The 288,358-nt window shown below is 34.7% G+C and overlaps 9 protein-coding genes and 2 long non-coding RNA genes across 24 annotated transcripts in view; 4 read left to right on the top strand and 7 right to left on the bottom strand.

Annotated features, from left to right (window-relative positions):
* LOC106080104 (uncharacterized) overlaps window positions 1-45,537 on the top strand; it is a 345,965-nt gene extending 300,428 nt beyond the window's left edge. Inside the window, exons 20-43 of the mRNA XM_056028968.1 lie at window positions 2,267-2,413; window positions 27,386-27,851; window positions 31,100-31,437; window positions 31,898-32,002; window positions 33,226-33,333; window positions 33,517-33,633; window positions 33,723-33,875; window positions 34,064-34,172; window positions 34,394-34,514; window positions 35,065-35,158; window positions 35,451-35,541; window positions 35,863-35,982; window positions 36,152-36,287; window positions 36,891-37,015; window positions 38,861-39,024; window positions 39,346-39,501; window positions 40,215-40,517; window positions 40,626-40,760; window positions 41,161-41,355; window positions 41,600-41,647; window positions 41,801-41,944; window positions 42,064-42,297; window positions 43,073-43,196; window positions 43,436-45,537. Of these exons, the coding sequence (XP_055884943.1) occupies window positions 2,267-2,413; window positions 27,386-27,851; window positions 31,100-31,437; window positions 31,898-32,002; window positions 33,226-33,333; window positions 33,517-33,633; window positions 33,723-33,875; window positions 34,064-34,172; window positions 34,394-34,514; window positions 35,065-35,158; window positions 35,451-35,541; window positions 35,863-35,982; window positions 36,152-36,287; window positions 36,891-37,015; window positions 38,861-39,024; window positions 39,346-39,501; window positions 40,215-40,517; window positions 40,626-40,760; window positions 41,161-41,355; window positions 41,600-41,647; window positions 41,801-41,944; window positions 42,064-42,297; window positions 43,073-43,196; window positions 43,436-43,602 (3,900 nt within the window). The 3' untranslated portion in view covers window positions 43,603-45,537. The remainder of the gene's footprint in view (window positions 1-2,266; window positions 2,414-27,385; window positions 27,852-31,099; window positions 31,438-31,897; window positions 32,003-33,225; window positions 33,334-33,516; window positions 33,634-33,722; window positions 33,876-34,063; window positions 34,173-34,393; window positions 34,515-35,064; window positions 35,159-35,450; window positions 35,542-35,862; window positions 35,983-36,151; window positions 36,288-36,890; window positions 37,016-38,860; window positions 39,025-39,345; window positions 39,502-40,214; window positions 40,518-40,625; window positions 40,761-41,160; window positions 41,356-41,599; window positions 41,648-41,800; window positions 41,945-42,063; window positions 42,298-43,072; window positions 43,197-43,435) is intronic.
* A 1,439-nt stretch (window positions 45,538-46,976) lies between these two features.
* LOC106080103 (histidine protein methyltransferase 1 homolog) lies at window positions 46,977-57,194 on the bottom strand. 2 transcript variants are annotated; one of them, XM_013241417.2, is made up of 9 exons: window positions 56,998-57,191; window positions 56,302-56,438; window positions 54,682-54,844; window positions 54,199-54,299; window positions 53,519-53,593; window positions 52,238-52,362; window positions 51,881-51,979; window positions 48,830-48,945; window positions 46,977-48,685 (listed from the first exon to the last, which is right to left on the bottom strand). In XM_013241417.2, exons 1-9 carry the CDS (start codon window positions 57,035-57,037, stop codon window positions 48,639-48,641), a joined length of 903 nt encoding a protein of 300 aa, XP_013096871.2. In that variant the 5' UTR covers window positions 57,038-57,191; the 3' UTR covers window positions 46,977-48,638. The 2 variants fall into 2 exon arrangements, 1 of the variants encoding a protein (XP_013096871.2); XR_008777886.1 differs by lacking the exons at window positions 48,830-48,945; window positions 51,881-51,979 and adding an exon at window positions 50,518-50,600 and having other exon boundaries at window positions 56,998-57,194.
* LOC106080102 (uncharacterized) lies at window positions 57,192-75,588 on the top strand. 5 transcript variants are annotated; one of them, XM_056029012.1, is made up of 21 exons: window positions 57,192-57,209; window positions 62,018-62,199; window positions 64,055-64,187; window positions 65,299-65,416; window positions 65,630-65,708; window positions 65,906-66,029; window positions 66,167-66,290; window positions 67,116-67,201; window positions 67,329-67,486; window positions 67,573-67,687; window positions 67,805-67,885; window positions 68,141-68,264; window positions 68,430-68,487; window positions 68,682-68,745; window positions 68,897-69,035; window positions 69,180-69,231; window positions 69,362-69,464; window positions 69,996-70,141; window positions 73,818-73,875; window positions 74,711-74,803; window positions 75,500-75,588. In XM_056029012.1, the coding sequence occupies exons 2-21, from the start codon at window positions 62,071-62,073 to the stop codon at window positions 75,556-75,558; spliced, it is 2,043 nt and encodes a 680-aa protein (XP_055884987.1). In that variant the 5' UTR covers window positions 57,192-57,209; window positions 62,018-62,070; the 3' UTR covers window positions 75,559-75,588. The 5 variants fall into 5 exon arrangements, with proteins under 5 accessions (XP_055884987.1, XP_055884981.1, XP_055884955.1 ...); XM_056029006.1 differs by lacking the exon at window positions 57,192-57,209 and adding an exon at window positions 57,343-57,363; XM_056028980.1 differs by lacking the exon at window positions 57,192-57,209 and adding an exon at window positions 57,518-57,615.
* LOC129926256 (uncharacterized) lies at window positions 74,771-101,782 on the bottom strand. The gene is made up of 3 exons (XR_008777889.1): window positions 101,276-101,782; window positions 93,403-93,470; window positions 74,771-74,906 (listed from the first exon to the last, which is right to left on the bottom strand). It is a non-coding gene; the product is annotated as an uncharacterized LOC129926256 (long non-coding RNA).
* LOC129926254 (uncharacterized) lies at window positions 82,282-86,260 on the bottom strand. The gene is made up of 3 exons (XR_008777887.1): window positions 84,369-86,260; window positions 83,956-84,024; window positions 82,282-83,594 (listed from the first exon to the last, which is right to left on the bottom strand). It is a non-coding gene; the product is annotated as an uncharacterized LOC129926254 (long non-coding RNA).
* A 19,676-nt stretch (window positions 101,783-121,458) lies between the features above and the next one.
* LOC106066596 (ribitol 5-phosphate transferase FKRP-like) lies at window positions 121,459-126,969 on the bottom strand. Of its 7 annotated transcripts, none has more exons than XM_056028958.1 (3): window positions 126,860-126,969; window positions 126,537-126,581; window positions 121,459-125,814 (listed from the first exon to the last, which is right to left on the bottom strand). In XM_056028958.1, the coding sequence occupies exon 3, from the start codon at window positions 125,749-125,751 to the stop codon at window positions 124,228-124,230; it is 1,524 nt and encodes a 507-aa protein (XP_055884933.1). In that variant the 5' UTR covers window positions 125,752-125,814; window positions 126,537-126,581; window positions 126,860-126,969; the 3' UTR covers window positions 121,459-124,227. The 7 variants fall into 7 exon arrangements, with proteins under 7 accessions (XP_055884933.1, XP_055884904.1, XP_055884899.1 ...); XM_056028929.1 differs by having other exon boundaries at window positions 126,461-126,581; window positions 126,860-126,967; XM_056028924.1 differs by lacking the exons at window positions 126,537-126,581; window positions 126,860-126,969 and adding an exon at window positions 126,635-126,778.
* Window positions 126,970-133,151: 6,182 nt separating this feature from the next.
* LOC106066595 (immunoglobulin superfamily DCC subclass member 4-like) lies at window positions 133,152-183,569 on the bottom strand. Of its 2 annotated transcripts, none has more exons than XM_013225664.2 (20): window positions 183,400-183,569; window positions 180,617-181,012; window positions 158,753-158,894; window positions 158,045-158,205; window positions 157,684-157,830; window positions 153,787-153,939; window positions 153,351-153,514; window positions 153,126-153,249; window positions 152,605-152,730; window positions 152,180-152,344; window positions 150,447-150,635; window positions 147,482-147,604; window positions 146,969-147,131; window positions 144,278-144,399; window positions 143,339-143,527; window positions 141,205-141,363; window positions 139,583-139,706; window positions 139,170-139,368; window positions 138,703-138,858; window positions 133,152-137,985 (listed from the first exon to the last, which is right to left on the bottom strand). In XM_013225664.2, the coding sequence occupies exons 1-20, from the start codon at window positions 183,464-183,466 to the stop codon at window positions 137,023-137,025; spliced, it is 4,032 nt and encodes a 1,343-aa protein (XP_013081118.2). In that variant the 5' UTR covers window positions 183,467-183,569; the 3' UTR covers window positions 133,152-137,022. The 2 variants fall into 2 exon arrangements, with proteins under 2 accessions (XP_013081118.2, XP_055884885.1); XM_056028910.1 differs by having other exon boundaries at window positions 146,969-147,140; window positions 183,400-183,568.
* Window positions 183,570-198,594: 15,025 nt separating this feature from the next.
* LOC106066597 (uncharacterized) lies at window positions 198,595-204,189 on the bottom strand. The gene is made up of 9 exons (XM_013225667.2): window positions 203,992-204,189; window positions 202,686-203,779; window positions 202,471-202,530; window positions 202,265-202,317; window positions 201,977-202,121; window positions 201,128-201,694; window positions 200,768-200,882; window positions 200,092-200,336; window positions 198,595-199,667 (listed from the first exon to the last, which is right to left on the bottom strand). The coding sequence occupies exons 2-9, from the start codon at window positions 203,679-203,681 to the stop codon at window positions 199,452-199,454; spliced, it is 2,397 nt and encodes a 798-aa protein (XP_013081121.2). The 5' UTR covers window positions 203,682-203,779; window positions 203,992-204,189; the 3' UTR covers window positions 198,595-199,451.
* Window positions 204,190-213,134: 8,945 nt separating this feature from the next.
* On the top strand, window positions 213,135-226,293 carry LOC106073803 (uncharacterized). The gene is made up of 8 exons (XM_056028896.1): window positions 213,135-213,507; window positions 219,345-219,496; window positions 220,543-220,812; window positions 221,626-221,779; window positions 222,448-222,614; window positions 222,909-223,022; window positions 223,845-224,030; window positions 225,229-226,293. Exons 2-8 carry the CDS (start codon window positions 219,434-219,436, stop codon window positions 225,379-225,381), a joined length of 1,107 nt encoding a protein of 368 aa, XP_055884871.1. The 5' UTR covers window positions 213,135-213,507; window positions 219,345-219,433; the 3' UTR covers window positions 225,382-226,293.
* A 1,264-nt stretch (window positions 226,294-227,557) lies between these two features.
* LOC106073812 (uncharacterized) lies at window positions 227,558-235,982 on the top strand. 2 transcript variants are annotated; one of them, XM_013234468.2, is made up of 5 exons: window positions 227,558-227,992; window positions 229,635-229,707; window positions 232,040-232,160; window positions 233,298-233,441; window positions 234,585-235,982. In XM_013234468.2, the coding sequence occupies exons 1-5, from the start codon at window positions 227,982-227,984 to the stop codon at window positions 234,941-234,943; spliced, it is 708 nt and encodes a 235-aa protein (XP_013089922.2). In that variant the 5' UTR covers window positions 227,558-227,981; the 3' UTR covers window positions 234,944-235,982. The 2 variants fall into 2 exon arrangements, with proteins under 2 accessions (XP_013089922.2, XP_013089914.2); XM_013234460.2 differs by having other exon boundaries at window positions 229,632-229,707.
* Window positions 235,983-236,791: 809 nt separating this feature from the next.
* On the bottom strand, window positions 236,792-249,537 carry LOC106066603 (partner of bursicon-like). Its single transcript, XM_056028875.1, has 4 exons — window positions 249,514-249,537; window positions 245,089-245,198; window positions 242,671-242,826; window positions 236,792-238,417 (listed from the first exon to the last, which is right to left on the bottom strand). Exons 2-4 carry the CDS (start codon window positions 245,194-245,196, stop codon window positions 238,268-238,270), a joined length of 414 nt encoding a protein of 137 aa, XP_055884850.1. The 5' UTR covers window positions 245,197-245,198; window positions 249,514-249,537; the 3' UTR covers window positions 236,792-238,267.
* Window positions 249,538-288,358: the final 38,821 nt, after the last annotated feature.

Genomic DNA, 288,358 nt, shown 5'->3' with positions numbered 1-288,358 from the left:
GGCAGGGGTGGTGCGTGTCCTGTGTGTCCTTTTTTTAATGAAATTGGTTTTTACATGGTTTTAAAAATTACGTAATTGTTACGCATGTCCAGCTGCTTAACGACAATGCGTCCCTGTAATGTTACAGACTCTCAGTACTGGTAAGTTTGGACAGTGTGACTAGTATGTGTTACATTTAGTGAGAAGTTTCATTTTGGTTACTAGCATGATTGAGTTCAAAGACATTTTTCTTTGAGAAAAGAGTTTACAATATGAGTTGAGATAAGGAGCTTACCAGCATTATGTGCTTCAGATTATAAATAGTCAGATTTATATTAGAATTTACTTTCTAATACTCTTCTCTTCGTTGTGTCCAATTTGTGATGATAAACGAACCCATGAAAATTTTGTGACCATCCTTGATTATGGCATAACATGTTGACCCGGACAAAAGTGTAACTACTATCTAGAAATAGAATTTCAGATTTTAATACGCAGAGATATACAATGTTTTCAATTCTGATAGCAAAAGCTATGTCATGGAAATCTTTCACTCTTTCTCTCTCTCTCTCTCTCTCTTTCTCCCTCTCTCTCTCTCTCTATCCCTCTCTATCTCTCCCTCTCTCTCTCTCCCTCTCTCTCTCCCTCTCTCTCTCTCTCTCCCTCTCTCTCTCTCTCCCCCTCTCTCTATCTCTCTCTCTTTCTTTCTGTCTCTATATTTATCTATCTATTTAAAATATATAGTAGAATAATGTAATTTGGTGTTACTCTAGTCAAATGTGAATATTCGTTTGTTATGAATCTCACTGCTCTATTTTGTGCCTGTTCCAGTTTCTTAATGTTTTCTTGTGTTGAGGGGTCCCAAACAGAGGATTCATATTCAATTATTGGCCTGACCAAGGTTAAATAACATTTTAGTTTTATGTTCTTATTTGATTTAAGGAAATTTCTTTTAATAAACCCTAATGCTTTGTTTGATTTTTTGATAGTTTCATCAATATGGGGATTCCATGACAGTTTTTCATTTATTATAACACCTAGGTATTTTGCGTTTTTAGTCTGTGTTACTGGTTTACCATTAAAAAGATACGTGGAATCATTTTTTAATCATCTCCTAGTTAGTGTTCAGATACAAAAGTAAACGTCAATAATATAAAGAAAATTAATTAGAAGTTAAAAAACCAACAAAAAATGGCCAACCCTGCTGTAGATCTAGTGTTTTTATTTCCATGGAACCTGTAATTCACATGCAGAGGATGGCGATGGCCTTGTTTCTATAGTATTTATTTCATAAGTATCTCTGGTAGTTGATAAGAATCTATTACCTTTTTATACACACGTTTGAATCAAAGAAATATTGTGGCAAACGTTTGCATGGGGGCGAACATAAGTCAGTGCTATATGGCTGATATTTAGTAGCAAGAAAAAGAGTATCTAATTTTTAATTCTTAGTTACACACACTGTCTGCTACACAGATTCCTAAAGATCAAATGTAAACATTTTAACAAACTGTGTTGTCACTCAGCGCGAGTTTCAAGGCGATTGGAAAATAAAAAGTAGTCAAAAGAAATGATTTAATTATTTTTTTCCTAAGATAAAAGTGTGAGTCCACTGTAATGGGATAATGAAATAATGGAATGTTAATGTATTACTTCTCTTAAGCCTCATTTGCACATTTATTTGTGTCCATTTTTATTTAGTACAAAAGATGTGCTATGAAAGACATGTGTTATAGTAACTTATAGATGGCTATTGAAAAGAATAAGTTTTCTTAGATGATTTCTTTGACCATCTTATTGCCATCCATTGAGCACTGGTGGGGTGAGGGTAACAGTAGACTAACAACCAGCGCACGGGTTGACATACTCAAAGATTAGATAGATTAGGGTAAGAAACAGGGGACGTAAATCGACTGATGTCTTTATTGATTGATGGTAAGGGAAAAAGAACTGCTAGACTAAAGTGCAAGAGAAAGAGGTTGTGAGGTGGAAAGAAACTCAATAGTTTGGCTAGTGCTGGGGACAAGATTTAGATATCATTTCTGAAAACAGTTTTCTGTGAATAAAATCACTTGTCACATCTTTGACAACTAATGTGTTGTGTAAGTACTAGACGTAGTCAGTTGTGGAAATAGTTGACATTACATCATACGAAATACTGGAGATTGTGTGTTGGTGAAATACTGGACATTTTTATTTTTGAAATTGTGACATTTCTGTGAAGATTAAAGTCAGTTAGTACATTTGAAATGAATAACTTTATATATGTTGACACTGTTTTTGTCAGGTATTTGGAGGTAGATCATGGTCTTCTGGGCTACCAACGTCTGCTATCAATGAGCAAGGGGGATCTTTCAGACGCTCCGCCAACTTTGCCGTGGGGCCACCAAATCTCTTTAAAAAGGGAAAAGGAACCGGAAGTGTTTCCTCGAAGGTAAGTTGTAATCGCACAATTTATTGAATGTTTCTATTGACATCAACCAAGCAAGTCTTGGCCTGTTATGCTTTTGTGCTGATCTTATTGAGACCGAAACAAAATCCGCTGCCGAGGACAGACATAGACGGCGAAAACAAAATCTAAATCGAGCACCGGAGGACAATGGTTATGCCTGTGCTGTTTGTGTCAAAATATGTAGGTCAGAGATGGGGCTGCATAGCCACGAAAAATACTGCATTTCTCATTGATCTTCGGACTGGAAGACATCCATCCATCCATCCCAGCGGCGCTACAGCCCGTGGAGGGCTCTGGCCTGCTTTAACACATCCTTCCATTCAGATCTCTCCTGGGCCTTTTGTCTCCACGCCCTAACCCCAAGCTTCTTCAGATCTGCTTCCACGTCATCTATCCATCGCATTCGGGGTCTGCCTTTGGGTCGCCTGCCTTTTGGTTTTTGCCTGTATACGATTTTCGCCCCTCTGTTGTCTGGCATTCTTTCAAGGTGACTGTTCTTTTTTATTTCGTTCACTATTGGTGGGTCTTCATATAATTGATATAACTCATGGTTAGTGCGTGTCCTCCACCCTGTTTCATCCTGTATGGCACCATAGATTTTCCTAAGAATTTTTCTTTCCCAAGTGTTAAGTAAATTTTCAGATGTCTTTGTCAGTGTCCAGGTCTCACTTCCATACATTGCTGCCGGTCTTATTATGGTTTTGTATATTATTTTCTTGGTTTTCCTTGAAATCGTTTTGCTCTTAAGTAAATGGTGGGTGCTATAAAATGCCCTGTTGCCTGCTGCTATTCTTTCCTTTTTTTTCTGTTAGTAGGTCATTTTTGAAATTAATAGTACTTCCTAGATATTTGAAAGTTTGGACGCTGTCATTGACCTCAAGTCCTGCTGGTCGAGATGCTTCTTCTAGTTGTATGAAGGCTCTAGCGATGTCAGAGGTTTCTTTACCCAATAAGGCAATGTCATCGGCATAAGCAAGGTATTGCAGAGGTTGGCTGTATATCGTCCCTGTTGGTTGTGGACCCGTGTTTTCTCTCCTGAAGTAGTTATTAATAGTTCCCCTTGTGTTTATGTGTATATTTCTTATAACTCTCTTCAGTGTTAAATTGAAAAGCATGCAGGAAAGTGCGTCTCCTTGTCTTAATCCTCGTTTAATCCTAAATTCTCCTTGTATTATGACTTTGCTTTTTGAGTTGTTCAATGTCATATGTATAAGTCTTGTCAGCTTCTTGGGTATTCCAAAATCCTGTAGAGTGTCATATAGGTATTTCCTTCTGATACTGTCATAAGCCATTTTATAGTCTATAAAGAGTTGGTGGATTGGTATGTTGTATTCATGGCATTTTTCTAGTATACATCTTAGTGTGAAGATGTGGTCGGTTGTGGATTTGTTGGGTCTGAAACCACATTGGTAGCCACGGAAAATACTGCATTTCTCATTGATCTTCGGACTGGAAGACAAGCCTTATTATTTAAATAAAAGTCTGTGCTCTCTAAATACTAAATCAAATATATTTCTCTTATTTGATGATCTATGGAATATAATTAAAAAGGTTTTCTTATCTTTGCTATTCTCATCTGAATGTGTTATCTTTTTCTTCTCTTTCATGTTAGACCGTATCTAAATGTGCAAGGAATAGTCTATCATGTTAGACCGTATCTAAATGTGCAAGGAATAGTCTATCATGTTAGACCGTATCTAACTGTGCAAGGAATAGTCTATCATGTTAGACTGTATCTAACTGTGCAAGGAATAGTCTATCATGTTAGACCGTATCTAACTGTGCAAGGAATAGTCTATCATGTTAGACCGTATCTAACTGTGCAAGGAATAGTCTATCTAGTCTAAACACAATATTTCATCTTTCTATCGTGAGACACATCTGTTATTCGCGTTCTCGTGAGTCCTTGTGTTTATCAGATAGAAAATATCGACCAAAGTTTACAGGTCAATTTTTTCATCTTTCTGAAGGATTGTCAGAGAATGGGATCTTTTGAAGTGTGTTAACTGTTTCTGAAGTTGACAAATGATCGAGATTCGTCTTTGATGGTATCTGCATTTCGTTAAGAGTTCTAAAATGTGGTTTGTCCTAGAAATTGTCCTGGTTTTTTAGAAATGCGGTCATGTTGAGAACTTTAAAATTGTATCTTATTTGGTCTAGTCTTAAAGTATCGTGTAAAGACAGCATTGATGTAACTGTCTAGTCTTAAAGTATCGTGTAAAGACAGCATTGATGTAACTGTCTAGTCTTAAGGTATCGTGTAAGGACAGCATTGATTTAACTGTCTAGTCTTAAAGTATCGTGTAAGGACAGCAGTGATGTAACTGTCTAGTCTTAAAGTATCGTGTAAAGACAGCATTGATGTAACTGTCTAGTCTTAAAGTATCGTGTAAGGACAGCATTGATGTAACTGTCTAGTCTTAAAGTATCGTGTAAGGACAGCATTGATGTAACTGTCTAGTCTTAAAGTATCGTGTAAGGACAGCATTGATGTAACTGTCTATTCTTAAAGTATCGTGTAAGGACAGCATTGATGTAACTGTCTAGTCTTAAAGTATCGTGTAAGGACAGCATTGATGTAACTGTCTAGTCTTAAAGTATCGTGTAAGGACAGCATTGATGTAGCATTGTTAGATGAATGAAAAGAAAGTCACTCGAACATATGGTGCTTTAGAAAAATAGCGATCAATAATGGCAACTTTTTTCTTCTAGGTTTTTCTTTTGTTTCTTGGTTGGGTTTTTCTTTAGGTCTCGGGTGAAGATTTCACGTGGAGCTGTTTAATGTATTTCTTTCAGAATTTGTGTCGATAATTAGTTCAATGTTTCTCTCTCTCTCTCTCTCTCTCTCTCTCTCTCTCTGTATCACCCTCTTTTTTTCTTTCGTTATTTAACAAAACTCTTTTCTCCTGATATTTATTTTTTGTTGTTTTCTGTTTATTGATCAACTATTTATCTATCTATCTGTCTGTCTTTCTGTCTCTCTGTCTGTCTGTGTGTCTATCTGTATGTTAATGTGTCCATGGCTTTAATTTTTTTCTTCTTGTTTACGCGTGGTCAGTAACTGTTCCCTGGGCTATAGGCTTTAATAATTATTTCCCTTTTTTGACATTTATAGTCTGGCCATTACGTCCTAGATTCTGGCAGTTTTGAATAGTCAAAGGCAGTAGAGAGACACCATCGATGTGCCATCATGGCAGAGGTAGAAGACTTAATGTATGCCTGTTTAAGTCGACCACATATTGTCACACTTAAAGTTGGCAACTTTTAACTTGCTTTTCTGTTATCTCGTTCTTCTTAGCCAATTGGATCATAGATCATACAATGTTAGATCTAGTCTAGATCTTAGGGAAGGGGGGGGGGTTGGACGTAAAAAAAAAAGAGGACGTAGGACAAAGTGAAATAAGCGTAGTGGCCCGTAGTCCTAGGTCTAGAGCTTCATTCTTTGAATATAATAAACGGTACGACTTAGGCAATGAGGCGCGGTGGCTGAGCGGTAAAGCGCTTGGCTTCCGAACCGGGGACCGGGGTTCGAATCCTGGTGAAGACTGGGATTTTTAATTTCGGGATCTTCGGGCGCCTCTGAGTCCACCCAGCTGCAATGGGTTAGGGAAAAGCAAAGGGATTAGGGCGGGCCACATGACACCCTTGTTAACCGTAGGCTACAAAAACAGATGACCTTTACATCATCTGCCCTATAGACCACAAGGTCTGACAGTGGAACTTTACTTTACTTTCCTTTTAGGCCGAATTGAAATAACCATAGAACAAATGTATCTCCTCGTTAGGCTACATCTCTATTGATTCGATTCTTTTCACCTCACAGTATGTTTGTTTATGACTTTTTATTCGCTTCATTTAACTTATGTGTGTATGCATATATACTCGCGGCTTTGTTTAGATTAATGATATAATATTTTGACTGTAATGACTTGAAGACTGGCTGAGTCACAGATGTAACAGAGGACCTTTAGCTACACTAGAGAAGACATACTGCCTAATGCTAACAACCGGTAGAAGAAAGAGACAGACAGTCAGACATTTAGAAATATGTAGGCTATTAACACTACAATCAGTTGAACCAGAAATGTTTTATTCATACTCACTTGTCCTGGTCAACTCACGCGCATGTTCACTCACCCACACATGCATGCAGGTCGATGCACGGTCACATACACATTCTAGCTCACACATATAATACAGAATTCACTCAATCATTTATCAATTCGAGAGAGAAAGAGAGATAGAGTAATGGGAAGGGAAGAAAACAAAATAAAATGGAAAAAAAAGGGGGGGGTTAAATAATAAAGGGAAAAAAAGATACATGTTTCTTGTGCCTCTGTCTAGATCTAGATTGTAATGTGTGCCGAAAGCTCTACCCAACTTCCCAAGCTCCAAGCCTCTACCCTAGTCTGGGAATAAATTAGTTGGAACTCTCAAGATCGATAACTCACATTTTTCACATATCACTTTGACGTGACTACATTCTGGTTGGCAACAGAGTTTGTTCCCTTTTAATATATTTTTTTTACTCCATCTATCCCAAAAGTGTATTTCCATAATTGTATATGTTGTTATCTTCTAAAGGCTGCTTGTGCTTCCATGTGTTGGGATATTATCAGCATATAAGATGTTATTTATGTGTTGCTGTGATCATACATTAAACTGACTAACCTTAAATAAAGCTGTATCAATAGGAATGTATGCTGTGTCACTCTCGCCTGTATGACTTTTGCTGTTTTATCGAATATATGTATGCTCATATAAAATTTTAATATATTTGGTATATATGGTAAACCTAGTTTCAATGTTTTCCTCTGTCTCACGCTCTCTTTATCCTCTCTTTCTCTCTTTCCCTCTCTTTCCCTTTCTCTCGTTCATCTCTCTCTTTTTCCTCCTTTGTCTTTTTCGCTCTCTTTCTCTCTCCCATCTCTCACTCTTATTCTCTCTCCCCCCCCCTCTCTCTCTCTCTCTTTCACTCGCACACATTTATGTTTTGCTGTGTTATCTATTTATTGATCTTAATGATGGGCTTTCTACACAATTATCTGTCTATATATCTATTTATCTATCTCTCTGTTTATGTATTTATAATCTAACTATTTATCTATCTAGCTATCTATCTATTTATCTATCTCTCTGTTTATCTATCTATAATCGAACTACTAATCTATCTAGCTATCTACCTATTTATCTATCTCTCTGTTTATCTATCTATAATCTAACTATTTATCTATCTAGCTATTTATTATCTATCTATCTATCTATCTATTATCTATCTATCTATCTATCATCTATCTATCTATCTATCTATCTATCTATCTATCTATTATCTATCTATCTATCTATCTATTTCTGTGTAATTGTTCACCTATGGTCAGGGAACTGTATCCCTGGGCTATAGACTTCAATAAATATTTTTCAATTGTTCAAAATACTAGCTACGAACGTCATTTGGTTCAGACTTTCAATAGAAACGTCTGGTTAGTACAGAGCAGACTTTGTTTGATGTGACGCATCGCTAAGTTGCTAATCGCTTAGACACCGTGTTAATGATCTAGACTAGAGGTTTGAATTATTTGGGAGAATATATTTTTGTTACTTGCGATATTTAAGGGTCTCTCTGGCTCCAATTTTCAGTTAATTAAAGTGAATGTCCACTTAACTCAAAATAATCATACGAGTTTTTTTAACAAAAAAATGTTAGTTGGTGATTTTACTAAACTGGACTTTTACTTTTCAATACCTAGAATATCGGAGATTTCAAAGAACTCACACTGTCCATCTTATTCTTACTCACACTCACACATCCACTAATACTCCCACACACATTTAATTAGCCTCTCACCCACTTTATTTTCGCTTATAATTATTAAAATAAATATTGTCAGAATTAAAGAAATGTGATTACCATTATTCTCAGATAAACAAAACTGAGTTTCGCTCTTGTGTCTCTGGTTCGGTTGCTTGTGTTGTGTATGTATAGCGTGAAGTAGTGAATCGCTTAGAGGTTAATTGTCCTGCTGCTCCCTTCACCTACAAGTTTAAAGGCTTACATTCTGTTTATTTCCGTAAAGAGCTATGCATTATTCAAAAAGTTGTTGCTAGACCACAATTCATAGCCCTGACACCTTTTTGTTTTATTTCGCTTCCATTTTTATAAAACGTCTATCAACTCACTCTGTCTGTCTGTCTGTCTGGTAAAACGTTTATACTCGTTATTCTCAAACACCCAATCTCGGATCAAGCTCAAACGTTGCACAATTATTTCTTTTATCTGACAACACAAGAATCAATTTAAAAAAAAACAATCAGTTAATTAACTATTGGTAATAAATTACTTAGTTATTTATCTAAAACAAGGGAAAGAAATAGTACTTGACTGAAATGGTGGTATAAGTTGAATTAGTCCGCTTTCCAATAAAAAATAAATAGTAATTGACTAATTGGGTATAAGCTGAATTAAGTCCCCTTTATAGATTGTCGTCTGAGGCTTATTACAAATTTAATTACAGGACTGATCCAAACTAATTGATACACTTAATATAAGCTTTTTCTAAAAAAAAAAAAGTATTAATTTGTTTTTTGTTTGTAAACATTTTCACTTTGTTGATATAAACTGAGTGACCTTTCGTAATTTTGACTTTCTAAAGTGATACTGTTTACGAAAACACCATGTGCCCATGACAACGTCCAATTTCATTTACTCTCTGCACCTGATTTTGAAACCCTCCAGAGATTTCGGAACTCAATTACTATAAGAAAAAAAAATCAGACCACAATCGAACAGAGACTCTTGTATCAGTAGCCAACTGCCTGACAATGAACAAGTGTCGATATTTAGACAATAAATATGCATTTGTTGTATACGATTTTATGTACTGATACTTATACACAAAACTAATGCCAGACAGGATCATAGCGTGTTAGTGTGATATGCGCTCTGGACTGTAGTGACTGGTTCAAAAGCATGTCTACCGCCATCCCCTGCAGTGGGTTTGAGGTCATGTGCAAATCTGAAAAAAACGTCTGAAACGTAGAATTCTAAGAAAATCAAGCGAAATGAAAAATATCCTTTTTTAAAACAAAAGCTTATTTAAAGATGAAGAACTCCGCCCTTATAACTATAGCTATCATTAATGTACACGCTATTTCTTTTATTCGATATCAAACAAAATAATTAGTTATCAATAATTAATTGACTAATTAAGTTTGTTTGTTTTTTTGGTGTTTATTAATTCATGTTTAGTTAGGTACGATAAATAAATGTTTAAAGTATCATATTGATCAGAGAATACGTGAGGGAGAAATAACAATTATTTAAGGGGACTACACGCAACAAATTTAGCCATATCTGTGAATACTGAAGTATTAGTTTCTCTTGTTGTTATTAAACATAATAATGAATTGCCAGTCATTAATTGTCTAATTGGTTACTTTTTTTTATTGATTCATGTCATGTCTATGTCAATGAGTAATTTTGCAAAGTTTCAGCTTGATCCGAGAATAGGTGTGGGAGAAATAACGTGTACACACTTTTTACCAGACAGACACAAAGATAGGGTGAGTTGATACAAGCTTTGTAAAAAAAAAGAATTATCTTATTTTAGTGCGCTACACAATTGCAACACCAGGACCAAATAATGTGGGTCTAGAGTTTTTTTCACGGCTAAATTTCCACTGGATGAGAGTTGCCAGATGTATCTGCTATGTGACATTGGTCTTTTTGTTGGTTGTTACTTGACTAGAACCGTCTCTGACAGGTGTCCCTCTTTTAAAGTCATTCTCTTTTAAAGTGTGCTTTCAATTCTGTTTAATGTTACATTGGTATTCAAAAATAAGAATTCTAAGTTTTAAGTCTTTGGTTTTACGTTGCAACGTTTCACAAACATGTCCCTCAAGTCCAGCTGACCTCTCCCTCAAGTCCAGCTGACCTCTCCCTCAAGTCCAGCTGACCTCTCCCTCAAGTCCAGCTGACCTCTCCCTCAAGTCCAGCTGACCTCTCCCTCAAGTCCAGCTGACCTCTCCCTCAAGTCCAGCTGACCTCTCCCTCAAGTCCAGCTGACCTCTCCCTCGAGTCCAGCTGACCTCTCCCTCAAGTCCAGCTGACCTCTCCCTCAAGTCCAGCTGACCTCTCCCTCAAGTCCAGCTGACCTCTCCCTCAAGTCCAGCTGACCTCTCCCTCAAGTCCAGCTGACCTCTCCCTCAAGTCCAGCTGACCTCTCCCTCAAGTCCAGCTGACCTCCCATTAGCCCTCCTCCTATATCTCCATCTCTCGATGTAATCACCTAAAAAGAAACTTTGTACTTTTTAAAAGCATAGTCTGCCATTTCCAAAATTGGTTCAAGTCCTCCCCGCCCCCCCCCCCTAAAAAAAAATCAATTTATCAAAAGCCCCCGAGGGTATCCAGCAGGTTAGAAGACCCTTGTCTTAGTGCATGGAATACAGTGTAGTTGAGAACAGCAATAAACTTTCTGTTGTTTTTCCATTTCGTGCGAGTAGATTAGGACTACATCTACTCATATCTAACTCATTCCAATGTTGTTCTCAGAACTGTGCTGACTAGTTTTGTCCTTGTTTATCGGTCAAGTTCTAAATATGTTTTACTTTTGTAGCCTGTCCTTGTTTATCGGTCAAGTTCTAAATATGTTTTACTTTTGTAGCCTAAGTCTAAATTAAAATTCTGGCTTGCTGGTCTAATGGTCATTGGCTCACGTTCACTGAGTTAAAATTTTCTTTGGCTTCTTGTTTTAATCGGGTGAAAAGCTGAATGTGTTTTCTTTCTGTTTTAATTTGTTTTCTCTAAATTTGTGTCGGATATTTTTTTTTTTACTATTAGGTTTTATTTTGTGTTTCATGTAAATTTACTGGACAAGATTTAGACTTGATAGTTTCCTAACTATTGAAGATCTAGCCTAGGGTCCTTCTATACTGATACATACATTTGCAATGCCCAACATCAGGCAATTTCACCTTGGCTCTTTCTTCTAAATTATTGTACATTATTCTGAACTTTTTTTCGCTTCCCCCCCCCCCTTTAAAAAGTGGGGCCCTAGCTAAGCTAGCTCGTGTATAGGTAAATTTAGCACTGTCTAATGAGAATGAGTTGAATGGTTGTTTCGTATAATTGTAAACATTATCAATAAACTTGGCACGTTTCACAAACATCTGTCACTTTTAAAGGCTAAGAAGTCTAAATTCTCTGAATTACTAATTTGTCCTTCTGCTTTCATGTTTATTCATCATTTGATTTATCTCTAGAGCTTCAATCACTTCTTAACTTTCATTAGTTTAATTACTACAACCATCTATTTGTAAAAATGCTTTTATGTCGTCCTGATAGGAGAATACATGCAATTTAAACGGGTTATAATCTTTGGAAGAAGCATGGAGCTCCAATGAACGGTAACTCTGATATAGAATTATAGGTAAAAGCGAGTAGGAAAAAACTATGGGCGGGCTGTTAGTCGGGTCGCTTAGCCACGTGATCCTGAGGGCAGAATGCTCTACTGACTTAAGAGGTTCTTTTTTGTGGACTTGAATTGTCAATTCAGGTGTTGACCTAGAATCTGCGTCGCTGGTATGCGATCTATCCAGTCGGAGGACCGTGGTTCAAGTCCGGGTTGGGGATAATGTTTCACTATAATTTCTTCCCCTACTTCTGTAAAGAACTTTTGTGTTGGTGCTTTGTTCTGTTACATGTCGTCAATTCTGTTGGCATTTAAATTTCAAACTCTATTTATGTTTCTTATTTAAATTTAACAAATAAATTCAACCTTTAATTTATAATCACCTAGTGCTACAGTAACTGTGCATGCCAGAGTATGCTTGATTTAAAAAATTCGGTTTAAAAGTATTTATATGGCAGAACTTGTACAGTATGTGTGTAGCGCTCTGGACTACAGAGAACGATGTCGTAGACGTAATGTCTTGTCACTTCGCAGAGTTTGTTGAATAACTAGAACACATTCCTGAATAACTTTAGCTCGTTTCTTGCATCATTGTAATCTACATGTATACATTAACTGTTTATACATTCAATATGTTCTTCTTTCCTTCGGCTGATTGGCCTCGTTTATGTAGTCACACTAGACCGCTCTAAACATTAGTTATTATTTAGGCTCTGATATTCTCATTAATAAAATACAGTAATAAAGAATAATAAGGGTAAGTGATTTGAACTAGAGCGGGGGGGGGGGGTGAAGGGAACATAAATAATTAAATAAAAAGACGAAGATTGAGAGAATGTTTAAAATGACGTTATATAATCAATGTCAAGGACGTCATACAGAACTATCACATTTGCTTATTAAATATCTCAAGAGTAGAAGTGGAATTTCGTATCAACTCTATTTATTGTTAACTGCTATTTATTGTTAACTGCTATTTATTGTTAACTGCTATTTATTGTTACTGCTATTTATTGTTAACTGCTATTTATTGTTAACTGCTATTTATTGTTAACTGCTATTTATTGTTAACTGCTATTTATTGTTAACTGCTATTTATTGTTAACTGCTATTTATTGTGCTATTTATTGTTAACTGCTATTTATTGTTAACTGCTATTTATTGTTAACTGCTATTTATTGTTAACTGCTATTTATTGTTAACTGCTATTTATTGTTAACTGCTATTTATTGTTACTGCTATTTATTGTTAACTGCTATTTATTGTTAACTGCTATTTATTGTTAACTGCTATTTATTGTTAACTGCTATTTATTGTTAACTGCTATTTATTGTTACTGCTATTTATTGTTAACTGCTATTTATTGTTAACTGCTATTTATTGTTAACTGCTATTTATTGTTACTGCTATTTATTGCCGCTACTTTGTTGCCTATTTGTTTTGAAATACAATTTAATTGGCACTACCGACGTAGAATGAATGTCCTGTCCTTCCTCAATAGGAGCATTACTTAGTGCTAGAGAGAGATAAGAAGTTTGATGATATGCTTGAAGTCTTTAAGTTTAGGTGCTAAGTTCATTGAGAGAAAGTGTTTATTAAACATCTGTCTACTCAAAAGAAAAACAATACACACTGCTCTCAGTTGACGGTATTACGACTTGATGGTATGTCCTCTTTGCACTCTACGTTCATGCCTTCGGTCCTGGATCACAGGTTTAATCCTATGCTTGGTGTCATGATACCCTAGTCTATTTGTGAAGTCGATGGAGCTTGCACATCAAGAGATGGCGCCTATTGTTGCAAAATAATCAATTGTAGAAAAAAACTCCATTAAGTTATGAGAAGACGAACAAGGTTTCAAATTTGCAAAACAAAAAAAAACATTCAGAATTATGTGGAATTAGAAATTTGTTAAATTTATATTTCTTCTTTTTTTTTCCCCTTTTTTTGTTGTCTGTTTATTTTTTATTTTTTTATTTATTTTATTTTTTTGTGTTGTTGTTTTGTTTTGTTTTGACTTTTACAAACAATTTCTACATGTAAAAAATGTGTAACTTTTATTTCAAAAGTTGTTTTTACTAAGTATGTGAATTCGCGGAGTGATGCCACCATCAGAGAATGGTTTGATCTTTAGAGCTACACATGTATGGTTTGATCTTTAGAGCTACACATGTATGGTTTGATCTTTAGAGCTACACATGTATGGTTTGATCTTTAGAGCTACACATGTATGGTTTGATCTTTAGAGCTACACATGTATGGTTTGATCTTTAGAGCTACACATGTATGGTTTGATCTTTAGAGCTACACATGTATGGTTTGATCTTTAGAGCTACACATGTATGGTTTGATCTTTAGAGCTACACATGTATGGTTTGATCTTTAGAGCTACACATGTATGGTTTGATCTTTAGAGCTACACATGTATGGTTTGATCTTTAGAGCTACACATGTATGGTTTGATCTTTAGAGCTACACATGTATGGTTTGATCTTTAGAGCTACACATGTATGGTTTGATCTTTAGAGCTACACATGTATGGTTTGATCTTTAGAGCTGCACATGTATGGTTTGATCTTTAGAGCTACACATGTATGGTTTGATCTTTAGAGCTACACATTTATGGTTTGATACGTGACATGCAACTTCACGTCAACTGCTGCGTTGTTTTCAATAGCATAGGTTTAAAACATTTCGCCTTATTATTATTTTTTGAATTTAAAAGTGAATCACTTTCTTGACTTCTCGTTTAATTTTCATGGACAACAAATTGTAGCATGTTCATGTTATGTCTCCTTATGTTGATCTCAAGGCTCGATCTGTTGTAGAACTTGGATACAGATCTCCACAATTTAAGATCTGCTGCTATTGTCTTTTCTTTTTCTTAGGATTCTGCTGGAGATAGTCACGTTTGTGAGCAGTGGCGTAGGGTGGTAGGAGGACGGGGGAGAATTTGAAAATCACCCCGGCTCCCCAGTTGAGCCAAATGAGTGTTTATTACATTAAAATTTAGATATTACGCAAAATGCTGGGGCCCCACAGAGGTTACCCCCCCCCCGGGTCTCAAAAGATGGAAAATATCTATCTACGTCACTGTTTGTTACACTTTGAAATGAAACATATTTCCAATGTATACCAGAATTGAACATTTGAAAAAGGATGAAAGCTCTGCTCTAAAGCCTTGTAATAGCCGCAACTAGAAAGTATTTGGTTCAAGTGTTGCCTTGATACCACGGAAGTAGTGCATCATAAAATAATCTTCGAACAAGAAAAAAAAAAGTTTTCTACTGATCAATAGCCATATCGGTTACCTTCAGATAGCCAGCATGAGATTTGATGTAACAGATCAATGAATTATAGCCATAGTTGGTTGTTGTAATCATCATTTGTTTCGTTGCTTCTTTTCAATTTAACTTTTTGATAAACAAGTTAACAAGTTTTCAAATTAATCACATTTGGGCAGTTAGTGTAACTTATTAAATGAAAGAATCTATTGGTTAATATGTAATTATGCCATTTACTATTGCCATGTCGGCTTTTAAAGAGATTTCCAAATGATTTTACTTATGCAAATTGTGTTTGATTTAATTTTTTTTTATAAACATATTATATTTTTAAACGTTCAAATTTGATTTCAATAAACCGTTAAAAGTTTACTGTATTTTCTAGCCACATAAATAACTGACTATCTCATTCTATGATAGAGCTCTCTATTAGGTTTGCAGCAAACCAGTGCCTGTTATGGTAGTTCAAGGTTATAATGACACTGAATGCTCCTTTGTTGCTTTGATTCCTTCATTGCTGCTTTCATGAAAACCGTGTCTCTAGACAACTAGATCTATAGATCTACATATACCTCAACAACAACAAAATTTTAAGCGTACCCCCATATTCAATAATATATCAACGCTGCCGTATTTTACTTAGCGTTATGTGTAGTTATAATAGACTTAACAAGCAATATTTAAAATAAAATACTTTTTTTTTTTAATCCATGCTTATCTAAAGGGGAAGAATTCCGCCCTTAAAAAGTATTTCTATCAATAATATAAAAGTTATCTCCCTTATTTGATATAAAACGGAAAAGAAAATAATTACCACTAATGAATTGACTAATTGTGTAATTTTTTTTTATTGAATCATGTTTTTCTTAGCTACAATAAATAATTGTTTAAATTATCAGCGTGGTCGGATAGTGCTTGAGGGAGAAATAGCGTTAACAATTATTTAAGAGGGCTAAATTCAACTAATTTAGCCATATCATATATTACGAAAGGATTAGTTTCCCTTGTTGATATCAAACAAAGTAATTAATTACCAATAATTACTTTATTAATATGTTACTTTTTTTTATTGATTCGTGTCTTGTCTATGCCAATGAATAATTGTGTGAAGTTTCAACTTCAGCCGAGAATGGATGTGGTAGAAATAACGTGTACACACTTTTTTACCAGACAGACAGAAACAGATAGAAGCTTTGTAAAAAGGAAATTCCAATGACACTATTATTTTGCTATAATTAGATTTCACGTCATTTTCTGACCGACATTCTGAAAATTCTGAAGTACTCTGGGTGTCTTACAATAAGATTTTCATTGGGAAGAAGAATAATTTGAATAATTACACCAATTAGATGTGTTTAGTCGACCATTTTTTTGCTGGATCTGTCCCTAAAAATCAGAGCAAAAAAAATCAATTAACAAATATGATTAAATCATGGATATCTGGTTTACATGTTTTTGCCAATTTTTATTGTTTATGATGTTGATTTTCTGGAAAATCTAAAAACAACGTTAAATGTAAACAACTTTCTAGTATCAGAATAACAAGTTGGAAGAGACTCATTTGACACATAATTTTCAACAACCTAAAATTAAAAAAAACCCATCTTTCCAACAATCTGAAGTGATAAAATGTTCAACGTTCTCTCAACTACATAAAAAGTATGAAATCTATTCCAAACCAAGTTTCACACAAAATTTATCACGATGTTTTCATGTCTGCGATCGTTGCTCCATGTTCATTTTAATGCTTGTCTTATTGACACAAACAAAATATGGCACTATCGATCGAGGATCACTTCATGAGGTCCTAGCTGGAAGATTAGCTATTGAGGATGGCTTTATCCTGAAGTGTTCTCCACATTTTGACCCTCTTAGAAATGAAACAATATTTTTGTGTGCCCGGAATTCTGTAACAAAAAAAAAGACAATGGGATCTCAAAATGATGTTGCTGTAATGTTTCTTTTAATGTTATTTCTTTAATTTCAATAAATGGAAAATAATCTAAAATTATATAATGTTGAACTATAGTGGAAAATGTTGAAATAGTACAGAGATGAAAGATGAAGAAAATATTTCGATTAATTTGTTTGTCCGAGAGTTGGATTCAGGGAAAACCTCAAGGTCTACTTTGATAGGTCCACGTGACTTTCTGATGGATGACAGGAAGAATTTCTAATGTTTGTTTGAGCATATAAAGCTTTATATAGCTCCTCCTTCGTGGTCGAGCACAGTTCTCATTTTCTATGAACTTAAAGATGGCTATAGAGTTCAATCATCGCTTTAAAAAGCCGGCCTCACACAAGGCATGGGTAAGTTGGATGTAATACAGATAAGCCTGCTTCTTCTCTCCGCCTTTTGTTAGCTCTGCTTTCTTTCATTCTGGCCGCTCTCCTTGCCTCTATCTTGAGACTCAAACACTCACGCTATGAGGAGCGATCTAGCGAGCTAGTGTTTTTCAGGCAGTGAATGTCCATATAAACTCCTGGCGAGAGCTTTTAATGGTGTCTTTGTAACGCTTGAGATCGCTTTCAGCAGGGATGGAATCTAATCTAGGTGTCTTATCAGTTGAGAGGGTAGATATTGCAATTACTACTTCTTTGAGCTGGGGAGGATCGGCAAGTGAATTGTTGATTGTGACTTGTTCCAGGCGGTCAATGGCTTCGGCGCTATTGCTTGAAGGGCAGTTGAGGACGGTGCTGAAGTTTTCAGACCAGCAAATTCCTTACCTGTAAGAAGTTTGTTTCCATCAGATGGGCCATTTGAGATGTGGACCATACAAAGCTTTGATAGAGTTTAAAAAAAAAAACAGCGTTTCATATATATATAAGCCTGGATTTCCTCCGCTAAACCAGGACTTCTTCATGAGTGTGAGGTGTCTCTGGACCGCACTCAGTGTAGCGTGCTCTGACTTCGGGGCAAGCTGGAATGCACCAATAGGCCCTGTAATAGTGATGCTGTTCGAGTTGCATGTTGTTTTCATGAAACCAGTCTTGGTGCTTCCGTTTGTCTGACTGAGAATACTGTTAGCCATGGAGTACACAGAGTCTACTCCAGCTGTTCTCACGTTCATAGCTTTTATTTCACTGTCTAGTTAGTGGATAGCTCTTGCTTGATGTCTGAACATAAGTTTGTACTCATTCAATAAGCAATGCTCATGTACAATAACTATGTTTGTCAGAAATGAACCGATATTAGGTTAGAAGTTCGGAAAAGAGGAGTCATTCTTTAAAGACTTAATACTTTGTGTGTTTTACAAATCTATAGGCTAGACCACTGGTTCATAGGTTCGTCGTTTTAGAAACGAGTCATGCTTCTTTAAGCATATTTTTTCATTGTATAATTAAAAGTGATTGATTTTAAAAAGCTTTTTAATGAATGGATTTTAGCTTTTTAAAATAGTTTAGAATAGATATACGCTTATACAATCAAGGGATAATAATAATGTTTGTAACACTAAGAGAATCTAGGAGATTTTATTGGCTGGATAATTCATGCCGACTTTTGATATAGGAATGATAAATAAATTCATTGATTACATGATCTAATTAGAAAAGAAAACAAAAAAATTGAAAACATTTTTTGTAAAGCCATTTTTTTTGTAAAGCCATTTTTTGTAAAGCCATTTTTTGTAAAGCCATTTTTTTGTAAAGCCATTTTTTGTAAAGCCATTTTTTTGTAAAGCCATTTTTTTGTAAAGCCTTTTTTTGTAAAGCCATTTTTTTGTAAAGCCATTTTTTTGTAAAGCCATTTTTTTGTGAGCTGTTGCAGTCCAAAGAATGGAACGGGATCGACTCTTGATACCAAATGTCAAACAGTAAAGGAACAAGCTTGTCAAGTCTGGACAGGAACAAATGTCAAACAGTAAAGGAACAAGCTTGTCAAGTCTGGACAGGAACAAATGTCAAACAGTAAAGGAACAAGCTTGTCAAGTCTGGACAGGAACAAATGTCAAACAGTAAAGGAACAAGCTTGTCAAGTCTGGACAGGAACAAATGTCAAACAGTAAAGGAACAAGCTTGTCAAGTCTGGACAGGAACAAATGTCAAACAGTAAAGGAACAAGCGTGTCAAGTCTGGACAGGAACAAATGTCAAACAGTAAAGGAACAAGCTTGTCAAGTCTGGACAGGAACAAATGTCAAACAGTAAAGGAACAAGCTTGTCAAGTCTGGACAGGAACAAATGTCAAACAGTAAAGGAACAAGCGTGTCAAGTCTGGACAGGAACAAATGTCAAACAGTAAAGGAACAAGCTTGTCAAGTCTGGACAGGAACAAATGTCAAACAGTAAAGGAACAAGCTTGTCAAGTCTGGACAGGAACAAATGACAAACAGTAAAGGAACAAGCTTGTCAAGTCTGGACAGGAACAAATGACAAACAGTAAAGGAACAAGCTTGTCAAGTCTGGACAGGAACAAATGACAAACAGTAAAGGAACAAGCTTGTCAAGTCTGGACAGGAACAAATGACAAAAACAATAAACCGGGACAATAAAAAGAAAAGATATTGTGAACTCCATCCAAAATTGGCTAGCACGAAAATTAGTCAATTGGTGATACGTCCTGTGGAATGACCACCCTGTGCGATACACCATATGGAATGACCCCCCTGTGTGATACGCCGTTTGGAATGGCCCCCCCCCTGTGTGATACGCCCTAAGCAATGACCAATGCAGGTTTTTACGTTTGAACTGCCTTGGAGACAAATTCATGGTTAAGAGCACACACAAGCGCACGTAGTCTGTCTCACAGAAGCAATGTTCATTTATTGATTCTATGCATAATTTAATTTCATATTCTTGAACATTGTTACAAATATTTGGAGGAAGTCATCAAAAGAAGTTGGCTTATTTCTCAATCAGATACTGTACAATTCCATTGATTTCATAGACCTGATTATTTCTTACAGCAAAAAAACAAAAAGTATCGCCTTGATGTTAAAGCATGTGATGCCCCAACAAGCACCTGGTCAACCTGAAAAGTATCTAACGTCATTATCTAAGACTGGCTCGTAGTCAAACAGTGTCACTAGATTCAGCTAGGTTACCAATCTGATGTTGCTATTTTGTTGCTGGTTAGGTTCGCTTTCAGAAAAATATCAATCTCTTTAAAAAATCAAATAGATTTCTGAAGGTTGCTAGGTTACCTGTAAGGTTATTTGTTAGGTTATATGTAAGGTTACTTGAAATTTCATAATTTCATTTTAAAAAGTACAAAGAAACATTTTTTACATAATTAAAATTTTTTTTTACAATTTATTTTATTATTATACTAACTTACCAAACCTCCTGACTTATTATTATGAGGGTTAGTGGTGAAAATGCAGAATGGCACTTTAAGAATATTTGACACCTACAAAGACCATATCTTGAAATCAGTATCCTTTCGTACAGTAGACATCCCGTCTGTCTTCAGACACAATTATTTTTTTTTTGTAACTAAACTAGAAGACACGCCCTTGGTTTCCATCTCCACCGACATACACTCACACAACCACACACACACCCATCATTTAGGACAACAACAAGTATGATTCCATAAATATAAAACAAAACTTCCACTCGTCAACTTTTTGTCTTTGCGTGAGCTTTATTGGTTCCCATCCAGGGCTGCAAATAGTCTATCCCATAATTCTATCACTCTACCATCTTGGCTACAACTAATACCCTCCCCTAGCCTCATTCAATGTTTACTCAGGCCACAGAACGCGGTGACAAAACCTTTTCACTTTTTTTTTCTTTTTCTCTATTTTCTTATGAACGAAGTAAACAGGGAAATTTAAATTTAAAAACAAAATGAACACGTGCCGCGTGTAACGGAGAGGAGAGAACGAACTGCTAGATAATTAGATTAATCAAATCTCTTGTTTTTTTTTTGTTTTTTTTTTTGCTTTGTTTTTTCTCTCTTTATTTTTTTTAACCTCTTAATACCAAGACTAATCTTATATTGCTAGAAACCGATGTTCTTTTTAATATGAAAAAAAACAACCATTTGTTATCAAGATATTCCTGTACTGCAGAGAAAATCGTGATTCAAATAGATGTAGCCTGTAGGTAAAGGTACTTATACACTTTAATGTTTCAAATAATGATCTGCAGACTATTTGAAGCTTCACTTCACCCTTCCCTTAGTCTTTTGGTCCGTTGGGGCACCACACATGATCTACTGACCATCTCTCTCCTATCCTCTCTGTCTTTTGTTAGAATTAGAGTCGCCTTCAATGGTAGGCCTTGATTCTTTGATTAAGTAATCCCATTGTTTCTTTTGTCTGCCTGTTTCTTTTGCCTGGTACTGTTCCCGCCAAAACGCTTAAAAATTAAAAATAAAATATTTTTGAAAATGTTAAAACAAAAATATAGCTCTGGCATTATTATGTAAAAATGTTGTACATGTTTTGGGTGTTCCTTCGGATAGTCTAACCAAACCTTCTCTAAGATAGTCTAACCAAACCTTCTCTAAGATAGTCTAACCAAACCTTCTCTAAGATAGTCTAACCAAACCTTCTCTAAGATAGTCTAACCAAACCTTCTCTAAGATAGTCTAACCATACCTTCTCTAAGATAGTCTAACCAAACCTTCTCTAAGATAGTCTAACCAAACCTTCTCTAAGATAGTCTAACCAAACCTTCTCTAAGATAGTCTAACCAAACCTTCTCTAAGATAGTCTAACCAAACCTTCTCTAAGATAGTCTAACCATACCTTCTCTAAGATAGTCTAACCAAACCTTCTCTAAGATAGTCTAACCAAACCTTCTCTAAGATAGTCTAACCAAACCTTCTCTAAGATAGTCTAACCAAACCTTCTCTAAGATAGTCTAACCAAACCTTCTCTAAGATAGTCTAACCAAACCTTCTCTAAGATAGTCTAACCAAACCTTCTCTAAGATAGTCTAACCAAACCTTCTCTAAGATAGTCTAACCATACCTTCTCTAAGATAGTCTAACCAAACCTTCTCTAAGATAGTCTAACCAAACCTTCTCTAAGATAGTCTAACCAAACCTTCTCTAAGATAGTCTAACCAAACCTTCTCTAAGATAGTCTAACCATACCTTCTCTAAGATAGTCTAACCAAACCTTCTCTAAGATAGTCTAACCAAACCTTCTCTAAGATAGTCTAACCAAACCTTCTCTAAGATAGTCTAACCAAACCTTTTCTAAGATAGTCTAACCAAACCTTCTCTAAGATAGTCTAACCAAACCTTCTCTAAGATAGTCTAACCAAACCTTCTCTAAGATAGTCTAACCAATCCTTCTCTAAGATAGTCTAACCAAACCTTCTCTAAGATAGTCTAACCAAACCTTCTCTAAGATAGTCTAACCAAACCTTCTCTAAGATAGTCTAACCAAACCTTCTCTAAGATAGTCTAACCAAACCTTCTCTAAGATAGTCTAACCATACCTTCTCTAAGATAGTCTAACCAAACCTTCTCTAAGATAGTCTAACCATACCTTCTCTAAGATAGTCTAACCAAACCTTCTCTAAGATAGTCTAACCAAACCTTCTCTCGGGGGTATGAACCCGGGACCAACGAGACGACCGTCCAGCACAAATATCGCTCGACCAGGCCGCCATCCTGCAGTTGGGGATGGAGAGACTAAGTGTAGAAAATAAATTGTAACGAAGATAAAACATTCAAAGTTCGTGCAAGAGGAGCGCTACTATCGCTTGAACTTCAGTTTCTTTCTTCCACTAGCGTTATGGGCAAACATCCACACACACAGCACAGATATTTTTTTACTAATAAATGTTGTTGATTTTTTTGTTGTTTTTCACTTAGGTGCTTACAAAAAGTTAATGTTCTAAATTGTTTATATATCTTCTATTTTCTTTTGTTACCTACTTCATTTGTTTTCGTAAGTGAATATTGAATTGTTTCGAAAAGGATCAATTAATATTTTTTGACTATTTTTATGATTGTTGTAGCAAGACACGGCAGAGTTTTCTCTATCCCACCCCCAACCTCAATAGTGTTGGTTATAGAAGCAACTTTCCAGGGTAACAAAAACATGTTTCTACATTACATTCCATAACTGTAAGATGGCCATTAGAAGTGGTTGCATTTTTTGAAAACTTGATTGCTGCCTGGTCGTGTGGTATGCTCTCCGGACGTCATCACGAAAGTCCAGGGTTCGAAACTTAAACGCCGCCATTCCTTACATCCTGCAGAAGGTTTGAACGTAATCGTCTTCATGCCTTAAGGAATAACTGAAACTGAACTAGGTCAAGTTGTTTGTAATATCTAACTTTGAACTAGGTCAAGTTGTTTGTAATATCTGAAACTGAACTAGATCAAGTTGTTTGTAATAACTGAAACTGAACTAGGTCAAGTTCTTTGGAATATCTGAAACTGAACTAGGTCAAGTTCTTTGGAATATCTGAAACTGAACTATGTCAAGTTTTTTTAGAATATCTGAAACTGAACTAGGTCAAGCTGTTTTGTACTTCCAGTCTAAATGTTATCCAGACAGATCTTGATTATAACTGTTTGTGTTGTTTGTTGTTTATTGTTTTCTCAACTAAAAACATGAGATCCTTTAGTAAAAGATATTTAACCATAGCTGAGAATTTTAAAAAATAAGCCAATGTGTGGATTGAGTTGTTAATACTTTGCCTGCCAGTGGGGTTGCCACATTGTATATATGCTAGTGTTAATCAAAGGATAATCGGTTGATGTCACGACTGCCACTGTGAATGATTGTTTCAATCAAGATTCTTGGTATGATTGTCTCTATGTATTTTTATAAGATGCTATAGTTGTCATATGGTGACTAGGTTTTCATCAAGGTATTCAAACTGTCGAACGTAAATGTAACCATCTGTTCGGTCATTACGATGTGCAATTATGTACATCCACGCAATCAATAGGGCAAGAGTGCACAGTGTGTTTTGTTTGACTAGCATGCTCGAATCATTCACTGTAAACACGTTTTAATTGTATTGAAGAGCTATTTTGATTGGCCTAATTTGTGTTGACTGACTTCTAGTCAGACTTGAAGGTAGATGTGCCATCTTTTAAAATTTATTTTACCCTTTAAGTTAAGTCTATTGCAAGTTTCGTCTTTCGGTCTATCCATTTATCTATTCTATTTGACTGGCTTACCTTCTCTTTCTGTTCTCTTTACCATGCCTCTTTACAATACCTCTTTACCATACCTCTTTACCATACATCTTTACAATACCTCTTTACAATACCTCTTTACAATACTTCTAATAAGTCGAGCATTCTGAGAGGGCAAAACCTTCAGGGTGGATCTCGAAAACGGCTCCAACGATTTTTATAGAAATTTGAAAGTTGATGTAGATTATTGGGAAAAGAATTACTAGCTCGTTAGCCACGCTGAGAATACTCTAGTTTGACAGTTAATAATTTTACAAAAGTATAAAAAGAAAGTCATTAAAATTTGGCTAAATGCCTAGAAAAGGCTTATCTGCAACAGACTATACTTCTTCGGGTATTTCCGGATATAGGCCCTATTCATTACAAAGTTCAATCACGGTTAAATCATTTCATAAAGTCTGTTCATGAACATTTTAGGTCTAGATCTAAAGGACTATCACTAGAATTTTATAAAGTGACAGTCTAGTAGATTCATACATTCACTTAACCTAGATTTTTTTTTTCTTCGGATCGTTTTCTCACATTTTCTTAATCTCTGCTTCTTGTTTCCGTGTATTTGTCTCACTAAACTAGACTGTTTCCGTGTATTTGTCTCACTAAACTAGACTGTTTCCGTGTATTTGTCTCACTAAACGAGACTGTTTCCGTGTATTTGTCTCACTAAACTAGACTGTTTCCGTGTATTTGTCTCACTAAACGAGACTGTTTCCGTGTATTTGTCTCACTAAACTAGACTGTTTCCGTGTATTTGTCTCACTAAACTAGACTGTTTCCGTGTATTTTTCTCCACTAAACTAGACTGTTTCCGTGTATTTGTCTCACTAAACTAAACTGTTTCCGTGTATTTTTCTCACTAAACTAGACTGTTTCCTTGTATTTGTGTCACTAAACTAGACTGTTTCCGTGTATTTGTCTCACTAAACTAGACTGTTTCCGTGTATTCGTGTCACTAAACTAGACTGTTTCCATGTATTTGTGTCACTAAACTAGACTGTTTCCGTGTATTTGTCTCACTAAACTAGACTGTTTCCGTGTATTTGTCTCACTAAACTAGACTGTTTCCGTGTATTTGTCTCACTAAACGAGACTGTTTCCGTGTATTTGTCTCACTAAACTAGACTGTTTCCGTGTATTTGTCTCACTAAACTAGACTGTTTCCGTGTATTTGTCTCACTAAACGAGACTGTTTCCGTGTATTTGTCTCACTAAACTAGACTGTTTCCGTGTATTTGTCTCACTAAACTAGACTGTTTCCGTGTATTTTTCTCCACTAAACTAGACTGTTTCCGTGTATTTGTCTCACTAAACTAAACTGTTTCCGTGTATTTTTCTCACTAAACTAGACTGTTTCCTTGTATTTGTGTCACTAAACTAGACTGTTTCCGTGTATTTGTGTCACTAAACTAGACTGTTTCCGTGTATTCGTGTCACTAAACTAGACTGTTTCCATGTATTTGTGTCACTAAACTAGACTGTTTCCGTGTATTTGTCTCACTAAACTAGACTGTTTCCGTGTATTTGTCTCACTAAACTAGACTGTTTCCGTGTATTTGTCTCACTAAACGAGACTGTTTCCGTGTATTTGTCTCACTAAACTAGACTGTTTCCGTGTATTTGTCTCACTAAACGAGACTGTTTCCGTGTATTTGTCTCACTAAACTAGACTGTTTCCGTGTATTTGTCTCACTAAACTAGACTGTTTCCGTGTATTTGTCTCACTAAACTAGACTGTTTCCGTGTATTTTTCTCCACTAAACTAGACTGTTTCCGTGTATTTGTCTCACTAAACTAAACTGTTTCCGTGTATTTTTCTCACTAAACTAGACTGTTTCCTTGTATTTGTGTCACTAAACTAGACTGTTTCCGTGTATTTGTGTCACTAAACTAGACTGTTTCCGTGTATTCGTGTCACTAAACTAGACTGTTTCCATGTATTTGTGTCACTAAACTAGACTGTTTCCGTGTATTTGTCTCACTAAACTAGACTGTTTCCGTGTATTTGTCTCACTAAACTAGACTGTTTCCGTGTATTTGTCTCACTAAACTAGACTGTTTCCGTGTATTTGTCTCACTAAACTAGACTGTTTCCGTGTATTTGTCTCACTAAACTAGACTGTTTCCGTGTTTTTGTGTCACTAAACTAGACTGTTTCCGTGTATTTGTCTCACTAAACTAGACTGTTTCCGTGTATTGTCTCACTAAACTAGACGTAACTTCCATAAAGATATCGTAGGTTATTTAGGTCACATGTGTATTTCACGTGACAACATGTCCTATTGTTGAGTAGGCCACTTCTAGGAGCAGGGTTTACATGTAAGGCTAGAATTTTATCTTCAACTTTATCCATGTATTTGTTTCCATGTTTTGTTTGTTCAATATTACACAAAATAGCCACCCCACCCACACACACATCAAATGGCATGTAATATTTAAACCATAATTACACGATAATTGAGTTTGTTTACTTCTGAACGTAGTTTACTACTTGCCGACAAGCAGGCGCTGGACAACATCGTCTGCCCTTAAAGGCTCTTGGGAGCTATAAATTCCCCCCACACACACACCCACACACAGTTACAAAATAGCAACACAGTCGCATAGAGAAATATTGTGTATCACAGTCACAAGTAGATTTGTTTATTGTATCAGTTGGCCAACATTGTGTAATAATGACCAAGGGACAAAGTGCTTGACTTTCTAACCTAAGGACTGAGATTGCATCCTGAACAATGTCCAGAGTTTCATTTTGGGTGTTTCCAAGACAACCTAACTCTTGCGGCTCTAATAGAATATGGCTGTCTAGTTGTTTGATATGCGATTCAGACTGCTGTCACTATGGTTCCTAGTTTAAACCCTGCCCGCCAATCCCTCGCTGTCATGCAAGAGGTTTTCTGCTCGTCATGCAGACCTATAACGTAAAAACGAGCTACTGTTCTCCACTGCCCACAGGTTGCGACGCCGCTAGTCAGTGTTGAAGTCTTCTATGACGATTGGTCTCGATATGACTCTGTCGTTATTGTTGGTCTCGGAGACATAACTTGGCCAAAGATCGCTAAGTCAATGCTTTGGGTTTTTTAAATCCCGAGGTTACAATACATTATGATAAATATATTCAAGGTTTGACTAATACCCCTTTATTTTTTCAGACTGATGCAGTGAAAGGTGGTGGCCAAACACATGCTGCATTAGCATCTGACGGCAGCAAATCCTACTCTGGAAAATCCAAGCGCACACCAAGTCCACTGCGAAAAGTACGCTCCGAGATGAACAAGTCACACAACAGCGACCCCACTTTAAACCAGATAGCTAGGGGGAGCCCCACCCTGGGATTTCGACCTCGCAGCCTGACTTTCAGCTTCACCAGCCGCTACAGATCCAGGAGACGGCGCATGTCCCTGGGTTGCAGGAGTGGCGACAAGTCAAGCTCCATCACCCACTCCACGCAGCTTTCCTTCTTGGACTTCGTAGACCTTTTCAAATCTTTTGGTCTGCGATGCCGCAAAGATCTCAAGGAACTCTTTGATCAGGTGTCTTCCAGCAAGAAGCCTCATGTGGAAGAGGCACCAACGTCTTTTGATACAACCAGCCAGGCCCCCACCAATGATAATATTTGTAAGTAGCCTTTTTCTTGTTTTTACTTTTCACTCTCATGAGTCCTATATTAAAATAGTAAGATATAGAAGGCATGGGCGTAGCCAGAATGAGGTGGGGGTTCAACACCCCCCCCTACGGAAATGAAATCCCCCCCCCCCCGGCAGGGTCGGGGATTGGAATTTAGTGACTGATTTTTTGCTTTGATTCTGTTTATTTTAGGGGATATTTTAATACTAAACCATCACTTGCACCAGCACAGTCAAGGGAGTTTTGAGTTTAAAACCCCTTACCAGGGGGTTTTGCAGTGAAATCCCCTTCTTCTATAAAACGAAACAAAAAAAAAAAAGAGAATGCAAACGACAATCCTCAAATTCCAAGGGCATAGCTAAGGAAGATTTTGATTTTAAAACCCCTCCGAAATTGACGCTAAAACCCCTCTTCAATATAAGATTATCCATACATCAGTCACCAGATTCTATGAGCGTAGCCAAGAGGGGATATGTGTTTAAACTCCCCTCCAGCGGGTTTAGAGATAAAAACCACCTCTTCAATATAAAAAGAAATTACACGCTCAAAAGTCTATGATCGTAGCCAAAGGGGGTTTTGAGCTTAAGCCCCCCTCCAGCGGGGTTTGTAGCTAAAAAAAAAACTCTTGAATATTAAAAAAAAGCAAATTACACACTCAAAAGGCTATGATCAAAGCCATAGGGGGTTGTGAGTTAAACCCCCCCCCCCCTTTTCAGCTAAAAAATACATCTCAATATAAACAAAAGCAAATTACACAAAAATCTAAAACAAACTAGTCACCTAATTCTAAGACCGTAGCTAAGAGAGGTTACACATTTCTACCAGTGGCGGGGCTCCATTAATAAAGTGTAGTGAATAGTCATCTTCCGAAATTGAAAAAGACTAGGCCTAAATGTCGCTCAACAAAGATCGCTAAGACGGAATTAGGAGTCAGTTATAGAGATCGGTTCTCAATCAAGTAAATCCTATGCCGAACTGGGAGTCGACCCATTAGTAAGATTGTGACAGAGCGTCCAATGACGTTTGCGGGACATGTTCTCCAACAAAATGAATTACGCATAATAAGAGTTGCGATGACATGGACGCCATTACGAGGAAAGCGCAAACAGGGACATCCTAGTACAACTCGGCGCCACACTTTCATGGAGGTCCTCAGAGCAGGTAGGAAGAGGCTCCAGACATTGCCAGTGACAGATTTTTGTGGAAGCAGCTGCCGCCCAATGCGCCGAATGAAGCGGGAGGATCTATTTTTTCGCCCCCCCCCCCCCCCTCCCGAAAAAAAATCCAGCCCATGATAGAAGCAAAAATCATTCTATATTTTAAGGTTACTTATGTTTAGTTTCATGCTTTTTTTTTTTTTCGTTGTTGTTGTTAATAGGGTTTGTTGGACTAGTCCGTTTCGTTTCTTTGATTAAAAAGTATTGGGCCGGAAGTCGCTTTTTTTATTTATTTATTTTATGAGTATTTTACCCAAGATCTGTGTTGTTTTTTTAGGACTAGCTTATTTCATGTACCCGGCATTTTCCGATACACAATTTAATACACAAATTAATTTTTGAAAAAAATTGTAGTGATTTTAAACTTTAAATGATTACTTAAAAGGGTGTTACTCTAATCAATTTGAATATTATTTTGTTATGAATGTCACTGTTTATTTTGTGTCTGTTCTAGTTTCTTAAATTTTTCTTGAGTAAAGGGGTCGTTTTTCTCCTAATGGGTATACCTGATTTCTCCAAGCAGCCTTTGTAAAATATTGGTCCTAAATAATGCTATGTTTATAAACGAAAAATCGCATGGCTGCATTATGATGAATGTACGTGTTAGTTCAATATATTTTATATTACTAGGTAACTATAAATAACCGCATAAATAGATGTAAGTTTAATTTTTTTTTCTGTTAGATAAAGTCATATGGCAAATTTTTGTTTATATCCTAATTCTAAAAAGGAATAATAATAGAATTATACAGTAAAAATAATCACTAAGTTTTTCTTTTAATAGTTTTGAAAGTCTAACTGAGTTTGTGTTTTTGCAGATGTACACAAGCTACACTATGAGTCAGTCCATCTCTTCTGACTATTTAGAAATGAGAGTAAAAATGTAGGCTTCGATATTTTTAGCCTGAATTTAAGAAGTTACAATCTTCAAACAACTAATATATTGCCTCTTCCATAAAACTTTGTACTTAAAAAATAGGCCTATTATTATAAAAAAAATAATCAGTCATTATAGACATCATTCGCAATTTTATTTTTAGGTCTAGGCATTGAAAAGTAAATCTATTAATAAACTAAAATCGATCTAAGTCTAAGTACTAACTTTTTAAATAAGTCATTATAAGTAGAAGTATTATAATGAATATTGTATAGATCTAGATTGACTATATTATAGATAGATCTATAGATCTCTAGTTTAGTAGATTAAGTATAGAATATAGTAAACGTATTACAGTATTATTAGATCTATGTCTTATGTCTATATCTAATTAATTCTAATAATCTAATAATTAAAAAATTTTAGTTTTTATTAATATCTAGACTTTTTTCTTATAAAAACTGACTATAGGCATAGCATAGGCTAGACTCGGCAATCTAGTCTCAAGATAGAATCTATACTATTACTAGATCTATTAGATTTTTATATATAGATCTAGACTAGAATTAGATTATAGATCTAAATATACTAATGGAGAGATGATATGAGGTGTTAGCTAAGAGCGTTGCTCAAGAAACAAACCTGGGTTTTTCTGAACTCTAATACTTAGTATGTATTAGTAAAACAGCACCTACCTAAATAAATCGTAACTAGCAATCAAAAACCTATATTTATTGTAGTATATATAGGTCTGTGGTTGTATTTTATATAGCCTTCGTAACTTCTTCTATAGAGAAATGACTTTTTGTAATTTCTTTTACTGAAAATTGGGCTATTCGCGTCTGACACATATATAAATTTTATGTTCAGCAACAAACCCTATTGCAAAATTTTATTTTCTTATTTTTGATGAGAAAGTGGACATTTTTTCTAAAAACGTTTTTAAAATATAGATTTAGTTTCACTGATTTTGTTATATCAAATGTCCTATGCATTTATTATAAATTTTATTACATTCACTTAAAAAAAAACATTAATGATTAATCAACGACAGTAACTATTTACAAAATGTTCAGAATTATAAAAATAAAGAAAATATTAATTTATAATATTAAATCTTATTTTAAAATACAACTCTGTTTCAGGTTCTATAACTCGAATCACACCTCAGGATCTCAAGTTAGATAGCCAGCAGAGGCACAAAATCTGTGATGCTATCGCTGTGTCCAGCATTATATCCAACTGTGCAGGTGTGGACACTAGCCACAGTTCTTACCTCACACCCTCAGAGATACATGACTTCCTTGTCAACTTACAGGAGGAGCATTTAAATCTGGAGGAGATTGCTGAGCTGGTACGAACATTTGAGCCAGATCCTGCCATGAGAAGTCGATGCTTCATGTCCTTTGAAGGCTTTGCCAGGATGTTGATGGACAAAAACAACTACGCACATGCCTATGAAAAAAGTAGTCATACTGATGAGGCAAGTTGTCTACATTAATATTTAGAGTCATTAGTGCAATCTCTGTGCCCTTTGTAATATTTTCATTATGAAGATTAAATAACAGACATTATGTCAGTTTTTATTATGAGGAATATTTAGCTGGGATTAGACATTTCTTTTTACTTCTGATATTATATAACTTTGTAAGGTGTATCATTCCAGCTTTTTTTATATCTTTTTTTTATTTTTAAACTTTTTATTTTGAGTAATGGGAATATTGCATTTATTGATATTTCATTATCAGGAAAGCAGTATCACTTCCTCTTTCCTATTATTTTATTTTTTTAAATCTTCTTTACTTTTAGCTAATTATTGCCTAGTTATAGTTTTGTTTTAATCAAGAAATCCTGAAGAAAAACAAGACAAATTAATGTTTTATGCTATTTAATGTTCAAAAGAAAATATTATAAATGTTTTATTTTAATTTGCTTTCTTGCAGGACATGGATCATCCTCTACCTCATTATTACATAGCATCATCTCATAACACTTACTTGACAGGGCATCAACTTAAGGGGGAATCATCAGTTGAATTGTATAGTCAGGTATTTTTGTTTGTACATCTGTTTGTTCAATATGTTTTTATACTTAGTCTTAGTCTATGTCTGAGAAAAGGGACATAATCATCATCATCAAACTCAATTTGAGTGAGGGCCTGAAAGGTTTAAATCCTTTCTTTCAAAGTTTGTCCTGAAAATAAATGCAAATTATGAACCAAGGAGACAGTGGTTTGTTCTTTCCTGTGCTATAATAGCTTGTTAAGGCCTGTGCAGCCTCCACCATGGGGAGGTTCAGTTTAGGAGCCTTGTGGGATCCCAGACTCTGCAGGCTTTTGGGGGTTTATCCCAGCACTCAAAACATTTTTGCCATTTCTAATGTTTGAATCATTGCCAGAACTTGAAGGAAACGCTGCTTGGTGATAGTGTTTGCCCTCCCTGAGGAACCAAGGAGTCTGTATCAGTGTTGCCAGTCACACCTATGTGACTGATTACATTTTTTGCCAGGGTGCCATAGATCAGTAATTGGATTGGGGGGAAGGGGGGTCATGCAAAGTCTATAATAAGAGTTACTGAAAGAAATGTTAGGACTATTTTTTTATTAACACTTACTGACACTATATAGTCAAGTAAGGCCACCTGTAAAGAATCATATTTGAAGTTTTTATTATTTTATAGCTCTGTGTGAGATCAAATAAATTTGTATCTTATCTTATAAAATACAGACATTACTTCAAAAAAGAAGATGATTATTCTAAAGTATTCAATATGTAATTTTATTAAGTTATGATTTAAAGCTTCAAGTGTAACAATTATGTTTTGAATCTTGCCTGCACATATCTAACCCTTAGCTTTTGTTTCAAAGTTTATTTCTTTCTACTCAACCAGCAATCAATCGATCTATTGATATGGAAAACTTATTCCTGGCTATCCAAGAGGCTATCGTCTCTATTTGTCTACCTATATGTACATCTAGAGAAGTTATAGGGGCACCACTGCTAATACGCTGATGGTTCATATTCTTTGTCTTAATAATTATACCTTTTTTGAGGGCTTTCCAAAAGATGAACTTATCTGATTCCTTATATCCAGACATTTTTGTGTGTGTGGTATTCCAGTTACCAAAATATTACTAAGGAACATGAAATCAAGGTTAATTATTGCATACTTTGTGTAAAAATGTATTTTTAATAAGATCATTAACTATGTCTACAGAATATCTTCATGTATGAGCAAAGTTATGTTTTAGTTTCTAATGTCTAAACCTTCAGGTTCTGCTGATGGGTTGTCGCTGTGTTGAATTGGACTGCTGGGATGGAGAAGATGGCATGCCAATTATTTACCATGGGCATACACTAACAACTAAAATTTCATTTAAGGTTGGTGCTGAGTACTCTGCTAGTGTCATAACACTTAACTCTCTAAAAAGTAAAACTATTTTTTTTAATTTCTTCTATTAGCTGTAGCTAGTTTGGATGTGAATATGTAAAAAAGACAATTGAAGATTGTTCTACATTTTTCTTCTTATTTCCATAGTTTTTTGTTTTCTTTTTATTTTCTAGGGAGTGGTGGAAGCAATCAACAGGAGTGCCTTTGTTACTTCACCATACCCAATAATATTATCTATTGAGAACCACTGCTCATTACCACAACAGCAAAAAATGGCTCAGATCTTTGTAGTATGTACTAATTTTTGTTATAAGATATTCAATTCTGGTGCAATGTCTTTGGAGTTTTGTACAAAGTTTTTGTTTCTTGTTTTCTCTAGAGTGTCTTTGGAGATAAATTAGTCACAGATTTCCTGTTTGATTCTGACTTCATTGATGATCCTGTACTGCCTTCACCAAATCAACTGAAATACAAAATTCTCATCAAAAATAAAAAATTGAAGGACAACGAAACTCTAGCAGCAACCAAAAAAGTAAGTGGGATGTAGATGTTTAAATTCTTTTCTTTTCTTATGCATAAATTACGAAGATATATTAAAGAAATATATATGAAGTGGAGTAATTGAATAAAAATGGAGTTTAAAAAAAAGTTGTATTAATGTAATTGATAAGATAACTTTGAAGTTATTATGTTTATGAAATTTATTTCTTTTGGTTTTAGATTTACACACATGCTCGCGCAAGCAGTATTCCATCTTCAGAGACAACTTCCATAAATGACTTTGATGATGATGATGATGATGATGAAGATGAGGATGATGTAACTGATGGTATAGCTAAAATTCTTTGTTAACTACTAATGATTTTTGTAACATTTCTTAATAAGTACACATTTTTTCTTGGTTAATTGCAAAATTTGTACAATAACATCTATACTATGGTATTTCAAAAATATGTTATTACTAATTTTATATTTTAAATCAAGCTCAATTTAGATTTTTTTAAATTCAATTATGTAGTTCAACTAAATTGTAACATCTTCAAATAACAGCTGTTAAAGAGTTGCGTAGGTCAGTTGACAGTCAAGACAGTCCAACACCAGAACATGAAGACAAATCAAAAGGAGATCAACCCCGATCTCGGACAGATTCTATAGAAGATCTTAGAAACAGGTAGGTTATTTTTAATAGAAGATAGATTTACATCTTAATGAATATTGTTTAACATTTTAGACAAATTAAAGTACAATATTAAATGTATTTCCATGTGTATTATTGACATTATTATTATTAGAGTTAAAGGTGAAGGAAAAAGGAAAACATTGCTTTTATATATATTTATTTTATTCGTGGGCAACTCCTACAGTAGGCAAATCATTCTTGAGTCTTTGGGTAGCAGCAATATATACATTCTTTTAATATTGAAATCTGTGAAATGACCAAAACATGAAGAATTACTACACAAAATAAGTAGGCTACTTAATGTCCTACTTTGAATATTAAAGTGAATTAATCTTGCTCTAAAACTATTTCAGTTATGTTATAGCTAGTGAATCTTAGTACACACACACAAAAACTGTCATTCTGTTTATGTTTCTGAGACTTCAGTTTATAAAAGTTTTATTATAGGTAGTTCTTGTGGAACTGTTAACTTGTATAGTATACTCAATATTAGTACTTTTTTTTTTTTTTTTTTTTTTTTAAATTATTCATTCTGTTTCAGATATGGTAGTGATCAATTTTTTAGTAAAATTTCACATCCCAAGAGTCACCCTGAATTAGACTGGCAGTTTGAAGAGGAAATAACTAGCCTCAAAGTAAATATTTTATAAATACTATATTTTGTTTATATTCATTTTTGAAAGCATCAAGATTAGGAAATACATATAGCAGAAAACCATAGGCTATGATTTTTCTTTAGATTAGAGAAATTTATTTTAAGGTAGGTCATAATTATCAAAATTTTCTAATTATATTCATAACTCATTAAAACTTGCTTTTATTAATCTAGATATTAATAATATATAGGCCTACAGGTCACCTTTATTTTTATTCAATATGTATGGTTTGAATGTGTTAATCTGGATTTTGTATAAACTTTTATTTCAGGTGCAACCTAAAGTGAAAACCAAAAAAGCTAGTCAAATTGCTAAAGAATTATCTGACCTTGTTGTATATACTCATGCTGTCAAATTTAGAGGTTTGTTTGTTCTTCTAAAAAATTATAGCTTTTATATAGTGCTACTTTCATGCTTATAGCATGCTCAGAGCGCTATGGTCCAATCTCATTTGTGGACCAGTGGGTGGAGGGGTATCTGGGAGAAGGTTTTTAGTGCTGCCTTTAGGCGCTCAGTAAACACTACTCTGCTCGAGTCGGGTGTCGAACTTCGAGCCCCCTTCATGGGTAGCCAAGTTCAAGCGTACTTAGCCTCTTGACCAAGCTTCCACAATTAATTTGCTGGTTTGTTGTTGTTTTTATTTTGTTAAGCTTGTTTTAAAAGGAAATAATTTTAATTAACAGGCTTAAGTATGAGTCCTAACACATCACTAAAACAAAAGAAAGTTCCATCTAGAAGGAGTATACTTACAGCTTCAATGGGAACAAGTCCTAGTACTCCAACACTGATGGCTAGTGGACTAGGTATCAGAATTTTTGTTTACAGTTTGTTTGTATTGCAGTTTGCATAAAGTTTGTACAAGAAAAATGAAAACTGAAAAACTTGTTATAATAAATGTTTTTTTTTTTCTTTTCATTGTAGCTATTCTTTTTTCACTTTAATATTAATTGTTTTTTGTTGTTTATTTTTCAGATAAAACTGATAGCAGCTTGCAAGTAACAATACCAAAGATGAAACGGCCAGAAGTACCCTCTTGTTATCTGGTTTCTTCTCTTAATGAAAATAAAGCTAAACAGTTATGCAGAAGAAGCCCACTTGCTACTGTTTGATATCCTTGTCAAATTATTTCTTTGATTTTAGTGTTAATTGTTACATTTTACAGGCCCTGAAAGAAAAACTTTAAGCATGGCAAAACTTGGAAGAAAAAAAAAAGAGACATTGTGGAAGCAAAGTTACTTCTTTTTTTTTTCTGTATTAAAATTTTAAACTATTAATAGATGAAATTAATTGTTAATTAATTATTTAAGAAGATTTTGGTAGACTCATTAAGTTTTATTAAGAATCTCAAGGAAATTAATAGAAACTTTTGGAAAAAACAACAACATTGAATGAAAAATCATTCTCTAGAAAAACATTATTTTAAGTAACAGCAGATTCATTGAATTCTTGTCCTGAGTTATTTTGGGAAAAAGTTTTAGAAAAGCCTTTGATCCTCTAGCTTTTTGGCATTCACTTTTGTTAATTTACAAACTGTTCTCAAGTCTATCTTTATGACACCTGAGAAATAATTGAACTTATTTTTTGTTCACCTAAAATCCCATTAAGTTTGAAATCACATTTGTAACATTACCAAGAAAAGAAACATTTTTAGCAAGTGCTTATAATTTTGTATTAAAACTGAAGAAAGTAATCCCTCCTTGACTCTAATCACTCATACTGAAAGACAGTTAATGAGAACATACCCGGCTGGAATGAGAATAGACTCTTCCAATTTCAATCCTGTGATATTTTGGGCTTTTGGCATTCAAATGGTTGCTCTCAACTATCAAACAGAAGGTAAGTTTTGAATGTTCATTTTAAATTATAAATGTATAAGCAGAAGCAACTTTTATTTTCAAGTTCACATTTCAATTAGTTTTCAAAACCTTAGATGAATGGTCTATCATACCACATTAGCAGCAAGCATCTACTAGCACACAATAAATAGCCAAGCCAATTCTGTTACACTTAATTTCGATTTAGTTAATCCATATATTTCTAATAAAAGTAAATGACCATCCCTTTTATGATTATACAAATTATTTACAATGTGCAATGTTGTAGAAGATATAACAATATTGCTTACAATAGTATTCTGATACATTTTAAAACTTTAAGCAGTCACAAGGCAATACAATAAGTAGTAAGAAAGCATCCTAGATATGATCCACAGGACTAGAAATAGAAGAAAATACACTAATAAAATATATTTAGTTGTTACATGTTTATATTGTCCTACTTTATTGGAATTCTCTTTATGTTGAATTATATTATGTATGAAGATTTCATTATCTTTAATGTAAGAAAACTTTCTAAGAGGCATATATAGGTTGAATACTTAACATTGAAACTATTTTTGTATGTGTAAAAAAGGTATTTTTACTAGTAACATTAGGTTGCTTCATTTTTTTAAACATTTTATTACAACTTATGTGTGTGCCCAGTTAATGTCAGAAAATGAATGACAGTATCATTTCTGTCAATTTGAATGACATAATCATAATTAAAGGATATGACTTATACCTAACTTTTTTTATATATATAATAGGGTTAGGCACAAGGATTTGGACTTTACATTATGAAATAACAAAATATTCTTAACTACTTTATGGTCATTTATTATAATTATAAATAGTCGACCGGTGGCGTAGCATATGCCGCTATTTTGCATAGCCGGTCTTTGGCCACTGCAACCTATGGGACCACAGTGGGCCCCCACTTTCAAAGGATCCGCACTTTCATAGGACCTGCACTAATTCAAGGTGTATAAATTTTTAAATTAAACAATTTTTTAACTTAAAACAGATATCCCATGCCCTCATGTCGATTTACCAGGAGGTCAACAATTCTCAAAGATAGATTGAAACATTTGGTAATTCTTGCTATTAAGCGGGATCTATGTAGGAAACAGAATTATTATGATATATTGTATGACTTTGCTATAGACAAGGCTAGTAAAGTAATTCTGTACATAGTAAAGAATGAATAAAATGCAAAGATGAATTTATTTTCTAATACAAGTTCTTAAATTTCACTTATTGTCCGCTTCCCTACCCAAACTTGTCCCAGCAAAATCCGTTTCGAGTAGGGCTTCACAATGCCTTGCTATTTAGTGTTTGTAAAATGTTTGTTTGTAAAATGTTTTACATGTTTTGGATGTTCCTTCAGAGTTGAAAATAGTTTACTTTTTAGTCCAAACCTCCTGCAAGACGAAGGGGAATTTGACAGTCCAGTGCGCAGCCATCCGTAGCAACATGTGTATACCCACGTGTTCTCCCCACCCCTATCGTTATTTCGTGGGGTGACTCCGCAGAAATAAGAGAGTGATCTTTCCTTTACTTCTTGTTTAAACTCTTGAGGGAAGAAGAGAATTATATATCGAGATATTTATCCCCCTTCTTTACTCATTTATACAAAGGGGTCATCATTTCAATAAGAGCTCATGATAAAATATGATACTTAAACAGCATTCTATGGGAGCAGGGACTTTTTTCTTTTATCCTGGAGTTTGGATATAATTCATACATAGAGCATAAGTATATCATCTTTAATATAACAATACTTAATCGATGTTATTTATTTCTAGTCAGAACTAAAATTAATAAGAAATAATTATTAATTTTTTATTTTTTTTTCTTCTAGATGTGGCAATGTCTTTGAACACTGCCATGTTTGAACAAAATGGACGAAGTGGCTACATTCTGAAGCCATCTGTCATGTGGGATAAAACTCATGTCATGTTTAACCGTTTCAATCCTTGGGACAAAGAGTTTGATGGTTTGCATACCACAATCTTAACACTACAGGTGAGTGAAACAAAGGGAGATTATCTAAAATCACATGACTTGTAAATGACAGTTTCAGCTACAGTTTTACTGCTTCTATTTCCACATAATGCTTTTTGTCTTTCAATATTTCTCTGCCCATATCATCCAGACATAATGCAAATGAAAGGTAACTATTGTGACAACCTGCTGATCTAAAGCCAATGCTAATCTGATTTTTTGTCCTAAATGAGAACACTTTTAATTAACTGCATAAAAATTAAATCTCTGAAAAGAAAATTCTTAGATAAAGTGTCAATGCTGCAAAAGAACTGCTAAATAATCCTTTTTATATTTGAATAGATCATCTCAGGACAGTATGTCAGTCAACATTACTCTACCAATGTTCAAGTGGAAGTAGAAGTTATTGGTATTCCAGTGGACTGTGCCAAACAGAAAACCAAAGTTGTGCCAAAGAATGCTCTCAACCCAATATGGAATGATATCTTCACTTTTCAGGTTTGTTTCATAAAAATTTCTAAAATATTTTGCATTTACTGGGATGTATGTCTATTTTTCAGCAAAATTATCAGGAAGGGCAAAAAATAAAAAGTTTGAAACTAATTATGCCATTTATAAATGTTTGAAAAAGCTTCATTACTGCAAGGCAAGGAGAACAGTTATCATCAGAGAACTAAATGCAGTCTACAAACTAAGAGCTAAAGCAGGTAACACTGCAACAGACCCAACTACCCATACCTTGTTTGCAGTCATCTTTTCAAAGCAAAGATTGGATTTCATAGCCATCTTAGAGTTGATAGGAAATCACTTTGTGCTTATTCTCATCTTTGACCATGAAGGAGGAAATATATTTAGTTTTGTATTTAGAATATTTTTAAATATATCATAAACAGAAAGCCATGTTTAAAATACCTTTTTTTTTTTTAAATATGACATTCATTTTGAATAGCTTACTTAAAAAGCGAACTATATTTTCGTTCTAAATCTTCCAGCTTTATTTGCATTTTGTACTGATTTGATTCTACTCCTTTTAGCATTGAAATATTGAATAATTATAATAGTGAGTTTTAACCATTATAATATAAATTATATGCATTTTCTTTTAAGAAATATTTGTATTTTTTAAAGAGTAGTAACTGAGACTAAAAATGTTTTAGCTTTCCTTTTTTCATAAATGAATCAATGATTTCAAATGTTTGATTTATTTTCAGGTTCTTTTTGCAGACCTAGCTTTTATTAGATTTGTTGTCATTGATGCCAGCACTAGTCATCTGGTCACACAGAGAGTGATTCCTCTAAAATGTCTTCGGCCAGGCTATCGACATGTACGGTTGCGAAATGGATCAGGTCAGCCCCAAGAGTTGTCTACCTTATTTGTTTACAGCAAACATGAAGAAGAGCTTCTAGAGACCAGAAATGGGTTGGAAAATTTCAGTGTTTCAACCTCCAAGAGAATGTCCATTTTTTCTAAAGTCAGAGAACTCTCTGATACAAGTAAACAAGATTCCAAAGAGGTATTCTTTTTGTTTATATTATTGGGACATTAATGGGTCTTTATTTATTTTTTGTATTTGAACATGCTAATTTCTTTTTTCTTCTTTTTTTTTTTTTTTTTTCAATAGCAGGTGCCCAATACAGCTGGTACTAAACTGAAACGCAGAATGTTTTTTATTAGTGTCTTTGGAGTAACTGCCCCTGATGAATACATTATACTGAAGGTTACACAAGACTCTACTGTAGCTGACACTATAGCTCAAGTAAGTATATAAAGTGCTTGTGTATTAAATGTTATGAATACTCCATTTTTTTGGTTATTTTTACCCTTACAGCAAGAGCTATAGACATCTACCAATACATTTACATAGACATTTCAGAGTTTTATTTAATATATGCTATATAATTTAAATTTTTTTAAAAATTAAATAGTAAACTAAAATGCTTGCTATAATATACTGATTTCTACAAAAATCTCTAGGAGTTTTATTGATAGGAGGCCTAAAGCTGAAGATCTATTTTGTTATGAAAAATGTTTTTTTTTAGCTCATTGCAATCTATTTTATTGCTTCTTTTTGTTTTATGATAATTGGCTTACTTTTTTATTAATGATTTGATTTGTGTATTTTTTTGCTGTATTATTTAATGTGTGTACTACTATAGGCATTGACAAAAGTTGGTCGACTGGATGAAAAAATTGCTGATTATGTTCTGGTTGAAGATGTGCAAAGTGGTTGGGAAAAGAAAGACCAGGAGAAAGCTAGTTGTCAGAGAATACTTGATGTTGGAGAGAAAGTGTTAGCTGCACAGAACAAATGGAAAGGTGCTGGGAAGTTCATCTTGAGAAAACTCAGTGATGTAAGTAGATGGCTTGTTATTTATTTTGATACAAAACTAAGTACTGTACATGACAAAAAATGTAATTTCATATAGATTTACTATATATTTATATATTTATACTAAAGAATTAATACATTAATAAAGATTCACTAGATAGTTATATAGTTTTTTACAAATCAAAGTAGTTCATAATTAACAGATATATATTAAACAATAAGATTTCTATATCAATAAAATGTACCAACAAAATGTTTTTTTTCAGGATCCAAGCAGTAGGGCATGGATGACAACTATGTTAAAAGAACAAAAGGTTTGATATTTTTAAGAATATTTAATTTCATTCATAAAAGGAAGATTGCAAATCAACATGATATTTAATACAAGACTAAGGTTATTGTTTCTAAAGCCAAGATATATATCAAGTACTAAATATTAAGTGTGTGTATGTGTCTATACATTTCAGCGTCAAATGGAAGAATTCAGTACAACAGATTGGGAGGGAGAAGAGCATATGTTCTTAGTTTGTGTTTTCAATGTTTCCCCTGACCAGCCATACACCATTTTCAAGGCTCCTGTAACAAGTACAGCTCAAGATATTATTACACAGGTACTGCTTCAGTCAGTTTTACTCTTTAGTGAATCTCTAATGCACGCTTGTCAATGTGAGTGAATCCAATGCACAAAGTTGTTTGCTTTATTGACATTGACATTTGTTTCTTTTTCAAGGCTATGAAGAAAGCTCATAGAGCCAACACAGAAGACCCTCGAGACTTTGTTCTGCTTGAGGAAGTCAGCGAGTTACATCAGTCCAGCTCATCAAAGAAATTGGGAGGTGAGAAAAGTGATACTTCAAGAACTCTTGCTGATGATGAAAATGTGTACCAAGCCCAAAATGACTGGAGAACCGCAGCTGGTAGATTTGTTTTGATGAACAGATCAGAGATTAGCATGGATGAAGAGGTGGGTATCTCTCTCTGTATGTCTAGCCCATGACATGGATGAAGAGGTGGGTCTCTCTATCTCTCTCTGTCTATATATATATATATATAGTCCCTGGCATGGATGCAAAGATGAGTATCTCTCTCTCTCTCTCTGTATATACATATATATATATATATATATATCTTGACCCTGGCATGGATGAAGAGGTGGGTTTATCTCTTTATAACTAGTCCCTTCTCTACAAAACTTGTTTTGAACAAAGATCTATTGCATTAAGAATCCTGGAAATTTGATACCACATGATAAAATCTAATACTGAGATCTTCTAATGAAAAATTGACTTAGCTATGTTCACCAATGAAACAGTGTCTTTGTCTAGAGGATATATTATACAAACCATTTCAGTTTGATTCATAACCTGGGAGTATATAAACAAGGGATATAACTATCATACCAAAATATCAACAAAGTAACATATTCACTCTCGCCATACCGCCCCCTGACAACATCTAACTAAGGCATATAAATGTGTTACAAGGAGACCATCCCCAGCATACAAAAAAAACTAAAAAATTATACTGCATACCAGTGCATTGTGACTCTATATCACTTCTATAGCTTCTTTATCCATAGCAAATTCTATGGAGAGAAAAAAATTAATCTTGGGAGAACTACAATGCAACTGATTCAAATAAGCAATAGAGTATTTTTAGTTTTGCAAATCTATCTTGTTATAATGAAATAGCTTAATATTTAAACCTGGTCAGTGACATGAGTTCTATTTTTTTTTCAGGACAAAAAACGTCTCAGTAAAGGATCCATTTCAAAAGGCAGCAATTTCTCTAAAAGATTTGGATCTAAACGCCTTTCACGCAATACAACTCCTGGAGAAAAACTTCTCGCTTATCCACAACCTGGTAAGTTATTCAGCATTGAAATAAAGCATGTAATCCATTCATGTTTTAACATATATTTGTAAGGCAATGTTATAAGTAGCAATGTACTTACTTACTTACTTAGGTCCTCCCACGCTGTTCGGCGCATTGGGTGGCAAGCTGTCTCCACAATGTAACAAATCTTTAAAAATTTTAAGTAAAATGTTACAGTTAACCAGATAAATAGCTTATTTATTTCCAAAATTATTTTTCTATTTCAGAAACATTTCACAGATCCATCAGTTTCCCATCTCAAGTGAATAGTACATCAATTGTTTCCAAGGCTACAGCTCCTTCACCCACATTATCCCCAGCTCCTCCAGAAAGATCAGGACCTTTCAGAATCTCAAAAAAGATATCAAAACTTAGTTTCAAACTCAACAAATGACCTTTTCTATTAACAGATATCAAATTTTAATCAATGGGTCTATATGGAAGTTAATTTGAATAAGTGACAACCTGTTTTCATTTCATGAAAAGTGTTGAGAAAAACAAAGTCCTCCTGTGTCTAATCAAAATGAGACTACCCTACAAAAAACTCAATGTGACTTAACTGTTATTTATCTATCCTGGGCCTTCAGATATATCTATATACCTACTGTGAAGTAAGTGCCAAAATGAAGCTACTATACATTGTGAGCAAAACATTCAGTTTTCAGTGGATTACGTTTTCTGAATAAAGGAGATAAACTTTTTGTTAGATAGGCTGTGAACACATTTATTTTGTTTTAAACTTTATAGTTTGTATTCGTCAATTAGTTTCCACTTTTAGGTCTTTAAATATTATTTATTACTATATGCTAGTACCGGTATTACATTATTCATATGTAGACATTAACACTTAATGTTCTCATCAATAATACACAATTTTCTTTAGGATTTACACATCATATCTTAAATGTTTGAACTGTGATATAATCAAAGGGAATCTGAAGTGCCAATTATTCCTTCTGTTGGACTAAACAGTTTCTATAGAGCCACAATGGATAAATCAGATTCTCCAAAGTGTGAGGAAATATATTTGGTGTATAAATTGTATATATACATAACATGGTCAGATTTTTATCTGTTTCTTTATAATGATTGTATTAATATAGTAAATAGACACTGCTCCACAATAAAGCAATGAGTTCTGTAGGCTACAGTTTGTCTTTTGAGACATTTGTTTTTTTATCCATCACATGCTTGGTAGATCAAAAAAACAAAAACCAATGAAGGTGCATGAAGTTTCTCTAAAGTTTGTGATTGAGTATGCCTTATAGTCTAATTATTTTATGCATATTTAAATGATATTGTTTAAAAGGATGGACTTCAAAAGCACACATGTAGTTTATTATAATTATAGCATATTGTTGTTGTTGTTTTTTTTGTCATTCCAACTGACATTCAGTTGTTTTAAAGAGTCTGTAAATGTGTTTGATTTTGTCCTCATGTATACTCCCACAATGCCCAAGTTAAACCTCATCCAATACAATTATATGGATGAATTTTAAACACAACATTTGTAATTACCCCAACTATTTATATTTCTTTGTGTTAGTAAGTATTGTACTTTAATAAAGATATGTTGTTTTGTTTAACTACTGGCTGCTTAGAGTTGATTTTATTTATAAGTTTACAGTGTACTACTATATAGTCTCTTAGGGTTGATGTTGTGTTAAGTAGTACAAAGCATCATACAGAAGTATGTGATGCACAGCTCCTTTGAGTTTCAAATGTATTTCATGTTGATTTTTTATCTGTAGGTTTTCAGTTTCTTTACAAAGCAACATAATGTACTTACCTAGCATAAGAACCTGTATTGATATGGTACCTTTTTTTACTTGATTGTATACCACATCTAAAGCATGACTGCCTAGTCATGTGGTATGCACACTAGACTGTTGTTAATTTGTCTTGATGGTCCCGGGTTCATATTGTGCCTGTTGCCATCCCCCATCATTCTGACGGGGTTTGGACAAGGAAGTAGAATATCTTCAAGTCTGAAGGAACATCTGAAACATTTAAAACATTTTACAAACAAAGCATGCTCAGTGCATCCAGCCCAATCTCTTTCGCGGACATATGGGGAAAGAGGTATCTAGGAGAAAGTTTCTGTGCTGTTTAGGCACTTAGCAAACACAACTCTCGAGTTGGGATTCCAATTGGAGCTACCTTGTTAGGTTGCAGAACAGTTTTTGCCAGTAATCCACTCATCAAACTTTGAAGAGGCTATGATCTATTTGTTAATGTAATAGTAGATATACTAGATGTAGAAATACTATATTAATAAACAGACTAGCTGTTACTGTGTGAAATGCTACTATATTATTATCCTTTCATTTACGTTTACTTGAAGTATTTTAGCATATTACATTTATAAATTGTTTCTTAGTTAAACACTCTAGCATTTAGAAATACATGTCATAAATTTCATTTAGTTAAAAATCTCCAAGACAATTTTATTGAGAAATATAAATGATGCTATATTGTTTATTTATCAATGGCATTGAATAGAGCAGATCAGTAATTATACAAAATAATGAACACCTGGTCTTTACAGTATGGTGTCTGGCATTTGAGTCGATGTTTAACTTCCTTCCCCGCAAAGAACAATCTACAATCTTCCAACTAAGAACAGGACACACACCACTATTAAATTACCACCTGAACAAAATAAACTCCACACAACTACCCCTTTGCAGACACTGCACCCACCCCTTTGAAACCGTAAACCATATCCTCTTTGAATGCCCCTCCCTAATCCACCTTAGGCAGACCCTACTTCCACTACAGCCCAAAATAACCAACACCCTGTACGGCAGTGCTGAACAACTGAAGAAAACAGCACACATTTTTTTTCCTTGGCACAGTCTGCAAAAGAGCTCACAGCTCAGCAGCAATAAAGCTGGCTAGAAGAAGAAGAAGAGTCTTTGTTTTATACTTTTAACTGCCCTACTGAAAATTAAAATGCTATTGACAAATAATCTTTTTTTCCTAGAATGCACATCAATTAATTTTCTTCTAAAACCTACTGTAATCAACCCTAAATATCTAATGTTGAGATACATTATTAGTACATTTATATATATATATATATCTAGTCCAATTAATCTCATTAGATTTGAAATAATGATTGTAATTAGATTTTCAATTTGATTTATTTCACAATAAAGGAGACATCATGTTCAGCTGTGAACTAAAACTAATTTTTAAAAAGCCTAATAAATTTAAAATATATATATATTATTTTTTTTTGTAAAAATATGTGCTAATGTCTTTCAGTCTTTTGGACACATTGTTTTAAAACATTAAATGTGTACTATTTGTGCAGAACACATCTTTTTTATGATTAGTTTACTGGTACTTTGTTTTTGAAGTTAGATTTCTCTATACTAAAAACTAAAATGAAAAAAAGCCATATCTTTATTTCAAAAAGAAAAGAATACTACTGGTAAAGTGCTTAATAAAGAAAAATTATTTGTATTTCACACAGGGATGATTAATTAATTTTTCAGCTGTAGCAAAAGAGAATCCCAACAAAGATCTTTCTGATTCTGATAGAGAAGACAAGTCTGACACAGAAGACATCATACTAAAAAGTAGATATGCTTATCTACTACTTTTAAACATTTATTCTAGAAAAATTAATTCATAAAAATAATTTATATTTATAATTTGACTCTTTTTTCCACTTACTGTTCTATTCCGTTTCCATATAAGGTATTGATAAAGAACACAAAAGATGTTCATTCTTACTACTGGATTTATTCCAGACCTTGATCATGCATATCATGTTTATTAAACATATGAACAGGACAAATGTTTCAGCATTGTTATTCAGAAAGTGCAATATCTGTACCTAATTTATGTGTGCACGAGCACACAAGTATTTCTTATTATACCTTACATATGTGTTATGAAACATGTGTCAATTTTTGTACATTGCTAGACATCCACAATACTTACCCCTCTCTTACATTCCTTCACAATTTGTATGTCAAATCATTATCTCCACCCCCCCCCTTTTTTTTTTATCTACTCATCATTTCCCCATTTTATGTGTTATTTTATTTTTTAAATACTTTTTAATACTAATTACCATTTCAAAATATCTTTTGTAACTGTAAATATATTTTTAAAAATTAATTTCCAAGAATCACACCCTAAGAAAAACCATATGCTTTTTTTGCTCATTTCAGTGAAATATACAGATAAATAATTCAAGAATTCCATAAGAATGAATGAAGACATTATTACTTTTATTGATCGTAAGCAATTCTACCTTCATTTTATGTTTGCAGTAATATGTACAGAAGAACACCACTCATTTCCATTTTTATGTTGGATGATGGCTTCTCTTATTTAAAAAGACCAAAGGTATAACATCAAAATATAATTAATTTACAACTGATATGTTTGGCTTGATAGAATGTGGCATGGAAAAGTTAGCTAAATAGAAAATTACAAATGTAAATGTATAACTATTTTTTTTAAAGCCATAGAGACTGTATCAATAAATGAAGGTATAGTAAATGTGTGTAAGTTACTTCTCTGACCACTGTTAATATGAGCTTAGTACATACATGGTCTACAGTTTTCACATAGAATAGTGTTTTAAATGTATCAGCATCTACTTTTTGTATATTATTTAGTATTTTAGACTATTTAGTTGTTTTTTTTTCCTCAATTTTAGATGTGAAAATCAAAACAAGATTGAGCCCTTATTGCCTTTTAATGTAACAAACTTTCAGCTGAATTGAATGATTGATGATGAACAAATAATTGTAACACTTATATTGTTAAGAGAAAAACATACTTACTGGAAATAATAATAAGAATTATTTTCCATTCCATTGCAACATACAAACACATTGGCCATCAAACTAATAACTCTTCTTAAAAAATAAAATTATAATCTCAGAGATACATAAAATGTTATACCTGGTGTTACATTTTGAATGTACTGTAGTCAAAGTGGATTCAGTCAAGTTGTAAAAATATTTATACACAAACTTGTGACAGCTATAATAAATTTCTACTTTGATGATGTAGCCAACATATATGTTGTCTTATAAGTTCATGAGAACAAAGTATTTTTTTAAGAGTTTGAAAGTGATAACAGTAAAACTGAGCAAAAAAACTTTTGTGATACTGCGGCACTGTCAATGTAATTGTACTGCATTCTTGATTTTGTTGTATCTTTTTTCATAATGAATACTTGTGTTTTTCTAATTTAAATATTGTATAGGAAACTTGGTTGTAAAAAAAAAAAGTTTTGTTATTTGTAACATTAAAAGTTTTAAAAAAAAAATTACAAGGAATATATGAATAAAGTGTTGACCTTTTTAACACTAAAATGCTTCCAATTTTTGTTTGCTTTTTATTACCATCACAACAGAAAACATAATTTATGATGAACACTTCAATATTTTCATAAGGGCATCAACTTGCGCAAACTCGTTTCAATGAAATTATTTGTCGAGGAACACCTGGCAAAAAAAGGTAAAAAATACTGTTTCAAATAATCTGTGCTCTTTCTGTTCAGTTATATTTCACACTTTTCCTACATAATATTGAGATTTTTTTACAATTGAATAGCAAATATTTGAATTATAAAAATTAAATGTACAAACCTTCTTGTATAGTAACTATTGTATCTACTGTGAATACATTACAGCTTCTCACATAATTCACAAATGTGTCTAAACTACCACCAACTCCAAAATAATATGTTTTAGCTGCGACCAAGCTTCACAAAAATTTAAGAAAAATTACATTTTTTTAAATACAAGAATGCAAGTGTTCCACACAAACTTGTTAGAGAGCCTAAAGGTCCCACTTCCACACAAACTTGTTAGAGAGCCTAAAGGTCCCACTTCCACACAAACTTGTTAGAGAGCTTAAAGGTCCCACTTCCAAACAAACTTGTTAAAGAGCATAAAGGTCCCACTTCCACACAAACTTGTTAGAGAGTCTAAAGGTCCCACTTCCACACAAACTTGTTAGAGAGCCTAAAGGTCCCACTTCCACACAAACTTGTTAGAGAGCCTAAAGGTCCCACTTACACTTCACTACACCCAAGCTCACACATAAATCACATTAACACTTCAATTAATTTGGATCCCAAACAATTACAGGAACTCACTTTAAAATCTTTAGTGAAAAGATTATTTGTACATGTGTACTGAGTCTTTATAACAAAAGGACACTCCTTTGGAAGACTATAAGTAGATTTAGCATGTAAGAATATATTTTAAGCATACAGTAAACACTTTTAAATTTATAAAAGTATGTACCCTGAACAGTAACACATGGCATAATAGATTTTAATTTTGTTTTATAAATAATGTGTATGAATGTACATATATACAAATATCATGGGCGTAGCCGGGGGGGGGGGGGGGATTTAGTTACTGATTTTTTGCTTTGATTTAGTTTATTTTAGGTGAGATTTTAATACTAAACCATCACTTGCCCCATCACAGCCAAGGGTTTTTGAGTTTAAAACCCCTACCAGAGGGTTTTGAGTTTAAGACCCCTAGTAGGGGGTTTTGAGTTTAAAACCCCCTACCAGGGGGTTTTGCATTTAAAACCCCTTACCAGGGGGTTTTGATTTTAAAACCTCTACCAGGGATTTAAGCAGTAAAATCAACCTCTTCAATAACAAAAAACAAAACAAAAAATGCAAACGACAATCCCCAAATTTCAAGAGCACAGTTAAGGAAGACTTTGATTTTAAAACCCCCTCCAAAATTTACAATAAACCCCCTCTTTAATATAAAAAAAGCAAATTACACTCTCAAAATTTTGAAGGGTTTTGAGTTTACCCCCACCTCTTCAGTAGGGTTTGAAGCTAAAAAATACCTCTTCAATATATAAAAAAGCTAATTACGCACTCAAAATGTTATGAGCTAAATGGGTTTTAATTCAGTTTTGAGTTTAAGCCCCCCTTCAGTGGTGTATGAAGCTAAAAAATACCTCTTTAATATTAAAAACAAAGCAAATTATACACTCAAAATCCTATGAGTATAGTCAGAGGGGTTTTGAGTTTAAACTCCCCTCCAGTGGATTTTAAAGCTAAAAAATACATTTTCAATATAAAAAAAAAAGCCAGTTACAGAGCGTTTTGAGGTGGAAAACCTCTATCTTCAATATTATTCTAAAGCAAACTACAATTACCAAATACTATGACCGTAGCTAAATGGGGTTTTGAATTTTAAAAAAACAACTCCAGAGATTTTTTAGTTTAAAACCCCCAACAGATGATTTTGATGATAAAACTTCCCTTTTTGATATAAAATCTAAAGCAAACTACAGTCACCTAATTCCAGGAGCGTATTCAAGAGAGGTTACACATTTCTACCAGTGGCAGGGCTCCAATAATAAAGGGCAGTAAACAGTCATCTGCAAAATTGAAAAACACTCAACGTGGCTCAACAAATATGGCTAAGACATATTTTAGGAGTAAGTTATAGAGATCGGGTCTAAATCAACTGGGAGTCGACCCCTTAGTAAGATTGTGACAAAGTGTCTCATGAGGTTTGCGGGACATGTTCTCCGACAAAATGAATTATGCATAAGAGTTGCCATGACAATCCTATTAAGTACAACTTGGCCCCACACATTCATGGAGGACCTTAGGGTAGGTGGGAAGAGGCTTCAGACATTACTAGTGACATATAAGTTTCCTGCAAGGCAGGAGTGGGGTGGCACGCGTTTCTCGATATTCCCAGTGTCAGAGTCGCCATTGGTCGCGGCGGATTCCTCCACTAGCGCGCCAGGGAACGGGCTAGTTAGAGCCTAGCTCGTGGACGCCGACCGGTCCGCCCGACGCAGCCCGCTAAGGCCGCGCCAGTCAGTCCAGTCTTTGCCCAAAGTGAGACCCGCGAATCAGCCGAGTCCCAGGAGAACCCGACCAACCCTCGAGTTGGTGTCCAGCGCTATCCGCTTTTCGGAGATCCCGTTAGGTCTCTTACTCACCGTTGCCCCGGGGCCCCACAGGGGGGGGCTGGACATAACCCCTTTGAGTTCCTTTTACACTTGCCGGCTGCTCATTCATCAGCGGCAAGCAACCAGTACCCTTGGCCACTCCAGGAGAGCGGAGTGTTCACGCGGCGACCACGATGAGGTGGTACTGGAACGCCGCGATTACTAGTGACAGATTTTTGTGGAAACAGATTGGCAGCAAATGTGCCGAACGGGGCGGGAGGGTCTAAGTCAAAAAGCACATTAGGTTTTTGAAATAAAACTTTTTAATAGCAGGAAAATGCACTGTAGATACCTCAGAATATGCATTTTGTTGGCTTTCAATACCAGAAATAGTGCTCCTAGCGCTTCCTCAGACCCCCTTGCTGGCAATGGCGGGGAGTCTACAGTTTTTCCACTAACTCCAGAAAGAAATTCTAGGGCACAATAAACGTCTTCCGAAAGAATGAAGGGTCAGAATATAATAAAGATTATGTTCACACACACATACATACATATAAATAATTTTTTTTCGAATTTGTCATAATTCTGCACAAACAATTTAGTTAATAGGTTGTTTTTTTTTTTGTAATGACTTATGCAAGACGATATGACAATTTTACAAATGTGACCTAATTCTGATATTTTAAGTATATCGCTGATCTTTATAGAAGTTTCTTACAAACATTTAATTCAAATCACTTTCAACAAAAGGATACATTACGCCATCATCAGTAAGGGACGTGCTAAATATGTCATGAAGTTTGGAATAATTCTCAGGATTGTAGATTGTTTCTGCAGTTAATATAACATCATACCTAAAAATAGTTTTGAATATTTTGTTTCTATCATTATATAAATCCAAGGTACCGGTATATAGATATACTTATTCAATTTTTTTTATTATAACCTAACAAATAGAAAAAAAAGTGTTTTAAAAAACATCATTTTTCTCTGATAATTTCAAATTTTCGTGCAACTACAATATATAGTGAAAATGAAATCTCAGTAAATTTAAATAATATAAATGATTCACAATAGATTCTGGCATTTTCAACAATTATACCTGATTATACCTGAGTTTATGTTCTGTTGCTATCTTGTTTAAACCGCTCCAGTCACCAGCGAAATAGCGACAATGCTGTTCTGTACTATTTCTTACCACATTGGGTTGAGTTAGTAGTTTTAAGACATCTATATTCTTGAAAGTTAAGAATTAAAAACAGACATCTAATATTGTTTTAAAATTTAAAAAAAAATAATTAAAAAAATGGCTTGGTCGTATTGGTTTAATTAAACAAGGGAAAAAATTATGTCCTAAAGACAAAACAAAAAAATGAAAAATATTTTACACAACATCAAACTAAATTACAAACATTCAGATTAGTACAAATTTAAGTGCCAGTGAATAACTGTATAGAGATGTTTACTAAACATTACTATATCAATATGAAAACAAAGATCAATTGTGTTATGAAGCTTTCCTCAACTAGAAAAAAAAAAAACTACAATGAACAAAAATTGTATCTGTTCAGAATTAGTTTTGGCTATCAATACAGAAAAGAAATTCTTATATATGCTGGTTTGAAAGCACAGGAAACTGGGTAGTGAAGGCAGGACTTATCTTTAGAATGGTGTGATAGTTTCACAAAAGAAAGATTTAGGTTGTTTCCATCTCATTGAAAGCAAAATCCTAAAGCCAAAAATATTTTTCCATCTGGCTTCTTGCAATGTCTTAATTCAGGTGAGATTTTTGAAAATGAATAATTACAAGTTAAATCCACTCCAAATTTCACTTCTGCTCCCAGAAGTATATAATCTCTTCTGGCAATTCTAAGAGTCATGAGTGTGAATTCAGGTCGTTCCCTTCGCTGTTATCAGCAGTACATCTCTTGGCTGGCTTGGTCATGTTCACAGAATGCCACAAGGACAACTCTCACAAGACATTCTGTATGGTGATCTAAGAGAAGGCAGGAGAGCTGCTGGTCACCCACTTTTAAAGTATACTGATGTATGCAAACGCAACATTAATCTCTTCAAAATCCCATCAAACAGCTGGGAAAAAGAGGCACTGGATTGATCCAAATGGATAGCAAGCATAAAGAAAGGGTCCTGGATTGCAGATTGCATACACACCAAAGTAAAAAGACATAAAATGCCACAAGACTTAAGAAGCCTAATGTCTTATTTTGGAAACTCTTTAAAACATGAAAGTACAAAAATCTTAAAGAAATACAAAATCCTTAAATTTTTGTAGTACAAAGATAAGAGTACTAATAATCTTCTATTATGGGAAAGCAAAAATAAAACTTTAAACAAGTATTTTTCAAAACAAAGTTTTGAACAACATAACTTACATAATCTTGAAAATCCACTCTTTTTGCACCAGCCTTTAAGCTGTACAGCCCTGGTAATCCAGCACCACAACCAAGCTTTTTATTGATTGAATTGTAAAAAAAAACCAATTTCTCACTTGTCAGATAAATTTCTTTGATATTAAAAATACTAAATAGAAAATCAGATAAAACTTTAAAATAAATACACCTTTGAATGTCTGATTAATGTGAATGTGGTTTGTTTTTTCTAGACTTGACTAAATAACTGTTAGCAATTAAATTATTATATTTTAAAACTTGTTGGTTTTAGTTCACACCTAGTCTAAACATAGACCTTGAATGACTCTTCTGTTAAAAGAAACCTTTCCATTAACAAATATTTATTTAAACCTGAGTATTTTAAATCTACTGGGAAGGAAGTTCATTCATGACTTTAAAATAGTAGTGTGACTTGCAACTTCTTTATTTCCAATAACAATAGTGCCCATGCCTTTTTTACAAATCAGGTTTACTTTAGAAAAGTATAGTACTGGTACCCAACAAGGATACTTTCCTTGTATTAAAACATAACTCCCAGGCAATGCTTCTCAGCTTCACTGTGGCACTCAGGTGGAAACAGTCATTAGAGGAGACTATTAGGCCAATAGGGAAGCAAAAAAAGAACCCCTGTTGGGGTGTCTTGTATCACAAACATGACTGACCTCTAAAACAACTTTTCCTTTAACCTCCAAAATGTGTCTAGACTCAGAAGATGATAAATATTTCACTAAATCAATGCCACACTCCCATATCTTGAGACCACCTTCAAAGTAGAACAAAAGCAATTTAGTAATTAAGTATTTGAAGTACATTATTTTAATAATTGGATGAGTTCATTATTTTTGGTGAAAAGAGGAAAGGTTTGATCCTTATGATTTTTAATCAAATAAAAACTTCTTTCAGATTTTATTTTAGTTCTGGATTCTTGTCTTTTGAAAGAAATTCAACTCCCCTCCCCATTTTCCTGAAAAAAATATCTAAAGAGTGATAACTAACTAGATTATCCTGGAATCCCCAACTAAATTATCTTATCCTGGAATCCCCAACTAAATTATCGAACAGGAATTATTGCTTCTTAAGTATTCAAAATATGTGCAAGTAGTTTTAAAAAGAACAAATATCATTAACAACATAATTGAACTGACCTTCATAAGTTCCAGGCACAAGGTCAGAATGAGCATTGATAGCATCTAAAACTGTCTTAGATGACTGGATGGCATCTTCTTGATTCAGCAATTCCTTCTCTATACATTTGGTGTTTACGATTTGGAAAAAATGCTCCCCAAAAGTAAGAGTTTTAAAAGGTAACTGAGGTCATGGATTAGAGAGAAAGAAAACCTACTAAGTCATAGTTTAAAAGTGTAGACATCAGAAAAATTACAGTTTAAAGCAAAATAATATGCAAACTAAGCTTTTGACACATTTCAATGATGTCTGGGTCTAATACAAGATTCACAATAACTGAACATGCAAAAATTAACTATGTATTCTTTGTTAGAGAGAGGCATTAAGAGGAATGGAGAGAGATGTTCAACAAATCATAAGTGGTGCCCAAAAAGTCAAAAAAAATAAGGAGCAAATGAAGGTCATGGTGATCAACCAACAAGAAACAACCTACACTCTTAAGCCTAGTACAAGATTCACAATAACTGTGCAACAAGTTGCTGCGGTGAAAAAAATCAACCAACAAGAGTGAACCTACAAGAGGCCCTTCATAACATCAGTTTAATCTGAACTATCCTAAATATGAATGTTCAAAATATTTGGTTCATACTAAGTATCCAACTTGATGTCAAACTTAAAGAAATTGAAGTGCTTGAAGTATAATAAAAATCTGTTTTAAGCAAGCATAAGAAATCTTCTTAGCATGAAAACCATACGTTCAGGTGGAAAGTAATCAGTATTACCCATTACAAATATATACAGAATTTCAATTAGATAAATAGGTGAGTTGATATTACATTGTATGTTTTGGCAAAAAGAAAGATAATGTTAGATTTAACAGAAAGTTATACACATCTTTTTAAATTTTACTTTTAATGCTATTTAAAAACTAAATCACTTTTTTTTAAATTGCTGTTCACATCTTTCATTCTTATAGCATCCTCAGTGCAATATGTCTCAATCTCTAAGCGGACATGTGGGGAGATGGGTTTTTTGCCACTCAGCCAAATGAACTTCTTAACAAATAATGAATAATAGAAAGTTAATGAGACATATTTTTCAATAACTACTTAAGACACTGGTATTGTGTGGTTATTACAAGTATACAACATCAGACATTAAGTCTGATGACACAATGACCGAATGTAGTCAGTAATATTTAAGATGGTGAAGAACCAACAGAAATAATCTTGAATGAATTGAATATATTATAATTCCAAATGCAATCATTTCATTCATAAACACACTAAGTATTCCAAGGAATTCCAAGAACAAAATTTGAATAAAAATACATTTTATAAATAAAGATTTAACATCCAGCTTGAAAGTTATGGACCCTGAGTTTACACATTTTGCCCCTCAAATAGTCTCTAATTTAACCATCTTCTAGAATATGCTGGGTTATCTGGGTTGGAGTTATTGAGTTGCTTAATTAAATTTGTATTTTCCATGGTCTATTTTATTTATATGCTGACTTCTGGAGTAAAAAAGGTATATATAGACTAGCCCTAAAAATCATATTTACATTCTGCCAACCTGGACAAGTTGTATTATGTGCCACAACTAAATTTTTTTTTTTTTTTTTTTTTAAGAATATATACCTTGGAAATAACACTACTGTTGTAAAAATCTGTTACTTCCACAGCAGGCAAAGATATTAATTTTTGGTCTTTAGTTTCTTTTGTATCTTTGCTGACATCTACTGAAGCATTGTTGAATTTATTGTTGGTATGCTCTCCTGTGAAAGAGAAAAACATGAGATAAATCCTCTCTTTAAAATGAAAGCAATATTTTTTTTTAATATTTTGAATTTTTGTAGTTAATGTTAGAAAAATTAATTGTTCATATTCATTATATTTCCTTTCAATAAGCACTTGTGCTTGGTTGTGCCATATAAAAAAATACTGAGCATGCCAAATCTACCAAACCATGACCTCTAGAGGTCTTTGTAAATAAAATTGTGTTAAATTATTAATGGGAATGTTGATTAATGTGTGAGCAACTTTACATTAGTACACTACCATAGAAGTCTAGTCAGTCTACTATTATAATTATAATAAATTATATTCTCAGTCTACTATTATAATTATAATAATAAATTATATTCTAGATCCAATCTATTCTTCTATAGACTTGTCGTCACTTGTATAGACTATATAGATACTATTTATATACTATTATAATATTCTATATATTTAATATATATATATATAAAATAGTATATATAGATTACAGTATAGACATAGATCTAGATCTAGAATAATCTAAATCAGATTTATATATTATAATATATCTACCTTCATCATCGTGAGCATTGAAATTAAACATAAAAGACATTTTTTAAGTGTAGTGTAGCATAGATGGGCTTTCAGTTTCTCAGCTTCTGTAGCACAGTGTAACTAACAGTGTGTAAGCAGATCTAGAGTCTATGTTATATATAACTGTCAGTCTATTACTATACTAGTCGATTAATCGACAATGAGTTCAATGAGGCACAATCATGACAATGGTGACAATGAATGACAATGATTGAATGATTGACAGTCACAATGCTAGATGATACTAGATGAATAGATTATAGATCTATTTATTAAATTAATTATAGATCTTGATCTACAGTAATAGTCTTTACTCTTCTGGACTAGATTCTAAACTACGTCTACGTAAATCTAATTGTCTTCTTTTTTTAAGTAACGTCTGTAATCTTTAAGTCAGTCAATAACATAGGTTTAGATCTATGTGATCTAAATAAGTGAATTCTTTTTCTTATACTTCTTTCTCCTTTTTATTCTTCTTCTGTGGAGTGGTAACTCTTTAGTTTATAAAGGTAGAAATCGAATTTGCAAGCATGTATTGTTGATTTAGAAATCTAGATCTAGATATAGCCTATATATATAGTCTAGATTCTATCCCAAGTAGGCCTACTAGATTACTAGATTAATAACTAGATTGTTACTAGATCTAGTCTGTAGAGATATCTAGATATAGATTGAATTGTTAAAATTGTGACTAAATTTAATTGTCTAAGTATAGACTTAGGGTGCCAGATTCGAGGTAATCATGAAGATGAGCGTCAAAAATGCTGATCCTGATTACTGATACTGATAGATCTAGATCTAGATTCTATAGACTACTATAGTCTATAGTGACAGTCTATATTACTTAAATTTTAACTTACTTATAAATTGACTTAACTTAATAATTGAACAGGTACTGAGGTAGTCAGGTAAAACAATATACTAGATCTAATCATAATATAATAGATCTATAGTAGATTATTATATTAGGCACACCCAGTGACACCGTATTCTGGAACTAGGTCAAATTTTTATTTTATTTTTTTTTATTTGGTGACGGTTTAACTTACAAAAAAAAACTGAAAGCAGATTCTTATTCTTCAACTAAAGGACTATAAAAATAGCTGTGTTTCTTTGAATTACCACTCATGAGTCATTGTCAAGATTTTATTTTAAAATAAATCAGGTCACTTCATGCTCCTATAATAAATCATAAATAAATGCAGTTTTTGTGCTTTCTCCTTTAGCGCACATCGAGCACCGTTAAGAAACACCACTATGTTATTGCTAATAAATTATATGTGTTAATTAAAAATTATTTAGATTGTATTAAAAGAAGTAGATTCACATCTGCAATAAAAAATATGTATTTATAGTATATTGCCTCTCTCTCTCTCTCTAGATATAATAATATATATATATATATATGCCTACCTATATAATCTATGTGTAGAAACAGACAGAAATAAATCTATATAATTATAGATCTATAAATTAATTATTATAATTTAATAAACATGATATTTTCAACTAGGCTACATGTATTCTCTGTCTCTTTCTTTTAATTCCCATCCAAGAACCCTCTTCTTTTCATAATTTGGATGTTCGTTTTGTTATACCTTAACATCCCCTCCCTCCCATAGATGCTTATAATTCTTTTCATGACTCTCTCCCCCTTCCCTCCACTGCCTGTATGATAGGTTGTGACACTACACGCTTAGTGTATACCTCTCCTCACCACCAGCGCTCGCCTGGCGTGATCACATGCAGTGGGCATGGTCTCTGGCTTCAAATTAGCAGCCCGCACTTTTTCTTTCATTCATAAATTATATATTCTAGATATCTCGATCTAGGTCACATTTATTTATTTAAAAAAATCATAGATTTATTAATCCCAATAATATTTCTTATTACGATTTTGCCTTGTGCACTATAGGAGAATGTGTTTAATTAATTATTATTCATTGAAACACCTCCTTTTTTAATTTTATTTAACAGCTAACAGCATGAATGTGTTTGGAATGTCTTTCTAAAGATGTTTGGAAGCTTATTTTGATAGATCCACCAGCCTACGATCAAACAGGCTCATAATATAGCCTTCATCCCTTATATGGGTATGAATTGCCGGGGGAGGTTAAAACAATAGCTTTACATACTTGGTTACAGAGAATCTAAAAAACTGCCATCTGCTTTGGAAAAGCGGAACAAAAATACAGGAACTTATCTAAAATTGGACATGCACTGTCCCGAAACGTCGTTTTTAGCTCCAAACATAAAAACAAATTAATTATAAACAAAAAAAGTGACGTGTTTCTTAAAGGAGAATTCGATGAGCTGTGCCTAATATAAGAAGCTACTATATATAATGAATAGATTCTAGAATATTCTAGATCTATATCAAATCAATTAGAGTAGAGATCTAGATCTATCTAATTGATTCTAATTCTACTATTCTAGATTTCATTCTATGCATCTCTCTTCCTATTCTAGAAAATAGATCTAAGAGTAAGACTAAATCTAAGTATTAGACCTTGATCTACACTTCTAGTGTTAGTTTGATTAAAACAATAATTTGATTTTTCTACATTATCTGTTGCTTCTTTAGATCTATTAATTATTAATCTATTACTAACTAAATCTAGATCTAAATTAATAAAAGATTTTTGCTTCATTATCTATAAGTATATTAATAAACAAGGAAACTTCGTTTTAATAATATTTTATTTATAAGTATTTTATTACTACTTCCAGTAGCATTGATAGCAAAATGGCTACTTTCGATTTGGTGGTCATTTTGGCATTCATATACCAAGACGTCCAAGAGCGCCGTCCAAAATAGCTTAATAATCACACGTGATTCTTATGTAGATATGGATACTAAAAATTACTAACCAATATAAATAATTACATAATAAAAATAAAAAAGTTATCATAGCTGGAACACACCCTAATTTTGGAAACTTTACAAAAAACGACCTAGTTAACCAATCCTGTCAATAGGTACTTCGATAAAAATTTCAAAATGATCACAATGCAAAGGAACCTATTTAGTTAGATAGAGTTTGAGAGGATGATTTCCAATGATACCAATTTTATATTGCTAAGTTAATTGTGAGGGAAGTTATTAAATTTTTAGTGGCCAAAAATTAGCCTTTGACACCTTTGTAAAGCAAAAAAAAATCTGTGACCAAAACAACTGACAGTTGAACTTAAATTAACTGTATTATAAAAAGTCTTAAAGATATGGGGTTGAAACTTCACACTCTTTTACATTAACCAGTATTCTGTTAAAATAAATTTAAAAAATAAGACCAAGCAATAAAATCTTTGAAAAAAAGTGAATTAATATATATTAAAAAAAAAGCCTTCGACAAAAAATAAAAATATATGTGATTTTGTCATCATATGAGCCCAAAAATCACAAATAAAATAAATCAGAGATCTGTATTGTGTTTTATTTTGTTTAATTATAATTCTACTGTATTTAAATAGCTACTTATATGCATCAGATAGATATTTCTTATAAATTATAAATGAAAATAGCACTGCGCAGAAAAATATTTCCTAAAATTTAATGACTATAAGTTTCATAAACTTCATAAAAAAACAGTTTTAACCTTTTTGTAGAGCACTGGCAATTAATCATTTTAAAATGCCTGAATTTAAATTAAATGCTTTAAAAATTAGATTGTAAATGAAAAATTTCTTGCATCGGACAATAAAATAAAAAAGAAACCTTGCGATTTTTTTAGAAGTTATTAAAAGATCTTTTACTTGAATTTTTGTGCAGTAATAGCTCATCATTTTAAAAATATAATGTACTCATTTATTAACTATTAATTTACATGTATACTAATAGAAAAAAACAACACACACAAAAAAAAATTAATAGTTCGCTGAGCTAAAAATATGGAGAAAAAAAAATAATATTTAATATTATTATTTTAAAATATTTATTTTTATTTTAAAATTTGCAGATTACAAAGTCATTATAATAAAGACACATTCCCTCTCCATAATCTAGCATTCAATCACTATAAAAGTTAATCTAAATGAAAAATTCCTATGTGTCCTTCTAAAAATAGCTCGGGATAGACAGAAATTGACCATTTCCAGTAAATCACAGTGTTGGTTGTTACTAAAAATAGATTTTAACCATCAACTTTGAAAATTATTATCTAAAGAGTGCGCCAAGCTACAAAGTTCAAACTTAGCACACAGATATATATTAACATGCTGAATTAAATAGAATTAGTGAGATTGTTGTAACTATAAACACTTTTATTTTATTTCAAAAAGAAAATTTTACCCTTCTTTGTCTTTGTTAATTTGAATATCAAATATCTTTAAAGTGCGCCAAGAGAATTTAATGAAATTTGAAATATACACATTTCATAATATGATAAATTATTGTAGCAAACAGCATTGTTGTAACTTTTATAGGAAAAAAGTTCTAAAAATGTCAACTTTCACATAAACTTTTGTTAAGAAAAATTTAACAGATTGGCTTCATAAGCAAATAAAAATGATCTCTGATATCTTATGTTTACAAAAGTAATCATAATTAGTCCTCAAATCAAATACAATGTGCTAAAACTCTGATGGGAATGACCACCCCTAAAAAAAGGGTAAAATGTGCTGACACACTTTTCAGCCATTTTTTGGGAGTCAAAAAAAATGGATCTAGGTTAGTTTATCGAAGTACCTACTGTCAAATTTGGTATCAAAAGAATCACCATTTTTTTCCCCTACTAAATGGTACTCTAACCTATAAGATCGTTTAAAAAATAATGACGTTTTACGCACTTTTCCGACAGTAACTGGGGACGCGACTGAAACCATGAAGACCAGCTTTTAAGCACACTTCCGGTAGCACAGAAATAGCGATGTTGAAGTGCCTAATAGATAGATTGAAAATTATATTTTAGATCTGTAGAGAATCTAGATCTAGAGTATTCTAGACTATAAAAAATTTACTAGACTCTATATTTATTATTTTATAATTCACACTATGGACTAGGACAAGGCTGCTAATTGCCATTCATTTGGTAGCTGATTGTATGACTTCTAAAAATGGAGAAAGAATTAAACCTCCTGTTTGACAATTTTTCAACTTCAATTACTTCAACAAAAGGTGTATCATGGTCTCAAAATAACAAAGCTGCTGTTTGTTTTGCAGAGACTATTGTTATTTATCATATTGTAAGTTTATTATATTTAGATTTAAATGTAATGTTATGTCCCATCCTAGATCAAAGGAATCTAAATACAACATTATTCATAGATCTTGAACCCTGCTTTAAAATTTTAATGTCTACACTTTTTTTAATCCTACAAATTAAAAAAACAATATTTAGCAGTTAAGACCAGGCCTCCAACATAGTCAAGTGGTACCAGACATATTGTCTGGAAAAATAGTAAAAGTTATCCTTCTTGGGGTTTGTGTCATTTAAAAGACATTTTTGTATTAAGTGTGAAAATGTCATGCTTTCACTCTGTTGTTTAATGCTTATTGTATGTTATCCACCATAATTCAATTCTTCATATCATGTTTAAACCCACAAATGGCTGCCAGGTAGTGTGGTATGCACGCTGGACTGTTGTTTGTTTCATTTCAATGGCCCTGGGTTCATACCTTGCCTGTTCCAATTATCTTGTTAGAGGTTTTGACTAAGAAGTAGATTATCTTTAACTGTGAAGGAACATCCAAAACATGTAAACAAACAAAACATAATTAATATCAGCTCATACATTCAGGACTGCTCAAAACAAGCTTGTTACCTGAAGATCCTTAATATTTATTTATTTATTTAAAATTATTTGTGTGATTTTATTTTTTTATTACATCTTAAGTATCATACTAATGCTAAAAGAGCATAATTTTCACTTATCAGCACACACAGTGGTTAAAAGAATTAGACATTGACTCAGTAAGATGTTTTTTACTTACAAAGTAAGTTCTGAAGAAAATGTTATGTTTGGAGTTCCACGTGTATGTTTGCCTTAGTAAAAAGTCCTTTGTCTCAGAAATATTACTTTTATTTTAATTTTGCAGTAAAGCCTTTGATTTTACTAACATTTTATTAAATACACTGTGAGCCTTGAAATAAGGATGGCCTTCACCTGTGGCTCAGATATTGAGTCCGGCGGAACTCTTCTCACTAACAGGAGAAGGGGCAAAGGCAAGTAACTGGTGCCTTAACCAGTAAGCTTCGGGTAGGAGGGGCTCATTAGCCATGTCTGGCTACCCACCTAGGAAAAGGAAAACTCTGAATTCAAACCTCTGTTGCCTTGCTGCTATACCCAATCATGGGAAAGTCTTCGGGAGTCAACCCTGAAGAAAAATCAGGAGCTGGTGACCCTAAAGCAGTTTGCAGCACCCAGTGCTACACTCTGGAAGAACCTGCGATGCCGCTGACCCCAAACTGTATCAGCACTGCCGTTCCTTTGGATACATCAGCTGCGTGGAGAGGGGGGAACTGATGTGTGGACGACATCGTTCCGACCACAGCTAATGTCCAGGCATTCATCTCACCAAGATGATCCATAGTCGTTCGTGACTGAAGGAGGCCATATTGTAAGCCTAGCTTTTAATATTTACTAAGTCTTTTTTTTTTTCCTTTGTAATGTTGTGTCTCTTCAGAGCATGCTGATGTTAGGTTGAAAACGTCTAGGCAAAGTTAGGTGTTGGTTAGCGGGCTGGCTACCATCACCCATGTAAATTATTGGTATTAGAAATATGGAAAATAAGTTTTTTCAATCCTTTAAACCTTTTGTTTTTTTTAAAGAAAGCTTTACTTTTTTTTTTATCTATCTAGTAATATTGGTACAATATCAAATAAACTACCCAACATATAACCACGTAATAAATTATCCCATCCATCACAATGCTACCATATCACATTATATATACAACCCTATAGAGAAGGTCCATTTATAAATTATAATTCAAAACAAAATAAAAAATACCAATAAGTTATTAAACTCCTCTTTTACTTTTGCTTTTAAACTCATAATGTAATTTTTTTATTATTATTTTTTAATTTTCCTTTCCCAGACCTGTGCGGAGTACAATGGTTATGCATTTAAAACCATTCTTCATAAAATATTTGACATCTTGAGTCTCAATAAATGTTGCTTCCCTGAAGGAATACTTCATTTAAAAAATTCATTTTCAAACTTAAATGAAAGTAAGTTTGATGTTTACTACTGTAAGTAGTATTTCTCAAAGCTTAACCTCAAAATATCAAATGCTATAAAAAAAAATGTATCTGTATTTCAAATGTAATTATTTTGTTGTAAGGCTAATGTAAATTATTTGCTAGAACTAGTAAGTTTTTAATTACATTTAAGTATAAAGGAATGAATCTACAATTTAAGAATATTTGTTATAAAAATTAAATAATTGTTTCTAATACAAATGATAGACCTGTATATTTCTATTATAATCTAATATATATAGTAGAATGTAAGGTGGAGGTATATACATGTCTGACAAAAATATGATGAAATTAGGCATAAACACTGCTTAGATAATAGCAGGGATCTTAGGGTGTATGTAAATTTGCCCTAAACAAGATAGATTTAGGTCAATGAGACATCTTGACTTAGATTTTAACTATTAAAACAGCATAGATGCCTATAATATGATAAAACAAACTGTGGGCTGAATGGTAAAGCGATTGGCTTTCAAACCGAATCCTGGGTTCAAATCTCAGTGAAGACTTGGATTTTTAATTTCTTTATTTTTAGACACCCTTGAGTCCATCCTAATGTCACCTGACTTTGGTTGAGAAAAGTAAAGGTGGTTGATCATTGTGCTGGCTACCTTAACCATCAGCCATATTATATTTACTAACAGACAATTGTGTATTGTAGTATAAAGTTTTATATTCCCCTTTAGAAAATTCAGTTTTGTTTGTCTCTTTATCATTTAAAAATGCTGCTACTACCTAATAAAAGTTCCTTCCTTCTTAAATTTACCTGTAGGAATGTTTGTTTATCTTGAATAATTGTTAATGACTAAAATGATATGGTGAACTGATGTGGGTAACATAGGGTTCAACTTTGAATTGTTAACAGCTTTGGCCATCCATGATTTAACATTCAACTTGTACATCTTGCAATGCTTTAAGTTTAAAGTATAATTTGACTACTTTTTTTTTTTTTTCCATCATCCAAGAAGTTTATAATGCAAGGACCTGCTAGCGTTATAAAATATAGGATAATCTTTTATTCAATTGTTTAAAATACTAAATATAATCCATGTTTTCCTTTTTTTTTTTTTTTTTTTTTTTAAAGCTGAAAAAGAAAGATTTTTAACAGATGCTACACTCTGTAATGCTTATATTTATCCGCTGGAAATTTGGAATACATTTAAGCTAGCCAAATTTTCACCTGTAGATTATGATTTTATGGGGTGAGTTTAACTTATTTCTAGTTTGTTTGTTTTTTTAATTAATATTGCGGTTGAGAATAAGTACATTTATATATATTAATATTTTAAAAAATGTTTTTGAAACAATTGCGAGGTGGTTATTTTGTAATAATCTTTTATTTTAATCCTTACTCTTTTTTTTTTTTTCAAATTCATTTTATAAATACATATTTCTTTATTTTGTATCTAACCTAGCCCACATTGTTTGCTAGCTGTCTTAACATATAGTCATCAGCTGATTATCTTTAGTGAACAAACTGGAGAATGGAAAATTGTAAGTTTTTTCCCTTGTTTTTTTTTTTTTTTTAATAATTAACAGTAACACATTATATATTTTCTGTTCATTTGATCAATATAATAATATAATATGCTTTTTTTTTTTTTTTAACTAAGCTGCATTTTTTAATTCACAAAATGATTAAAGTCTAGTCTAAATATAAATTGAAAATCATTTTCCTATTTTGCTTTTAGTTTTTAGAATGTAGTCTTTTAATAAAAGTACAAGCCTCATCAAATCTCAAATTACCTTTAACCATTGGGGTTGACATAGATTTTGACAACTATGTGGATCTAATTTATAATATGTCAACAGTTGGTAAGTAGCATATGAAAAAACACCTTTAAATTAAAAACAATGATTTAGAAAATATTTAATATAACTGTCATATTTATTCTTGCTTCTAATGTTCTACAGTTTCAAAGTCATTTTAAAAACGATTTTTTTGTTTATAGAAATTGAGTGGTCAAGTATTTTAAAGACACATTCAGAGTCTGAACCATTAATTTTACTCTTGTTTACTGGTTCCAAGAATGGTCGAGTGAGTCTTTGGAAAGTTAGGAATGACATGAAATGCCTGTAAGAAGTATTTTAATTCTGTATTTTCATTTTAACTATAATTTTTTTAAATTATATTATATTATATTATATTTATGACTCAGTGTTACATCTAGTTAAAATGTTAAGTCATGAAAAATGAAGGGAAAAATAATCTATTAAAGTAATATCTTTCAGTTACCCCTGTTTATTTACAGTTGCTGCCATGTGTGAACTTATGCAAATGTTTTAATAACTAGATCATGTCTTACTTTTAAAAGATGATTTTTATTTTATTGCACATCTTTTTCATTTCCTTCTTTTCCAAAGTTCAGATTAAGTAAGTTATGCAGTTTAATGTAAAATGCTATAAGAAAGTTTAAATCATATAGCTAACTTATGTACACCTACTTATACTACATACAACCAGATCTACAGACCATTAGAATTTAGTTAGTTACTCTGATTATAATCTAATTTACAAATTCTTACTATCAGGTCTACATTTACTTACTCTTAATATTATCAGATCTACATCTAGATATGGTACATGTAAGCTTTTCTTAAATACTCTACTAGTTGACTGTATGTACTACAAACCTAGCTACATGCAGCAGTTTGAGATATTTTCCTTCCTAATTTAAAATTCAAAATATATTATCAATATAAAAAAATGGAAGCCTCAGCGTGGCAACATACATCATGACTTTTTTTAGTTCAGGGTTCATTGCATTATTATCTACATCTTCATGACTTTTATAAGCTGATGGTGCATTACATTATGACCTAATCTACATCTTCATGACTTTTACTACTGCGATTTTTATAGTAATCATTTTCACTTTTTTTTTAACATTTCTTCTATAGGGATGATAATTTTATTTTCCTGTGTTCAGATTATTATAAATCAACAGTAACAGCCTTAAAATGGCAGACCCTAAGTCCTTCAGAGGGTTTGTAATTGATCATTTTCATTTAGCAGATAGATCTATTTTAAATTTCCTTCATCAATGAAGGAAGCTGTGATGATACAACTAACATTTCACTAACAAGTCATTTGATAACAATTATTATTCACAGGTATTCTCTCCATTGGTTACATAGATGGGTCAATTAGACTGCTAAAGGTGTCCACTGAAAGTGATGAAACATGTTTAGTGAACATTAAAGAAATATTTTCAGATCTCCATGCAGATAACTTAGCCATTGATGATTTGGGATGGTCAAAAACTAATGAGGTCAGTGTATAGTATTGTGCTTGTCTCTGCTTTGTTGTATGTTGATCACTAATTTGTTGTTTTTTTTTTTGTTTACTTGCCTCTAGGGAACAAATGTGTTGCTGGCCTGTAAACAGTATTTCCTTTTTGTCTATGCTGTCAAAGATGGTTTGGTTAACTTCGTAAGGCACTACCACTTGGAATCAGAACTACAACTTTCATGTATGTTTTTATTTCTAATTTAAATGTTTTCACATCATAGCATTTCTATTTAAACTCTTTAAAAAAATTTAAAAAATGAAAGTAAAATGTAGTATTTAATTATTTTTGTTTACATAGCCATTAGTGTGTTTGGAAGACATGGCGCAGTAGCCTCTCTAAGTGGTGACATTTTTAACTTCAAATGTACAGAAGAAAAAGGTTTGTTCTCTTCAGCTATTCAAGCAGTTAAATTTACTTCATTTTCAAATGCATAATATGAGAATGTACTACAGAAAAAATATCTGATAATATAAACAATCACAGTTACATCAAAAGACAACAAACTAAAGATTTTGTTGAAAAATCCTCATTAATAAAGCTAATCAGACATTTTATGTGTAGTGGTAATAATAGTATATTTTTAGGTATTCATTTTGAATATTTTTTTAAATTGCAAAATGTATTTGTTTGCAGGTGAGATAACACTGGATCTTACAAGTGTTAACCTGACTTGTCTACAAAAAGATCCCAAAGTACAGTGGTTATGTAAGGGGCTTAGTAAATCAGAATATTCCTGCCTTTTTCTCAGTGCTAACAAGTAAGTACTTTGTTCAAACTACATATATTTGCAGGTTGAGCTGTATTAATTTTTAAAAATCTAACTCTTTATAATAACGTCTTGTTGAAGTAAGCTTAATATCAAATCTCTCAAACTTACATTGATTTATATTCCAAAATTTATTATTATTATTTTTTTTAACAGGTTAAATGGCAGATCAAAATACTATGAAATTAGTAAGAGAGTTAACAGTCGACATAAGGTAAGCTTTAGTTCCCTATTTAAAATATGTCTTAGCCACTCGACGACAAGCCTTATATACTATATATATATAGATATATATATAGATATATATATATAGATATATATATAGATATATAGATATAGATATATATATAGATATATATTAAATTTAATCTACCATTGCAAAATCTGATTACGTGTCACAATTAACAGGTCATATTGTTCTGCCCAGACAAGCCGTCCGTAGAGTTAGTGCACAATACATTGACAAGTACAGGTAATATAAGTTGATCATGTAAACAGGTAAACTCCATCACATCTGCTTCTTGATGGGTACCTTTCACTACACTTAAGTTACAGGTCTAATGTTAAGAATTATTTTTATGTAGTTTTTCATTAAGGTAAAAACCAAACATTGTATTCCTCAGGTTCACCACAGCATTTAATGGTTTATTTGAGAGTGTGCATTGAAAACTCATTCAATTCTTGCTGCAACCCTACAGAATTTTTTGACATATGTCATTATTTAGACAAGTGTGATACCATTCCATCACTGCAAATTCTCAGGTTTGTGTACTGGTAACAAAAGTCTAAATTACCTTGAGCTCTGTTTAGTGGAATAGACTGGAATATATAAAGGAAATTTACAATACACATTAGTGTTGTTGATTCTAGCAAATGTTATGATCATACCATGAATTTTGTTTTCAGAGACATAACTAGATGTTTAAAGTACTGGATTAGTCTGAATGTTAGAGAACATGTAGGTTTCTTGTTTACAATGTTTAAAAAAAAATATATATTTATATATATATATATAAAGTAATGTAATTAGTTATAGTTAAATTTACATGAGAAAAAACCTTACTGATATTTATATTACATTCTCTTAGCTTCTGGAGGAATTATCCCCATTTAGCAATGTGACAGAGAAGTTACTATTGAAGTATGTTGGATCAGTTCTACAGCAAGATATGACACAGTTACTTGATCAAGGTTTACTTCACATTAATCTTCGCCTTTTTTTTTTTTTAAAACTAATAATGTTTTATTATAAGACTTAGATTACAAAATAACTTCAAATGAGATTTTACATTTAGATGTTTTTAGTGGCCCCCGAAAGTGGAATAGCCACTTTTTTTTTTTAGTTTTGTGTGGTCTTTCTGTCTGTCCTGGTTAGATCGCAGAAACTAGAAAAGATATTGAAAATCGTACATCATAATATTTTAGACCTTTGTCAAAGTTTTAATGCAACAGCTTCTTTTTTTGTTTTCTGAAAGTGAATAATAATTAAATATGCAAGCAGTTTTTTCATATCTGTAAAACTTTTGATGGGTACACATGTCTTCTATTATGTATTGTCAGAGATAGGGTTGTGGTTGTTGATAGTTCATAGCTTCTTATAGTCTTGCTGAAAATATTGAAAACTGTCTTTTTACCTGAGTAGACCACTCCAGGGCTGATTCTAAGTTTGTGTTTCCACACAATCTTTTTAACTTTGTTTTTTGTTTTTTATTCCATTGGCAGATGTACAAGTGTTGAAAGCCATGTTGGACTGGGTCAATTGTAAAGATTCCAGATTGAGAGTTTTAGGAGAAACAGTTGATATAAAAACACTCAACAGTGTTTGTCAAGATGCTGTTCTTCCTGGCTGCATGATTTGTCCTAATGATATCCTTTTTGATATGGAGCATCTAAATCTTTCAAGAAATGTTTTATTTACTGTATTATTTAGTCCTATAACCTGTGGGTTATACAAGTTTTTACAAACGAATGGCAGCTGTGTGGGTATACAACGGTGTTAGGTTTACACAATTTATTTTACATAGCATAACAGAAACTATGGACATACCGGTGGGTCTTTATATCCCCTATTGTTTGCTTTGTTCAGATATTTCTCATGCGTGTTGCACTCTATTTGTTAGCACAACTGGAGCATGATTGCATCTCGAGGGACTGATGAGCAACAACTTAATGTACCGGTAGTTTACTGCAAGTCACGCTTTGCACATGCAGGGTATATAAGAGTGCTGGTTGTACAATTTTGTTTTTACTTTTTATTTATTTATTTTTATTTTTTTTTAATTTGTGCAGGCTATATGCATTCGCTGGCTATAGGTGTGTGCAGGTTATACGGGCGAAAATATTGTATTTATTTGGGGGGAGGGGATGCAGCAGTTTTAAATGATAGATAAAATACAAATTAGCAATGCTTTAAATAAGAAGGATGTAAAGATATAGTCCTACCTTAAATTTAGGTTGCTTAAAGAAATAATAAATTAGTCCTTCCTAAAACCTAGCTTGCTTAAAATATTGATGATATTTTGCTACCTAAAACTATAAATATTCAGAAAATATAAGGTATAGTATAAAAGCAAACCTTTTGGACGTCAAATTGATGTATTTAATCTTAAAACCATAATGTTAAAATAAAATTAATATAGTCGTAAAACAAAGATGCTAATTAAATATTTCTGTAATTATAGAAATGCTACTGGTCTAAAACAAAATTGATGTCATCCTTACATTTTTTCCAACAATAGAGTAATGGTAAAAATTTAATTCTGTTATCCTCCAATCAGAACTATTCTATCTCATGCAAATTCACACAGCTGCTCGGCATTTCAGACTTTCTTGAAATAACTGACTAACGCTTAGCAAACATTTAAAGTGTTTATTTACAAGGGAAAAATGGTGTTCGAGTCTTCTCTCTAAGCGTCTCTATTGTCATCCCTTCTAGCATCTCTAAAGATGTCAAATTTCTGGTCTTATTTTATCTCCTCTTTTGGTCTCGAGATTAATACACAAATTACTCTAAATAGCTAAATATATATCATAACAACTTATTTAGCACTTGATGTTTCTACTCCTCAAAACAATTGTTAAAAGAAAGCGTAAACCAGTAACGCAGTTCCCATCAGTAGAGATTTTGAAATCATGCACTAAGTCTTCCAAAACTTCTTCACATCAGCAGCTTGGAGAAACCTGTTCAAGAGAACATCAAAAAAAAAATGTTGAACTAGAGAACACTTTTGTTTTATCCAGTATTACATTTGATGAAGAGCAAGGACACTCCACATTTTGTACTACTAAAAGTTTGCTGGGGTATCTGCTTCAAGTTCACATTGCCATGTGCTTCTTCCTGTGGTGTTCTTTGTTCCACATCATTATCAGTACTAATGGTGATTTTATCTAAGTATGCCCAATCCAACTCCACTTTCTCTTTCAGATTTTTTTCCTCTTGCCTATAGATTTAATTTTTTGTTTTAAAGATTTTTTTTAGCAAACAAATACAAGACTGAATTGATTTATTTGACATTAAATGTAAGAATTGTATTGTTGCTTTATATTTTATGCCTTTTCATTTTGTCTTCTTTGGTCTTGCACCTGAATAGTGATAACTCTTGAGCCAACTCCAGCCAACTGTTAAGTCACCGCTACATACATGAGAGAGGACTTCTGAATTTTACCTGTATACTTATATGATCCTTGGTTTTTGTCAGTATTCTTTTGTGGAAATACAAAACAGATCCTGAGAGGCATATTTAACTGTACAAATGAACTGTTTGCATAAACTTCTTACCATTTTAAATTGCAAACATACTCACAACCAATAAATAGAGAAGAAACTCCAACATATCTTGGTGTAAAACTAGACCAAAGACTGTCTCTAAAACACTTTATGGCAGATTTAAAAGAAAAGGCATCACAAAAATTAAACATAATAAAACACCTAGCAGGAACATCCTGGGGAGCTGAAAAGAAAACCTTAAGACAGTTGTACACTAGATATGTCAGATCTGTCATGGATAACTGTCTCTCCATACATGTAGCTGCCAACAAAACCTACCAATCATCATTAGACACAATCCAAAACCAAGCCTTGCATCTAATCAGTGGTGGTATGAGAACTACTCCCACAGCAGCCTGTGAAATAGACTCCAATATTGAACTTCTGAAGTTAAGGTGCAACAAAGCAGCACTAGAAGCCATTGAGAGATTCAGAAGGTTGGAGGACGACCATCCTAATAAACTACTAACACAGAGAAATAGGAAAAAAAAGCAAAGAACTATGATTCAACTTAATGACGAACTAGCCCTAAAACACCATCTACCCAATAACAGAAAAAATTACCATATTTTCAAACATAACTTCTGGACTTGACTATAAACAACTAAATAAATAATACCCTAACAAAAGAATCAAATCCACTGGAACTCAAAGTAGGTACACTCGAAACAATTGAAAGCTATCCAAAAACAGCTATCCATATATATTTCTACAGATCGGCCTTCAAAGCCACCATCAATTCCGATAAACTATCAAAGGCAGGATCATGTATGTAACAACCTGATAGACCTGTTAACTACCTCACCCTAAGGTCAATGTTAGTCAACAATTTCAAAGAGGAGTGGCTCAACCAATGGGCATCAGGAAACAGGCAGAGCCATGTACAAAGAAATGACCATGCCTAACAAACTGGACAGTATTAACTTCCTCCCCCGAAAGCAATCTACAATCTTCCAACTAGGGACAGGACACACAACTCTTTTAAATTACCGTCTTAACAAAATAAATTCCACACAACTCCGCCTTTGTTGACACTGCGCCCACCTTTATGAAACCATAAACCATATCCTTTTTTAATGCTCTTCCTATTCCACCTTAGTCTTAGGCAGACCCTACTACCACTACAGCTCAACATAAACAACACCCTGCACGGCAGTGCTGAACAGTCTGCAAAAGAGCTGACAGCTCAGCAGCAAAAAGCTGACTAGAAGAAGAAGAAGAATATTGCAAACATATAACAAATTATAAAAAATATTCATGAACATCAGCCCATTTTCCAACTTTCTCTGTATTGTTCAAGATAAATGGCTTCATGTGATTACAAGATCAGTCTCATGAAAACTATCCTAAAGAGTTTATTCAAGTTTTCAGAATATAAAACTGATAAAGAGAAGGCTGAAAGGCTTCATGGAATGGACAGGCCAAAGTAGTGCAGACTTGCTGAGAACAGCATTGGATGTAAAGCATTGCAAGATTCATCACTAGTGCAGCCATTTCTTCTGTACAGATTTTGAGAATTAAAAAAACCCATTCATTTGTTATTATTCTTTGTTATGCAATGGAAATAGAATTAAACCATTAATTCATAGCTTTCTAATTAAGGTTTAATTTCATTCTGTTATTTAATCCATGTTTTGTAAAGTATAAAACATTTTATTCTGTTTTGATGCATTGCTAATTTATAATTGCATACCTCATTGACCAAAACACTATATATATATATTCTTATGTATAAAAAATTTGTGTATAACGTATCTGACCTTAACATTGGATTACATTTACATCATTTGCCTGAAGAAGCTCTTGTAGCTCAGTGCTCCAAAGGTCATAAAATTAGTAAGTTGTTTTTTTTTCTTTTATTTGTGTGTTAATTATATTCACATGCCCTTCCTAAATTTAGACAAATTAACTAAGAGAATGTAAAAGCATTATTTATTGTTAGGTTACATAATATGTGGGGTACGGTGGCTGAGTGGTTAAACACTTGGCTTCCAAACCTGGGGTCCTGGGCTCAAATCTCGGTGACTGGGATTTTGAATTTTGGGATTTTTAGGGCGCCCCTGAGGCCACCTGACATGCGTATGGGAAAGTAAAGATGGTTGTTCATTGTGCTGGCTACATGACACCCTGCTTGTTGACCGTTGGTCAATGAAACATGACATTAACATTATCTGCCCTATAGATTGCTAGGTCTAAAGCGGGAACTTTACTCTTTTTACTATAGTAGTATGGGATGAAGGACACTTGAGTTATCTTTTACACTTTAAACGTCTATGTAGCCCTTTCTCTGGCCTGTGAGAATCTTAAATCTATGGACATTCAGGGTTTGTCTCCTGTGTGGGACTTTCATTACTGTGTCCTCCTTTACCAGTTCATTAGCACATTCATTGAAAGGTTCCAGCATATTGACAATGTTTGCTCCAAAGCTAGTACACTCAATTGTGAATTTTAGTGATTAGAGTTTTTACATAAGATTGAAGAATAATGGCTTGTTATGGTCCAACGTAAATAAATGCAAAGCTGTTTTCTTAGCATCTTTCATTGAAATGGAACATCATGAAAAAGAACTAAAAAATTTTTAAATGTTAATTATTTAATAAACACTTTTATTCATACAAATTTATTTTACTGACTTAGCAATTTAAAAATTGTTCCATGTTAATATCCACAGAGTTATGCTGTATAACTTTTATTCCTTGCATGATGTCTGCTAGAAAATGTGAGGCTTGTGGTCATAGCGCACTTGACTTGCAGCAGCTGTCAGGTCAGTAATGCATATGTTTTGAATAAGTTTGTCCAGTTGGTGGAATGTTTGGGTGCGGATCACTTAGGTAATATCCATGAGGGTATACACCAAAGCAAACAACCTTTTAAAAAAAAATATTGACAGTCTATACCATAAGTTTTATCACTTGCGCAGTGTACATGCTGCATTTTTTAAAGACTGCTTTGAAGCAAAGAACTGTTGTCAAGTCTGTTGTACTAAAGGATAGGCCTAATTACTAGGTTAGGTGCCATGATGTTGATGAGAAAGTGGTTTGTCTTAACATGAAGCTATCTTGGTTTGGACAAGGAAGCTGACTCAGCAACTTCGGTGAAGGGGAAAGCATTGACAGTTGGAGAGAGCTACAAAAAAAGTTCACAAGAAAATTGTTGCTATGAAGGATATGAAGAAAATTATGCTTGATATCACATTATTTGGAAGATGTACCAGTACTGGAGAGAGTTAAGGATTCACAAGAGCACACTCAAAGTGAAGGTTAAGTTATTGACAAAGTGACAACTTTGAGATTGTTTTGAAAAAGTTTGTTGGGGGAAATGAGAGGTTGAAGTCCATTATTATGACATTAGAACATGATCCAAAATTCAATGACTTTTTATATTTTTACATATAATTCCAAAGTTAATTTTTAATAAGTTTAAATTTTTAAATATTTTTTTTTTTTTTTGTCTTCGTCAGGTACCAAGTTATTGAAACAAAAACATGTCTGTATACTGTGTGGAGGCATAGTTAGATAATAAAATATTAAACTTTTTTTTTTCCTTTTTTTTTTTTGTCTTATTTATTCTTTCTTAAGTGCAATTACACAACCATGCCATCATAATTAAGAGAAAATACCTTTTTCAAATTCTACACAATCATCTTAGCAAACAAAATAAGCTGATTAATTTTCTAGATGTATTTTATATATAATGCAGGCCATTTCATTGAAGGATAAATGAAAACACTTAAGTTGTCAAATGTTTGACATGTTTCGGATGTTCCTTCAGAGTTAAAGATTTACTTCCTAGTCCGAATCTCACACAGTACGGGGGATGGAAGCGGGGAGGGATTGAACCCGGGACCATCGATGAATCCGAACGACCAGGTAGCCGTCCAAGTTACTGTTACATCGAAGAAACAAGGCAAAGGTCTTCTTGAAATAACTTACCAAATGTGTGTGTGTGCTATGTAAGAAGTTTGTATTTTGGTGTAACTCTTATCTCTTACTTTGTTTTTCAAATCTGGTTCCTGATTGGATGACATGAGAACAAAATCATCTGGTCAACTTGGCCAAAGATCAGTTTTAAAAAATGTATGTAATATATGTTTCTTGCCAAGATAAATAAGCAGCCAGTGATGTTCACACACACAGATCTTATCTGATACAACTAGTTCAAGTTGCTCAACTACACATTTCACTTCATAATGGTCTTACTGCTGTGAGGCCTCTACCATTGCAAAATCTCACTCTAAAACAGGTTCAAGACAGTGACACTAAATCGGAAACAACTATCAAAAAAACCATTTCACCATCACTTTTGATCGTCTTAGATGTTAGTCTACTTCAAGTCTTGTAGTATAAGTTTCAGACTTCAGAGATGATTATTGAGTATTCTAGACTTCCTGCCAAAGTACAGGCTTCTAACTTCGGACCATGATGCCCCGATCTATCCTTAAGTGGCTCATACCACACGGCCAGGCTTCAGATTTTTTACAAATGACCCAAGCATATTATTTTTGTAAGCCTACAACATAGATCAACTTTTAAAACAAGCCGGGAGGGAAGAAAGAAAGATTAAATAGAAACGTTTTTTTTATTATTTTCTTTATAACGAAATTAAAAATAAGTCCAATTTATCCACGATTAAAAATTTGTATTGGACATATTATTATCAACTACTTTGCCATGCAACCAGCATCCTTTGTTTTCTAAAAATGTGGGCTATCAAAGCTTTTACAAAACAGTCTAGAACATGAGTTTAAGTTTTTTTTTCTACACTTTATTCTTGTAAACATAGGGCCTGTGTGTGATAGAAATATTTGTGAAATTATCATGCTAATGCAAACATCTAGGGCCGTGTTCAAATGTTTTCCACATAGTGGCTAAAATACTCCCCCTCCCCTTGTTGATGACCATCTTCTCTTTGTCTCCTTCTTCCTACAACTTCTTTGGCACTTGTTGTTGCGTCCTAAGCCAGGTACCAGCATTTATTGTCAGATTGTAGAAATATTTGCCCATCAGTACAGAAGAATAAAAAATCACTTATTAATTTCCAACTATCATTTTCAAATAATGGTTAGGAAAGGACCCAACATGTGATACAATATGTTGACCAAACAGTCCAGTTTGAGTTGATTTTAGCCTGGGCTACGCTACCCAGTCGCAACCCAACCGGGAGGGGGGGGGGTCAACATAAGCGTTACAAAGACACTTTTTTTACAGCTCCTTCAATGAGTGTGATAGTTACGTCTGGGAAACACAAGCTCTCGATCGCTTCTCATGACGTGAAGCCAAGAGTACTAGCGGTGGAGCTTCTCATGACGTGAAGCCAAGAGTACTAGCGGTGGAGCTTCTCATGACGTGAAGCCAAGAGTACTAGCGGTGGAGATTCTCATGACGTGAAGCCAAGAGTACTAGTGGTGGAGCTTCTCATGACGTGAAGCCAAGAGTACTAGCGGTGGAGCTTCTCATGACGTGAAGCCAAGAGTACTAGCGGTGGAGCTTCTCATGACGTGAAGCCAAGAGTACTAGCGGTGGAGCTTCTCATGACGTGAAGCCAAGAGTACTAGCGGTGGAGCTTCTTATGACGTGAAGCCAAGAGTACTAGCGGTGGAGCTGGGCGATGCTAAATGACCGAGACCAATCGTTACAGAAGGCCTCACCACTGACCTGCGATATCGCAACCTGTGGGCTGTGGAGACCATAGCTCACTGCCACGTCGTACAGGCCTGTGACGTGGCAACACTCTATTGGTCTAAACCAGGGGTTCTCAACCTGTGGGTCGCGACCCCTTTGGGGGTCGATTGACGATTTGCCAGGGGTCGCCTAAGACCATCGAAAACATGGATTGTTTTTTGTCTATTCTAACGTAAGAAACTTAATATTGTAAAAATAAAATTCAATTGGAAGTCACAATTTTTTTGGGTCATTCTAGAAGACACGTTTTAAACAACTGAAACAGAATAATCTTAAACATTTTAATAGTCGCAGCATTTGACTATTTTTTGAAAGTTTAAATGTAATGTAAACGTCGTGACGAAATTAAAAAGCAATTTCGTTTAAGTGAATAATACTCCATCGTTTATGGCATACGATATAGAAGCTAATATTTTCATTATGAAACACTATATGGCAATGGTGCTCGCACACTGGAACGTTAAGAAAAGAAAATATAATTTCGATCTGGTTTTACAAAAATAGTTCAAGCAGAAATTGAAAAGTCTTTATTTGTAACGAAATTCAATAAGCCAAATCTATGTCGCCGAAATAAATGCAACATCATTGTGATGCCAAACTTTGTCGACCCAGTACTTGAAGGTTCAGATAAGTAGTTAAAAAGATTGTGATTTTACAGACGAGTTTTGTTTTTGAAAACCACTGACAAATATTACAAAAGTATGTGATTTTTGGTAAAGTAGAAAATCTTTTCTGAAACATATTAGTGGTGTTAACAAGACGGTGCTTCAATTTTAGAAGTATATTGGTCTGGCTTTTAAAGTTTGTAAAAAAAATGAGTAATTAAAAGTCATCGGATTCATGGACAAAGACTAATAACAAAGACACTGCCACCAGAATTACAAGTAACTAAAAGCATAACTGCATGGATTAAATGAACATAGCTAGAGAGTTGTCTGAAACAATCGATTCTTCCGAACGAAAGTTAAAATTAGCAAAACAAAAATATAAGAAAATAATATTTCCATGCTGCCAACCGTATCTGCTGACTATGAGAAAAATAGCATTGAACCTGACAAACAGATAAAATGATAATATTCTGTGAAAGAACATTAGCGCATGCATGTGCACAGAATTTCATCCTACTTTACAAATCCACCTAACATCACGTTTGCACATGCCAGAAGTCCATTCACAGTCAAGGATGAAGAAGTTCCGGAGAAAGAAAGAGTTTATTGAGCTCATTAATAGCGATGTGAAGTCAGTGTAACTCTGGATCAAGTGTTTGCAGTCATATCCCGATTTGTCTGTCTCGCGATTTTTTTTCCATTTCAAATAATTATTTTTTGAAACATGGTTTTCCAGCTTTTTAGTTATGAAGTCTTATTAAGGAAGTCTAAGACTTGATGCAGAAGATAACAGTCCCGAGAATCCCTAATATGGTAAAACAAACTCAGACAGACGCAACAGCTTTGTAGCTATGTAGCTTACTCGTGTTCCAATCACTGCCCGTACCCCGTCATACTTTTCAAATGTTGATCTAAGTCTGTAACATGGATATGGTGAATAAGAAATAGAAAAGTAAATAGATCCACGTATGAAAGGTCAAAGGTTCATTAATTTGTAATTTAATCATGGAACTATACTAATGGAACACCAGCTTCGAGTTTTTTACAAAGCCAAAGAGAGTCGAAGTGCCGTCGCGCATCATTTTTGCGCATGGTGCAATGTGGAGAAATCCATGATGATGCCAAAGAAGAGATTTACTCCGTCAGTCCCTTGCATTGGGTGTAAAACTTTCGTACGCTCTATTTGATTAGATGTGTAAAAACTTCATCCATTTTCTGACTATCTGATATAATAGATCAAATTTCCCCGAATAAGAGATCGTCACAAAAGTTAGTTTTTTCGACCACCCTATAAAATGCCACATTTTTTCAAAAAAATAGAATCTAAATTCCGAAAATACAATCTTTCAGTGTTTCTGTGTTTGGTTTATTTACACTAAATCTGGATGAAGACCCGTCTACCGTTCCTCTAAATGCGTATTTGTTACGATATACTAAATTGCACGAAATAAAAATAAAAATAGGAGGCCTAATACAGTTTTGACACTCCAAGCTACGCATTTCTAATCGTTTTTTTAATTATTATTATCGAAAGGACTAGGCTATAGGCATACACGTCTCGTGGGAAACAAAGAAAAAGTTCATCTCGGTAATATTGTAGCCTAAATAAAATGACCAAAAAAAAAACTATATCTATAGCCTAATCTAAAATGAAATAGATCTAGAGCTAGATTTTCTTGGACGAATGATACAAAATAAGTATAAATAATAAGAAATAAGTCATAGTCATATGAATCTGATAGATCTAAAACAAATACTGATAGTCATTCATTAATTAATTATTAGAATTACTTGACTACCAACTGGGTATTTTTATTGCCAAAATACAATGTATTTTATGTGCATTTATTAAAAACAACAACCAAAAATTAAGCGTTCGACGCAACTAGATCTAATATTAATAATATAGATTCTGGTTCTAGATCCAGAAAGCTACTTCTCTAATTCAGTTTTCTAGTTTAATTCTAGTTAGATCTAGATGTCTAGACCAGTAGATCTAAATCTAGCCAGGGTTTTTGTCATGGAATAGATCTATAAACCTGCAGCCGCCTACTGATCACGATATGACAGATACTATTGTCAGTATTGATGAGATACTCTCTCGACTCTACTTCTATTTAATATAATATATATAGGGATAGATCTAGATCTAGTAATCTAGTAGATCACAGTAAAACTCAATGTGTACTTCCGACTTTAGCTCAACAAGTCTACTCCAAAGTATACTAGTAAAGTCACAAAGTGTAAAGGATCATTATATATTCAAATAAAAAATTTATAGGCCTAAATGAATCGAATAATCAGTCACTAATTTGACTAATCTAAATTGTTATTTTTTAAATGGCAAGTGTTATTGATGACTTCTGACTTGTACACGAGTTGCAGAGATTCTAGCTTTTATTTTGATGACATGTTACGATATATCAATGATATTTAGATAAACGCAAGTACCAGGTGGAACAGAGAGAAGGACCATTTAATATAAGGCAAAGAAGTAAGATGTTTATAATCCATCAAACTCACAGAGGACTTGTCATTTGTGACGGCATTTCATGCATTTACAGAAGCTACAAACTATGCTACAAAAATGATAGGCTTGTCTTTGATTCCTAAGACTTATGAGGAATGCTATGTTTCCAGAGGCTACTCAGCCCCAGCTGTGACCTACATATTATGCCACACTGAGCACAGGCATAACCATTGTCCACCTGTGGCAGAATCAGTTGTTGTTTTTTGCCGTCTACCCTCTGCAATTAATTTTCATTGGTGTATACCACACCTTTGTAAGTGACCTCCAGCTGTCTCGTTCTGAAGCTGTATGCAACCAGGTGCTCTCTTATTCTATGTCAGTTAAAGTAAGTTGGCGCCTAAGCTTGACTTTAAATCATTTCTGTGGTACCTCTTAACGTGCATATGACATGTTAGGCAAATGGTTTTGCCTATCGGAATGCCATTTCGGAAAGTATAGGTGCTTAAAATGAAACTCCAAATATCTGGACTTACAGTTACCAAGAAAATAAGCTTAGGTTTCAAAGAGACGACACTGGCATTTCAGCTAAGACGATCAGTAAAATTAATAGCAACTTTGATTGCAGTCCACCAAACAAGATTTAAAAAAAAACAAGTGTGGCTTCAATAGCATTGATGATATTTAGTTTACTTTTATCTCATTTACTAGTATTACTATTTCATTGACTAAGGTTTTTTATTGTCAAATAGGCATAAGTACATGTACTAGTTCCTGCAATTTGATGAAAAATAATAATTAAATTGTGTATAGTCTATATACAAATGTTTATAAGAGATCACAGCTTAGCTTAATTTACTTAATATTTTAAAACTATGATTTTGTGTTCTGACTCTACTCTAAATAAATTATATTTTATTTTAAGAATGCAAAGTTGGAAATTCTGTTCTGATGAAAAAAAATTTATTAAACTAAAGTAGATGTTTATGGTTCTTTTGTATTTATTTTTAAATTATTTATTCATTAAAAATTAATTGCTCATTAACATTTACTTGAAGTAAAGATCAAAAACACAAATTCAATACATGATCAGCTCTCAATTCATGCAGATCACAGCCCATCACTTAAATGTATTTACTGTCAATTCTACAGACTATTCATTTCAAAATGTTGCTTTAAATTGTTATATGACACAATCAAAGTACTGGTACCTCACATTGATGTAGGCCTAAAGCAGCTAAAATAATGACAAATTTTCATTCACTAACTTGTACTGTCATTTATTATCCAACGTGTTAAAACTAATGACCTGTATATATAATTGATTAAGCAGGAGCATCAACAAATCTTGAACAATAATTGTCTACAGAAAAACTTTATTCTTATCCAAACAATATATAATATATATACAATATATACAATGTATTTAAACAAGTTAATTTATACAAATCTGTATGGCCTAAAGATTATAGCGTATTTTGAGCATTGTGTGAATAACAAGTTACATTATTACATGAAAATAGTGTACTCATTTTTTAAATATTCTGGGTAATAAAAATTAAAAACTAATATAATACAATAAAATTGAAGCATTAGTCAAATAAAAAAAAAAATTTCACTCAAGATCTATGTGAACTCTATGCTTGAAAAAAATCATTTTGAAATGAATTTAAAAAAAAAATAATTATGGTTCTTTAGTCAATGGAATGATAGCAGCAATTATTTAATAATTTCATGATTATCCATTCATCTCAATATACTTAAAACTGAAAAATGATTCATAAGGTTTTAGATACAACCATTTGAAATAATGATTATAATTTTTTTCCTAACTTGCTTAATGCAAATCTAATATAAACAAGATTTTCTCTGTCAAGAAATGTATAAGGGAACAACATGCATGTTCTTCTCAGTAAGTTTTGCAAAGGGAATTAAGAATATATGATGTTGCTTTTTTTTTGCCAACATTTTAAACCTTCGCACCAGGTTTTAGTTTTAAGGAGAATGCACCATATTTTATATGTTTACTTTTGTTAGATTCTTATTTTAATTTTAAAAAAGTAAAATTTCCCTTACATATCTTGCAATCTATGGGGCAGATGATATAAAGTTTATCAGTTTCTGTGCCCCATGGTTAGCGAGGGTGTCATGTACCCAGCACAACAACCAACCACCTTTTGAAAAAAAATCCCATTTCAGACCTCACAATCTATAGGGCAGATGATGTTAAGGTCATTTGATTCTTTGGCCAGTGCATCATGTGGCCAGCACAACAACCAACCAAAACGAAAGTCAGCTACCCATTAGAGTTAGGTGGACTCAGGGGCACCCAAAAATCTAAAAAATTTAAATCTGAGTCTTCACAGAGATTCAAACCCATGATTTAACCATTCAGCCATGGATCCCCAAACTGCCTTTACTTATTCCTTACTATTGCCATGTATCCCTAGCCTTTTGAATTCTGAAATTGAAAATCCCAGTCTTAATCGAACCCAGGAACCCTCAGTTCAGAAGCCAAGTGCTTTACCACTCATTCACTGCACTCCCTATTGTTTTAATGGGGCTCAGATTAATAGTTTTCAAGTACAATATCAAACAGATTTAAAGAAATACTAAATCCAAACCTGTTGGCTGAATGACAGGATATACATAAATATGTATAGAGCTTACAGTATAATATATATATCTTAAATTAAAATTGGTCCAAGACTTTTATTTTGCAACATGATGGGATTTTCCTTTCTGGTGGTGCTATGCAGGAGTCCAAGAATCTCATCTTTTCTCATAACAGAAAGTTATCTAGTTATAAAAATAAATAAAAGGATTTAAAAAAAAAAAAAAATATGTGTGACATATGTGTTGACCATGCTAAACATATATATGTTATTAAGTATAATTATATAATTTTGCTATTCTAAAAATAGTCTGTACCTAAAAGGAGCTACTGTGTTAATGTGTAGACATGGCCCTGACCTTAATAGTTATGAATTATTACTAAAGGTGAAGGCAGATATTCAGTTAATTTGATGGACATTGCACTCATCTAAAAGCAACTATAACATATATTATGATTTACATTTTCATGGAAAACTAGTTTTTCAAAAATACAAGTACTTCAGCTTATGAGAAAAGTGCATAGGGAAAAATTGCAGTACCTTACCTTTAAGAGGTGCAACCAATCATTGACTTGTCAGGAATGCATGCCCTTTTCTTGCATTTCCAAACATAACTGTAATTATACAATTAGGCATAATGGCTAATTTCTTTTGAAAACATTAAAATAAAAAAATAATATTATTAAATTGAATACATTGTTGTATCAAACATACAAATTATCAGACATAATTTTGCCTAATTTCATCTAACAGTTTATTGTAAAGGAATGGCCTGCACAACAGCCAAGTATATTAGGCATTCATGAAAGATGAATTTGCTTAAGAGTGTTATAAAAAAAAAACTAGAGAAAAATGTTAAATTCCATCCCCGATATTTGGATGTTGCTTGACCATGAAAATCACACTTCATAAAACATCTTTTAGATAACTAAAATAAAAATTGTATAGTAGTACTTACAATAAATATTGAATGGATGCCAATATTATTAATGTCTGCCCAGAGAGTAGAAATAGTATAAGTATGATCCTTGAGCCATTCTGGTACATCATCAGAACTGGTTGGCATGGTTCTACTTGTTAATAATTGAAACATAATTACAAACATTTTTTTAAATTTATAATTTATCACAGACTAGAATAGAAATGTTGCCAGGAAAAATACCAATGGTTAGAATGCACCTGATGATACTTTTGTAGCCTTAAAATGCACCAAAACTTCATTAATTAAATCTGATAAGAAACATATATGTATCACACAAGTCCAAGTTGATCAGAGTGTCATAGCAAATAATTGACTAGATATGTGAGTTTTATATTAAAGTGCTGAATTTCAGGGGATAGATCCAACTTGACACCACATCATTTATTATTTCATGAACTCATGGGTCTGGGCATGGCATGGAATGGGAACTATTATTTAATGTATGGGGTGTAGGCGAGGCATGGATTATAAATTGTCTTGTATAGATTAGATTGGGTAAAACTTCCCATCGAAGGTAACTTTTACTGATAGATCTGGATCAATTATAAATTTATGGGATCTAGGCCTGCATAAATTTTATCTTTTATTTATATATTTTATGTACATAAATAACTAGTCTAGATTCTATAATTATATCTTTATAATAATTTTTGTAGATGTCATATAATATATCTAAAATATTAAGTATAGATCAGTAGATTTAGAATTCTAGCTAGTAAATATTTTTATATTCCAAATCTAAACTGGATCTATATATTGTATATCTATCTAGAATTTAGATCAGTAGATTTAGTATTTTAGCTAGTAAAATACTTTTATATTCTAAATCTAAACTGGATCTAGATCTAATTATTCTAGAAGCTTAGATCTAGAAGACTAGTTGTCAAGATTTGACTACACTATGGCTAAGGCTAATGCACTAGCTAAGTAGGCCTACTAGATAGATCAAGAGACAGAGTACTAATAGTAATAGACTCTTGCCTCGTTGGGCCTCTCAAATCAGCTACAGAAATCTATGTCTACTATTTTAATATTTAAAATGATATGGCTGATGATATTAATTATTTTAATAGAGACATTGACATACAAAGAAACAAAATAATTAGATCTTATACTAACTCATAGACTCTACTTATACTGTATTGTATTAAACCTTCGAGTTTACGTTCCACTATCTTGACTTGACTACATTGACTAAAAAGGGCACTATCACGGTGACTATAATTATTTATAGATCTAGAATACTAGTCTAGATTATTATCTATGATGATGATGATAATCAACTGGTAGAGCTATAAGTATAATCAGTATAAACTATAATATAATCACTGCATTCGTTTCATTCAGTGTCTGTATCAATAATCATGTGATGTGAAAGTGAAGTCTAGATTTAGATCTAGTCTAGATTAGATAGAATTGATAGATTATAAATCTACTTTCTACTATTAAAAAGTATTATTATTATAGATCTACATCTACTAATATTAGTACAGGTACTAGATCTACAGGCAATACACTATTGATTATAGTGACTATAATTACCGTCACTATACACGAATACAGTTACAGTATAAGTATAATTATAATACAGTCTATAGACACTATAGTATAGACATAGATGATCGATAGATCTACTATCTAGAGTTCTAGACGTAGACTAGATCTATCTATAAACATTCATATTGATCTCATGTATGGTCTAGATCTAGAGAAAATAGAGTGGAAATCATGACTTTATTAGATCTATTGAGTTATTTTTAAAAAAATATCTTTAAATAGATCTAGAACCATAGTCTAAGTCTGGGTGTTGTAGATCTAGATTATTCTAGATATAAGAGATCTATAGATAAGTTCGGTTTTTTAAAAATGCGCATTTTAAATTAAAATACCCAGATTTAAGTATTAATATACCCATATTGGTAGGGCAGCGTTAATCATTTATTAGATCTATTAAAGCATGTCTATATAAAAGATATTATTATTTAAAAAAATATATTATTATATAAAAGATATAGTTGTGAATATTTAATAAAAAAATTAAAATAATGAACTTTTTACTTTTGCCAATTAACACTCTGGCTGGCAAAAAGGATGACTCCTCAATACTGTGAAAAGACGATAACTGCATGAGTTGGTTTGGAATTGTATTTTGTAAGACTAACTTAAAAAAAAATATCCATTAAGAGAATAAACGAAAAAAGGTTTGTCAGAAGAAAAGCTGGCTGGACTACGCAAATAATGGAACAGCCTCTCTCTCTTGTTAAGAACATTGGTGACCGGGAAAAGTGGAGGATTTAGTTACGCGGGACAGATGATAATGATTTCATGTACATAAAAAAAAATCCAGATTTTGTGTAAAATACCCAAATGTGAAAGTACTGAAAACAGCTATTTTAATGGGGTGGCCTTAAAAAAATAACTTTTGTGACGATCCCTTATTCAGGAAAATTTTATAAATCACAAAACATTGTGAGAAAATGGATGAAGTTTTTAGAGATCTAATAAAATAAAGCGTGGGAAAGTTTTACTCTCATTGAAGGTCAGTCCAAGTGACTGGAGGAGTAAATTTCTTCTTTTGCATCCTCCTGAATTTCTCCATATTGCACCATGCGTGAAAATGATGCGCGACGGCACTCCCCTAGTAAAAACTAGGAGCTGTTGTTCCATTAGTATAGTTCCATGATTTAATGATAAGGAAATGTATCTATTTGAAGAGCTTCATTTGGAACGGTTTCATTATTGGAACATTAGGTTTTGGCAATGCACAACAGATACTTATAGGAAATTTCCATTTTATAACAGTTACAATGCTTATGAATGAAAATAGTTTTGCGTTTGGGGTGGGGTGGGGTCACCGCCGAGTGGAGAATTGTAAAAAAAGGTCGCCGAGCTTAAAAGTTTTAGGACCGCTGCAGTAAACTGTCCACAGGTAGCGACGTTGCAGGTCAGTGTTCAAGCCTTCTGTACTGAATGGTCTCGGTGCCAGTCTGAAGATGTAAGACAAGGAGAGCGACCAGGAACGCAAAGCAAACATAGAGGCTGACAGAAGCACTAGGCCTATCTACAGTAGACCCAACTTACCATGCCATGTATGAGGCTGGCTTTTAATGGGAGGATTCAACACTTTATAGTCATCTTTGAGTTCATAGGAAATTAGGAATGTGCTCATCATCGACAACGAAGGAGGAGCTATATGTAGACCTATAGATAGATAGATAGATAGATAGATAGATAGATAGATAGATAGATAGATAGATAGATAGATAGATAGATAGATAGATAGATAGATAGATAGATAGATAGATAGATGGATGGATGGATGGATAGATGGATGGATGGATAATACAGAATAGATATACCCGGTATATGGAATCTAATAGGTACCACTGATATTGCAGAGAATCTTATAGAGACCGCTCACCGCTGATTCATATTAAAATTTTCAAGTGGTCCATATTAGAAAATTGATAGGCTTATCAAAAAGGTGTCAATAAAAAAGTGAATAACACGATTACTGTACAAAATTCTTTCCCAAAGTCATTAGTGGTCCTAAGACATGAACACATTTAGTTGAGTCTTCTTGTGTAAGTCTGCTTCTTCATACAAGACGAGGAAGAAATTTAAGAAAAAAAATGTGCGAAAACAGAAAATCACGCAGCTCATAAAATGACTTTCCAATACTTATATATTAGATAAGTCTATGGTACTTTCATTTTCTGTGTACTGATGTATGCAAACCAAGTAAGGGCAGTCACTGCTACATATTAAATATTTATTTTTTGGCAATATAGTGTAGCTTCCCTAAAATCGTAGTGGTCTATATTTGATCAAGGTTCATAGTGCAGGCCTCTCCCCTGCATCTAATTCTAGGCCTACCTTTACACAAATACATAATGTTAATGATTATGTATCGATATGCATGCATACACTGAACTCTAAATCTTTATTTAAAAAAGTATGTTACGTGCCATAGTGGCATCCATGCGGCCTTTTCGGTGGCCCTACCTGCTCATTTGGGTACCGGCCCTCGGAGCATTTGCCCGAATGCCTATATAGCCAGACCGCGCCTGGTATTGACATTACATGAGCAAGCGACTCTAAAGCCTCAATTTTCACGCTTTCTAAGTCATTTCGCAAACTCCTTCAAAGCCTCTATGTGTTCTCCATTTATACACATTTTGCCGATGAGTTTCCCACATTTTTTTTGTTACTTTTTATGATGTACTCACAAGTTTCAAGTTGACAACACGCAGAGCAATGTAGAGGCCACGTTGTCTATTGTCTCCCAGAAGCTTTTTTTTTTCCTTTGGAAAACACTGTTAACACCTTAAGAACAATAAAATATGTAAATCCCATGGATTTTAGACCACTTTGTAGGATCCAACAAACAAATTCGATTGAAGGCGAAGAGACCAATACCCCGCTAATTCATCTGGAAGAGTCCAGTGTCTTTGGAGACAGAAAGAGGAGCCATGGGGTACCTCGTTAAAATTGATGCAAATCTAATTAATGTCTGGAATCTTGAGTGATGTCAACAACTGTCCTGCCCTACAGGTTTATGACCTCGCTTTGGATGATGTAAGCCAGGCATGTCAAACTCGTTAAGGTGTATGGGCCGCATACAAAACTTACTATGGCCGCAGCCAAAAATCAGTTGCAAATCAGCTTAATCGTTTTATGTAAATTAGAAACAATACAATAGAATACAATAATTAATGGTATACTTGTCCCTTAGCTAGCTACATTCTTAGTACAATTTGGTAATTAAAAATTGCTATGATTGCGCATTTTTTTCTTTGTCCTGATGCTTGACATCTTTCTGGGATACAAGTTTATTAATTTCGGGTGGAAGTTTGTTTGCCACTGATACTATCATCACTGACAAATTTTGATCCAATAATCTCGAACGGTGAGGTGTTTTCTAGCTTTCATTATAGAAAAGAACTGTTTACAGAGATCAGTGCTTGCAAAAATAGCTAGAATTCGGGCAGCAAATTTCCACAATTCAACGTAAATAACTAAATTTTGGCGCAGCCACTTCTTTATACTTCGGTTTCAACAAAGAATCTAACTGCTATTCTATCAGCTCTAGTTGCACATTACCGGCAGCATTTTCAGAAGCAAATGAAAATGGAGATAAAAACAACGAAAATTCTCGTATGAAACGAAGTCATGAAAACGGCCAGTGGAAGCATTTACTAATGTTTCCAGGTGTAAGACATATTTACCAAATGTTGTAGTCGTATTTAATCTTTTTAGTTCCTGACACGTTGAGAAGTGAACAAGATTTTCTCTTCATATTTGGTTTATCCACAGTCGCAATTTTGCCTGAAAGCACTTCACATGATCACACGCAGTTGTGACAATTTAGTCTTTACTTTGAAGTTTCAAATTCAAGTCTTGCAGGTGACCAGTGGGATCGACTGCAAATGTCAAATCCTGAACACATTCGTCAGTTTGGAAATATTCATCAGGTTCACCTTTCATGTTCAGAAACAATACAATTTCTTCATGCAGTACAACAAATCTCTTCAATTCTTTTTGACAAGAGAGCCAGCTAAATTCGTGTCCAATATCATTCAGAAACATTGAAAATTGGCGATGATTTAAGCCATTGGGCACGAGTAAACTTGATAGTGACTGAAACCAGTCTTATGACATGTTAGAGTTGTAATTGCTTTGTGCGTTGAATGGTGCACTGAAAATGAGCAAATTTAAAATTGGCATTAGTCTCTCTTATTTTTGCAAGTAGCTTTGCATTGAAACCATTTCAATATGGTTAGTGCGCCATCCGTTGTTAGACTAGCTAGCTTTACCAAAAGGTAAATTGTACTGCAATATCACCTCCTGTTATTTCTCAAAAACACCATCGCTTGTTGTGGCGTTATGCATAGAACAAGTAGCTCCTCATGTATCTCAAAATTCCTGTCACAGGCCCTTATGAATATAGTCAACTGTGCTACACCCGTTTCATCAGTCGACTCATCGAGAGCCAATACAAATAATTCAAAATCTATTTTGTTCTTGAATTGTTCACGCGAGCTGATTGACATGTCATTTACTATATCTGCAACAGTGTTCCTAGTTAACGCTATTTCTTTGAATTCTTTCACCTTTTCTGGACAAATTACTTCGACAGCTTTAACGATACACTCCTTCATGAAATCCCTTTCGCTAAATGATTTGCTTTGGCTTGCAATAAAGTTTGAAAAATGTAGATGGCTTTCACTACAGACTCAATCTCGTTGTTCAGTTTAACAAATACTATTTTTCTATTTCTTTTTAAGTAGCTTGTCATCTTTTATTTTCCAGCGAAATAGTTAAGCATTATTTTGATAATTTTTTAGGTGGCCAAGCGGGCCGCATGCAAGGTGGTCGCGGGCCGCATGCGGCCCCCGAACGCCGTGTTTGACATGCCAGATGTAAGCAGTTTGTATTTTTTTTATCAAGCAGTCGATCAGTTGGAAATCAAATATAGGCCTACCACAGCTAAGAAGTTTTCTTTATAACACTTGTCACCTGAATGATCATCTTCGCGATGACTTTGTGTAAGAGCGATAACTTTGCTCTTAATAGCTAATGAATGACAGATTTAAATATATATATATATATATATACCGCCTCAATCCCCACCCTTCGACCAAAAATCCAGGTTAAAAGCCTTTATAAATCAAATCAGAGTATATAAAATTGTAGTTTGGTAATACTGATTCAGACATGGTAACATTAAAAGACAGGGGTCCGCGAGACAGCTATAGAGGGTTCGAAGAAAGATGAAAAATATTTTTTTTTATTTGCTAATAGCCATTCTTTCGGATCGGATGAAGATAAGCACAACATCTTTGTGGAAAGTAACAGAAATAGAATCTAGATCTATGTCTGTCAAATCATTGTTAGTGACATAAATTACTGAAAATCACAAAGTATAACTTTTTGTTGTGTTTCACGTGAAAGTGAAAAATTTTCGAGAATTCTGGGAGTTAACCACATGGTTGGTTAGAGCAGCAGTAGTCGCCATATTCTTGAAGCGTATGAATGTGTAATACAGTGAGTGGTAATAAGTAGTTACCGTGATTTTGAAACGAGAAGACGCATGAAGATTTAATGCAACAAGTATAAACACATATGTGCTTATTGTGCTTTATATATTATAGGATTATTATTGGAGAATTTCTTGTATTTATTGATGTCTGGATTTGCCAGTATGTTAATATATTATGTCGAATAAATGTCATCTGCTAATTCAGGCGTCCATTTCTGAGTCTCTATGTTTGTTGTGCCATTATAACTGCAGAACTGATTTAGTAACCATACGCGACAACAAGTGGAATAGCAAACAGTACTCAAGTCAATGAAAATATTTTAATTACTGTGCAGCTCACACTCATGCACAATCAAATGTCATCTAAAAGTCGTGACAATATCAGATGATCTTCAACAGGAGATTAACACGAGGTACACTGCCTACGGTGGGCGTTGTAGTCGCATCCTTTCTCAGTAGCAGTAAAGCACAATACGGACTCGAGGACGATCTCCTTTTCTCCTCGAGAACGAGGCCAATCACAGGCTCACGTTAAAACCAACAATTATTTTCATTTAAGTTGTGATTATGTATCTACTAGGAGTCTAGGTCCTTCTAATACATGTGTTCGAACTTGAAAGGCTAATTACAAGTGGAAACACACTTATTGATCTACACCTGTAATTGTAAAGGATGTTGTAACCTTTTTAACAGAACAGCGTCCAATTTCCTGATTTTTATCCTTTTGCTGTCAACTTATGAATTTTTAAGGGTATTTACTGAACTGAATGTCTAAAAAAAATGTTAATAATAAATTAATGAAGTTGTTTCTTCTTTTTTTTTCAATAAATTTTGTTAAGAGAGTTTTTTGTTCTTATGTTAACCTTTTTAAATTAATTTTAATATTAGATCTAATAGCTGCTAGAAAGAAAGACAAAACAGCAACAGAAAAATGTTGGCAAGTAATTCAAGGGAGATAGTATTAAGCCTTAAAACCAAAATGATGTATTTCCAATGACAATATATGATAATAAGAAATAAAACTTAAAAATATATATTTTAAAAACTATTTATCTCCGACGAAATCAAATTACATATTTGTAATCTGCATTTTTTCTGCATATTCTTAAAATATAAGAGAAACCTGATTTAGCGTTCCTAGACAAGTAAACTAATACGTCTTATTTTATCCTCAAGCGAATTTCCTTTAAAAAAAAAAAAAAAAGCATTTTTCGCTCCACGATTTATCAGTTCAGGGTGAATCTTCGTCTACTCTACATGTAGCGTAAATCATATTATAGTCTATGTGTAATACCAATTGTGAGTTTGTGTGTGTATGTGTACCAAAGACATGCGCAGTGCTTTGAAACAAAGTTAGCCTTTACTTAAATACAACACGACTTACACAATAGATTTCGTTTTTTTAGGTTCTATTATAATATCGTTGTTTTATATTTTTAGTTCAAAGCGCAGACGTAATTTATTATACAATGCTTCACTATCAAAATTATATATTGAGATCTAGAAAACTATTTAAATGGGAAATAAACACAAATGAAACTTACTCGCTTTTAGGTGCCTTTCGTTACAAAAAAAAAAGATATTGATAATATTTCTATTCCATAGTAGAATTTTAAATGCTCGCTGTTTTCTGGATGAATCTATTATTTATCGAGACAAGGCAGAAATGAAATGTTAATTGTATAATTACATATCATTTTTAATTATGAATATCGCAACTAGAACATGCAGACCATAAAGAATTGCCACTGACAATCTTAACAAGTTATTTCTTACACACTCATTCTTGGATTAAGTTGCTACTTTAAAAACAATAATTTATTGTACCTAACAAACAAAAAATTATTTAAAACATTTACCAATTAGTCAATTAATTATTAGTAATTAGTAATTATTTTGTTTGATATCAAATAAGAGACAGAACTTCAAAATTATTGAGAGATATAGTTTTAAGTGTGGAGTTCTTACCTTTAGATAAACTTTTGCTTTTTAAAAAGTTTTTTTTTAATTTTGCTTCTTTAACCTTTAAGATGCTGCTGAAAATAGAAAAAAACTGAAAGCAAGTAACTATTTCATTATTGTTAAACTTAAGCAGGGGTATACTGTTACTAGAATGAAAATAAATCACATTAAATGAAGAATTTAACATCTCAGCTTACTTACATATTACTAACAAGTTTGTTGTTGGTTTTGATGATGCAATATTTCAGATTCCAATCGATACTCAAAGCCTGTGTTGTGTGTAGATCTGGCTGGAATGACCGCCTTAATAACGCGAGCCGAACGAACAAAACACCTGTTGAGGTCTTGTTGCGGACTGCTCGTGTCACCTGGCGTTATGATTGAAGCTGAGACATAAGTTGTGACTTTGGTGAATCCACGGGACTGACTTTTCTAACATTTTCTGTTAGCATTCTGTGTGGCTCTTGAAACATTGATGACAAGCGTGGTAATTAGATGATCTCTGAACCTAATTCGTTCAGCCATGTTAAGCTGCCTTACAATTGCTCTTCCATAAGCTACTGATGCTCTTAACGTAGTGGCTAAAGATGAGCGCGATCTTATTTTCCACGTGCGCAAAGATGGGAGCTCAGTAGCATTTGGTAGATGAGTTCAAATCCGATTGGCTTTAGTGCTCTGAGACTTGATAGCAACATCTTACAATTATATATAATGTATGTAAAAGAAAGTAAAAAAAAAATTAGTCGTTTTATTTTTAATGAAACATTTTTAAGAGATTAAAAAAAAACACTTTAAAATATATCTCTATCAAAACTAATAGAAAAAATAATTTTTAAATGACTTTTTTTGTGTTTTGGACTTTTGTATTAGGCCTAAATTCTTTGTCTACTTATTTATCAATATTGTTATTTAAGCTAAGATGGTAGATGTTCGAAACTGTCAGTTTAGTTGGCTGGACACTACAAAAATAAACTTCAAGGAAAGGTTTTTACATGATTTGAACAAGTTCTTTGAATATATGTATTTAAGTTTCATCAAATAACCCACATTAAAGAAAAAAAAAAGTATTATTAACTATACACTCATACACGGGAGTTTATCTAAGGTCAAGAAAATAGTTTCCAGATGAATAGGACTGAATGTTGATTGAATATAAATAAGTGACAGTCTATTTAAAATTAAAAGCAATATGCACAGCCTGTGACTTCCTATGCTAAGACTTTGTGCTCTATACAAACAAGTGACGAAACAAGTGAAGCAGTTGATTGGTGAACGGAAACAAAACACATTCGAAATAAGTTTAGCACTCAAGTACACTTTCAACTTTCTAATACATCTGCTCACAACTATCTAGCAGACGTACTCACGGAGAGTTTGATGTGCATTTGTGAAGACAAGCAGACAGGAACACACGTGACGGCACGTGACCACGTGTGTACTTCACCTAGAGCAGGTTGGGACAAAATCAAATTTCTTTTCGCCAAAACCATTTCCCACCCATTTAGCCCAAAATGGTGGAAAGAGTTAGTGGAGGGGTGGGAGAGGGTGGCGCGTGAACGTATCGATTCTTTGTTTGCCTTGTTTCAATAAATATGTCACCCAGGATGTTTTAGCACCTGTCGTGAGCACATGTTGGTTCAAAACACGGTGGGTCTGTGAAGGGACATGGCAAGGGCCCCCCCCCCCCAATAGCTGACGGGTGAGCGGTATGAGAAGCTATGCACGTGTAGATAGATCACTGGTCGATAGATGGAGCACAGTACAGTGTAGATTTGATCACTGCATGAACTGTTTCAACAAGCCAGCAACTGATTTCAGCTTCAACTTATCAGCTAACTAGTTTAATCGCGTTGATATTAAAATAAATTCATATCTCATCATTTTAAATTCTAGTTTTTTTTTGTTTAACTCGTTATTCATTCTCGTGAATAGTCCCAAACCACCTAAACTTAAAATAAACATTTCAAGTCAAAAAACTTAGCCCAATGATCCGTTTTGTAAAGATCGTGAACCTACAGCATTAGCCTGCCACTAATCAAAAAAATATAATTACATTGGGTACAGAGCTAAAACAGGTTCCGTTAGTCAGAATGCTAACACTGTTGGTCAGAATGCTAACACGGCTAGACAGAATGCTAACACTGCTAGTTGTATAGTACGTCACACTGTCAAGTTGTGTAGTACGTCACACAGTCAAGTGTTTTTCACTTTGACAATTTTTTTCTCTAAGAAACAATTGAAGCTTTATCTCGAATGGCTGCCTGGAAGTGTGGTATTCTCTGTCGTTATGGTGGTCACGAGTTCAAACCCTTCCCGCTTTATGAAATTTTCAAGCCATAATTTATAATTTCCTAGCAAATAAGAAATTGTGGTTAATAAAGAAAGATATTGGTGTGCATGTTTCACACACACACACACACACACATTCACAGCGTTTCGAAGCAAATACAAAAGACCATTGAAATATTTTTTGCTCTTGTATTGTTGTATTCTGAAGGTAATATAGTCAACTAGATTGTCCACAACACACAGTGATTAGACTGCAAGATGAAAAACGCTATGAGCATAGATGCTGGTTAATTAGCTTTTGTATCCAAATCGATCAAGAGTAATTAAAAGGGACCACAGATTACAGCTCAATTAGCTACTGACGTTTTGTAGTTACGGTTAAGGAAATATGGTAGGCCTATATTAAAAGTCAAATATCGTTTCCATATTTAAAGCTATATTACACGTAACACTTGTCTATATTATAGGTAGCAGTTGTCTGTATTATATGTAGCACTTGTGTATGGAAATGATTATTGACGACATACAGATTTGGCACACACATATATGTCTGTGTGTGTGTTGATCAACAAGCAAGTTGTGTTAAAAAATAATAAGACTCGAGAAAGTATTGCGTTAATCATGTGACACAATTAGCATTTCAAAATTGAAATAACCCACATTGCCACCCTAGAGTGTCCTAACTAGGTCATCTCGTGCGTCAATGCCAACAAATTCAAAACCGAACGTCGGATATATTAGTTTTCTGTTTCTATAAATGGAACTGTCAAGCAGTTATATTTTAAAACAAGTCACCAAGATGTCTCCTTAACTAAACACGGGAGAGGAAGTAGAGATAACTCACTTGTAATCGGAGTATAATAATTCTACATTGATAGAGGAGGACACGTTTTCATTTCACGTGAACTAGGAGAATGCATGTCGAGTTCTAGATAGGGGTTTCGAGGTGTTTGCATATTTCACCTGAATTAGAATACTTGCGGAGTTTTCTGAGGAGGTTTCGAGGCGTTTGCATATTTCACCTGAACTAGAATTCATGTTAAGTTCTAGATATAGATCTCTAGGGCATTATATGTAGGCTATTGGGTTTCACTGTATTGTAGAGCTACTTTAAAACAAAAAACAACAACAGAGAAGTTGGTAGATGTTTACAAACAAATCTCTAGATCTATTTGAAAAGTTGTTTTTTTTTCACACTAAAACCATTTTCATACGTCTCGGTTTCCTTTTGTAGAGTTGGGGGGGGGGGGATTCATTATTTAAACACTTTATTCTACTCCCTAAGACGAAGTGGTAAACCAGCGTTCCTCTTTTGTTTTAAAGATGTCCAGTTGTTTACTTGTTTGCTCCTATTTAGTTTTCTAAACAATCTGTCAGGTTCTATCTCAGAAGATAATCAAGGGAAATAAAACGACTTGAAGATGAAATTCAAATGTTTGGTCTCAATATGGCATTCAGATCTAACATTAGTTCCATTTTCGGTCTGCAGTTGATTGAAGATTCCTTTACAGACCTTTCGATCTATGGGACAGATGATATAGAGTTCATCTGTTTTTATGGCTTACGATTACAGAAGGAGTCATGTAGCCAACACAACGACTAACTTTCCCCACCTAATGTCGAGTGGACTCTATGGTATATCCTAAAAATCCCAAATTGTCTACATTTGGATTTCAACTCGAGATCCTTTGTTCGGAAGCCGAACTATTTACAGCTTCAACCATCAACACGCGTTTGTAATTGGTGCCCTGTTATAATTACATTTTGTTTGAGTTTTTATTTAACGAAACTATTTTACACCCCTTGACATGAAGAAGCTCTCCCTACCCTACGATTAATGTAAACACGTTAATTAGTATTGTATTATTTAGATGATACCAGGGAGTCCTAAATGTATTCCCTAGCTCTCAGTGTGAGTGAAGGGTTGTATCTCCCCTAACCTTGATGGTGGCAACAAAAGCTAGCGCGTCAGCTTCAGTAATTTACTGTCATCCTTTAGTGGGAGCACACACACACACACATATCCGAGCACATCTGCTGCCACTTTACGGTTAAAAAAAACGATATGTCGTCTTAACACTTAAGGAGCTAATACTTCCCTCCCCTAGTTCTTTACTCTAGTGTTTCGATCTAATTCTAAATACAGAACAGGGGAAAGAATGCAGTAGAACAATAAGCTACTAGTTTTGTGAAAAGGTGATTTCGTGAATCTCATGTCTTTTCAATTTTAAAGAATTAACTAAGAATGATCAATAATTATTTTTGTTAAATAGTCATACTTAAGACAGTATATAGACATAGAGATGCATGCATTAATCAGCGCCACGTAACACACACATTTGGGGCTATCTTTTTTTTTTGTGCTAACTACATCATACAGATGCAAGTTTGCTTGTTTTTTTAATCGGTAGCGATAATGTAAAGTTAGATGTTGTTCTCTTTTCAAATAAGTTTATCTTTATTTACAAGTTTTTAAACTATACCATTTCAATTTATCTAAATATCGATATAAAGACCGCTAGCTTATACTATGCAGAAAATTCATCTATTATCAAAAGGTAATGTGCAGTTAACCTTTGTTTGCAGTACAAAATTACAAATATAACTCATGGTATGTGTTATAATGGCCTATGACCATTTCCAAGGAAAAAATGACTAGATCTACTAATTTACAAACATGTTCGAGCTTGAAGGATATATGCCACATACCTATATATATATATATAGGTCTGTGATCTATAGACAAGATATCTGTGAGACAGGGAGATGATACTCCTCCTTTACTCGCTTTCTCCCCCTTGCCCGTTACTCCAGTACAAATAGCTGGAAAAGAACTAAGGAACCTTTAATCCAGTGATGCCCAAAGTACGGCCCGCGGGCCAGAACCGTTGTAGTTCCATCCGGCCCGCCGAAACGTCGGCACAAAAAGTAGAAAATCCTCCCCCCTTAAAAATAGTTGTAAATGTATCTTTGCCTTCGTTAGGGCCCTCACTTTTTCTGTGATGGATTGATACCATGACCTTTAACGAGTGTGCGATTATGAGTTTATGAAATGGAACTCTGAATATGGAATCTATAGGAAAAGTGAATGGATCTTTTTTTGTGGAACATGATAATAAGCCAACATATTTGTTTTGTAAAGAAAGTCTGGCTGTTTCAAAAACAACAACATATACAGCGGCATTATAAAACAAATATGGCGGCCTTCTTGGTTTGAGCCGCGTCTAAAAGATTGGTTAAACTACGATTGGAGGACCGATGAGAATATTTACCGAAAAGAGACAAGAAAATAAGTTGGTGGTAAAAGTAGCTACAATGTTGCTCACATTTTAAGTAGAGAAATGTAACCATTTTAATTTTTAAGACTCATAAATAATGATTGATTTTTAACTATCCCATTATTTAATATAAGTACTAGATCCAATAGTTTCAACAGGGCCGGTCTTAGGCCACTGCAACCTATGAGGCCGAAGTGGGCCCCGCACTTTCATAGGCCCCGCGCGAATTCAAGATGTAAATTATTAAAATAAACAATTTTAACTTAAATTTCTGGAATTCACATAAAATTGTAAAATATACGAAAAAGTCATGAAAATCTTCTGAAATTATTAAAATCTCTGAAAACTGATGCAAATCTCTTTAAAAACAGACAAAGTTGTCATTTCTGGGTGTCATTCAATATGGAAAACGCCAATGGCCAATCCTTCTAGCAATAAAGAAAAAAAAAACGGCATTGTCAGCTTTCATTTAATAAAAATGTAATAATAAGGCGAATTGTAACCAAAACAAGAAGTTCTAATTCTTAATTTACTTGAATAGTCACTGGCATACAAATATAGTTCTAAATCTATCTTTAAAAAAAAACAAAAGCAATATTTTGCTGGTCGATAGTAAATTTAAAAGACAGATCTGAATGTTTATCTGCATTTTGTTGAAAAACTATCATCTACTGTAGATGGCTCTTAAAGCTAATTTGACAGTAGTTTTGTACTTAGTAAAGAATGAATAAAATGCAAAGACGAATTTATTTTCTAATACAAAATCTTAATTTTCACTTATTATCCTTTTCACAACCCAGAATAGGCCCCGCGCTATCCGTTTCGCATAGGGCCCCGCAATCTCTAGGACCGGCCCTGAGTTTCAAATAGTTTCAGGTGAATTTTGATTTCATTTTTCGTACATTTTTGTTGATGTGGCCCGCGACACGCGTTTCGAAAGTTAAAATGGCCCGCAGGTCGAATTAGGTTGAGCATCACTGCTTTAATCTATGCGTAAATGTACATTATTGCTTTAAGTTTGACAGAGACAGACAATACAGGCTCATTCCAATAGTAAGTCAATATCTCATCATTCTTGCCACCATCCAGAGCCCCCAGCACCATTGGTAAGTTTAAAATGAATTTGTGTTAAAAATTATTGTTTTTTAAACTTCTTAATGATCACAACACTAGCAGAGAAGTTGCTGTCTCCTAGATCTACTAAAGTAGTAGTTAAGAAGGGAGAAAGTCTAGGGCAAGTCAATGACATTTTGAATTGATTTATTCCTATAATAGTCTGTACTATTTAGACTTGTTGAGAAAATCAACACGCAACTCTGGCCTCGTTCAAGGTCTTTGATGTTATTCATTTGACTCTCTACATCGTGTTTTGTAGAAGTGAGCACGTGGCAGCACTGGGACAGGGTTACGGTGACATCAGATGAGATGTTTTGTTGTGTTCACTCTCTCGGCAAGCAAAACGTCAGATGTATCACATGACATTCCTGATACCGTTTTTATTGAGCTCTATATTTAGAGCTGACCTACGTCTCGAGGAACACACTGACCACGTGTTGATAATAAATTCAAAACAAGTGTGTAGCCGACTGGAGAAACAACAGATGTGTTTGATAGAGATGCTTATTGCAAGTCACGGGGAATAGAAGAAAAATGTTTTACCATCAAAGACAAACAAAAAAAATAGAACAAAGTCGACAATGACAGTTGATAGTAATATGTGCCATTCAAACATATGTTGTATAAGCTTTCAAACATATGTTATGTGACGGCGAAAACTTATGATAAGCAACCCCCCCCCCCCTCCTTTTTTTTTTGACTATGTATCTTAAATTGAAGATACTCATATTTAATTTCTCTTACTTTTACAATGCGTGTTTGTGTGTTAGTATTTGATTGGATAATTAATTCTTCTGTTTGTCCCGGACGTTTTGTCATCTCCATCTTCAGTCCTATTTTGGTCTCTTTATCTCATTGTTTCAAATGTAATACCATTTAATGTTGAGAAAACGCAAGGCTATAGTGTCACTGAAGCAGATGTTTACTTTGGTAGAAATGAAATAATCCAGACTGGCGTCGTCAGGTCAAACCAAAGGGTGGAGTTCAGTTAAGAACTTAAGTACCCCCCCCCCCTCTTTCCAGTCTGTTAATTTAGATCAGTAGCCGACTTGTACAAGTCAAATAGATCTCTGGTAGGTTGGGGGGGGGGGGCAAACTTTTCCACCGCATTTTTTGGCTTGTGAGAAGTCCACTTTAAACTAAAACATTAGCTACACATTAGCTAAACAAAATATAGGCCTAACTAATTAACTTACCGAATTCGATACCAAGAAAACACATCACATAGGCACGTCTCTGGGAATCAACTTCATTGCACGTAACTCTCAGCTTTAGATCTACTGTTGTGGCCTTGTTAAACTAATCTATTTGTGAAGAGGCCTCTCGTTAGCATCAATTATCTTTTCCACGTTGATGAGCTACGTTCAATTAATTTATTCTAGGATACTAGAGTCTAACGGTACTATCTCTGAAGGCCGAACCAAACGGTCTCTCACTTGGGGTCTGTTACAACCACGTGGTGTCCACACCTAAGGCCTATTTATACACCGGCCAACATAATCGATTTAGGCCTAAAAAAAAAAAAAGCTTCTGTTTTGTAGTGTTGTGCTGTTTGTTTAATTTCTTTTCTTAGTTGGTAGCCTCTGCGGTGTGTGGTTTAGCTAGACACCCGTGTGACGTACTGTTCATTGTTATTTATATGCTAGACTAGACTGGGAGATAAAACACCTGTTGCACCGCTCGTGTTGTGGGTCTTCATTCACTGTGCATATTTTTATCTCACTCTCTCCCTCTCCCTCTATCTCTCTCGGTGTTTCTCTCGTTTTTTTTTGTTTTTTTTTGTCTTGTGGATCTATCGTCACCATGCGTGGCTGGAGCGGCTGTGGTCTGGCCCTGCTCCCTGGATCAGTTGGTAAATTCTCACAGGTCGAAGTACCTCTGGAACTCACCTGATGGTACATCGAGTTAAGTTTTAGGCTTCTTTGTTATAATTACCAAACCATATCTGACAGCTGAAACAAAGAATTTTGACTTCTGGTTGTACTTCAACTTCAAGAGAAGAAAACAGACTTAAGCCACGTGTTGGTTTCATGGTTATTATCTTAAAAATTGAACCGAACATAGTGTATCTTTGATTGCCGTGCGGCGCTTTCTTTTTCTGTTCAGCGGTCACTGCCAGTGTTAGTGTTAGCAGGAGTTTTCATCTCTCCTCCTTTCTAGACAGGACATTTGGTAAGAAGCAGAACGTCTGCGGTCGTTGTGCTTCTCACACAATACTCTCGTTGATAGCCACAGGAACTGCTTACTTCCTTCTCGTGGTGGTCATGTAGGGCGCACCCAATGCACTTTCACACCAGTTCTTATGCCTCAGACTGCTGTAATATTTGTCTCTTGAATTGAAGGAAATGAACTCGGCAAAATCAATCTGCGATCCAGCAAATTCTCCAGAGCAGTGGCGTCACTAGGGCGTGTAGCGGCGCGATCCACACCGGGTGACACCCTTTTGGGGGTGACACCCATGTTGGAAAAATTTTATCTTGGCAAAAGCAGACACATCGGAAAAGATAATAATAATCAAATCTCTAGATATATGCCCAAATATGCCTAGACACATCTAGATGGTGGTTTAAGTTTAAATGACATAGCACATTGTTATACCATTTCCGTCTCAAAGTAGGCCTTTAACAAAAGAAACCTGTTCAGGTGATGTAAAGTCTGTTTCTAATTTTAATTAAATTTCATTTTAAAATTTGCAATAGAAATTGAATAAATGCCATAAACAGTAGAATATTATAATAGAATTGACACTCATTTTACATTTGAGTAACTTATCAATAAAAGTGGGTATTCAATCACTATGTTGGTTTAACAAAAAGAACTTACTAACAATAGTGTTTATTGGAACATATTTGAAAAAAGTTTATGGGGAGTGGGGGTGAGCTAACCGCACCAGGTGACACCAACAAGAGTGACGCCAGTGCTTCAGAGTACATGAAATCTTTATCACACGAATCCATAAATGTCTACTAATGTAGCTATTACTTTCAAACAATACAATGTTTCAGTCAGTGACTGTATCTCACGTTACTTGTTTGTCAACGTTCTGGCTTTCTGGGTGGAATGTTTTACACGTTTCAAGTTGAAATTGTGTTCAATTATTCAAAATCGATGACAACACACGAATCAATAATAATAAAAAATAACCAATTAGTTCATCAATTAATCAATCTTCCGTTTTCAGCTAAAAACTACTTCAATATATTAAATATAGCATTAGACTATCACTTTATGACTGTGGCGCAACTTAGAAATTAATTAACAAACAAATGGTCAACACATGGATATAATTGTGAATTTTAAAATGATATGGAAGTGTATTCAATAACAAAATAAAACTTAGAACTTCAACTCAATTATTCTAGATGAGGTTAAACCTAACGTCTTATGTACTGTTTAGCTTATCCTGAAAATCTCTTATATTAGAGGGCTTCAGTGGAAAAAGGGAGGAAATCACTCTTCTAAAAGGTGTTCTTATTTCTACTTGACAAACGTTCCTAAAAGTTCTATCAGGATTCATCGCCCCTATCCTAGTTGCTCAAGTCTAGTAGAGACTTATATGGCTACTAAATCATTGATATTCGTGGCTGATTCGGGCACTTTAAAAAAAGAGTACAGTACCTATACAAATATATCTTTGCATGGGGAAATGTGCTTTTGTTTATTTCCACAGTTTACCAAAGGAACCAAGCAAACGCTTCCATAAAATGTCTTCCGCTAAATTCTCCAAGTGGCGCTAAACGTGTTCCGCTAAATTCTCCAAGTGGCGCTAAACGTGTTCCGCTAAAGTTTTGAAAACAAAGTACTAGCTATGCTTCTTTTTAGGAAGATAAAAAATATATGTGAATTAGTTTGACCAAAACACTAGATAATAAATATTTGTTGATTAGTTTGACCAAAATACTAGAAAATAAATATACTCACATTAGTTTGACCAAAACACTAGATAATGAATATATGCATATTAGTTTGACCAAAACACTAAATAATAAATATATGTCAATTAGTTAAAAAACACTTTTTTTTCCATACTCATCCTTAATAGCTCCCATTATGACGTTTCCCCTACATTCAAACAAAGTTTTGTTCGTGAATTTTAGTAGCCCTTATCAGCCCTGATGCCTGAAATACCTTCTGTGTTCCTCCCCTGAAACAGTCTGATAATGAAACTGTTAACCACAATTTACTCTTCGCTCTAGTTTAACCCGATTCCCTTACTTCGTTACACTACATACATACATACATACATACATACATACATACATACATACATACATACATACATACATATCATACATACATACATACATATCATACATACATACATACATACATACATACATACATACATACTTACATACATACATACATACATACATACATATCATACATACATACATACATACATACATACATACATACATATCATACATACATACATACATACATACTTATCATACATACATATCATACATACATACATACATATCATACATACATACATACATACTTACATACATACATACATACATACATACATACATACATACATACATACATACATACATACATACATATCATATATATCATACATACATAAATACATACATATAATACATATCATACATACATACATACATACATATCATACATACATATCATACATACATACATACATACATACATACATACATACATACATACATACATACATACATGCATACATACATACATACATACATTCATACATACATACATACATACATACATACATACATACATACATACATACATACATACATACATACATTCATACATACATACATACATACATACATACATACATACATACATACATACATACATTCATGTTAACCACAATTTACTCTTCGCTCTAGTTTAACCCGATTCCCTTACTTCGTTACACTACATACATACATACATACATACATACATACATACATACATACATACATACATACATACATACATATCATACATACATACATACATATCATACATACATACATACATACATACATACATACATACATACTTACATACATACATACATACATACATACATATCATACATACATACATACATACATACATACATACATATCATACATACATACATACATACATACTTATCATACATACATATCATACATACATACATACATATCATACATACATACATACATACTTACATACATACATACATACATACATACATACATACATACATACATACATACATACATACATACATATCATATATATCATACATACATAAATACATACATATAATACATATCATACATACATACATACATACATATCATACATACATATCATACATACATACATACATACATACATACATACATACATACATACATACATACATGCATACATACATACATACATACATTCATACATACATACATACATACATACATACATACATACATACATACATACATACATACATACATACATTCATACATACATACATACATACATACATACATACATACATACATACATACATACATTCATACATACATACATACATACATACATACATACATACATTCATACATACATACATACATACATACATTCATACATACATACATACATACATTCATACATACATACATTCATACATACATACATACATACATACATACATACATACATTCATACATACATACATACATTCATACATACATACATTCATACATACATACATACATACATTCATACATACATACATACATACATACATACATACATACATACATACATGCATACATACATACATACATACATTCATACATACATACATACATACATACATACATACATACATACATACATACATACATTCATACATACATTCATACATACATACATACATACATACATACATACATACATTCATACATACATACATACATACATTCATACATACATACATACATACATACATACATACATACATACATACATACATACATACATACATACTTACATACATACATACATACATACATACATACATACATACATACATACATACATACATACCATCATCATCTGATCATTGACTTGCGTCGTAGGGGTGCTGTGACAGTTCACGTAACCAAATCCCTTCACTTTACCCGGTCAGCAGCTGTTCTTAGCAGGCTATCAAGAGAGAGGCGGTCCATTCTTTTACATTGACATGCCAGCTTTCTTTTGACGACATTTTATTCGTGCTCCCTCCACTGTATCACGAAGGGTGATTGTTTCAAAGTGAATCATGTCTTACAGTTTGACAGAACCAGCTTTCGTCTCTTCACAGTACTGAGTTCCTTCCTCTGCCAGACAGTGTTGACATATCTTATCTTATTTTATATAATACAGACGTTACTTCAAAAAAGACGATTACGTCCTACGCGTCATGCATTTAGTTATGCATTTAACCAATGACTTAAATTCTGCCAAGTCACTGGTTTTCCTGGCTAGCTCAGGCAATCCATTCCATGCTCTAATAGCACTAGGGAAGAAGGAGCATTTGTACAAATTTGTCCTAGCATATGGAACGAGGAATGTGCCTTTATCTTTGTGTCTTTATGAGTATTTTATTAGATTTTTTTTTTTGTATTTGAAGATTATGGTTGAAAACATGTACATCTATTGTTGTCGGATTTCCGAATTCTGAAAAGTTGCATGATCTTCAGTCTTAGAGATAAAAAAAAAAACAAGTGAAAATATTGTAATACATATATAGGTTATGGATGAAATAGATACGAATACTTAACTTTTATACTACTCATAAATGCTGTATAATAAAGTACACAAAATTGCAAGTCACAAATTTTTGTTTCATAAAACTCTTTTATCGGCCAGTCTATATTTATTTATGTCTATGGGTTCAGTATTTTAAGTATAATTGCTACTTTACTTTTGAGTCTTCTATCCTGAAGGCTTTCTAAATTTAGTGATTTTACTAAAAGTGTCAAATTTGTCTTCTTGTCCTGGTGTCTTCTTCTTCCTTCTCATTTCTATGTTGGAGAGTTCAGACGAGTAGTCCAATATCTGCGATGAACTGCGCAGTTGTTTCCAGATGTGGCAGCTCTCCATATAGTTTTTGTTCTATGAGAGGGTTGGGTTTAGGGTCAGTGTCTTGTTTGGGCCTCTCGATAGAGTATGCAGCTTTGATGGATATGGTCGTCATTTTCTGGTGATGATCCACAAGGACTAATTTCGCTAATCTCTATTTTTTTTAACTTCCGGTCTCATTCTGTTGTGTCCAGTTCTGAGATGAAATATTAAAAGTTGATCATGTCAGAACAGCTTTTAATAGGCTTCGTTTCTCTTGAAATATTTGGATGCGAAGTGGTCCATTTCTCGAATATGCTCTTTGTTTTCCTTTCTTCCGGGTAGATAGGTATTTTTGATTTTTTTAATCATTCTCATCTCTTTGGCCACTATGTCTGATTTTTCATTGCGTTCAGTTCGATCTGTTGTTGGATCCTGATATCTGATACCTATCTTTTTTTTCTGAATTCTTTTTTCAGCCTCAACGTTAAGTGTCCAACTTTCACAACCATATAGAAGTGTGAAGATCACTAGTGAAGAATACTGTTTAAAGTTTTAATTCGAAGTGGATGTTACTCTACCAGATTCTCCTCAGATTGCTCATGAAAGTGGATGTTAAGTTTAATCGGGCTATATATTTTCATATATATAGATATATCGCAACGTCGCTAACGATATATTTTATTTCTTACCCAGCAGTTTAACATTCTTGAAAAAAAATATTTTTACATTTTAAAATGTCTACAATGTACAAATGTAAATAGAGAATAAATTAAACTTTATAGGCTAAGTTTGCATTAGGAAATTGAATGTATTGAAATGGTTACTAAATAGAACGAAAGCTTTAAAAACAAGATTACAAAGACAGTTTGTGTGGAAACAAAAACTAAAAATCGGCCCCCGAAGTGGTCCACCCAGGCAGGCTTCAATATTTTCAGAAAGAACATCCAAATGAAATTATATCAAAGACAAATGAGAGATAAGAATGGAGAAAGAAGGTTGACAGATCTTGTGTAGTGCCCCAACGGTAAAGCAGATCAAAAGATAGGTGCAAGTGAATGCAAAGTTAGATGTGAACCTTGCCTAACTAGTTCCCCTTTCAGACCTTGTGGTCTATAGGGCAGATGATGTAAAGTTCATCTGTTTTTGTGGCCTACGGTTAACGGGGGTGTCATGTAGCCAGCATAACGACCAACCGCCTTTACTTTTCCCCAACTAATATCAGGTACTCATTGGAGCTGGGTGGACTCAGACGCGCCTAAGGATTCCGAAGTTGAAAATCCCAGTCTTCACCAGGATTCGAACCCGGGACCCACGGTTCGGAAGCCAAGCGCTTTACCGCTCAGCTACAGCGCCTCTCCTGGCCTAACTGAAATCTTATAATTGATGTAATTGTTTTGAAAAGGTTCAATCTCTTATTCAAATGCTCAAAAAAAGATACATTTCCGCAATAAAAAATGTTCACGAAAATGATTACAAGATTACTATTCGTTGTAACTTAGGTTTAACTTATAATACATACTAATTAGATTTTTCTCTTTAAAAAACTGCTTGCATAACTGATTTTAAAAATTAGATTTTTTCGCTTTCCGAAAAATAAATGTAGCCGTTGCATCAGAACTTTGAATGGTCTAAAATATTGTGCTGTCGGATTTTCAATATCTTTTCTAGTTTACGAGATCTAAATGGGACGGACGGACAGACGGACAGACAGACGGACAGACATTTCGCACAAAATTAATAGCGTCTTTTCCCCTTTCGGGGGCCGCTAACAAAGGTGGGGGAAATATGGATCTATTAGATGAAATTGTTATACAGCCTTGCTAGCAGAATACCCAAAACACATTTTGCCTATTCTTATTCTTCTTATTTTTAAGCTAGCAATATCACAACTCGACAATCTGATCCTACTTTGATGGTTGTTTTCCCTCAACACATGACCCAGGCAGTTTAGACTTCGATGTATACACACTGATCTTATAAGAGGTCTGTAGTGGTCCTTGTTCGAAAGCCCTATCTTATCTGAACTATGACCTCTACACACCACGTGGTTCTGTTAAATACCCTAAGACCCCACCATTGTTCCCAAAACAATTCAAAATTGAGATTTAGATTTTGTTGTTTTTTTAAAGGAGCATTTTTTAAAGATTAGTTTAAGAAAAGAACGGAGGAAGGGGAGGTGAACTAAGAATTTAAAAGAAAGGAGAGGAGGATGGTCAGAGTGGCATAGGCGCAGTGAGGGGAGGGGCAATCGGGTATTATGCCCCAGGTGCCAAATAAAAATCAAGTTCTCGAAAATATATTTGTATCTAACAAACGTTTTCACATAAATCTAATTACTTATTTTGTTTCTTGATCTGTCTTATAAATAGGAGCGTTGTGCCAATTTTAATTCTACAAAGAGACCTTCCACTCGCTCTATGTGATATGGCCAATCTGATGAAGGCTATAATCACCATGTTCCACTAGCTCTATGACATATGACCTTTCTGATATAGGCTATAATCACCATGTTCCACTCGCTCTATGTGATATGGCCAATCTCATGTAGGCTATATAATCACCATGTTCCACTCGCTCTATGTGATATGGCCAATCTGATGTAGGCTATAATCACCATGTTCCACTCGCTCCATGTGATATGGCCAATCTCATGTAGGCTATATAATCACCATGTTCCACTCGCTCTATGTGATATGGCCAATCTAATGTAGGCTATATAATCACCATGTTCCACTCGCTCCATGTGATATGGCCAATCTCATGTAGGCTATATAATCACCATGTTCCACTCGCTCTATGTGATATGGCCAATCTGATGTAGGCTATATAATCACCATGTTCCACTCGCTCTATGTGATATGGCCAATCTCATGTAGGCTATATAATCACCATGTTCCACTCGCTCTATGTGATATGGCCTAGCTGATGTAGGCTATAATCACCATGTTCCACTCGCTCTATGTTATAAGGCCAATCTGATGAAGGCTATAATCACCATGTTCCACTCGCTCTATGAGATATGACCAATCTGATGTAGGCTATAATCACCATGTTCCACTCGCTCTATGTGATATGACCTAGCTGATGTAGGCTATAATCACCATGTTCCACTCGCTCTATGTGATATGACCTAGCTGATGTAGGCTATAATCACCATGTTCCACTCGCTCTATGTGATATGGCCTAGCTGATGTAGGCTATAATCACCATGCTGGATACCATGCGCTGTGTTTAATCACAATTTGTCAATGTGCATTATATTAACTGAATCGGGTTTCCAGTGAAAACAACTTTTATTATTAACCAATCTGATTCTAGTTTAGAATTCAGTGAACAGTGTAGGAGAAAAATTTCATAAAATCGTTCAATAAAATAAGTAGATAGACAATAACAGGACAAATATTTAAATCATCCACCTACAATCTTTTTCTTTTCAGTTTGAAAGTTCTTTCTGTATTTTTTCACATTTTGAGGCCATCGTTTCTCAAAGCGTTAAGCGCCCCTCCCCCATAGGGTGCTGACAATGGGGGTCACACATTGGTTTTATATTATATTATTATTTATTTATTTTTTTGCAAGGTTGTCATTTCGGAAGTGGCTATGTAAGCACTCCACTACCTATAAAATGCTTCCTAATGGCATGCGCGAAGCAGGACGTTTTGGCGCCGCCGTTTTGGCGCGAAGGTCGTTTTGGCGCGAGCCGTTTTGGCGACGGGACGTTTTGGCGCGAAATACGTTTATTGTATTATTTCTTTTAAAAGAATTATTCATATCTATGTTTTGCATGAGTGTTTGTGTTAAGACATATTTTTCACGTACTAAATGTAAATGTGTATTTGTTTTTCACATCATTTTCTTTAGTAAATATTTTGGCTTGTGTATGTGTGTTTTTTAAGAGGCACACTTTTATTTTCAAAAACGTTTTTTATATATTATTTTAAAATTAAAAACAAAATTAAACGATGATAGACTAAAAATTGATGCAATTATTTGTTTACATTAACATTGATTTATTTAATGACTGTATGGTATCTCCAGCTATACATACCAAACACTTGCTAATAATAAGTAAAAATAAAATACATGTACCATGTTTCTCAAAAGACTTTAAGTTAAGTATACATAGACACCATGGTTATTCGCCTAAGTCGCTGGAATTCAAGGGTTCATTAAAAAAAGCTACGTGCTTATTAAATTATCGTCAAATGATATCTCGCGCCAAAACATCCCGTCGCCAAAACGGCTCGCGCCAAAACGTCCCGTCGCCAAAAAGGCGGGGCCAAAACGGCGGCGCCAAAACGGCGGCGCCAAAACGTCACGTACCGTGGCATGCGTCTCAAATAGCCTCTGACGACCGGCGGAACTGTTCTTACTAACAGGAGAAGGGGCAAAGGCGAGTAACTGGCGCCTTAACCAGTAGGCTTCGGACAGGAGGGGCTCGTTAGTCATTGCTGGCTACCCACCTAGGAGAAGGAAAACTCTGAATTCAAACCTCTGTTGCCTTGCAGCTATACCCAATCATGGGAAAGGCTTCGGGAGTAAACCCGGAGGAATAATCAGGAGCTGGCGACTTGAAGGCAATTTGCAGCACACAGAACCTGCGACGCCGCTGACCCCAAACTGTATCGGCACTGCCGTTTCTTTTGATACATCAGCTGCGTGGAGAGGGGGGAACTGATGTGTGGGCGACATCGTTCCGACCACAGCTAATGCCCAGGCATTCATCTCATTTCCATGAGATGATCCATATTCGCTTCGCGACTGAAGTAGGCCATAGATTTTTTGCAAGGACTAATAACTGTTGTATTTGTTTTCTAATTCTAATTTATATTTGTCTATTAATTAAGTAAAAGCAGTAGTATTACCATTGTTTACAAATAAATTTATAAATTTAGTGAGAGACATCTGCAAGAAGATCGAATCATAAAGCTTTTCAAAGGAACATTAAGATTCGAGCGTGTTTCCCTCTTACGTTAGAACGGTAAACATTTCTTCCGAGCAACGTACCATTGTTTAATAGGATATAATAATGGGATGTTTCTGGACAATGGGGAATGGGAGTGGTAAACATGTTAAAGTGTCGTGCACTGGGCTCCGGCTATGATCACTGCGTCTCTGGTGGAGTGGATTCCCCTTATTTATTTTCCTCAAAAAAAATATTTAAATTTACTTAATTTAACATAGATTTCTGATCTTAGACATTGTTTTGACTCTGTCCAATGCTGGATTTACCTGTCGCCAACATAAGTTATAGCTTAGGGTTCCCGCTTGCCTGAAGGCCCCAAAAATGGTTACAGTGATATTTTCAATCATTTTTAGAAAGAATGCCCTAGGAAAAAATGCCCTACAAGGAGTCTTAGATCTCCAATAGTTTAGGGCCTTACCAAATCCGGTGCTGATTCTGGCCTGCACATTGTGGTGCCTAAACTGTTCTGCACGAGAGAAAGTTGGTGAGTAGAGTTTTCGCCAAAAGTGTGTGCTGATTGGGGCCCAAGGCATAAACGAGAAACTGAACTATGTGTCCTGATTGATGGTTGATTCTGTTTGCTTTATGATATTTGTTGGTATTAGAAAATAAATATGAGATTTGTTTTATCAACTAAAATTACAGCATATTTATGGTGTCTCGAAGTGGTATTTAAGCAGCTTCACGGAAGAGAAGGGTGACAATACTCAAGGAACTGAAGCTTCGTAGGGAACTAAAGAATCATGTCAACCATAGACAGTGGTGTAGCTAGAGTTGGTGGGGTCCAAGATGAGTGTCCGAAATTTGTTTTTACATTAAATATTATGCCATTATCTCATGTCATGAAGTCGAATGTCAAAATGCAAAGGCCCCTAAAGAGGTCAAGCCCACCCCCCCCCAGGACTCATAATCCCTAGCTACACCACTGACCATAGAAGAAGAAGCTACAGGTGAACGTTTTAGAGATTCTCTGGTTGGTGAATGCTTGGGGGCCATTTACTCGCTCTCGTTGTGCAGTGATCTCAATTAGTTGATAAACCTTTGGGGGCCATTTACTCACTCTCTTTGTGCAGTGATCTCAATTAGCAATTAGTTGGTGAACGTTTGGGGGCCATTTACTCACTCTCGTTGTGCAGTGATCTCAATTAGTTGGTGAACGTTTGGGGGCCATTTACTCACTCTCGTTGTGCAGTGATCTCAATTATTTGATGAACGTTTGGGGGCCATTTACTCACTCTCGTTGTGCAGTGATCTCAATTAGTTGGTAAATGTTTGGGGGCCATTTACTCACTCTCTTTTAGCAGTGATCTCTATTAGTTGGTGAATGTTTGGGGGGCCATTTACTCACTCTTTTTGTGCAGTGATTTCAATTAGTTGGTGAACGTTTGGGGGCCATTTACTCACTGTCTTTTTGCAGTGATCTCAATTAGTTGGTGAATGCTTGGGGGCCATTTACTCGCTCTCGTTGTGCAGTGATCTCAATTAGTTGGTGAATGCTTGGGGGCCATTTACTCGCTCTGTTTGTGCAGTGATCTCAATTAGTTGGTGAATGCTTGGGGGCCATTTACTCGCTCTCGTTGTGCAGTGATCTCAATTAGTTGGTGAACGTTTGGGGGTAATTTACTCACTCTCGTTGTGCAGTGATCTCAATTAGTTGGTGAATGCTTGGGGGCCATTTACTCGCTCTCTTTTTGCAGTGATCTCAATTAGTTGGTGAATGCTTGGGGGCCATTTACTCGCTCTCTTTGTGCAGTGATCTCAATTAGTTGGTGAACGTTTGGGGGGCATTTACTCACTCTCTTTGTGCAGTGATCTCAATTAGTTGGTGAACGTTTGTGAGGCATTCACTCACTCTCTTTGTGCAGTGATCTCAATTAGTTGGTGAACGTTTTGGGGCCATTTACTCGCTCTCTTTGTGCAGTGATCTCAATTAGTTGGTGAATGCTTGGGGGCCATTTACTCGCTCTCTTTGTGCAGTGATCTCAATTAGTTGGTGAATGCTTGGGGGCCATTTACTCGCTCTCGTTGTGCAGTGATCTCAATTAGTTGGTGAATGCTTGGGGGCCATTTACTCGCTCTCGTTGTGATCTCAATTAGTTGGTGAATGCTTGGGGGCCATTTACTCGCTCTCGTTGTGATCTCAATTAGTTGGTGAATGCTTGGGGGCCATTTACTCGCTCTCTTTGTACAGTGATCTCAATTAGTTGGTGAATGCTTGGGGGCCATTTACTCGCTCTCGTTGTACAGTGATCTGAATTAGTTGGTGAATGCTTGGGGGCCATTTATTCGCTCTCTTTGTGCAGTGATCTCAATTAGTTGGTGAATGCTTGGGGGCCATTTACTCGCTCTCTTTGTGCAGTGATCTCAATTAGTTGGTGAATGCTTTGGGGCCATTTACTCGCTCTCGTTGTGCAGTGATCTCAATTATTTGATGAACGTTTGGGGGCCATTTACTCACTATCGTTGTGCAGTGATCTCAATTAGTTTTTGAATGCTTGAGGGCCATTTACTCGCTGTCTTTGTGCAGTGATCTCAATTAGTTGGTGAATGCTTGGGGGCCATTTACTCGCTCTCGTTGTGCAGTGATCTCAATTAGTTGGTGAACGTTTGGGGGGCATTTACTCACTCTCTTTGTGCAGTGATCTCAATTAGTTTGTGAACGTTTGTGAGGCATTTACTCACTCTGTTTGTGCAGTAATCTCAATTAGTTGATGAACGTTTGGGGGCCATTTACTCGCTCTCTTTGTGCAGTGATCTCAATTAGCAATTAGTTGGTGAACGTTTGGGGGCCATTTACTCACTCTAGTTGTGCAGTGATCTCAATTATTTGATGAACGTTTGGGGGCCATTTACTCACTCTCTTTTAGCAGTGATCTCAATTAGTTGGTGAATGTTTGGGGGGCCATTTACTCACTCTCTTTGTGCAGTGATCTCAATTAGTTGGTGAACGTTTGGGGGCCATTTACTCACTTTCTTTGTGCAGTGATCTCAATTAGTTGGTAAATGCTTGGGGGCCATTTACTCGCTCTCGTTTTGCAGTGATCTCAATTAGTTGGTGAATGCTTGGGGGCCATATACTCGCTCTGTTTGTGCAGTGATCTCAATTAGTTGGTGAATGCTTGGGGGCCATTTACTCACTCTCGTTGTGCAGTAATCTCAATTAGTTGGTGAATGCTTTGGGGCCATTTACTCGCTCTCTTTGTGCAGTGATCTCAATTAGTTGGTGAACGCTTGGGGGTAATTTACTCACTCTCGTTGTGCAGTGATCTCAATTAGTTGGTGAATGCTTGGGGGCCATTTACTCGCTCTCTTTGTGCAGTGATCTCAATTAGTTGGTGATTGCTTGGGGGCCATTTACTCACTCTCGTTGTGCAGTGATCTCAATTAGTTGGTGAACGTTTGGGGGGCATTTACTCACTCTCTTTGTGCAGTGATCTCAATTAGTTGGTGAACGTTTGTGAGGCATTTTCTCACTCTCTTTGTGCAGTGATCTCAATTAGTTGATGAACGTTTGGGGGCCATTTACTCGCTCTCTTTGTGCAGTGATCTCAATTAGCAATTAGTTAATGAACGTTTGGGGGCCATTTACTCACTCTCGTTGTGCAGTGATCTCAATTAGTTGGTGAACGTTTGGGGGCCATTTACTCACTCTCGTTGTGCAGTGATCTCAATTATTTGATGAACGTTTGGGGGCCATTTACTCACTCTCGTTGTGCAGTGATCTCAATTAGTTGGTAAATGTTTGGGGGCCATTTACTCACTCTCTTTGTGCAGTGATCTCAATTAGTTGGTGAACGTTTGGGGGCCATTTACTCACTTTCTTTGTGCAGTGATCTCAATTAGTTGGTGAATGCTTGGGGGCCATTTACTCGCTCTCGTTTTGCAGTGATCTCAATTAGTTGGTGAATGCTTGGGGGCCATTTACTCGCTCTGTTTGTGCAGTGATCTCAATTAGTTGGTGAATGCTTGGGGGCCATTTACTCACTCTCGTTGTGCAGTAATCTCAATTAGTTGGTGAATGCTTTGGGGCCATTTACTCGCTCTCTTTGTGCAGTGATCTCAATTAGTTGGTGAACGCTTGGGGGTAATTTACTCACTCTCGTTGTGCAGTGATCTCAATTAGTTGGTGAATGCTTGGGGGCCATTTACTCGCTCTCTTTGTGCAGTGATCTCAATTAGTTGGTGATTGCTTGGGGGCCATTTACTCACTCTCGTTGTGCAGTGATCTCAATTAGTTGGTGAACGTTTGGGGGGCATTTACTCACTCTCTTTGTGCAGTGATCTCAATTAGTTGGTGAACGTTTGTGAGGCATTTTCTCACTCTCTTTGTGCAGTGATCTCAATTAGTTGATGAACGTTTGGGGGCCATTTACTCGCTCTCTTTGTGCAGTGATCTCAATTAGCAATTAGTTAATGAACGTTTGGGGGCCATTTACTCACTCTCGTTGTGCAGTGATCTCAATTAGTTGGTGAACGTTTGGGGGCCATTTACTCACTCTCGTTGTGCAGTGATCTCAATTATTTGATGAACGTTTGGGGGCCATTTACTCACTCTCGTTGTGCAGTGATCTCAATTAGTTGGTAAATGTTTGGGGGCCATTTACTCACTCTCTTTTAGCAGTGATCTCAATTAGTTGGTGAATGTTTGGGGGGCCATTTACTCACTCTTTTTGTGCAGTGATCTCAATTAGTTGGTGAACGTTTTTGGGCCATTTACTCACTGTCTTTGTGCAGTGATCTCAATTAGTTGGTGAATGCTTGGGGGCCATTTACTCGCTCTCGTTGTGCAGTGATCTCAATTAGTTGGTGAATGCTTGGGGGCCATTTACTCGCTCTGTTTGTGCAGTGATCTCAATTAGTGGGTGAATGCTTGGGGGCCATTTACTCACTCTCGTTGTGCAGTGATCTCAATTAGTTTGTGAATGCTTTGGGGCCATTTACTCGCTCTCTTTGTGCAGTGATCTCAATTAGTTGGTGAACGCTTGGGGGTAATTTACTCACTCTCGTTGTGCAGTGATCTCAATTAGTTGGTGAATGCTTTGGGGCCATTTACTCGCTCTCTTTGTGCAGTGATCTCAATTAGTTGGTGATTGCTTGGGGGCCATTTACTCACTCTCGTTGTGCAGTGATCTCAATTAGTTTTTGAATGCTTGAGGGCCATTTACTCGCTCTCTTTGTGCAGTGATCTCAATTAGTTGGTGAATGCTTGGGGGCCATTTACTCGCTCTCGTTGTGCAGTGATCTCAATTAGTTGGTGAATGCTTGGGGGCCATTTACTCGCTCTCGTTGTGCAGTGATCTCAATTAGTTGGTGAACGTTTGGGGGTAATTTACTCACTCTCGTTGTGCAGTGATCTCAATTAGTTGGTGAATGCTTGGGGGCCATTTACTCGCTCTCTTTGTGCAGTGATCTCAATTAGTTGGTGAATGCTTGGGGGCCATTTACTCGCTCTCTTTGTGCAGTGATCTTAATTAGTTGGTGAATGCTTTGGGGCCATTTACTCGCTCTCGTTGTGCAGTGATCTCAATTAGTTGGTGAACGCTTGGGGGCCATTTACTCGCTCTCGTTGTGCAGTGATCTCAATTAGTTGGTGAACCTTTGGGGGCCATTTTCTCGCTCTCGTTGTGCAGTGATCTCAATTAGTTGGTGAATGCTTGGGGGCCATTTACTCGCTCTCTTTGTGCAGTGATCTCAATTAGTTGGTGAACGTTTGGGGGGCATTTACTTACTCTCTTTGTGCAGTTATCTCAATTAGTTGGTGAACGTTTAGGGGGCCATTTACTCACTCTCTTTGTGCAGTGATCTCAATTAGTTGGTGAACGTTTGTGAGGCATTTACTCACTCTCTTTGTGCAGTGATCTCAATTAGTTGATGAACGTTTGGGGGCCATTTACTCGCTCTCTTTGTGCAGTGATCTCAATTAGTTGGTGAATGCTTGGGGGCCATTTACTCGCTCTCTTTGTGCAGTGATCTCAATTAGTTGGTGAATGCTTGGGGGCCATTTACTCGCTCTCGTTGTGCAGTGATCTCAATTAGTTGGTGAATGCTTGGGGGCCATTTACTCGCTCTCGTTGTGATCTCAATTAGTTGGTGAATGCTTGGGGGCCATTTACTCGCTCTCGTTGTGATCTCAATTAGTTGGAGAATGCTTGGGGGCCATTTACTCGCTCTCTTTGTGCAGTGATCTCAATTAGTTGGTGAACGTTTGGGGGCCATTTACTCGCTCTCGTTGTACAGTGATCTCAATTAGTTGGTGAATGCTTGGGGGCCATTTACTCGCTCTCGTTGTGATCTCAATTAGTTGGTGAATGCTTGGGGGCCATTTACTCGCTCTCTTTGTGCAGTGATCTCAATTAGTTGGTGAATGCTTGGGGGCCATTTACTCGCTCTCTTTGTGCAGTGATCTCAATTAGTTGGTGAATGCTTGGGGGCCATTTACTCGCTCTCTTTGTGCAGTGATCTCAATTTGTTGGTGAATGCTTCAACGTCTGTCACTACTAGCCCTATTGAAAATCCCTCAGAGTCCACCTTATTTTGTAGCATGCTAATTACCGTTTGATTACCCATACAAATAGAACAACAGCCATGCAGGTCATAATTTTCATTTGGACGCTCTTAGTGAGTCTCCATTAATGTACTCAACATTTAAATTCGTATAGAATAATTCTCTGCCGCTATCATACAGTTTTCCATAATAACATTTTTTTAATCAATGGACTACACTTTTAAATTACTTAAAACTGAATGACCCAAAATACAAGTGTACCAAATGTGAAGCAATCGTTACTAAAGGTTTGGCGCCTATGTAATGAACAAAGTAAAGAGGCAGCTTAGTGATGACAAGTTTTTGACACGGATGCTTCGAGTCCACAATAAAGAGACATTGTTTCCCTTGATCATACAATTTTTTTTTTTGTGCCACCCTTCACGGGAGAAATTTTTAAAAATCGTCGATTTAGAATATATCGGAATTTCGGGTATTTAGCTCTGAAGCCTTCAGTGGAAAGACTATTTAAATTATATCCTGCTTTGAAATCTTATTTCTTTTAACAAGAGAAGTGCCCTATCATAATCAAAGCCTTCTTTGAAAACCCGTGTGATGAGAAGTGGCTGCATTTTTAACATAACAATGCGTCAATATTTTCCATGCAGAAGTTTATTGAGAGACAGAATGTCAGTGGACTTATAGTATCTTCTGCCATTGACGAATTATTGATTTTGAAATGCACGAAAAGGAGCATGAAAACTTGAAAAGGTTCCGCCTCAAAAGAAGTACGCATGCGACTAACTATTTGGATGACGCGAGTTGGTTAGAAAAGTGAAGGGCAAAGACAATTGTACACTTTAACGAAATTTGTGCCGAGTGCAGAGGCAGAAGCGGCCAAAATCATTTGTGTGTGGGCTACATTTTGTGAGTGTGCACATTCCGATATATTGTAGTCATGTCTAAGCTGATGAAAGCAAAATGTTGCTCGAAAAGTTCTAAGCCTTTTCCTTGTACGTGTCCTAAGATCGACATGTGTCCCGCTTTCGTTCCGCTAATATCTTGTCATCTTAATTAGTTTATAAGATCTTTGGTGTACTGGTATTAGATACAAACAGTTTACCCGATAACACTTAATTTGCATTTTTATTAGCGGCTCCCGAAAGGGGAAAAGACGCTGTTAGATTTGTGTTGAATGTCTGTCCGTCCGTCCGTTTAGAGCTCGTAAACTAGAAAAGATAGTGAAAATCTGACATCATAATATTTTAGACCTTCAAAGTTCTGATGCAACGGCTACTTTTTTCTTTTCTGAAAGCGAAAATTTTTTTTAATCACTTATGCAAGCATTTTTTCCCCATAAAAACACACCGCCACTTTTATAACTATTCACTATTAATAGTAACAAACACGGGAGGCTCCTTAGTAGGGGAGATTACTATTTAACATATTTTAAACACATTTATGCAAACGGTTTTAGATTTTTTTTCAAAATTTCTTTTTTACATTTGTATTGCTAAGTTTAGTAAGTTCTGTTATAATTTACACACAAAAAAAACTAAATTAAGATAATAAGTAGGTTTTCATATTATCGCGTTAACTGCAGCCCACCATAACGACGATAAAACACAAAACTAAAGCAATTTTTTTTACGGAAATGTTTTCTTTTTTAAGGAATAAGAGATTGTCCCTTTACAAAACAATTAGAGCAATTCTATATTCATTATAAGACATTAGTTAGGCCAGGTTCACATCTAACTTCACATTCACTTTCACCTATCCTTTGGGGCAAACTTCTTTCTCCATTATTCTATGTCATTTGTCTATGACAGAATTTCATGCTGATGTTCTTTCTGAAAATATTGAAACCTGCCTTTTTACCTGCCTGGCTGGACCACTTCGGAGGCCGATTTTGTCTCCACACAAACTGTCTTTGTTACCTTGTTTAAATTTAGAATAAGCACTGTCATGATTGTATACTTATTTTTTAAAGAAGATTTATTAGGCAGTAGTTTATATTAGGTCTAGTACGCCAAATGTTACTACCGGTATCGATTTCTCCATCTTGTTAACTAGAGGTACATCTAGATCTACATATGGTGCAACGTTCGCGCTCAAGGCAGACGAGGAGCAGGGCCCTAGAGCATTGGACTTGAGGAATCTCAAGACAATCACGCTTTAAAGCAACATTTTGTAGGCAGGAAGAGTTGTGGTTATTGATAGTCTGTAGTTCAGTTTTAGATATCCTTACATATAGATTTAGCTACTGATATATTTCTTTTTAAAAAAAGCACTATTTGTAATCCAATTTTAACCTCATGTTAATAGTGCCGACAATATTCAAACTTACCTTTTGACATTCATTGCTCACCAGACCCTATAGGGCCAACTACGACTGTGAATGTAAAAACACAAACTCTTTGCTGTCTTGTCTTCATTTAAATTTAAAAAAAATTAAAACCATATTTGACTTTTGCATGAAATTTGATTTAAGCCCACTATTTAATTTTTGAAAAACAGATGTTAATTAGGACTTAATTTTTATCAAGTACTAGAGATTTTGTTGTTCTGAGGTCTGTGTGTCTTTGTAACATGGCTAACAAAGTTTAATTATAATGAAGGATTGGAACGATTAAAAAAAAAAAAAGAAACTTAGTACTGGATTGATATTAAATAACTTGTTGTAAATGTGGAGTTATTCTCTTAAATAAGCTTTGTTTTTTATAGGATTTTAAAAAAAAATTTCTTGTGTTAATTAATGTGACCATAACAATTTGAGTGAGCATTATTCTAACTTAGAAAAATGTATAGTTAAAATAAAGAAACAAGAATGAATGGTCTATCATATATATTTAATAAGTCAATAAAAACACACAAAAAATGTACATTTTATAACAAATTGATTGGTATAAACAAAAATAACATTCTAGTTTTGTATAACAATATATGTCAGTGTAAACTGTTTTCAAACCATTGAGTATTAATTAAAGTAGTGGAATGTCATTATGTACAATAGTGTATTCAATTTTAAGCACCAAATGTTAACATGATAAACATCTAGTTTCTAAAACAAAAAAACAATTTCTGCAGAATAAAAATCTGAACACAATGTTGTGCAGTTAGAAAAAGGTAAACGAAAACACTACATCAGGTAAATACATATTTTAAAGAAGCCAAACTCAAAGTGTAAGATAACAAATTATACAGATATATAAAACTTTGGAGAACTATTTTGTTAATTATTTTTTAATGAAATACAAATGTTTCCTATGAAATTATACAAGTTATAGTCTGAGTCAGTATTTCTATGACTGGTATTATTAAAATCTGAGGTAATTTAATGGGAAACTTAACTTGAGCTTTTGATTTATACAAGTTTATCACAGAAGCATTTAAAAAAATAAAAATCAATATAACATTCTAAGTTGGCTAACAAAACTCAATATATCATTCTTTACACTGATGTATGTTATTCTGATGGAAGGGCATTGCTAGAAGATATAGCAATAACTTATTCAGGGAACCAAGCTAACACAACCAACCTTCTGTTGCAGGTTTTAGGGTGAATGTGTTATGATTTATGAAGTTGTGTTACATATAGTCTTGCTAACAAAGTTTCACTGCATGTTGAGCATCTTCAACTATTGGTCAGTACTAGAGGTTGGTCTTTAAAAGAAACCATTTAAAAATGCAACAAAACAAAATGATTTTACATAAACAGCATGCGAACAAAAGCTGGACAAAGAAAAAAAAAACAGCTATGGAATCACTTTCATTTTCAATACAACAGTAGACCTACAATTGAGATTTGTTATTCATGTAAGTCCAATGTTTGATATGGGTAAGTCCAGTAATATGTTCAAGAAATGTCTCTTTCTAAAGAATTAGCCTAAAACGTTAGGTTGATTTTTGATACATATCAACTTCTGCTAAAACCAAAAAAAAGGAGTGGAAGACAAAGAATACCATCATCATTGAAACAGCCAATGTAAAGCCTATTAAAACCTATCAACAATTCTACCCTCCATCTACATTCAAAAGTACTCAAGCTACTGGGCAATCTATGATGAGATGCTCGACCATCTCAAACAGAGGTTCAAGATAAAGAATAAATCAACTGCCACACAAACTGAAATATGTACAGACCAAAGTAAAAACCTTGAATAAATGGTTAACACTCGTGTATCAAAAGAGAATTTAATTTAACACATGAATTGCATAGATGGATGATAAATAATATAGCATAATAAATACAAAGCATTACAGTATCAAGCTTTATAACATAGGGATAGTTAATACACCTAATCTCCTTTAGACTTAACAGCCCAGGAATATCAAATACTATGGCTCTGTGTTAGCCGAGGTCTGAACCAAACAACGGAAAGTTGGTTTCATCACTGACCAAGGTCTGGTGTAGCAAAGCACAAATATTAAGATATAACACACAGCTCAAGGTAAGTCAAGGCCTAGCACCCTGTAACACTAAGCCAAAACTGTCACAACGACGACGCGCCTTTACATTGTGTCTAGTTAAGGCCACCTAAGTTACTCTTTAACAAGGGGAAAAAAGTGACAGAATGCCAACAGCAACGAAAGTGTCCTCAAACTAAGGAGTGACGTGTACACAAGATATATGACAACAAACAAACTCAAAGACTTCTAGGAACATGAACTCCCTTCTAGCCCTGCTATTTTGAACACTTGCACCAGAAGCAAAACCCAAAGATGGAAACACTCAATGCCAAGCTCACAACATGATGTGACCCATGAGAATCCCCCACAGACACACACAATACACATTTTTTTTTAAATGTTGATTTCTGATTTTGTGTTCTACACCAAAGTAAATAATCAAGACTTCTAATATGAATGTAAAACAATGTTGAATTCAGACATTATAGTCTAGGAAAACATTTTTCTAGACACAAGACTGTCTTATCATCAGAAATTGACAAAATCTGCAAACAAAGCAGGAGATGGGAGTGGAATTTCAAGTCCAGAATAAATTCATTTCCTGGTGAACACTTGTAACAGTGGGGAGGCTTAAGCTTCACTGTTTAAAAGTTGACTGAATTATAAGAACAACTGGTAATATTGGTTTTTAAAAAAAAGATAATTGAAAACAATATTTATAATCATAACAAATACAAGGGACAATGAAATGAATGAGCTATTATACAACTGCATGTAGGCCTACAATACAGATTGCTGTACCACATTGTTTATAAACTGATGAAACCTCCACTTTAAGATAAGATTTTTTTTTTTCAAGTTATAAGGCAACGACATTTAATTATTAAAAATTAAAAAAAAAAAACAATTTTCACAGAAAAAAAAAGGGAAAACAGCAAACCATAAAAAATGGTTAGAAAATGTTCTGTGGAGAAAAAACAAACAAGATACAGATATCATGTTGTACATACATTTTTAATTCCCTGAATCGTTATTTGTGTTGTTTATATGTTTCAGACGTTCCTTCACATTTGAAGATTATTACAACCTAACCCAAGGACAGCATGAGATTTTGAAGCTGGACCATTGAGACTGTCAAATAACAGTTTAGAGCGCATAGAACATAACATGTTCAGTGACAAATATTTTGGTAATTATTTTGGACTTTGCAAGTTTGGGTATTTAGGATTTTCAATAACACCCTCACCAAATTTAAATTCTAGAAACTCTTTGACACTATTTGGTGCACTAGCATTGAGACCAGCAAACTCTATTTTAGTTAATGGCTGTAAAAATCTTTCTGGAAACTCCACATCTTGTCTATGGGTTGGAAGCCAAGTGTCTTTAGTCATGATGCCATTCTTGGAGTAAAATGGGTGAATATCCACGTGAAGATGGTTTACTGCAGAATACTGCACCCGATAGAAATCACCTTCATTAGCTTTTTCCCACACAAACCCTTCACTGTCTGTGTATGACTCTGATTGGGCCTTGACCAGTTCAGGACATTGTTTGATTTCCTCTCTGTATATCCCTATGTCCACATCATAGTCCCATGGTATGATATCTTTTAAACGTGCAGCTCCCAATAAACTCCCTCCTTCCAGCCAGTATTTCACAAGGCATTTGTCTAATACCTTAAAAACATGTGCCGCCGTTTCTCTAAGGGCTTTCAGGCAGCATGGAGGTGTCCATCTGCCTTCATATAAGTATTCTGGCATATCATTTACTATTGTACCAAAACATCGTGGACTGTCTTTATCACAACCAAAATATCTATGCATTTTATTTACTGAAATTTCATGCTTTATCCCAACACTTGTATAAAAATCTACGAGCCTTTCTGATTCTGATTTTTTATGCTTCCAGCTAATATGGGGATCAGAATACAGTTTTGATACAACTTCCAATTTTTCACCTTTTGCTATTTTCACTCTCCAGCCAGCTATTTTGGCTTGGATATAGAAAGTCAAAGGGAAAGGGCGAGAGAATGGTTCAGGAAGTGATTTGAAAGACTTAGTTTCCATTAATAATGCATGTGCACCATTCACTTGTGGGCAGTGATACAAATTAGCAGATGAGCTGAAGTTACTGTAGTAAACTATTGTCCATGTTTTATAATCAAAATCAAATGTACTACATGAAAGACTGTCTTCTTTTATAGGAATGGCTACAGCTTTGGTAATTTTTTTGCTATGTAAAATCTGGACATAATGTTGTATTTGCTGGAGATTCCTAATTTTAACACCGTCTGGAAGTAACAAAACATACTGTGTATTCACAAACTGTAAAGAGCAAGCACTGGTATAGTTTTTATATAAGTCCTTTGACAGAGTAATAATCTGTGCATACTCTGAATCTAATTTTACTGGTGGGTATGGTAAACGATTAGATATTATTAATACAGGAACATGTCCTAAAGATTGTTTAATAAGATCAGTTGTTTCAAGAAGTGTATTTTCAAAGTCTTCAAAGTCATGAATTATGATAGTAAGTCTTTCTCCAATATTGTCCAAAGTGATTGCTCCATAGAACTTGGGGCTAAGCTCTCTACTCTTTAAACTCTCTCCAGCTGTAATGTCTAGGTTTCTATACAGCAAAAAGTATAATAACAAAACTATGAAGAAAGCAAAACCAAAGAAGGATTTGTTGAATCGATATTTCCTTCTTAAAGCCATTCTTTTCCTTTCCTTTCAATTAATTCCTCACAGCACACATGTGCTTTGGTTGTCCACAAGCCTCTGGAGGAAAAGAAAAAAAATTTGTTAAACATATATGTCATTTAATACATAAGTACATAATTAAATCTTATACTGTGAATTTTGAAGGAAGGTAAGTCTAATTTCATATACTCAAGACTATAAAAACAAAAAGATCAATTATTTATAATCTTATATTCATGATAATGCACACACAAACAAAATAATTGAAATTAGCTGTCAAACTAGAGAATTTGGGGTCATTTATAATGATATAAAGAAATAAGCCTATATCCACACATTACACCAAGGTACTGGGTAGCTTTTTCATGCTGAGAGCCACTCCGTTCAGGGAGAGCTGGAAAGCTTGCCCGAGAATGCCAGTCCCAAGCGTGAACAGAGAATAGACCGTCTTGGAGGTGTTTATTTCTAGCCTCCTTTTTGTGTGTATGAGCAGAGCATATATATATATATTTATATATGGAGATCTAGTTATTAAATACTTTTATCTACTTGATGAGTTGATCCTACAACTAGAACTACTTGAACTAGACTAGACTCTTGACACACATATAATCTAGAAGCTAGATAATAGTAGATATAGACTAGTTAGTCACACAGTGTTATTAAGGCAGATTGTCACAGATCTACTCATACTACTCAGACTAGTACTGTCACTGTGACTCACAGACAGTCGGAGACACTGTGACTGCCGTGAGGTGCAGGTGTCTCAAGTGAGGGTAATAGTTTAGATACGCAGATACCTTTGCCGACCACCATGTTGTAATCTGCATTTTTTTCTGCATATTCTGAAAATATAAGAGAAACATAATTTAGCGTTTCTAGTGTCGTATACTAATACCCTATTTTTTTCTAAAGAGAATCATGAAATCATCCGTTTTTAAAGTCAAGTTTAGATTATTTCGTTTCCGTCTTGTTTGCATTTTTTGATCTAGTTTATAATAGATCTATATTATATATAGGTTCGTGAGTCAAGTTCTCCAGATTTTTTTCAGTGATGTATTGGGATCGTCCATAGATAAAGTTTAATCGGAAAGAAGAGATGTAAGTCAATGAGTGATCCTACCTCTGGCAAACTAAAGGTGAAATAGAGTCTGTAGATCTAGTACACACATGCAAATTTAGCAATAACAACTTGGCCTACAACTACGATACGCTTGGCTGACTAGAATTTGGTACCCATTCGGAAGTCCCCAATTACTATTGGTATTAAAGTGTATAGCAGTGGTTTTTCAATGCGTTTGACCCCGAAACCTCTTCTGTTGAGTTATTCAATTATGTTTAACTAGAACCTTCTTCCTTTATTTATTTGCACTTCAAAAAAAAAAAAAAAGGTTACAAAGACAGTTTGTGAGGAAATTGTGTGAAATATCTAATTGATCTGTAAAGGGCCGATCTCTTATTCCTCAAAATAAAACATTTCGTAAAAAAAAAAATCAATTTTTTTTTTCTTTGGTTAGGTGTTCTATAGTGACTGCAGCAGTGCAATTCACGCGATAATATGAAAAACTACCTGGTACTTACTAATTGTTTTAAATTATGTCTGACTTATATGCATACTAAATAGATTTTTTCTATTAAAAAAAATAGTAAACATTTTTTGTGTGTAAATATAGTACTTAGTATAACAGAACTTACGTAACTTATCAATACAAATATAAAAAAAAAAAAATTGACAAAAAATCGACAACCATTTGCATGAATGTGTTAAACATAATTAAGATATGATACATATGCGTCTACCCTAATAAAGATCAAGTGTTTGTTATTATTAATAGTGAATAGTTGTAAAAGTGGTGTATTTTTATGGAAAAAACTGCTTGCATAAGTGATTTAAGTGATTTTCAGAAAAGAAAAAAGTAGCCGTTGCATCCAAATTTTGAATGGTCTAAAATACTTTGATGTTGGATTTTCACTATCTTTTCTAGTTTACGAGATCTAAACAGGACGGACAGACAGACAGGCCACACAAAACTAATAGCGTCTTTTCCCATTTCGGGGGCCGCTAAAAAAAACGGCCCATTTTGACGATACCCTATAAAATACTATTAGCATGTGAATTCTAGTATCTGTTATGATGAATTGAAATCTTTATCCATTCCTCTTCTCTCTCTCTGCAAGCCCCTTTTATTAGCACCTTGCACATTCTAATGCTTCACCATTTAAACGTGTAACTTGCACTTCCCTAGTGCTATTAGAGCATGGAATGGGTTGCCTGAGCTAGCCAGGAAAACCAGTGACTTAGCAGAATATGCTATGCTAATATGCATGACGTATAGGATGTAATCATCTTATTTTTTGAAGTAACGTCTGTATTATATAAGATAAGAAGGGTTCTCTATTCTCCTCCCTTACCCGACCATAGACATTGACTTGAATAGGACCAGAGTCTGTTCTAGAACACCACACACACACATAATTTGGGCAGTATTCTAGTACCGGTATCAATTGTTCCCTCCCCCAAACAAACAAAAAATAGTCTTAAATACAGTCTCTGAATTTTCTGGAGTTCTCATTTCAGTATTGAGATTTTTAATAAAAGTCTATTTTGCTTTTGTACCCATCCCACAAACCGTAATAAACAAAAATCCTCCCCCAAACACACTTTTAATAGACCATCAAAGATATTTGTTTTTTTTTTTTTGGTTTTGTTAGTTGACTTAAGTGTCCACAATGGCGAGTTATGCACCAAAGAATTTAAACATTTTTAATATATGGAAGTCTATTCTGTGTTGTTAAACATTTATATTTATACTTTATAAGACTTAGGATCTTTTGGGGGGCATACCGAAAATTAAATACAAAGGTTTAATGGAAAGCTTGCAATTTTTCCCAAATTGATCAAACTGTGAATCTATCAAAACCGTTTCTTGGCAAGCCCCTATATTTCATGTGACTCTCTTTGGCAGTTGGATAGATCACTTGATCTAAATTAAGATTCAATAGTTCTATAAAAAAAAAAATACTACATGTACATATCTAAACAAATACATCTAACAAAGCGTGTTTTTTGTTATATCAGTTATGTTTATTTATTATGAACATGATGATAGACAAGGAACTGACACAATGAGTAGGGTCATTTGATGCCCTTAGTACAATAATGAACACAAGTATATGACACAATGACAAACAAAAGTGGTGTACAGACCAGTAATAAGTTGGTATTGGAGTGAACTATAACAATGGAAACAAGACTCAAACAATAGTGCGATGATAAACTGATCTGCTAATAATAGACAATCAATCAATCTCCAATTTGTAGATGACCAATTAACCTCCTGACAGTGGATGATCAATAGATCTAATAAGATGACCAACTGCTCTGCTAAAAGTGAATGACCAATCTGATAACAGTTCAATTGATCTTCTAACACAGGATTAACCAACTGACCTAACAACAACTGACCAACATCAACTCCAAACATAGTGAGGTACCAGTATGTAGTTGAAAAATCACCAGAAACTTTGTTATTTGGGAAACAATAAGTGTCATAATAATATGATAAAGAGATTCATTGAACCATTTTCTTTGATTCACAATGTCATTACTTCAAAGCAAACTAGAAACCCGCATGGAATAAAATCTGAAATAAATCATGTACAAAATAGATCTTAACATTTTTTGTTATTTTTTTAAATTTTAATGTTCAAGCAAATAGCTGCAACTGATATATGAAGAAAACAGTATTCACAATGCTATAAATTAAAACTTGTTCTTATGCATAGAATCTACTTACAAATAAAAATGCATTTTATCTGGCCCAGTGGTTACGTAAGGTGTCATAGGACAGGGCCCACAACTTAATAAATATCCATAAATTAATACAAATATCTGAAGCCATAATGAAAAATAAAATGAAATAAATAACTTCAAATCCATTAAGTAAAATTATAACAATTTTTCCAACAACATATCAGAGGCAGTTAAAAAAAATTTTTTTAAAAATTCATGTATTCTTAAACATTTCTTTTCTTTCTGCCTTAAAGTGAACTGTTTATATTTATATTTTATCTTATTTAAAAATACAAAGAGGATAGGAACATAATTTTGTATATTTAGACTAATTAATAAATAATGAGGTGAATAGTTGGACCAAGTTATGGGTGACTGGTGGGAGGTATATTAGCTATACTAACAAATATACATAGATGAGGTAGCTTGAACCATGATGCCATGGTTAGAAACCAGTTGCAACACTTATTTATAATGAGAGAGGAGATGTGCATGATATATATATATATATATATGCAATAAAACCTGCTTTATTATATATTTTTTTTATTTCCTATAAACAAAAACTGTATATACCAGTATTCTAATAATACTAATATTTTTGGATATAGTTCCTGTTGTAATGAATTCTAATTAATTTTAGAAATCAATTTTAGAAAAAATAATTACTAAAGATTTTTCTCAATTTTAATCTTTACATAAAGCACTGTTATTTTAAAAAAAACCTGTAGAATGATACATACATTACATTATAATTAGAAAATATGGCCTTCCTAAATCAAGGTTCACTTGAAAAAAATAATTAAAACAAAAATCATCCACTTTTTAAGAAAAGCCTCAATACAACAGGAGAATTTCCAAAAAATAAAAATGTTTAAAAATATATATAACTTTAAAAATTATTTATAACTTTTTACTATGAAGTTGCAGTATTTGAAAAACTTTCTATAAATACTATAAACCACTGAGAATAGCAGATATGAGTGTAGTTAGAAAATATCTGAATGAAATATAAATATAATAATAAACATAGAACAGGGTCTCCATTAGAAGACTTTAAAAAACTCAAGGGGATGGGAGGGCAAAGTGAGGATTATATAATGAGACACAAGGACATACAAAATGTAATACATTTCACACAGGTCTACTTACAAAGTGTGATCAGATCAAAACTCCTGAGATATGGGTAATTTGTTTGTTTGTTGTGGTGTCACAAGTTGACTAAAAAACCCTAGCCCACTAATATGGTGAATGAATGAAAAACTATATACAACAACAGCAATGACACACACAAAGAAGTTAACTATAAAAAAAAAAACAACAAATTAGAATTACCAGTGATGTGTGATGACACCATGACATGAGTACTCTACTCTGCCTAATTTACTTCCAAGAAAATAAAAAGTTTGAAGTATGCTTGTACAAGTAACAGCTCCACAAAATATTTCTTCAAGCATTTTTGTTTGCAATTAACCAAAGGTGTGAACCAAATAATGCTTTCTAAACAGACTACAATGACCAAACACAACTAACTATTATTTTGACTAATTCATTTGTTCTATAGAATGAAAACAGTGCTGATTCCCCCACCCCCCTTTTTTTTTTCCATGAAAAAAAAAAACACTTTAAAAATTGACATTTAAAACAATATAGCCTTGATGAACAAAAACAAATCATTATTTAAACAATCACAATTATAACTTGTCTTAATGAAAATATTTAAATCTAGAACAAAATTAAATTGTGTTAAGACTTTTGCTTATAAATATAAAAAGAAGTTAATTTAAAGAAGAAAAAAAAAAAGCTAAATATTCAATGAATTTCATTTAACATACACATATGATTATGTTGCAGTATAGAACATACAGATATATACTGCTTTATCTATTGCAAGAGGTAGATATTGTGTAGTGTGTCTGCTTGAGATGGCATGTGTGCAGCATTTAAAAAAAAAAAACTACATGCACACATGTATTTAATAAAAACACAACCAAAACGAAATGTGTTTCACAGTACAACACATGAACAAAATATAAACACTAGTCAACTAAGCTATAATACACAAAAAAAACTAAATAAATATAACAAACAGAAAGAAAAAAATATAGTTTTTTTTTATATATATATATAAATGTATGTATATAATATATCAATGTTATGTTATGTATGTAAATGAACAAAGAAACAAACATATGAAAAACTAATTCAACTGTTACAATATTTTTAAAAGGATCTGACAAATGGGGGGGGGAAAAAATGAAGAAAGGAAAATCTGCGTGTGCATCTGATCCCTGAGTTGTACAACACGGAGGTAGTTCTCTCGGAGAAATTGGCTCAAATAATAGAGTTAGTGTTACAATGAAGACTACTGACCCACATGCATTTCCATGATTTTTAACAGCCCAGACCATTGGTTTGCAAGTTTCAAAATTATCTAAGAATATTTTGTAATATATAAGTCAAATCAACTGAATTGTAGATATGGGTCTTATACGGCAATAATACATTCATTAGAGACTAGAAATTGGACCACTAGTAAAGAATATATTGAGAAAACTAACAATGAAAAAATCCTAAACTAGAAATGTTTAACTCTTTCTCTCCATATTATTTTCCACATTCCAATGGAATTATTCATTTTGCTCATTTGCATTTCACTAATTTGTTTTGTTTAAACTTCAATAACTTTTTTATCCTCAGAAAATGTTCTATTTGGTATAGAATAAAAGAGGATTGCATGCTCTTTTTACACAACGCAAATTAAAGTTAATAAAACCAAAAATTAATTTAATGGGGTCAAATCGGCGCTGGTATCATCAATTAGGAGAGAAAGAGTTAATATACACACACATTGTTTAAAGAAAACAAAATAGCATAAATTAATATCAATAAGAGAATATTATCTTTCAAGTCCTGCAAATAGACAGACCTCAAAATCAAAGTACCTGAAAAAAACTGACTTTAAAACTTAATTTGAAACTCTGCATGTTCTTAATTCTTTTGTTTTTAAAGAAAAGCTGACTGTTAAATTATGAGTTCGGCTTAATTTAATGATTATAACCAAAGCTTGCAAAGTGAAACTTTGAGAGGGATTATAAGTAACTAGATATACATGTTCATTACTTGATTATTAAGTACTGATGAATATGGCTTTTTGACAGGAAACAAGAACTACATATAGAACAAAAATTTAAAAAAAAAATTATATAGCTGCTTTAGTTTGGGTCAACAAAGGAGAACAAAGCATTTGACTTGTACAATTGACAATTTTAACACTATTTAAAGACTGGAGAATAGCATTGGGCTAATGTTTCAAAGAAAATTGTTTGTTTTGTTGAGGCGTTATGGTAATAACAATTTGAATGTAACAAAGAAAATCATTGGGAAAAAGAAAATGTTAAAATGCTGTTTTGTCATTTAATCAAGATTTGCAAGCTACCTGGATAAAAAGTGCACTTAATTTATTCATAAAAAAAGTATTTCACTTTTAGGATGAAGTAGAAAAAAAAAAACAACAACAGAAAAGCTTACAAAAAAAAAAAATTGTTACAGATACAAATATGTATTTAAAGAAACAAAAACAGCATATTTAAAAAAATTAAGTGGTTTTAAATTTTGCATCTGAGAGCTTAGTTTTGTCTTGTTGTTTTTGCAGTATGGTCAATAAAAAGTCCAAAAAGTGTTTTTTTTTAACTGAAAATAAATTCTTTTTCTAACATGATTTGAAACATCAATAAATAAGGGCAAGGTGAAAAGAACAACATTCCTATGAATTGAAGACCAACAACATAAGAAGTTGAAACACACAAATTTCAGGTAGAAATCAATACACACTAATCGCTCCACTATGGGAAATGAATGTCAAAGATTTTCAAAGAGATTCAAAAAAAAAAAAAAAAAGTATATATATTTATATATATATTAAATACAAGCAATCAGCTGCCCCGAAAAAATGAATTGCAACACTGAAAAGTGTAACCTGTCTATGAGTAAATATGATTTGTCATTTATACATACATTGAACAAAGCTCCATTACACATTAAGCCACCAAAGGTAGTGTAAGGAACTGTTGCAGAAATAAATGAATTACCTTATTATGGGAATTCAGAACAAACACATAAGATCTATTGTAGACAATCATCAAATTTTGAATAAGGGAATTTTACTTCTTCTATTACTTAATCAACTTTTAACTATATATTTTAAGATCAATTCCTTGTTTGTTTAAACTGAAGCTAACATAGCAAAAGAATGCAGAAAACTTACTGCAATTAAGTAAGACTTTGCAAAATAGAACTAACATTTTGTTTAATTTTTACATTTCAAAGCTTACAAACATGTCTCTTCAATCTTTACCAGGTAAAAAAAAATAAATTTAAAAAAATGGTCATACATTATTTTGATGACAGAATAAATTAAAATAATGTATATGTTACAGATTTAAAATATCAGATCGTTTTTTTTTTAATCTTGTAATTAGTAAAAAGAATTTTTTTTCCACAATCCTTTTTTATCCTTATGTAGAAAGTTAATGAATGTGTTTTCAATCTCAAAGTTTTCAACTCAATTCTAATGTTCCATAAAAAGTTATTTCACTCAAAACCTAGACGATGTAGTTAAATCACTACAATTTATGTTGCAATAATAAAATAGCCTACATAAGACAATATTCCACACAATTCAATCATTGTTGTTAGCCGTCTCTAAAATGGCCAAGTAAGACTTACTCAAGTCATCACTAAACTTAAGCTAATCACAATATAGGCAAAACATTCAATGACACAAAAGAAAACAGGATTTCCAGAGATAAAATGTTCAAATGCAAAATAAATAGTCGCGATACAAGTTATAAACGTTGTTTTTTAACATTTATTTATGTAGCCATGTTTCATTTGAAGTGTTTACTTTTATTTATGGAACCATGTTGTATTTAATGTGTTTTACATTTATTAATGTAGCCCTGTTCTAATTTCAAGTGTTTATATTTTCTTAATATATTAAATGGGGCATAATGTACAGTACTGTACAACTAATTAATATAATTAGAAATTAATCAGAAACAAAATAAAATAGATTACTTTTTTTATGGAAATTCCTTCCTTAGTTTTGAAAAACATTAGTTTTGAATAGAAAATTAAAAAAAAAAAATTACTGGGTATTTTTCTATGTACATATCTTTCAGTAGTTGGCTCTAACATATTTATGTACAAAATATACAAAAATGATTTCCTTTTTTTTTTACCAAAGAAAAAACACAACAGTTCTATTCATTCATGTTACTCTAAAAACATTGCAACAATAATCAAATAGCAAACAAAATAATGGAAAGGTAATCGTCTCCAAGACAAAGTTTACAGTTTTGACAACAACTTTTTAAATACAGCTCAATTATATGTCTCAATAATGTACATTACAATTTTCATGACTAAAAAAAATATTTTTTTTTTAAATTATTGTTTCTGAAAGCCTAAAAAAAAGTAACTTTAAATAAAATGCTTTTAATAAGACAGCATTTTTAAACATTTTTTTTTACCAAAAGAATAACTCACTCACTCAATTTAGACTAGTATAAGAAGAGGTATAAGAAAGTAATGCAAGTGGAGGTTGGCATGAAATAGAGCTAGCTACAATACAATGACAGGAGTAGCACAATGAAACTTAATACAAAGCCAGTGACGAGCTAGGAAGTTCAGAAGAAATTATATAGGATTTAAAAAAAAAAAAAAAAAAGACACCAATTCAAATGCAATTTGTACTCATTTCTGTTACTCAGTGTGAATGTTTAGCTTGCTAAAAAAAAGTTTCAAAATGATATATTTATTGAAAATCTTAAAAATTCTAATGAACAAACAAAAAAAAAAAAAAATAATACTGGTTTTTGAGCAACAAGATCTTTCCAGGGCAAAATTTTGTTTTTAAAAGATTTATAAATAACATCTTTTAAATAAAAGTGTTTCTAATAGCTGGGGCCAATTTAAAAACCAGGAATCATCTTTTTATTCATTTCTAATAATAATGCACCCTATGGTTTACCTCATGAATCTTATTTTTGTAAGAAGTACCAACTTTTTTAAATACTTATTTAATACTAATGTATCTTCATCAAATCAAATAGCTTGTTTTCTTGGTCCCAGTCTTTTATTAGTTTCAAAAAGTAGACAGAAAAAGTGAATGTAAAGCCTAGATCTACTTAGCTGTCATTTGCTGAACATAATGCACATGTAAGCAGAACAAAAAAAGCAAAATGTTTTTAATAATCATTGGATGTCGTTTAACGACTAATTCAGCTATGCAAATCTATATCAATGACTTGTAAGCTACCCTAAAGAGTCAAATTAATCCGATAGAAATATAAGCAAAAACAGTGACAGATAAATGCAGAAGAACTACCAAAAAGAAAATAATTTCATCAGTTTGTCAAAATAAACTGAATAAATTCAACATTTTGTCTGTGATAGCTGTCTCTAAACAAACAAATAAAAGAATAAAAAAAAACAACACTATAAACATAAAAACCAGAAGGTTGAAGATAGTATGAACAAATGCAAACCAGGCATTTAAAGAATAATAAATACCCATGCATCCGTTTAACAACACTTTGTTTTTTTAAATATTTTTAAGGTTTATATTTCATGTCTTAATCAATGCATTACAGCATCAGATTTATAAATAAGGGAAGCATCAAAAACAAGAGTATCAATGAGAGGAAAATGAAGATTTGAGAGGGGGGGGGGGGCGTTGGGTTTTTATGTTTCAAGTCAAACTAACAAATTTGGTTTATCAAAAAGGCAGCATTATGTTTGGCTTTTAATATTTAAAATGTTAACAAGTGCTAAGTTTGAGTAAAAATATGGCCTAGGCATATATCGTCATTGTTAGTGAGCTAGTCTTTTAACATAATACATGGGTTGGGTTGTATGATGTTTTTTTTGACCATCTATAATTCTCCTTTACATTGCTAGGAGACCTGATTTAAGTAATGAGACAACAGAAATATAATACTAAATGTATTTGTAGACAATTTTTGTAGCTGTAAGCTAGAGTGTTGTTTTTTGAAACAAAAAATCCTTCACAGCTTTAAAACTTCCTTCAATTAAATAAAAATAAGTATGTTAATATATATAGCGAGAGATATATATATAAATATTTACAAATATAATAATAATGCATTTGCGCTTATGCCCAAAATGCTGAGGTTCAGAAAGTTGATAAGATCTTAAATTCCAAAAACTTAATTTAGTACACCTTCAATGTTTTATGTTTTGAAGTTTATGGTATCCATGCATTTGTCTTTTTTTTCATAGATAAAAGTTACTAGTGAAAGAGTGTTCACTATTGACTCTCTATAATCTTATCAATAAGATGAGGTAAAAGGTTCAGACTGAGGTATAACTCTTGTTTTGTTTTGTATTCCATGAGGCTGCAAATTTCCTGAGCAGCTAAATGAGGTATTTTCTGGTTGCGTATTGTCTACATTTTGAGACTTCTACCATCAAGCAATGTTTGGAGGACTCGGTGGCGGACGAGGAGGGGAAAATGCAACTGCTGTTTTACCCTCTAACTGCCTGAATAAGATGCTGCCTAGACCATTCGACAGATTCTCTCCTCCTTCCTCTCTGCTGCTGCTGGTGTTAATGGCCTCTGCTGCGGTAGTTGCTGAAGCTGGGCCTGCTGCCTGTAGATTCTGATGGTGTGGCAGAGTTTGTGAAGAGAGATGGGGTGGAGGAGGAGGTGGTGGTGGTGGTAGATCAGAATGCTGACGCACACCTCGCTGATGCTGGCGATGGCCATTGTGAGACCTGTTACTGTTGAATAGATTCCTGCTGCTTAAATGTGGTAGCTGCTGAGAAGGTGGGGGTGATACTGACTGGGTAGAAGCCACAAGCACTGCTGAAGGGTTATGGGATATTCTATCTTCCCTTTGTCCAGTTGACCCCAAGTCATTAGACTCAGATAATTCAGGCACACTTGTTTTCAATGATGTACCTGTTTTTGGTGACAGCGAGTGATTTTCGCTGCTCTGGATTCCAATGTGGGATTTGACTTCACTTCCATGACCAGAATCTCGATCATTGGCAGAATCATCATCATAGCAACCCTCTCCCGCCTTCTTTTTCTCTTCAATGCAATCCCCCAAAAGCTTAATTGCTGCACCCGTTGAGCTGTCAATAAAAACACCCCCAAATTCATCCCCTTGCCTTCCTTTCTCCCAAGCTCTTTGTCTATGTAAGCTGTTTCCCCCAGGTGAACTAGCCGGACTTGAGCCACTCAGATGGTGCTCTCCACATGGCATGCCAGCACGCCTGCACCCTGTTCCACTATCTTCACTGCTGTGATCTCCTTGCTCTTCATCTATTCTATCAATGTCATCTAAAGTTGACATAGGCACCATCTCCATACTATGGCTTATGGCTGTAGGCACTGGTGTTGTAGTCACCATCAATAACTGCAACTCCTTAAAAAGAACAAATAAACAAATTTTATAATTTTTGACATAAAAAAAAATCTTTTTAATCAACTGTAATTTTTATCATTTATATTTAATTGGGGTAAGATGCATTAGGACATCAGCAACCAGTTTTTAAAACTTTCATACAAGAAGAGCTCATCGTGTATCATTCAGGAAAGCATAAGCAAGGTGACTTTTATTTTTTAGTGAAAACCAGATGTGCATAGCTTTTTTTTTTCTGAAAATTTTTGAAAAGATAGTGTTAGTATGTGGTGTCTACCTGGGAAAATGAATATTTTTAAAGCTTGATCTTTTTTAATGTATATTTTAATAATTTTTTGAAAACTTTGTTTAGGATTTAGATAGTAACTTATCTATCCAGAAATAGGTGTTTTAGGGTTAATGGAAATAAATCCACATTAGGATAATTATTTTCTCTACAGGTACTTTTAATTACAGAAAATGTGTTGGTGATAAAAAAATAAAGAGAAAATAAAAAAGGAAAGATGTCCTAAAATGAGAAAGTAGTAAAAATCACATATATAAGTACCACAACTCATGCCTTTCACATTTTTTGCTGTTAACTCTCTAGTCCAATTTGAAATTAAAAAAAAAAAAAAGATACCTGAAAAAAACAACAACTGCCCTATCACTTTAAAGATTTTATCACTTGACAGATATGAGGATTTTATAAATAAAGACTAAAACTTTTGCAGATATTACCTCAGAACTAATGCTGCTGTTAGGATCTCCAGATCGTGAAATGACTATTTGACCAGGTGACTTATGGTTTGTTTTTATAATACCATTTGATCGAAGACCATTTTGTATTATCAAACCAGGTGGACCTTTAGAGTCAGACTGCTCATTTTCAGACAACTAAAAAAGAACAGAATAATCAGATAATTTAATAGAGCATTTTAGAAGAAAAAAGTTATTGCTTTGAAATAACATAAATAAATCATCATAGCATTAGTTATATGTGATTTGTAAGCCTTTTAGATAATAGTACATGATCATATAGCATTATGTCAGTACATAATGCGAATCAATGGTGGTTGACAGAATGGGTAAGTATTGTAATACTGAAACCAACTAAATCTAGTAGTGACACAAAATACAATAATCCCTGCCATCTCATGCACAATAAAATGATGGACAAAGTTTTAAAAAAAAAATATTGTAATTACTTTCTGTAACATTGGGGTGGATTCTGGAGAATGACTATTGTCATGACCAAAGTCACCAGAGCCATTGCCTTGAGTAAGGTGAGCATGTCCATTGCCTGGTTTCTGCCCAGATTGGTGATTAGAAAGTGAAGAGATGTGGCCATTGCCTCGATATATTGGAGCATGATTAGAGTTGGGATCCAACTCTCTAGAAGCAGACCTAAAGAATATACAAATCAAAAAAGTCCTTATTTACATCAAATATGGTAAAGCTAATATATATATATATATATATTTTCCCATATGTTTCAAAATGAGTTTATTAAAATTATTAAGCAGATTGTATGGTTTATTTAGCAAACAGAAGATATATATCAATATAGATTTTACCTAGCAGCTTTTGAAGAGTAAATATTAATGAAAATTATTCTTACCTACGCTTCCAACAGTAAACTGACATAAAGATTAAAAGTGCCAGGAGGAAGAGGCCTACTACAATGCCCACTATAAATGTAACACTGCTTTTTTGTTGCACTGATGATATATCAGGAGGAGCTTCTGAAATTGAAATGAGTGCATTGATTTCAAAGTGATTTAGATACAAAAATGGGTCATCCTGTTCTAGAATATTTTGTTGAGCTGAAAAATACTTCAGATAAAGAGACAATTATATATATATATATATATAAAAAATTAAACAAAATGTCCAAACCATAGTGACAAAATGCAGAATTAATTTCTAGCTGTAGTAGACGTCAAATAATCAGTACATATAAGGATGAATAATCCTATTTAGATTCTAATAACTAATAATTAGCTGGTCTGATAGCAAAAAAAAACATGTTATACATTAGAGGCAGCCTTGTTATAGGCACTATTGAAGCTGGTCTGTAATGGATATAAAATTCTTTATTTTATACTACTTAAAGCTTCACATATCCATCATTATTAAAAGTAACTAAACAAAAACAAAAAAAAATACTAGAAGAAAGACAAACTACTAATCTCATTCAAGGTAAACCACTTTAACTTAAAAAAAAAAAAGAAAGCCTAGATGTTATAATAAATGTAAACTTTTCATGTAATCCCCAAATTCAATAAATAATGAAGAAATTAGACAAAGCATTGAGGTTTATAAAAAGAAATTTATAAAATCAAACAAGAACATTAAACTATAAATTTCTATTTAGCCTAGGTTAGATGAATATTAGAATGTGTCCTCTGTTTGGGATCCTTCAATTCTAATAAAAAAAAACCATAGAAAGCATAAAGTAACTAAGCTTAGAGACACTTAAGGACAAAAGTATAAAAGTAAAATAGCAATAAAAACACTGATCTAAAACTTACAATACATTAGTTATTAAATACTCAGACACAAAGACAAAGGGACATTTCTTTTTCTAGGACAAATTCATGGCAAGTGATATTTCTTTACTAGTGCCATTAGATCATGGGTTACCTGAATCACTTGGTTTACATTAAATCTCTTATTAATATGTATAACTAGCAGTCAACACACAGATACCATAGGATAAAATAATCTTTGTTGAAGGACCATCTGTAAATAACAAGAACCCTTTTCCCCCTGTATAGCTTAACCAAAAATGTTGAATATTTCAACTGATTCAATAAATACAAGTTTGGACTTTCAGTTACAGGTTGATAATAGTAATATATGCAAGTTTATAAACCCTTTTCTAACATTGCCATTGTAAACAGCTATGCTTAATTTTACACTGAAACAAGTTGGGTTTTTTTAAACTTATTGCACACACACACACAACTTTTCCTCATGATGATCAGTCAGAAATATCCAGATGGCAGCAACATCAATTTTAGAATGACTTTAATTCACTTTTCTTCCATGGTAACAAAAATATTCAGAAATCAAACATTTTTACACAATTGTTTGTATGAGTCTCGTGTGGGATTTCTTGAACAGCTGAGCTGAATTATTTTAAAGAATAATGTGAAGGAAAACAATGAGCTAAGTAGGGTCTCATTCTGGACAATTGATTTAAAATCACTGTTTGTTAGGTTCTGTTCAAACACTTACCTGTATTCGAGATGGGTGGGACACAGAAATGCACAGTATCATAACATTTGATTACAACACTTTGGTTGTCAGAGTGCATGCCCTCTCCAGCTAGATTCACAGCAGCCACTTTAAAGAAATAAGTCCCTGGCTCAAGGTCAGCTACTGAAGCAGATTGTACTGTTAAAAAAAAAAGTGGTCTTTTACACTAAAATTAATGTTTTGCATAAGCGTCATCATATTTCAATAGAACTAATAGATATATTAAATGTGTGAAATTATAGATAACTGATGTTGATTATGTTGGTACAGTAATTTTTTCCATGCAAGATGAAAAGAAATTGTTTTGAATAATGGCTTTGAAATGTACATGTTTATTTGACCAAATCTTTTAATTTTCAGCCTCCAATGGTACAGCCCCCTGCCCTTCTTTAGTACAAAAGGATGAAATAGTTTAATCTAATACAAATCTAATAGATAACATAATTTATAAAAATAACAAACTATTTATAATAATTGTTTTTCATCCCCTTCTCATCCCCCAAAAAGTTACAATAATTTTGACTATTTCATGAATGCCATTAGATGGATGGCTGTGTATCTGTACAATATCTACTTAAGACATGTCTTCTTGATACTCCTGGATTTGAACCCAACACACAACTATCCACATCCTATGGCGGTTTGGGCTTGGATTTAATCCTCTGAAATTCCGAGGGAACATGTCAAACATAAAATGAAAGGACAGCTTCCTACTGAGACCATGATCTTGACATGCTTCCCCACCCCCATAAACTAGAGGGGAGGTAACCCAAATTGCCTAGAATGACATGTATCAGTTTCTCTTTTTTTGGTTGGAGGTATATATTCAATAAATATTTTATTATGTACTAAAAATTGCATTGATTTTTTCTGTTTCAATTTGTTTTTTGGACAAAATTAAAACCCACAAACTCATTACAATCTTTGTGATATAAAAATAATTACACAAAAAACATAAATCTCAAATCTTGTGGACAAAGAGTAAATAACTTAGTTTTACATAAAAAAAATACTTTTAAACAAAAACACACATACAAAATGTAGTTATGTCTCATTCTTTTTAAATGAAAGATATATAATTTAAATAAGATATTTTGCGCCAAATGTCTTGCATTAAATCGGCAGCACACATGAAAACAAATCAGATTAAGTCAACACATACTATGAAGAAATGAGATTTTTTATTGAGAAAGTAAGTATAGCTTAGTAAATTTCACATCAACATATACCAGACAATGTTAAAAGATACCCTCTACCCTTTTTCAGAGCCATCAAAATTTCTTACATACTCATGATATATAAACTTTTAAGTTGAGATACTTTTGTTCCTATTGTGTTTGAGTAGCAGAAAAAAGTTACATTTTAAGAGTGTCATGCGCATATGGAGTTGCTTCTTTGCCAAGTGTGTTTCTTTTGAGCATCATACTAGTTTGGGTGCTGTTTCTAAGGGTGCGCCATGTTGAAGTCATTGCTTCTTTTTGTTTTGCTTGGGTAGCAGATTCTTGGCTGGAGCTTTCTGGGTGTTGTTTAGTTTTTTCCCCAGTATTGGCTAAGTTAGGTTAATATAATGTCTTCATTATTTTGTAGCTGTAAAGATCATTGGTATTATAATCATGTGAATGGCGGTCACAAGGAATGCATATTTTTCTTGTTTAGGAACGCAGGCTTGGGACAGTGCTGGAATCAAGCCTGATCTGTAGTTGCATCATGGCATTAGGTTGCGGGCATCGCAAGACCAGATTGGACTGTTTGCACTGTGCCTAATGTGTGCTTGCTTGTAAACTAGATCTACACTGCATAATTTCAATTAACTTAGGCGCGCTGATCTAGTATTTGATATTGCCATTACTTGTTCTGTTTTAATTACTTAATATATTAACTGATAGACTGTCAGGGGTGCCCGGGCATATGAGCCATGGCCAAAATCACAACCCAGACAAATAGCACATAGAAAATTTTAAAATCTTTTAAGTAACACAAGGTTAGAAACATAATTGATGATGGTGATAACAATTCACTTGAATCTTCAAGGAACTGTTGATATAAGGTTATAGCCAATGGTTTTAAAGAATTTATTTAATTAGGAGGATAAAAATGTTGACAATGTCCACACCTTTTTTATCTTCTGCAATTTTCTCAGTAATAGTCTTCCAAGACATTTGGGCAGGTTCAGACGTTTCCTTGCTGTACAAAAGATGATAGAATGATATATCTCCATGAGGCTCAGCAGGAGGAAGCCACGTCAACATCACTGTTCGAGCATTGATCACTTCAACTGTCACATTGAGTGGTGGTGATGACACTGACAGAAAGAAAAAAAAGTTGACTTAAGTCTACATATTTGATGTAAGTTAACTAAACACATTTAGGTGTTGCTAAAACATTAAGAATGGGAGTGGACTGATCTCTTTACACCTGTTACCAAATAAAATAGGTCAATATGGCCAAAATCAACATGTTTTGATATAAAGTTATTTTCAGAAGTCAGAAGCTTTTTGGAGAGCTATAGTCATAAAAGTGGGAAGTTAAAAATAAAATATAAAGTAAGGAGAATCAAGAGTATTTTGGAATCTATTTGTAGATGGTGTATTTAAAGTGGCAAACTGGACATTTGGAATCTATTATTTATTGTGATTTATTTCAGCACTATCTCTATTATTTAAATTTATTTATACTGTTTCTGTGCTTGGAGTATTGACTTGCTTATTTATTTTGTGATAATTTTGTGATTCCAATTTTTTGAGACAACAAAGTATTTAATCTTATAAAGCGGATTTTAGTTTGTTTATCATCACTTCATAAATTCAAGAATGTGGTTGGATACTGTTTCACTAGACTTACTTCTGGAAATACTGATTTGTTTTAATCATAAAATACTAGCATCACAACATATAACAAAGTAAAGCATAGGTGGTCAGAAAAAGTGGACTCCTCTAAATTTCTCATTATGACTGAACTCTCAAAAAACAAGAAGCTAAGATATGTCTTTCAATGTGCATTTAGCACATAAAATCAGCATACTAATGATACAAGTAAAATAGGTGATACTTACTAGCTTCTTTTGTTTTAACATAAATCTCACTATAAAAGTCATCATCAAAATTCAATGGTTGTACCCTAAACAAATATTTGGTAAAAGACTCCAAATCAGTGATGACTACTAAGTTGTTTTTGCTAATGGAAAAAAAAAAGAAAAAAATTGAATAGATATTTAAAAAATAAAACAGAAATAAAGCGTACAGAAACTGACCTAAAAAATATTTTAAGTGTTTTTGTTTTGTTTCTTCTTTTAATCTAATCATTCTGATTTCTTCAAGTCATTCAATCCCCAAGCCACACCCCACTGTTTAGAGCAGAAAGTAGGTCTGAATGTCCAGTGGACTGAAAGTTGTTTGTGTAAATGTTTTACAAAGTAAGCCTAGAATAAAATTATCTTATTATCTAAAGCCAATATATTGATAACAAGTTGCAAGCCTAAAAATAAAATAAGCTTATAAACCATGTTTAATCTTATGTTTCCCATCCTTATATTATGAGACAGTTTCAGGGTAAGAAAGGAAATAATTTAGTTTTGTCATTTTTTACATTTATATGCATTTTTGTTCTGAGTCAATAGAGCTAGGATGTAATCTTGGCCTAAATCTCCTTATCATACTATCTGAAAAACTTTAAATGTTTGCTTTGAGGCAAGAAGTGATTTAGCTCCCTCTGTTACAGGGAGAAATATAAAGGAAGGGCTTAGGCAAACAAAATTTAATTATGCATTAAAATAAGAACAAAGCTTGTCTTCAAGTCCTAAGATTAAAGAAGAGTGCAGTCTTTCAAGTGGCTATGCAGCCTTCCATGCGTCAAACAGAAATTAAAAAAAAAAAACTTGAAAGGTTTCTTTTTAAAAAGCCTTTAATTATAATAACCTAGAGTATGTCAAAAGGTTTGTTTTCAGCTGTTGTTTTTTTTATCTAAGCTTATATCATATCACTATCTATTTGTATGATACAATTTTTGTATATGTTATTTCTCCCTCACCCAATCCCCAATCTTGGATCAAGTTGAAATTTTGCACCATTATTTCCTTTACCGGCACTTGACAAAACAAGAATCAATCTAAAAAAAATAAACTATTAGTTAATTAATAATTGGTAATTAATTATTTTGTTTGGTATCAAACAAGGGAGAGATTGTACATGAACATGACAGATCTGACGGTATAAGTTGAATGTCCCCTTTATACTTTGTGTAAAGAATTGAAACTAACAATAGATAACTTTGAAACCTTCTATTTTCATCAGCACTTCCCTAGCACAGTGGTTAGTGTATTAGCGCGAGCCCTCAAGTTAGAATTCAAATCATACAACTTTTAGAAAATAAAATACATTTAAAAAGCAGGGTAATCTTCACCTATATACCCTCTTCTTTCTCTCTCTCTCCCCCCCCCCCCCACTCCCAACTTGTCCAGACAAGTGATAAGATCATAGTGCATTGAGAAAGCTAAAAGCATGAAACAGCGCTAAACATAACAAATCGTAAAAATATTTCTAATTGCACAGACTTATTATCGTTAGTCTAGATCTATTACAAATTTAACTACATGACTGATCCAAACTAATTTATACAATTACACTTAATATAAGCTTTTTTTTTTCTTTAAAGTATTTTTTATATTTTTCTTGTTTGATTTTAGGACTCTTTTTGAGCTTCAAAAGTAAAAACTATTTCTTAGAATGACAAGGAATGTCACAAAAGCTGTAAGAGGCACAGAATTTGATAATTTATAAGAATGTTAGATAGATATGCCAAGAAATAAAAGTACCAATAAAAAAAACTTCTGGACAAGCAGTATTTAAATATATCATGCTGACTGAATTAGCACACATATGACTGAAAAATACAAAGCTAAAATTAGGGTGGGAGGCTCAAAAATAAACATGCTCAGTGCAAAGCAAAGAATTTTTAACAATTTTAATGTTAAGAGACTTTACTTTTTTTTCCTAAGTGGCTTTCAATACTTTACCACTTTAAATCTCCAAGATAGTAACTTAATGTCAAAGTTACAATTAATAGACATCCAACTAATATTTGAACTACTTTCACGCTTTTACACTAGAGAATAGTGAAAAAACAACAAAATAAACCTGTAAGCTTAAAAAAAAAATGTCATTATTATGCGCAATTGAGTTGCTGTCTTTGTTTTACTAAACAATTATATTCATTTAGAGAAAACCTAAAAGATTTCTACTCAGAAGGGAGTGATCTAAAAGTTGCAGGTTTAGTAATGGGTTATGAATATACACAATGTATTGTGACCTTATTGGTTATATGCATTGCTTGGCCATGTACACTATTTCTCTTGGCCCTTTTTTTCACTTTAAGATTTGACTTATTTTAATAGCTACTGTGCATAGGGTAACAAAATAAAATTAAAAACAAATGATCATTTTATTTGGTCTGTGCCCAACTGTCCTATTTAGTTTATTCTAATGTCATCTACATCGGTAATATTCATAATGCCAATAATATTATTATAAAAATAATATTATTATCTATCTATCTAACTCTCTCTATATATTTTCACTGATTAGGTATTTATGTTTCTTAATAGTTCCTTCTACTTAACATTTAATACTATTCTTAATTAAGATTTAAAAAAAAAATTAAATTCGGAGTCTCATCAAGTTTATTATAAAGCTTTTTGTGTAGATAAAATATAAAAAATATATGTAATTTAAATTGTATCAGTTGTTACCTCTCCAGACATGTCTCAGTGGACTTATCTTGATCAAAAATATGGTAGCAAATTTCATAGCCTGCACGGCTAATATCTGGATGCCACTCTAATGTAACACTATTAGCTGTGACATTGTAAGCACTTATTTTGAAACCTCTTGATTCATTTCCATCTGAGTTTTCTGTGCTACCTGTGGTACAAGACAAAAAAAAAGAACATAAAATAAGTTCTTTAAAAAAATAATAATAATAAAAAATTAAATAATTGTTTAACAATAATACAAATTAAAATAATAATAATAATTTTTAAAAATTGACATTTATAAATATTTTATGGTTCAAATTTTTTTTTTTTGGCCATTGTTCTGGAAATTTACTACTGATGTTCAAAATTTCATTTGAAACCTACATTTTTATTGTGAAAACAATGTAAATAAATTTATTAATGCTTTTTTAAACTTGTAGATAGTTCAAAGAAACATCTGATAACAAAAGCAAATGTTATTCTTAAAATGCAAAAAAAAATAGTCACCTGGTGCACCTTCCACAGAAGGCATAGTGAATGATGTCCATGTCTGTTGGTCAGACTTTGAAAAACCAGCCTTAGTAGCAGCTAGAACAAGCACTTCATATGTGACTGATGGTTCTAAATTAGCTGGAGCAGGAATTTGAAATTCATTTTTAAAAATTCAAAATGAACAAAAAAACACAACTCATTTCTTTTATTTTGAACTCCAGACAAATGTGCAGCAGGATGGGGATTTTCTTTTATGGGAATTTTCCTTTTTTTTTTTTTTAGATGTGTCAATATTAGAGGAAAAGGATTTTCAATTGAAACTTTTTAAAATTTTATTGATATAGTTGTTTATTTAAGTCTATGTTATTTATTTTACTAAATTCAATTATATTTCTACTTTCTTGTAATAACCTAATGCAATTTTTTTTTACATATCTTTACAAATATCATATTTATTTGATTGAAATATTTATATTCTGACTCTTGTTCCAATTTTTCTCAGCAGTTAAAAACTAATTGCATTCTCTTATTAAAAAACACAAATAAATTGTCTTTTAAGAAAAAGAAACCAATCTAAAGGCTTTAAAAAAGCTTGATCACAGGTCTCAAGTGTCACATTCGACCTAGCAGGTACCAAGTACGTAGAAACTAACCAGATTAAAGGTCAAGCTGTGTATGTGTAGAGCCATGACCAAAACATGGATCTTTTTTTTTTTTTGTTTGCTTAGGGTTTGACTGAAACATTGGGAAGTCCTTAAAGAGATATTAATGCAAAATAAATATGTAGATGATAGAAAAACAAACAATTCTGAAGGTTGGGAATGATGCATTCAATTCATCTAGAAAAGTCTTTCTGGGAGACTATCAAAAGAAAATAAGCTATTGGGTTCATTAATAATAGATTTGATCAGTAATTATTCACTGTTCACTGGGCTTTGTTTACCATTCATAGCTTTTGTCAGTCATGCTATTTTATTTCTTATATGATTTATTTATGTGCTATGTGTTTCAAGTCAATGTTCACAGATGAAGTATTTAGTTTGATGAGTTTGATATTTAACTCTTTTTTTAGTGTGCAACAAAAAAAACCAAACCCAACATACAAATGTTACGTTACTTTGGAAGATAAAGTCTTATTGCAGAGATGCCTACATAGCAAGATGGAAATGTGTATTCCCAGACCTGGAAATGTGTATTTTGAGGGGCAAATGTGTATTTTCCTAAATATAAAGAAATATACCGAGGAAAGACTAAATCATTCTAGCAGGTAACATACGGTACTCGAAATGCAGCAATCCAAAAAATTAAAACACAGCATCAAGTTAAATAAGACATTCTGTGCATTTTTCAAAATATACACAATTTTCTTTGTCATAGACGTTTCTAGAATATGTTAGACTGTTGCTATTCTTGTCACTTGGCAATGAATTTATGGTCATAATGCCTCTAGTGTTTTATTCCTGATTCCATAATAGCACCAAGAGAAAATTCATTTGAAAGAAAGGGACTTTATTCTAGAAGTGAATTTAGACTTAAATCAGACCGTTTTTTGCAGAGTCAGCAATGAAAGCTTTGGCATCCTCTACAATCACTAAAAAAAAAAAAGTTTTGTTTTCAGACAGATAATCTTTATTAGTCATTGAACTGGTTTCTAATATAGAAGCTGGACATTGAACTTGTTTCTAATATAGAAGCTGTGCTATTAAGTCTGCTGAATATATTAACACTTTAGCTGTTGTAAGATAAAAGCTTTTTATTCTGGGTTCTGATGCTTGAAGTTTTTTTTTAGAAAACATGTACTGAAGGAGGGCACAAAGAATCAAGAATTTAAATATTTTTTTCTGCATAAGCTAAAAATGTTCTTTTGTAAATAAACTCAGCCTTCAATGGGATTTCATTCTTTGAATTTAAGCTTTAGATCTGCTTTCTGTAATTTTAGAGTCAACCAGCCAAGGGCACATAAGTTTGATTACCTTTGTCATGCTAAGAGAGATTAACCACCACTTCTTACATTAAAATCTCTGCCCTTCTCACTTTCATCTCCTGAATTAGATCTAGAGGCAGCTTCATTAAGAAGGCTATTTAAAGGTATATTACAAGCCTACAGATTTCTGTCCTGAATAAGAAATACTAACTCTAAATCTCATACACACCTTTAAATAGCCTTCATAATTCCCAATAAGTTTGAAGACTCTAGAAATAAACTGACACATTGAAAGCGATAGCATCTACCCTTTATTTCCATCATCAAGATTTAGATCTAGATATCTAGTAATTATTTTTAGTCTGCGCGCGTAAGCCAGCAAAAGAAAAAGGTTATCTCTCGTGGTAGATCTAGAATAGTTCATTTCCAGGCATTGTTGAACTGATCTATACGATAAGCAACAACTTGTTTTTTATTTTTTAATTTTTTTTTTTTTTGCTTTTGCGGGGGAAATGCGTATTTTCAGATGATAAACGGTACTCGCATATTTTCGTGTCCATCTGCTTACAATATACACAAGATGCATACTTGTAGGCAACTCTGTTACTGACAGTGTAAACAACACAACTTTCAAATTAAAAAAAGACATCAAGAAACTTTAAACAAAAAACAACAACAAACAAATGCCATTAAACCCAAATGACATTAAATCAAGCCCAAGTAACATGAAAGTTAACAAGGAAGTATCTTTTAGCTGAAGTGACATTCAATTAAAAACATGACAATAACTTAAAATTAAGTACCAATAAACTAAACCCAAGCAGGTAACATTATTACCCTGCAGAAACATACACTTTCTTCGGAAATAACATTAAACTAGACCTAGGTAGCATTCGACTAATCCCAAATGACAAAGATGAATAACTAGCTTGAAAAAAATATGAAAAAAAAAACTTTAAAATCTCTTGCTCAATCATTCAAATATGTATTCAGTCAAACCAAATGTAGAAAACATAAAATATTGAACTAAAACAAACATTAAAATGCATTAAATACCTATTAGATAAGAAGTCTGATCAGCTGCTACATCATCAGGAAATTCTCCATCCCTGTCTTTTTTACGGTAATAAACTTTATAACCAGTAACAATGCCTCTACTCTGGCTCAGTGTCAATGGTGTCCAACTGACTAACATGCTATATGGTTTAGGGCTTGAAATAGTGATTGATGGAGCTGCTAGTGGAACTATTTTTGAAAAAAAAAAAAACAAAAAAAAACAGCAAACCAATAGAATATAAAAACCATAAAATTCATTTTTATTGTTATCATGAATATAATTTTTTTTATTTACAACTCAAATTTGCAGCCTTTATAAAAAGAAATTGTTACTAAGAAAACTAGGGCACTGAAGTTTGTTGGATTTATCACCAGGACCCAGAAACTTTACACTTTTGAAAAAGATCTCACCCACTAGTCAGAAATGACTAAAGGCTCTTCCTCCCCACTTCATCCAGATCATTTTGGGCTTTGGTCACTTTGTTAAATCACAATTATGTCTTTCATTTCCTTTCTGTTCATCCTTCAATACAGTTTCAGAGACTGATGACACACTACCTTGAAGAATTCCTTCATGTGACCACAAATTTCATTTATTTTTTACTTGGCAGGGAGGTCTCTGTTGAATTTCCACTCCAAAGTTTAAAAGACATGAGACATGAATCTCCTAGAGTCATACTGTAATCTACTGGGAAACAATTTTGTTTTCACTATTGGCCTACCCATTTTCTATTCCAGTAGGCCCATTTTCTATTCCACAGATGCTTCTGTAAGGGGGCAATGTTGAGGCCTTAGAAAATGGAATTAGGCACCAGAGTTTATTTATTAATAATACTGTAATGATATTAATTGATTTAAACAAATAGGAATTTCATGATGGAAGACTGCTTCCATTTCAATACAACTAAGAAAAAAATTATTAAAACTATTATAGTGTACAGGATATTCAATAAAGCAGAGCAATCCATTTTGTACTGATACATCTTTCCTTTCACATAGCACTAATGCTGACGAAGATTCCCAGTCTGCTTCAAAAATTGTAGATCTATTCATCATTTTAATCCATTTAATTTGTAGACCACCATCTGGAATCCTTCCTCTTAATTTCAATACAGATGGGGTTCTTATGTAGTTGCTGCAGATCTATCAATGAGTGTCCACCATGAACATGTATAGCTCCATCTATTTTTTTATTTAATGTTTGCCACTATATTTTTACCATGTTTAGCAACAGCAGAGTGTTCTGATTCAAGGAAAAGCAATCAACACGAGTAAATTATTTGAGCATGTCCAATGTCTCTCAAGACAGGAGCCATATGTGAATATCTATTAGTATCTTTTTAAATGCACTACTAAAAAATAAACAATATAGTGTTTTATTAACCTTTACGAAGGTACTAAGAATAAGTTTTTGTTATTTTTTTCACCCTTTGAAACATTAAATTTTGTGTTTCAGTAATATATTTCTTAAGACAACTATTATTTATGTATTGCAGAATGGTCATCAAACTTTATTTGAATTTAAGTTAAAAATGTAGTCTGCTGTCTAATTATGACTTGAAATCGATAATTATTGGCACTTCAGATGAATGTAAACTTGAACTCTGCCCAACATCATCCCATGCAGTTCTGCAGTAGGTTGGACTAAGGTTCCAGAAAGAACTTATAAAACAGACAAACTGATAATCTAAAATAACAAATTATATCTATCAGCTAAGAAGCAAATGACATACCATCTTCTGGTGTTTTAACATACTGCATCTTTGTAACTAAACTTGAGCCTGATGACGTAAAGGCAGCAATTGATACTGAGTAATTGGTGAAAGGCATCAATCCATGTAACACACAGTACTGAGTTTGACCAGGACACAACTGTTGCTGATTAGGTCGGGAGAGCTCTACAAGAAAAGATGCAAGTCAAGGTTGTTAGGCTTGCAGGGATTCAGATCAAAACATTTGTTTTAAAGCTCATACCTGATGATACTTTTGCATTTCAAAAAGATCTTCGCATATAAAAAGTTTTATTTTTCCAGTATGCCTTTTAGAACTCTAAATAATGCAAAATTTAAAGGAATGAAAGTCATCATATTATTTCTTATACATAAAAAATGATACTTCCATTGGTTCTTTAACTGTTCAAAACAAAACATCAACTTACCAACAACCTGATAATTCACAACATAGGTTTTAATGTCTGATGCACCTGGCTGTTGCCATGTCACATTAACAGTTGTGGAGTTTAAGGGAAAAATCTTGACATTGACTGGCTGTGCAGCTGCAGCAGCTAAAATACAAATTAATTCACAGTTTAAAATCATGTAATAAAAACAACTAGCGTCTACACACCAATCTATTTAGATGTATACCCTACACAATTATTACTGGTAGAAAATAGGTTAGGCAACAGTACAGCTATATGATTATATTTTCTTCGGTGGCACACCAAGAAGAGGTGAGGGGGGGGGGGCAGTCAAAATGTAAGGGGCACCAAAATACTACATATTATTTTAACACCATTTGAGAGTTTCAATGTGACAGGAGAGTTTGACTTGGGAGTTGCTAAGCATAGAGAAGGAACTGGTTGAAACAATGAACTTTAATGATTTCATGGACAACATATACCATATATTTAAAGCTATTTAAACAAGTAAAATCTTCTTTGTCAGTGAAATTACTTACATGTAAGATAGACATTGCCAAATGCTGAACCAATATATTGTCCAACAGAGTTTTCTGCCACACAAACATAGTAACCTGAATGTGCAATTTGTTGGAAGTAGAGCACTAGATTGTTCCTTTGAGACTTGAGAAGAAAGAAAATAACATTATTGTACAGCACATAAAACAACTATTTGTAAAGTACAAAATTTGAAATAGAGTTTCTAATCAAAGTGTTTAACATACATTGAAATCCTTAGGAAACATGGTCAGATTGTCATCTACATTTGTTCCATTATGATACCAGGTTATGACTGGAGTAGGATTACCCGACACTTTGCAGAACAGATGTTGTGACTTTGAAACAGGAGCTGAATAGGATTCTGGACCTTGTTCTACTTTGGGGGGTTCTAAAAAAAAAGGTCATAAGTTGTTACTTATTATATAAAAAAAACATTACAGCTGAAAAAAAAAATGTTTATGTCAAACTAAGTCCTTGTGTTGTTGTGAAGCAAACTTGAATGCTTAACTTTGCTGGGTGTCAACTAAATCTCATTTCTATATAAATATAAAATAATACGATTGACCATTTAACATTTTTCCTTTGAGTCTCAAAACAAAAGATGAAAGTAAAGCCAAATGTTTCTACTTTGCACAAGAAGGTAAAATACTCTATACAAACCTAAGACATCCAAAATGGCAGTCCTCTTGATTGGTTCACCCTGTGCAGGAATGACGGTGCATTCATAAAGTCCAGCATGGTCAGATGTTACATCCATAAGACGCAGATTTCCAGGACCATAAATATGTTGTGAAGTAAAATTTTGAATTATTTCTGAAAAATCAGTAAAATTTAGAAAACATCAGAAATCATTCATAACAAAAGTATATTAAAAAAATTAAAAACGTTCAAAAAAAAAAAAAAAAAAAAAAAGTGCTAATTCAATTCTAAAGCTATGTTAAGAAACATCTCTTCATGCTTCATACCTTGGAGCAAATTTAAAGTTAAACATAGGATGACCAATTCATTCAATGTATTAACAGTTACATAGTAGATATAAGCTACTATTATTTTGATATAGAAATAAAATTTCCCTTTTAACTAACCAATAGTCTAATATATATTAAACCTTTTTAATAAGACTGTCAGTGAACACACAGTTATAGTACAGACCCATTTCTGTAGTTAACAACTAATGTAAATCATATGTATGGATAATCTTATACTAAATATAGTCCAGATATGATTAAGTCTTAGATTTAAAACAATATTTTATCTTATCTTATCTTATCTTATATAATACAGACGTTACTTCAAAAAAGAAGATGATTACGTCCTACGCGTCATGCATTTAGTCATGCATATTAACCAATGACTTAAATTCTGCCAAGTCACTGGTTTTCCTGGCTAGCTCAGGCAACCCATTCCATGCTCTAATAGCACTAGGGAAGAAGGAGTATTTGTACAAATTTGTCCTAGCATATGGGACGAGGAATGTGCCTTTATCTTTGTGTCTTTCAGAGTATTTTATTAAATTTTGTTTTTGTATTTGAAGATTATGGTTCAGTGTTTTATGTATGATTGCTACTTTACTTTTGAGCCTTCTGTCCTGAAGGCTTTCTAAATTTAGTGATTTTACTAAAGGTGTTACTCTAGTCAAATGTGAATATTCGTTTGTTATGAATCGCACTGCTCTATTTTGTGTCTGTTCTAGTTTCTTAATGTTTTCTTGAGTTGAGGGGTCCCAAACAGAGGATGCATATTCTATTATTGGCCTAACCAAGGTTAAATAACATTTTAGTTTTATGTTCTTATTTGATTTATAGAAATTTCTTTTAATAAATCCTAATGCTTTGTTTGATTTTTTTGTAGTTTCATCAATATGTGGATTCCATGACAGTTTTTCATTTATTATAACACCTAGGTATTTTGCGTTTTTAGTCTGTGTTACTGGTTTGCCATGAATAAGATAAGTGGAATTAATTTGTTTTAGTTTTTTTGTTACTCTTAACAACTGACATTTTTCTGGGTGGAAAGACATGCTCCAATTTGATTCCCATTTCTGTAATTCATCTAATTCTCTTTGTAAAATATCTGTGTCTTGTGTTGTTTTTATTGTTCTATATATTATGCAATCGTCTGCAAATAATCTGACTTTTGTTCCTGAACTAATGCAATTTGGTAAATCATTTATGTAAATTAAAAATAGTAGTGGACCCAAGACTGTTCCTTGAGGTACACCTGAGTTTACTGTTATCGGTGTTGATTTAGAGCCATTTATTATTACAGTTTGTTCTCTCCCTATCAGAAAGTCTTTAATCCACTGATGCAGTGGACCATTAATGCCGAAATATTTTAATTTTTTAAGCAAACTATGGTGGTGAACTTTGTCAAAAGCCTTAGAAAAATCTAGTAAGATAGCATCTATTTGTTCACTATTATCTAAACCTTTTGAAAAATCATCAATTAGTCCTATTAGTTGTGTTTCACATGATCTATATTTCCTAAAGCCATGTTGGTATGGTGTGAGGACATTATGTTTGTCTAAGTGGTTTATGATGTTGCTACATATTATGTGTTCTAGGATTTTACATGTGATGCTGGTAAGTGATACTGGTCTGTAGTTTCCTGGGTCAGATTTTTCTCCTTTTTTAAATAGGGGGGTGACATTAGCTTCTTTCCAGTCCTTTGGTACTCTGCCCTGGTTAAGTGAAGCCTGAAAGAGTATTTTGAACACTGGGGCTAGCTCATTACTTAGTTCTTTGAGTAATCTAGCTGGAATACCATCAGGTCCAGAAGCTTTATTTGGTTTGGTGTTGGCTAATAGTTTTTGAATTCCATTTTCTTGTACTACTATATCTTCTATGTTGTCTACTTGGTTCAAATTCAGTAATATGTCTTTGTCTCCTGGGGCTGAGAATGCTGATGCAAAGTATTTGTTTAGAATGTTTGCTTTAGTTTCATTATCATTATGTATTATGTTATGTTCATCTTTTAATGGCGCTACGCCTGTTGTTTCCATTTTCTTAGACTTAATGTATGACCATAGGTTTTTGTTGTTGTCTTTAGATATTACATTGTTTATGTATTCACTCTGCAGCTGTCTGCTTACTTTTTGGGTTAAGTGTTTAATTTTTATATACTTTTTGTAAACTCTTTCTGCATTAGTTTCTTTAAATTTTCTATATAGGTTTTCCTTCTGTTTACAAAGCTTCTTTAGTCTATTATTAAACCAGCATTTATTTATTTTGTTTGATGTGTATTTAGTTGGTATTTGATTTTCTATAATGCTTTTAAGATGGTTTTTAATAAAATTCCAGAGGTCATCGACTGGTTGGTTAATGTCTTTTTCTAATAAGAATGTTTGTTGAAAGTTTAATGCAGCTTGGTGTAGTTGTGTTAGGTTACATTTATTCCAGAGTAAGATTTTTCTTTTGGGTTTTGTATTGGCTACTGCTTTTATCTGACTGTGTATTTTTATGATCTCATGGTCTGATAGACCAGGGATAATATCATAATCAACTACTAACCCAGGTCTGTTGGTTAAGAAGAGATCTAATGTGTTGTTTAATCTAGTTGGCTTTTTAATGATTTGATCTAAACTTAGGTTGTGTAAAGTTTCTATGAAAAGCTCATTTATGTCCTTAAGGTTTTGGTGTTTATCTATGGTTAGTGTTTTCCAATTTATATCAGGTAGGTTGAAATCACCCATAATCCAAAAAACTGCATTTTTATTTGTCTCTTTAAGTGTCGTAATCTGATTACATAGTTCCTGCATGTATTCTAAACTAGAATTTGGTGGTCTGTAAATGCTGCCTATTATTAGGGATGTTGAGGTGGTATTAATTTTACAAAATGTTGATTCTATATTTTTTGAGTTAGGTAAGGTAATTTCTTCTGCTATAAGAGTGTTTTTTATTGCTAAAAGAACTCCTCCATGATTATCAGCCCTATCTTTTCTAAAAATTTCATAATTACTATTGAAAATTTCTGCATTATAAATTTCAGGATGTAGCCAAGTTTCTGTGCCTGCAATTATGTCTGGTTTCTCACATTCTAATAAAATTTCTAAGTCTGCTGTTTTGTTCCTAATGCTTTGAAAATTTATTACTAAGGTTTTAAGGTATTTTGGTGTTACTTCTTTAGTAGGTTTGTTTAGCAGAATTGGCTTTGTTATCTAATCTACAAATCTGAAAATCTTAATCTATTCCAGCAATAAGTTTGTTGACAGAAATGATTCATCTTATAGGAAGAACAAGAACACAAGTTTGATTCCATCATCAGTATAACCTGGAGTTGAAGCTCATTCAAATTTAAAGTTGGATTCAGTTAACTGTACATGTTTATATATAAAAATATATTTAAAATTTCTTAGTCTTTATTTTTTTTTAAGTGTCACCATTTATACAGTTTATTACTTTTTTACAAAGTGTAGCAAAAAAAAAAAATTAATTAATTAAAACAATAGTAACAGAAATTTGGCTTGTAGGAACATTACATCCAATCCAACAAGAAGAAGCACTATACTTTCTACTAGTTAATACAATGCTGTTGAAGGTAAAAACTAAGTAATATCACCTGGCTTTAACATTTTTGACTGTATTTTCCTCCATGTTATTTTAGGTTTAGGATATCCATCTACTAAACATTCAATGAAGGCAGTTTCTCCAACAACCACAGCAGTATTTTGAGGTGCTGCTAAAATGTCAAGCCTGTTTTCTGTACCTGATAAAAGCACAAAGAAGAATCACTTTACAGAAGGGATTGGTGATACATAACAGCAAAGAAGAAAAAATATTCTGCTACTTTTATATCTCAAAAATATATACCTAAGCAAGATGACATGTTTCAAATTTTCAACATAAAATTTAGACAATTGTTAGCAGTAATCTGAGCAAAGCTAGTTTTATTTCATTCAGTTATAGGGAACTCAATTTACTTGATTTCACTTTAAGATTGGCTCTTTTACTCTGCTTCCATGAATAGCCTGCATTTTCCTGGACAGTGAATGGTTGAGATGCTGCCTGGCACCAATAGGTGCCTTCATCAGTCTGCTGAACATCAGAAATTTGCAAAACTCCTGAAGGTAGAACAGTGTACCTAGGGAGTAAAAACAAATTTAAGGTAATTCATAGAAGTGAATATTGTCTCCTACAGTTTTTGTCCAGTATAGTACACAAAAATAATTAGAGTTTACAAAGAAATGACATGAACATACATATAACTTCATCAAATGTTAAAAGACATTTTTATCATTTAATAAAAAATTATGTCAATTCAATTGAAGGTGATTTACATAAAGAAATTCTCTGAGCACAATAAAAGTGATTAGCTCTGGTCCATCTAATTGGTTGAAAAAATTTGCTTTCTAACTTTGAAATAAAGTTAAGATTTTTATTACTGAACTTTTGAGTTAGCATCTTTGTTTTGTTCAAGTTGTCCCGCCTACATTTTATCATCTATATTCACTTTTTTTGTGACAGAATCAGATTAACAGTACTTTACATCAACAGTTCCCTACAACTGAGAGGGCTTAAATGTGTAAACAAGTCTGGTCTAGCCAGGAATGATGCAATATAGAAAGACTCTCAAAAACAACCAGACTAATGCTTCAGAAGAGATGAGTCCCTACTAAGTCATTGCTAACCTTGGATCATGTGCTTCCTTGTCATCTTTATGCCATATATAGGTTGTACTTGGTTCTGAGGAAATCTTGCATTCAAACCTGGCCACACCACCTTTGTAGGCTTCTGTTGATACTGGCTGCACATGAAATGTCTGAGCAATACCTAAGGCAAAAGAAAGTGACGATGAGTAACCAAGTAGTAAGTTCTAAAATAAAACAACTAACAACTAAAAAACACTCCTCAAAATCCCTATGTTTTTGTTTTATTTTTTGGAAAGAGATGAAACATAAATAATAATTTTACTATTTAAAATAAGGTCAAGATTATGGCTAAATTATATTGTGTTTAAAATAGTTTGTAAGTACAAAACACTTTAACTAATGATATGCATAGCTTGCTAAAAGTCTTATTACGTTCTACAATGTTTTCTTTTGTATGTGTGTGTGTGCGCTGGAGCATGAAAAAATGCAAAGTAAGCAGGTTAAAAAAAAAGTATGGTAAGTATGGTAGAGATCACTATTGTTATTGATTGATCCTAAATAATTCACAATTAGTCCCCAATAATAAGTTGTACTGCTAAAGTAGGATGACAGATTGTAAAACCAATGAAATCTTGTCCTTTCAGTAACAGTGAAGCTTGTCGAATGAAACGAACCGTTGAAATGATAGTGTTGGCAATAAGACTAGCACAGAATCCAGCCCAACACTCCGACCTAGGCTTTGTTGACAAACATGGAGAGAATGGTATTTCTAGTTGTGGGCAATGTACTAAGAAAAGGACTACATGTGTTTGGATAGGACACCACAACAGCCGTACAGGTTCTATTTCTCAGCGCGCATCGCTATTTCAAAAACAAAACAAACAAAAACTAACAAGAAGATTCAACACAATTCACAATAATACTCTAACCCTTTTGACCTAAATAGTGCGCGGAAGGGAGAGAAATGACCTTGACAGTTACCGTTCGGAAGAGAAGGGGAGGAGCAACATACCAGAAAAGCGGAGGGATTTCTTTAGTGTGTGTACGTGTGTGCGTTCCCCCACACGCTGGTACAGTAACGGTACTGTACGAGCTACTTAAGTAGGGCCGTGCTACTGACTGGTGTAGCTCAAAACACTAGACCTAACCACAACATGAAACTGATGACTTAAGACTTTGGAGGCCACGGTAGAGAAAAAGTGGCGGGAAGGAAGATAGGAGGTTTGCAGGCAGCAAGTTAGCGTAGTTTCTAGCAGGACAGCGCGCATACAAAACTTTACGCTAAGTTGACCTCAACTTCAACGCCGCTATCTGCTTTTGAAAAGAAAATAAGGCGAGGGAGAAAAAAAAACCTAGAACTAGTGGGTTGTGTGGAACGGGTTGGGAGAGGGCAGCAACGCTTCATTCATGAGTGCACTACTCGGATCAACTTTGAATGGCACTGTTCAAAACACAAGACCAAACTGAACTTGAATGGGCGGAAGGTTTCTCCTTACTACATTCGTCTTACACTGAGGTCTTATGACACTGGAGTTTCAAAGAACACAGAACATGATTGTGTACAGACTGACATTTAAAGGATTAACATTTTTAAATAACTATGTTGACCAAAAAAAAAATTACTAAAGTGGAAGACATGGTATTCTTCAATGCAATAGAATATCGAGAGGCTAATAGTTGAAATGAATAATGTGCATTCCCACGAGGCTGCATCGCTTTGAATACAGTTTGTTACATATTTAGCAGATCTCGTACGAAGAGAAAAAACAAAAGGTTACAAAGACAGTTTGTGTGGAAACACAAACTCAAAATCGGCCCCCGAAGTGGTCCACCCAGGCAGGTAAATAGGCAGGTTTCAATATTTTCAGAAATAATATCATATCGAAATTCTATCAAAGGCAAATGACAGAGAAGAATGGAGAAAGAATGTTGACAGATCATGTGTGGTGCCCCAAAGGTCCAGCAGACCAAGGGATAGGCGAAAGTGAATGTGAAGTTAGATGTGAACCTGGCCTAACTGACGTCTTCTAATGAATCTAATTGATCTAATTGTTTTGTAAAGGGTCAATCTCTTATTAAAAGCCTCAAGAAAAAAAAAACATTTCCGTAAAAAAATAAAAATTCCTTTAGTTTTGTGTTCTATGCGATAATATGAAAAACTACTTATTAATTGTTGTTTTAAATTATGTCCAACTTACTTGCATAGTAAATGTAGTATTTAGTATGACAGAACTTACATAACTTAGCAATACAATTGTATAAAGAAAATATTTTTGACCAAAAATCTAAAACCATTAGCATAAATGTGTTACAAAAATGGCAATTGTGCATTTCATTTACTAAAAAAAAAGCCTCCAGTGTTTGTTAATAGTGAATAATTGTAAAAGTGGTGTATTTTTTATGAAAAAAACTGCTTGCATTAATTGATTTAAAAAATTAGATTTTTCGTTTTCAGAAAAGAAAAAAGTAGCCGTTGCATCAGAACTTTGAATGATCTAAAATATCATGATGTCCGATTTTCATTTTCTCTTCTAGTTTCTGAGATCTAAAACGGGACAGACAGATAGGCAGGCCACACAAAATTAATAGCGTCTTTTCCCCTTTCGGGGACCGCTAAAAAGAGATGGTTCTAATGCTATTCGTCGGTAATGCTTAGAAGATCAATCATACAAATTGCAATGGAAACAAATATATTTTCATAAGCATCATCATGCTCAAATAGATGCAAAAATTACTTATGGCGGTATTATTAATCAGATATACAAATCTGTAATCAAATCGTCAAAAATAGTGTGCATTAAATAGTGAGTCGATGAAATGTTGACGCTAAAAAAACAAATATTTGCGGAACCCATAATAGGCAAAAGAAATGAATAAGAATTGACATTCAACTAAACACATGTCACGTGGACAACTCAGAACCCAACTTCCATGATGATGTGTCTTACTTTCTGATGACAAGCACTGGAAGAGAAATAGATCGAGACCTCGTTAAGCGTGGTCAAGCATCAAACATTTGTACACACAAAACAGTGGGTTTGTCAGCTGGAGTGGGCATGCTTTGAAGAAATGTTGTAACTAGGCCGGCAGGCTAATGAAGCAAGTCGCTTCTGAAAGTTACTCATACGAAGAATTTTTGTCGCCCGAAACTCTTCATAGGTACATATAGACAGACAGTAGCGAAGAAAACAAAATTAAAAACAGAAGGGCTGATATACCATATCATTCGCTTGATGTTTACAAGTTGCCCGTGGCAACCTGGCCTGCTTTAGATCTAGAACACAAATCAAACTGCAAATGTTTACAATTCATTCTTTTCAACAAATTCAACACAAATCTAGGCAACTAACATTTCAATACCATTTGTCACTGGAACCAAATGTACTAATGATTGTAATCTTAAGCCTCAAGTATTACTTTAAATGTTTGCTCCATTTCCAAACAGTGTTCATGTACAATCATGTCAGCATTAGTTTCACGCTCACGATGATAAGCTTTATCTACACTTGGACTAACTAGTTGTATGCTACTAATGGTCTAGATCTAGTAGTATCTAAAGAGTCATGGGACACCACCGTTAGTATACTGCAACAGTCTACTTCTTGTCAAGATTAAAATGTGATCTCATCTTCCCGGATGTTTCGTTCCAACCGTTTGTATGTGCTTCAAGACGATACCTCCCATTTTCATCAAGACACACCTCTCCCAATTGTTGGGGGCCAGCAGTCTGGAATCAACAGAAGAGACCAAGGATGATGATGGTGGGGCCGGTTCTAAAAAGTGCACGGGTTATCGATCGACGTAGGCAAGGAAACTGGGTCATTAGTTGAGAAGCTTCCGAGTATTTGCGATGCTAGGATAAGCAGCAGGGTTTGAGAGACTAGATCGTGGGGAGGGGGACGATGCTAGGATAAGTAGCAGCAGGGTTTGAGAGACTAGATCGTGGGGAGGAGGGACGATGCTAGGATAAGTAGCAGCAGGGTTTGAGAGACTAGATCGTGGGGAGGGGGGACGATGCTAGGATAAGTAGCAGCAGGGTTTGAGAGACTAGATCGTGGGGAGGAGGGACGATGCTAGGATAAGTAGCAGCAGGGTTTGAGAGACTAGATCGTGGGGAGGAGGGACGATGCTAGGATAAGTAGCAGCAGGGTTTGAGAGACTAGATCGTGGATATGGGGGTGATGCTAGGATAAGTAGCAGCAGGGTTTGAGAGACTAGATCGTGGGGAGGGGGGAAATGCTAGGATAAGTAGCAGGGTTTGAGAGACTAGATTGTGGGAAGGGGGGAAATGCTAGGATAAGTAGCAGCAGGGTTCGAGAGACTAGATCGTGGGGAGGGGGGACGATGCTAGGATAAGTAGCAGCAGGGTTCGAGAGACTAGAGTAGCAGCAGGGTTCGAGAGACTAGATCGTGGGGAGGGGGACGATGCTAGGATAAGTAGCAGCAGGGTTCGAGAGACTAGATCGTGGGGAGGGGGACGATGCTAGGATAAGTAGCAGCAGGGTTCGAGAGACTAGATCGTGGGGAGGGGGACGATGATAGGATAAGTAGCAGCAGGGTTCGAGAGACTAGATCGTGGGGAGGGGGACTATGATAGGATAAGTAGCATGAGGGTTCGAGAGACTAGATCGTGGGGAGGGGGACGATGATAGGATAAGTAGCATGAGGGTTCGAGAGACTAGATCGTGGGGAGGGGGACGATGATAGGATAAGTAGCATCAGGGTTCGAGAGACTAGATCGTGGGGAGGGGGACGATGATAGGATAAGTAGCAGCAGGGTTCGAGAGACTAGATCGTGGGGAGGGGGACGATGATAGGATAAGTAGCAGCAGAGTTCGAGAGACTAGATCGTGGGGAGGGGGACGATGCTAGGATAAGTAGCATGAGGGTTCGAGAGACTATATCGTGGGGAGGGGGACGATGATAGGATAAGTAGCATGAGGGTTTGAGAGACTAGATCGTGGGGAGGGGGACGATGCTAGGATAAGTAGCATGAGGGTTCGAGAGACTAGATCGTGGGGAGGGGGACGATGCTAGGATAAGTAGCATGAGGGTTCGAGAGACTAGATCGTGGGGAGGGGGACGATGCTAGGATAAGTAGCAGCAGGGTTCGAGAGACTAGATCGTGGGGAGGGGGACGATGCTAGGATAAGTAGCATGAGGGTTCGAGAGACTAGATCGTGGGGAGGGGGTTCGATGATAGGATAAGTAGCAGCAGGGTTCGAGAGACTAGATCGTGGGGAGGGGGACGATGCTAGGATAAGTAGCAGCAGGGTTCGAGAGACTAGATCGTGGGGAGGGGGGACGATGCTAGGATAAGTAGCAGCAGGGTTCGAGAGACTAGATCGTGGGGAGGGGGACGATGCTAGGATAAGTAGCAGCAGGGTTCGAGAGACTAGATCGTGGGGAGGGGGACGATGATAGGATAAGTAGCAGCAGGGTTTGAGAGACTAGATCAAGAGGAAGGTAGGGCCATTGGTAAGGTGACAAAGCATTGGTGGAAATATCATTACAAACGTAACTATTGCATGATAAGCCAAACAATCTAAATATCCCGACAACATACATCCACTTATTTCAACAGATGCAATGTCGTTTCTGCTGCAACTCAATGACAGCCATATTTCAATGACAGCAACAAGTTGTAACCCAATGACAGTTGAAGTGTCACAGCCAAATATCTATGGCAGTATTCTAGACACACTTGAAAGATCACTTGTTTCCAACAATTTAAAACATTAAATATTGCACCAAATCATTAGTCCGATCAAAATGAATTGTCATTAGTTTCCCCGATTGAGTTTGAATATTTAGGGAAACAATAAAGACGTATATGTAAAATAAAAGGGGGGGGGGGAGAGAAGTCTCAGCTTGAGCAAGAAAATATCCAACAGTGTTATGTTTTCCTACCATGGCATCTGACCAGTATTTGTACACTGACCGAAATCGACCGAATCTCTTATATGGTATCAATATTTCTAATGGTATCCGATGTACACCGAATGCCAAATGTAAACGAGGTATTATATACCAGACATTAAAAAAAAAACAACAACATGCATTTCTCTATATCTATATCAACTAACTATAATTGCGGTCGAAGCAGGACGTTTTGGCGCCGCCGTTTTGGCGCGAATGTCGTTTTGGCGCGAGCCGTTTTGGCGACGGGACGTTTTGGCGCGAAATACATTATGTACGTTTATTGTATTATTTCTTTTAAAAGAATTATCCAAATCTATGTTTTGCATGAATGTTTGTGTTAAGACATATTTTTCACGTACTAAATGTAAATGTGTTTGTTTTTCACATCATTTTCTTTAATAAACATTTTGGCTTGTGTATGTGTGTTTATTAAGAGGCACACTTTTATTTTCAAAAACGTTTTTTAAGATATTACTTTAAAATTAAAAACAAAATGAAACGATGATAGACTAAAAATTGGTGCAATTATTTGTTTACATTAACATTGGTTTATTTAATGACTTTATGGTATCTCCAGCTATACATACCAAACACTTGCTAATAATAAGTAAAAATATAATACATGTACCATGTTTCTCAAAATACATTAAGTTAAGTATACATAGACACCATGGTTATTTGCCTATGTCGCTGGAATTCAAGGGTTCATTAAAAAAAGCTACGTGCTTATTAAATTATCGTCAAATGATATCTCGCGCCAAAACGTCCCGTCGCCAAAACGGCTCGCGCCAAAACGTCCCGGCGCCAAAACGGCGGGGCCAAAACGGCGTCGCCAAAACGTCACGTACCGAATTGCGGTCATTTTGTTCGCATTTTGTTTGTTTCTAACCAGCTTAAATTTTGAAGATTAAAATGATTGCAAATAAACGCCTGGTCCACTTTATGTTTAGAGTGAGACCATCCATTAGGACTATTTCTAGCTGTTTATTTGAGCAATGGTTTTAGAACTAATATAGATACATGCGACAAATGCAAGAAAGATGCAGGAGGCAGAACTTGGACTTTTGTGTATAAAGTGAGTCGCGAAGGTTTGTGGAGGATTTAAGTTCATGCTCGGGTGCCACCCATGGTTTCCATCCGTTCTCAAGCAGTTCATGTAGGACCAAAAAAAAAAATCCAATTAAGCTCAATGATGATCTGCTGACTTGTCCATTGAAAATGGCGTATCCCAACTAAACATTTCATTTTTCAAATTGATCCTACAAGTGTCACCAAGTTATTGACACAACATAGACAACAACAACAAAAGAATGCCTGGCATGTCTTAAGCTGATTTCATAATACCATACTTCCATAGTGAACTAGTAGGAACGTGTTGAATGACTAATAGATCTGCATTGTAGAAAATCTAAAACAGATATGCAAGTCATACACATACAATATACACGTATATATATATATATATATATAACACAGAAAAACTCCAAAAGGAAAATGTCACTATGCATTCCAAAGTGTGTCAGGTCTCCGTTCAGTCTAACTAACAAGTCAAGGTACTTATATGTCTATATTGTTTTCACTGTTAGCTTGTAAACACACGGTTTCGTCCCACAGACCCCCCCCCCCCCCCGTATTCATACAATAGAGTGTGGTGTAGAATTAACGTTAATTCGTGCCATAGCCCACGTTGATGGTAGTGCTTTAAACAAATAAACAAAAAGGATCAGAACAGTTTTTGGAACAAAATATTTCATTGAATCAATTGAATGGATTCAATGGTCTGCGCCTTGTCTCTACAAAGTTGGAAGAAAAAGGTCAAGTCGCAAAGTGACCCATTCTGGCTTCAATAAGATAGGCAAAGAATTGGTTTCTCTTGTCCTTCCAATCAGTCGTCTGTTTCGCTCCTGCAACTACACACACGAGAATAGTGAATTGTACACAACTGAAATAGAAAATACAATGAAAAGACTCTAAACGCGAAGACTTAAACCGCTAGTAAAAGCTATAATAACACACACTTGTATCTGCGATGTTGCCGGAAGAGGCCTGTGCCTGCTAGTTTCTCCACCTTTTACAACAATGTCAATGCCAAACTGTTTTTATCGCGCGTATCACGTAGCTAATACCGTAGAGGGAAAAAAAAAAGCCCTCTCCGCATTATCAGGCATGAATGAAATAATCGAGTGTAACCCACGAGTTTTGAGATTAGGCTAGAGTACACAGGAATGGTAATAGGAGAGAAAATAGATCAAGGTGACGTTCTGGATCCCCTGACAAACAAACGGAGCGAATCAAACATGGCCGTGTAGAAGTCTTCCAGGTGTTTGATCGTACACAAGGATGTTTTAATGACATTGGAGGCATGCAAGCTCTTCGCCAAATGATAAAAAAAAAATTAAATGCCTTTATGTCTCCATTTTAACAAACGAAAACAAATCAATAGATCAATTCCTTCCCATAAAAAGTCGTTTTCCCTCTGGAGATTAGATCTGTAAAGTAAACAAGAACATTAACTTGTAATGAAAACAAAAAAGTGAACTGGCCATATAGAATTTGAATATCATTATCATGTGAGATGTATTCCTTGGGTGGACACATTATTACCATCTTTTGGATACATTAATAGTTTTTATATAGTCTCTCTCTCTCTCTATATATATATATATATATATATATACAGAGAGAGAGAGAGAGAGAGAGAGTAGGTAATGTGTGTTTGTGCTGTTTCTGGTGAATCCAAGTCAAACAGAAAGTTAAGCAAACTATGCACCGCAGTTTGAAAAAAACTTAAGACATTCTTTCTCCGCAATACCAAACCAATACAATTCTTCTTTATGTTGATTTCCTAGCCTAGAAAAAAAAAAAGGGGGGGGGGGCCTCACAATGTGTACTTCAGTTCTGTGGGCGGTGCCGCGGGGAACACCTGGACTGGAACTTGCCCATTTCATAGTGCATGTTTTCGTGATTTCGATTGAGTTGATATAATCTTCGTCTTAAAAAAAAAAGTTAATTACGGCTATGTTTAAAGCAAAAAAAAAAAACCAATAATGATAGAACAGATTAACTTTTACAAAACATAAACGTCTTGTTTAATGTCACAAGACGAAAAGATTAGTTTCACCTTTAAACATACTTTGAAAATACCTAGCGACTAGAGTGCACACTATAGTGCTATGAAATGTACTTGGTATTTAATTCCCGTGTAAAACTCAAAGAATGGGTCAGGTTCATTGATTACATCCCATCTAGGTCTAAGTTGTGTGCGTAGGTACCTCAGGTGTTTAGATTAGAACTGTGCATAACACTTGACGGATTTGAATTGATGGGAATAAAAGAAAAACTAGTAGACTCTAAATGACAAATATTCCGAGATATCAAAATGTGAACAACTAGATGTGAACTACTCTGCAACTAAACACTGGTCTTGACGTTGCATGAACATCGAGTTACTCTAGACTACACGAAGGCCAGTGTAGTGACATCGTCCATCTATTTCACAGTGGCCAGACACAACCCATGGGACCTGAACAGGAGAAACAGTATAGAGAGTGGTCTACTAAAACAACTACTGACCAATGTCCGTTTTATTTTGAACACAACACGTTAGCTTTTCTGACCGCTATTTTAGTAACGTGTTTAACTGTTGTTCTAACAGGGTGAACGTTTTCTTTGACATGACATACCAGTGTTTAACTTCAACTACACTAGGAATACAAAGAATGAAAAGAAAACATGAGACATAGTTTAAAGGAAACGAAGGGCGGCTATTTAAATAATCGATCAGTCAAGAGAATCAAGTCTCTTTCCATGTTCATGTAGATCTAGGGAGATTACTTGGACATCAAATAAAAATAGTGTTGTTTTTAACGTCCACATAACCCCTGCATCCACTAGTTTTAGGTTAGAGTGTGCATTTATGTAAACAAGCCAAACCCTAACAATTTTCAAAGTAAACTTCAAATCAAATCTCACTTTTGTTGGGTTGAGTACGAGACAATGTCGTTAGAACGACATACATGAATAGAAACGCTCTACATCTGGTCAACCAGACTCAATCGTAATATTATTACTCAGACACACACAATTCATCCTCAAGTGTTGCTTCGATTCTCGAGTTCATTCGCTTAGTTTAGTTTGTAATCTATGTACAATGGATACATAGGCAATTACCATTGTATGGACCGTGTTTCTTATTCTACTAGAGTACATATGAGATGAAATGTGTAATCTTGTCTCTTGTTTCAAGTGCTCTTTTGAAGCTTATTACTATTTGATCTAAACAGAAAATAATGGAATAAAAGAGTACAGCTGTCATTACAACGTGTCCAACACAACTCCTTTTTGAAAGCAGCGTAACACTCAGTCCCTCTCTCTTTCCAATTGTAAACTCTGGCACTAAATCCATTTGACCCTCGACCTTATAATGCCAGGATCACTGAGTCATGTGACCTGGCACAGGGCCAGCCTAACCCCCTCAACCTCAGCAGGCCAGGGTCTGTTCGTGCCTAAAGGCCGGCCTTCTCGCGTGTGGCCTCTTCATTTCCCGGGAAGTAGTGGGGGTGGCGAACTATTGCCAATGTACAGGTCTCCCAACCCTTCTAAGACGGTAACAGAATGATAAATGCTACAGCTCTGGGCTAGTTACCCAACCAACCAATCAGTAAATTTGATTACCGTGATATGACATCCTCAACGACAACTAGTACATCTAACCATTCACAGAAAAAAAGTGCAGAGAGCAGACGACAGAGCACGATGTAATTCAAAGATGGTTTCAACAATTCATTTCCCAACAAACCTTCAAAGTTAATGTACAAATAGTTCCAACACGAGTGGGAAGCTGACTGATTCAGCCAATGCTTCTGCAACGAATAGATGGACAACTACTTACTCTCTTCTTACTTATTAGTCTTGATAAGGACTGTAGTTTTGAGTTCGTTCTATAACAGCGACTAGCAGTTTGGAATTACATATTTATTTATTTTTTTTAGTAAATATTATTAATTAGCACTTGCAAGCCTTTTTTTTTATCGATGATGACACTTTTGTCATGGGGGGGGGGGGCTGAGGGCTTTCCACTGGGTTATTTGGATGACTAAGTGACTTGCGCAGAAAATGTTGATTAAAGTGAGGAGGATTCGTGCAACACGTCGACCTCACTCTCTCGCCCTAATACCCAAACTTTTCCGGAAGCAAGATTTGGTCAAGACGTCCGGGGACCAGTTTGGGTGCAGTGGATGACCCAAGACTTTTTGTGTGACCTGTCCTGCTCGCCTTAATGCTCATTATATAGTGCGTTTATTGATAGACATTTATATAAGTGTGTCAACCCGCTCCTTAAAACACTATTTCGTAGCGCATTACATTTACATCAAATGTTCCAGCTGACCGGATAACCAATTGCTGATGAATCTTCAGAGATGTTTAAATCTAAACCATGCCGACTAACACAATTTTCACACACACACACAGTCTGTTCCTGGTCAAATATCTTAGTCCACTCTAGTTTTTAACTGTTTTGTTTCACTAATGGCCACGAGAGATCTTCTTTTTTTTTTTGTTTCCCCTGCTTATTTCGTACTAATATTTCGAATGATACTAAATTGATTCCTTGGTACCTGTTTATACAAAGAACTTCCAAATACCTTTTTTCAAATGAATCATTGTGTGATGTTAAGAAAATTTATCGGTCCAAACAAATGGAAATACAAGTTCACTCAAGTGTCCACATCAACATCACTACTATAACTAGATCTATATAGTATAACTATAGTTAGACAATTTAATTAGTTTTGTTATGCACTATAGTAGACTGACTGTGAGCGCACATTTTATAGTGACGACATAGACGTTTAGGTTAGAGATTAGTGTAGACTTTTAGATCAGTTATTGCTAGGCTCTCAAAGGGATAACATCGTTGTATTGACTGACTCGACTGTGGCCCATTCTGCATTAAAGATTGTTATATTTTCATCTGGAGTGAACTTAGTCATTGAGCCTTTGATCCTGTTTGTTATTGTATACTGTTTTGTGACGGATTGCATTAGGACTCGCATATGTAAGACACCTTTCAAGGTACGCACGCATCCAGAATTATCAAGGTATTTAGAAATACTTCAAATAAAGCTTATTGCACATGCATCCGTTACACTATATAGATTAACATTCCCATACGTAACATACGCAAATATATCCGTAATTAATGGATTTCTGTGCATTCTTATTGTCCTGTCAACAATTTAATAACATAATAGCCGCCAACATTGTTACATCTACTTCAAGTATCATGCGCTTGCTCTGGAAACTGGCTAAAGAAATGAAATTTCGTATTCGGCAGTTCGACCAACATAAGAAAATATGAAAGTGAAGAGATGTTTTTAAGAAGCCATATTTATGATCATGTCTAAATGTCTAATGTGTAACTTGAAGCTGCCCCACTCATCCACCGCAGTCTGAAAATAATTTCTTCTTGTGTAAGCTGCGAATGACTAGCGAGAGGCCAAATTGCAATTTGAAATATGATTTGAAACAAGAGTAGGAAAAAATGGGTTTGGAGTATACATTTGGTTTATATGTTTGTAAATGAAAGAATTATTTAAATTTTATTAGGGAACCTCTAACTTATCAGGTTCTATCTAGCTTGTCGAACTTTTGAAACCTATATAATGAACCCTTGAATTTAAGACAAAAAAATAAACAATACAAATATACAGAAGGCGATTCAAATCAATATAAATGTATGCGTGCGCATTTCATACGATCAAAAACAATGTGCGCAATTTCATCAACTAACCTTCCTTAGTTACTCTCAGAGTTTGTGTGTTTTTTATTCTTATGTGTAGCTATATTTAAGTTACAAATTCATAGAGAGTGGACACGGATCTCAAAAACGGTTCTAACGATTTTTTTGAATTTAACAGTTGATGTATATCGATTAGAAAAGAATTACTTGCTCGTTGGCCACATGGGGAAAAGTCTAGTTTAACCGTTATAATTTTTCAATGTATAAAAAAAGAAATAAAATTTGGCTATAGAAATAAGTCTACATCTAGCATAATCTAGATCCAACATCAATTTTGAAAGGACTATCGCGTTCTTGAAAGGAACATCGCGTTCGGGAATTTCCGAATGTAAGGCATTATTGATTCAAGGGTTTAATAGATTAATGTTCATGCAAATTTTGCGCTTAGTCTTCTAGATCTAAACGCCTATCATTGGACTATTATAAAATGTAGTAGATCTATACATTCGCTAACCAGGATTCTTTCTCAGGGAGGAAGGAGGGGGCGGGGTACAAAATGTTCCACTGTTTTTTTTTAATTCATTAGTTATTAAGAGTAAAACGATCGCACAAGTTGTATAAAGGAGGTATTGTCTTTTGAAAAAAAGTATTTTAACGTTTTTCTTGTTAAAAATGTGCTTTTCATGTAGAACGTATCCACTTTGAAATGTTTCAATGATTGTTGCTCTGTATAATTCCAATGAGAGATACAGGACAGAAACAGAATCAATATATGTTTAAGATTATATTACATGGTCAGTATTTCTTTATAAAAAAAAAGCCTCGACATTCCAATTCATTCTACAAGCTAAGACGTGACATAATGAATAGCAGGATTCAAAGAAATGAACTGTATCTGGATGGATTTTAACTTGCCACTAGCAACGCTAGGAATTTTATAAAAAATTGATTCATCAGAGTAAACTAATTAATCTGTTGTAAATTAAGATATACACTTGCTTAATTCATAGTAAGATAAGCAGTTTTAAAGTGAATCGAACAACTTTTTTGAGGGTTAACATTTATATTAATTTTAGTAGTTCTACTCCCTACTAAAAGTTCCACTCATTCATCAGTAAGTGATAAAGTAGATAGATAAATTAAGCAGATCAAGTGATTTGTTATTTATAAATGAAGCAATTAAAAACAAGCGCTGCACAGGAAACGATTTCAATGCACGATGACAACATACAAAACGTCAACCAAACGGTGAACATGTCCGTGCTCCACACAACGCTAATACTCTAAACAGTTCTATAAGAAAAGACTACTTCTGTGGGGGACAAAGTGTCTGCATCTACTTTGTTGCGTCGATACGATACTCCCTCTACCGTAGATACAATAGTCTCTCTCTTCGTCTAGAGTAATAGAGACTATTTTGATTGTCTACTGTTTGCCCCTCCCTCCAGTTCCACTCCAACAATGCACCAAGACATTCGCTAGTTCGGTTACCAGACTAACAAACAGCTTCTCAATGGACACAAAAAGGCACTTCGTACATGAAGTTTACAAAATAAATGTATGTTTTCTCCTGAGATTTGACAGAACCAGTGTTGAACTTACTTTCAAGTACATTGAGTGTACACAAAGCTGTAAGTCTACCTGTACTTAACACAAATTGGGGGGCGGAGGCAGCGCTTAGAGAGCTTTCTCTCTCGTTCAGTTTCTGATCTCTACACGTGCTGTTAACGGTTAACACATCAAGTTACTAAGTGTGACATGTGCGGTCATTAGCAATATCCACCACCCTCGCCTCCATGTCTCTACCCTCCCCCCCCCCCATACCAAAATTATATTCGCATCACCTCATCCTAAGTCATAAGGTCATAGGGCTTCTTTCCTGGTTCAACAGTTCGGGCTTAAACAACACAGTGAAAAGAAAATCAATCCTAACATTATGAACAAAAGCACACGTCCCTCCCTACCCAACTTTTTTTTCCCCCCATTTGGAATGCGTCATACTAAACTTGTCAGAAAAAGAAACTACTCTGTTCACTTCATTGACGTTTCAAGAACCGTACAAGTGTGATGAATTAGAGCTAATAGAAAAGCTTTTGACAGGCTTAACGACATTAAAGTAGCTCTATGCTAACGAGAGTAGGACACATGCCTTTTCTAGTCAAAATAATTCTCAAATGTTAAGTCTAAATCAAATTTTACCGAAACGGCCAACGTGTACACGGATTTTCTGCTTATAAATCATATCTAAATATAATAAATCATAAATTCAATATGTATTGCACATTAAGTAAGCATCATTGGTAAGATTTGTTTCAAACCATGTAAGTGTATTTCAAAACAGTCTGTGCTTATGTGGTGGATACATTTTTCCCTAACTCTATTAGAGATACCGGTACATGAAATGTCCCATCAAGTAAAGAAGCTGTCGTGACCAGAAAGACGACCAAAAGTCATGCTTCGCAACACTTTCTATCACATCGTTAGACTCAGCGTCAAGTCATACGACTCTAAAAACCTGAATATTTTCACGGGGTCAAGAACTCGAGGATCGGAGGACACAAAATGCGATTTCTAAAATCAAAATAAACACAAGGGAATTACTTTTGAAAAAAAAAAATCTATTATTTAGATCTAATGTCAACAATGTGGTTAGTCCTATAAACCAGGTATATCTAAATAGGGTGTCACCTAAGCGCAGCAATGGTTACATTAAATTGTCTTAGGAGTCGCATATTTGCTTTTTTTTTTTCCCTCAAGTGTGCTGTGCTCGGGCATGATGCGTTTGTTTTTTTTTGTTAACACTTGCATTGCTTGGGGTTTTGGTCCCAGGGGTAAGATAAGAGCTTTGGATAGATTATTTTTTATATTTACTATAATCATAATCTCCTATCTAATTTTAATTGCATACTAGGCTGTGTCATTAGCCTTAAAGAAAATATTTTTAAAAACAATATGCAGTCATTAAAAGGCAAACCAGTCTTAAAATAGTTTAGCCAAAAAAAACAACCTCTAAGCCAAAGTATAATTCTAGAAAGTGTACATAAAACCAGGCATGTTATTTATCTAATTGTCACGGCCATACGTTTAGAGTTGTGTCTTGAACAACTAGACACGTAGAAGAACGGGCTTTATCTAGACTAGATCTAGAAGTAAATAACAAAAAATGGAGCCGTGATTATGAAATACCTTAATGAAAGTTATTTAACTTAACCATAGCTATATAAAGTGTATAAAACATGAATAGATGCTTATTTTATTACATTATATCACTGTACTTGAAGATGTTGTTGATGTTAAACGTTGTGTGCAAACTAATTAATGTTCCAATAGAATCTTTCTTTTTATCGCCCGTCTTCTCTTTGGAACGTGTCAAGTGAGGATTCCATGTCCTGTTGTTACAAAGGTGGCAACGTGTTCTGGATGTGACAACGTGTTCCTTCAAGAGCCTTTGTACCGACACCTTAGTACTGATCAAATCAACTTTGTTGGCCAATGCTGGTGTCTCCATTCAACTTTGTAAAATACAAGCACCTCATTTTGATCAGCTTTCTTTTCCTGCCTTCGCCGTTGGACTCTATTCAATCCACTACAAATGATATATGCTATAAACTTTCGGTATTAACGATCCAAGATGTCACTAATTAACGAAATGTCATCGCTGCAGCAAAGATAAACATAAAGGACCCCATGTAGCTTGCTAGCTGCATACTTGCCATGCCTACGTACAAACATTTTTCAATAATTTAACAACTAATTAAGTTTACAGACTTTTCCACTTATTAATCAATGCAGCAAGAAATCATTCGAGTAACGTAAGATATGAGTTAACGCTAAATTTCTTCAAACCTGTATCGTTAACCAATTTCATAATTTCAATGCTAATAATATAGGTAATACTACATATATGTGCATTAATTGTTTTATTCCATTAACTAACAAGACTTAAAGTGGTAGCAGAAAGTTTACATATCAAATTATTACAAATGTATCTTTTAAAGGGCAGGGTTGGAAAATAAAATGCACATATTTAACCAATATGTTAGTCAAAATATTTTTGAGTACCTAGGATTTAACATCCACACAGAAACTGGTGGTGACCCTAACCACTCATGACACACACAAACTGGTGGTGACCCTAACCACTCATGACACAGAAACTGGTGGAGACACTAACCACTCATGACACACAGAAACTGGTGGTGACCCTAACCACTCATGACACAGAAACTGGTGGAGACACTAACCACTCATGACACACACAAACTGGTGGTGACCCTAACCACTCATGACACACACAAACTGGTGGTGACCCTAACCACTCATGACACACACAAACTGGTGGTGACCCTAACCACTCATGACACACACAAACTGGTGGTGACCCTAACCACTCATGACACAGAAACTGGTGGAGACACTAACCACTCATAACACACACAAACTGGTGGAGACACTAACCACTCATGACACACACAAACTGGTGGTGACCCTAACCACTCATGACACAGAAACTGGTGGAGACACTAACCACTCATGACACACAGAAACTGGTGGTGACACTAACCACTCATAACACACAGAAACTGGTGTTGACCCTAACCACTAATTACACACAGAAACTGGTGGAGACAATAACCACTCATGACACACAGAAACTGGTGAAGACACTAACCACTCATGACACACACAAACTGGTGGAGACACTAACCACTCATGACACACACAAACTGGTGGTGACCCTAACCACTCATGACACAGAAACTGGTGGAGACACTAACCACTCATGACACACAAACTGGTGGAGACACTAACCACTCATGACACACAGAAACTGGTGGAGACACTAACCACTCATGACACACAGAAACTGGTGGAGACACTAACCACTCATGACACACACAAACTGGTGGTGACCCTAACCACTCATGACACAGAAACTGGTGGAGACACTAACCACTCATGACACACAGAAACTGGTGGAGACACTAACCACTCATGACACACACAAACTGGTGGTGACCCTAACCACTCATGACACAGAAACTGGTGGAGACACTAACCACTCATGACACACAAACTGGTGGAGACACTAACCACTCATGACACACAGAAACTGGTGGAGACACTAACCACTCATGACACACAGAAACTGGTGAAGACACTAACCACTCATGACACACAGAAACTGGTGGAGACACTAACCACTCATGACACACAGAAACTGGTGGTGACACTAACCACTCATGACACACAGAAACTGGTGGAGACACTAACCACTCATGACACACAGAAACTGGTGGAGACACTAACCACTCATTACACACAGAAACTGGTGGAGACACTAACCACTCATGACACACAGAAACTGGTGGAGACACTAACCACTCATGACACACAGAAACTGGTGGAGACACTAACCACTCATGACACACAAACTGGTGGAGACACTAACCACTCATGACACACAGAAACTGGTGGAGACACTAACCACTCATGACACACAGAAACTGGTGGTGACACTAACCACTCATGACACACAGAAACTGGTGGAGACACTAACCACTCATGACACACAGAAACTGGTGTTGACCCTAACCACTCATTACACACAGAAACTGGTGGAGACACTAACCACTCATGACACACAGAAACTGGTGGAGACACTAACCACTCATGACACACAGAAACTGGTGGAGACACTAACCACTCATGACACACAGAAACTGGTGGAGACACTAACCACTCATGACACACAAACTGGTGGAGACACTAACCACTCATAACACACAGAAACTGGTGGAGACACTAACCACTCATGACACACAGAAACTGGTGGTGACACTAACCACTCATGACACACAGAAACTGGTGGAGACACTAACCACTCATGACACACAGAAACTGGTGTTGACCCTAACCACTCATTACACACAGAAACTGGTGGAGACACTAACCACTCATGACACACAGAAACTGGTGAAGACACTAACCACTCATGACACACAGAAACTGGTGGAGACACTAACCACTCATGACACACAGAAACTGGTGGTGACACTAACCACTCATGACACACAGAAACTGGTGGTGACACTAACCACTCATGACACACAGAAACTGGTGGAGACACTAACCACTCATGACACACAGAAACTGGTGAAGACACTAACCACTCATGACACACAGAAACTGGTGGAGACACTAACCACTCATGACACACAGAAACTGGTGGTGACACTAACCACTCATGACACACAGAAACTGGTGGAGACACTAACCACTCATGACACACAGAAACTGGTGAAGACACTAACCACTCATGACACACAGAAACTGGTGGAGACACTAACCACTCATGACACACAGAAACTGGTGGAGACACTAACCACTCATTACACACAGAAACTGGTGGAGACACTAACCACTCATGACACACAGAAACTGGTGGAGACACTAACCACTCATGACACACAGAAACTGGTGGAGACACTAACCACTCATGACACACACAAACTGGTGGTGACCCTAACCACTCATGACACAGAAACTGGTGGAGACACTAACCACTCATGACACAAAGAAACTGGTGGAGACACTAACCACTCATGACACAGAAACTGGTGGAGACACTAACCACTCATGACACACAGAAACTGGTGGTGACCCTAACCACTCATGACACAGAAACTGGTGAAGATACTAACCACTCATGACACACAGAAACTGATGGAGACACTAACCACTCATAACACACAGAAACTGGTGTTGACCCTAACCACTCATTACACACAGAAACTGGTGGAGACACTAACCACTCATGACACACAGAAACTGGTGAAGACACTAACCACTCATGACACACACAAACTGGTGGTGACCCTAACCACTCATGACACAGAAACTGGTGGAGACACTAACCACTCATGACACACAGAAACTGGTGGTGACCCTAACCACTCATGACACACACAAACTGGTGCAGACACTCATATTGCACATCTATTCAAACTTTGTTCGTCTTAGTTTTGACATCAACGATAAACAAGGTCGAGTGAGAAAGAGGGGGGGGGGGGACAAAAGTGGGAGGTCGAGGGGAAATGGCGCATTTTGTTCAAGTTCAGATCCATGCATTAACAACATTTTGTCCAACAGAAGAGCTAGCCCTGGTGGATCGCCACCCGCCCCTCCCCCTGATTTCTTTAGGCCAGCCTTACTCTCACACGAGTTATTGATTTCTGTAGTTAAGCAGAAGAAAAGAGGGTTAGACAAAATTCGACCTTGTCCAACAGCCCAACCAGAATATACAAATGTTCCATTGGACATAATGCATTGAGCCTCTCGAAATGCAATTAGCATACGTTGTTACATCACTTAATGAACTAACAGTTTGTGTAAATATAAAAAAGGATGCGTGAGACAAAAACACTGACTGAAAAAAAAAAATATATATATATATATCCCCATATATATATATATATATATATATATATATATATATATATATATATATATATATAGAGAGAGAGAGAGAGAGAGAGAGAGAAAGAGAGAGAAAGAGAGAGAGAGAGAGAGAGAGAGAGAGAGAGAGAGAGAAAGAGAGAGAGAGAGAGAGAGAAAGAGAGAGATCTCTAGATAGATCTAGATCTCAATCAACTACAGACTACCAACAGTAGCTCAGAAAGTCAACGGCTTCTATCATATATTTACAATAGAGAAATTCATTCTTCTAAAATGTTTTCTTTTATGTGAAGAAAAAAGAAGGGGCGCCCTCTGGTGCTCAAAGTACATTGGATGACATTGTCTTCTAAGCTCGCACGCTGCCTCCCCAAGCAGAGCCAATAAAACTGTGGAGTGCTTAGGCTGATGGATTCAGATCTTTAACCAGCGATATGCGCATTATCGAAAACTGGTCATTACCCGACAGTAGGCAGATTGAAAGATCCCAAATTAGTAGTAGTAAAAAAAACTAGTGGAATGATTAATGCGAAGGTTAACCATTATGTATCGTTAACGAAAACGGGTTACTATCCGACAGATAATGTTAAGTTACATTATTTTATAATTTAACCCGCAAAATGTTGCAATACAATTAAAATTTCATAATGAATGATAACATAAAAAATCCCACCCAAATGTATATAAAGAGAACTGAATTGAAATCCGGTGTATAAGACCAAAAGATAACGCGCCTGAAAAGATGTAATTTAGCGCCAACGAGATAGGTACAATGTTAAAATGGTATGTACGGCATACTATTGTTGTGTTTGTGATCTACTGGACAAAAAGCTTGATGTCCTCAAAAAAACTGGTGCAACTGATATACACACAAGTGAGACTTTAAGATCGGTAGTTACAGAAACTTGCCTCTGCTACGAGTATGAAGGTGATGACCGTTAAACAAAAAAAAAAAATCCTCAGCTTATCACAAAATCGTATTATGTTCCTATATAAATATTTTGTATTTTCTATACACTCGTTCACTCGTGCAGCAGTAAAACTTACAATCTTATTATTAATGGTCAAATGTATTGTTGCTGTTTGAGTGTGCAATACTGTGTAAGGTATTTATGTGCAGACAAGTTTAGCCTGTACCATACAATCCAAAATGAATAGACTTTGATATGCTGATTCTATTTTTAAATGATCTAAACTTCAAACATATTTTTGTTTATATTATTAAACTTAATTTATATTTAACTAATCATCTGAATTAACAAGAAAAACAAATCATTGATCGAAAAGTCATTGCCTTAACAAATTGCTTTTTCAGATAACATTGAATAAATACAGTTATAAATATAGAGAGATAGGGTGATATATTGTATACATTTTAAATAAACATAAACATTTTTTTTTAAATCTTTGAGGTGATTATTTTTTGGCTAATTGAAGAATTATTTGTTTATACTCAAGTCTAATGTGATTTTACTATTTTAAAAACTTTTTTTTTATTTTGCTTTAATCTATAGCATAAAAAAAACCCACTAAATTCCTAAATACCTCATAAATCACCTCTAATTAAACTGGAATATGTTGGGATTTTCTTCATGTATTGGTATTTTATTTTCCTTCAAAAAAAAAATTGATATCTTTAAATAAAAAACTACAACTGCTTACTCAAATGTTTTAACAAAAAAAAAATGTCATAAATTTCTGTGTCTGTCACTAACAGAAGCATAAGGAACAAAACTAATGAAATGAATTGTAATGTTTAAATATTAATTAAAGGGTACACTTACTTGCACTGACCACTTTCACTTTTCTCGCCAAGGTGGCACCTTTAGAAGTATTGACAATGCATTCATATACTCCATCAAGTTTCCTGTTTTTTGTTGTATTTTTTACTCCATGTAATGAAAGAAAACCATTTGGAAGATACAAGGAACCATTAGGAAAAATACTGAATTGATTGACACGGGGTAAATCCTTAAGTTTTTTCCTTTCAGCATCTCGAACCCTTGCCTTACGACGATTTTCTTCAATCAGTTTGCCATCCTTGCGCCATGTATAATTGTACAACTGAATTGATCCTGTGATATTAACTGAACAATTAATAAGCAAGGGTGCTTTCTGGTCAAGAACTATTATGCGATATGGTGCTGGTACCAAAATCACTTCTGATTCATTTGTAACTCCTAAAAACAAATATTAAATATATATATATATATATTATATAAATATAACTATTTTACTGTGAAACACATAAGCATAACATAAATCATTAAGTTTACTGTTTTTCAAGAATAAAGAAAATTTTTTGTTAAGATTAATTAAAGAATAGAAACACTATATTGTTTTAAATGTAACAAAAAATAAGTATTTTTTATAAATATTTGTTTTATTATACCTGCTGAAAATGAGTTTAAAACAAGAATGAAAATATATCTACATAAACTTGTGGTTTGAAGCTGGAATTTTTTTTTTTTTTTAACTGTTTTTGGTCAATAAAAGAAAATCCTTTTTTAGTAGTCTAAAAAAAATTGAAATCATGTGACTATATATATGTACAATGAGAATAGTTTGAATCATGTCAATTCTAGTAATTAATTAAGAAGCATGGATATTGTACCATTGCAGAATAGATCTTTTTATTGCACACTGCTAGAGTACTAGTACATTAGGTATTTCTACACATTTTTTAAGAATGAGTTTAGTCCTACTTTATTTTAATATTATTAGCACTTCCAGCTTGGCTTAGCCAAAGCAGGGCAATGAAGCATAACATTATAATAGACAACATGACTGACGATAGGTATGTTTATGAAATCAGAATCATACTTGAGGCTTGAGATTAATATTAGCGATGTAAGTTCATTACTGCAAGTGAAAGGATTGCTTTTTCATTGATAAATCATAAAGAAATACACTACACTTGAAACAACACCTATATTTTATATAGATTACGCACATCTGGCCTTTATTATAATTGTTGGTTCTTATCATTGAATTAGTAACTGAATATATTTCAATATATAAACAATCAATTCTTAATAATTACACTGACAACAATGCCACATAATGCGATACAGAAATAATTAAAATAAAATAATTTAAAAAGATCTAGACTGAAGATAATAGATAATGCCTCGCCTAAAATATTAGCACTACTTTTAGAGGATCTGCTAGATCTAAATTTAGATCTAGACCTAGGCTCTAGATCTATTTGAATTCCAAATACTTAGCTCTTGTAAATCTAGATCAAAAACATGTAAGAACTTTAATTATTTTACCATGTTTTTTTTACGCATTTTCACAATGAATATTGACATATAGGCTAGTCAATCTAGTCTATATATAGATCCAAGAAAACAAATATTCATCAATATTTATTTTATTTAATCGAAGACATTACCATTATTTTATATATAATAATATATTTAATATCTAGATTTATATATTATATCTGAAGACAATCTTAAAAAAATATAGATTTAGTATTACAAATAATAAGTGTAATTATTAGATTATTATAGAATAATTACATTCTAGAATCTTGACTTTTATCTCTTGATTAGATGTATATTATAATTATATAGATTTATAGTAATATTTAGATTCTTGTCTACCTAGACTAAATTGACTAAATTTAGACTCTAGACTAGAGTCTCTAGTCTAGTCTAGTATGCAACAACCAGCTGACAATCTACTCATCAAGATCAATATCTATATACTAGTTACTAGTATATACTATTATATAGTCAATATAGATCTATTCTAGGGCATATCTAAGTAACTATGTACTTAAATTAGCTAAATCTACTAGATTTAACTAGATCTATCTAGAATCTTTCTATACTATAGACTATAGCCATAGGTCTATACAAGAAATATATTATATAATTATAGATCTAGATTCTAGATCTAGAATTAGAATAGAATCTAATCTAGTAACTAGACCTAAGTCAAGTGTCCTAATCTAGATCTAGATTCTAATTCTAGATACTTCTTTTTTCTAGTTCTAGATCTAAGTCTGATAAGTCAAGTAAATAATATAATCAATATAATCTAGTCAAATCTAGTGTCTAGTCATAGAAATGCCAGCCCAGAGCCATAATCTAGACCTAGAATTAGGCTAGTGTAGTAGATTCTAGTAGTAGATAAGATCTATAAGATCTATAAGAGCTAAAACATCATTCATCTGTTCGTATTTTTTTCCCCTATAACATTTTTATTGACATAAAAAAAAAAATTGGCATCCCCTCCCATTTTTATACACTAGTGATAGAGACAGAGTAAAGATGTTATTAGACTAAGCAACAGATCTAGGACTGCATTATAAAAAAAATGCAATTTTTTCAAAAGGTCGTACGGGTACGATATGGATGGTATTTTTAAAGCCTCTGACAGAATGTACAGCTATTACAAGTTTTAAAAATGTGTCCACTTGGCCTGGTTTCAGGGGGTGCCCTGCTCGGGGCAGGCGCCATGTTGTTTTTCTTCTATGAGCGAGGTCACACTGTTGTGATGAATTTCGGTCATGGAGATGTTTATAAACATAAGCAGATCAAAAATTGAAACTTACCCTCACAATATACACATGTTATTGTTATCGTAAACAAAAGGCCGAGGTATAAAAGTTCTGAAGCCATATATGAACACACATGAGGGCGATCGGGCACATAAAAAACTGTAAACAAAATATTCGGGCCAATGCTTTGGTCAGAGCATGAATACAAAAAGAAATGCACTACTCACTTAGGAAACTTGCGCACAAAGTTCCTTGTGTCAAATTTAGTCCCTAGTAGGAAATTTGTATATAATGATATTTAATAATAAAATGTGTTTTTTTTTTCTTTTAAGGAAATAAAAAAGATTGTTGTACAGTCACCAGTTATATTTTTATTCTTTTTATGAAGAAAATGTAAATATTTGCTTTAGCCTCTAATTGATTTTTTTTTCTTCTTTTAAACGGAAGTTCTTTGATGTTTCTTTGAAGAAAACGGGGAGGGGGCATCTCTTAATAGTGATAAAGTCAAAACTGGGAGATAATTGTCACGGTGTTTCAAAACAATAACAAAGCGGCATTTTGTTTGTTTATGAATGGCTCAATCATTTGAATGATGAATGAAATGATTGTGTTTGTGTTGTATTTGTAGCATAGTTTCAATTAACGTACATTTGAAATTGAGATTTTCCTAACTAAAAATATGTCTATGTGAAAGTTGAGTTTTACTATGGCTGGTGTAGAAGTGTACTGGTATTCTGCTATTTATTAGAAAATGCATCTCAAAATAACCTAATCCATTCTAAATGTAATGTAGTACAAATGGATGTCATGGTAACGTGAAAGAATGCAGTCATGAAGTTTGACTTTTTCTGTTATTTAAACAATGACGTGTTTATCGTGCTATTGGCAGCTACTTAAGAAATATAAAACAGTAGGATATCTGTGTTATCAAAGGCTGACCTACTTATATTTTAAGGGGTGATTATTACGATTATTACATTACCACAATGACCAATGACAACTGTACCACATAGCGGAATCGTCTTTTATTATTTGGAATTGTGTTTCTAATTAATCTATTTTTTGTGATGAATTTTTTGATAGTTGTATACTTTATAGCATAAAAGTCCTCTATAACTCACCAAAACGGGCTTTTTTTTTTTGTTTAATTAAAATTGTCTTTGGAGTAAAACACTATCTCAGCGGCAATACAGCCCAAAGAGGGCCCTGGCCTGGTCATACTCTAGCTTTAGTCTCAATGCCCAAACTTGCTAAATGTCTAGATCTGTCTCTTCGATAATTTTTTTTTTCGTGGTCTCCTCATAGGTCTCCATATCATTTGGTTTCTGCAGTATATCTACGGTGCTACTTTTTCAAATCGCTCACCAAGGCTCAATGTATAGGCACAATATGCCTATAGTCAAACTGTTGTTATATATATATATATATATAGATAGATATAGATACACTCCCACATCCAAAAGGATGGCTGCCTGGTCGTGTAATATGTGCTCTGGAGTGCTATCTCCGCCGTCATGCTAGAGGTTTGGGCTCTAGAATAAAACTCTAGATTGTCGGCAGTGGCGTCACTTGGTGTAGGTCTTATAACTTTTACTTCTAATGAAATGGAGACGGAGAAAAGAGAAAGCTTCACAACAAAAAAAAAATTAAGTCTTAATGACTATGACAGGCAATCAAAGAATAAAACTACCAGGCCTTGACTAATTATGACATTTCTCAGACGTAGTATCGCAGTAGCTCTCTCTTGTTTATCCTTCGCTTAATCCTTCGTGTGGAACTTCATTCACATTGTCTTGAAATTGTATTTTGTGAGAAGAATATATATGGTACCTTTTTTTTTCAAAGTTAATGTAGAGTCAGAACCGGATTTAAATGGAGGCCCTGGGGAAAGAGTTTTGTGGAGGCCTCTACACTCTTTCGAAACCTTGAATAAAAATGCACTTATGAATGAAATAATTATACCTAAAAGCATGCTTTACTTTACTAGAAAAAAAAAGAGTACTTGTACATTTAATCTCACTTTCCTTTGTTTGTTTGTTTGTTGTTGTTGTTTTGTTTAAAATATTTAATATGTAGGCCTATATTTTAGTTTTTAAAAAGTTCAGATGTTTGAGTTTGTGGAGGGTAAGGCCCAAGTTGGTAGACGCACTGTCGTAAATCCGGAGTTGCACCGGTATTTACATATTCCAAGCATGCTATAGCTATAAGTAGTCACTTCTTAATCACGACATTGTTTCCACCCGAGGTAAGATTAAAAGTTTTGGTATTAAAAATTAGAAAAATGCTTTAAAGTTTCTGACCCGTCGAAATTCCGATATATTTTTCTCTTTTGTGGAGGCCCCTTTCTTGTGAATTTCCCGGGGGGGCTGTAGCCCCGCCTGCCCTACTTTAAATCCGGCCCTGTGTAGAGTCTAGTTCTCTTGTCCTCTGTGCCTTGATGAACAAAAGCACTCTTGTGTCCCAAGAACCGATTTTATACCAACAGTGTCATCAATCTGCCATTAATGACTGACTTTGTGTGATCAACTCAAATATTTGAAGAATTGTATTCGATTGATGAAATAACAAGAGTAAACAACTCTCTGATATTTTCCCACTTTGGGCCAATGCCTGCCTGACATAGGACATGACGATAGGAGGGCATGTCTTCCTTATGCCGGACGTCTGATAACCCTAGCTCATTGTGACTTGCCCAACGTAAAATACTTTTTTTTGGTCATGTAGATTGTTTTCACATGTTCTCCATATAAGCCTGTTAGTCTATGTGCTTTATACTTCAAATGTATGTGTAAGTTAGCAGAAGAAAATATTATTGTATGAAGACTAAAGGCCTTCAAAAAGATCTTCATGTAGGCATATGTCGTCTTCTGGTCTGGAAGGTTGGTTTTAGAGCATCCAAGAAAAAAAAGGTATGCCATTGGAGGGCTCATTCTAAAGACAGAGAGGAATGTACGTCAACAGATCATGTGTTCTGCCCCAACGGTCCAAAAGACCAAATAGGCGACAGATGAAAGTGATATTTAAGATTAAGAGGCGTTTTGTGCTATGATCTTTTTGACGGGTTAAAACAAACAACTCTTAATAATAATTATAATGTTTGGCATAATATTTCCACAAGTGAGCAGTGCGAAGCGGAAATATTTGAACTTGTTTTGACAAGCTGTCAACGCACTGACAACAATAAGGTAACCTGTGCAAGGGCGTTGCAAACAGTGTGTATGTGGGTAGGCTTTGGAATCTGCGCCCCGTTTAATGGCCTTGCTTAGACCATAACCTAGGCTCGTATGAATGTAGACTTAATGTCAGATGGTCTTTATTTAAGATTTTAAAATAATCTATAAGTTTAAAAGCACTGATTCATGCATACATTTACCGTGATTTACGCACCATTCATGTATCACTAGTTCTTCCTCTTTCAGTGGACGAAAAAAAAAATAATATAGAGGCCTACTATACACACTAACTAATTTTATGCTTAGAAAACTATACCATTTTCACGATCGAAGCATGCTTTTGTAGACATTGTATTATAATTGTATACAACTACATTATTTTGTCATATGAAGCCACTGGCGGATCGGGGGGGGGGGGCGGTAGGGGCGAGCCCCCCACTCAGAAAGCGGGAGGGGGGCTGGCGGACGAATTTTAGTAAAGCAATCACACAATTTGTATACGAATTTATTAGTTATGTTAATAATATATACTAATTATTTATATTTGAACCTATTTTAGATTATTTCGCCCCCCCCCCTTCTCTAGTATGTTGGCCGATTTGGTGGGATGGGGAGGTGGCGATGGCATCAATCCCCCCCCCCCACCATAAACTTTTGAGGGGGAGGCGGTCCAATTTATTTAGATATCACAGCTTGTTAACAGAATCAATTAAATAGCTATATAATTAAAACTTGTTATTGATATTTTAACCGATCTTTATACTATGTCGTTCCCTGTTAGCCGATTGGGTGGGGTGGGGGGCGAATACATCTACTGCCCTTCCCACCTAAGCCCTTTTAGTGGGTGGGGCGGTCCTACTTTTATTTAGAAATCATAGTTTGTGAACGAAATTAGTTAAATTACTATATAGGCCTAATGTTTCTATTCTATCGCTACACTTCTGGTCTCTTAGTCGATTCGGTGAGGTGAGGGGAGGAATTGCTTCTACTGTCCTCCCCACTCTAGCCCTCTGAGAAGGGGGGATACGGTCCTATTTGTATGGAGAAATCATAGTTAGTGAACAAAATTAGTTGAATATCTATATAATATAAGGTACATATTGATGTTTTAACCCATTTGTATATTATGTCACACACAGACTCTGGTCTCAAATTTTATCACTATTAAATATAAAAAAGAGCGAGGATTAACGTTTTCACTCTACCGCCCTCTCCCCTACCCAGACGAAAACATGACGTTTTAAAACAGAATAGTCAAATTTGGCGACATAGTTTATGTAATTGCAAACAAATTTATATAAGTTATTTTAAGAAAGACTTTGTTTTAGAAAATTTAGAATTCATACGAAACTTTTCGTTATAAGAGTAACAATTGAAATGAGTTCTGAACCCAAATATTATTTTCCTAGTCACCTTTTTCCAACCTTTACTCAAATTGGTATTTTTCTATTGTATAAACAATTTTCAGTCTATAACTCACAATATATTCTAGAATCCTAAAAATGCAAAAAAAAAAAAAATAGAGTAGAATCTTATTGGTCCACTTAATTTCTCCTCCCACTTCCGAAATTTTTTGTTAAGCGCTTTGAATTATAGTTCTGTAACAAAAACAAAGTTACAAACATGCCTATTGAACAAAGTGTCGCTTACAAGTGAGATTTTTTAAAATATTATTTTTCGAATATTTTTATTCTCGGCGGTGATCCTTAAAGCCTTAATCTAAATATGTGGGGTATTCTTATCTTTTCAAGGAACAAATTTAATCGGTTGTTTTTAGGCCTAAATGTAGTGAGAGCCTGTAAATTCATATTAGAATATTTTTCAAGTAAAACACTGTTTAAAAGGTCCTTTATTAATAGGATGAATAATGAGCTGCAATGAAGAATGCAAGAAAACGCTTTTGGCATCGATGCTTTTTTAATTAAATTTTTTAATGCAGTCAAATATATATATATTTGCAGGGGTCGGGTGCGAAAAAAATCCCCCCCCCCTTAAAAACAATCCAGGCTACGCCCATTGTACGACTATATAGGCCTACTAATCGGTTTTGAATGCTAGTCTACAATATAAAATCCTTAGACGTGACCAACTCACTCACTGATCACTTATAGGCCTACTCCCTCTTATCCTGGACGATAGAATATGAAAATGTAACTTGTTATTACTTCGACGTCTTCGTCATAGAACAACTAAGCCATTTCACGATCACAATCGGAGCGTTTAAATTTACCCAAAAACGATTTTTATTCGCAATACTAACCTAATATGTTATTAAAAGCCGATATTCCAATGCACAAAGTACACAATTCTATTTCCTTCTCTTTAAACTTTTATTAACACTAGATTTACGCTTATTTCTACAAAGATCTGGATCTAGATCTGAATTCTAATTCTCCTCTATATATAGATTGGCCTAAATGCCAGAGTGAATGTGAGGGATTATCCTTAGATCAGATTATTTGCAGACGATTGCATAATATATAGAACAATAAAAACAACACAAGATACAGAAATTTTACAAAGAGAATTAGATGAATTACAGAAATGGGAATCAAATTGGAGCATGTCTTTCCACCCAGAAAAATGTCAGTTATTAACAGTAGGCCTAACAAAAAAAACTAAAACAAATTAATTTAACTTATCTTATTCATGGTAAACAAGAAACACAGACTAAAAACGCAAAATACCTATAGGTGTTATAATAAATGAAAAACTGTCATGGAATCCACATATTGATGAAACTATCAAAAAAAAATCAATCAAAGCATTAGGGTTTATTAAAAGAAATTTCTATAAGTCAAATAAGAACATAAAACTAAATGTTATTTAACCTTGGTTAGGCCAATAATAGAATATGCATCCTCAGTTTGGGACCTCTCAACTCAAGAAAACATTAAGAAACTAGAACAGACACAAAATAGAGCAGTGAAATTCATAACAAACGAATATTCACATTTGAGTACTAGAGTAACACCTTTAATAAAGTCACTAAATTTAGAAAGCCTTCAGGATAGAAGACTTAAAAGTAAAGTAGCGATAATACATAAAACACTGAACCATAATCTTCAAATACAAACAAAAAAAAAATTAAAATACTCAGAAAGACACAAAGATAAAGACAAATCCCTAGTTCCATATGCTAGGACAAATTTGTACAAAAGCTCCTTCTTCCCTAGCGCTATTAGAACATGGAATGGGTTGCCTGAGCTAGTCAGGAAAACCAGTGACTTGGCGGAGTTTAGGTCATGACTAAATGCATGACGCGTAGGACGTAATCATCTTCTTTTTTTTTTTTTTTTTGAAGTGACGTCTGTATCATATAAGATAAGATAAGATCAGTGTTATTATCTAATGTGTATTTACAAAGAAAACGTAAGATCTGTATGATAGCGCGCGTGTGTGTGTGTATGTGTTGAAAATGACCTACTACAGTTTGAAATGTAAAGACTATAGTTAAGATAGTTAACGTTAGTGTGTAGCACAATTTTAGAACGACTTATATAGATCTAGATCTTCAAGTAGGCCTCTGATACTCTAAATCAAAAATCCTAAAAATTTGTCACAGTGAATATAGGCCTAATGGCATATTAAATGTGTGTGTGTGTTTTTTGGATATTTTTTTTTGGGGGGGGGTATAATAAGGTTTAGTGAAGATGTGTTATTCTAAAAAAAAAGTTCGTATTTAGATATAGTTATATTTAAAGAATGGACTAAGTTGAGAATAGTGATATTTCAATGATTTATTTATCAATTTATTTATCAATACTTCTATAATTTGTGTAAAAATGTGTACAGTGCAGTGGCATTATTATATGCTAGGATGCAACGGGTGATTCAAAGAAGATTATTCTTTGTTTAAAACTTTTCTTTACTGTCTTTTCATTTGATGGAAGCCAAAAAAAAAAAAAGTGGGGTAACCTATAATTAAGTTCATGGTTGGGAATCAGGCTTTCTACTGGAATATGCCAAAAAAATATGCGATTTAATTGTAATTCTAGCGGTTCCACTAAATATACAAGGACCAAAAAGTGTGTTATTGGGGAAGAGACGTTTCATTTAAAAGTAGTGCATGTATTGTGTGTGTGTGTGTGGGGGGGGAACAGTGAAAGGGGGGGGGTAAAATATAAGCAGACGAGAAGGCTACGACCATAACCATATGCTCAAACTCCTTTAATGTTCTTGAATTTTACATGTCACCTATATAACATTGACTTAACAAAGTTCTTACCGTCTAAAGCAGCAAGCAGTCAAGATTTTATTCAAAGAACTGGCAGACGTATGGTAGATAATGACACATCTCAAAGAGCATATGTTGAATCTCAGGTTATTTGTCAAAAATAAGGCCTACTTTCTACACCAGATGATCGCCATCGAGAAATTGGCATGTGAGTACTTTGACATTCGGCATATTAATAATATGACACGCACTAAAGTAATCCAGAACCTCAACTAACGAACATTGAAACTAAATAGTTAAACGTTCAAGACCACACTTGAAGCAAAACAAAGGTGTATGCATAAAAGTAGGCCTATCATGTGAAATGTCTTCTTAAGAAAACAAAGTTCTGGGTGACCACTAATATACTGTGAGCAGTGATGGCAATAGTATTTAAAAATTTAAAAAAACTTGCGTTTTATGGACGACATAGATAAAGATGGCCTAACTGATTATGTGACGCGCGTATACAAAATGTTTATTGCTGGTAGCATTGATAATTAATCTAAAATCACATGATAACCAAGAGTGTACAGGTCTATCAGCGCAGATGAAGCCTACTTGCTAACACTGGCTGTGTCTTCAAACTTCATTTTGGTTCTGATGATAAACATATTGGCCTAAACCTAAAGAAAAGTCTGACTCAATGGTACACTTCGAGTTATAGACTTTTTAGCTGTCTGAACCATGATGCTTTTTTTAATATTAGGTATCACAACTAGACAATAAACCGCATTACAAACGCTATAGTTCGGCTCAGTATACCAAGACCTCCCGACGGACCTGACGCTGTAAGTTCCGGCCCCCTCCCCTCTTCTTCTTTTTTTAAATGTAGGCCTAATTTACGTCTGATGGTGTCTGGTGCACCCCATGTAGGTAGTAAGTGATAAAAAATTGTGTTATTTGCAGGCTTGAAAACATTAGTAAAAGTTTCCCTTTATAGACCTTGCGATCAGGGGCGGACTGGCTATATGGGTATTCGGGCAAATGTCCAGTGGGCCGGTACCCAAATGGGCCGGTAGGGTCACCTAAAGGTACACATGAATGCCACTTTGGTACGTATTAAATTGTTAATAGCTTTATAACATTATCTGAGCGTCGTGTTAAAAAAAATCGTTTATAGACTACATTGTAGGTCCTAAATAGTCCTAATACTAATTTAATTTAAGACATTTTCCAAAATAATGTAATAGCCTACATCCGTAGAGAAGTGCAACTTGTAAGATTTATCCTTTTAGGGCCTACACACTTAGCGATGAAAAAGCAACATGGGGCCTTTATATCTTACAAAGATATAGAGTATGCGTACAGTTATAGATACATTATTAAACTTAACATAACGATTTTGAGAACAGGTAAGCCTAGAATTGGAGGCCCATCGTATGATATACAATTTATGGGCGGAGTGTAGAGACATGCCTGGGCCGATTTTGACACCCAGTCCACCCTTGCTTGCAATCTATAGGTCAGATGATGTCAATGTCATCTGTTTCTTCGGCCAACGGTTAACGAGTATGGTGTCATGTGGCCATCACTACGACCAACAATCTTTCTTTTCCCCCAACTAAAATCAGGTACCCATTAAATCTGGGGGGGGGGGGGGGAATCAGGGGCGCCCCAAAAAATCCTGAAATTCAAGATCCCAGTCTTCATGGAGACTCGAACTGAGAACCGCAGGTTCGGAAGCCAAGCGCTTAACCATTAAGCACCGGCGCCCCCGGACGGTTGGAAAACATTACGGAGCATATGTAACAGGTTGGAAAATCCTGTTTCGCAAAGATATGTTGTTGGAAATGGAACTCAATTAAGATGACAAGATGTCAAACAGGTTATAATTTATGTATTTTACTTTCACCTTTATAAACTATGCTTTATAATTAAAAATTAATTCATCTCGAATATAAAAAGAAAACAAACGTTTTAGAACTTTGTCTCTCGACAGCAATCTCACTTCAATGTGAACAAGCAGAATAGTGTTGGACGCATCAAACTCATTCAAACACTTTGAAAACAGTGGACAGTTTAAAACAATTGATCTCACAAAATTGAAGCACTAACATCGTTTTCTATTTCTTCTTGTAATTCTTGTGGCATTCGTTGATGAGTTTTGATGCCTTTTGGTGACTCATTCTGTAGCAAAAGTGGAAATCCATACCAACATGCAAGCAAACTAGGAGCAGCATCTTTGCAGACACTACAAACATTTTTTGGCAAAAGATTTTATACTGTTTCAAAGATGAACGAATACATCACGAGCTGTAGAAGTATTTTCAATAAGTTAGCAAAAGAGAAACTCGTTTTTAAAATCGCCCTCCTCACGTAAACTATTAATTGTAATCAATTTGCAACATCTTTGGATTCTTGAAGCTGGATGATAAACATTTGAAGTTGAGCCACACCCTTCACAAGCCTGCATCCGACATCACAAGACAAGTCTTCCCCTTCACTTAAGACATGGCACCGCCTTTGGAAGCAGATGCCAAGTTGAAACAGTAGAGAGATTGCCCAGAAACGATACGCATGGAGGAAGCTGGTTGGTGGCCTATGCAACAGACAGGACCACATGCAGAGATAAAATATATAACTTCCAGGATTATCTGATCGATAGATCTCCAGACATGTCAGTTTTTCTGAGAACAGTGTCATTAGATACGGAGATTGAACTAAATTGAGCAGATCTATCTAATTCGGCTCTAATCATTACTCGAACAATGTATTTGCCCGCTGGACACAATGTGTTGGCCTCCTTCAGTTATAGAACGACTATGGTTCATCTCGAACACTTTTTCATGTGGCTGTGGAGCTCTAGTTTGGAGAGACATATATCGCAGGTTAAGGTGGCTTTCGCTTTGGTGGTAGAGGATCCGGCCATTTTTCGTATGGCACTCTTTTCGTCCAGAGCTGAGGCTCATATTTTTTCACATAACAAATGTTATGGGACCGCTGGCAACAATAACCCAACAACAATGATGTGACGTTTCATAGTTCTAGCCATTCTGAGGGCCACCCATATAAGAAGCTTCAACGACTGCTATGTCTTGTTTATTGTATTTGCCAGTTAGGCTTTCTTGATTCCGTCCGTTTACATTTTATGACGTTGTCGGTAAAGCTCGGATGTTTGATATCAAAATGACGTTTCAGATTGTTCAGATTCATTGATTCGGATCATAGAACATCGTTACCAATAACGCATTGCGGTTTCTCAATTCCTGCTGTAACTATTGAAGTAAAACCATATCGTTAAAAATCATCATTTTATTTTCAGGGGTTATTCCATAGTGTGTGTACTATCTATTCTAGCATGGACTATAAAATTATGGCGTATTACTAATCTTAAACAAATCTGGTTTTAAATTACTTGCATAAATCTTCACCATAGTAATAATTAATCTGATTCCGCAATGGCGTAACGTTGCGTTTCGTCAGAACGTTTGATGAACAGTAATTTAAACTGTTACAAATACTTATGTTGTGACAATTAAAACGTTTGGAATTATTCTGATTCAGTTGCTTACAACTTTTGTTCTCGAATGACAATGATAGTAATAAAAAAAAGTAGCTACCCATGAACAATTGTGTGCAATGTCAAGGTCTTTGGACGAAAATCTTTTTTTTTCCGATGATCCTAGGCGACCCCTGGAAAATCGTTATTCGATCCGCCAGTGGAGTCGTGACCTACAGATTGAGAACCTCTGGACTAGAGTAACACTATTATTAAAATCACTAAATTTAGAGACACTTCAGGACAGAAGACTAAAAAGTAAAGTAGCTATAAAACAATGAACCATAACTTACAAATAGAAAAAGAAAACTAATACAATACTCAGAAAGATAAAGGAACATTTCTTATTCCAGATTTGTACAAGAGCTCCTCTTCCCTAGTACCATTAGAGCATAGAAAGGGTTGCCTGAATCAGCCAGGGAAACCAATGACTTAGCAGAGTTTGTCTCTAATTAACATGTAAGTCAAGATTTACACATTGATACGTGCATGAAGTATCTTCTTTTTGGTAGGAACGTCTGTATAAGATAATATAAGATAATTTAAAAATTTTTAATCTTAAAGTGTTTAAGTGGATCAAAGGGCTATACTCAGCGTCTAGCATAATTGGTTATTACATAAAATGAATTCTATTATACACACTGTGTGATCAGTATTAAATATTGATAAAAGGGAGAGATATTTTCAAAGTTAAACCTAATGCATTTGAACCAGTAGGCCTATTTCTGGGGATGGATGGAACAGAGATGTATAGGCTAGTTATAATTGGATCATTTGGGGGCAAAGCAATTCACAGATCAGTTCTCCCATGGGTGTTGACACCAGGAGAGGCCAGAACGAAGACGCAATTATTTCAATTCTGAGATGAGGTGCGGAAGTATTAAAATCTATTCGACCAGTCCACTTTTTTTTTTTTTAAATTGCAAACATAAAAGAAAGACAAACTTGTTGAGGACGCTTATGACGAAACTTTGAATTAATTGGTGAGCCTATCAGCGAACAAACTAAGGTTTCCTTTACATTTCGCGTTATCTTTGCAAGAAACGAAAATGTAGTCGCTATAGTTGACTGCAGAGACAGCCACCAGCCCTTTCGTTTTTACTCACTCTTATCTTTTCTCTTTCTATCCTCTTACTTTGCCCTCATGCGATGTAATCACAGAAGTTTTTTGTTTGTTTGTTTTCAAATCATCAATGTGTGATTGAAGACTTAAAGCGCTCACGGGCTATCGAAAACATGATTGTACATAAACACTTAATTGATATGTATCTATTTATTTGTTCCTTTCAACCAATTTTGTTCGAACGTCTCTTAACTTCCTTCAACAATAAAGATTACTAGTCGACCGACGGCGTGGCATACGCCGCTATTTTGCAGGGCCAACCTTAGGCCACTGCAACCTATGCGACCGCAGTGGGCCCAGCACTTTTATAGGACCCGCGCTAATTTTAGGTGTACAAATTATTAAATTAAACCATTTTATTACTTATAACAGATTTCCCGCGGCCTCCTGTCGATTTAACAGGAGGTCCTGGAAATCTCCTGAAATTGCAAAATATACGAAAAAGTCCTGGAAATATCCGGAAATTATTAAAAATCTTTTGAAAACTCATACCAATCTCCTGAAATATACAGACGAAATTTGTCTTTTTTTTTTCACTCTTAAATTTCATAGGATAACTCCCTCCGTCCGAGTTGCAAAAATAAAAGAGTGATCTTTCCATTGTTTCCAAACTCTTGAGCGTGCTCTGTCGCTTCGATAGTTACTACAGAGTAGATTACTCCCCGTCCCCCCCCCCTTTTTTTTTTTCGTGAGGTAGAAATAAAAAACAAAGAGTTATATTGCAACGGTCCTGTCCTACTATTTTGTGACTACGTGTTCTCCCCCTCCCCCCTCTTGTTTTCTCGTAAACTATCCACAGAGTGATCTTTCCTTTACTCCTTACTACTTGTTTAAACTGTTGAGGGAAGAAGAGAATTATATATATAGATTGCGTCCTAGCCTGCAAGACGACTCAAAATTGCAGCAGCGGGCAGGAGACGAATGAATGTAGGCCTATAGCCTCTCTCTCTCTATATATATATATATATGCCTACAGTGTCCGCAAAGTCTGGCCACATAGAATAGATATTTACAATATAGGATGTGAATTACTATAGACGCATTGATTATTGCATTGGAAATGATGGAGATCATATTGAAGATGTTATTTTAGTATAGTTCCATGATTTGTATAAAAAGAAATAGTACTGGTTTAAAAAATCTAATTTTTTAGATTCACGTGCCTTGTCCAGCCATGGAACTATACTAATGGAACAACAGCTCCTAGTTTTTACTAGGGGAGTGCCGTCGCGCATCTTTTTTCGCGCATGGTGCAATATGGAGGATGCAAAAGAAGAAATTAACTCCTCCAGTCACATGGACTGACCTTCAATGAGAGTAAAACTTTCCTACGCTTTATTTTATTAGATCTCTAAAAACTTCATCCATTTTCTCACAATGTTCCATGGTCCAGCTAGGGCTTGCTGATGTTTACAAATGTCGTTTCTTAGCGACTCCCTTTTACTTTTTGTAATGTCCTATCTGTCACATCGCAAAAACAAAAAGTGTCATTGAAAATTCGATTTCATTTGATCATCACGTACATGGTGCTTGAGTGTGTGGGTGCAACAGTAGCTACCTTTTGGTCTTCTCAAAATGTATCCTTCTGTTATTTTTAATTCAAATATAGGTAGCTTAAGGCCTATATTTTCTATGCATATACCAGCCTATTAATACTTTTTTTTAGAACATTAAAAAGGAAGATAGTGTCATTACAATCTACTGTACAATAACCAAAAAAAAAATGCAAAAGAAGTTAACAAAAAATATTCATTATTCTTCTACTAAGTTTGTTACGTAAATGGTAATAACTGTTTGTATTGGTTTATTTAAGGTCATTATTGATAATGTGCTTTAGATGAAGCTAGTTGTGTGAAATAGAATTTCCATAATTTGATATACATCATTCATTTCTGTAATCGATATATGTGTCTGTAAAAATGTTTGAAAAGTTATTTCTGTAAAAAAAACTCGAAACGAATCTTTTTATTCTCTCAGACAAGTGGATCGAAGTTTTCAAAACGAGGCTAGGGTCTATTTTGTGTGATGTAATCACGTCGATTGAAGCGTAATACATGAGATCTTTCGTTTTCTAATTCTTCATCAAAAGTCGCTTTTGTTCAATGTATTAGTTTCCATTGCGCCCTTGTTTTAACAAGGTAGCAAAACTCTATTTAATAATGAAATAAGTGAAGAATCCAGGATGCCATGACATATATTTTGAAAACCAATTATCAGTCCCATAAGGTACCTCTACTAAAGTAATGTTACTTAGTCATGTTTTCACTTGTATTAATTATGAGGTGTACAGCCTAGGAGTTTTTCTTTTCAATAGTATAGTTTTATTTTGCCTCTACTTTCACACAGAAAAATTCCATGAAATATAAGAGGCTGAGCAGATTAATAATAGATTAATTAGCTAATAATAGATAGCTAATGTTGATTTAACTAATAATAAGATAGCTAATGTTGATTTAACTAATAATAAGATATCTAATGTTGATTAACCTGCATGGAACGTATTTCCTCATTGACAAAAATGTTTCCATCCACTTAGATGTAGAAATAAATTAAATATAGAGCCACGCCCCCTCTCCAGATAGGTGAATTCCTGCTGGATTTTAGTATGTGCAGTCCTCTACCCTTTTCAAGCTTCAATACAAATTCACTTAATATTAACAAACCTAGAAGCATGTCCTATTTGTGAAGAAAGAAATAGAATACTTGTACATTTAATCTCATTTCCCTTATAATTAATATGAATATTTTGTCAAATATTTTATACTTTTTGAAATGTCAAGGTACTGGTGCCCATTATGGGAGTAGGCTGGGGAGTTGGCAGTCTTGCACTGATTACATGGTATGTGTTTACACATTAGTCAATGGAAGTTTTGGGACTAGTCACTTTACAAGTGTTTCATTTCTATTTCACTAATGTAGACCATTTACAATTTTGTAAGCATGGAAAAAGATAAATTTTAATACTTGCACAGGTACTAAAAGTATTAGTGCAAATGAAATAAGTATTGCTCACTCAGCTTTTTCTTCATTGCAAGATGAGATTTGCAGATTTCTAAATTATGTAAATGATAAAAAAAAAAAAACATGAAAAAAAAGGTGCTAACATTGAATGCCTATTCTGCTAAATATCTGATAACTTCTCTCTCTTTAGTTAAGTTTGTACTAGATCTTATGTCAGTTGATTACAACAAACAATATTAACTTAAAACACCATGAGAAGACAAGTCTGAATGTCTTCAGTAGAAATTTTCAGATAATTTATTTATGCAAACAACAGATCAACCACTAAATATTTCTTTGATTATAATTAGACATTACAAAAATTTAAAAAAGAGGAAATAACATCCCCAGCTGCTCATAATATTCTAACAGTCAACATAAAAAAACAAACAAACAAACATTTATTATAATCAACAAAAACTATGTGAATCTCAGAAATGTCAAACTGTTCAAGTTTGAGGAAAATTAAAAAGACAATACAGAACTAAAAACATCATTTTTCTCAATTTTTCTATCGCAACTTAATTATTTTAAGATATTAAAGATAAAAAAAATCATCACTTTCAATTGATAGACCAGATGAATGGGAATACTGGATCTTGAATAGCTGATATAGGCCAGTCATTATAAGTTGTATTTTTCTTTTTAGAAATGGAATAGATATGTAATAAAGACTATTTTATTATTTAATAAACTACCCAAATACTTTCATGTAATCAAGCAAATGTTTTAGCCTCAGCTAATACAAAATAATAAAAATTGAACTATGTTTTTCTAATTAAAAACAAAAAATTGTAGACTTGTAAGAAAAAAAAAGAAATTGAATGTAACATCTTTAGAATAAATATTTGTAACCAAAAGATTGAAAAAAGAATTAAATGTAAGTTGTAATGTATTTTTTTTTAATGCAAGGGGAAGTAATTGAATTTATTAACTAATAAAAATGGCTGATTTCACCTATTAGTTGTCTTAGCTTAGTTGAAAGAATAAGGATTGTACAACAAAATGTAGATCAATGTTATATAATATTATACACTATCATGCAAAATGAAAAAGATTTCTTTCTTCATGTGAACATCTGTTCAACAGAATTCAACTATGACGGAGTTTTGTGTTCTTTTTGGTTGCTCCACTTTGTAGTTTCTTCTTATGATTGGACTGGGTCTTGTTCATGTTTTTGTACTTCTGCTGGTCTGTCTTGCTCATTGCAATCTTGTCTCTGCATCCAGTGCCACCTTCCCAATGAGATGAACGGACTTTTGTCATATGTTGACCACAGCTATTGCAAGGTCTGGACCCAGAATAATTCTAATAAAAAAATTAATTCAGTATATTAAAAAACTATATTAATTCATAATGTCCTCTATGTACCACAAGCAAGAAAAGTTTGCAGCCTAGCAATGAAACATCTTTTTTTGTCTTCAGATTACATTTTATTTCTCTATATAAATGCATTCTACATCTAAATTAGTATTTTAGCATCTTTTATCTTTCTACATAAAATTGTTATTTACAAGGTGATGACATCATCATTAAATTCCATGTCTGCAAATTTTAATTTAGGGAAAGAAGTTAAATAGGACTACTAATTAAGTTTTGTTGGAGAGGTGGACACATTGCTGGGAGAAGCACATAGAACTAAAAGGAGAAAAAACTCACTTTCATTGTTAGGTCAACACATTTTCAAAAGTGTAGTCTATACATAAATATACACTAGCTAGCACAAAATTACCTGTTCTTTGCAGCAATGCCCACAGATCATTCGAGTGGCCATTATCATTTCATGGTCCTCTTTTTTGTCATGGCAGACATCACAAGGGTAAGCTTTGCCACAACAAGGGAATCTCATCCAGCGATAACTGTGCTTGTAATGTTTGCATGTTCCAAACTCAGGTAAAGGATAACCTTCTCGGATGGCTGGATCTTTAGGAGGCTTCTTGACTCTAGTTGTTGGCACTTCAACCACTTTAGTGCAAGCTAGCCAAATAGAAAAACTATATATTATAGTGAACATTTTTATAAAGTTTAAATGCATTATTAAAGAATTTTTATGAAATAGGTTTCGGGTTAATGTAGCCAATTACATTTTTTCTCAACTCTGATATACAGAACTCAACATCATAGGATAGTTCAGTTTATTTTCATCATCAACATTGTGTCACAATGATGCCCATTTGTTGTTCTTCTGTTTAGCGTTGTGAAATTAGTTGTAAAAAAATGTGAGCAAGTGTATTCTTGTCACCTTTGACATGAGAAGTTTTAACATTTCTTGGAATGGAAAAGTTTTCTCACAAAGACTTGATCTTCTACTGTATAATGCTATGTGCGAAGGGTGGGAGTAGCAATATTGAATCATTCACAATTCTATGCTATTAAAAACATTATAATAATTATGTCTATATCTGTACCTGTATTGATACCAGAAGGTAAAAGCTGAGTAAACTTCACAGCTTCTGTTGCTAGTTTGAACCTTGCATTACAAGCTTGACACCATCCATCAATCATTTGACCGCTAACCATGCCCTAATGATCATAAAATGGTTTCTTTTAAGAAAACTGAATTTAAAAATAGTAACAATGAAGTACACACAAAATAAAAGCTGAAGTAGTAAATATCAACTTCAAACCAAGTACATCAATAAAAAGAAAGGTGAAACTATGCTATAGCAAATCTAATGGATTATATCAACTAAAAAATTGTATAATGGGCTGGAGGATGCTCTAAGTTATAGCGAAATAAAAAGGTCATACTCTATGATTGAACTTACATCTAATTTAGTTTGTTTACTGCAGCCCAAGCAGGTGACCACAATCCTACTATCTTGCAAAATCAAGTCAAAAGCTTGGCATCCATCCACGTCTAAGTATCCCACCACTGATGTGAACTGGTGTATCAGTGATGGCCTGTAGTTGACAAACTGGTTTAGGTTGCACTTCTCACAGTGGATGGACATCACTTTGTTCTGAGGCACTTTCAGCTCAGAATGATGCTTACATCTCTGGCACTGGATGATGAGTTTAAGAGACTCAAACATTATAGCAGAAGCGTTTTCTCTGAGCTGTAAGTGTTGCAGAGTAACCTCTGTGCCTTTCTTGTCAGGATCCAAATTAAGTGATCTTTTAAGGTGGCCTGATGTTTCCTCATCAGAATCAGTTTCTGTTTCGCTGGACTGCTCTTCTTCACTTGTGGCACTCTCCTCCTCACTCATGCTATTCTGCTCAGCTTCCTCGTCAAGATTCTCACTGGACTCACTCTGAGTTTGATATCTGGCTTTGAGTTTAGCTGCTGGAATGAATTCCAATCCTGCTGCTTTGGCAATCAATTCACGTTTCAACTATATCAGGAGAGAAAACAAGAGGAAATAAAATAGAAAACTGAATGAATTTTAGACGATTTTCTTTTAATGCGGAAAACTGTAAAATCTTGCTTTATAACAGGATTCATTTTTTTAAATTACCAGTATTAAAAAAAAAATAAAGTGAGTAAGTTGTCTCCCTTCAATTGAGTAAAAGAAAGAAAGCTAAAACCATGTAAAGACTTTTACAAAATAAATGTTTCGTAAACATCTAACTATAAATAATAACCAAAAAAATTGAGGTTTGATATTATATCTTACCTGTTGAAGTGCTTCAGTGACTAACTCTTCAATATTTCTGTCAAGCCATCGTAAGAAAGGTCTAAAAATAAGTTCCACTTTACCAGCCAAAGTTAATTGTTCAACCTTATGATCTAACCATTCTTTAATGCTCACTTCCAAATATCTAAATATGAAACAAGTTGTAAAAACAATATTTATTATGGCAGATATAAGAAGATATGTTCATTAAACTAGTGTTAATTAGCAGCAAAAATGTTCATGGTGCTTTAATTTGCCTTGACAAATTAAAAACAATAATTCACTTACCTTCTCACTGTCTCTGGTAAGTCTTGATCTACTGGTAATACAATAGTCATCATCTGTAAGTTTATACAAAAAGAATTAATTTTTTATGTCAAGTAACTGCTATCAAAGTAACCATTTTAAACCATATGTATAATATAGTTATATTATTTTACAATATAGATATTGAGATCACAAATGTAAACAAAATATTCCAAAGACCTACTTACTTTCTTAGGGTAATCGTCTGGTACTTTAAACAGCAACTCAAATTGTATAATATCAAATGGCTGCAGAAATAAACAAGTGTTGTTTTTTTTTAAAGACTATTTCTGTAAGTTATAAAACATTTAAATCATTTAATTCAATTAACAGCAACCAATAAAATATGTCTTGTATAAAATGAATCTATTATTATATAAAACATTTTAGAAACATGTCTTACCCAGTCAGGATCAGTTGGTGAAAAGAGCAACTTCATAGTAAAGGATTCTTTTTCTTCTAAGATGGTTATCTTTTCCTTGGGAAATCGTTTCTTCATAGCTGTTATGTCCACTTCTCGTACTTTAGAGATGCCAAACTCTTCTAGCTCAGAATATGTGAAAATTTGTTTGAAACCAATTGTGCGAGGAGCAGGCTGCCTTTTTATCTCATTAATGCTGACATTAGGTTTAATGTTTTCTGAATTAAAATATTCTTGAGAACTTACATTGTCAGGCTTTCGCTCGATTCTTTTTATGTAAAAATTTGAAGCAGTTCTTCCTTCATGCTCAAATTTACACTTTTGTCCTCTCCAACATCGTCCGGACTTGAAAAATGGGCAAATTTTTCTGCCATTGACTTCATTGTCCTTGACAGTTGCGTCATTCTTATCTATAAATGCACTGGGGCCATTAATGATCGGTTCATTATCTCCATTTAACTCATTTTTTTGATCTGCTTGCTGATTGGTTTTTCTGAAGCGTGGAGGAATATATCCCTCCTGTCTATAGTATGAGCCATCATCATGATGACCTTGTGAAATATGATGAGAGAATCTGCAGTAGCGACCATTTCGACAATTTCCATAATTTAAAAAATAACGACAAACAGGTCTTTGATCGTTATAAGGAAAAGCGCGATTCACTTTTCTACCACCATTTCCGATAGGGCTTTGTTTCGATGAAGAACAAAGCAATGTCTCTCCTGCACTAATTGTGGCTTCCTCAGTTTTTACTGTCTGTTCATTTTCTTGCAAAATATTATCAGGTATCGGACACTGGTTAATGTCTAACTGTTGTTCAGCAGTATCTTGGCTTTTTACTCTTGGTTCATCTTCATACTTTGTGTCTAGTTTTAATGAAGGAGGTCTGTCACTTGCAGTAAGATGTGAAAATCTACAATGTTTACCAAATTTGCATGATTTATTTAAACTATAAAACTTGCAAATGGGTAGTGACATTAGACAATTAGAAGTGTTAACTATTGATTGTTTACACTTAATCTTCAGTGATGAATCCACAAAAACTGAACTACAGCCTAGCAGATTTGTAGGTAGATCTAGATGAAAGTGGAAAGGTTTTTTAGTCAATGTATTAAGAACTTTCAAAGGGTTCAAAATTCAAAACTCACGGCAACTAGATCTATAACTATATATAATAATATAGATTCCTAGAATTAGAATCTATAGATCTAGCTAGACTCTAGACTACTATACTTCTAGATTCAGATTGTAGTATAATTTATAGACTCAGAATCTCTCTGGACTTGACTCTTTCTCTGCTGACTCTAGTCTAGTATTACTCAGTTACTGGCAAGTCCTCTACTTGCCAAGTAGATCACAAGATCTAGCCGCTGTGCGAAAAACACTTAGGTTTAGATTTTATACTTATTGAAGCAAAAGAAATTATACTCTAGCGATATTGCACAACCAAATGCAAGTAGTCTAAATATCTAGATGTAGTTCTCGGGGTCAAAGTTCGAAAAGATTAGGCTATTTTTATACAAATTTACTATAGTTCTAGTACCGATGACGTCATACCGGAAACTAGTTAAAGTTTCGAACAATATATATAGACAAACGTACAATTTAATTATAATTTGTGTCAAGACATCTTTTTACTTTTTAGTGGACCCCGAAAGGGAAAAGCTGCTATTAATTTTGTGTGGTCTGTCTGTTCGTCCGTTACCTTTAGATCTAAAAAACTAGAAAAAAAAATATTTCATGATATTATAGGTCTTGCTAAGCTCTTGTGCAACGGCAACTTTTTATCTTATGAAAGCGAGCCGTTAAATAAATTATGTTCTTCTCATAGAATATAACACGACTTAGATTAAATAACATTACATAGGCTTAAATGTAACGAAGAGAATATTTAAAAAGTTGATTTTGTGTTTGTTTGGTAACAGTTATACAAAAAATTGTTAATTGTAAAAAAAAAAGGTGTTATAAATAAATAGACCTAATATAGCCCTATACTATTTTATTTATTAAGTCTAAGAATGCACATTATATGTAGGCCTAAATAACAAACACATCTTTTATAATCTACTTTTTATAGAGCCTGGTTCTTGCAGGAATAATTATAATAATAAGTTTGTCCCAAAAACGTCTCGAAATGCCCAAATGTCCATAGAGCCAATCCTTCTCTGGGTAGAATAATATTATAGCTACTTTTTATCTCGCTCTTCTCAGATATTTTTTTTTCGCAGAAGATACAGAAGTATCAATATCGATAAAATGTTATTTTGTTTGTTTATAATCGATCTTCTGACTTATTTATATTAGGCATACATTCAATTTTCTTGCTAAAACGTTGAGAGTATAATAGGGTGTTTTCTTCTTATTTTAATTACTGTAACGCTCAATATTTGTTTGAAATCGCTTTATTGACTCATATAACAGTTAATTTTCTCGCGGAAAGGTCTAGAAATATCATTTATCAATAGGCTAATATAGCTAGGTTGTACCAGATTTTTTTTAAAATGCCAATCTTGTCTTATATAACACAGATGTTACTTCAGAAAAGAAGATGATTACGTCCTACGCGTCATGCATCTACTATAGTCATGCATGTTAACCAAATGAGAGTTGATATGTTTACGAGTTGCTTCTGGAAACATTGGTGTAAATGCTATAAGATATACACACATGTTTTTGGCCCCCGTGATTCATTAAAACTCTGTGCTATTTACTAGGAGGTGCTTTGTTCTAACCAAGCCGTGTGACATAAGCGTAAAGATGTTTGCCTTTGACGAAATTTGGAACTAATCGGAACGATTTCCTTCCTAAAAGACAGAAAATGGTCTATGAGAATTTTAAACCGAAATTAGTTTTACAATAATGAAAAATTAAAATCTAAAATTAATATAACGGCCGATCTTGATGTTCCCGCTGTGGCGAATAAGCTAGGAATTTCCCTTCATTTAAATACATATATCTTGACATTTTCAAGAAAATACACACAAGAATTGCTCGTACTAGAGTATAAGATTTGTTCTATATTTTTTTTTATTAAAGCCAGGTGATTGTTTGAAATCGCTGTTTTGAATTAAATTACATTTACTTAAGGTCCAGAAGTCTCGTTATCGATTCTCGTTTCCAAAGGTTAAGAATGCAAATTGTATGTACATACCACGGATATTTTTAGAATCTAATTGAGATTCATGTTATTAAAAACTTGGGATTATGTATGTCGTTATTATTATTTTTTTTGCGACATTGCTTTTTAAGGAAAACAAGAACATGGTTCAACTATTTCTTATCCTTGGGTGGATCCATCAGTGGTCACTTTTGAGTTTGTCTATATCTACGTGAAATTGTAAAGAAAATCGTTAGAGCCGTTTTCGAAATAAAATATATATATATCAAGGTATGTGCATATTAGTGAGAAAAAAAATTTCAACTCATTGGCCACATCGGGAAAACTCGAGGTCGACCGTTATATCGGTTTGAAAATGGCTCATTATCGAAAAATTAATTTTGGCTAGAATGTTTTATGAATGAAATTTTCTATATGACGTCAATGGGAAAAAACTTGACACCGCTTACGTCACAGCAGTACACTTAAGACTTTTCTTCGCAAACAAGAAAAAGTTGTAATGATTCAATTGGCCTAATTAAACATTTGCGCACCATCTTATTGTACATTGATCCATTATGAAACTATGGAAGAAAAATAAATTAAATATATTAATGTATGTATGTAGGCCATGGGCGTAGCCAGGATTTTTTTTCGGGGGGGGGGGGGGATTCCCCCCGACCCCCCCCCCCCCCCGGCGGAAAAAAATTATATATATATATATGTGTGTGTGTGTACATAATTAATCTTTATTACATTCTGACCCTTTCGGAAGACGTTTATCGTTTATTGTAGACTCCCCGCCCTTTGCTAGCAAGGGCAAAGCCCCGCCGCCGAGCACTATTTCTGGTATTGAAAGCCAACAAAATGCATATTCTGAGGTATCTGCAGTGCATTATCTTGCTATAAAAAGTTTTATTTCAAAAACATAATATGCTATTCTTACTGACTTAGACCCTCTCGCACCGTTCGGCGCATTTTCCGGCGAGCTGTTTCCGCAACTCTTATTTTGCGTAATTCATTTTGTCGGAGAACATGTCCCGCAAAACCTCATGAGACGCTCTGTCACAACCTTACTAAGGATTCGACTCCCAGTTCGGCATATGCTTTCTTTGATTTAGACCCGATCTCTATGAACTGACTCCTAAAATCTGTCTTAGCCATCTTTGTTGAGCCACATTTAGTGTTTTTCAATTTCGGTAGAAGACTATTCACACTTTATTAATGGAGCCTAAGCCACTGGTAGAAATTTGTAACCTTTCTTGACTACGCTCTTGGAATTACATGCCTGTATTTCGCTTTAGATTTTATATCGAAAAGGAAAGTTTTTTCATCAAACCATCTGTTGAGGGGTTTTAAACTAAAAAATCTCTGGAGTTTGTTGTTTTTTTTTTTAATTCGAAACCCCATTTGGCTACGAATTTGGTGACTGTAGTTTGCTTTAAAATAATATTGAAGAGAGAGGTTTTCAACTCTAAACGCTCTGTAGGGGAATTTTAAACTCAAAACCATCTGGAGGGGTTTTAAACTTTAAAGAAAAAGCCATCTGGAGGAGGGGGATTTAAACTCAAAACCCCTTTGGCTACGCTCATAGATTTTTATAGTGTGTAATTTGTTTTTTTTTTATATTGAAGAGGGGGTTTACTGTAAATTTTGGAGGGGGTTTTAGAATCAAAATCTTCCTTAACTGTGCAGTTAGAATTTGGGGATTGTTGTTTGCATATTTTTTGTTTGTTTTATAGAAGAGGGGGATTTAACTGCAAAAACCTCTGGTAGGGGGTTTAAAACTCAAAACCCCCTGAAGGGGGTTTTAAACTCAAAGCCCCTGGTAGGGGGTTTTAAACTCAAAACCCCCTGGTAGAGGGATTTGTATCTCAAAACCCCTGATAGGGTTTTTTTTAATCTCAAAACCCCTTGGTAGAGGGTTTTTAACTCAAAACCCCCTCGGCTGTGCTGTGGTAAGTGATGATTTAGTATTAAAATCTCACCTAATATAAACAAAATGAAAGCAAAAATCAGTCACTTAATTCCGCCTCCCCCCCCCCGGGCAGGGATTTCATTTCGGGGGGGGGGGGTTGAACCCCAAAAACCCCTCCCTGGCTACGCCCATGATGTAGGCTATATAAATTGTTTACACTTTAATTGTGTACACCCGTAGGTAGCTTTTACTTTGTTATTATTTTGCTGATGAATTATTGCAATGTGTTTAAGCTTCGAAGTCTACTGTCCCATACCAAAACATAGGAAATGGTCATAAAACAGCTTATCTATGCCTTACTTGCACAACCAGGGCCGGCCCTAACTTTTGCGGGGCCCTCATGTGAAATGTGAGGATTGCGCGCGGACCAGTAAGGGTAGGGATAAGGATAATAAGTGAACATAAAGATTTTGTATTAGAAAATTAATTCGTATTTGCATTACATTTTTATTAAATGAAAGCTGACGCTGCCGTTTTTTTTTATATCAATCGTAGGACTGGCGTGACACCCCAAAAGGAAAATTTTGTCTTTTTAAGGACATTTTTATGAGTTTCAGGAGATTTCCAGGAGCTCCTTGAAAACAAGGAGACCACGGGAACCCTATTATAAATTATAATGGTTTAATTTAATAATTTACACCTAGAATTAGCGCGGGGCTTTTGAACCTTCGGGGGTCCAGTGTGGCAGCTGTCTCGTTCGGAGGCCGCATACAACCAGGTTCTCTCTTCTATGTCAGCCAAGGAAAGTTGACGCCTAAGCTGGTCATTGAAGAATTTCCGTGGAGCGCCTCTGTTACGTCGACCACCTTTTAGCTCACCAAAAAAAGACTGCCTTTGGCATACGTTCGTCTCCCATACAGGATACGTGCCCTACCCAGTGCAACTGTCGGACTATAAAACGTCCCTCTATACTGTCCATACCGGCGTTGGCAAGGACATCGCTGTTTGTAGTGCGGTCCTGCCACCGTATGTCCATGATGGAGCGCAAGCATCTTTGGTGAAAGCACTCAAGAAGTCTTAGTTGTTTTCTGTAAAGTGTCCATGTCTCAGAGCCATTATGAATATATTAATTGCAATATTAAATGTCAGAAAGTAACCATTTTAGAAGTTATACTGCAAAGACTTTCTTCCAAGCCTATAATAACCCAACAGTTTTACGCGAAAGAAGCAATGTAAAACGTTAAGACGTGAGCTGTGGTTTTCTATAGGCCTACTGTTGGGGGGACTTTCTATTCTAATAGCCATGTACAATTACATTGAGAACTGACAGAACGAAAAAGCAACTCTTCGGATTGATAGTCTTTACCCGATCGTTCATTTTCGTAATTACAACAATATTCCCAAAATGACTTCGGGTATATATCCTTCCTTAACAAATTATTCATCCGAGCGAGGCTAGGTCACCTGATATTATATATATATATATAAATATAGCCTATATACAAGAATTACTCGCTTAAGAGTATAGGATACATAGGTCAGTTAGGTCTACTATAGAAACTGAAACTTTTTAATCGTCTTAAAAAATGGTGTATTAGTATATAGTTTTCATATTTAATTCTAAAATCTTAAAGTAAAAGATTGTATACGAAATTGTCTTACAATTCCTAGTCAATACCATTGCCTACATTTTGTCTCTCTGATTTGTACTGATATATCACCTAGCCACTTGGCCTGGTGCAGTCCATGAAGTGTTATATCTACAGAGACATACAATCACAGATCTTATAAATCAATGAATGAAGCATAATACTTTGATTGCTGGTCGATAAACAGGCCAAACGATAAGAATACTTTCATGTAAGGACCTCGTGTAAGTGACCCCATGTAAAGAAGTATCAAGTTTGTTTATACGAATCCGTATCTGACTTTTTTTTTCTGCAGAGTCTATTAGTTTTGAAAGTCGAGCTATCTACTGCTACTACTACATAGTACAGCTATAAGCCTTACTGACCGTGCTACACACTGAGGGTATAAGCACTACTGACCGTGCTACACACTGAGGGTATAAGCACTATTGACCTTGTGTAGCCTAACACAGAATGAAAGTTTGAAATGATAGAAATCACTTGGTAGTAGAGGAGACTGCGCATACTTTGAGTAGAAGATCTCGTGATATTTATCATTCTTAGAAAGATAATACTATATAGTAGATATAGAAATGTATTTCAACGTTAGGCCTCTTTCAATGTCTGGTCTAAATCTTGTCAGAGCATCTTTTTTTTTTTTTTAAAAGGATATTTAGCTGCAAGTCCGACCAGTGATTGGTAAAAGTTTGTGTACTTAAGAATGTTTTATTCGCCCTAAGAGAGAGAGAGAGAGAGTAAATGAAAAAGAGAAAGAAAATCCTATTAGTTCATTGACCATTATCTCTTGTCATGGGCGTAGACAGGATTTTTTTCGGGGGGGGGGGTGGAAGGGAATTTTTCTCCCCCCCCCCCACCGCAAAAAATAATTAATTCATATGTGTGTGTGTGTAGATAATTAATCCCTTCGTTAGTTAGTGGGAAAATTATAGACTCCCCGCCATTGCCAGCAAGGAGATCTGGGGGAGCGCTGTGAGCCAAGCACTATTTCCGGTATTAAAAGCCAACAAAATGCATATTCTGATGTATCTACAGTGCATTATCCTGCTATAAAAAGTTTTATTTAAAAAACCTTATGAGCTATTCTTACTGACTTAGATCCTCCCGCGTCGGTCGACGCATTGGGCGGCAACCTGATTCCACAAAAATCTGTCACTGGCAATGTCTGGAGCCTCTTCCAACCTGCTCTGAGGACCTCCATGAAAGTGTAGCGCCAAGTTGTACTAAGATGTCCCTGTTTGCGCTTTCCTTGTAATGGCCTCCATGTCATCGCAACTCTTATTATGCGTAATTCATTTTGTCGGAGAACATGTCCCAAAAACCTCATGCGACGCTCTGTCACAATCTTACTAAGGGGTCGACTCCCAGTTCGGCATATATTTCCTTGATTGAGAACCAATCTCTATGACTGACTCCTTAAATCCGTCTTAGCGATCTTTGTTGAGCCACATTTAGTCTTCTTCAATTTCGGCAGATGACTATTCACTGCACTTTATTAATGGAGCCCAGCCACTGGTAGAAATTTGTAACCTCTATGGCTGCGCGCTTGGAATTAGGTGACTGTAGTTTGCTTTATATTTTATATAAAAAGGGAAGTTTTATCGTCATAATCATTTGGTTTGGGGGGGGGGGTAATCTAAAAAATCTGTGGATTAAAAAAAAAAATTCCAAACCCCATTAGCTACTGTCATAGAACTTGGTTACTGTAGTTTTGCTTTAGAATAAGTTTTCAACCTCAAAACTCTCTGTATGGGGGTATTTAAACTCAAAACCTTCAGGAGAGGTTTTAAACTTTAAAAAAAGCCCTCTGGAGGAGGGGGTTTAAACTGAGGCCCCCCCCCTGGCTTGGCTACGCTCATATAATTTTGAGTATATAATTTGCTTTTTTATATTGAAGAGGTTGTTTTTAGTTATAAACCCCGCTGGAGGGATGTTTTAAACACAAACTCCTCTTGGCTACGCTCATAGAATCTGGTGACTGATGTATGGATAGTCTTATATTAAAGAGGGGGTTTTATCGTAAATTTCGGATGGGGTTTTAAAATCCAAAATTTTCCTTAGCTATGCTGTTGGAAATTGGGGATTGTCATTTGCATTTTTTTTTCGGTTTTGTTTTGTAGAAGAGGGGGATTTTACTGCAAAACCCCTTGGTAAGGGGTTTTAAACTCAAAACCCCCTTGGCTGCGACCGCCGCGGCTCTGGGGCAAGTGATGGTTTAGTATTAAAATTTCACCTAAAATAAATAGAATCAAAGCAAAAAATCAGTCACTAAATTCCGATCCCCCCCTCCTGCGGGGGGGATTTCATTGGGGGGGGGGGAGTTGAACCCACAATGTCTCTTGTGCTAGAAATTCTTCAACTCATTCGAGACAAAATTCACTTGCCTGAAGCAGTCTAAGAATTGTCTAAGTATTGTCTCTGTTTCTATTAAAGATTTTCTCGACAATTTAAACAATGTCAAGGACGCTAAATTGAACTTCACCGTTGCCAACTAAAAGCAAAAAAAAGTTCCTAATTTTTACACATCTCAATGCTTGGCAGTTGATCTTCATTACAAATGATCAGGTCTCCTTCATTGCCCCCTATTTGTGTTTAAATACGATTTGAGTCAAAGAGTGAAACAGTTCATTGCTTCCTTTGTATTGAAATTATTTTCAAGAGTTTAGAAACTATTAACCTGCAGGGCATAAAAGTGCAGAAATATGACCCTGCGGCTAGACCTTTAAAAAAAAAACATAACCCAGCAACACTTCCTTTAGTTTAGACACCGGATACACCAATAAGCTAGCTATTTATAGCCCCCCCCCCCCATGTATGAACATTTCCAATATCCAAGCCATATACTCTAGATAACTCTGTTGATCATGTAATGTGGTTTATTCTGTGGCTATGATTCGCCCCATTTTTTTTATCTCTTTCTCTCTACCATTCAATCCCACATTGTCATACACACTCTGGCGCCGACACAGTCAGTATGGATGAATGTTTTGTTAGTGAATCTCAGGAGTGCTTTTGGTTTAGTTATATCAGTAATTACCTCAAGTAGCCTACAACGACCCAAAATAAAATCGAAACGCACACACGCACACTTATCTTAGATAAACAGAGAACGAAAAAGAAAAGACTAGTTAGAGAGAGTGAGAGAGAAAGAGAGTGAGAGAGAGAGAGAGAGAATAGGAAAGAAGAGAAACAAAGAAAATAAATTAAATTAGAAAAAGAAACTCTTGTTAGCTATAGTACAGGGTTTGGTAATTTTAACTCTCCAACTTCAGAATGAGGAAGAAACAAAAAAAAACAAAAAAAGAGAAATTTAACGCAGCACGTTAAAATTTTATCTCGCCTTTTAACTACATCATATTAAGTTGACACTATATATGCTTTACATTGAAGTAATCCCATTATCCTCCATGTAGAAGACTATATCAATAATAAGAATCTCTACGACGCTAGATGGCTACAACATGTAACGCTAGCTTCTTTCCACCTTCAAGATTTGAAGAGGCCAGATTAAATAACAATGTGAACAGTTAGCACACTTCACCAAGCCCTTAGATTTTGAAAGTTGAATGGAACACCGCTGTGCCCCAAATAGTTCCAGGCACCTACTGATAGATCGCCAACTGCCATAGCCTCCAAAAGCTCTTGCAGAAATCAATAAATGAAAGTGGAGAAAGGGAAAAAAAAAATCTGTCCGGGCCTTTAGAAAGAAGTACACAAGAAACTATTGGGCATAACGAGGTTACCAAGGACGCTCAGCTTGTAACTAAGACGGTGTCGTCAGGATACTTTTACCACCTGTTTGTTTAGCAAGGGAAATCGTACTTAGATTGTTCTTGCGAGAGGAAATAAAAATAATAATAAGTAACCTTTGCTCTTTAAATGACGCGCCATTGCAGTTGAAGTTTTACATGTAAATTTCGAAATAATTGTTCCAACTTTGATTTATTTTATATATGGATAGATAACTTGAAAACAAAACAGCAACACAGAGACTACAAACCTACATACACACATACACAACACAGTTTTTTCTCAAAACTTTCTTGTTGATTCTGGATTTTAATCTCAAAAGTAATGTGCGCACATACATTCTCTGAAATATTTGGATTACTTTTAGAGAACCAATTCATGTATCAGAGTTTGGTAAGAGGGATTTCTTTTTCCAATTTTAAGATAATGAGATCATATGATTATACCACTAGTCTACTTTCTTGTATCTATTTTAATTAAATGTTTTTTTCTTTGGTATCTACTTCCTCAAACTAAAGACTTTGGAATAAACGAAGAGCATATTTCTTATATAGTTTAATTGTAAACGTAGTATATATTTAATGAAATATCCTATCAGTATAATCTATCTATTATACGTAAGCTTAAAATTCACGTCGTGGGTCTATCAAGTCTATTACACTTTTATTGTGCATATTATACTTCACTATCTAGCTGAGACATTATTTTGTCAGGTGTTGTTATCGTTTGGGTAACTCCGAATTGCATGAAATTTTCGAACTAAACATAGAATCTACTTTAAATTTTTAGTTTTAGTTTTAGTTTTGTATTTACATAATGCGTATTATATTAAAAGTGTTTCAAAGTATTTTCCCCTTATAAACACTATAGCTTCAAATTTAAGTATAAAATAAAGCGTGTGTTGTAGGGTCTTTCAGAGTGTGTTCAACAATAACTCGACTTTATTCATCATTGTGCTTAAAAATGCTTTCGTCTGGAAAAAAATATTTACAACTGTGAGTGAAAGTTGAAGCCGTATTAGGCCTTTATCAACTTCTATGTAAACTTTCAGTAGTTCAGCCGAAAAGACACTCATAACACACGAGAAGCAAGTCTACATATAAGACTAGATCAGACTAACGCTAAATCTATGATTAGACCTATGACAAAATCTATAACTAGATTTAAGTCTGAAACGAAGACTAGACCTGACTAGTTTTGTAATACATTATAATGCTTGTTCCCAGAATACATGTCTTGTAGTCTAGCCATCTTTTCATTTTTGTTTATCGTTCATTTTTAATGTTAAAAATATTGATAGCAATATATCATTATTAAAAAGTGTATATCAGTTCAGTCTGTCTGTCTGTCTGGTAAAAAGTTTCTACACGTTATTTCTTCCAGACCCAATTTCGGATTTAGTTGATATTTTGCACAATGATTTCTTTTACATTACAAAATAAGAGTTTAATTATATAAATCAACCAATTAGTTAATTAACTATTGGCAATTGATTATTTTGTTTGGTATCTCGAACAAGAAATAGTACTTGACTGATGTGATGGTATAAGTTAAATTAACCAACTTTATTCTGTGTAGATCGCCGCTTTAAAGAATGAAACTAACAATACATAACTATAAAACCTTCGATTTACATAAGCAATTCACTTGTATAGTAGTTAGTGTATTGGCTTGAGGAGGCTTTAGCCTTCGAGTTCGAATGATGACAAGGGCACCCCAGCAAGGATTTAAAGTATGCCTCAGTGAGCTTCAACCAAGAGATGACCGATGGATGAGTCTCAGGAAAGAATCATATGATATAAAATGCATCTTAAGAAATACACAGAAATTTAGAAGAGAAAAGATCACTAAATGGCGCCAAAGTTTAAATGGCGCCAAAGTAAAGTTTTAGTCTTGCAGACGTGAAAATAGTATATACAAAAGTCACATGGCGTAATTTCATTATGTTTAGAAAAGACTAAATAATGTTTGAAACTCTAGCTCTCTTCTGCTCGTCTGTCAGATCTTTCCTGGTTGTCGTCTATCGCTACCTTAGAATTAAAAGTTACCAATTATTTTCAATTACTAGTTGTAAATCACTTAATTTAACCCAATGATAATCCTATTTAATTTTTCTTGAGTAAATTAGTAATATTTCACAACGGACGTCTCTGTTTACGTGGATATTTAAGTCTTCCTTAACTTCATGGTTATCTTTCTTGTTGGCCGTTTCTATTTGCATGTGCCCCAGTCTGAATTAAGATTATTTCTGCTGTTATGATTATCAATATTAGATGCAAAGGGAAACTGCGTTTTCTTGTTTTAGCTTCAGTATGTATTTATTTATAAGATGCGAAGTATTCATCTCCATGACTTAGGACTTTTAGCTAGCATATAAGTATACTTAGCAAATTTAGAAGAAGCATGAGAAAGAAAAAAATGGGAAATGAAAAAGAACAGGTGAGACTCTATTGACACGAGCTAACAGTTCAATAAAGGAAATCCATATAACATAAAAGATCGGATGTTTCGCTAAGTAAGAGTTTCAGAACTGTAGCACGACCACTGTGTAACAATCATTGCAAATCTAGATTTTATAATTCTTCTAAAAATTAAAACATAGCAAAAAAAAAAAGTCTAGACTGTCGATATTGCCATTCACATTAATGACAACCAAGAGTTTCTATTTTCTTGTCCTTTTTGACAAAGCTTATACCAACTCTGTCTGTTTGGGTGGAATCTTGTACACGTTATGTCTCCCACTTTCCATTCTCGGATCAAGTTGACACTTTGCACTTTTATTCATTGTCGACGATAACACACAAATCAATCAAAAAATTAACCAATTAATTAATCAATTAGTTGTAATTCATTAATTTAATTTTGTATAGAAAATGTACTAGGTGAAGGGGAAATAAGCGTACAGACTTGTGTTGTTCGCTAAAAATGTGAAAATAACAAGAGATAACTAAAAACAAAAAACCCTTCTATTTTTATAAGTACTTACATAGCTCAGTGCCTAACGCGTCCTTATTCTATATCTTTATTCTATATCTTTATCTGCAACAGCTTTTGAAAAGGCAGCACGGAAACCTTCTCCCAGATACCCCCCCCCCCCCGCCCCAACTGGTCCACAAAAGTGATTGGACCATGACAAACTGAGCATTCTATAAGCACGAAAGCAGCGCTAAACTAAAACAATTAATGAACATTTTCCCAATCGCACAAATTAATTATTGTTAGTCCAGATCTATTTAAATTAATGACATGATTGATTCAAATCATTGATGCAATTTCACTCAATATAAGCTTTTATTTTAACGTATACAATATCTTACTAGTGTTTCAAAATACTTCTTCAACAGGATTTTTTTTTAACTTAGAATTTCTGGGTTAAAGGTGAAGAACAGGTAAGATATTAGAAAGTCATTCATACAGATCTTTAAATCTTTCAATAAACCCATTGAGTGAAGTATAATCAACTGTTCTGACTGTGGCTATGAAGCGATTTGATCAATAACCGCACATACCTATGCCTGAAACAGTCCATTCAACACTCAAAATCTAATCTAGTATCTCAGGCATATTCCCGAGTAATACATGAACTGATAACAAACATTGTTCCGTTTAAGAACTAGTTCGGAGTTAATTGAATTGCCTAATTTTATCTGGAACAGAGAGAGTATTAATGTTGTGCACTATGTAATTACAATAAGTAAAGTATCCCTCTCAGACCTTGCCATCTATAGGGCAGAGAATGAAAATGCCATATGTTTCTATGTTCAACGGTTAACGATGGTGTCATGCGGCCTTTACGTTCCCTTGGAGTGGTCATAACATGTACAAGTATATATTTAATATATACTTTAGATCTATACTTTCTATATACTTTTTTTTTTGGTTATAAGACTATTTCTGATGATTCAACGCGCCTAAGCTGATGATAATGTTTATGTTTAGACCGACACTGGTTTGTAGGTTACCAAGTTCATGAAAACGAGGACCACCAAAGAACCTCTGGATCATTCCTATGGTGTCATAGCCATGTTCATTTCTCAAAGTTACTTTCCCATAGAGTTAGCCTGCCCCGCCCCCCTTGCTTGTTGGCACTCGAATACTTCTAAATACTTCAGATCTTGTAAAAATACAAATAGGCAAAACATAAAAGAACACAATTCATTATAGGCAAAAACGAATGAATTAAATGTATATCATTTATTTATATTCCACAAATGCACTTAAAAAAACTCATAATTTACAAAATGGATAGTCACATAGAAACGTCATCAGTGGCTTGTTTTCATACGTTGGCGATACATGTGGGTAGTGAATGTCTGCTAAGTTAGAGATACTTTAGCTTGCAGTTTTACTTCGTTATCCATCTATCTAAGAATCCTGTTCTCAGGGTACTGCTGTTCTCAGGATACTGCTGTTCTCAGGGTACTGCTGTTCTCAGGGTACTGCTGTTCTCAGGGTACTGCTGTTCTCTTAGGGCGTGATTGATCAACGTTTAGACATTAGGGTGATAACCTTCATGTGATGGCTAATCCCGTTACCTCTAAGTTTGTTGTGGCATGAGACCCCCGTTTTGATCAAAATGAGCTGCCGCCAGATAATGACTATATTTTAACAAACATGTGTAACACACAGATCATTATATGCCTAACAGGATTTAGAACTGGGACCCCACATTTATGCACATTTATGCTTATGCAATGTGCCATTTTAAATTAAATATGATTATTAATCATAAGAGAGTATTACTAATGAGATTACACTGTATTTCTTTCTTCACAAATAGGACACACTTTTAGATCTATAAAATATTAAAAACTTATAGAGGGTAGAACTTCTATAAAGAAAAAAAAAACTGCACAGGGCCTCCATTTATAAAAATCCGGTACATATTATAGTTCATAATAAGTCCGCACTATTTTGTCATGCGCTATTTATCAGGGAATTTTGAGATGTTTTGTCGGCGCTATTTTGTTTGCTTTTATGTCCGGTAACAATCTTGCGATTTGTAGGCACAACTCATGGAAAGGAAAACCCAGTCAAATGCCCATAGTTGCAATGTGTGGAAGGATCTCAGAATGCATTATGTTTTCAAATCACAGTTCATCAATCTCTTCTATATAACACGTAAAGCCAAAGAGCGAGTGATGAACAAGGGAAAGAACTATTAATGAAAAACAAATCAAAGAACAGTTGTTTTCTACTCTTGATGGGGGACACCCTAGTCATTATTGGTGGTCTGGGTGTGGCGCAGAAAAACAACAAGGGAACTAGAAACAAAGGGAGGTAAAGTACACCCACTGGCAGAAAATGAAGTGTGCCACAAAGAATGTTAGGATATCACTTTACATTCTTACAAAAAAAAAAAGTCAAATCAATGAAAATCGTTATGACCGTGAAGAAGGCAAACAAAGGTGTTAGAAGCATTTGTCAATGTCTTTGTTGGATGCGTGTCTTCATTACCGTTAAAGCTTTCTGTTGTGTGGTTGCTAAGGGTCAGATTTTGGCAACCACAATTTCACATCATCACACGGAAATAGAACTTACCAGGGTGTCATTCGTCTAACCAACAATACATGAAAGACACTGTGAACCATTAATTACCATTTCTAGAGTAAACTCAAGAAAATATTTACTTTCGGATATTTCAAATCGTATCGTCTGCATGTTGGGATCGTTGTGTTAATTCGAGTGGGACTTCTGGGTACCACCATTTTGTGGAACATTACCGTGTGGCCTTTGTTTTACACTACTATTAGCTCTTAGTTGGATACAATCTTGAGTTATTTGTCAGTTTAATCTAAAGTATCTCCAGGTAAAAATGTTCAAAGGAAAACCTTTCTTTTTTTCCCCTTATGTTAATAAAGCTAAGAAAACAATTTTCCGGCATTTTTAGGGAATAGACGTAAGATATGTACAATACATTAAAAAAAAAAACTGGTAAATTAGGGATACAGTAGAACAGGGGTGAAAGAAAAAACAAGAATAGTTTTTAAAAACAAAGCTTATTTAAGCGAAAGAACCGCTAATTATTGCCATTTAGTTAATTTTTGGATTTATTCGTGAATTGTCATCGACTATGAATAATTATGCACAATTTCAACTTGATACGAGGATGTGAAGTTGGAGACAAAACGTGTCAAAGTTATTGTTATTCCCTTGCGCTATTTTATACACAAGCCTAGTCAATAAACAGACATGCGACGTGCCTCTCTGAATGTTTTTCTTCATTACAGGAAGTAAGTGAAGCGTGAGTTCGATGTAGACCCTTGTAACCACGTGATACTTTTGGAGATCGATCTAGTACCCACCATCGAACTTCATCATGGGGTGTGGCGGCTCTAAGAACAATTCAGTCAGTGACGGCAACCCATCAAAGAAACAGCAGGTAAATTATTGATTCACTGTCCTGATAAACATTCGACCGACCTGCACATAGTGTGACACGAACGAATACAATATTAATAAGAGAATCAGAATTGACGAATCCTTGAGAGCGTACACTGATAGCTCGACATAGACTAGCCTCCCTTGTTTAACGTCATAGACGTTTATGGATAAACTCCCATTTTCATTTCAATTGGCAGGCTTTAGGAAAATCAAATATTGTTGAACTAGAAAATAAAGAACATTTTAAGAGATTAATTATTCTATTTGACAATGCTTGTATTTTTGTTTTAGATTGCGATAGTGCGCACCATCCCTTTCACCTCCAGCCCCATTTCCTATCCAGAAATTTACTTTTGGGCTTCGGAAGACTATCTACATAATTGATGAAAACAAAGATATTCTTTGATTGAATTATTCGCTGATTCCTTACTTTAAAGCTATTCAAACTTTTAAATACATAATTAATTTAATGCTTCGGCATATAGAATATTTGTTGTTTTTTTTTAGCTTTAAAAAAGCAATTGTTGTTGAAAAAAAGGTAAATCTAAAAAGACAATTACTTAGAACTAGTTGTATCTTCTAACGAGGGCTAGGGTTAGGGATTTGAGATGGAATCTCAAGTGATAAGAATCTCTCTGTAATGCTTTTATTATTTAAATACAACGACATTCTGATGAAGTTCTACACTTCTTAGTTTCCTGTTATATTGGCACGTATTTTGATCTATCTATCTATCTATCTATCTATCTATCTATCTATCTATCTATCTATCTATCTATCTATCTATCTATCTATCTGTCTGTCTGTCTGTCTGTCTGTCTATCTATCTATCTATCTATCTATCTATCTATCTATCTATCTATCTATCTATCTATCTATCTATCTATCTATCTGTCTGTCTGTCTGTCTGTCTGTCTGTCTGTCTGTATATCTATCTATCTATCTATCTATCTATCTATCTATCTATCTATCTATCTATCTGTCTGTCTGTCTGTCTATCATAAATAAATAAACAAATAATTAAAATTTGTACTTTTCCTCAAGTCAACCAATCAGAAGCCAAGTCCCAACAAACATCAAACACAAAATCAGCAAAACTCTCCGCGGAAAGACATCAACCAGAACCACGGGCCGCCCGACCACAACAGTACCAACCTCAACTACTACGACTCACCACACCACAGCAACGCCAGTCCGAGGCACACCAAAACCAGCCAACCGTATCCTCAGTCCAAGTACGCCACCACCAGCAGCTACAATGGTTCAGTGAACGAGGAACAACATTTTCCACAACCTGTAGATAAAAGTTATATGGTAAGATTTTCAAACAGCACAACAAGCAAAATAATGAGTTCAAAAAGAATATTAACAAGAGTAAAATATTGAGCTCAAATAGTACATTAAGACAAGCACAAATATAGAGTTCACATTAACATAAGCAAAACAAATGAAAGGAAATTCTATTTCTTCCTATTTCAAAAGTGATTTCTTAAGTCTGTAACAAATGTAACTACACATGTGGCTGTCCATGCCAAATCACTGGTGTAAAGTGAGGCTGTCGGTCATGGGAAGACAAATGGTTTGCCAACTTTTTCAAGATTGTTGTTAATGACAATGACGATGTCAACCTTTTCCTCGCCACAACGCTAACACCAAGGAAATGTTCTGAGAACATATATTTTTAAAAGTCATTCTTATCCTAAGTGTAGTTTTCCTATCTCCAGTTATTCTTCAAGAAAAATAATTTGGGTAAGTAAAATATCTCCCATTAAAGTCCAATAATTCGTAAGGTAAAATAGGATGTACCCAGTAGACCATAATTTGGTTCCTAAGGAGTTAGGATGGGTGTATGAAAATAAACAATTTCATGTTGCTACCTTCACAAAGAGTAAAAAATTAATATTTTTAAAAAATATGGATGCTTGCTAGGTCATGTGGCATTCGCTCTGGGCTGTCACGTTTGTGTGCTCAGTCAAATAATTGTATTCTTTAGGGCAGTTTATGGAAATATGTTTTTTTGTTGTTGTTTTTTTAAATTGACGAATTCTAAACAAAAAAAAGTTTCCCTAGCATCATTGAAAACATTTGAACTGAAAAGTTTCAAATCTAATTCTAATCTGCTTGCAGCGAAGAGTTCGCGCCGAATTAATCAAAGCTACCAAAGGTAAAGACATTGAAGTTCTAGAAAATGCGATGGAAAAATTTGAGAAAAACAGATGTGAAGACGGAGGTGATTTGACCCGGGCCAGGGAGAGACTTTACTTCCTGAAGAAAAAACGAGGTTTGTCAATGCCGTTTTCTTTTTAAAGCAATTGAAACTTTAAAAACAATTATTGATCAGGAAAGAAATTTATCTTTAGTTTTATAGTTAAAAATATAATGTATGAACATGCGTGGAAATTAACGGACAGGCATCCGCAGAGCAGAATTGACAAATTTGTATTATGATCTTTTCTTTAGTGTTCAATAACCTTAGCTCTATTATTACAAAACATTTATGCTCCCCAATATTCGGGATAAAGTATTTTGGAACAAAATTGCCCAAAATTTCCTTCAAAGCGATTTTTAAAAAAATCAGCAAAAGTATTTCTTTTTAGCAGATTAATAAAAATTAAAGAAAAACATGTTAACAAACTTTTTTTAAAAAGATCATTAAAAGTGTGGTCGTATAACTGTTAGTAAAAAAAATATTACAGATTTTCAATCTAGATCAATTTTGATTTATTTGGGATCCGTGGGGAAAGATATAATAAACAATAAAAGAAGTATTATAATAGTACACATGGATATCTGACAGACTAAAACCGATTTCTTTGATTTTGCAGGTCTAGAAATAGGCCTACATTCTCTACATCCTAGTTAAAAGAAGAGCAGGTAAAAAAAAAAGTAAAGATAAAAACTTCCACTTTAAGATCTAATTACATCTTTTAAATTGTCTCCCACTGACAGATCTCCGCGATGCAATCCGACGAAGTAACGTTGGAGTCCTGGAGAAGACGATCAAAGACGCCAAGAGTTGCAGGTATTCTCATGATCTCCAGCCTCAGATACACGCTGCTGAGAGGAAGCTTGCCCATCTTCGTGAACTGAATCAGTACAGCCACGATATACTCGCAGTAAGTGCATTCACAGCTCTTTACATTGAATAGGCTTACAGACTGCAGACTATATTCATAACATATTTTGGAAGTTACCATAAGACCACAGATAATACTTTGTGGTTATGTGACAATGACGTTGTGTGGCATTGTGGTTGTGTCATGTGTTACACTGTTGCGGAATGATTAAGATTGACTTTTTAAAAGAAAAACAATGCCGTAGTGTCGATGTAGCACTATATTTAAATTACAAATGTTTCAAATGTACCGTATGAAGTTAAGGTTAGTCACTTTATACATTGTATGTTTCAGATGGACCAGACGACTATCTCGGAGATTCACAGTTACCACAGACCACCGGCCTGTGTCCATGACGTCATGGCCGCATCTTATATGTTGCTAGGGCATGAGGAGTCAACACTGAGGGTAAATGGTTCAAATCTCTTGACATATATGAAAATAAAAAGAACATTACAATTTACTAAATATTTATTACAAGAACTTTTATAATGGGGAGCAAGAACTGGATCAACTAATAACAACTGAGGCATGAATTCATATTTAATTTTTAGACTTAATAAAATTATAAGTAAGATAATGACACTATGAGAAAAAGTTCAAACCATACAACGGCAAAGCTTCTACGAGTTACAGCCCCTCCCCCATTTATATCTTTGTCCACAACTAATAAATCTTTCGCTATGACCTATAAATAATGAACTTATAGCACATTTCATGATAGAAAAAATAACAACTGCCTGTTGAAATGACAACTTGTAGTCAGAAGGCCCTGCCCTGAACTATCGCACCTATATGAACAGAGGGGAAAAAAAGGACAGAAGACTCAAAAGTAAAGTAGCAACTATACATAAAACACCGAACCATAATCTTCAAATACAAAAACAAAATTTAATAAAATACTCGGAAAGACATAAAGATAAAGGCACATCCCTCATCCCATATGCTAGGACAAAATTGTACAAATACTCCTTCTTCCCTAGTGCTATTAGAGCATGGAACGGGTTGCCTGAGCTAGCCAGGAAAACCAGTGACTTGGCAGAATTTAAGTCATTGGTTAACATGCATGACTGAATGCATGACGCGTAGGACGTAATCATCTTCATTTTTGAAGTAACGTCTGTATTATATAAGATAAGACACAAATGGATTTATTAAATAACACAAAAGCAACATGAGATCAGGACAAATTACATTTTGTAATAACAATACTATGTTTCCTACCCCCAGGATTGGTCCTACCTTCAAGCCATGTCAGGTCGACTTGGTCGTGACAGCCTCATCCATCAAGTCCAGGACTTCGACTCCAACAACGTGGACGACAAGACGGCCAAGAGAGTTAAAGAGATACTCAATTACCACGACCTGGGCGACGTCCGAGTGGCCAGCAATGGTGCAGCCACTTTCCACGTTTGGGTAAGCCTAGGGGGACGTGTGGTAAAGACGGGCAGCCATTCTTCTCCCTTCTATATAGAAGCACTGACTACCTCCACTAAATAGATGCTTACTACATCCAAATACGTGTTAAGAAATCCCTTAAGATTAAACAAAAAATTAACTAGTAAGATTAAGTTGTAGCCCAACTTAGGGCCAAAAGCATTTCCTGCCTGCGTGTCACAGGGCCACGTCACCGATACAAATCGTGTATTCCAATTGAACCTAGTCACTGTGGCCTCAATATGCACTGAGTCTAGAAGTCCGATTTGCTTGACAGTTTCCAAACTTACATCCGCATAAATGTGTTGAGATATTAGGCTCAAGGATCCCATAGTTAGCCTTAGTAACGTCCACTACAGAAACGTAGCCTAAACAAGGCCCTTTTTGAACAAAAATAACTGAAATGCGTAGTAGTAACATAGGTAGAATTAATGACTCACCATCGTTCACTATGACAGACCATAAATGCGCAACCCCTAACATTTGTTTTCCAATCTTGTAATTCGGCAATGCAACTGCTACGCTGGTACAATGCTTTAAGATCGGATGTCAAGTCCGATGACACAACTACCGGATATTGATGTAGATATTTGAATTGATGGAGTACCAATTGAAATTCACATCAAATGGCCACTGGTACCGCAGCTAGAGAGCAGAAATTTAAACGTATTTTGTAGATCATTATTAGGGTTGTGAAATGAGTAGACTTCAATAAACATATACATGTACAATATTTTAAGTAAAAATACACAATACAAAATGAACTTGAATAACGAATTCTCATTAAAAAATTCAACATTTATTTTACATTTTCCTACTTCTTATAGAGTGAAGACCTAAATATACTTTTAATACTTTCTCAAACATTTTAGACTTCGATTATTGCGTAGTTTGATTAAATTATTATGTCCCCTGTACTGTTTTTAGCTATGACCACTTGTATGAATTTGTCCAGTACATAGAATAAGAAATATGCTTTGTGTCTTTTTGAGTATTGTATTAAACTGTGCATTTTTTTTTTTGCATTTGTAAGTAAGGATTCATTGTTTAATGGATTATTGTTACCTATCTTATAAATTACAGATCGTTCGTGAAATGTTTCTAGTAAATGAAGTCCTCACATTTTATGTATCATGAGCACATTGTCTTTTCATTCTTATTTTTCTAAATATTTTAGGCGTCCAAAGTAGTTGACAAAATAGAGAAAGACAGGAACAATGAAGAACATGAGAGGTCGAGAGAAGATGACCCAGAGTCGCCCAGGAGGAAGCACGAAGAATTGACGTCCAAACCAAATCACCAGACCTCGCCCGCGGCTAGACGTAGATAGAAGGCATAGGGGAGATAACTTGAATACTTTTAAAATATCCTGTTGAAATGCACTGTACAGAGTTGTGTCAAGGGGAGAGGACTAAACTAGCGGAACAGTGAATTATTGATTGGTTGAGAAGGCATACGGAGAAATATGGTCATTGTTATTGCATCTTTGAACATTGTGTGAATAGCAGGGGAAATAATGTCCATTACTCCCTACAACATTTAAATGAGAAATGGTAAAAATATTAGCAAAGGTTATTGTACTGTTACAGATGTTGTATATAACCATTATCCAGCTGCTTACAAACGTGTAAAAACTATTTTATCTCTTTGACATATAACAGTGGTGTGTGATTTGCATTCAATGGAAGAGAACAGAAAGCTATGAATGTGAATCGAACTATGTGTTTATAACCTATTCATTGTATTAATGTCAACAAATCCACAAATGACCTCACTATCAATCGCTGTCACTATTTGCACTTTTAAAAATCTTTTAGTTACTTGGCTGATTACGTTTCTACATTATACCCAATGACTAGCTCATTTAAATATGTACTTTTTAATGCATTCAATACAAATCCATTTTGTCTGTGCTTTGAACAAAAATTAAAGACCTGTGATTGGACAAAAATTAAAGACCTGTGATTGGACAAAAAAATGTCTAAGCGTTAAATAGTAGCTCTTATATCTAATTGTATTGTATTATTGTTTAGTTTACAATGTAAAACCTCCTAATTGTATAATTCATTACATGTGCCTTATTGAAGTGTGCGTACATATCCATAAATCTCTCATTTGATTGATGTAACTATGACGAACAAATTGTACATTTACAATTATATCTGTGTATGAATGCTGTTGATAGATAGATTAAGCATTTCATAATGTCTTTTGTTAATACATTTAAAACGTACTTAAAAAATATATATTTGTTTACTTTTTACTTTTGTAGTAGTATAATGACAAAAACACATACATACATACAACACCATGCAAGAGGTCCACTATTTAACACGATAATTGTTCTTGAGGCCCACTGTTTCACACAGACACCATGCAAGAAGTCCACTGTTTCACACAGACACCATGCAAGAAGTCCACTGTTTCACACAGACACCATGCAAGAGGTCCACTGTTTCACACAGACACCATGCAAGAGGTCCACTGTTTCACACAGACACCATGCAAGAGGTCCACTGTTTCACACAGACACCATGCAAGAAGTTCACTGTTTCACACAGACATTATGCAAGAGGTCCACTGTTTCACACAGACACCATGCAAGAGGTCCACTGTTTCACACAGACACCATGCAAGAGTTCCACTGTTTCACACAGACACCATGCAAGAGTTCCACTGTTTCACACAGACACCATGCAAGAGTTCCACTGTTTCACACAGACACCATGCAAGAAGTCCACTGTTTCACACAGACACCATGCAAGAGGTCCACTGTTTCACACAGACACCATGCAAGAGGTCCACTGTTTCACACAGACACCATGCAAGAGGTCCACTGTTTCACACAGACACCATGCAAGAGCGAGACAATTCGTTATAGAAGGCCTGAACGCTGACCTGCGACGTCACAATATGTGGGCAGTTTAGACCAATAGCTCGTTGTCACGTTGTACAGACATATGAGGTGGCAACGAGCTATTAGTCTAAACTGCTCACAGGTTGTGACGTTGTAAGCCAAGGTTGAGGATTTCTAAGACGAATGGTCTCGGCTAGAGGTCCACTACAAGAGCGCACCTATAAAAATGTCTAAAAATAGGTGTCATTATTTCTATCATAGCACGGCAACATAATCGAGTTTTAAAAAGCACAGCTTCCAAAACCAAAGGGTTAGAGTTTGAGTCCAGTTAGAGGACGGGCTTTTTAATTCGAGATATTTTAGCAGAAAGTTTCAATAGGATACATTTTTGTTGCCCTTTAATAGGTAACCTTTCAACTCTTGATTTGTAAATAATAGTTTCTTGGATGTCAGGCATAACTAGATATTTGAACGTGTTTTTATTTAAATTCAAACTAAAAAAGAAACACTTAAAAAATGAAATTCTAAATGTGATGAACATTATAAAGTGACGTATTATGTCTGTAGAGATGAGCAGAGTGCAAAAACACTTCAATGTTGGAATTTTAATTGTAATTCTAAAGTAAAATGTAGTCAAACACAGTTTAGAACAAATCAATCATCTCTGACCAATCAGTGCCTTGAAATGATCAATTATGGGGATGGAAGAGATCGATGGCTGATCCATTTTAGTTCCCTACGAATCTAGATGCTCGTTGATTCCCGATCAATGAAATGTATTGGACAATATTGTTTTCTTTTGGTTATGGTTCGATGCTTGGAGAAATGGAATGAGACATGTGGCAATGGATGCAGTTCAACAGATGTGTCAGATTGAGCGGTACTTGGGGATGACTTAGGTGCATGAGATGATTGACTTAAGTCATGTGTGTTGTGTTCATGCCTCTTGTTTAAAAGTCAGGAGTAATAAATAATAGTAGCTTTAATTTTTTTAAAAGTCTGTTGAAGGACTATTTCACGCATTGTAAGAAAAGGACAGCAACTCCTGATCGGTTCCATAGAAACAAAACTTGATGATTGACAGGTAGATATGAGCAACAATTGGTTATAGATTTGCGTTGTGTTATATTATTAGAAACAAGTTTCAAGAAGTCAATTACACACATTCTTGTCATGAAGTTTGTATTGAAACATACACACAAACTAATCTTAATATTAGTCAATGATTAATACAGTTTTTTATTGAAATATCTCGATCAATATTTTGAAACTACATAATTAATTCTCATATCGGACTAAATTGAAAGTTTTATGAAAACTAAACACTGGTAGGCGATTCGTTACATTTCTGAAAGCGTTGTCACTTAATGCCAATATTGGTCAGTAGTTGTCTTATCGAGCTGGTTAACTCTGTGAGTGTAATGATAAGTTTATCGAGCTGGTTAACTCTGTGAGTGTAATGACAAGTTTATCGAGCTGGTTAACTCTGTGAGTGTAATGACAAGTTTATCGAGCTGGTTAACTCTGTGAGTGTAATGACAAGTTTATCGAGCTGGTTAACTCTTTGAGTGCAATGACAAGTTTATCGAGCTGGTTAACTCTTTGAGTGTAATGACAAGTTTATCGAGCTGGTTAACTCTTTGAGTGCAATGACAAGTTTATCGAGCTGGTTAACTCTTTGAGTGCAATGACAAGTTTATCGAGCTGGTTAACTCTGTGAGTGTAATGACAAGTTTATCGAGCTGGTTAACTCTGTGAGTGCAATGACAAGTTTATCGAGCTGGTTAACTCTGTGAGTGCAATGACAAGTTTATCGAGCTGGTTAACTCTGTGAGTGCAATGACAAGTTTATCGAGCTGGTTAACTCTGTGAGTGCAATGACAAGTTTATCGAGCTGGTTAACTCTGTGAGTGTAATGACAAGTTTATCGAGCTGGTTAACTCTGTGAGTGTAATGATAAGTTTATCGAGCTGGTTAACTCTGTGACTGCAATGACAAGTTTATCGAGCTGGTTAACTCTATGAGTGTAATGATAAGTTTATCGAGCTGGTTAACTCTTTGAGTGCAATGACAAGTTTATCGAGTATTTTAATGTCATGCCCAGCACGTCCACACTTTGGTTGGAAGTGTTAGAGCCTTAGAGCTCAGGGATATTTCTGGAACAACAAACACTTTGGTTGGAAGTGTTAGAGCCTTAGAGCTCAGGGATATTTCTGGAACAACAAACACTTTGGTTGGAAGTGTTAGAGCCTTAGAGCTCAGGGATATTTCTGGAACAACAAACACATTGGTTGGAAGTGTTAGAGCCTTAGAGCTCAGTTATATTTCTGGAACGACAAAAATTTGGTTGGAAGTGTTAGAGCCTTAGCGCTCAGGGATATTTCTGGAACAACAAACACTTTGGTTGGAAGTGTTAGAGCCTTAGAGCTCAGGGATATTTCTGGAACAACAAACACTTTGGTTGGAAGTGTTAGAGCCTTAGAGCTCAGGGATATTTCTGGAACAACAAACACTTTGGTTGGAAGTGTTAGAGCCTTAGAGCTCAGGGATATTTCTGGAACAACAAAATTTTGTCAACGAAAAATAGTTCATTGTATTGAACAGCAAGATCTTCCTAAACACTTTGTCTTGATACAATACAGCACTTCCATAGTTATGTCATACTCACGTAAATAGGAAGACTAACTTTGTGTACTATTCACCTAGTCTAATACTTTGTTCAGCAGGTCCATGTCTGGATTGTCTCCTCTTTTTGTTGTCTGCTGCCTCCTGACCCTGACAGTGACCAGCCAACAAGCAGTAAGTCAACATAGTTACTTCATAGTATATCTTTCTAGCCACTAAATGTTTTTTTCTCAAATAGGCGGAACTAATTTTAAATTCTGTCGTTTCTTATTTTCTTATCTTATACTTTCAAAAATATTATTACGTCTTACGCGCATCCAAGTGTAGTGCACATGAACTAGAGACCTAAAGTCTAATCAGGCAAGCCATCCCATGATCTATTGACACCAGGATAGAAATAGCCCTTGTCTCTGAATATGACATCAGAAATGTGTATTTTAGTATGTTGTGTTTTTTATATTTGTAAGCTATGGTTCAGTGTTTAATCATCCCTTGTGGTGAATGTATCATTGGCTTGGTCGTCTCCCCTAAAATGTCTCTTGTTCATCGAGTGAAATGTAGATATCCCTTTGTCATAAACCTCTCAAAGCTCTGTTTCGTTTGTTTGTTTGTTCTCGTTTCTTTAGCTTTCAATGAATTAAGGGTCTCAATCGGAGAATGCTTGTCTCGTTAGCGGGCAAACCAAGGTTTTATGGCATCTCGGTTTTATAGTAGAATGAATCTTCTAAAGTTACTTTTTAAACCAGATTTTTTTTATTTTTTAAAAAGTAATTTCGTGAAAATGGGGATTTCTCTTTAGCGTTTTTATTTATTATAAAATAATAAGTTTCTTGTCTTTTATGGCTTACTATTGAAATAAGTCACTACGTGAAATAAGTCACCTCGTGAAATAAGTCACCACGTGAAATAAGTCACCACGTGAAATAAGTCACCACGTGAAATAACAATTTAATTACAAATAGACCAAGTTCAACAGGAAAGAAAATAAAGACTATGAAAAAACAAGCTGATCTAAGAGGGTGAACTCCGCACGTAGAAGTGTATCTCACAATCATAAAATTAGATATCAAACAAAATAATTAATTACCAATAACTAATAGACTAACTGTTGTTGTTTTTTTAAATCATGATTTTGTTTTAGGTACAATAAATAATTGTTTAAAGTTTCAACTTTATCCGAGAATGGATGTAGGAGAAATGTTTACAACTATCTAAGGGGACCAAACCCTAGATATTTAGCCCTTATATGTGAATACTGAAGAATTATTTTCCCTTGTTGGCGTCAAACAAAATAATTAATAACATGTAATTAATTTACTAATTTATTAATTTTTTTTTTATTGATTCATGTCTTGTTTATGCCAATGAATACATTGTGCCAGGTTTCAGAATGGGTGTGGGTTGAAACGTCGAGTATACACTTTTTGTTTTACCAGACAGACAGAGTTGATGGAAGCTTTGGAAGGGAAACAAATCGATTTTCCGAGTTGTTTCCCTTCTAGCAAGTTGAAAATGGAAAATGGCGATCATTTGTAAACTAATGAGTTCTATTTGCACTATGTGTGTGCGTAATGAGGATCTACATGTGTGTTGTGTATGTGTGTGTGGATGTTTTCGTGGTTTGTGTGGGTGTGATAAAAAAAATGAACGGAAAAAAAATACGCGAACTGACGACCTTTTAAATTAAGCCTCGTTCTAGAATCCTTAGAAAAACACGTGATCATTTTCATTTGGTTAAAAGCTTTCTTTTTTCTTAGAGCTCGGAGTTTCTATAGAAGAATGAAATCAACTAATACAATTTGGTTGACACTCCTTTTCATTAGTTGTAACTTTATAGTTCTAGCTTGCACTTGATAACACTAGTTTGTACTTGATAACACTAGTTTGTACTTGATAACACTAGTTTGTACTTGAGAAGATTTGGGTTTCTATTTGAAATCTCCGTTTTCATATGAATAATATTTTGGATTGTATTTCAGTAACAGTTTGGTTTGTATTTGATAATATTCTGGCTTTAACTCAGCAAATCTGTTTTCAGTCGTGAAAGTTAATTTCATGAGTTGATTGAAATAAGATTTGGTTGGACATTGAATGGGAGAATAGAAGGAAAAGAGAATATAACAACAGAGGATGGGGAAGAGAGATGGAAGTTTCATGAAAGAAAGAAAATAAAATATTGGGACACATAAAATGAAATAATTGTTAATTTATTATTATTCTTAGTATCATTTTTACTATTTTACTTTGAGATGAGAAATAACAAAAATAAAGATGTAGAAGATAAAGAATAGAAAGAGAAAGAGAGAAAGGGTGAGTGATAGACAGTTGAGGGAGAATGAGAAAAAGTGAAAGAGAGTGAGAGAGAGAGAAAGAACTGGATAATTTCTTTTTATCTAGAATGTGCTTATGTGTCAGCGTTGAGTGGGTTTGCTGAACTATTCACTCCTTAGAACTAGAGTTCACTATAGAATGATGTTTGTAATCTCACATCACACAATCTGTCCAGGTGTCCACCACACCGCAGTCCACTACAGACAGTGGACCAAGTGGGATTGAGAAGCAAGTGCTGGGACCTTTAAGAGTTTGGCATATAGTGGCCATTGTGTGTACCGTTGTTCTAACAGGATGTAAGTTCAGCTTCAAACAAGCAAAAACAAAGAAAATACTTTTTAAAAAATTTAAGAAAATACTTTTTTAAAAGGGAAAGAACTCCAAATTTATAGAAACATTACATCAATACCTTTTCAATATCAAACAAAAGACCACTTTTTAATTAATTAATTGATTACTTTTTGATTGAATTTTGTATTTGGGATCTATGAATAATTGTGCAAAGTTTCAGCTTGATTCGAGACTGGGAAGTGGGAGCAATAACGTGTTTAAACTGTGTACCAAACTGCCACAAACACAAAGTTGGTAAAAGCTTTGTAAAAATGCATAGTGTTAAATTTAATAAAGCAGTAGGGCCTTTAAAGGAATAGTAAACAAGAAATGATACTTGAGGTCTTAATGACTGCTTAGCTAAACAAAAAAAAAATGTGTGGGTCGTGCCGAGACCAATAGTTAGAGAAGGCCTGAACACTGACCTGCAACGTCACAACCTGTGGGCAGCTTAAACCAATAGCTCGTTGCCACGTCACAGGTCTGTACGACTTGGCGATAAGCTATTGGTTGCAGGTCAGTCTTCACCGGGACCCAACCTCGAGCCCCCACTCAGCCAGTAAGCTCCTCTAGATATACTCGTGAATAACATAAACAAAATATAAAATACAATGCACCCAAACTACTCATGCCTCAAGTTTTAATTGGCTTTTCAAGCAAAGATCAGACTTCAAAACCATCTTCCAGTTCACAGGCAATGAAATAGTTCTCATCTCCGGCCATGATGGAGGATATTAGTAATGTATTCCGTTTTATTTGGTTTACACGTTGCAGATTATCATTTGGAATTGAAAATACTACATCCTATACCAAACCTTCTAGTGGACGTCGGGGGATGGCGGAGGGCAGGATTCGAACACGGGGCAATCGAAAAGATAGTCCAGAGCGCATACCACACTACCATCAGCCATCTTTCCAAGATGAGTGTTGTCAGTTTGTCGTTATTTATATGAGGGTCCTAATAGGTTTAGTATTTAGACCTACACCTTTACATTTTACAGGCAGTGAGCTTAAATATACTGATCTATTACAATGTTAAAGTTTATCTTGCCAGCATTCTTTTTATGCAAGCTTTTGATGTGTTCAATTTTCAAAATTTGTAGTGGTGATATTTTGTTACTGCTATGACTACCGCATACCCAGAAGTCGGACAGAGATTGAAGAGAATCACAAGAAAAGACAAATGAACAAGAAATACTTATTTCTGTTGGAAAAGCGACCTGATGATGTATTGACGAAACCAAAAGGTAATGCAAACGCTGAGTATTTATTGTTTATAATTTGTAAATTACAAACCAGAGTCTGCAAAGTTTTAAACACACATTGCTTAAGACAAGTGTCCAATATTCTTTCTGATTCACTAATCCAATTAATCTTAAAGATATCTTAATTAACTTTCTTTTTAGAAAAAAAAGGCACCCACGAATGTCGCAATAGGTTTCGATATCTGACATAATAATGAAATTAATAACTTGTCGTTCATATCAATAATGGCGGTTGGTCGTTGTACTGACCAGACGACACCCTCGATAACTATCATCCATTGAAACAGATGACCTTTACGTCATATGTCTTAAAGATCTCAAGGGCTGTAATAGGGAACTTTACTTAACATATCATTACTAAGAATAAACGATTGGATGTTAGGAAATATATTTAATGTTAATGAATTATTGTTATCTTTTATGTTATACACTGTGTTTACAGTGGTGCCATCAATAAATGCCTAAGTTTGAAATTAATAATAATAATAATAATAATAATAATAATCTTTATTATCCGTAAGGAAATTTGTCTTACAATTTGTGCATTACACCAAACAAAAAACATTATAACTATAAGAAACCAAAGGTACATTCACACCAGACTCACTCATAATTTACATGTGACAAAGTTTATACTAGATTGTTCTTATTTAATGATTTGATTGCCAGGGGAACAAAAGAGTGTTTGTGTCTGTTTGTCTTTGCTATCGGTGTCTTGTATCTCTTTTGTGATGGTAAAATCACAAAATCCTGACACAAAGGGTGATTCTTTATTTCGAGGATCTTGTTAGCTTTTTTTAGAGATGTTTGTCTCAAACAACTGCCCAAATGGGGTTTGTTTTTTGCCAATGATTTTGCCAGCAGCATTTAGGATTCTATAAAGTTTATTTTTATTTTTAATGCTCAGATTGCCATACCAGGCAGTGATATTGAAACTTAAAATATTGCAGATGTGAGCGTGATAAAACATAGCCAAGGCCTTTTCGCTAACATTAAACGAGGACAGTTTTCTTAGTAATCGTAATCTTTGCTGAAAGTGTGAGTAAATAGTAGGACTTGAATATGTTGAATATTTTGTTCGTTCGTGGGTTTTAAGTTCGACAACATTTGTGTTTACTTCAACAGATCCTCCAGTTCTATCATTGCACACGAGAACCACTGCTCCCAAAACTATCAGCTCCAGCAATGCAAGACCTAATGCAACCAACAATGTAAGAGCCGCTGCTCAGAAGAAAGCACCCAACACCAGGAGTGACGCTTTGAACAAAGTCCGCAACGCAGTCAGGGCCACCTCCCACAGCAAATCCGCAACCGAGAGCAACGCCAGGTCGATCAGGTCTAGAGAAGACCCAGATTACTTCAGCAGCGCTGTGAAACCGAGACCCAAAACAGGTCTGGAGACGCCGCTGGCCTCGCACCCAAAAGATCTGTTGTCTCTGATGAACCAGATGAAGAAAAAGCCAGCCGCAGCCAGGCAGGATTAAAAAGACCAACGATTCTTGACGCCTATGTTATAAGGAACGTGGTTGTTTAGGGACGGATTAGTTTCATCTATATCGTTTAGGTCATATAGTGGCACTGCCGAGATGGACCATTGAAGTCAAGCTGAATATTCATTTGTTCGTACCATTAAAACTATCTTATCTTACACACAAGAGAACAGTTTTTGTAGTGTAATCTAAATCTAGTTTTACGACATTCAACGTTAAAAAAAGAAAATGATCTTGTTGTCGTAGTATCACACTAGAGACAAGGAGACTTTACAACATTGACGTTCGCTGGACAATGCTGAGACTGGACAGTATTGAGTCTGGACAGTGATGAGACTGGACAGTACTGAGACTGGACAGTACTGAGACTGGACAGTACTGAGACTGGACAGTGATTATAGAAAATAAGTGTTGCTCAATGCAACGTTTGGTGCCCAAGAAACTAATCTCATGTCCGAGTCTTGCAGGACAGGGGATATTAGAAAATGGCGAGATATAAATTCCAAGCTATGTTGTAAACAAAGTTACAAAGACAGTTTGTGTGGAAACACAAACTCAAAATCGGCCCCCGAAGTGGTCCACCCAGGAAGGTAAAAAGGCAGGTTTCAATATTTTCAAAAAGGAAATTCTATCAAAGAAAATTGACAGAGAAAAATGGAGAAAGAAGGTTGGCAGATCTTGTGTGGTGCCCCAACGGTCCCGCAGACCAAGGGATAGGGAAAATGAAGGCAAAGTTAGATGTGAACCTGGCCTAACTGATGTTATATACTGAATTGATCTAATTGTTTTGCAAAGGGTCAATCTCTTATTCAAAGCCTAAAGAAAAAAAACGGAAATAAAACAAAACCACCTTTAGTTAAGTGTCCTGTGTACACCTTAACACGCTGCAGTTCATGCGATAATATGATAAACTACTTATTAATTGTTGTTTTAAATTATGTTCCATGAGAGAGAGAGAGGGGGGGGTCGTTCAAATTCAAGTTTAAAATCTAAATGGGAGGGCATTACTATACGCCAAAAAAATGAGGTGAATGAGATAAAGAAGGAGAGAGAGCTAGAAAAGGGGAAAAGAGAGAGAGGTAGAGAGAAAGAGAGAGAGAGAGAGAGAGAGAGAGAAAGAGAGAGCAGTTTCAATTCAACGTAACAGATACTAGAGCTCATAGGCTAAAAGGTACATGAAAGAGGAGCGTTAAAATGAGGGCCGTTATATTCGAAGAGCAAAAAACAAAATGGAAGAAAGGTACAAGGCAACATTAACAATGTCTAGCCTAAGAACAAATCAACAGAGGCGTGGCCGGTGTGTCAACAGTGTAATGCTAGTATTTACATAATTCTTATACTGATTGATTATTTTGTTACGTTTTTCTTATAATAAAGTAGATACTCTTTTTAATTTATGCATTGATTTTTAAGTAATAATATTTATTTATTGCTGATTTCGTTTTTCCGTGGCCCCCCAAAAAAATAAATATTTGTAATCTCAGTACAAGACGGGACTTAAGCTCTTCTGGTCCTCAAATGTACTGGAAATAATTGGTACAGAACTGCTGGCAGGATCTGTGTGTTAAGGGACAAGTCAATACTGCCTGGTCAATTATTTGCTCTGGCGGTATGTTGGTCAGATTGATCTGGTTTCTGTTTCAATTGGACTCTGCTCTTGCTCGGAAGCTGATGTTTCCCATTTGAAAATTAAAATAAGGGGAGAGAAGTAGGCTCAAATTCGAGAAATTACATTTCTCAAACATAATGGCAGACAAACGCATTGAGAGAGAGAGAGAGAGAGAGAGAGAGAGAGAGAGAGAGAGAGAGAGAGAGAGGAGAAATGCCTGATTTGTACCACAATGTTTAGAGCAATTTCATGCTTTTATTTTTTCAAATGGCTATGATGGGGAAGACAGAAGGGTGTTTCTGTGTAAATATTACTGGCATCGTTTTTTGCAAGCATTTATGAATTATTTACGTTGAAGGACGTGGACTATAGCTTAATTAAGCTTTTTTTAAGCCAACACAGAAATTACTGTACCAGAGAGGTGCTTATGAAAATAGAAGGTTTTATTATTTCTATTGGTAGTTCAAAACTTAAAAACAAAGTATCAAGGGGACTAATTCAACTTAAACCACGACTTCAGTGCAGTTTCTTTCACTTGTTCGATACAAAAAAAATATTACTACCAATAGTTAATTAACTAATTGTCTTTTTTTATATAGATTCTTGTTTTGTCAGGTAAAAGAAATAAATGTGCAAAATTTCAGCTTGATCTGAGAATGGGTGTGGGAGAAATAACATGTACACATTTTTTACCAGACAAGTGAGTTGATGTAAGCTTTGTAATAACAAAATGAACATGAGAATCGCATCTATGGAGCGCTGAGAACAAGATGGACAGCTCAGGAATACATTTTTACGTAAGGAATGAAAAAATATGATCTGAAATTATTGAAAAAAAATCTACGATTAATAAAACAAAAATAAATAGTCTCTACATGTCTAGGAACAAAGAAATATAATCTATAATACAACATCTGCACTACCAGTATAATATACATCAATACACAAAGCTAAACTTTCAACAAGAACAAAAATCAAAATGAAACTGCCTGCTAAATTGTAATTCTGTTTAGTTTTATTTTTTATTTAGTTCTTTGCATGAAAATATAGATTAAGGAAACAAATTCAAATTTTGGTTCTGTTTGCAAAACTACTACAAATAATAACGTTACTTATATATGTCATCCATACATCATGATGTTATCATGTTAGTATTAAGGAACAAAGCACATAATGACATGACAGTTTAGCTCTGGATCTTAACAAACTTCTTAATACTGATGTTTCTGGATCGTATGACCACTGAATGGTTTATTTCTCTAGTAAGAATGTAAGAAATGTCAAGGTTACAATACATAATACTTAGGTCAACATGAACTGTCTAGCTTTGACGTTAAATCTAAAAATAGATTGAGAATTAAATTGTAAATGCTAAGGAATGACCTAGATGTACAGTTCTTTAAGAATAATCAGGGTCATCGTCTATCTCTAACCATTGTAGCCTACATGCTTCTTATTGACCTAAAATAATGACATTCAACATTAGACAAATGTCTTGGTGTCGGCAGTGTTAACGTTTCTAGTGCTACGGAAGTAACACTCCATGTCAACAAGTAACCCTTGATTTATATTCGTTTGGAAAGCAAATAAGTGAATGAAGCAAATATGTAAGAAAATAGTTTCTCTATCAAGTTAGGTAAATGGCTGTAAGAACATCCCTCTTTTCCCAGTGTCCGTCAGTCAGTTCCATAGTATTGTCTCTGACCCATTTATCCAGTGCAAGCCTGGCACTGACATCCGGTGATTTCCTTGACCCATATTTTGTGCTGGTAGTCGGGGTAAATTTTCCCATTATGGACACAGATTGGCAGGTAGACCTCTTTTGTGGTGGTGGATGTCTCTTTACAGCAGCGACAGTTCTAGGGGGAGAGAAGGAAAGCTTGTTTGTAACAAAACAAAAAATTCATTTACACATGATAATACTTTAGTAAAAAATAAAGTTCCCCTATCAGACCTTGCGTTTTACTGGACAGATCTATTTTCTAACAAGGGTGTCATATGGCCAGCACAAAGACAAACCGACTTTACTTTTCCCCATTATCCATTAGAGTTGGGTGGACTCTAGCGCGCCTTGGAGATCCCGAAATAAAAAATACCAGAATTCACCAGAATTCGAACCCAGGATCTCTCGGTTCGGAAGTCAATCGCTTTACCACTCAGCCACCGCGCATCTGTTATACACATCATAAAGAGACAGAACCGGACACGGCATCTAAGCTCTATCCCCAACACCTAAAGCCTTTATATAACACCTACAGCTCCATCCAGTGACGTAGATAGGGTGGGGGAGGAGGGGGAGAATTTGAAGATCTCCCCGGCCCCCACTTGAGGGGGGGGCACAAATGAGTGTCCAAAATTTGTTTTTTAACTAAATTAAATAATACGCCACTGTCTTGCTTTTCACGTTGTTATATACGTCAGTGACTCTGTTGTATGTAAGGTGAACGGTATCTGTTTCCAGTAGAGTTTACCCAAGATAAATCACGAAGTTTTATATCACCATGGTTCACTAGAAAACTTCCAACTGGAGAAATTTACAATCGATCTTGGCTCCTCCTCTCTCCACACTTGGGATGTCTGTTTTGAGCAAACCTGGAGTTGGTTTCACCAAATGGAAGAAACATGAGAGACTGACAGACCATGAAGAAGGAGTCCACCACAGACAAGCTTTTTTGAAGTGGAAGTTAGAAGAAGAAAAGCTTAAAGCAGAACCAGATGAACTGTCACATATGTTTCATGCGCAAAGTTTAAAAAAGGAGAGTAATACAAGATGTTCCACAAGAGAAGAAGCTACGTCGGCAGTTTCCTTGCATCTCGACAAAATCATCAAGTTGTTGGAGAAACTTTCTGAATCAACAACTGAAAGAATGGACACTAGAATAAGTGCACAGAATCTTCTTCATGCAGTGGAAAATATGAATTTTTTGCTTATTTGGACCTCTGGTCAAATCTCCTGCGCCCATTTAATTTAGTTCAGAAGAAACTACAAACGTCTGACTGCACATACGGGAAGCTGGTAAAGAAATTGACTTAATGAGTGCGGAGCATCTATCCCATAGACGGTCTGTCTGCCCCTAAACGCACGGAACGTCTATCCCATAGACGGTCTGACTGCCCCTAAACGCACGGAACGTCTATCCCATAGACGGTCTGTCTGCCCCTAAACGCACGGAACGTCTATCCCATAGACGGTCTGACTGCCCCTAAACGCACGGAACGTCTATCCCATAGACGGTCTGACTGCCCCTAAACGCACGAGACGTTCTTACCCAACCTTTGTTTCGTTGCATTTTTAAATTAAATTAAAATTTTTAACTAACAACAGTGGAACTATTTTTACTTTATAAAAGATTTCTTCATCCTTTGTTTACACTACATAGAATCTAGAAATTAGAAGCTTTTGGCTTTATTTAGACATTTATTTATTACTTTTTTTACAATGTAAAAAAAACGTCGCCATGACTACGCTAGTCCAAGATGTTGACTACTGAAGAAACTTTATAATTATTCTAAAATTTATCACAAATAAATAGTAATAATGAAGAATTTGATCTAGCTATATAGATTAGATCCAAGGTAGGTCTAAATTTAGCGTATTTATATCTATTTTATTAGTATTTAAACTATTTAGATCTAAATCTATTATTGTCAGGACAGTAGGCTAGGTGTAGTCTGTAGATCGAGATTGACAAGATCTAACCAATCTAGCTTTTATCTCTAGACTTGGACTCTAGATCTAGATATACCTCTAGATCTAAGCTTATGGTAAATAAAAAGAAAGGAAATGGTAGATCTACATCAAATAATCATCCACTGTGGGCATTATTTCCCATTTTCTTTTTTTTTTTTTTAGTATTGTTAAATTGTTTATCTGTAAAAATCTACAACATCATGGCTATGCTTGTCCAAGACACACCCACAATGTTTACTACTGAAGAAGCTTTATTATTGTTTTATTTATACTTCTATGAATTGTAATAATGAAGATCTTGATCAAGATTTAGCATAGGATGAAGCAGACTTGGACATTATTAGCATTTAGATTTAGATCTAGTATTGCCTTATATGCTTAGGCCTTAGCCTTAGACTAGGGCTAGGTCTTGAATGTAGATCAGGTTGACTAGATATATGCTTTTATCTTTACACCTTTGTAGATTCCTATAGATCTAAGCCTAAGATAAATGAAAACAACAGAAATGGCAGATCTAAATCCAATATTCATCTACCATGCTAGGCCTTTTCTTGGTATATTTTCTAGCAATTTTTTTTAGTATTGTTTTTTGGTAAAAATCATCACCATCACTATACTGGTTCAAGTTGCACTCCAAAAGGTTTACCACTAAATAAAAGTAAAATTTATCACAAAGGAACAGTAATAATGATCTATTAGATGTCTAAATCTTAGGTAAAATGAATTAGGATTTTCATTGTCCTTCATCTAGTTAGAGATTTAGGCTTTGATCTCTCGGTAGCCTATGTCTTGCACTGGTCTAGTATTAGAATGAAAGATGTTCTAGGCAAATAAAAAAAAGACAAATCTAGATCTATATCCCATTGATTCAAATGTACATAATATTTGAGTGCATTTGGTTGATAGATTTAGTACTGGTATCTATTGTTATTGGTAGTAATGAAAAGCGCAATAATTTTCACTTTTTTTCTGACTAAAAAACAGGTAAAAATAATAATATAATCAATGATTCATCATCTTTTATTGACTGTTTTATCACATTTCTTTTTGAAAATGCTGTAAATAGTCTAAATATGCTGTTTCAACAGTAATACAAAGAACAAAATCTAAATTTAGGTCTCAAAAGTTCTAAAGTTGGCATCCATTTTTTTTCTGAGTGTCATATTATTTAGATTATAATTTGTATCTTATATTTAACTAGAAAGATGTTTACATTTTCACATTCTCCATTCATTTACCTTTACTTTGATACCAAATATGTTACTATAGCATCATTGGTACTTAAACAATAAATTTTTGTTTTAGCCATGTTTGGAACATTTTCTTGTTTTTTAAAAAAAAGAACCTTTTTTTTTTGAAGAAAACAACAACACCGCAGTCAATGAGTTAACCCTTTCATGCTTTCTGCCAAGATGATGAGAAACGGACGAAACTGATCAGCCAATCCATCGAAAAGCAAAAGAAAGTAGTGAGTGCTATGGATTTCTTTCCTGTAATCAAAGTAACCAAAAGAAAGAAAAGACTTGAGTTCTGATGTCGGACTCTCAATAGAACTGCATTTCAAACGTGTTGCGACAGAAGTGCTGGACAGACTTATGGAGATGAAGGACAGATTCCAAAGGCTGGAAAACCATGTGGTTACCTTTGGGTTTCTTCTTGAACCAAGACACCTCTTGGAGTCTATGGATGATGACACGCTGATGAAAAACTGTTTTACTGTTTCATGAAATACAGGCAAATCGCTTGTTCAATGTCATTGATGCACGATAACTTTTCATCAACAAACCAGTGCCACAATCACCAATTGACACATTGAGGAAGATGGCTTCATATGGTAATGATGTGTGCTCAAACCTTGCAATACTGCTAACTCAGGCCACTTCCATTGTGTCATGTGAGAGATCATTCTCAAAGCTCAAGTTCATCAAAAACTATCTCAGGAACACAATGACGTAAAAAAAAAAAGGCTTATCATGGCTTTAATGTCAGTGGAGTCACAAATACTAGACAGTATCGATGTAGATGATGTTATAGATGCCTTAGCTGCACAGAAAGCACAGGCGTGAAGCGATATGAATTGAGATTTGTCACTTGTGCATTATTTCGCCAATAAACAACGGTATTATTCATTAAAAGATTCTTAATGATTATTTCTTGTTAATTTTACTGCTATATTGTACCAATTAGAATGTAGGCTTCTATTTATTTAGTACATTATCTCATGTCATGATGTCGAATTTCAAAATGCAAGGGGCCCCCAGGGAGGTCAATCCCCCCGGGCCCCCAAATCCCTAGCTACGCCCCTGGCTCTATCCTCAACACCTAAAGCTCAATCTCCAAAGCCCTAACACTAGACTAGGAGAGCCAGTACTAATGCGACTTATGTTACGTGAGCTGGGACATATCAAACCTAAATTGTACCTTTTTAAATCCTGGGTGAGTGGTGACGCTAGGCGATACGCTACTCTCGCAAGTTCCTTCACATTTGTTCAGCATGACGTCGCCGCTGCAGACAACAGGCACTGGGTAGCCCAGGTTTAGGGCTGTAGTGACACGAGCGATGGGAACTGTACTTTGCTGGAGAGAGAAGAGAGAGATCTAGATGGTATTACTTTTCATAGGGTCAAGCTTGGACAATGTCCAAAGCAAATTATGATGACGAAATTCATCAAATAAATAAATTCATGTTAGAGAACAAAAGGGAGGGGGGACGAACATACTAAGTATAAATAAAACACAAAATCAGTTATCTCCAATATTCTTGGAACAAATATGAAAAATATTCAAATTCATGGACAAATATGTCATGGGCTTCTATGTTATAACGAGACTAGGATGATTGGTCACGGCTAGAGTCTGCTTAGTATTTGGTTGAAGATATAGATCTTCATCTGCGATTTGACAATTGCGTCCAAATTATCCTGTGCTATTCAACATACAGTAGACAACAAATTGCCGAGAACAATTCTTCTTATCAGCTTGCAAAGTCTTCATGGGTTCAGGAAATGTGTGGACACAGGACACGGATCTTAAAAAACGGCACTAACAATTTTACTAGACATTTGACAGCTTGTGTATATATTTGGGGAATAAAATACAGGAAAACAAGGTTACAAAAGACAGTTTTTGTGGAAACACAAACTCAAAATCGGCCCCCGAAGTGGTCCACCCAGGCAGGCTTCAATATTTTCAGAAAGAACATCGGAATGAAATTATATCAGACAAATGAGAGATAAGAATGGAGAAAGAAGGTTAATAGATCTTGTGTAGTGCCCCAACGATCCCGCACATCAAAGGATAGGTGAAAGTGAATGTAAAGTTAGTTGTGAACCTGGCCTAACTAGTTACCCTTTCAGACCTTGTGGTCTATAGGGCAGATGATGTAAAGTTCATCTGTTTTTGTGGCCTACGGTTAACGAGAGTGTCATGTAGCCAGCACAACGACCAACCGCCTTTACTTTTGCCCAACTAATGTCAGGTACCCATTAGAGCTGAGTGGACTCAGAGGCGCCCAAAGATTCCAACGTTGAAAATCCCAGTCTTCGAACCCGGGACCCACGGTTCGGAAGCCAAGCGCCTTACCGCTCAGCCACCGCGCCTCCCCTGGCCTAACTGATGTCTTATAATTGATCTAATTGTTTTGAAAAGGCTCAATCTCTTATTCGAATCCTCAAAAATAAATTATATATATTGCATTTCTGAATAAGGTAAAAGTTCAGGAAAATGAAGTTTACAAGATTACTATTCGTTTTAAATTAGGTCTAATTTATAATGCATACTAATTAGCTTTTTCTCTTTAGAAAACTGCTTGCATAACTGATTTTAAAAATTAGATTTTTAGCTTTCAGAAAAAAAAAAGTAGCCGTTGCATCAGAACTTTGAATGGTCTAAAATATTGCGATGTCGGATTTTCAATATCTTTTGTAGTTTACGAGATCTAAACGGGACGGACGGACAGATGGACAGACATTTCGCACAAAACTAATAGCGTCTTTTCCCCTTTCGGGGGCCGCTAAAAATCGGGATTGGTCATTATAATTTAAAAAAAAATATCCTCTTAAAATTAGATCTAGACGATCTATTTGTCATTTGAAATGTCCGATTAGATTCACTAAAGCAGTGTTTCCCAAACTGTGTTCCGCGCAACTCGCGAGTCCTGAATAGGTGTTTCATGAACTACTGGAATAATTACTTGCACTATTTCTCTCTTTCTCTTGAAAAAAACAGACTTCAGATCTCTAGATCTATCTTATTAATACTATTAGGATTTTTAAAAAATATTTTTTTATTTAGACCGCGTCTAAAAGGAAGTGGAAATGACGTAAGGCTTATTAAAAAATAAGTAGACTTAAGGGAAACGAAAGATATTGTTTTAAAAAAACGGAATTCGTAATATTTTAAAAATGTAGACTGCGGCCTGTTGGGAAAATATCGCGAATGGCGGTCGTCAGGTAGTGAATCTGTTCTTAGTAAGCACCTAGGATGTAAATAAAACCTGTGTACGAAATTTGATGCGGATACGTACGATACTATAAGAGATCTCATGATCGATGAGCCAGTCAGTGGCAGTTTACAAATCTATATAATAGAATCTTGCTGGAGAAGTAGAAGCAGATTAGGTGCTGCTAGGTACTTAACTTCCCATGATAGCCAGGTGTGGTTCAAAGCTAACTGAATCTTTCATAAGTGTACAATGTAGCCAAGACGGACTCTAGTTTAATATCATAATGACAAATCCTCTAACACATTGACACACAAGACTTGAATATTTAGTCCTTTCAATCAAGGAGCTTTAAAAAAAAAACACAATGTCTTCCTTATTATAAAAAGTTTACTTACCAGTAACTGGCAATCATCGTTACTTGAAGTGAAAACTAGGTATGGAAACAAACTTAGGCTGACCAAGACTGTCCAGAAATGGGCCAGGTCACTGTAACTGAAGACCATGTCTGGAACAAGAACAAAGGAAGGTGTCAGAACTAGAAACATTTGGTCGGAACTCCAACTTGAAGCTCGTTGACCTCAAGGAAACAAACTTAATGAACTTGTGTTGATGTTTTCTTTAAATTTAAAGTATTATGAGTTTAAGAATCAAAATAATCAATTTTATAATATACAAAGTGTAGACAAAGTGAAAAATCAATAGACATTTCATTAAATCGCAGTCATCGAGATTTCAATAAGCATATTTAAAAAAAAACAACTTATAACATACTCACTAAAAACACAAAAGGATTTTTAAAAAATATCTTCGAACTAGGACCATAGAAGAATCTGAAACAATTTCCAATTACTATCTTTTACTTTGTTTTTAGTAGATCTAAATAAAGTTTACCGTTTGGTTGAGATCTTTCTACGACAGTTTATTCAACAGTTCCTCGACGAACCAAAAAAAAAAATGTTACCCGCTAAGGAACTCTTTGTTAGCGCGGACTGATTTAGACTTGAGAATGACGCATTAGTCCTGGCGTCTAGACGTTAAGATGAGATGAGAGGTCAGAATTAGAAAGTTTATTGAAACCTGGGTTAATTGTAGACCAATGATTGGACAATTACGTCAACTGGGTGGAGCTAAGAGCCAGCATGTAGTCCCAGACAATGTGAGGCTTTCAAAACTTTGCCGATTCCATGCCATCCTAAAATGAATGTACTCTATAGTCTATAGTCTGTTTTAACTGTACGGTTGCTTGACTGCATCTAGTTGTGATTTGCTATTTGAATGATAAGAAAAAAGATCACTGTTATTGTTATAGGAAACTAATAATAATTTTAGTACCACATGAACTTTTCTGTTGGTGGCGTGAAATGGGGAGAAAAAACGTGGTTTTATTCAACAACAATCAAAGAGTCTGAACTTTGACATTTGCAGTTGAAGAACGAAATAAGACAAAACAGTAAATGTCGCGTCTTCACCTAAATATAGTGAAAGCAATATGAAGGCCTCTACTGTTCTATTGTCATAAAAACCTATACAAACAAGCCTACCATTACACAAGCCTACACTAACAAGTCTACCATCAAACAGGTCTAACATCACACAATCCTACACAAACAAGACCTGTGACGTTGCAACGAGCTATTGGTCTCCCCAGACCATAGGTTGCACGTCACAGGCCTACTGTGTTCAGGTCTACTATGATTGGTCTCACTTCAGTTACCAACAAAAATCAATGTTTATAAAGCAGTGGTTCTCACCAAACTTGTGTAATGCTCTAAGACCTAGTTACTCTACAGAAAGCACATAAGCTTCCTCAGACGCTTTATAAATGGGCTTACACTGGCAGGACTACATTTAACAAATAATCATGTTCTGTTGGAGTCCGGGTTGGGGGGGGGGGAGGATCATAGAAGTACTACTTAACAATTTACAGCTGCGCTGGGTCGGACACTTTTCAACATTGGAATTGACCGTCTAGGAAAGGCAATCCAATCTTTTTTTTTGACGAGCTTAGAGGAGGGCGGGAGTAAAAGATGTGCCCCCGTAATTGCCATAAAGATCAACAATTGTGCCCTCAATGGTATAGAGGAAAATAGCTGGCAGCAAAAATGACCTCTGAAAGAGACAGCTCTCTAGAAGACCGTGGGACAGGACCAATGAAAGGCTCTTATATAAGCTTGTGGTGGACAACGACTGTGTCTCAGATGTGGCCAGCAGTTCACAACAGGGTTTGAGAGTAGTCATGTGAAACACTGTACTTCTCCTTAATTGTCGGAATCCATGACAATGCCATTACTGTTATTATTACAATATGCCAACACTACATTTTCCTTCACTAACAATACCATGCTTACAGTACAATGCCTGCATTAATAATATCCCTACAATAATATGTAAACGGGCCTGTCAATGAAAAAGTCTCCCAATTGGACAAAAGCCAGGGAGGAATGGAGAGAGATGGTCAACATATCATGTGTGGTGCCCCCCACAGTTGAAGGTGACTAGTAAGTATGAGAAAAACAGAGAAATGTTGAGATAGTATCTTATAAAAATGTAGTGACTTCAGCAATCTGACAGCTTTCAAATCCATCAGGCTTTGACTGAACACACACTGAAAATAATATGTTTCTGCGTTATGAAATTCCATTTAATCTACGTTAACAATAATTAACGTCTTTATTGATAGAATTGAAAATTTTACTCGTCACAAAATGTAAGAGATTTGAAATCACTAGGTCAAAAGTCAAGATGAAATAGTCATATGAAAAGAAAACTTAGTTCCAGATTCAACAAAACTTAATATAGGCCTATATGTCTGAGGCTTAATATTTACAAATAAACAAAAATCTGGGTTATCATATATAAGAAGCAATATAAAACAATATCAGCACCAACAGAATAACATACATTTATACCACAGTAAATATTTACTGCTATATCTCTCGATACTGCAAGATTAATGTCCCTTTCTATAAAAAAAAAATTACCACTAGTTAATGAACTAATTAATTATTTTTATTATTAATTCACGTGTTGTTTTCGACAATAAATAATTGTGCAAAGTTTCAACTTTATCTGAGAATTGGAAGTGGGAGAAAAAGTGTAAAAGAATCCTGACAGACAGATAGACAGACAGAGCGTGTTGATAAAAGCTTTATGAAAGCAAAACAAAACTATACAACTACCACAAAGTATTTATATTTCATGTGAATTGTTAGAGATAAAAAAAAAAACTCACAGTCAGGGCCGGTCTTAAGCCACTGCAACCTATGCGGCCGCAGTGGGCCCCGCGCTTTCATAGGCCCCGCGCTAAGTATATCTGTAATTGCATAATGAGGCATTGACAAAGTTCACCAGGAGATGCTTTATTCTGAAACTAAACGTTGGACTAGTTGCAATTGTACGATATAGCGAAGCGCAATTTAGCTTTCAGAGGGACCATTGAAATACTTAAAGAGCCAAGTAATGGGAATTTCCTGGTCTAGTAGAATTACTCGCAAAGTTTGATCCAGTAATGGGCGAACATCTTCGACGTGTTACCAATGCAGAAATTCATGATCGTTACCTGGGAAAGAAGATTCAAAACGAACTTATTACTGTAGTAGCTGATGCTGTTGTGAATTCTATCCTTCGAGACATCAAGAATGCAGTGATATTTGATGCTACTCCAGACATAAGTCACAACGAGCAGATGTTATGGGTATCTCTCAGATAAGGGTTAATGTGAAAGTGGTTGTGTCTGAACGTTTTAAGTTTCTTCCTGTCGTTTCTTCTTGTGACAGCGAAAAGAAGTTGGCTGGAAACATGGATGTTGTTGCAATCTTTCCAGCCAAAAGTCAAAGGAAAAGGCAGTATGATAAATCTGTGGAATACTTCACACACCGAAAAGCTGAAGATGGCTACAGGATAAAATGCTTCAACAGAATTGTGAACACTGCAATTTACTCCTTACAGCTGAGATTTGAACTGTAACTGTGGCATCTTGTGAAAGAAGTTTCTCGCGTCTTAAACTAATCAAGAATTACTTAAGGTCAACAATTCACGAAGAGAGATTGAACAATGTGGCTATTCCTGCTATTGAGCGTGATCTATGTAGGAAACAGAATTTCGATGATCTACTGTATGACTTCGCTACACACAAGGCTCGTAAAGTAAAGTTAATTTGATCGTGATTTTGTACTTAGTTAAGAATGTATAAAATGAAAAAAAAAAGAATTTATTTTTTAATACGAAATCTTAATTTTCACTTATTATCCTTATCCCTAACCAGAATGGGCCCCGCGCAACCCGTTTCGCATAGGGCCCCGCAAATGCTAAGATCGGCCCTGCTCACAGTGTGTTTCTTTGTTGAAACTTCCACTTGAAGTGATTTTGAAAAGTGTTTTCAATTCAGTTTTAATAAAGTAATGTGTAACAGATTTGTTAATTCAATTAGATTCTAAATTTCAAGAGTAAAAAATTACAAATATGTCACATATAAGCTAGATACATCATCTTGTAATTTATAAATGCTCCACAAAGAAATCTTTGTCTTAGTTCCATAGAGATTAAGTGTCTAGAACTCAGGCTATATGTTCCACAATCGAAATGCACTTGACAAAGAAAGGGAAGATTCATTTCTAGTTTTTTTTTTCCAATGCTTTTCAGTGTTTCTTACGGTAATCTAGGTCACCTTGTTGTCATTTGAGAAATTGATTCTCTCACGGCTGTCGTCTGGTCCGGTTGTGACAATGAGCTATGTTTCGAAGGTCAGACCTCATTAGTGACATAGCAATTTGAAACTTTAACTGTAGAAAAAATTCCCCCCACACAAAAACATGTTTTACCAACGTAATGTGATTTCACTCTCAATTCTGCTAACGGCAAACTATCACCAGGCCTGACTCATGAAATCCTTCACCAACTGAAAGTCTTTCAAATTGTAAGTTTATAATTATGGTATAAAATGTGTAGCAGATCTAGATCTAGTTCGTTTAGATTAGAAACTTTGTTACAGATTCTAAAACAGAGCCATTATACAACAAAAAATGTTTACATAAACTTTTAAACATCAATCATGGACAAACAGCACTGAAATGAAATTGGTTTAAAGATGCTCCTTCCAAGAGTATTCCAATAAAACGCCACAGAAACTCACTTGAACTTCAGTACTTTAGATCTATCCGATATTTCGTAATCCCATGCTCAAACCACGTGACAGTTTTACACAACTCTCCACAAAAAGAAATAAAAATGCTTGTCCCGAAGCTAAATGTATTTGGTCCAAGAATTGAAGGAGAGTTATCTGCTCGGCGGAGACAACGAGCCAGCAGCCGATTGTTAAGGTTATACATTATCAATGAGCTCTGAAACACATCTTCAATCAAATGTTTTGCTTTAAACAAATAAAGGCGTTTTAAATAATGAAAACGTCTTGATTACTTTATTCACAAAGCACAAAACTTTATAAAAAAAATGCAATGGAACTGATATCAATGATTGCTACACTCATCATAATCAATGCAATGTAGGTATAGTATTAAATGTTGTTTTTTAAAATGTTTTTTAAAGACACCGAATCTTTTTTCAAAGAAACCCCACCATTCTCTGGGATAGAATCTTTTTTCAAAGAAACCCCACCATTCTCTGGGATAGAATCTTTGAAAATTACCTTAGAAGTAATTGGCTTTTTGACTTAGAGGGTCTACGCTGATTAAAAAAATTCATGTTTCTTTTTTTTTAGCGGACCGCAAAAAAAAAACAACAACCGCCTAATGGTTTTATGTTTTATTTGTCCTATTGTCCGCCTGTCTATCAAATAGAGATCTGAAGGCGCTGTTGAAAATCTGATTTTACATTTTCTGTAGCGAGCAGGTGCTACATCTACTTCTATGTATTCAGAACGTCAAACCCTTTATTCGTCTTATCTTATGAAATACAGACGTTACTAAAAAAAAAATTAAAAAATTACGACATGCGCTTGTTCCTTTGTCAATTTAGTCATGCATGTTAATCAATGACTTAAATTCTGCCTTGTCATTGATTTTTCTGGCTGACTCAGGCAACCCATTCCATGCTCTAATAACCCTACGGAAGAAGGAGTTTGTCGTAGCAAATACACAACGTTTTAATTAATTTTTTTTATTCATTGTTTCTGTTAAGCGCAACTTTCATGCTTATAGAATGCTCAGTGCACTATGGTCCAATCACTTTTGGGGACCAGTTGTGGGGAGGGAGAGAGCAGGAGTATCTCGAAAAGGTTTCCGAGATGTCTTTTGAATAGCAATTTTTTTAAAAAGTTGCTCGAGTCTGAATTCAAAATCGAGCCATCGTGAAAGATGGCCTATGTGCTAAACACTGAATTATTCAGGTACTTATAAAGATAGACAGTTTTATAGACTATAGGTTAATAAACATTTATAGCGAACGACATAATTTTCTTCACAAGGCTTATCTACCCTAAGCTTAGTACATTTTCTATATAAACCGATTTTATTAATTACAACTAATTGATAGTTGATTTTTTTTTATTGATTCGTGACATTGAATAACAGTGCAAATTTTCAACTTGATCTGAGAATGGGAAGTGGGAGAAAAAACTTGTTGAAATTCCACCCAGACAGACAGTCAGACAGACAGAGTGAATTAATATAAGCTTTGTAAAAATAGAGTTACATTTTACTTTGAATAGTTTCTTACGATGAGCAGAACATACGCGAAGGGGACAGCATTTCTTTTCGACTCCGAACTGGTGTCTGGAGCTACAAGCCAATGACCGACCTGTATCGACACCTGGGGTTTGCGAGACTAGGCTTTGTCTTCAACTTTTTTCTAAGACCAGAGCCTTCGATAACTGGAGGCACTAGGCGCAGTGAATTTTGTAGCCCCAAATGAATTTTTTTTTTCAAAATTCAAAAGAAACAGCGAAAAAATAAAATTACGCAATTTATTCAGAACCTTCCAGTCTATATCTAAATCTAAATTAAAGTTGCTCTATTTCCGTAGCGGAGATAAAATTAGAATACAAATGCGATAGAAATAGCAATAGTGTTCTACCATGTTTCAGATCTAATCCAAATTTGGCATTTGTTTTTCTCTAAAACGTTTTTTTTTTAGTTCTGTGCGAGGCTGCAACCACTTGGAGGGGCTAGGCGGCTACCTAGTTTGACTATGCCATAGCGTTAACAATTATTTAAGGGGACTACACCCAACAAAGTTAGCTGTATCTGTGAATACTGAAGTATTAGTTTCCCTTGTTGCTACTAAAGAAAATAATGAAATATCAGTAATTAATTGTCTAATTGGTTATATTTTAAAATTGATTCATGTCTTGTCTATTTCAATGAATAATTGTGCGAAGTTTCATCTTGATCCGAGAATGGGTGTGGGAGAAATAATGTGTACACACTTTTTACCAGACAGACAGAATTAATGAGTTCATATAAGCTTTGTAAAAAAAAGTCTTAAGAAACAACAAGCAAATACAATTGTGATCAGTTAATTCCTTAAATTCTGATGTTTGAAAATTTACCCTTATTTAATAGGAAAACATTTGTCGCACGTCGCTCTGGTTTATTAATCATTTCGCTTGGTTATGAAAGAAGAATTATACAATTAAAAAAAAAAATTTACATTTTTGTTTTCAAATGGCCGCAGAGGACAAAGAGGACAAAGAGGCCAATGCTTTTTTTTTTCTTTATATTCTTACGTTTTTTACTCATATATTTTTTACACTTTCTACTTTTTTTTTCTAGTTTGTGAGAATGATGCTCTGGGTGGCCGCACTATCCGCAGTGCTGTAAATACGACCTCGTGCGGATCAAAAAGAAATGAATTGTACCAAATTACGGAAATACCACAAGAGTGTAAATGGGCAATGATACACGGAAAGAGAAAAGGGAGAGAGAAGTAAAAAAGGAGGGAGAGGGATACAGAGAAAAGACCGAGAGGAGAGGAAGAGAGACCAGAGAGGAGATAAAGAGAGACCAGAGAGACCAGAGAGGAGAGGAAGAGAGACAAGAGAGGAGAGAGACCAGAGAGGAGAGGAAGAGAGACAAGAGAGGAGAGGAAGAGAGACAAGAGAGGAGAGGAAGAGAGACCAGAGAGGCGAGGAAGAGAGACCAGAGAGGAGAGGAAGAGAGACCAGAGAGGAGAGGAAGAGAGACCAGAGAGGAGAGAGACCAGAGAGGAAGGGAAACAAGAACGCGACAATAGTAGTAAGGATTGAAGTAATTAGAGGGAGAGAGAGAGAGAGAGAGAGAGAAAGGGAGTTTGAGAAAAAGAAATAAAGAGAAAAGAGAGCAACAGACAGAAAGATAAAGAGAAAGAAATTTAAACTTTTAAACTCTAGCTATCAATGAAACATGACAATGGAGACTGAAAACTAATGGCAATGAGGACAGACTAAATGAGGACAGACAAAATGAGGACAGACAAAATGAGGACAGACTAAATGAGGACAGACAAAATGAGGACAGACTAAATGAGGACAGACAAAATGAGGACAGACTAAATGAGGACAGACAAAATGAGGACAGACAAAATGAGGACAGACAAAATGAGGACAGATTAAATGAGGACAGACAAAATGAGGACAGACAAAATGAGGAAAGACTAAATGAGGACAGACTAAATGAGGACAGACTAAATGAGATGAATGCAGAGAAGTGAGACAAAGAGTAAGTGCATCAAGCTGATAGAATTATAAGAACCAAATAACGAAAATATGAATAGGGTGTCTGCCACCTTGTTTCCTTCTTTGTCAACTCCCAAGAGAAAATCTATTTTTAGAAGTCCTGAAGCACGTCAAAACAAACTCGAGAGAAAATCTTCAAACAGAATTTGATTCAATATGTAAGTCTCTGTGGTGCTGTCCAGGTAGAGGTTAGTAGTCTTACAGACAAGCTTACGTTTAGTAGTCTTACAGACAAGCTTACGTTTAGTAGTCTTACAGACAAGCTTACATTTAGTAGTCTTACAGACAAGCTTACGTTTAGTAGTCTTACAGACAGGCTTACGTTTAGTAGTCTTATAGACAAGCTTACGTTTAGTAGTCTTACAGACAAGCTTACATTTAGTAGTCTTACAGACAAGCTTACATTTAGTAGTCTTACAGACAAGCTTACATTTAGTAGTCTTACAGACAAGCTTACGTTTAGTAGTCTTATAGACAAGCTTACGTTTAGTAGTCTTACAGACAAGCTTACGTTTAGTAGTCTTACAGACAAGCTTACGTTTAGTAGTCTTACAGACAAGCTAAATTTCTGCAATCTCAGGTACCTACAAACTAAACCTTTGCAATCTATGGTACCTACAAGTTAAGCATCTGCAATCTAGGGTTACTGACAAGTTCAACATCTGCAGTCTAAAGTACCTACAAAAAAACCAACAACTCTACTTTTAAGTAGTGCACAGAAGCTTCCAAGGTACTTGGCGTTTCTGTTCTTATTTTCTTCATAAGAAAATCAAAAGTTCAATCCTAATCGTATTTCGTCAACATTTCAAAGTACGTGCATAATGATTTCAAAATGTATTTGAAACAAAATTAGAGGTTTAACAAAACTTGGTATGGCCTCGTATGGTCTGTTTAAGACATACTTGAGAAACATTGTTCTATACAGCTTCTATGGGGAACAAAAACAGTTTGTGACATTATTGGAGCCAAGGTCTGTTGATAACACTGAAATCATGAGCTCAGTGCTTTTAGCTGCACTGATAGAGAGAGTACAAACAAATTTGGTTATAATTAACTTTTTAATGAAGAAAATTTATAATTAGAAAATCACATGTCTGCCATAAGAGTGGAAATAAGGGGGAAAAAAGTCATATGCCAGACACCAGTACAAAAAGGTTGTCTTATCACCTCTATACTTAGTCTACAAAGATTATATTATATAATCTACCTTTTACTGTAAGGGAGTATTTTAAATATTTTTTTCTTAAACAATGACCCGAGTTCATTGTTACTGTTCAATCTGATACATTGATATAACTAGAGAATAGAAAAGATATTTAAACTGATCGAATGTTTTACATTGATGATGGCCCCCTCCTATAGCTCAACTCTTAATATCTTAGAGCATTTCTTCTTGTGTCTATAAATTCTTAATTTCGATAAACATTTTCACCCGAATAGGTTGCATCTGAAAGTAGAACCTCGCTGTGCTTCGGAGGAGCCAGTCGAACAGATAAGACTTAAATTAATTCAAGCAACATGTTTACCAATAAAACCAAACTTCGATATGATTTGCTTCCCTTAGACTGTTTATTTAGTGTTTGGCCCTTAAATAGTGAATCAAAAATGATATGGTCAGTTTAAATAGATTTCAACATTTGAAAGGAAACAACCAAGAAAGGACATATTAACTTCTCGTGGAAGACTTCAATGGCTAGCCACTAATTACAAAGAGAGCACCCAGTGTTTAGAAATTACATGAAATGACCACTTCGGTGACTTCTTCTTTCGAAACGTATTGATTTAGTGTAGGGACTGTCCACGCCAGACAATAAATAACAGATTAGTTACTGGTACACTTGACGTCTTCAACGCCCACCTCTTCTTAAAGCTGAATATAATGGTGTCTCTTGTACAACTGGCCAGACAATGTCAGGAGCTGATGATACAGTTTGGGTTCTTGGTTACGTTCTAAACATAAATTTATTATGTTATGAAAGATGAAAATACCCAACACTGACATGAGCTTCAAATGTACTTCATCAGTACATTCTTTTTCATCACTACACTTGTTGAGTAATAAATAAAAAGTCCGATGTAACTGAGCGAAGCCAATCTTGAGTCTTCTTGATATAGTTGCTAGGGTTGGTTCTGAATAACGTGGAGTAGTGTTTGGTTTGCTCGCAAGATGTCAGCTGAAAGGAATACAATAATTTAACGTAATTTTTTAAAAAATCTGGCACAAACAAGGTTACAAAGATAGTTTGTGTGGAAACGCAAACTCAAAATCGGCCCCCGAAGTGGTCCACCCAGGCAGGTAAAAGGCAGGTTTCAATATTTTCAGAAAGAACATCAGAATGAAATTCTATCAAAGACAAATGACAGAGAAGAATGGAGAAAGAAGGTTGACGGATCTTGTGTGGTGCCCCAGTGGTCCAGCAGACCAAAGGATAGGTGAAACTGAATGTGAAGTTAGATCTGAACCTGGCCTAACTAATGTCTTATAATGAAAATCTAATTGGTCTAATTTTTTTTAAAGGGTCAATCTCTTCTTCAAATCCTTAAAAAAAAAATACTATTTCCATATTCATACCTGGTGCGGCAGTTCACGTATTAACTTATTAACTAATTATTATTTATTGTTTTAAATTATGTCCCACTTATATGCATACTAAATAGATTTTTTCTATTTAAACAAAAATTAAACATTTTTTGTGTAAATGTAGTAGTTAGTATGACAAAACTTATATAACTTAGCAATACAAATGTAAAAAAAAAAAATCTTTTGACAAAAATATTAAACCATTTGCATAAATGTGTTAAAAATATGATATACACATTTCTACCCAGCTCATACACATTTCTACCCAACTAATGAGCCTCCCGTGGTTATTACTATTAATATGGGTAGTTGTAAAAGTGGTGTATTTATATGAAAAAAAACTGCTTGCGTAAGTGACTCTAAAAGTTAGATTTTTCGCTTTCAGAAAAGAAAAAAGTAGCCTTTGCATCAGAACTTTGAATGGTCTAAAATATTATGATGTATTATGATCTAAACTGGACGGACAGACAGACAGGCCACACAAAACTAATAGCGTCTTTTCCACTTTCGGGGCCCGCTAAAAAAAAGCATGTAAAATAGTCCATTAAAGCAGATTTAAAAAATATGGCAACTTTGCTCAACCGTAAAGATTTAATTTAGGTAAGTTCTACAATTTTTAAAAATCATTTTATATAAATTCAAAATACTACTAAAGGACATATCAGGGGTAAAAGTATCACTGTAAACACCGAACAGATTTGCATTTCTAACAAGCTGTTTTGAATGAGGACACATACACACACAAAAGGATTTCGACAAACTAAACAATAACTATCAAGAACTATCGGGATGACAGTCCAAAGCGCATACCCAACCACCAGTTCTATTGCTCTGTTCTAAAATATCACTAACACAGGTCAATGACGTCTATAGACAATATTTGAAGTTTTCAGAGTATTGCATTGCTGTCTTTCGGCAAGGAAATACATTAATTATCAAAATGTGAATGTTATATTTACAAAGAAATTGTGTATAAAACTGTAAAATCAATTCAATGATTTTAGATTAAATTATAAAACTTTCATTTGGAAGGAACTGACTTTCTGAGCCTTAAGATTAAATGCAGAAGGGAAATGATGAGCCTATAAGTAGATACAAGAAATTTAGGCATTTCGATAATGCTCTGTTTTTCAGTTGAAAAGGGTTAATGTAGTTTAGTATTTTTTAGGATTCATTTTTAAAAAGTTTTTGCCTTTAGATTATATAATGGTTATATATGTTTATGTAGATGTGTGTGTGTGTGTGTGTACATGTGTGAGTAAAAACTGAAACGACTTGCTCCATCTATTTTGGTATCATCCTTCAACATAGAGACAACCTTCAATATAGTCTCCACTACTGCTCTGTCTCTGTGTTTGTCCATCACTTGTCCACTGCTGGTATGCCTCTGTGTTTGTCCATCACTTGTCCACTGCTGGTCTGTCTCTGTGTTTGTCCATCACTTGTCCACTACTGCTCTGTCTCTGTGTTTGTCCATCACTTGTCCACTACTGGTCTGTCTCTGTGTTTGTCCATCACTTGTCCACTGCTCTGTCTCTGTGTTTGTCCATCACTTGCCACTGCTGGTCTGTCTCTGTGTTTGTCCATCACTTGTCCACTACTGATCTGTCTCTGTGTTTGTCCATCACGTGTCCACTACTGGTTTGTCTCTCTGTTTGTCCATCACTTGTCCACTGCTGGTATGCCTCTGTGTTTGTCCATCACTTGTCCACTGCTGGTATGCCTCTGTGTTTGTCCATCACTTGTCCACTGCTGCTCTGTCTCTGCGTTTTTCCATCATTTGTCCACTGCTGGTATGCCTCTGTGTTTGTCCATCACTTGTCCACTGCTGCTCTGTCTCTGCGTTTTTCCATCATTTGTCCACTGCTGGTTTTACCTCTGTGTTTGTCCATCACTTGTCCACTGCTGGTATATCTCTGTGTTTGTCTATCACTTGTCCACTGCTGGTATGACTCTGTGTTTGTCCATCACTTGTCCCTGTAAGGAAGACAAACTGCTCTCGTTATGCGCTCAACCCCCCTCCCTCCCCTTTTCCTATCAACACACTTTTCCTCTAAAGCCCTTCAACACACTGGCACGGTCTACGCTCAGGGGATTCCACGCCCTCACACAGACCCTCACACACCCTCACAGTTATCCAGGGTATCGATCAGAGAACAAAATTCTCTTCTTTCTCAATTCAATTTAAAGAAGGAAAAAAACAACAAAAAGAGTCTTTTACAAAAATGGCTTACGGAGGAGGAGGGGGGCGGACTGGAGTGGAAGTGGAGCCAAAGAAAGATGGGCAAAAATAAAACTAATAGAATGAAAGAGATGGGGAGAAACGAGGCGAGAGAATGTGTAGGCGGGACAGTGCCCAAATCTCTGGTCAGAAATGAAGACTCGAGATAGCCTCACCCGCGTGGACAGGGCAGTTCTTAATTAATGTTCAAGTTTTTATTTAAGTTATTATGACAGTTTCTATTAAAAACATTTGAGTTTTGATTTAATTTTTTTTTAAATAAATGTCTTCTTTCGTACGTGTCTTGTGTTTATCATTAAGTTGATAGTTATGTTTATAGTGACATTTATATTTATGTTTATAGTGACATTTATATTTATGTTTTTAGTGACATTTATATGTAGGCAGAATTAGAGGAGGATCCTAGCAATGGAATTGAGATGCTACAGAAGGATCCTAGGCATCAAAGTTCAAAGACCGCATCACAAACCAGGAAATCAGAGACAGGGTTACTGCAGCGATAGGAGCCCATGACGACCTGCTAACTATTGTAAAAAGACGAAAGCTTAAAACCTATGGCCACATTACAAGATCTAGGCGACTCGCAAAGACCTTCCTTCAGGGAACAGTGCCAGGAAAAAGAGGAAGAGGCAGACAGAAAAAGCGATGGGAGGACAACATTAAAGAATGGACAGGCCTGCCATTGAGAGAGGTTCTAAACAAGGCAAAAAAAAGGGAGGAATGGAGAAAGACGGTCGACAAGTCTTGCCTGGTGCCCCAACGGTCCAACAGACTAAGGGATAGGTAAAGGTAAAGGTAAAAAGGTTTTTAACTAAAAAAAACAAAAACTAAAATAAAACAAGAATAGATAGGATATGTATAGAGGCTGGATTTCAGTACTCCAACATTGATGATTAGTGTAGGGCGCAGAGACATTCTGATATAAACAAAAGATACAAACTTTTTAGACATATCAATTAATTCAGACAAATAGACTAATAGAAAGTTTCAGGATAAAGACCGAAGGATAAGATTCATGTTTATAATTGTTGGTAATAAATATTTACTGCATCCATTAAGATGGAGTCTAACTCATACATGATCTTACACACCCATTTTTTAAATTACTAACGGCATAAAACTTTATTTCAAATAGATGTAATGTTATTGGAGATTTTAACAATTAATTTTTAACATAGAAATGTCTTTGTTTAAATTTTAGTGTAAAAGATCTAGCTTTCTTCAAGCAATAATTTTTTTTTTAATTTAGTGACATATAAAAAGAAGAGAACGCGATGGAAAACCGCGGAGGCGATAAAATGGAAACCTAAAGAAAAAGTTGAGAAAGTAAAAAGGCTGGGAGAAATTTTGAAATAAACAAAAAGAAGGTCATCGACGCCATACTAAAAGATTACTGCTGCCAACTAAATAGCTGAAAATGAGATTGTGCTATAAGCTTAGTCTTGCGTTTATATATTTTTTAAAGACTAACTTTTCTATAAGCCAGACTTTTAAACCCATATTTTATATTGTTATGTTTTGTCAGCAGGATATGCTTAGGTTATAGATCTCGATATAGAAGTTATAGTAATTATTAATACAGATTAAACTGAAGTATGTACAATATGTATTGTTCCGTGTTATTACTAATTTTATTTAGTAATTTTATTTTAATCAAAGTAGTGGATATTTTGATAAATATTTGATGTTATGAATAGTCAATTGACGTGAAATATTTAGGTTGTTTCCTCAATGAGTACTGCTTATTCTGATATTACTTATGACATTTTACACTAAAACCTATGATATTTTAAACTAAAACCTATGACATTTTAAGCTAAAACCAATGACATTTTAAACTAAAACCTATGACATTTTAAACTAAAACCTATGTCATTTAAAACTTAAACCTATGACATTTTAAAATAAAACATATGACATTTTAAAATAAAACATATGACATTTTAAACTAAAACCTATGACATTTTAAACTATAACCTATGACATTTTAAACTAAAACCTATGACATTTTAAAATAAAAAATATGACATTTTAAACTAAAACCTATGACATTTTAAAATAAAACATATGACATTTTAAACTAAAACCTATGACATTTTAAACTAAAACCTATGACATTTTAAACTATAACCTATGACATTTTAAACTATAACCTATGACATTTTAAACTATAACCTATGACATTTTAAACTTAAACCTATGACATTTTAAACTAAAAATCCATGTGTCCCCCTTTCGATCCCCGATTTGTGTTAGCCCGTGAGCATCTCCAAATGTCTTATTCTTCCTCTCACCCCCTTCCCTTTGTGAGAAAAGCTTGTGTACACACATGACAGAAGCATTTCATCTTAACGGACTTAGAACAATATTTGGTCTCCTAAGGAACTCGGTACTGTAGCTCAGTAAGAGTATAGACCTGCGAATAACACACATCGGGGGAGCAGGGAACCTGTTGGCATGGCATTGCTAAACTAATGAAGCGGCCAGTAACCTGATACTAAGTTCTCATAATTCCTTATATCAAGTTATCTCTCCTTATAATACTAAACAGGATTATTGACATTAAATGTTCGTAATTTGCCAGTCTAGATAATCTCTAGTTGACTAATTTTACTCACGTTGGAAGTTGTTTATGCGCTCAGAGTGGCATCACGAACTGGAGCGCTTGAACGAGTTTAACAATGTTGAGAAAAGTAGAGTGCATGTTTGACTTTACAAACTCATCCAACATGTAGATAGGAGAGATACTACTTGTTATGGTCACATAAAACTACCATTTTCAGTTTGGTCACATTGGCAAGCACTTTGCAGACTTCAAGAACAAGTATGGCAGCTGAAAGGACTCAGCATATCTACAAAACTGAAAGTCTACAGTGCTGCAGTCCTTCCTTTACTTTTATAGGTACCAGAGTTCTTGCTCTTATATTCCCCTTCCACCTACACTAAGAAAAATTCATCAGGTGACCTGGTTTGACCACATAACAGACGTTGAAATCCTACAGTTGTCGCATATGAACAGTATCGACGCCATAGCAAAAAGGCAAAGAACGCGATCAGCATGAAAGAACGTAGATCTATAAAAAAAAAAAAAAGGCTGAGATAAGAAGCTAGCACAACTGCTGCAGAGCCAACCAACCCATGAGATGTAGCCGGGATTGGACTCTATAGTCACCTTCGAGTGCATTGGAAATGAGAAATATGTGACCACAAAAGTGGATCTATTTACGGAATTATTTGTCAACGTTCTAAACGCTCATTCGGTGATTTAAAGATTTAAAAAAGGTGCGGCTGATGGTCCTGTGTTAAATTAGAATACAATGTTTCAATAGTGGTCACTACTTATTGTACCTTAAAGATCTCAGCACATAAAGATTTCAGACCCAAAAGAGTACATACCAGAAAGATTTCAGACCCAAAGATTTCAGAGCCAAAAGAGAAAAGATTTCAGATCCAGAAGATTTAAGACCAAAAGAGAAAAGATTTCAGAGCCAAAGATTTCAGACCCAAAGATTTCAGAGCCAAAAGATTTCAGACCCAAAGATTTCAGAGCCAAAAGAGAAAAGATTTCAGATCCAGAAGATTTCAGACCAAAAGAGAAAAGATTTCAGATCCAGAAGATTTAAGACCAAAAGAGAAAATATTTCAGAGCCAAAAGATTTCAGATCCAAAAGATTTCAAATCCAAAAGATTTCATAACTAGATATTTCAGATCAGAAACCGTGACTATCATGACAAACCTGACACAAAAATCCTGGATCGAGAGGCTAGGTTCTGGTGAAATAAAAAGTATTCACAAGCATTTCATGTTTTAAGAGAATTTCATTGTTCTAATCCATTTGATTTTTAGAAACGCCATAAGGCATTTTGTTTTTCTGTGTCCAAAAAAACAACGAAGTAGATCATTAGGCAGACTATCTGTGACCTACACATTTTGTCACATAGTACACACATGAACTAAATTAAGATTGAAATTATTTTATGTAAAAATACTCTCAGAGAAAACTTGAAACTAAAAAATGTTAAGACAAAACAAATTTAGCCAGGTCGGCACTTGCCATCTTTCTATCAAATGAACGTCTGTTTTATGATCAACAATTAAATACTCTCTTCAAGACGGTATGTGTATCCTATCATTATTAGACCAGGACGATATTAATATAATTAATCTGAGATGATATCATATTGTTAAACCTAGAAAATGTCACAGATCAGTTGAGACAAAAAAACAGGCTGAGAATGAGAATAGTTTTGTATCCAATTCTGAAACAGAAAATATATTATATGGCGTATAAATTGAAGTTTTTAAAAAGGATATGATATAATGTGTAAAGTGCAGTTTTTAAAAGGGATACGACATGGTGTGTAAATTGCAGTTTTTAAAAGGGGTACAATATTGTGTAGAAATTACAGTTGTTAAAAGGGGGTACAATATGATTTTTCAATTGCAGTTTTTAAAAGGGGGTACAATATAGTGTATAAATTGCAGTTTTTAAAAGGGGGTACAATATAATGCATAAATTGCAGTTTTTAAAAGGGGGTACAATATAATGCATAAATTGCAGTTTTTAAAAGGGGTACAATGTAACTTGTACATTGCAGTTTTTAAAAAGGGTACAATATATTGTGTGAATTGCAGTTTTTAAAAGGGGGTACAATATACTGTATAAATTACAGTTTTTAAGGTGCAAGCTACTATAAACTTGTAACGCTTTTAAGATACAAAAAATATGAGTATATATTGATAATAGTCGATAGTTATCTAATAATGTTCTACATTTGACTTTCTGTTCAAAATAGTATGAAAGAGATCTATGATTTTTTTTACAAAATTATAAAATCTTTATTATGCAAGATTACCTTTTGAAGACTATATATAAGTTATTTCACTGTAGATATCCAAGAAAGTTATTCTATATTCAAGACCATGGCACAGCCCATTGCTTTAAAGCATTCCACCATAAGGAAATATTTTTGTTCCCAAAACGAACGAGAAATGTTGGTCCTGTCTCGCCGAGGGGAACAACCCGGAGGACAAGCAAGGGACAACACTCGAGGACCCCATTGACAAGTGACACGAAAAGAGGTACACTGGTTAAGGGGGAAAATGGGCTTTTGGGACTAGACAATCAATAGTTGAGTACAGCCAGGGCTGCTTCCGGTGTAGACCCCCCCCAAAAAAAAAAAACAACTGATAAAATGAAGAAGCGTATAATGAATTTCACTCAATTATAGAATTGCCTTTATTTTATAATGACACGAGTCATGCAATATCAAGACGTATTGCTCATAGACATTTTAAAATGAAGCGTGTAAATAATACCAACAAATCTTGAACTGACATTTAGATAAGACTGGCCTGCATGAAAATATTCACCACACACAGCCACGATATGTGCACAGAAATATGTGTATCTTTTTATCTTATCTTATCTTATATAATACAGACGTTACTTCAAAAAAGAAGATGATTACGTCCTACGCGTCATGCATTTAGTCATGCATATTGACCAATGACTTAAATTCTGCCAAGTCACTGGTTTTCCTGGCTAGCTCAGGCAACCCATTCCATGCTCTAATAGCACTAGGGAAGAAGGAGTATTTGTACAAATTTGTCCTAGCATATGGGACGAGGAATGTGCCTTTATCTTTGTGTCTTTCAGAGTATTTTATTAAATTTTGTTTTTGTATTTGAAGATTATGGTTCAGTGTTTTATGTATTATTGCTACTTTACTTTTGAGCCTTCTGTCCTGAAGGCTTTCTAAATTTAGTGATTTTACTAAAGGTGTTACTCTAGTCAAATGTGAATATTCGTTTGTTATGAATCGCACTGCTCTATTTTGTGTCTGTTCTAGTTTCTTAATGTTTTCTTGAGTTGAGGGGTCCCAAACAGAGGATGCATATTCTATTATTGGCCTAACCAAGGTTAAATAACATTTTAGTTTTATGTTCTTATTTGATTTATAGAAATTTCTTTTAATAAATCCTAATGCTTTGTTTGATTTTTTTGTAGTTTCATCAATATGTGGATTCCATGACAGTTTTTCATTTATTATAACACCTAGGTATTTTGCGTTTTTAGTCTGTGTTACTGGTTTGCCATGAATAAGATAAGTGGAATTAATTTGTTTTAGTTTTTTTGTTACTCTTAACAACTGACATTTTTCTGGGTGGAAAGACATGCTCCAATTTGATTCCCATTTCTGTAATTCATCTAATTCTCTTTGTAAAAATATCTGTGTCTTGTGTTGTTTTTATTGTTCTATATATTATGCAATCGTCTGCAAATAATCTGACTTTTGTTCCTGAAGTAATGCAATTTGGTAAATCATTTATGTAAATTAAAAATAGTAGTGGACCCAAGACTGTTCCTTGAGGTACACCTGAGTTTACTGTTATCGGTGTTGATTTAGAGCCATTTATTATTACAGTTTGTTCTCTCCCTATCAGAAAGTCTTTAATCCACTGATGCAGTGGACCATTAATGCCGAAATATTTTAATTTTTTAAGCAAACTATGGTGGTGAACTTTGTCAAAAGCCTTAGAAAAATCTAGTAAGTTAGCATCTATTTGTTCACTATTATCTAAACCTTTTGAAAAATCATCAATTAGTCCTATTAGTTGTGTTTCACATGATCTATATTTCCTAAAGCCATGTTGGTATGGTGTGAGGACATTATGTTTGTCTAAGTGGTTTATGATGTTGCTACATATTATGTGTTCTAGGATTTTACATGTGATGCTGGTAAGTGATACTGGTCTGTAGTTTCCTGGGTCAGATTTTTCTCCTTTTTTAAATAGGGGGGTGACATTAGCTTCTTTCCAGTCCTTTGGTACTCTGCCCTGGTTAAGTGAAGCCTGAAAGAGTATTTTGAACACTGGGGCTAGCTCATTACTTAGTTCTTTGAGTAATCTAGCTGGAATACCATCAGGTCCAGAAGCTTTATTTGGTTTGGTGTTGGCTAATAGTTTTTGAATTCCATTTTCTTGTACTACTATATCTTCTATGTTGTCTACTTGGTTCAAATTCAGTAATATGTCTTTGTCTCCTGGGGCTGAGAATGCTGATGCAAAGTATTTGTTTAGAATGTTTGCTTTAGTTTCATTATCATTATGTATTATGTTATGTTCATCTTTTAATGGCGCTACGCCTGTTGTTTCCATTTTCTTAGACTTAATGTATGACCATAGGTTTTTGTTGTTGTCTTTAGATATTACATTGTTTATGTATTCACTCTGCAGCTGTCTGCTTACTTTTTGGGTTAAGTGTTTAATTTTTATATACTTTTTGTAAACTCTTTCTGCATTAGTTTCTTTAAATTTTCTATATAGGTTTTCCTTCTGTTTACAAAGCTTCTTTAGTCTATTATTAAACCAGCATTTATTTATTTTGTTTGATGTGTATTTAGTTGGTATTTGATTTTCTATAATGCTTTTAAGATGGTTTTTAATGAAATTCCAGAGGTCATCGACTGGTTGGTTAATGTCTTTTTCTAATAAGAATGTTTGTTGAAAGTTTAATGCAGCTTGGTGTAGTTGTGTTAGGTTACATTTATTCCAGAGTAAGATTTTTCTTTTGGGTTTTATATTGGCTACTGCTTTTATCTGACTGTGTATTTTTATGATCTCATGATCTCTTTTTCTAAGAGCTTGGATATGTGTCAATCTAGTCATGAATGATAGTCAGTGACTTGAATTGATCTTGAGACAGACGCTTCTCGTGAAAACTATATGAAAAGTCCTACTTAGGAGATGGCATATATATATGTATATACTATCTCTCTCTCTCTCTTTATATATATATATATATATATATATATATATATATATATAATTCAGTTTGAATTCAGAGTTTTCCTTCTCCTATGTGGGTAGCCAGTCATGGCTGACGAGGCCCTGTGCCCGAAGCTTACTTTTATGATGGCCTTCATCTCTTCTTCTGATGGTGAAAACAGTTCCGCCGGACTCTATATCTGAGCCACACGTGAAAGCCAGGATTTGGCATGGTTGTGAAAGACTATTTGAGACTCATGCCATTAGGAAGCATTTATTAGGTAATGGGGTGCTTATATCCATTGCCACTTCCGACATTGACAACCTGGCGACGACAGGAGATGACACACTTTGCGACAAACTACGAAGTTGTAAGACAAGCAATAGGCTGGAATCCGAAGAGAATGGGCAGGCCTAAACGAACCTGGAGGAGATAGTTTATCAGCGACCCTGAGGATACTGGAAAGCTACTGTAATGACGCAATAGTAAAACGCGTAGACGTTGGGTTTAATTGGGTATTTCCTTAGTGACGCGACAGTACATTTAAAAGTTAGAATGGAAATAGATTAGAAACGATTAATGGACGAATGAGGACGAAAGAAAATCGGCTTGTAGCAAAGATACGACGTAGACTGTGCCCTTATTTTGTAATAAAATGTTGTTTTAGTAAAGAACTGGACTTATTCATTATTTACTAATTGTGTTCTGTTGGAGCCTAGCTGGAGGTTGCAATTAAGAACTCGCATATAACATTAGATGTACAAATAATTAACATTATCTACACTACAGTCAACTAGATCTAACAACCACCTCAAAACTGCTCAGAACCGACTTCTGTGTAGTTGCAACCTAATGCTCCCCTTGGGGTTGAAGTAATGAAGTATTTAGCAGACGGAATGTATCACTTATCACAATGATTTTTTTTTACATTTATAATTATGTTGTTTTGACCGAATTTACACTCAAATATGGATTAATAAATACAATACTTAAAAACAATGCATTTAACATCAAATTTTTTTAGTTTGAGAATGGCTGACTGCAACTTAACGAACCCACCAGGGGACCTTAATATATGCACATTTAAACAAGCTAAAATATACAAAATACTGTTTTAAAAATAAATCCTATATAAATGAAAGTACCACACAATCACTGCCATTTCTACCAATACTGCAAGATTTATCCCTCTTTTTTCTATAAAGAAAACAAAATTAATTAATTACCACTAATTTATTAAATAATTGTTTTTTTAGCGGCCCCCGAAAGGGGAAAAGACGCTATTAGTTTTGTGCGAAATGTCTGTCCGTCTGACCGTCTGTCCGTCCGTCCCGTTTAGATCTCGTAAACTAGAAAAGATATTGAAAATCCGACATCACAATATTCTAGACCATTCAAAGTTCTGATGCAACGGCTACTTTTTTTTTTTGGAAAGCTAAAAATCTAATTTTTAAAATCAGTTATGCAAGCAGTTTTTTTAAAGCGAAAAAGCTAATTAGAATGCATTATAAGTTAGACCTAATTTAAAACGAATAGTAATCTTGTAAACTTCATTTTCCACATCCTTTTGCGAATCGCACAACACCGAGGACTCGTATAAGAGATTGAACATTTTTCAAAACAATGAGATCAATTGTAAAGACATCAGTTAGGCCAGGGGAGGCGCGGTGGCTGAGCGGTAAGGCGCTTGGCTTCCGAACCGTGGGTCCCGGGTTCGAATCCTGGTGAAGACTGAGATTTTCAACTTTGGAATCTTTGGGCGCCTCTGAGTCCACTCAGCTCTAATGGGTACCTCACATTAGTTGGGGAAAATCAAAGGCGGTTGGTCGTTGTGCTGGCTACATGACACCCTCGTTAACCGTAGGCCACAAAAACAGATGAACTTTACATCATCTACCCTATAGACCACAAGGTCTGAAAGGGTAACTAGTTAGGCCAGGTTTACATCTAACTTTACATTCACTTGCACCTATCTTTTAGATTTGCGGGAAAGTTGGGGCACTACACAAGATCTGTTAACCTTCTTTCTCCATTCTTATCTCTCATTTGTCTGATATAATTTCATTCGGATGTTCTTTCTGAAAATATTGAAGCCTGCCTGGGTGGACCACTTCGGGGGCCGATTTTGAGTTTGTGTTTCCACACAAACTGTCTTTTGTAACCTTGTTTTTTATTGATTCGTGTGTTTTCTTCGACAATTGTGCACTATTCCAAACTTGATCCGAGAATAGGAAGTGGGAGAAAATACAAACGTGTAAAAGAATCTACCCAAACAGACAGACAGACAGAGTCGATATTAGCTTTGTTAAAAAAAAAGAACAAAAAACTTACAGACCAGTGGTTACCATTTGAGGCCGTCTACACTTCTGATACACTTGACAAGGGCTGCATTGCTGCAAAATAAAAAAAAATCCAAAGAATGTGGAATCTCTGAGTCTCTGCAGGTTCTTCATGTAATGTGGGTAGAGGTTTCCAAGGGCGGAGAGCACTGTATCATGGGTCGGATGTGGCCGCGGGCTGTAGTTTGCATATCACAGCTGTAGATGATTTGTGAGTGAATGTATAATATATACAATAAAAAAGACATCTTCAAGCATTACTTTTCTAATCTAGACTATTCTTAACTCTTGAAACTAGCGCTAGATTCTTAGTTTTTTTCTATTGCTTATTTCCCTTGGTCTGTTTTTGCCGAGCCTACAACACAATGCATCTAAAGATAACCTTTTTTTTTAAAAAAAATATTATTTTGTTTTTAGACAGACTTGCTTCCTAACATTTCCCGTTATTCTAGCTCTTGTATTAGTGTTCTCCCTTCTGTAGTTCAACTTCTTTCTAGTATTAACATTTTAGTTTCGACAAGGCTGCTATGTACTCACTGCTCACATATGTGTCAGGATACTGAATCGCATCAATGTTGCAAGGGCAATAATTTATACTTTATTTCAGAATTATTCTCAGCACGAGTTATCTCTTCAGATAATCTCAACAGTACGTAAGGGCTAATGCAAGGCCTTTGGATATAGACGTTCATGAATAGGGCCTACATAGTTTGTTCAAGATAAAGATTTTCTAGTCCTCTAGCCAAATTTAAATTATTTTTTTTTATATTTCATCTTTTTAATTTTATTCTATTTTCTTATTTTGTTTTCTTCCAATTTTTTTTTTTTTTTTTTTTTTTAAATTTTGTGTGCACTCTGCGTATTGTAACGATCTACCACATAAACTTTTAAAGCAGGATTTCTATATACTTCTACCTACAACAACAAAAAAAATTGTTATACATACATTTTAATTTGTTTTTATAACTTTGTAAATACAACACCTATATTTGCAGTTTACTTAACGCTTTAAACATAACCCTTTTTTTTTTTGACAATCATACATCTAGACGTTACATTATGCATTTGTTTAGAAACGCATTTATTCACGCAAATATTCTCCGTTATAATAGCTGTTACGATAGAATTGGGTGGTACACTCTCACGCAAAATCTGTTGACCCAATATTCAATGTATATTTGGTTTAGGCAAACAAACAAAAACAACAACGAAATACAACTGTTTCATTCCTCTAGTAGAAATCATAAAAGAATTGCAACATGCACATTAAACACAGGCCATAGTCACGTTAGCGGACCAAGAAACACTAGCCCAGGGGTCTCAAACTCATATCAGCATGTGGGCCACAGTGGAAAGTAACAATCAGTCAGCGGGCCACTCCACGAAAAGAGAATGTTTTTTCATTAAATTGTACAAACACTACTGTCACTGCAGTTAAATGCTAAAATAAAGTTTTATATAATTATTAATTACATTTATTGTAGTTTATACATGCACAGGCAGTTTAGTTTACTAAAATAAGTTGACGTTGTCTCTGTCACTAATAAAAAAAAATCAGAAACTGTACTTCTCCCGAAAAACAACAATAAGTACTAGGCCTACTGCAGATGGCTTGTCACTCATGTTTCTGTCCACTCAGCTGAGAGCGTTTGGCAGAGACCAGACCATCGACGTTAGGCCTGAAGTCGCGTGTAGTGGCAAGCCACAAGGTTGCTCTCAGATGCTCATCAGTCAGTTTTGATCGTAATGCTGTTCTGTTGATCTTCATTCTGGAGAAAACTGTTCACAAACGTACGTACTCCCAAACATCGCTAGAATTCTAGCAGCTGCGCAGAATAAGTTTGGAAACTTCTCTCTGGGATGAAACTGGTAGAAATCTGGAACACCAGCATCAGCGTATTTTTGCTTCAGAAAAGTGTCACACTGCAGGTCCAGTAGTTTCATTTGGACTTCCTCTGGAACGTTTTTCACGTCAACTGCGAACGGAGTGGTAACAAGGAAAAACTGTGGTTCGAGAGCAGTGAATTGCTGAAAGCGGTGTTCAAAATCTTCCAGTAGTCTGGAGAGGATGTCTACGTAGTCTTTCAGGCGCTGTGGTTCAACCGTAATGCTCTGTAGAAAAGACTAATGAGCCAGGTTTCCATCTGCCAGCTGAGTGGCCCACAAAGTCAGCTTGCATCTGAATGAATCAAGCATCACGGTAATCAGCTGCTTTGTGCCCTGTAGTTGTGAATTAATTGCATTGAGATGTTGCGTGATGTCAGTAAGAAAAGAAAGATCCGACAAAAGTATTAGGTCACTGAGCTGAGGTATGTCTCTGTCTTTCATTGCCATGAACAATGCTATTTCCCGTCTCAGTTCAAAAAATCTCTGCAGCACTTTCCCACGACTCAACCAGCTGACTTCCGTATGATACAGCAACTCTCCTTATTCCGTTTCTAAATCAGCCAGAAACGATACAAACTGTCTGTGGTTGAGACCTCGTGCACGTATGAAGTTCACCGTCTTCACGACAACATCCATCACGTTCTTCATTTGTAGACTTTCGCCACAGAGTGCTTCTTGGTGCAGAATGCAGTGTATGGCTGCAAAAGGTCGCGCCAAGCTGAGCTGATTCCGTTTCTCTACCATTAATCCAACAACACCAACCTTCTCTGAACATATTGTTGGTGCACCGTCCGTAGCCACTGCAACTAGTTTTTCCCACGGTAGCCCACACCTGTCAATACAAGCTTCCAGTTCTTGAAACACGTCGCGTCCAGCCGTCGTTCCTTTCATGGCTAGTAAGTCCAATTGCTCTTCAACAATGTTCAAGTTTTCGTCGACCCCACGAATGAATACGGCACAGTATGCGGTGTCTGTTACACCAGTAGACTCGTCCAGTGCAATGGAATATGCTACAAAGTCTTTTGCAGCGGCAATCAGTTGCTGTTGAACATTTGTCGCTGACTTGGTGATCCTGCTTTTACAAATTGGCCCCTTTGTGAATGGTCGTGATGCCTTTGCTATCATCTCGCTAACAACAAAGCTTGCTTTCACAGAATCTTGACACATGTACCCCATCCCTCCCCATCTCCCTTTCTTTCTCCTGTTTCGCTAGCCGCGTGGCCTGATTAGCCATGCGGCCAAACGGTCGGAGCAGTGGTATAATGGTGGCCAGATTCTAGCCGCTAGCGCCAGGTGTAAGAATCAGGCCACCGTTCACCCAGCTGAAAGCCTAATCGGTCGGTGGGCGACAGTGACACCTCATTTACTGATTTGTGCAGTTGTAAATCATTTCACGGCTTATATGTGGTCATTGTAAATTTTATCTAATTTTTTTTTTAATTCGTGGACGTGGTCGCGGGCCACACAAAATAGTTTCGCGGGCCACATGTGGCCCGCGGGCCACGTGTTTGAGACCCCTGCACTAACCCATATACACTAAGATGTAGACCTTCAAATTTCTGAATATATCTGAATGCCTTCAACTTCCGATCCCTTGGACCAGTGATTCCCAAAGCGGTTGCAGCTACAACGTGATAACCAATATTTGACCAAAACGAATGCATAATCTTGAATGTTTCTTGTGAGGAATAAATTAATGAAGCATACAATGGACAGAATGAAGTGTCCCAATTTTCAAACTTACAACAGTCAAACATCATCTCATCAAGAAGTTCTAATATTAATTCTAACTAAACTGAAGCCCAATATTGATATTTTATGATCAAAGCTGCCCACCAATAGGCGTTTATTTTTTGTTTAGTCAATGCATGTAATAGATGTTTTTGTTTTTGCTTCATTTTAATTTAAACTTCATCAATAAATATATATGGCCAAGAAATCAGTGAGAAGAACACATTTGAAGTTGATGAATTTTCCAAAAAAAAATAAATAAATGGAAAACAAGTTTGGGAACCACTGCCTTAGACCAAGTAACTGACTCTATGTCCAAACACTGGAGACCATTAATACCTTCAAGCCCAGTGCTATTTTTGCATATACTGATGGGTCGGTATCGATAGATTCTGTAAGAGCAGGCTATGGAGCCTACATCGAGTTTCTTGGCTGTCACTCAGTCAACATCTTTGGACCATGTGGAAGTGTTTGCAGTTTTGATACTGAGGCCATGGCAGTCTGTGAAGCCTTAAAAGTCATTGACTCTCAACTCAGCGAGGGACATTTGAGGGCAACACAGATAGTTGTGGTCACTGACTCAAAATCTGTACTACAGGCTTTGCAAAGCCCTGGACCATGCCCTCCCCCAATATCGACACTGTCATCATGACCTCACACAATATAAAGCAACGCTATGGCACCCCTGTAATAATGCAGTGGGTACCGAGTCACATAGGTGTGACTGGCAACACTATTGCAGACTCCTTGGCCCACCAGGGAGGGCAAACACCACCCATCAAACAGGCTGCGAGTCTTCATCACGCTCTGGCTATAATTAAAAAATCAGAAATGGAAAAGTGGTTTGAATGCTGGGACAAGTCCCAAAAAAAAACCGTGGAGTCTGTGGGCGCCCTGACCGCACTTCCCCGTTGTGGAGGCTGTGGGCGCCCTGACCGCACTTCCCCGTTGTGGAGGCTGTCCAGGCCTGAGCAAGCTATAAAAGCACAGTGCAAGACAGGCCACTGTCTTGTTGGCTCATATTTCTCACGACTAAGGCCAAATTTTGATTCACGGTGCCCCCGCTGCGGGGAAGAAGAGGAAACCGTGTCTCATATTCTGTTCGACTGCCCCAGACTTGCTGATCTCCGTCTCGACAGGTCTGGGAAACCAAAAATTCTAGACCTGTGTAGTGAGATTGTATGCACTACGCAAAACAGCAGGGTTTCTGTCCAGGGCTTTGGCAAGAGAGGATTTGAGCCCTCATTCAAATGGAGTTTGATGATGATTACGATGATATCCAAACACAAAACGATCATGTCTTAAGACAATACGTCCAAGTGTAGTTGAGGCTGACTTAACTCTAGGCAGCAGTCTGATCTTACGTAACGAATGAATGTAACTAAGAACTAAGCTGCTAGGAATAATGAAACTAAGAATATGAACGGGACAATGAACATGACGGTGCTGGTGATACGGAGGTGAGAACAAGGTCTAGGGTTGTAATGTAATTATTATCTAACTGACATAGTAGGGGGCACCTGGTTGCAGGCGGCTTCAGAACGAGATAGCGGGAGATCACTTACAAAGGCCGTGAGATAAACATTTGAGACCAAAAGAAAATCCGCTGCCGAGGACAGACGTAGACGGCGAAAAGAAAATCTTGTCCACAAGGGTTATGCCTGCGCTATATGTGGCCAAATAATGTAGATCGCAGCTGGGGCTGCCACGGGAAATACTGCATGCCTCATTCATTGTCGGACTCGAAGACAAGCCTTAGTAGTATTATTGTCCAATCGACTGTTACTGAACTTCAAAGAGTTAGTCAGTCTATAACATAAACATATATGTCTATGGTCTACAATTTTTTGTTTGCAATCATCAGCTTGACTTTTGTGTTAGTGCTTAAATGTTCGCAAGTCACTTGTGAAAGAAGTTTCTGCACGTTGAAGTGTGAAAAGACTTGGCTCTAAAGAACCATGACAGAGAACACTTGAAAGTTGGAATGTTTAAAGCTGTAGACAAAGACTCTCTACCAGTATGAGTAATTTGTTACTGAGGGAACCCCAGTATATTTGGAGATATGAATGTATAAATAAGCAAGGATGTTTCGTTTCTCCCTTTCCTTGGTGCTAGGTTTGTCTCTTTTAGTAATTTCAATTACTTTCAAAAACAAATAACTAAGTATTCTATTCAAACAAAGGTATTCAACATTTTTGTACCAATTGAGAATTCATAAAGCCTCTAAGTCTATCTACAAGTCTATCTACAAGTCTATCTACAAGTCCATATACAAGTCTATCTACAAGTCTATTTACAAGTCTATCTACAAGTCCATATACAAGTATGTGTATAAGTCTATCTACAAGTCTATCTACAAGTCCATATACAAGTTAACTTATCTCAGATAAGTTAACTTAAGACTATTTTGTGTTAATTGTTTTGTATTTTAAGTCCATATACAAGTATGTGTATAAGTCTATCTACAAGTCTATCTACAAGTCTATTTACAAGTCTATCTACATTATTCTAGATGCAGAAATAAAATACGTTACGTAAAACCATGTTTGTATAAAGTTAAATGCGTTTCAATTACCTTCTCATTGTACATCTTTAATTAACAGCCACCTCCAAAGTTGTCCATAAACAAATTTTAAAGTTAAATAGCTTCTTAGTGTACCAGGCATTACTATAATGGAATTGAAGAATGGTAGTTTGAACAGGTTGAGACTCACTGCAAGATATTGCTTGAAATATGAACAAAGTGAGACAGATTAAGACTCACTGCTAGACATACCTTGAAAGTGGATCAGAATGAAACAGATTGAAAAACAGATTGAGATAGATTGAGAATCTCTGCTAGACATTGTTTGACAGTTAAACAGACTGAGAATCTCTGCTAGACATTGTTTGAAAGTTAAACAGACTGAGAATCTCTGCTAGACATTGTTTGAAAGTTAAACAGACTGAGAATATCTGTTAGACAGAAGTTGAAAGCTGATCATGGCGTCTGCACTGAGCTGAACTTATTGGCGCTATTAAAGCGCCTTCAAAGCATACATAAAACTGACAATTTACGACAGTCCTCTTGGAGCAGACGCAAACCCTGGTAATAAATGTGGAGGGCTTTTTTTTCCTCATAAAAAAAGGGCAGGAATAGACATACACAACAGGTAGTGACGTCATAAGAAAACTAGATTTTGTTTTAAATATTTACAGTTTGTTTTTCGCTTCGTCATGGCCTGGACATTGGTCGTAGCAATAACTGTCAAATGAAGCAAATCAAAAGAATGCTGTGATATTTCATCCTATGGCGACAAATAAAATCTGTCTCTATTGGAACATTGTAGTCCACGAACTATAACTTCATTTCACGAGAGTAACAAAATTAAAGGGGAAAAACACAGTTGGTGACGTCATATTATACTGTCATAAATTTTCCGATTGAGCAACGAAAGTTCCGACTTCTGTTCCGGCGACTAGCAAGACTTTCACCCACGCGATTGCTTGACGACTTTTATGGGCAGTCCATAAATGACGTCAATTTCTTTCGACTGATTTTAGCGAGCCCCCGAAAGGGTAATAGACGCTATTAGTTTTGTGTGGTCTGTCTGTCTGTCCGTCCGTCCGTCCCGTTTAGATCTCGTAAACTAGAAAAGATATTGAAAATCCGACATCGTAATATTTTAGACCATTCAAAGTTCTGATGCAACGGCTAATTTTTTCTTTTCTGAAAGCGAAAAATTTAATTTTTTAAAATCAACTATGAAAGCAATTTTTTCATAAAAATACACCATTTTTATAACTATTCACTATTAATATTAATAAACATGAGAGGTTATTTAGTAAGTGAGATTATAATTGACCATATTTCTAACACATTTATGCAAACGGTGTTAGATTTTTTGACATTTTTTTTTTTACAATTGTATTGCTAAGTTAAGTAAGTTCTGTCATACTAACTACTACATTTACAATTTACTATTTACTATTAGGCCTAATAGTAATAAACACGAGAGGCTATTTAGTAAGGGAGATAATTATTTACCATATTTTAAAGACATTTATGCAAACAGTTTTATAATTTTTGTCAAAATATTTTTTTTTTACAGTTGTATTGCAAAGTTAAATTAGTTCTGTCACACTAACTAATACATTTACAAAAAAAAAATTATTTTTTTTTCAAGAGAAAAAATCTTTTTAGTATGCATATACGTGGAACATAATTTAAACAACAATTAATAAGTAGTTTTTCATATTATCGCGTGAACTGCAGTGTTCGGCAAGTACTACGAAACACTCAACGTTAGTTAGTCCAATAGTGCCACTTCTTTTTGAGATCCAGAAAATAAAAAGAAGCTAGAAGAGATGCAAAATAAAACCATTGAGCTACAAACGAATTTTGCACATTTGACTAGAGGTCACTAGAGTAACATCAATAGTAGAATCCTTTAGCTTAGAGACACTTCAAAACAGAAGACTAAACGGCAAAGTAGTAAAAATCAAAATGTACAACTTACAAATACAAAAACACAATATGATAGGATCAACTAAACGGCACAAGGATGTTTCTGACTCCATATGCTAGGACTAATTCTATATTTCAATATTACGGTTGGAGCATTGAATTAGCAGGCAAAAAAAAAAAGACTTCAGTTCAAGTCTGTCATAAACAAACACGACCTACATTAACCCATTGACACGCACATGACAAACTACTATTTTTTTTTTACAAAATCATATAAGGCTATGAAAAAAAGAGACAATTTCCATTTTGAAAATCTGCAGTTAATAAACTTTTTGTTTCACTACATTTTTAGTTGGCACTTTGTGTGACGCTGTCTTGAACTAATTCTTGAGATGTGCAATGCTAAAAGATTGTTTATGTTCAAATATGCACACATGTTGTATAGTTATGTAATCTACTTTATAAAGTAGAATGTGAGACGTATGTATGTATGTATGTATGTTAGGAATAGAAATAAAACCCGCTTGACCAATCTTGATAAAACTTGGCAGAAATGTTCCTTGGGTACTAAATTAGACCGTAGTGTATGTATTGTAACCTTAAAACAAACTTAGGACCCTCTCTATTAAAGCTATAGTATTATATGGATCTAGGCTTTGTTTACAATGTTGACATGAGAAAAGATCGAAAGGATTTAGATCTAGATCAAATTTTAAGAACTACACTTTGCACATATAATTTTTTACTTTGACAGATGAAAATACAAAATATAGTCTATTGATTTCATTATTTAATAAAATTAACCTTCAAATTTGTGTTTCTTAAGCATTTATACATAAATTCCTTCCATTTATCTGGGAATTCAGAACGTCCTGACTTACTTACCATTCATTTAACAAGTCGGGTAAACCCGTTTTAATTGTACTTTATATCCTATCTATCGCCCCTTTCGTTTTTAATGGATATGAATGTATCGGCTTCGGGTAAACCCATTTTCACAAAACTAATTTTATTTTCGTAGTGAAAGAGAAAAAACTTGAAAGGATCATTAGCTTAGTTTAACATACATCTAAATCCAATCCACTAGATTAGTAAACACAAACTAGGACCCGCAGGCCGCGGGTAATGTCAGGCTAGTAAGAAATAAAGTAATACTGAAGAGTAACCCAAAACAAGGCTTTATTAAACTAGAATGACACATGAACTGACGAAAGAGACTTTGACAGTAGCACACTAAATCAATGTTGTGAACACATTCTCACGACGTTACAGAAACATAAACAAATAGTTACTATTTCATCACAAGTTATACTTTTTAAATATATATATGTATAAATCCTTTGTAAAAACAACAACAACAACAACAACAAAGCTTATCTAATGGAAAAGGGGGGGGGGGAGGAGATTTGCTGATATCCGTCTCCACAGGTCTGGTAAACCAAAAATTCTCGACCTGTATGGTGACATGCATGTACTACGCAAAACAACATAATTTCTGTCAGGGCTTTTGCAAGAGAGGATTTGAGCCTCTCAAGCCCTCACTCAAATGGAGTTGGATGATAATGATGATGGTGATAATGGAAAGAATTTAGGCACTTACAACTATACCACTCAATAATGTAGAAGTTATTTTTCTTATTCGGTATCAGCAAAATAAATAATTACGAACAAACGACTAATTGGTTAATTTTTTAATTGATTCATGTTTTGTTAGGTACAATAAATAATTGCTAGAGGTTTAATTTGATCCGAGAGTGTGTGGTGGAGAAAGAACGTGTTCAATTATCTATGGAAACGAAAATCTACATATTTAGCTGTATCTGTGAAGACTGGAGGAATTAATTTCCCTTGTTGGTATCAAACAAAGTAATTAATTACCAGTAATTAATTGACAAATTGGTTAATTTTTTTAATTGATTCATGTCTTTTCTATGCCAATGAAGAAGTTTCAACTTGATCCAAAATGGGTGTTGGAGAAATCAAGTGTACAAACTTGATATCATCTTTGTATAAAGTTTTTTTTTTACATACTTGTGTTACTAATAGTCGACTTCATAAAAAATGTATATGCGTATTTTACTTTTTTAATGATATCGACTTACCAGACGACTTACCAGACGTCAAATATTTCTGGAACTCTTCCGTCCTTTATTGTTGTTAGGTGTTAGAGTTATTCAAAGATGTTTTATTGGTGGTTGCTGGGTCAGCTGATTGAAATAATTTAATTTTGTCTATTCCTAACTCTTTCTACCTCTTGGAAGTCCAAACAATAATAATGGCCAATGTGCAGCGAGTGCAGTGAGTGCAGAGTGTTTCGCATTGCCCATACAAACATACAACCCAGTTGTGACCTGCATATTTTTCCATACCTGATGCAGGCAAAGCTGTCATCCGTCGCGGGTCTATTTAAGTTTTCTCTACGTCTTCTGCGACTATCTCCTGATCCAACTTTTTTGGGGCCATAAATGTGTGCTTCGGGACCTTCGTGAGAGTTATCCAACTGGAAGACTGAGTTTTGTTATATAACGAAAGCATACAGTGAGGGGGGGGGGATCAACCACACGGTTCGGAGTGTAGCGGGCGCCAAAATGGGTATCCTATTATTACAATATCCTATATTTCTGTCACTATAGATAGTTTGTTAGTTAACTTCGGTTACATTATATGCTAGTTCTGTATTGCTCACAGGTCACTTTACTTTTGTAAATATGTATTTCGTTAACTATTGGGAGGTGGTGGTGGGCACAGATAGGCCTCGCTGTCCCGGGCGCCTGTCATCCTCGATACTGACTGCAAAGTAAAGTTCTTAGAGAACCTATTTTGTGTGTCGTGACTGTAAGTAAGAGAATACATAGAGTTAATGAAAATACGAATGCCATTCAGCAGAAGTGATATTTCGAATGCCCTGAGACTCTCTGAGAGACATAAGACACCAAGCGCCAACTTAATAGAATAAAATAATTATTTTTTAAAATAAATTCGTGATCAAGTCAAATGAAAAAGTAGCAATCAATAGGCCTACTCAGCTTCCGCTATGACGCTATGGGCAACCCGAGGTCTACCCTCCTCTCAGTATTGCGCCAACCCCATAACTGAATCGTGATTGGTCAGCCTACTCCTTAGTCTCTCAGAGTTATAATTATTTCCGTAGTTCATGCTCTACATGCACACGTCCAATCGGACTTCAAGATAGTGGTTTAGCTGTGACTAGATGCACATTGTGATACACATGATGTATAGCTGATAGATAAGGAACTGAATTAGATTTGGTCGCATTGAGTCACACTGACACATATTACATTAAGTGCTAAATCTTTATTCTTTTTGTAGTTGTAAATTGTATATTTCTAGAAATATTACGAGTGGTAGTATTAGACTTGACTATATTTACAATAGAGACTAGGCTTGACTAGATTTAGAATTGAGACTAGACTTAACTACATTTAAAATACAGACTAGACTTGACTTTATCTAGAATAAAGATTAGACTTGACTTCATTTAGAATAAATACTAGACTCGAGTCCATCCACGCCGTCCTGCGAAATGTTTGGGCATAGATCCAGTTCTGAAGGAGCCATGTAAAACAAAAGAAGTAGAATCTATCTAAATCTTTCTACTTTTCACAAGTTCCCAGATAAAATTTAATTTCATTGTTTTCTGAAAAGTAATTGTCTTTTTTTATATTAATGTAGAAGAATTTTTAGCATCTTGCTAAGTTTTTTTCTTTCTATTTCCTTTCAATTGAATCTCATTGACTGATTAGGTTTCAACCATACCAGGCGATAAGGTGATAAGGTCATGTGGAACAAAAAAAAAGAACCAGCCTGTTCATTAAGTTCGTGTTTTTTTTTCCTTTATTAATTCTATTAGGGACTCAAAGAAGCGATAATTTTAAAGTCCACTGTTCAAAGCCCAATGTAGCTCATCCTTTTTACCAATTTGGTCTTTTTGTACTGGGTCATTTCATCGAGTTGACGTGTTGATTGGATCAACAATGACAAGTGCAAGATGAAAACAGACAAAAGTTTTCACGATTGAGTTTCTACAGGGTATTAAAATGGGTTTTTAGATAATTAAAATTGTAGTAAACATTGCAAAATAATAATTTATAGCATCGGTCTCTTTCAATCTTGTTTAATTTACATACAGTTTTTTTTAAGTATTAGCATTTGAAATGCTTCAAACTGACAAACATTTGAATTTTTTCAGTCTTAGAATTTAAAGAATTCTTTCTCTCGTACAATTAGTTTCATAGAATTTTAAAGGAAAAAAACAGATTTAGAATTAATTTAGTGCCAATAATAGTGGGGCTAGGGAAGACATGTTTATTCAGTATTTAAGAGTTAAAATCAAGTCAATCACCTTTTTTTTAAAAAAAACGAAACTTTTAAATGAGTTAATTTTTAAAAAGTTATTTGCATCTTAATATAGACCTGTCTTTAAATAGCTACAAAAATAAATAGATTTTTTATTGAGTCTGTTGCAACCGCGACTATTTTCATCCAATTTTTTTATTCAATGAATATTCAACTAAAAGCTAAAATAAAAAGATTGTTTTTTATTCTAACGCTTGATTGAAATGTTTGAAATAGACATTCGGACGTTGGTCTAGAGTTTCACTTAAGAGAACAATGCTTCCCCTGGGATAAAATATAATCTTCTCATTATCAGATCATGAGTCATGAAATTTGAAAGAAGGTTAATCTATAAACAGAAACGTGACGTAAAAATAAAGCAAACGTCATCTAGTGTTTTTTTAAGACCTTCAGGGGGAAAAGACTAAAACAAGTCACGTCTGCTAGATCTATCTGAAAGACGGCGTTAAATGACTCTGCAAGAACTGGAAGCAGGAACGAAGACCACAAAGTAAAGTAGTTAAAATAAATCAATACAGAACTAGATATTACAAAGTCAAAAACGTGACACAATACAAGTAAAATATAAGAATACTTTTAAAAAAAAGGTTCATATTGTTGGAAATTGTATCCATTGTTTTCAATCAAGTCATGTCATTAATTTCTAGTAGATCTGGACCAACAATAATACATGTATGCGATTGGAAATAGTTTGATTCAATGTTTTTTTTAAATGCAACTCTCCTGCTTCTAGCTTGCTCAATGCGCTTTGGTCCATTCTCTTTTGTCGGTTCCTGGTCATTTCATCCAAAACAATGTGAAAGACGCCATATTGAAAGATCATTGCTGTCAAATAAATTTAAAAAAAACAAACAAACTTTGTGCTAAAAGTAAAAGTTCTTAGAAATGAGATTCTACAGGGCTGAAAAGTGTACACAAAGTGTTCTATGCTTTAGTTAAATACTTCGCTTATTAATACCCTTGTATTCTCTACACCGGAAACACCAATTTGACTTCACGTATGAAAACTTCCAATGTATGACTAGATGCACATTGTGATACACATGATGTATAGCTGATAGGAACTGAATTCGATTTGGTCGTATTGGATCACACGAAACACGTGCGCGAGTCCAGGTAAACAGTGTCTACAGTACATGAAACATACTTTTATGTTAATTTATGTGCACTCTGGCCTGTCGTCCCAAGGTACCCTGTTCGAACCCTGGCCACCATCATTACCCACCATCCTACGGGAGGCTTGGGCTAGGTTCTAATAATCTTCAATTCTGAAAGAACATCTGAAACATGTAGAACAAAACAAAACAGATTCACTCGCACAGACACAGACAAACTCACACACACATAAATAACACAACTCATATTTCATAAGTATTTTTTTTAAAGTAGATTTATTTTCGTCCTTTCCAGCAATATCTTTAGCCTAAGACGTCCACAATAAGACGTCCACAATAAGACAGATCTATTTCGTGATCATTGTTTACTAAATACGATATCAGGGTAAAAATAAATTCACGATTTTTTTTTGTTTACAAAGTATTTTGCCTGGGAGCGACAGCAATGTCTTGAATGACACATCTTCTGCATCGACCTGGATCACACGGTCAAGCAGGATTCAACGTGACGAGATAATCTTCAAGTGGTTTTGAACCAATGTAGCAGACGAGTTTTTTTTTTTGTTTTTTTTTCATTCTACTGTAAAGATTTGGGACCTAAGTCTTCACGTGATCACTGATGTGTTACATCATAAGACTAGTCCTAATCCATTTTTTTTTTCGTATGCTCAGGACTTCATCTCCCCCCCCCCCCTTTTTTTTTTTTGTTGTTTCGTTGAACTCATTGTTTGAAGAATACATTTGTACAATTCATCACCTCTTTGTTATTTCAGAAAGTCAGAATTAATATTTTCGAATGCTTTATTTTTTTGCACTTTGCACGAGATTTTACATTAATATTCAAAAAGCTACCTTATTGGTAAGTGGACTACTAAATGGACCACACGGTCTAGTGGTCTACTAATGCACCGCACGGTCCAGTGGTCTACTAATGCACCACACGGTCTAGTGGTCTACTAACTGCACCACATGGTCTAGTGGTCTACTAATTGTACCACACTGTCCAGATGGGAAAAAACAACAACACTACATTAGCTTTATTAGAGACGCTCTATCAAACAAATCGTTTTAGAAGGCTAGATTACTGACCTGTGACGTCGTAACATGTGGGCAGTTTAAAATGCACAAGACTCTCTACGTGTTATTGTTATTTTAAAATAATAAATTAATAACAAATAGTGTCTAACACGTTCATTATTCTTATTGTCGAATATTTCCATAACTTGTCGACTTCATCTTTTTTTTTTTTTTACAAAGCTTCTATCAACTCACTCTGTCTGTTTGTCTGGTGAAAAGTTTGTACATGTTATTTCTCCGACACCCATTGTCGGATCAAGTTAAAGTTTTGCACAATTATTTATTGTACCTGACAAAACAAGAGTCAATTTAAAAAAATAACCAATTAATTAATTAACCATTGGTAATAAATTATTTTGTTTGGTACCAAACAAAGGAAAGACATTGTACTTGACAGATGTGGTGGTATAAGTTGAATTAGTACCCTTGAGGTGGCTTGAGCCCTGAGTGAACATGTTTTTTAATTACAAATTAAGCTACATGACTAATCTAAACTAATTGATACAATTACAATTAATATAAGCTTTTTTTAAATATATTTTATGTTTTTCATTTTTTTTTAAATTCAACACACATTTGCACCACCAATATTCACACCACGCTGTGCAATTATTATTTTTTTTATTTCCGACCAACTTCCAACTTTTAACCAAATTCTTCGACATTTTATTTTACGTTTCCATCAATTAAGAACGAGTACTCTCATAGTAGAAACTGAAAAAATAAAGCAATAATAATGTATCATGATTCTAAGAGTATGTAAAAATTCTTTCACATTTGGAGATATGAGATCATCACCTTGATCCATTTTACTGACAATGACAAACTACAATAAAACTGTGTAATGCCTACTGAAAACCAAATGTAACAATATCTAGATCTAATAGTTTCCTCTCGATGCTGACCTTTTGATGACCTTTACTAAACAACTCATTGGTCACCCTGCTCACAGCGTCCTACCACAACCACCAAACCAAAGTTTTTAACAAACAATAAAAACACAACCTTTTAGTTTATTGTCTGTGTCAAAAGATTTGTGTATTATCGGAATTCGTGTGGGAGTTATCGTGACCTGATATAGGATGACGTATGAGGGGAGGGGGGAGGCCACACCGCCTCGGAGAGACGACAAATTTGATTGGTAGAACAAAGCCCGCGCTGAACTATAAAAACAAGAACGACCTGGTCTCGCAAAACATTCCTTAAAAGAAGACATAGTCTAGAAAAGTTTTTTTTAAATCTCGACTTCTAGATCTATAGAGTTTTGGTCTTGTGATAGCTAGACAAAGTTTGTATTAGATTGCTGTTGTAAACACAAGTACATTGTCAAGGGATTGGAAAATTTAAGTGTTGGTTAAAAATAAAAAAGGACAAATCTCAAGTCGATGAACCGTAGGTTCTGTATGGCGTATAGTCACTTCATCATACTGGTCCCCTTACTACTGCAACTAGCCAGCACGATACTGGGCTCACCGTTTCAGCGCCAGCATGGCCATCACCTGAACGTTATAAACAAGATCGAACCTGCACATTCGGACCCAGCTCAACTTTCAGCGACGACCAAGCATCCCATGAACCAACTCGTCAACCAAGCCGTCACCACTGTGAAACCTAGAACCACCAACGTACACAAGAGACGAGACGCTACATACATCGGGTCCCGTTGTTGCTATATCGATGTTCTGTGTCTACGTGGCTGTTCGCAACGAGAGAGGCCTCGACAGAGGCAGAAGAAGCCTCGAGGAATGTTCAGGAAATAAAACTTAAAAAAAAAAAGAAAAAAAAAAGTCCATATGCAATAATTTCAGCCAGAAGTAATCAAGTTGTCTTTAAGCTCGGAGATCTGAATTGTTTCAGTAATGAATCTAGTTCAAAGAAACACTCACTCATCGATGCATTTCATATTTTTAAAGAACTCTGTAGGCTATTTGTGTGCCGTTTGTTTCTGGTACGTTGTCCTGCTACTCTCAACGTCTCGTCATTGGATTGGACACCACTAGTGATCAATAAGTACTAACTTACTTTATTTATATAGATATTTAAAAAAAAACTGAATGAAACCAGCCTCGAGAGAAACAGAAATTAACACAAGTTTCATGACACGTGATCATTCGAAACTATCGACCCTTTGACATTTTCAATTATCTTGCTAGCAGAAATTTTTTTTAACTTTTTGATTCGTAACAACAGGCAGATTGGATTTTTCCAGAACATTTTTGTGAATTCTTGATTAATATTGGTATTATTGTTAGATCTAAATATTTCTTATGATATCTTACGGTTTAAATGACTCATTTAATAATGAATAGGAGAAAAGTTGTTTTAAATGATCAACAAAATAATTGTTTTAAATAAAATCGATCAAGACTTAATTATCAATGGTCAATAAATATTGAATACTAATAGATAGAAACTATTGAGTGTTTTCATTTACATTTTTTTCAAGCAAGTCTGAAACTTGTAAGAATAAAAGAACCACTGTTCTAGTATTTGGTCATCGAGAATTGTTCTCATCTAAATTTCCTAAGCTCATTTTCATTCTTGTATCTTGGCAACTTAAATTGATAATTTTCTTTGAAGATTTATTTTCTAAAAAAAGGAATTTTGAAATTGCTATATGTAATTATCAAAACAAAAACGAAAAAATATATGCCATTTCTAAAGACTAAATGAAGCTGTATACACGAATACATATAGAAATGTATGTATATAGTTATATGGCTTTCCTCAGAGTCATGCGCAAAACCTTTGTCTATAAATATGTTAATGAATATATTTGTATTATTTTAATACATTTCTATCCACCATTTTTTCATGGCTTTAAAAATGACAATGTGTTTCAGTTAACAATTTATTTATTTATTTATTTATTACAATGTTGTACAACATTTTTTAAATAAAATAATTGTCTATAGACATTTTATAAATGTGTTCAGCTTTTTTTTGTGTGTGTTTGCATTGGTGCTATGGTGTTTATTTTTTTTAAATAATTGTATGAGATCATAACGTACTCCTGGATTGAACTTAATTTGTCAGTATTTACTAGACACAATTTGATAAAATTCTGTTTGATATAAATCTACAATGAGTATCATGTCATGACTGCAGAAAAGAGTGTGGGGCAATACCTTGCTTACTATCAGTAACAAAGCCATAGTCTACTGGACCTGTGTGTTGAGCTTTCTGTTATACGGTAGAGAATCATAGTCAACCTATTATTGGCAGAGGGGAAAGCTGAAGACCTCCCAACTCCGATGCTAAAGGCTGATTTTTTAAATAAGGATACAACAGAATAGCCAATGAGGAAGTGCTGCAAAGATCAGGTTGCCAGGTGCGGAGGATTACCAGCTCCCGTCGCCTCATCGTGGAAACGTCCGCCCGAAAGAAGTGGATAGGCCAAGAACGAGAGCTAACATGGCTCCCAGTGAGCTACCACTGTATGCTTTAGCGAGTGTACCTGCACGTGGTGGGGATGTGAGAAAGGCTTACTACCCAGTCCGGCACCCCCATTGCTCCGTTCCCCATGCGATTGGTGATGGTCCCCTCACGAGTGCGATGGGACAGTATAGGCATAAGGAGAGCCCCCACGTTGGGCGTGGGCCTCCAATCCTGCATGAGTGGAAGAACTCATGTCGGGGCTTGGATGACCGTGCAACATGACAAGCCGGGTGTGATTACATGATCACCTAGTTGCCGGGGGACTCCTGGCAGAGGGGTTGGTGAAGAGCCAATTTCTCATCCTGGCCACGGGATAAAAGTCTTTCCCTGGTCACATGGTTCATAAAAGGGATGCGGTCATCTCGAACCATAAAGGACTTCTGATTCAGGTTGCCATGTCATCCACAGCAGCAGACACCTTGGCTGACAGAATGCCACAAGGTCGACTTCCACAAGGCATTCTATATGGTGATCTAACAGAAGGCAAGAGAGCCGCTGGTCACCCACTTTTAAGGTATACTGATGACATAAGGCTCTTCAAAATCAACACTAACAACTTGGGAAAAAAACTGGCACTGGATAGATCCACATAGGGAGCAAGCATAAAGGAAGCATAAAGGAAGGGTCCTGAATTGCAGATGACATACACAACAAAAGTAGAAAGAACCTTGGTTAGGCCAATAATAGAATATGCACCCTCTGTTTGGGACCCCTCAACTCAAGAAAACATTAAGAAACTGGAACAGACACAAAATAGAGCAGTGAGATTCATAACAAACGAATATTCTCATTTGACTAGAGTAACACCTTTAGTAAAATCACTAAATTTAGAAAGCCTTCAGGACAGAAGACTCAACAGTAAAGTAGCAATTATACATAAAACACTGAACCATAATCTTCAAATGCAAAAACAAAATTTAATAAAATACTCAGAAAGACACAAAGATAAAGGCACATTCCTCATCCCATATGCTAGGACAAATTTGTACAAATACTCCTTCTTCCCTAGTGCTATTAGAACATGGTATGGGTTGCCTGAGCTAGCCAGGAAAACCAGTGACTTGGCAGAATTTAAGTCATTGGTTAACATGCATGACTGAATGCATGACGCGTAGGACGTAATCATCTTCTTTTTTGAAGTAACGTCTGTATTATATAAGATAAGATAAGATAAGACAGAAGGTGAAAGTGCAACAGCGTCTGATGATGACAGATGCCCGACCTGTGACATCAGCTGTGTATCAAGGATTGGCCTCTTTAGTCACATGAGAAGTTGCAAAGGGAAAAAATCATCTCTCGAGACGTCAAATGCCACAGAGATCTACATAATATGTAGGTGCATTCCAATTGTCAGGTGTTGCAAGAAAGTTTACATTAATGATCATACATTGGCGAGAACGAGCAGTGTATAATTAACACTGTGACGCCCCAGGGGGCTGTGACATCGCCATTGTGGCTCATTTTGAACATTAATGATTTTCAATCCGATAATTATTTTTGCTCTTTCACAAATTTCGCTGATGATGAGGCTCTTCTTGTCCTGCTCTCAGAGAAAAATAATGTAAATATAATTTTTTAAAAGAAGGAAAAGGATATTGTTTCTGTAGCTGGAGAGACTATTGAAATAGTGCAAACTTTTAAATACCTTGGTACTATCTTAGTCAATAAATTAAATTTTACTGCAATTGCGGATTACATCAGCAAATAATGGCAGCAAAGATTACGATTTTGTGATTTTACCATCACAAAAGAGATACAAGACACCGATAGCAAAGATAAAAACAGACACAAAAACTCTTTTGTTCCCCTGGCAATCAAATCATTTAATAGATACCATCTGATATAAACTTTTTGCATGTAAATTATGAGTGCGTCTGGTGTGAATGTATATTTTGATTTTCTTAGTTATAATGTTTTGTTTGGTGTAATGCACAAATTGTAAGACAAATTTTCTAATGGATAATAAAGATTATTATTGTTATTATTATTAT

The sequence above is a fragment of the Biomphalaria glabrata genome, chromosome 1 (assembly GCF_947242115.1).
Source record: "Biomphalaria glabrata chromosome 1, xgBioGlab47.1, whole genome shotgun sequence".
Classification (NCBI taxonomy): domain Eukaryota; kingdom Metazoa; phylum Mollusca; class Gastropoda; family Planorbidae; genus Biomphalaria; species Biomphalaria glabrata.
This window is presented reverse-complemented; position numbering and strand designations above follow the sequence as displayed.

What these genes read in the sequence shown, in the direction of transcription:
- LOC106073812 (XM_013234460.2), top strand. An exon ending in CAGTGACCAGCCAACAAGCA is followed by an intron (nt 229,708 to 232,039) that starts GTAAGTCAACAT and finishes CAATCTGTCCAG; the next exon opens with GTGTCCACCACACCGCAGTC. An exon ending in TGTATTGACGAAACCAAAAG is followed by an intron (nt 233,442 to 234,584) that starts GTAATGCAAACG and finishes TTACTTCAACAG; the next exon opens with ATCCTCCAGTTCTATCATTG.
- LOC106073803 (XM_056028896.1), top strand. Translation starts at nt 219,434, where the DNA reads ATGGGGTGTGGCGGCTCTAAGAACAATTCAGTCAGTGACGGCAACCCA. An exon ending in CTTCCTGAAGAAAAAACGAG is followed by an intron (nt 221,780 to 222,447) that starts GTTTGTCAATGC and finishes TCCCACTGACAG; the next exon opens with ATCTCCGCGATGCAATCCGA. An exon ending in ATGAGGAGTCAACACTGAGG is followed by an intron (nt 223,023 to 223,844) that starts GTAAATGGTTCA and finishes TCCTACCCCCAG; the next exon opens with GATTGGTCCTACCTTCAAGC.
- LOC106066596 (XM_056028958.1), bottom strand. Translation starts at nt 125,751, where the DNA reads ATGGCTTTAAGAAGGAAATATCGATTCAACAAATCCTTCTTTGGTTTT.
- LOC106066597 (XM_013225667.2), bottom strand. Translation starts at nt 203,681, where the DNA reads ATGTCACTACCCATTTGCAAGTTTTATAGTTTAAATAAATCATGCAAA. An exon ending in CACCAACTGATCCTGACTGG is followed by an intron (nt 202,531 to 202,685) that starts GTAAGACATGTT and finishes TTATTTCTGCAG; the next exon opens with CCATTTGATATTATACAATT. An exon ending in TTACCAGAGACAGTGAGAAG is followed by an intron (nt 202,122 to 202,264) that starts GTAAGTGAATTA and finishes TTTCATATTTAG; the next exon opens with ATATTTGGAAGTGAGCATTA.
- LOC106066595 (XM_056028910.1), bottom strand. Translation starts at nt 183,466, where the DNA reads ATGGCTTCAGAACTTTTATACCTCGGCCTTTTGTTTACGATAACAATA. An exon ending in GTCAAAAATGTTAAAGCCAG is followed by an intron (nt 153,940 to 157,683) that starts GTGATATTACTT and finishes CTGATTTTTCAG; the next exon opens with AAATAATTCAAAATTTTACT. An exon ending in TGTGAATTATCAGGTTGTTG is followed by an intron (nt 152,345 to 152,604) that starts GTAAGTTGATGT and finishes CTTTTCTTGTAG; the next exon opens with AGCTCTCCCGACCTAATCAG.
- LOC106080102 (XM_056029012.1), top strand. Translation starts at nt 62,071, where the DNA reads ATGGAGAAAGAATTAAACCTCCTGTTTGACAATTTTTCAACTTCAATT. An exon ending in ATTTTCAAACTTAAATGAAA is followed by an intron (nt 64,188 to 65,298) that starts GTAAGTTTGATG and finishes TTTTTTTTAAAG; the next exon opens with CTGAAAAAGAAAGATTTTTA. An exon ending in CAATACATTGACAAGTACAG is followed by an intron (nt 68,746 to 68,896) that starts GTAATATAAGTT and finishes TGTATTCCTCAG; the next exon opens with GTTCACCACAGCATTTAATG.
- LOC106080103 (XM_013241417.2), bottom strand. Translation starts at nt 57,037, where the DNA reads ATGTCTTTTATGTTTAATTTCAATGCTCACGATGATGAAG. An exon ending in ACAGTAGTGTTATTTCCAAG is followed by an intron (nt 54,845 to 56,301) that starts GTATATATTCTT and finishes CCATGACCTCAG; the next exon opens with TTACCTTTTAAAACTCTTAC. An exon ending in TGTGCCTGGAACTTATGAAG is followed by an intron (nt 54,300 to 54,681) that starts GTCAGTTCAATT and finishes TCTACTTTGAAG; the next exon opens with GTGGTCTCAAGATATGGGAG.
- LOC106066603 (XM_056028875.1), bottom strand. Translation starts at nt 245,196, where the DNA reads ATGGTCTTCAGTTACAGTGACCTGGCCCATTTCTGGACAGTCTTGGTC. An exon ending in ACGATGATTGCCAGTTACTG is followed by an intron (nt 242,827 to 245,088) that starts GTAAGTAAACTT and finishes TTCTCTCTCCAG; the next exon opens with CAAAGTACAGTTCCCATCGC. An exon ending in CTCACCCAGGATTTAAAAAG is followed by an intron (nt 238,418 to 242,670) that starts GTACAATTTAGG and finishes CTCTCCCCCTAG; the next exon opens with AACTGTCGCTGCTGTAAAGA.